The following is a 240,053-nucleotide window of genomic DNA, read 5'->3' on the forward strand; positions in this document are numbered from 1 at the left end:
GGGAGTACTCATTTTAAACTGAAACAAAGATTTATTATCTGATTTTTAACAACCTAATTGATTTGAGCTGTCTGTAATGGAGTAACAGTTGCATAAGCTTTGAAAGTTCACATCCCATTTGTATGCTAATGTCTTCAAGTCAGATTTCTCTTCCGGCCGGGCATAAAAACAAAGTACTGCAATCACTTGCTGATCAAAACCGACTTAGGAATATGTATTTTCTCAGTTTAACCTTGGGCAAAACATTTTTGGCATCACAGAATTCATTTACAGGGACTTGTGAGTGCTTTTAAGGTACAACCTTTTATAACTGTTTTTGTTAAGTTTGGTCAGTTACGCAGAGTGTGTGGGTGTTCTTGTCATTTTGCTTTTGAAATTTCGGGAAGTGAGACAACTAAGAATTGTCTTAGTCTTTGCTATGGTATCACCTCCCAGTGTTTGAGGAATTCAGTGTTTTCCTAAACTTCCTCACATGAGTTGTTATATGTTAATTAGTTTATATCTGCACTATGCTTTGATGCTGTCAAGTGGTTTTATTCTTTAATTAAGAAATTGGTAGAGATCACCGAGTTTAAATGGCTGCAGATAATTCACAGCCCATTCAGAGCAATTCTTCCCATAGCCCTGCTGTCACAGTCAGTGTTGTATTTTTAATTACCCCATTGTTGTACTGGATGCCAAAATCTGGGGTTTGCATCTTGTCCCTGAAGAAGGAGGAGATCCGGATGTCTGCTGGTGGGCCAGCTGGCATCAAACTTCTGCATCACGTACCGTGTGTGAAGGGGTTTACTTTAGTTCCTCCCCTGCAGCTCTCACAGTTCTGGGGACTTTTGGAGCCTAAGGGAGTTACTGGTGGTGTTTCTGAGCACTAGTTCACCGACCCTAGAGCTGCTTGATGATCTGAGGGCTGGAGCAGCTCTGCTCTGGAGACTGGCTGGGAGAGTTGGGGTGTTCAGCCTGGAGAAGAGAAGGCTCCAGGGAGACCTTAGAGCACCTGCCAGTGCCTGAAGGGGCTCCAGGAAAGCTGCAGAGGGGCTTGGGACAAGGGGGAATGGATGAAAACTGGAAGAGGGAGATTGAGGTGAGACATGAGGAGGAAATTCTTGAGTGAGGGTGGTGACACTTGCACAGGTTGCCTAGGGAAGTTGTAAAAGCCCCAACCCTGGAAGCGTTGAAGGGCAGATTGGATGGGACTTGGAGCAACCTGGTCTAGTGGGAGGTGTTCCTGCCCATGCAGGGGGGTGATGGATCTGGATGATCCTTAAGGACCCTTCCAACCCAAACCATTCAATGACTCTATGTTTCTTGGCCAGTGTGGAGGTGCTTGGACACCTAGAACAATTAGACCCCTCACAGATGATCCTTGCTCAGTGCCTGGAGTTGAGTAGTATGAATCAAAGCCTTTGTACAGAAACTTGCTGAGTGCTGCTCCCAGAGTTACTGCCTGTGTCTGTCTCCTGTTCTCCAAATAATTAGGTTTCCATTTTATTGCAACTTTCAGTATGAGTTTGATTAGTATATTGAAAAATTAAGTGGAGGGAATGAAATGGAGAATTAAGTCTTTGGGTTAGCCCCTAATAACATTTGTGCAATATCATGATGTATTGCAGAATGATTTGGATAATTCAAACTATGTGTGCTGTAACTGCTAGCCCTGACAGGGATTCAGATGTTGGGGCAATTACTTAGAAAAATATAAACACAAAAGGGAAATTTACCGTATTCGGGTGTTCCTTATGTTTTGAAAGTAATTTTTTTCTAGATAGGCAAAAAGCAAGTCTCTTGGTGCAAGTGTCCTTCTTGTGTGCTGAATCACAGCTCTAAAGGGGAGTGGATTCAACATTGGAAAAAATGTCTGTTAGACAAAGCTCAAGATAATTTGGTCTCTTTTGTCCAATTTCCTAAGTTTTCTGTGAAGATTATTAGCAGATGAGGTTCTGCATGATTGGGATTAATCCCTCTCTTACCATTGCACAGAGCTGGGGATCCAGACAACATACCAGGAAGGAAGAGGGCAGAGGGCACAGTTCACAAAGCAAGATGCAGATGACCTTTCTGTTCTAGTAATTGTGAGCAGCATGGTTCTTAATTTTGTTCCAAAATGTTGTACCTAATGCTCTTCAGTGTTTTCATAAAACACCAATTTCTGTACCTTTTGCCAGATAAGATTTCCAGGCATTTTTTAAAAGCTATTTTAATTTGTATCCCCAAGGTTTCTAGTGTGGTTGAAGACACAACAAAGAGGGAGCAGTTGGGAGTTCTGGCTTGGGGACAAGTTTGGTGTCCTTAAACCATGCTGTCCTAGGGAAGAGCTCATCTGAGGGGTGGGGGTGTGAGGAAGAATTGGAGGCAGAAGAAGAAATCAATGATTATCAACAAACTTTTTTACTCCAAAGGTACTGTTTTCTTCAACCTTGTAAACAGTAAATGCTTTTCACTTTTCAGGATCTATGGTCTGTGAAAGAACAAAGCTGTTGGCCCCCAGTGTCTCACAGGTTAATACAACTTGCTCAGGTGCGGATTGGGCAAAAACATAAGAAAGTCAATAGATTTTTCATGCTGCTTTTGAATAGTGCTTTTTCTTTTCCCTTTTAATCTCAAGTGAGTAGGAAGCCTATTTTTCAATAAATATATTTAACCCAGTTTGGTGTGTGTTTGCAGGGTGGTATGAGGGTTGAGCCGTTATTTTTTTATGGACTTGAGAAGTAAGTGTAGGGAAAAGAATGAACTAAAAAAAAAATGGAATAGCTGGAATAATTTTAGTTTTAGTCAGAAGGGAGCAGGCTCTACCCCTTTGAGCAGCTGATGCTTTTTCATTGTTGTTTTTTTACCTCTTTCAGAGTAAAGAATCGTATTAAAAATTTTAAAATCGTATTAAATGGCCTCTAGAGGAGCAACCTGCTGGGCTTAAGTGATGGCTGGGGAGTCTATCTCCTCACAGTTCTGTGTCCAATGTTGGCACTTTCGTGCTTCCCTGGTGGACGTTGGGCACTCACCTTCCCCACTCACTCATTGTCTTCCCAGTGCCGAGGCCGAGCACTCAGCACTGCAGAACTGTAGGTGAAGCTCTTATTAAAGTGTGTATGGAAATGGGGTGAAAAGATATCGGAGGGTTTGTTGGTCCTACTAGCAGCTTTTTTCAAGAGACTCCTCCTTCACTGTGTTGCCATGAGGATTGTTTATAAAAGGAGCCTTAAAGCAAGCAGGCAAGGGGCTGCTGGAGCTGTCTGCAGAGTGTTTGAAAAGATCTGGGCTGGGCTGTCAGTTAAAGATGCTTTGTTTGATTTTTCTTGTAAACCAGTTCCACCAAACGTGAGAGCCAGTTTTATTTTAAAGTCTAGCTGGTGGTTTCAGGGAAGCAGCTGTTGAAGTAGCTCGCTTTCCCTGAAATATGTCAACGTTTTGTATGCTGCTGTTGCCATGGGAACGGGTATTGGCTCAGCAGAACTGGCATCGGGATTTCAAAATCACATTTTAAAAAACAAAACCAAGATAGGTTAGTCATTTGTACTCATAAACAGCAGTGGTGGGGCTGAGCAGAACCTGTCTTTTCAGTATGTTAGGAATAGTCACACAAATAAGCAGATCAGTGATTAATATTTTAAGTTAATGTTTTTAAGAGCTGTGCCAGTGTTTGGTAGAACTTCATTAGAGAAACGTGCCTTTACTGCATTTTGTTCAGCACGTGCTCTTCTCTGCACTTGAAGGCAGTCACAGTTTGGTCACTTCTTTAGGCCTCTGCCTTCCTCAGAGGAGGTGAAAAGTGGATTGGATGAGAACTGCAGATCTCAGCTGGTTGGCAAACTACACTTGTATAAAGTGGCTCTTGAAACAAACTGGTAATTTGTGTGTTTATATTTTGAGCAGCATGTAAAAATGAAGTGAGCGTCACTTTTTGACCTACTTGTTTTGCCTTTGGGGACACTTGCTTTAGGAATAGCCTCCTTCCAGCCATGGTAGTTACCCCAGTTCAAGGTTGCTGCAACATTAACGGGACTTGTTGCTTCCCAAGATGTTGTACAAAGAACAAATCTCTCATGATGTTGAGGACAAGGAGCTCCAGGAACTCTTGAAAAATGAAGACACCTCTAAACATTGTCTTGCATCCTCGTCTTGGTAGTTCAGAGGAGTACTTTCTGCTCAAGCAGTGTGTAGGTGCCCATGTGAATCCAGCATCCCAAATCCTCTGGAGCAGCCGATCCCAGCTGGGGAGGAGCTGTTGGAAGTGCTGCAGGTCTGCAGGAGCCTTGGCTCAAGGCAGAGGCAGGAGAAGGTACGAGCAGAGCTGGGTGTTGTGCTGCAGGGCAGGGCAGGAGGGAGGACCCGGGGTGAGGGCAGTGCAGGGGAGAGTGCGAGGAGGAGGAGGACAGCCAGGGAAAACAGCAAGGAGCAGTGGGAACCAAAAGATGGCACTGGGGGGGGTTGGAGGAAGCTGCAGGAGCCACGTGTATGTGAGAGGGGAGATGGCTCAGGAAATGGCTGTAATGAAGCCACCTACAAACAAACAAAAAGGCAAGGAACGTTGCTCTAAAAACTCTGGCAGTTTCCCAAAAGAACAGACTTTTTTTTTTTTGACAGAACAATTCCCCTTAGAAATAAAATTCTTTAAACATTGGATCACTAAGTAATGAAGGGTAAAGTGCTTGGTGACCTACATTGCATTCCTTAAAAGGATACCCACTAAGATCACAGAATCACAGAAGGGTGGGGATTGGAAGGGACCTCTGGAGATCATCCAGTCCAACCCCCTGCAGAGCAGGATCACCTGGAGCAGGTCACTCAGAAAGGCATCCAGGTGGGTCCTGAAAGTCTCCAGAGCAGGAGACTCCACAGCCTCTCTGGGCAGCCTGTCCCAGGGCCCTGTCACCCTCACAGTAAGGAAGTTTTTCCTCATGTTGAGGTGGAACTTCCCGTGCTCTAGTTTGCATCCATTGCCCCTTGTCCTATCACAGGGCACAACTGAAGAGATTGGCCCCTCCTTCTTGACACCCACCCTTCAGATATTTAGACATTCATAAGATCCCCTCTCAGTCTTCTGCAGACTAAACAGCCCCAGGTCTCTCAGCCTTTCCTCGTCAGACAAGTGTTCCAGTCCCTTAGTTATCCTCATATTGGACTCTCTCCAGTAAATCCCTGTCCCTCTTGAACTGGGGAGCCCAGAACTGGACACAATACTCCAGGTGGGGTCTCACTAGGGTAGAGCAGAGGGGGAGGAGAACCTCCCTTGACCTGCTGGCCACACTGTTCTTAATGCACCCCAGGATGCCACTGGCCTCTTTGCCAGGGCACATTGCTGGCTCCTGGATAGCTTGTTGTCCACTGGGACTCCAAGGTCCTTCTCCATGGGGTTGCTCTCTAGCAGGTCGGCTCCTGACCTGTACTGGTGCATGTTGTTGTTCTTCTTCAGGTGCAGGACTTACTTGTTGAACCTCTCTATGTTCCTCTTTGCCCAGCTCTCCAGTCTGTCCAGGTCTCTCTCAATGGCTGCACAGCCTCAGGTGGATCAGCCACTCCTCCCAGTTTGGGATCATCAGCAAACTTGCTGAGGACACACTCTGTCCCCTCATCCAGGTGGTTGATGAAGGTGTTGAACAGGACTGGACCCAGCACTGACCCCTGGGGGACTCTTCAGGTCTCTAGCTGGACTCTGCACCACTGATCACCACCCTCTGGGCTCCATTGTTCAGCCAGTTCTCTATCCATCTCACTGTCCACTTTTCTACCCCACACTTCCTGAACTTGCCTACAAGGATGTCAGGGGAGACAGTGCCAGAAGCCTTGCTAAGGTCAAGGCAGACACCCCTGCTCCCCCTGCAGCTACCCAAACTGGGTTTCTATACGGGCTGTACTTCACCAACCACACTAGAGGTGGGATTTTCTTCCAAGACAGACACTTGAGTCTCTCCTTCCTATGTCTGTATTTCCCCTTGTGACAGCAGGCTGAGCCAGAGTACAGCCACAGGGCCTGTGGGAACTGCTCTGGGTGTGCCCCCCAGCCCCTGGCCCTCACTGTGAACCAGGACAACCCATCTCACACCACCAGGAGCCACTGACCTCTCTGCAAGAGCATCTCTGTAGGTGTTGAGCAGCTCGTGTGTCAGACATCACCTTGGTCATTCCTCAGACCAAAAGGCAGCAGCTATGCCCACTGCTGCTGGGCCAAAGCACCTCAACCCTGTGAAGCCCAAAGTTAATCCAGAAAGTTAAAGAAAAAAAAAAAAAGAAGCCAGAAACCTACTTACTTTAAACAATTTAATTTATTAGAACCCATAAACGTTGCTTTCATTAGAAGAATCAAACTAACGCCTAATTCAGGGTGAAATTACATTTTAAGACCAAAAATTGCTTAAATACAGTATTTACTGAGGCTGCTCTCAGAGTCCTGGCACAAGCCTGTCCCAGCTCTGGGGTGGGGGTCTCATTCTGAGCAAGTTTTCAACTGCAAGTACATCACACCATGCAAAGACTATTCCCTTGTCTGCCTCCCAGCAATATGGAATGAGGAGCTCAAGCCTTAAACAAACAAACAAAAACAACCCTTGAGATGCATCACCAGAATCTGCAATGTTTATTTCTTGTATTATTTCAGACTGATTGGTAGAAGAACCTGTAGCAAAAAGAAAAGAAGTATGACATTGCAATTGGTGTAACAGGTTCACTGAAGTGGCATCGAGCAATCCTTGACTGTTCATCTGGAACCTGAGTACAGAGATAAAGTACAATCACCCACATCCTAGGCCCTAGAATTTCATTTCACAGTAGCCCTTTTGGAGGAGCAGGCTGGGTTAATCACCTTCATTTCCACTACTGTGGATCAACAGAACCATTGCCGTAAGATTCAGAAAGTGCTGAAACACAGGATGCAAAAGGTATCTCATGTACAAACCTTCTGATCTAGAAAATCAAACCTTGGAACGTGGCAGAAGTTGAGACCTGTATCAAAGTGTGGAATGGTGAATTAGCTGGCGTGGCTGTGACCTAGGAGGGATGTTCTGGAGACAGAGCAGGGAAGAGATTCACCCACAGCTGGGATTGTTCCTCCCATTGGGGTTCCCAAGAAGCTGATGCAGCCCTGTCCACTAACACAGTTGCTCTCTGTAACACACACAACAAAGGTTTCCTACAAGCTCTGCTGAATTATTTAATTACCTTTTAAAATCAGCTGTTAGTTACACAACTTTCTCAGGATGTACCAAATGATTAAATCCTGATATCACTGATTTCCAGCTCTCGCTACAAGATTTGGTCACTGGCTACAAGAATGGAACTGGAGCTTACTTCCAAAGACTGTCATGGCCTTTCCTCTGCTACATTCAGGAAGGAGCAATTTTTTAAACATTCTGTTTCCATTCTCAGCTGGTGGCTCACCTGCAGATTACAAAATCACAGCACTCAGGAGGAAAGCAGGAGCATCCTTGCTCACACAGGTGTTACTGTAGAAAAGGAGTCCTTTGGCTGAACATTGTTTCCACAGTGTCTTTGTGACATGAGGTACAAACTGTACAAGTTGTCCAGTTTACAAAGGTTTCTGGTGAGAGAAACAACTCGGCCTGTATTTATAATACGGGTTTTCAATGTAAAGATTATTACAGGTAAGGTACAGTCTAAGTAATTGGCTCAATGGAACAAGAGAACTGTCGTTTTCATACAGTTTGCAATAGTACAACTATGTACATCTGTACAGAGCCGGTTCCTTCTGCTACTTCGCTGACTCTGAGCACACTCATCTCTTTTAATTACCAGCTTCCTTTAAAGTAAGGAAGACTGAAGTAAAAATGGTTCCGTTTTGCAGCACTTGAAGTTCCTCGGTGGCGATCTCGTTTCGTCCGTATTTCCTGCTTCATCCCAGCCTTACAGGACACCATCACTGAAGCGTGGCTTGCCATAGTCAAGGTCATTTTGTAGGTCTCTTTCTTCATCATCTGCAATTAAAATACTCATATGAAATCTGATGTGACACTACTGAAAAAACAGTTTCCCAGCTTCCCAGAACCTGCTGCCAACCCACACATCCACCCCAGGTTGGCCTTGTCTGGTTATGGGAATGAAGTCCCAGGGGGAAACACGAAGAAGACACGTGGGCCTGCAGTGGCAGGTCCAGTGGGCAGCACTTGGGCATTGTCCCTCCTGAAGAGCTGGGACTTCCCACTGTTCAGTATCTGCTATGTTATGTTGCCACTTTTTAACCCATTCTGGAGTTAGTGCTCCAAGGTTTACAAAGGCTGGGCACCTCACAGGATGAGCACACAGAAGTCAGCATCACCTGCTCCAGACTAAGGTCATACCTCTTCCCCCTGCTTCTCAGATTTGAAAGCTCTTGACTAGAAGAACAAAGACATTTCATCTCATTTTTCAGATCCAAAATTACTGTCTGTCTCCACCCTATTCTGCCCTACTTCTTCACTTCCACTCCTTGGATTTTGGTTTTTGAGCCTCACAAAGCATCATAAAAGTAAAAAACTCTTGTGCATCCTCAGTATAACCATTAACTGTAAAAAAAAAAAAAATCCACCAAGAAAATGCACATTCAGTATCCAAGTCATCTTTAGACTAGAACAGCCTGCATCCTACTGCTGTGATTCAGCTCTCTCCCATGTGGGTCCTCAGCCTCCTTCCCTCAGCAAGTGAAAAAGCCCTGAAGCTTCAGTTTGTCTCAGTTAATGAGCTCTGCTGCATTGGAAAGCTGCTTCCTTCTTAGCCAGGAAGGATGCCTGTTCACAGGGATGGAAAGCAAAGCTGAGGTCTACCAAGCCTCTCACTGGACCATGAGCTGTCTGAAGCTCTTCAGCACCTTTGCAGCTCGTTCCTCAGCCTGGGTGGGAGGTGGGGACCCAACAGCAACCTGCCCCAGCAGCATGAGGCTGAGCTTTATCTTCAGGACACATCTGTGTTCAGCAAGAAGCTAACACAGCATGTGGGGATCACTTGATTCACATAATCCTCCAGCATCCAGCCACCACAAACACATACTGGTAGAAGCCAACCGCTATTAAATATCACCTTGCATGTCAGCAGGTGGACAGGAGGAGGAATGCCAGATTGCATGCTGGCATTGACATGAGCCCATCTCCCAGATTTGTGTATTTTCCTCTGATAATTTCCATCTAAGGCCCACACATTTCTAGTGGCAACAGAAAAACATGTTTAATTAAATTGCTTTGTTTGCACACGCCACATGCTTTGTTCTAACCTAGTGCAAAACCATGTGATGTTTTTCTAATAGTTTTTAGACGGAAATTCAGGGTTTCTTCCCCTCCCTGAACAATTATGACCACCCTCCCTCCAAACCCCCACAACTCCACCCTCTCCTACCCTGCAAACAAATCAAGTGTAACAACTAAAGCTGTTCTAAAATGCTGCTTCTGGCAGTACCACTTGCCACGCTGTTTGACTTAGATCAAATCAACACGTTATCGGGAAACAACAAAGAGCTTGGAAATTAAGTCTGAGGTAGTTACATACACTGCTCAGACTATTCTTCATGAAAAGGTTTCCAGAAGTCACTCTTCAATCTCTGCTATCAGTGATTAAATCCATTATGTCTATACAAATATATAGAGGAGTTGATGAGAGAAAAGGTTTTTGCCAAGTCCAGATTTAAAGCCACCAGAGCAGTGAACTGAGAGGTACCACATCTCAAAGGCAAACAGGTTTCTGAGGCCACTTGCAGCTCTTCTCACATATCCCCTGCCTAGCAAGCGACCTAAGCACAATCTCTACAGTTTTAAACCATTTTCCACCACTTGCTGCTCTCATATCCCCCCCTCTTTCTAAGTGGCAGGCAGGCACGCTGGTCACATCACTGCTGACAGCAGACCTGACACCAGCTCTTGCTGCCTGAAGCCTGGAGTTGCCCTGTAAAGGCCATCACAGCCATGGATTGGTGCTGGGAAGTGACCATCCTAGTGCTGAGGCAGAACACAGCACCATGGGATGGGTGGGCAGCCACTCCTGCCACTCACTCCCACCCCCCTGCTGGGCAGGGGGCAAGAGGAGCCCAAAGGCTGAGGAACAGCAGGAGGGCTCATGGATGCAGTAGCAGTTCTGTGGCTGTGGTCACAACTTGGGAGACCTGCCTTCTGAAGTCCAGTCCAGCCACTATCTGGTGAGGAGCCTGGCATCACCCAAGCTCACTGAGGAGCTGAACTGAGCCCATGACAAACCTGACCCACCAACTGCTGGGCTGTGCAGAGCAGCAGAGACACACAGGAGGCACCACACTTCCCATGGCAAGGTCATGTCCATCAGAGGGGAGTCTCCTGCTCCATGGCAGCAGCAGAAGCAGCTGCACACACTCTTTACCTCCACTTGGAAGCCAGCTTGCACACTCAAGTTTCAGCCCAATAACCCCCATCCAGAGGAGCAGACCACAGCAATTCCCAGTGACCACAACCCACTGCTAGAGTTTTCAGCAGAAGTGTAACAAAACAGGCCACAGCTTCTGGAGCAGCAGCAGAGCTGTCATTTTTGAACAGCACATTCATTAATTGCTCAGGCTTCTGATCCATACTTCCCTTTTGCTGGTTCATGAGTTTCAAACTCCCAGCCTAGCCAAAAAATGCTCATTCCACACTCAGATGCATGCCCACAGAAATCAGCTGCTTTTCAACAGCTTTTCCCATTAATTATGTTTGCATACCAATTAAAAACATGTCTAAAAGCTATCAGCTGAAGAACTTGCATTGTGAGGATCAAAATCAGCAGAACTTCAATCGGGGCTGGGTTTTTTCCCCCTCCCTCCTTTATTTTGCACTTTCCTTAATTGGAAATACTAGATATGTTTACATGAACATTTTTACTCTACAGACATGCAACCCTCTCACAAAACATCACCCAGCAGCTGGATGAGGATGGCAGACACGGTGGCAGAGACATGGCAGACAAGCAATGGAGGATGCACTGAATGACATGCAGAGCACGGGGTGGTGAACATGCACGTACAGGTGTTAGGCAGCACCAGATCCATAAGTTCTGGAGTTTGGTTAGCAGGGAAAACCAGGAGCCTGTTGAATCTGTGTATGATCCACGAAAATGACACTTGGAATTGCTCACTGAGACCTCATCACACACGGCCTCAAGGCAGGTGTGACAGCAGCAGCAGTCAAAAAACAAAACCACAACAACTTTGGAAATTGCTTTAGGAATGGCAAAGATCACCCCCCAACCAGCCAGGTACCAGACTGGGTTTTTTTAGGCAAACCCATTTCTGAAATTTAAGTGTCTTGATTTTTCTAGCAGGAACTGTACAGATGACTGAAATGAGGTACCAGGTCCTCCCAGGGATCACAGCTGTGACTGCCTTGCAACAGAGAGCAAGACCCAGTGTTACAGGTTGCCCAAAGCTCATCAGTTCAGTGTTAGAAACTGGTGATCAGCTACAAACAACGAGGCTTTACACAAATTCAACAAGAACACTCAGCGTGGATTTTGTCACAATGGGATGGAGGTAAGGCCCAAGCTCACCTTGGACGTCTTCTTCTCCACCATCACCATCCTCTTCCTCATTGTAAGCCAGCTCAGCCTGTTTGTCTGCCTCATACTCACCCACGTTACCATCATCCCCATTATAATCTGCCAGTTTAGAGCCCTGCTGCGGATCAACAGGGGATTCATTCTCATCAAAGAACCGGCCTGTGAAGTAGGCAAAGGATTCAGTCAGAAGCAGAGAGGAAAGAAACAGGAAGATTCTAAACAGAAGCAGCCAGCAGGTTAAGATAGTCGGGACTTGTAGGAGTTTCAGCTGGAGGAGAAAGGGGGTAGCAGGGAGAGGCCTGGGCAGGGGGGCAACAACCAGGCTGACAGAACATCTCCGTGCAAAAGGGATGTGCTTGGTCACCCAGTGTGTGGATCCTGTGCAATCCCAGTGTTACAACTGCACTCTCTGGAGACAACAGCTAGAGTCAGCACCAAACACAGGGCTCCATCTGACAACCTACAAACACTGATAAAAGGCTGAAGTCTTGAAATGCTGACGAGCAATTTACACTGGAAGTTGTTTCATTTAGACTTTTTCCTGAAGAGGACTGGTGTTTTTGTCCACACAATGGGGCAATAATATTGCTGACTGAACACACAGGAACATCTGCCAAGTGTGTGCCATGCTGTCAGGGGCAAACATCTAGGAAATTTCTGCCTTACATCTCTCAATCCATTGTTTTAACTACCTAATTAATTTGGCTTTACACTCTGGTTTCCTATTAAGCTTTAACAGTTTTCAAAATGTTAAATCCAGTATTTTTGTCTCCCAGCAAAGAATTAAGAATAATTCCAGATCCTGAAACAATGCACCAGAAAACAATGAGAATTAGCTGGCACTATGAGAGGGCTCGACAGCCACCCCAGCACACAATGCAAGATTGATGGTGGGATGCAGAGTTCAGAGCTGGTGTTTAATGGGACACAGGGAGATCTGCTCCAGTCCAGCACAGTTCAGTCTGCTTGCCCACTGCTTAAAGAATGCAGGCCTGAGTCTGCAGAGGATGCAAGTCTGGAGGGATTATGTCTACATGAGAAAAATAGACTTAAAGTGTGATACAATCTCTACAGACTGGAAAGGGACTGGGAAAAACAGTCTGCCAAGGCAGATGGGAAGTGACTTGCAGTGGAAGCAGTTCAACAGAGAAGTAAAACTGGAGAACATGGTTTCAACATCAGGATTAAAAAGGAGGTTGGGGTTAAAATGGACAGATGTAAAAATGAAATAATTTCTTAAAACAATTAAAATAATCACATGTGGCAGTACATAAACATCAGGAGAGAAACAGTAGTGTGTATCTGGGTGGGGAAGAAAAGCAGCAGAATCACATCTAGTGCAGCTCAAGTGTACAGAAACAGAAGTTTCGGTTATTCTCATAAAATAAGGAAGAAGCAACTATGATTTGTTTAGAAATCAGAAGATTAATATATTATTCATTCTTTACTAATCTCTGAGTAATTCTTTCTATTCTTGTTTTATTTCTGGACACTGCATTATATACCAAAGCAGACAGAACTGTACGATTATGTACAAAAAGGCAACTGAATGTCCTTAACTTTCAGACAGCTCAGGCCTGCAGGTATGCTGGGAATACTGTGACAAACAAGTACCAAGTAAGCTTAAACTGACAGTAGGGAAGGTTAAAATGTTAACCAGACGCCAGGGAACACAGCAAGCCCCACAGGCTGCTCAGCTGGAGCTCCCGTGAGCAGCCCAGCGTGCGGCACAGGGGAGCTTGTGCTCAGGATGCAGCTGCCCTTTCCCTCCAGGTGCTTCGTTCTGCTTTGGGCATTTGGAGTTTGAGCTCAAGCTACTGCAGGTGAAGGGACCTGTCTTGACCACAGCTGCCCCACCTGTGCAGGCAGAGCCAAGGGTACAGAAGGTTTGGGCAGCAGGTGACTTCTCACCCAGTGCCAGTAGGAGGTCAGTGCTCTGACACAAGGCATACAAGGCTCTTGGGATACCAAGAGTGCAGGCAAACACCAGAGCAGGAGTTGCTGGTGGCTGGAGCCAGCAACACACCAAGTGCTTTCTGAAACAGACAAGGTCTGGCATTTCCATGGCTTTGTGGAGCTCTCAGATGACTCCAAACATGAGTCAGTGTCCATAACACATGCAGACTGACTACTTGAGGGACACTGGGATGTCTTGTCCTCAAGCACAAGAGGTTAGTGACAACACAAGATGCCCCACATGGATGTCACTGATGCCAAAATCTGCAGGTAACATCAGCTGAAGTGATTCCTGAAGAGACACATGGGGTGTTCCTCACAGCTGGATCCTTACAGACACACTGCTCGGAGCAGCAGTCCCCATGCTCATCACCACGGACCTGTTACAGGAGAACTTTAGGGAGCAGCAAGAACTGCAGTTTGCTGCACCCAGCTGTTCTCCAGGGTCCCAGGGAGAAGCACCAGCAGTGACATTGCTACAGTCACTCTTGGGTTCTGCTGCTTTTGAAACCCAACAGCCACAATGTGCCCGTCTCTGTACCTGGTACCAAAGTTGCCTTCTAAATCTATACTATCAAAATAAAAAAGGAAAACATATTTTGAGAAGAAGTTCCCTGATTCTGAAACCAGACAAACATGGCAAACACCCCGGGCCAGTGACAGTTACTTGTCTCACCCCGTGGGCTGATGCACAGCAAGATCTGAAGCACTCAGGAACCAAAAGCCCAGCCAGGGACCTGCCTGCAGTGAGAGCTGTGCTCTCTGCACCAAGGGCCCCTGAGGAACAGCCACCACTGACTGCCTGGGACACCCCCTGCTGCAGTCCTGCCTGAGCTGTTTCCACACGTGACACACTCTCTCCCTCACTGCATCACTGCAATGCGAGTTATTCCAAGTCTGAAGCAGCAAAGAGAAAAGGAAGAGCCAGGCTGGTGAAGATGGCTCCGAGATGCACAGCCTGCAACGGAGACGTTTCATCCCCTGCTCCTGCCCACACCCCTAACCCGTCACCAGGGGGACAGCCAGTCCCTGCAAAACCCCAACAGCTGAAACACCAAGCTCGGTCACTTCAGGGGCAGTTGCTCAGCCAGACAACATCTTCAAGAAGCTCCTCTGATAAACTGAACAGTCTTGCACATCCCAGGACACCCAGGAGTGGAAGGAAAGCTTGCACAGGCTGAGTGCCAGTTCTGAACCTCCCTATCCCCACTTTAGCAGACGGATCCATGATTAAAATAATGACAGATCCACTATTAAAACAGCTGAAGCCTTCCCTAAAGATCTGTTTGTAAAACAAAAACCAGTAAATTCATGTCCATTCCCAACCTCTTCAGCCCTGGTCTTCTTAGAGCTTTTTTTCCCCCCTCACACTAAACCCTATTTATTTATTTTTTTCACTCCCAAGTTCCTTCCAGCTTACCATCATCTTCTGGGATATCTGGAGCCTGAGGCTGGCCTCACAAGCACTAAGTCAAACAGAGCAAGTTACTCCATCCTATTATTTGACACTCCTGTTAACACATCCCAGAAGAAAAACCTCACTTCAAACATTTGCTGCTGACTGGTATCCTCTGCTGACCACATCGGGTTTGACTGGACTTCTCAGCTGCTGTTTGTCCCTCACTCAGTGCATGGAACTCCCTGCTCTCAGTTGCAGGCTGCTTGTAGGTTGCCAGAGGTTTGTTGCTGAAACCACATCTCACACCCTGCTGATCACCCAGCACACCAAACACTGCCAAAGGAAGCATCTCTGCAGACCTCACAGGAGCTTTTCAAACATCACTGAGCGTGATGCCCGTGCCTGGAATATTCTTTTCTTAAAGTTGTGCACCCACCAAATAGCAATTAGTTTTCAACCAGGTCTCTGTTAATTTGCCTACAAGCACGTGGCATTCCTGGTTTTACTGCTTTCCTGCCTTTGAATACATACTTTTCAGGAAGTATCACTTGGACACAATCTGTTCCCAAAAAATCCATGTTAGCTGCTTGTCAGATTGTACTCCAGCTGATAAACATTTTTTCCTTGCAGTTTCTCCACACTACAGAAGTGCCAGTCAAGTTCTAGACCATGAAAAGAAACAGCAACAATTTAACCCTCATGAAGTGCACTTCCCAAACTAAACCTTTTGTAACAGTGGTGCAGAGTTCCACATTCTTGAGAGGGACCTTGAGCTTTCAGAATTATTTTCATTGATCACTGAAACCAACTCAAGATTCTGTTTCATCAAAATTGCTGTTTCTGTACCACTGCTTATTCAGTCCATGGAATTAAACTCAAGGTGCTGGTCAAAGGCTACAGAATCCTTTTTACCTCCCCGTTTTTTGTGACTCTGAAGATGGCTCTTCTGATGTAGTAACTTGTCCCCCTGGAGCACAGACAGACTTGAATCACAGAAACCAAAGCCACATGACAGCTACTTAGCTGGGAGCACAAAGACATTGAAAGCTGAATCTGTCATAGCTATTAAGAAAAATCTTATTTGGGTAAAAACCAAGAGGAGATGTTTCAGCACTGTATTTTTTTCTCCCAGATGCCCGTTCTCCACCCAAATGGAATTGGAATTAGTTCTTGAATAAACAACTGGAATCAGTTCTTTAAAAATAACTAGGTTCAGGTATACCTAGTCAGTATATTCTACACCATAGTCAGGAGGACAGCACCTCCTGGTACCACAAAACACTTGTTTCAAGAACACAGGAATGTTCCTGCAGGAAGATGCTCAGTCCAAGGCTGTTGGTTCACTGCTCCCCCCAGGTTCTGGCTCCAGCCACACATCCTCAAGCAGACATGGAAGAGAAGGGCTCTGGAAAACCTCCTCCCACAGAAGAACAAACTTCTGGCCAACACACACACACCAGCACAGAGAGCCTCTGTGTTAGGGCTGAACTCTTATGAAATTAAAAAAAAAATCCTACTTCAGTCAAGTAAAGCAATATGAATATAAGTAAATCAGCATCATGAATACATCAGAAGCCTTGACTTAAATCTATTTAAATGTGTAGTAATTTCCAAAAGCTTTTTAAGTTCCTATAAGCAAATAATCTTTTTTTACTGACAGAGGACTGATATCAAAGAGGACACATGAAGGCCTCTCCTTTTCCCAGTAACACATCACAGCCCTACTCTCCAGAAGACCACCTGCTGTAACAGTCCCAGTTTTACAGCCAGGCACTGATGCAGACAGAAAATGAAGTGATTTTATTTATGTATTAAAAGTATGTGATATTGGCCAACTTACTTTGCTTCATCTTCTGCAAATCACCAACTCTGCTCTTTGGAATTTTTATGTCTGTCTCAATTTTGTGTTCTTTCTGATTTTCCATATTTTCTTCAAAAGTTAAGTGCTGGAGAGAATTGGGAGGAATCTGCTTCACAATCTCAGCATTTCCATCATTGTCACTGTGCAAACCTACAGAGTGAGGAAGTGTCTGGTTTTTACATGGTTCCAAAAGAAGGCTGCAATGTTATCACAAAAGATGATTCATCACATTTAAATATGCAATCAATCCTAACCCGTTACCTTCCCAGCTGATTTTTTGTAGGCACTTAAGTGCTTGATGAAGCCCAGAGCAATAATATGTTTATGCATTTTTTTAATCCTCCTGCTGATTCTGCTTTTCAAACCTACCAAGCATCATTTATTGTTTCAAGAGCTGTGATCCAAGGAGAGGGCTGCAGCAGGTCACAGAAGTTATGCTAAAAATAATAAGCAGAATCACAGGGTTCCATAACCAAGGACTAGAGACAACCCTGGTCCCCTTGAAATGCACATCAGCCTTCTGTCAATTAACTCCAAATTCCATGAGGCAAGCTTTTCACTTGCTGTCTTTTTATGTTTGCTCATTAGTAAAAGTCAAAATGAAGGACTACCTCAGAACAATAAAAATAAATTAACTGTTTAAAAGGTTTGACATTTGAAAATAATAAACTTTAAACGTGGATACGGACTTTGAGATCACTAACTCTGGCATTCTAATCTGCTTGTGCACCCACTGCAAAGGGAAAGGAATTAAGAGGTACTTCTGGTGCCTTTTTTCAAGAGAATCAATAATGGGCAAAACAAAACTTGAAGCTGGTGGTGATGCCACAAATACACAGGGCCAGTTTGTCAGCAGGACAGGACTGGAACGTGCCACCTGCAGTGCAGATGCACCCTAATGTTCTCTCTGAATTGAGGCAAAGACACTTCATCCACAAGCATGAAATAAAAGTCTGTTTTCTGTGGATTTGTGTCCTTTCTACCTGCAGTTTTTCTAAACCTTTCACTGCAGTACTCTTAGCTCTCTCAGGTCCCAAACCCCCTCCACATCAGCCCCAAGAGAGCTGCTCACCAACAGAGGGCATGGAGCAAGTGACAGTGTCGCTGTTCAACCCCCCACTGGCTGCCAACAAATCAACAATGAACTCTTGATGATGTGTTGCAACCCTGTCTAATTAGTAGCTCTAAGGAGGAGGATTAGTTTCAATTACTCTTCTCAGTCCAGTGGAGAAATCTTGAAGCACTTATCTTGGAAACTCAGATTTGGCAGAAGTTGGTCACAAGGCCCAGAACTGAGTGTGTGTGACAAGAGACTCCACGAGCAGCAACCTCAGTGCCTCAGGAGGCCAGACCAGGAACACACTGGTCTTGTATCCTGCAGAAACTGGTCCTTGTTTTCTTTTTGTGACCACAAACATGGAAAAGGGGCTGCCCCCCTACATCTGACACTCATGATACGGCAGCAGACATTCATAGGGAATTTTCCAACCAAATGGTGACTTAACACCTACTAAGAAGAATTTTACCTGGTGCCAGATTTGGAGCATGGGGCTGTTCAGTCGGGAGATGGACAACAGGGTGATGAGCTTCACTCTTAGGAGCTGAAATAAGTGGCTTCTTTAAAGCTAAGATAAAATACAAGGACAAAAGCATTCACATGAAACAGACACTATATACCAGGGCTTCCTCTAACAATCCTGTAAACGTTTCCTTGTCCTTTTCTTATTTTTAAACCATAGACAAAAAAAAAAAAATTACAAGATTTCTGGAGGAAAAAAGTGGTATTACCAATCTTGAGAATTCAAACCTACCAAGCCCAGTAGAAGTTACCAGATTTTACACCCCACTTGAATTTGATTACTACAGACAGATTTTAAACTTTGCATTCACTTTGGAACACCCTGTACTCACACAGAACATACACACCACCAAGAGCCCAAATTTGAAAATATTAGAAAATTTCTCCTAACCAGTGGGAGTATCTTCAGCTTTAGCAGGGTCATTATCTTCTATTTCAGGCATGCCTGCATCTCCTCCTGGTTTGATTTTCTCTGCAAGACAAGAACAGGATATTCTGCCTTATTAACCTTTATGTTTGAGCAGTGAATTTCCTTGCTGTGGAAGGCTCTGAGAGCAGCAGAAGAGTCTTTTATCCCCAGCACGTGTCCTGTTGGCACTGCAGCTCCAGCACTGCTGTGCAGCAGGACTCTCAGCTGGCCACGGGAGGAAGGAGATGCCACTGAACCAACTCAGTAAGCACACAACTGTGCAAGAAACTGCTGTCATAGAAGGACCCAGAGATGCCATCCCACTCTCTGGCTACCCATAAACTCCAGCTTGGTACAGCCACAAGCAATTAAGCAAGTTATCTGAGCCAAGTAATTAATTGTTCTTCTTCAGAGAAATGCACAATTCTGTGTGACAGCAAAGGATACAACACAGCTGGCCCATTAGCTATCAGAAATTAAACATAGATTAAAAAAGGAAATACCTTTGCCATTTACAGCATGATCTGAAGGTTGCTCACTCTGTGCTGTGTTCTTCTCTTCTGCCTCTGGAACAGTCTTAGGTATTGCCTGGTCATCACTATTGGGACCCATTTCAGTGTCTTTACTGGACTGAACTTTTTGTGTGGCCTTTTAGAACAAAGTAATGAAGAACCAGTATTAAGCACATTGTTGAAACAAAACCCCTCAAACTCAAGATTACTTTAGGCAAGCAAAGTCACATTTTTTAACTAGGTGATCACCTAAAAGTGCAGCAGAAGTTCTCTACATATGAACCTGAATCCTGAGGGTAGGAGGTGAGAGCATGGACACAACTGAACAGTCAGTGCAGAATGCAGCACAGCTGTGTGACATTTCTGTTGGCTTATGTAGCTCTTCACAGGTTAAGACATCATTGGACTCAGCCTCAGGTTGGAGGCTTTGAAACCATTCTAGATTTTAAGAGAAGATCTGACTGAAATCTCCTTCCAGTCTGTCTTATTATTTGAAATGCTTGTAAACTGAGTTAAGTAAGGAAATTAAATTTTAAGAAGAGCAGGTTATTTTATCTGTTTGCAGGAAAGAGCCCATATTCTGCAGGCAGCTTGTGTTGCATAATGACACCCTTGATACCATTCAACCACCTTTGCTATCTGCATCACATTAGCACATAGAGGTCCCAGCAGAGATCAGGTTCCCCTTGGCAATAACCTATATAAGGCTGGAAGAACAGATCCTGCCCTGGAGAGCTCTAAGGTAATATCCCTTGGGCTGAAGAAGCTGAAGTCCTTAGCAAGGATGCCATGCAGAAAGGCTGGGGCACAAAACGAAGCTGATCTTCAAGGCTGGGTTCACTGACTGAGCAAACCAGGCAGATGTTCCGACACCAACACCCACATAGGGCTGTTCAGGAAAATAGTTAATGAAAAATTATGTCCAAGGCCTCCACAGATGTGAAATCAGGGGTCAGACCCCAGACTTGGGGCTCTTCTAATTCCACAAAGCAGCTCAGCTCCGCGTTACCTTTTGCTCCCGTGCAACTTGGTCCATCAATTTCTTGATATTTTCCTCATGTTGCAGTCTCATCTCCTTGATCTGCTGCCCACACTGCAGACTGGATTAGAAACACAAACACATCATTAGTTGTATTTCATTTGTTGTATCTGCTCTTCTATAGATAAAATAGGGGGTAAAATATGAAGTGGCACAAAAAGCCAAACCTGAGCTATAACTAGAACAGTCTGTCCAAAAATCCTTGTCCTGGCACATGTATAGAGAGGAAATGGATGAATACAGAGAGAAAGCAGAACTGGAAAAACAGGGATGGAGCAGAAACACAGGAAAATAAACAGACTGGCCTTGAACATATTTCTCCAAAACCTGCAAAATGACTGAAAATTCAAGCTTCAGGTTAATCTGCCTTCAGCATTTATTGATTCCACTCGGAAAACAAAGCCCTCTCCAGCTGCCAACACAGCAGATGCACAACCACTGCCACCAGTTACTGCCAGCAACCCACCAACATCTGAGTGACAAGCTGGGTGTCCCTCACAAGCCATGCTGAGATTAACCCAATTCAGCACAGCTCCTGTCTCCCACAAACCTGCCAATACTCAACACAGCACATACAGTGAAGAATACTTCTGTGCATGTGAAAGTTTAACACTTGAGAAAATGTTTGCATCTCCCCATTCCTCAAAGCTTTCAGGAGCTGTTGTCCTCCCTGCTTCTCCAGCATAAACTTAAAAGGCTGAGGTCAACTACAAATTTCAATATACACAATGCTTTCATCTCCAGTTGAAAATAAAATAATACACTTTTAGAGAGACAGCAATTAACAGCCCCAGCAGCTTACAGCCTGTACTGATTAAGCTCTTCCAAGTATTTGTTAACAACTAACATCTCCAAGTTATAAAAAATACATTGATTTAAAATTGTCCAATGCTGAACAATTCTCCCTGGGGAGAGGAGAACACCACCAAAAATAGAACTTCAAAATCAAACAAGGAGCTAAGTCAAAGCTACATCACCAAGTGAGTATAGTGGAGTTTGAGGATCAGCAGAAATAGGATTAACTGGCACTTTTTAATAAATACAGCCTTCCATTCCACACAGATACATCTACAGTTACTAAGGCTGTTGAAGACATACCTGTCATACTCCAGTCTCCTGGTCAGGTAGGTATTGTTCTTCTTGTACTCATGAAGCTGATCTTCCTGGCGAATGAACTCCTGGCGTAATTCTGCTAGTTGTTCTACACCAAAAAGCAAAAATCAACGTCAATATAGAAATATAAGAAAAAATGCCCCATGGCACATACAATTTTCAAGACTGCTATATAAGTTAAAAACTCTTAGTTCTTTAAGATTTACTTCAAAGGATTCTTACATTTTCTTGAAAAACATGCCAATTTACTCCTGTGTGCCTGATGTCACCTGGGACTTTAAAACAATTCTTCAGGAAATATGCCAAACCCTCTGCATTCTTCTTTGCCTGTTCATTCAGAAGACTCACACAATGCTATTTCACCTATCTGTTGGAAAATCCCTTTATTTCCTGAAATACTGTTCTTCTCAATAACACAAAGGTACTACACGGTTACTTGAGGCACAAGAATCAAATATTCATTTTCTGCAAGAACAGTGTGAAGGAAGGTACCTTCACATCACCTGTGAAACCAGTACACGTTTCCTGTCTTCACCAGTAACTGTTCTAGCAGTTCTTCTCCCTGCTCCCCAGGCTAGAAGTAATTGTTAAGCTTTTTACTATTTTAAGTTGCATCTGTAGAGATCCAGGCAGAGACACCAAGTGTGGTGCCTGCAGGCACGTGCAGGTGTTGGCATGAGCTGCTCCAGATCCTTGAGACCCACCCAGTGAGAACACAGGCACTGCACTCATGTCTCTGTACAGCAGCCTTAAAAGGCATTTTCTGAACCTTTGCTAGTCCAGCCTAAGTACCACAACTTTGCTGGTCCAAACTGTACTAAACTGTGTATTTGGTCTTGAAAGACATTCTAGTTCCTAGGAAGTAAGGAGAGCCAGAACATGCGTTCCCTTCTGCACAGAAGAGCAGTCTGGGAGAACCAACCCTACACTCCCCCAGACTTGGCAATAAACAAATACAATGACATTATGTGATGTTCCAGCACCACTTGAGCCTTTAAAATTCACCCTGCAGTTACAAAACACACACCTTCACAGTGTGCCAAAGCCCAGTTTGGCCATACATTCCTTACCCTTTAACCGATTTATGTCTGCCATCTGATAGGAAACGTTGTTCTGCAGCTTGATCTGAAAGAAAGAAATTATTATTATAGCTTAGACATGAGGAGGAAATTCTTCACTGTGAGGGTGGTGAGACCCTGGCCCAGGCTGCCCAGGGAAGCTGTGGCTGCCCCATCCCTGGCAGTGTTGAAGGGCAGGTTGGATGGGGCTTGGAGCAGCCTGGGCTGGTGGGAGGTGTCCCTGCCCATGCAGGGGGGTTGGATCTAGATAGTCTTTAAGGTCCCTTCCAACCCAAACCAGTCTGGGGTTCTGTGATTGTATCAATGCAAACAACCAGCAGGTTAGAGAGGGCTTCCACTGCTAAGACTCAGGTGTGTTTGTTTTCACTGTAAAGACCATGGATGCAAAGGATTAGCAGACTGACACATACAAAGAGTTCTTGTAAATACAAGTAATGTATATTTAGTGATCTGTGAGTGGAATCACCAACCTGAATGCTGTATTTAGAATTTACTAACAAGGACTTAAATTTATCTCCAGAATGTACTTCTTCCAAGTACTAAAACAAACACACTGGATTCTGATATTGCAGGACAAGGTGGGGAATTTCCAGTGTCAAAGCGTAAGTGTATAAAAATAAGCATGTAGCATCATTAGTAAAACCAGCTTTTACCTAATGTATATTTGTATGTAATGCTACCTAATATTCATAACACATTTTATTTTTAAGAGAGAATCTGACACCAGCAGACTTCCACAACAGCTTTTAATTTACTATTTTTAGTAAGGAAAAAAATAGCAGTTACAATAAATAAGAAATGCGTGTACACAAAGTCATTAAGTAAAAATGTTTTGCCTTGTTCTTACATAAAAGACATATGTAAAGACAAAAAGCAGCAGAAACTAAGAGAAAGACACACATGTAGGACACACAGAGAAAAAAAAAGCAACGCCTCATCACACAGCACTGATGCTGTCATGATTTTTTCCCCTGTGGCTTCACACGGGTGTAGAGGTAACTCAGAAGTGCCACTCCTGGGTCACAGAACCCCTCAGAACACCCCACTGCAGCAGGCACCCACCTCTGCAGGGACACACAAGGGCTGTGCCAACTCCACAGGGAGCAGCTCAACACCCAGCTCAGTTACCCACATCTCCTGTCAAACAAACCAGCCTGACCTACGCCTTTGCTGCAAGACTTCCCTCACCTGCCTCTGCCCTTCCTCTTTATCAAGTTACTCAGTTCTTTAATAACATCTCACATGATGTGTTTGTTTGTGGCCCAGCTGGCTGGGTCTGTCCCACCTGGGGACAGAGGTCAGGATTTCCTGCAGGACGGAGCACACAGGCAGGAATCCAGCATCTCCAGCCACTGAGAGAGGCTCCTTAGGAGACAGGGCTCCATCCAGGGCTGGTCATAGCCAGGTGCAGTGTCCTGCCTCATCCCCCTGCACACAGGGCAGAGCAGCAAACCCTGCCCCACTGCCCAGGACAAATGCCAGAAGGGTTTCTGGGGTGCAGGGAGGCCCCACAAGGTGGGGCTTCCCTCCATGAGGCTTTTCCCAAGAAAAGAAAGAATGGCAGGTGATGCAAATCTTCTGGTAACCTGAGAACGCTGACGTGTTGCTCTGAAAAATATAAAACCACCTGAGAGGGACAGGGCAGGAGCCTTCCCGGGGTGTGGGAGGCACTCACAGAGAACCAGCTACATGTGTTCTTTGCCCACCAAGCTGAGGCATCCCGGCCACAGGAGGCACCAAGAGCCACACTCAGTTAAATGAAAGCCTGTCTTGGACTTCCCTTGCTTGAGTTCAAAAGCACAAGTCACCCTGCAGTGAGGATTCACACAGAAGCAGAAGGTGAAGGTAACCACCAAGCCCTTCTGTTCCAACAGCACCCAGCTGGCCTGACCTCCATCGACCAACACCTGGACTGGGGAAGAGGTTCCAAGAGAGCGACTTCTGGAGCATTAATGAAAAAGTACCTTCCTCTATTTTGCAAAGCCATGGGCAATCATGACCAATTTTTTTCTGTCTTCCACTCTAATGCAGTTCTTCTCCCAGAACCTGACAAATCTACGAACAAAGGAGATCCTGGAAAGCAGCAGGTTCTGTTTCCAAACCTTCATCTAACAGGATTAGAATGCACCACACCTTCCCACTGGCTTGCTCCTGCTCCTCTCCTGTAGGTCTGACTTGCACTGGGCCAGGGAGGGCTGCCTGTCTCTTCACAGCACTTTGCTGTGATGATAGCATCAGTTCTATCACACTGTCTTTCATTTGGGCGATTTTGAGTTTCAGAAAAAAGTGACAGAATTTATATCCAGAACAGCTCAGCTGACAGCAAATGTCCCTCATCTGAAGCATAGAAAGGGAAGAAGCTTTTTTATGATTCATGGGGTCTGTTCCACCTACACATGCAAAACACCACACTCCACAAGCCATGGCACAAGTCCAGTTCCTTCTGAGCTGTGTCCCCATGAGTCCAGACCTATTTGTACTGTTCATATTTCTCAGCAGCTTCTCACATCCTTTCCAGAGCAGTTGGGATGATAAAAGGAATTCTCTAGAGCACAATGAGCTCTGCACAGGAAAAACCCACCAAAAGTCCTGTGCATGCTGGAATTATGTACAGGCAGGGCAGCCTTCCAGGGCTGCCTGAATCTTTAGCAGGCTTGTCATGTAACAAAAGGCTCTGTAAGGAGTCGAGTTCAGAACAGGCTGGAGCTCATCGCCCTGCATAGCAGGAGGGAGCTCAGCTGGTGTCCCTTCCCGAGGGCTGGGTGGTAAAAGCAAACACCCAGCCCTACTTTCCTGTGTGCCAGCTCTTAATCTAGGACCAACACCCTCTGGATTGCCTGTGGAACCACACGAGCAGCCTCACCAGTCCAGGCACCCCCAGGGCACTGCGAGGGCAGGTGCTGGAGCAGCAGAGCAAGGTGGTTAGATGTCTGTGCAGGAGGGTCTGCATGCCACAGCTCCCTCTTCTTTCTACTGCTGTCAACTGCCTCCCTCAGAACAGAGGGTGCCAGAATCAAGCAATCAGTGCAGTGTCAGGGATAACAGTGGGATCAGAACATGCAGTAAAACTGGAAGATGAAGTCAGCATCTCGGCTGCAGAGCTACAGCTTTGCAAACTGAGGAGCTACCAAGGAGCTTTGGCAACACAGAACGTACCCAGCTGCTCATGGGAATGTTTTACTAAACAGTTTTCTCCTGTGAAGCACCATTTCTAGACACCAGCTAAGGGGCAAGGCTCTATCCCACACCTGGCACTGCCAGAAATACCTCTGGAATGAGCAAGGCACGTGAGAGCTGCCCCAGCACACACACCTACCAGTCCCTACAGGCTGGATGGCTGCCATCTGGAAGCTCTCCACCACAAATTCCTGCCATTCAGTCATTTTATTGAGCTTCTTGCAAAGGGAGGTGTAAAGCTATGGAAAAAAAAGAAAAAAAGAAGAGTATTCTCATGGTTTGCTGCAAAAAGGCATGAAATGCCCAGGAAATTAATGCTACCTCTGCAGGCATCACTTCCCCACACACTGGGGCGATCACCACCCCTGCTTGTCTCCAAGAAGAGCAGAACTCTCATTTGTTCCAAGGCCCAGCAGATGATCACAAGCTCATTAAGATAAGCACAGGGCGACAGGAGAAGAAATTCTCAAGAACTCAGGCTTTTTCCTTTTCCTTTCAGACACAAGACACCAGGTCACAGCACCACGTCTGCCCATCAAAGAACACCCTCTGGTGCAGTGTGACCAGCTTGTCACACATGCCAGGGGAGGGAGGAGAGGGACCAGGGTCTGGGCTTGGCTACACATCCCACTGAGCTGGCAGGAACCTGCTGCAGAAACCCAAGCTGCCTCCACACTGGGAAACGTTCCCCCTCATTTACATGACCACAGGGCAAAGAATCTCTGATGAAGACAAAGGAGCATAAAGCAGAACTGACCCTATGATAACCACCAGAGCAGCATCTTTCAAATGAGTTTTCTATGAAATGAGCCTGGATTTGTTGTGATCACCTGATACCCTGGGAATTACCAGTGCTGGTGTTTGATTATAGCTCCTGCCTCTCACAAATGGAGTGAGATCAGTGGTAAAAACCAATTTGTTCACAGAACATCCTTGCCAAATTCCATTTTGAGAAGAAGCAAAATTACCAGTCAAGCCTTTTTTGGTCAGACACTTCATGCCTACTACTCTTTTATTTATTTTTTTAACAGATCTTTGCTCTCCCAAAACAGAGCTTTATTCTCTTCTCTCTAAAGTACAGTCACTGAAAGGGTTTTTTAAGAAAAAAATTAGGATGGTTGCCACTGAGAACATGAGAGTAGCTCACATGGGAGGAGAAGAGAATGGGACAGGGACTGGTTAGTGCTAAACCATACTGTCACTCCTGTCTCTTCAGGCACATTGAACATTCTGAGCACAACTGAAGAGAGGATATTCAAAAGCTACTGTCTCACACCACCAGGACACAGGGCATGTACTGCAGGTGCACACCATTAACAGCAACATTAACCTGTGAGGTTTACTAGTTACATTTCTCTTGCTCCCCTCCTGCTCTGCCCTGGGAGACACCAGACCCTGGGGCACTCAAAGACCAGCCAGACCTATGGGGAACAACACAGTGGTCAGCAGGACCTCAGTGTGTGTCATGTCCATCAAAGGGGGCTCCGGCTGCCAGGAACCCTTGCCAGACCCCCTGACTTCACACTAGTATTTCCACTCCTGACGTCCTACAGTAAAACATCACAGATTGCCAAAAAAAACCCACAATTTTTTTGTATTCAAAGCAAGCCTTGCCATGCAGCCCAATAACCCGTGGCTTCCTTGAGCACCACCAGGGGAGCCTCACACCTCTCAGCAGATCCAGTAACACATGGAGCAATTTCACTGCCCTGTGAGCAGGGGCCAGATGCTGGGGACACAAACCCAACTTCCCCACAGCAGGAAGAGCCATTCTACAAACACCTACAGGGAGTGTCCAGAGTTCCTTCCTCAGCCACCCTGCCCACCCTCCAGCAGACTCCTCCATGAACCCGACCAGTCTGGCCACCAACTCCTGTTACCTTGGGCATCCTCAGCAGCCTGAGAAAGGGAGCTGCAACCCTACCTCCCAGTGCTTGCTTTTATTCAAGAGGGCAAGGAACAACTAAACCTATTTGCATGTAAAAGTTCAATTTGAAAAAACAACAACAAAACAAGCACCACCCAAACAACCTCAGGAGTTTAGAATACTGTTGTCTGTGCTTTACAAGGGGAAGCACCTCATTTAAAACCTAACTGCTCTAATTCCAGGTTTTTTTACTCATCAGATGTAACTATTTTGATACCTGTATAGAATACTTATTCATAAATTAAATTAGATTTTCTAGTATCACAATATTTTTAATCACAGTGCTGCCAGTTGCATTTATTCCCAATGGAGAGCACTGGTACCCACCATTATGCATCCAATCAGGCTTTTTATGCCACTCTCAGAAAAAGAATTAAAATACATGATTGCTGAGCACACAAACGGCTTAATTTTAATGGTTCAGTAAGAAATAAAACATAACTGTAACACTAAATTAATTTGAAGCAGTCTGTAATTCTGGAATGAGACACGAATGTACCCAGTTTTTCTGTGACAATTAAATGCATTTTCTTCTAGTGCTCATCAAATACGTGCTATGAAAGGGCCAGAGAAACAAACCCAGCCCGCTGCAGGGCCGAATGTGTGGTTATTTCCACAAATCCTACCGGGATAAACAGCGTGCAATTAGCAGAACTGCCAGCTGGATGCAAACAGAGCGCACGCTCCCAGATGCCACCGAGCAGCGGGACGTGTCCGCTGGGCTCCCCGGGGCCGAGCAGAGCGGAGCAGGGAAAGCGGGTGCGCTCTCTGTGCCCCTGCCACAGCAAAAGCGATCCCCAGGCCACCTCCACAGAAAAGGGCAAGCCGGGTTTTGCACGAGCTCGTCTCTTTGCAGCTAACGAAAATGGCACGTCACGTCAGCAGCAAGAGTTCTTTCTGAAGGTGCATCCTGGCCGCTCACAAACCGGGCTCTGATGTGGAAGGTGCTTTGAGGGGAAGCAGCTCAGGGGGCTACCCCAGAACGTTATACTCGTTTCACTTCCCCTGAGGCCAAACCAACTAGTTCTAGGGCTAGGTACAGCTTTCTGACTGACCACAAGCGATCTCAGCAGGGAAGGAAAGCTCACTAAACCCAAGCATATTAAAACCAGCGGCCTGGAAGGCAGCGAGCTCTCAGTGCTGGCACCGTCCGCGCACACGCTGCCTTTGCTGGGCATTTTCAGCTCTTTCCTGGGGCGCATCCAGAAACCTGAGCGCGCTGCAAATGTCCCACCAGCCGAGGCACCAGCTCCGCAAACCCGCGTCCCGGGGCTGGCGGCGGAGGCGGCAGCGCCCCGCGCCCCGCGCCCCGGCAGGGCCCGCCCGCAGCAGCCCCCGCCTTACCTTGCTGTCCTCGCACTTCTTCACCTGGCCGTCCCTGGCCTGCAGCTGGCTGCTCAGCTGGCTGTAGTCCGCCTCCTTCTGCTCCAGCTGCTTCCTGTGGGAGTCCACCTTGCCCATCAGGTCCGAGTTCCTCCTCTCCAGGCGGCCCCGGGCCACCTCGGTGCGCTTGGCCTGGCTCTGCAGCTCGGCCAGCTCCTCCCGCAGCAGGGCCTGGCGGGACGAGGCGCTCCAGCAGTTGAAGGCGAGGACGGCGACCAGCACCAGCAGCGCCACCAGCGCCAGGGAAGGCAGCCGCCCGCCCCTCCGGTTGGCCCCGAAGCCCACCATGGGGGAGGCCGCCGGGCGGGGGCTGCACCCGCTCGCCGCCTCCGCCCGCACCGGAGAGGGAAGCAGCAGGGGCGGGCAGAGCACGGCTGCGGGGCCGGGCTGCGGGGCCGGGCTGCGGCGCTGCCGTGGCGGGCCCGGAGCCGCTCCCGCCCCCGGGCAGGGACGGGCCCGGAGCCGCCGCCTTCCGCTTCCGCCCCGCCCGCCCGCCGGGGCCGCGCCATGTTCGGCGGGGCTGGGGCTGCGGGGCCGGGGGCACCGGGAGCACCGGGACCCCCGGGGACACCGCCACCCCCCGGGGCACCGGGACCCCCAAGGGGCGGGCTGCGCCGCTGCGGCGAAGTAACCGGGGAGGGGGGAGTAGGACGCTTCTCCCGCGAGGCGCTCCCCGAGGACGCGCAGCCCGTCCTGGAGGTGATGCGAGGGAACGGGCTGTTTGTTTCGCAGAAGACGCCCCGGGGAAGCAGGGCCGCGGGCTCCTGTGTGTGCCGCGGGGGCAGGCGCAGCCCCCCGGGCCCTGAACCGCCGGTTCCCGCGGTAACACCGGGCAGTGACCGCGCCGTCCGCCCGCGGGCCGGTGCCTCGGGCAGGAGGCGGGCGTGGGGCCAGCCCCGCGGGCACAGCAGCGCCCCGGCACCCTCGCTGCCTCCCGCTGGCGAAACGGTGCTGAGAGGTGGGAGAAGCAGAAGGGGAGCAGGAGAAGTGCTGGAAAGGAGGAAAAAATGGAGGAAAAAGAACAACATTTAAGGAGTAAAGTGTAAGACCGGTTCCTCAGAGCATACGCTGTGCAGCAGCTGTTTGTTTGCTGCTGCGCTGGTAGCCAATTAATTTGCCAGTCTGCTTTCTGCAGATGGCGGTGTGGATTCACGTTCTGAATCTCTCCAGCTGCTAATCTGACTTCACTGGGAAGCTTGAGTTACAGGTTTTTAAAAACTACTCTGTTAATACTGTTCTCTCTGGATATACTTGCTCAGCGCAGACCTGAACGAGGAAGGAAGCGTTTGTCCAAATAATGTAAACACAGTATCAAAGTGACACATTTGAGTTCAGAACTAGACCTGGCTTTCACACACGCTGATTTCTTACCAACCTGTGAAAGTCTGCTCAGAAATCTCTCTGGACTCGGTGCTCAGTGACGTTCCCCCTGTCCTGCTGAAACTGTTTCTGCCAGGCTTGGTGTGAGCTCCCAGCACCAAAAGCCTCCCTCCAGCAGGGGCTGGGTCAGCCTGGGTGAGAACTGGCCCCTGCACGTCCTCTGGTTTGCATAGCTGGGTGGTGAGGCAATACCAGGCACTTTCCTGATAAATTTGCCATTTGATTTCAACCACGTTCCAGGCTCGATTATCCAGTCCCAGCCTATTTCCACAGTTGGAAGGGCTGTATTCCTGCTCCCCCTTCCTGAGCTTCTGACTGTGCTCTTCCTGCACCTTGAAATAACGTATCTCCTGGCGTCTTCAGCTCAGCCTCTCGCCACTATCTTTGAGCAGTTTGTTTTGCCTTCTTTGGCACCTGGCCTCATGAACGTGAGCTGTTGTCTGGAGCACACGGCGCGGATGCCATCGTGAGACACAACCCAAGCCCAAGAGCTAAACGTTGAACCTGTCTTGGAGAAACGGAGAGACGCAAAGATCCAGGATTGTGTCAAAACCTGACGTGCTTCCGGACCTGTAGGAGTAGCCATCAGATGTCCAAAGGTAGCATACTTCTAGAAATAAAGTCAAAATATGCTACTGTGATGTTTAACTTTGGAAATGGGAACTATGCAAAACCAAGAGGTTAATCAAAGTAAAATCATTTAAGGGGATGTAATGCTCCTATGTAACCTGGAGAGTGTTTCAAGACAGAGTATTAGAAACTCCTCCCGGGGACAGGTCACATCAAAAGCACTCTAGAAGCTCTCAGAAATGACAGTGTACTTTGACAGAGCTGGAGAGGCTGTTTAAGGTGAAAAGCCATCTTCTGGGACACAGAAGTTGTGTCCCGACAAAGAAAACAGAGGAGGCAATCTGTCAAGTTAAATGTAGAACTACCGTGTGGCAACCAGAATCATCTCAAAGAGAAACTTGCTGAAGGCACACACAAATGTTCACATGCATTAGAATTAAAATCTGATCCCCTGCCATCTTGCCAACTTCTGCAGAAGTGTGAAAAGAAGCAACCAAGGAGAAATAAGGCTGAAATGGAAAACTAGAACTGTGTGTTTTTCTTGTGTGCCCCGTGTTTCATAATCAAGGCCTGAATGCTAATAACCTGAAAATGCATCGTCTCTCCAGGTCTATTCATCAGTTCTGAGGTGAGAAGAAAACATTTTAAGGTATTTTGGGTGCAGAAGGCACTTTGAGCTGAGGGCATACCTTGCTGGGGAAGTATCATACACTGGGAAAATGCCTGCTGTGGTAAAATGGGGTAACTGGGCAGTGAGATGCTCTGGATGCTCTAAGGCTGGACAGGTCAAGGGGGGGAAACATGTTTCATGGGTTCCTGGACTGGTATGGATCTGAGGCACATGTAGTGAGGAACAGATCTGCAGTGAGGTTCCTGAAAGGCTTCCTGTCTGGCAAGAACATGAGAAGCACCTGAGGGTCCCCGGGCTGAGCCCAGCGCTGCCTCCTGCCTCCGTGCAAGGAGCTTCCCCAGGGCTGCTCAGACCCCTCATCCTTCCCCAGCATTGGCAGGCAGGTCACAGACATCCTCTTTGCTGGGTTTCACCAAGTAGGATGGTTTTGCTGATGAAATGCATAGCACACGTTTGATTTTCCTTTTCCCTTCAGATATTTGACTTTGCAAAGGGATTGCTGATTATTTATTTCCCTCTTTTTCCTTCTGCTGTGAAGCTGGGAATTTTAGTCCCACATGTTATTTTTAGCACTAGTGTTCTGTATGGTTATTGTGACATTTATTGTGACATTTTTATCGGTTAAACCAACAAAAAAGCCTGAGTTGTACTAGTCAAGTATTTTGGTCCCTTCAGAATCTGAAGCTTTACATGACAGATGAGATTAGATCTGTTTGTTTATTTTTTTGTGCACCATTTAACTCACAGCTAAAAGAAGAGGCATTCTGTGACAGGTAATTGTTGTACAGTCAGAAAAACAGGCTTAGACTTGAGTTCAAGCAGAAGGAAACAGATGCTGATAGAAAAAAAAATCTGTAAATTATCAGAATCCAAAAATATTGTATCTATGAATGGTGCTGACTGGGGAGTGGGTTACTGGGGAGCAGCAAAGGGGAGGAGGAGGCCAGAACCCCCCCCCAAGCAAGGTGCAGCCCCACAGTGCCTGAGCAGGGGTGGCCACAGCCAAGGCAGGATGATGGGGACCCTGGAGGCTGTTTCTGAGCTTGCAGGTAACAGAGCTGGAGACCAGATCTGAGATGTGTCCGGGCCATGGGCCCAGCAGAGCCCAGCTCCCATCTGAAATGGTGCTCCCAGCCCAGGGGGAGGTGTGGGCTGGGTCCCAGGGAGTGAGCAAGGCAAGCATACAGGGAGCTGGGTTCACATGGAGATCACAAGGATTTTGATGGAAGTCTTTTCAGTGGAGCAGAAAGGAGAATGAGATTTGGGATCGTGAGCCTGGGGAGATGTTCCCCCACCATCTGACATGAGCAGCTGCTCCTGGGGCAGCAGGAGGGGCAGAGGGTGCCCAGGGTGCTGTGAAAGAGCCTCCCCTCAGGGCCACCTCCACCAGCTCCAGCTGCAGTTTGCCACCCCCAGGTCTGGAGCTGTCCTCCTCTGCTTCCATTGTTCTTCTGTTAAGAGAAGATTCCTGGCTGAACTGCCTTCTGGGCTTCATTTTGGGTTTGTTTCTTGGCTGGGGGGTTGCTCTGACTTACTCCAGACTTTTTTCCTCTTTAAATAGTGGAAATACTAACTGTAAAGTTAAAAGGTTTATCTCTAATTAGGTACTGAATAATGAATACTGCACAAGAGAACATGGTGATTTAAGAATCTATTCAGCAGCACAGGAAATTAGTGATTTTAAAAGTATATAGTTAAATATTCTAAGATGCTGCTTCCTTCCAACTGCAGCAGAATGAAGCTTTTTTTTCTTTCTTTTTTTTTTTTTTCATGTATTACGAATTTGTGCTTCCTGCAAACACTGCATACCTCACTTCAATTATCCCAGACTTCCAGTTTACACTTTCAAAACTGATTAACATGCCCCATCTGTTGGTAAGCTGAGCAACTGTCCAACTGAGCAGCAGAGCCTGCTGACATTTCCATGTACATCTGTGAGACCACAGCTGAAGTGGCAGGCTCTTCATACCACAATAGCACTCTAGCGGGGGAGTGGTGTGGATTTTTTACTTCTGTTTGGGGTTTTTTGTTATGTTGTTGGGGTTTTTTTCCAGTAGGACCCCATTTAATTAATCCCATTGTCTGGTTGGTTTGTCTTGAGGTTTTGAAAGCAACAACTTTTATGCTTAGTTCACATAGAACTTGGTTAAGCTGGGGCACAGGTAAGCCTCCTGTGCTAATTACACTCAGCAGTGGTCTATCTTAATATCAACACTGTAAATATGTGTGCAGAGGAGTGTGCCCAGCCCTGCACACTAAAGAAAGACAAGACCTCTCCTCCACTTAAAGCAAAACAACAAAGCATAAGGTTGATGGAATCTGACATCCAGGGACACGTCACGGGCACGTTTCTGTTTACAGCAGTTTGTTTGTGCACCTGACCCTCTGGTGCTGTGTCAGTCACTGGGTGCTTCCCTGACAACTCTTCCTTCTTTTGGGATTTTATCAAAACTCATTGTGAGGAGAAGACAGGTTAAACAATGTTTTGAGGCTATTTAATGACATCTGTCTTGGAAGAGACTTCTTGTCTTTTAAAGGTAAAATTATCTGTCTTGTCAAGACCCAGGTGGCTCCATTCTTTGACCACTTTTGGAGAGCTTGGGTGCCACTTCCCACGTGTTGTTCCAGAGCAAGCACGGAGGAGCAGGCTGGTGCTGTTAGAGGGGCATGAAATGAGGAAAGAAAAGCTGCAGAAGCTCTGATCTTTACATGCCTGCACAGGTGTGTACCAGTCCGAGTGCATGTTGGAAGAAAGCAGTGCATATGAACTGGGCAAACTGCGCTGCTGCTTTTCCTGCCTTGTGCTGGGTAGTTTGCTGTGTTTGAACAGTTGTACAGACACTCCCATTGTCCTTGGAGTAACAAGAAGGGGAACTAAGGAGTGGGAGGTCAGACAGGCAGCCCATCAGCTCAGCCTTCTCTTTTTAGCACATCCGTGGTAGGTTTACTCAGCAAGTGTTGTTTTACAGGGATGGAGGGCAGGATACAGCAGGAATTAAGGCTACATATAAACAAATACTTATGGGGGAAAAATGAGAGGGAAAGAAAACAGAAGGGTGAGGGAAGAAAGACTTAATTGGATGGTGATACCTGGGACAAGGTGAGGAATAGTGGCAGAGGGAGACCAGGAGGCACAGAAGCTCTTTCTTTGTTCTGATTTTGATTCATAAGCATCTCAGCTGCATCTTTCCCATCTAGAAATAAAATGTGACTTTGGCTGCAGAAGACAATTGAGGCATGTTGACTTCTAAGGAAAACGTGTGCTTTTATCTCTCAAGGATAAGGATGACACTTAGAACAGCTTGAAAGGAAGGTGCAATAGAATCAGTCCCTTTTTTATGGCTGAAATTGTATTGAGTTTATATATGGACATCTGAGATTCGGAAATCTTTCTGAGAATAAGTCATTTGGAGAGTGGTATCAGAATAAATCTCTTGTAACATGTTGCATTATGAAAACAAGGCAAGGAAGGTCTGGGATTGACTCATCAAATGGCAGCACTTTCTGAAGAAAAACTAGTCTGAAGAGTACACCTGTGTCCTGGGAATGGTGTTTGGCTTGAAGCTGATATCCAGGTTGGGAGCAGGAAACACATCTGTTCATGAGAAGCACCTGGGGAGGTCAGTGCAGAGTTTGGCATTTGGGAAAAGGCATTTTCTCTAAATAGCATTTCCACATAAGTCAGTTTGTTTTCCTTTCCAAGGGAAGCAGTCCCAGCCCTGTGCAGCTCGGGGGGCTGTGGGACTCCTTCATTAACAAATGACATCTGCAGCAAGGCTAAAACCCACAAATGTTGGCAGGACTCCTAGAGGAGTGAATAATTACTGAAAAGGCAAAGAGCATCGGTTCAGGCTGTTTGCACATCAGCCCCAAGACCTGTCCGTGTGGGAAAGGAAGAGGGAATGCTGCACTGGGAATTGTCCCAGACCTGCAGGAGCTGATGGGGCTGCTCTGCTCAGCTTCTCCCAGAGGAAGAGAAGCTGGCAGAGGCAATGGCATCCAGTGCCCAGGCAGGAGGGGCAGGGCTGGCTGCAAATCCTGCAGAGTGCACGGGGGTTAAAAAAGGGGTGTAGCTGTGGCCCTGAGAAGGAGCAGGAAGCTCCTGTGCATTCCCTGCCTCTGGAGGGAAGAGGTGACCTGTGCTGGGGAGGAGCAGCTGTGGCTCAGCAAGAGTGAAGACAAGTATTTTGGTGTGGTGGTGGTGTGATTCCTTTGTCTTACAGCGGGGTTGTGGTTTCACAAACCATTCATATTCAATTGCTATTTTGTTTTGTTGCTGAGGAACACAAGCAGGGAAGGAAAATAATTTAAATTTAACTCTGCTAAATTTCATGGGACAAAGAAAAGACTTCTCTAGCTTGAGGGGGTGTTGCTGTGCCAGGTTTCAAAGGCCCAAGAACAGCCAATCAAATTCTTGGAGGATCTTAAAAAATATTGTAAGCATTTTTATAAAACAAATTTTAGGCAAATGCAGCTATTGCCTCCAGGACTGAATATGGTTGTTCCAGAAGTCACACACAGGTGTATCTGTGTGTTGCTGTTTGTTGTTGTGTTTATTTGTGGGAATTAGAGGGAGTCCGTGGTAGTCACAGTATGTATGTCTGTGTATCCCAAGGGCAGGCACTCCGTGTTTGTACCCTCCAGGACAGGGAAGCCCTTTCTCAGCTATGGTTGCTGGAGTTGCATTCTAATGTAGACTCCATCTGCAAAACTGTGCTAGTTACAGTAGACTTAGTGTAACTCTATTTCATACAAGGTTCAAAAGGGTTGGAGACGATTCTCCATTCCAAGAGCATGTCTTATGAAAAAAAAGAAACACCTTCTGTCTGGTAGATTGTGTTATATTGAGGTACCTTCTGATAAAAGGGTGTTGGTTCCAAAGAGACTGTCATGAAACAACTCTTAAAAAGATTAATTTGATAATATGAGTCCTGCTAAACAGTTGATTGATGAAGTGGCTGGGATGGTGACAGGTTTATGTTTGTTGTTGCCTGTACTAAATTTAATAATAGCTTGAGGTCAAGATTTTAAAGCCTTTTAAGCATCCCCAGCTTCTTCAGGGAATCTTCTGCTCAATACAGCAACACAAAACCCACAACAGTTTTGCCATAATATGCGAGGGTTCACATTAAAAAAAAATCCTCTTTATTGTCTCTGGAAGCAGTCCTGAAAGGAGCACTGCTAAGTCGCCGGGAAGCCTCTAGGTGCTGAGCGTGCTCTGCATTTTGCAGACTAAACCCCTGGCTTGGCGAGTTGAAGTGGAAATGGCCCAGCAGGGCCGGGTGGCAGGGGCTCCGTGCTGCGCCCACCGCGCCTGGAGGGCACGTTGGGAGAAGTCCTTGCTGCGTCCAGCGGTGAGAGCCGCTCCAGCTCGCAGCGAGGAGGGGACACCCCAGGGCTCGGGGGCAGCTCAGGAGTCCCACGGCCCCGGCAGCCGGGCACGGCATTCCAGCGCTGTGGAAGAGCCACCGAGCTCCGCTGCAAACAACGCTCATCAGTGACCTCAGCAGCAATTAAGGCCACGTGCTCATTAAGGATTAAGAGACTCGGCGAGGGCGCAGGGGCAGGGCTGGAGCCTGGCTAATTCTTTTGCGTTTCGCAGCTGGCACACAAACCTGCTCCTGTTCACCGCTGGGCTCCGGAAGACAATGGGAAATGGCAATTCCAAGGGAGGGGCTCGAAAACGCAGAGTAATTTGTAGCGGAGTGATTTGGTGAGGGTTCGGGTGGCCGGGTGCAGGAGTGGCACTGCCTCGCTGCACCAGCCCCTGCTGCTCTTTGTGCACCTCATTAGTTTAGTTAGGAGTCCTAGTTTAGGCTGGTTTCTTGGTTGGTTGGTTGGTTGTTTTTCTTGTAGACTAAGAAAGCCACGAATTGAGCATCGTAGATCATTGCAACACGTCAAACCACGCCCTGAACTTGAAACATGGTTTTCTATTCCCAAGTATATTTTAAGAACACTTTCCTTTTGTCCTAAACAGAAAAGAATGCAAATTACTACTGCAGCACATGGATTGGAAAGCACTTTTTATCATGTTTGAGAATCTCATGTATTTATTTAATCCTTCACAGTAGAAAAAACAGGATTTGAATGATAAACTACTGATGAGAACTTGGGCATATTTTTTATTGCTCTAAAAGGAACTGGCAGAAAAGCAACAGTTTATTGAGCTGAGAAGAGCTGTCCCTGTGCATTGTGCATTAACATATTTTCAATTACATGAAAAGTGTGCATTTCTAATTTAATTTAGGTGTCAATAAATAGCAGCCGTTGCATCAGTTGATATTTACTGCCTCTCCAGCACAGAGATGCACTCAGCCCTGCTCCTGTTCTGCTTGTCACATCATCTTCTCTGGGACCTCTCTGGTGTGGGAACTTTCCAGACAGCCTGTGCAGGGGAGGAAAGGAAAGAAGGGAGAGATGAGGATACTTCACAGCAGCATCAGCACTGGGGGTGCTGGAGCCCTTCCTCAGTGGGACAGATACAGGATACAGACTTTCAGCTGGACTAGGTGACTTCCCAAGTCTCTTCTAGGTCTGTTAAGCAGAGATCACTGTAGTAAAATCCTGGTCTCTAATCTTAAAGGAAATGGGAGCAGACGTTGTGTGGATGTTCCCTGAGAGGCAAAAGGAGTATCGAGCCAGGTTAAGGAAAAGCTGACATAGGTCAGAAATGTGATCTGCTTTCAAGAGCAAATGGCTCCATTAAGTCCAGGGGAGTGCTGGTGTCCTTGGGAGTTAGAGCTGGCCTGAAGTACCATGTCCATCCAGGGCACTGAAAAGTGAACAGTCTTTGATGTGCTAAATTAGGTTACGAATTATTTAAATAATCCTTACATAGAAAATTTTTATTTCCTTACCACTGTGAATGTGATTCTCCCTGTTCTTGCCTTTGTTCCTTGTCCTTTGCTACATACATGCTTCACATTTTTTCCTGCTCTCTAAGTGCCAAACAGCTCCCCTCTCGTCACTCATTTTTATTTTTTGTAATGTTCAGTCTAATTAGGGCCTCTGAGCCAAGAGATGCAGAACAAGAGGGTCAATTGTGCTCCCACTTCCATGGTGTGAGCGTGGAGTAACTCCACAGAGCACACTGCAGTAAATTTCCACTAGCTCCAGCAGCGTTGCTCTGGATTGGCAGCTCAGGGTGAGCTGACTCAAACAGCTCTGAGCAGCAGAAGGGCACTGAAGACGAGCCATCACCACCGGGAGCTTCTCACGGTGAGCTGCTGAGGGAAGGAGAACAGGAAAATGCTGTGGGAGACAGCCAGGCTGCCTCATTGCCAGGGCTGCCATGTGAGTGCTGCTGTGAAGGAGGCACGTGGTGTCAGCTCTGCTTGGGAGAGGAGCAGGGGGGACAGGTGCATGAGAGAAACATCTTGAATGGCCGTAGCTGCTTTCTCTCCAGTAGACACCTTCACCCGTGTCCTCCTGCCTTCCTGTCCAGCACCTCACACATGTGAGGCTCCCCAGGAGCAGAGCAGCCCATTGCAGCAGCTGGGACCACAGGAGTGGTCTCTTTGAGACTCAGCTTCTCTCTTCCTGAGAGCAGAGTGGGGCTGGTGCCTTCTCACCTCCCTCCCTCCTTCTTGGCAGCCTTGTCAGAAGTTCAGTTCTTGTTCCTCTGGTGAGGAAAAGCAGTGGAGCTTTTCACAGAAATTGACTTACTTTTCTGTCTTCTGAATCCTTTTTCGAGTGGACTGTGGTCGGCATCAAGAGCATTCCTGGAGGGAACGGAGAGATCAGGAAGAAAAATGACTGTCAGGGCTGCTTCAGCAGTGGGCCTAATTTAATGGGATGGCTGCGACCCAGGTTGGAGGTTGAGTAGTGAAGTGATGTAAGTCAGAGAAGACAGGTCATGTAAATAACATCATCCAGCGTGTTTACTGTGAGCAAGCAGAATGTGAGTCGGGGAGAAATCTGTCTCTGTCAGGGACTCCTGCTGATCCATTTCTCCATGGATCAGCCGCACGTAAAGTTAATCTGCTTATGCAGCAGCTGAGAAACTAAGATGCCCTCAATGCCCTCATCTCATCCCACGTCTAGCTGGAGTCTTAAAATACAGGGGGAGCACAAATCCCATCTGTGTTTGGGATGTGACCACCCCTCATCCCTCTCCCATTTCCTCTTCTCTACTGCAAGTCTTCGGGTGGGACAGACTTGGAGGGGGGGGGGGGTGAAGTCCTGTTGGAGGGTGGGATCTTGTGGCCTTAGAGAGCAGAGTGTCCCCAGCCTCAGTGTCACTTTGGATTGTCAGGAGCACTGCCTCAATGGCCAAGGGAATCACAGGGACATCATGTCCTCCAAAGCCCTGAGCCTGGGCTGGTCTCCACTGATGGTTGGTTGTCCTCACTAGCAGGAGCCATGTCAACCTGGCTTCTGCTTGGCTGTGGGTTAGGCAGAAGGGCTGTCCTGTGGAAGAGAAGATGCTGCCAACCTCCTGCTCCTCTTGCCTTTTGCAGCCTGCCAGATGATCTGGTTCCTTTCTGCTCCTCATGGAGTGTGTCCCTGGCCCCTTATTGCCCGTGTTCCTACCCAGTGAAAGGGCTGTTCTGTGGGTTGCCCATGTGGGGTACAGAGACCACCCCAGGCAGCACCCTTTGGGGAGGCTGCATTTTTCCATTTCCTTTTGAAAGTGACAGTGGAGAGGACCAATGGACTGGGCAGGGATGGCCAGTGTGAGGGCTGACTGGACGGGCTGGGGCAGCTGGGAGCAGTGCCACCAGGACTGCTCTGACCTCATCCCAGCCTGACATGGGTGTTACCCCCCGCTGTGGGCTGAGGTGCCCAGCAGAGGAAATCCTGGGCCTTCTGATTTGACCAGCATCAGGGTGTGACCCAGGATGGAACCACAGGAGCTCAAATGCCACCATAAGGAAAAGGAAATAATCTGTATTTTTGTCCTAATTGAAAATCAGCTGAAGTGTGTAGGTTGTGAGCCTCAGTATCAAGTTTGTAAATGCTGGTAACAAATGTGTAATTTAATCTGCTTCCTTTTTCTATTTCTTTCATTTAGAGTATCATTTAGAACATCTCACCCATTATTTTATAATAACGTTGCTAGGGCCAATCAGAATGAATCCCTGATGCTTCCCTCTGATTCACTGTTGATTTCTAGGTAGAAACTCTGGGAGGTAATTTACACTGATGACAGTTGTTATTAGCCACACACCACGCTCTGACCCGTGTTCCTTGCCACCTTGCCTGGATGGGCCAGCACAGTGACTTTCCCTTTGTAGTCTAGTGCTTCCTTCAGGTCCACATTAGAGATGACACAAAGGCTGTTTAATTGACAGTGAACTCATCAGGGTCTGTGCTCCTGTAATGTCCTGTGACAAACACTTACAAGGTCATTGCTCTGGGGATGATTCACGTTAGACTCCCAGGGACTCTGCTACCTGCTCTTGCAGAGCTCTGCAGCAGCAGCCTCCATGTTGGGCACGTTCCAATTTCAGGTTGAAATAACTGTCTGCAGAGCAGTGGGTGGTCAGGACACGGCTTTTGTGCTGCATCACCAGCAGGCAGGGGAGCCTCCAAAGGGACCTTCAGCAGATTGAGGCAATGCTGCCTTTCCTCAGCGAAGCGTTTGGGATGGGGAGTGCTGGGGTCAGCCTGCACACGTGGACATGCATCCCTGACTGCCCTGTTGAGCTGGGCTCTGTGGTCTCAGTCACATGCACCCTTTTATTTAGCTTCACTCTGGAGGAGGACCACAGCCAGTGTGTGCTGAAAAGGTTTCTTCCTGATTGCTTTATCTTTCCACCCCCATTTTAGGAGAACAGTAGGTCAGCCAGCAAGACCTCCCTGAGTTAAACTAGTACATCCTAAGAAGGACACTGTTTTTCTAAGCCCCCTCATCCTCAGAGCCCTAGAGATTGTTCTCCTTGGTTAGCGCCTCACACAGCAACATCCAGTTCTCGGCACCTGAGCTCCTTCAACAGACACTTGGTCTCAAAAAGTTAATTAGATTAAATTGTTTAAAGAATCGCTTTCAGAGTGAGACATGAGCAGAAAGCAAGATCCTTCACTTCATTTAAGAAAGCAAGAGTGATGTATTATATCAGTTAATTGGTTCAACTAAAATGTGGATAATTCAGTTGCTTCACAGTGGCTGGGATTTAATAATAAACCCCTTCAGTCTGAGAGTGTCCCCGTGCTCAGGATGCAGGGAGATGTGCAGCAGGCAGAGCTGAGCACAGGCTGCAAGATCAGCCGTGCCCTGGGCGGCCCTGAAGGTGTCTTCAACCAAAGAGCAGAAACACCAAGAGCTTGATCCTGCTGTGGATAAAGGGAGGAGCAAACTGCAGGAGGCCAGAGAGGAGTAATTATTCCTGAGAACCTCTTCCAGAAAGGTCATCCTCAAATGGTTTTAGTACAGCTTCTTAAGCCTGTTCCTCAAGACTGTTTCCGTTACAGTGATCTACATTTTTAGCCCAGTTTTTCCAAGAAGTGAAGCTTTGCAGTCACACCATCTGTCTGTCTGCAAGTCCCCCTCTGAGAGCTGCTGTGCCTCTTGTCCGCTTGTGGCATAAGCGTGCAGGTCTGCAGAGCCTGGTGCTCCTCAGCCTGCCCAGGAAATGGGGAACTGCTGTCAGACAGGCACCGAGTCATTGTCCTCTGGAGCTGAGGGGTGAGGGAAGGACTGGAGACCCACCAGGAGGTGTTGGGGGGGCAGAGCTCAGATGCTTTGGAAATCAGGTGTCTTAGTTGGTTCTTTCTCTCCAAGGAACAGGTCAAGGTCTGGACACTCTCAGCTGCTTACTTAGAGATGTTTTTGTTTGTGAGGAGGACTGTACCTGTACTGTTCTTCTCAGTCAGTCCTTTCTGAGCCTGAATCCATCCTCTCAGTTTCTCCCCAGCCTGTCCTGCTGTTCTCAGAGCCAGGATCAGGCCACGGATCCTGCTGTGCCCACAGCCCTGCAGCAGTGGGGCTGTGCCATGGGGGGCTCTGCCCCTGCCCCTCTGCTGTACAGATCCCTTCCTCTTCACAGGCAGGTTCTTTAATTCATTTCTTTTTGGGGCTGGATTAAATTGCAGAGAGCCCTTGAGGACATGCCCAGGGGCTCTCATCTTGCTCTGTATGCTGAAAATGAGCTCCTGGGGTGTAACAGCACCCTGTGCTTGCAGAGCACCCTGTTTAGCTGCTGGGTGAAACACTGCTGACAGTTTCCCTTTCCTCAGCCCTGCAAGGTTTTTATTCTGCCTTTCCACTGTGTTAAGTTCCAATAATGTATTTGTGCCAAGTTTGACCCTGGGGCCTCTCTTTAATTTGGGCCAGACATTCAAATTATTGGTAGAAGTTCTGAGACACACCGACTAATCTTTCTGTATACTTTAGATGTATGTGTGATTTCAAAGCAAAAGTCAGTTGTTCCACAGTACTTGGTAGGACTCTTTGTTCAGATGTACAATAAGATTCATTTTTAGCATTAGACAATCCACTTCTTGTTCACCAGTTTTCTATGGAGAAGAAAGAAGACACTCCCGTCCATGCCCCTACATCCTATCCTGTTGTATTAATCCAAGATCCAGCATCTGCAAGATTAGAAAATGCTTTGAAATGTAGCATCGTCTTTTTACAAGTCTACTTGCTTTAGATATGCTTCAATGTTTTTACAAAATTAACACTAGTGAGGTTTCCTTTTAAAAATATTTACCCCAAAGACAGTGGGGGAATAGGACAGAACAGGAATAGGCTCCGGAGGTTGCCACAAGGTTGTATCAAGCATATGAGATTATACTGGAAAATGTTATGGTTTCTTAGCAGGGACTTTGATGTTATAGTCACATTTTGTTACAGTCACAATGTAGCTGCATTCAGCTAACAAGCTAATGGTCACCTCCAGTTTCCACCTGAAGTGAAGCCAAGACTCTGTAATAACCTGCTGCAAACATTTGTGAGGATACCCGAGCATGGCAGGATTTGGTGGAACTGGCTTTTTGCTGCCTTGGCCACTTTGTCCTGGTTCAGACTCAGGTCAAGGGAGGCACTTGGAGAGGACCCTGTCCCTCCACCACGTTGCCACCAAAGAGGGTCCCTCTGCAGAGACATTGGATGTGTTCCTTGGCTCGGGACCCTGCTGTGAGCCTGGGTTGCTGGGCAGCAAGAACATCAAATGCTCTCTAGTCCGTGGCTGTGAGCCATGGGCCGTGTTTCCTTCCAGCAGTATGGAAATGCTTTTCTCTGTCTAGACTATTTCATGTCCTTTTCAGTGCCTTTTGTGTGTCCAGAATTTTGTGGCAGCAGCCTGGGAGCATAATACCCTTGCCCTGGAGAAACAGCCATGGAGACAAAGAGAAGCGTTAAGATGTTTACGCTGCACACAGTGTTACACCCACAGAGAGCAGCTCCTGCCTTTCTCATACGTACTTTATGTAAAGAGTTTTATATCTAGCTGCTAGTGAGTCTCCTGAAGTAGATCCACTCATTTTCCTTCTACATCCTGTTCAACACAGAGAGTTAAATTCTTTGTCCGATAGAGTACATGCTAGAAACTGCTGGTTCAAAAAGATTAGGCACAGTAATTAAAGAATAATCGCTATTAATAGTTGTTTTCCTAATCAGACTTATCTCTCTGTTGCTCCTCACCTAAGAGGACAGGTTTTTTGTTGGTGTTTTTCTGGAAGTGTCTTTGTTACGGATGAAACTGAAGCCAAACTAAGGTCATAGACATGTTTGGTAAATAGTTTTCAGTTGAAGGAGTCCAGCTGGCAGAGCCACAGCAGATGTGGAGATGTTGAACATGCTGATCCTCCTGCCTTCCTGAGCCGCTGTTAGCGCAGCGGCCGGGCCAGATGTGCTCCGCTCACTCCTGGATTTGTTGCTTTGTGCAAAGAGAACAGATTTTTCTCTTCTCTTAGTCCACGAGAAGACATCAGGAGTGCTTTGTTTCTCTGCTGCATGTCTAACCTGCTAACCCTCTCAGAAGTGGGGAAGAGCAATCATAACCCTTTGCAAAGAGCTTTCCCATTAAAAAAAAAAAGCCACTCAAGAGAAAGAGGACATCTCCATTTTTCCTGGTCGTGCACCCTCCATCCAGCCATCAAAGCATATGGTGAGTGATCACAGTGACCCACAGAGTTTAGTCACATCTCATGCCATAGGAGGCTGCCTTGAAGGGGGTTTTAGTCACAAAACTGGATTAAGAAATGTTTTTCTCCTTGTGGAAGTTCAATAAACCAGCTTGCAGTCTTGGGAGGCTGTTTCCAGTGGGGATCCCTGAAGCCTTCTCATGGGTTTGCATCTCATCAGATCTCATCCCCAGCAGGCACAGTGTGAGGTAAAGACCAAGGCTGGTGGTGACAATACATTATGAGCACCTCTAGAGCTTTGCTGCCAACAGAGGGTTGGAGATTAAAAATAATAAAAGGAGGGAAAAAAATCTAACTCTGTGCCTTGTGATGGGTTGATCAGGGGAAGATGATGGTGAAAATACACAGTGTGTGGCCCAGCCTGGCTCTGTGCACAGACCCCTTTGTGAGTCCTGGCTCACTCTGGGGTCTGGGTGCTCACAGTCCTGCCTTGCAGGTTATGTTACAGAGCAAAAATAAGGCTGCTTTGCTCTAAACCCCAAGAGATGTTGGCCCCCACATCTTGTCTTGCCTTTGAAGAGACAGATGTAACCTATTTGTGGGATGCCTGAAGGGCATCAGGAAAAGGTCAGTGGTTAGAATACAGATGACATATTTAAAAGTGCATTAAAATAGCGCAAACCATTAGATATAAACCATGAGGAGCGGAATGGTTGGAGTTAAGGGTGGAACTGCTTTTATAACCCCTTTTGAGCTTCGTGGCCCATTTTGGGTGGAGGAAATTGAAATGGGCATAGTTTTGCATGACTTTAGGAGGCCTTTTTCTGTAGTTCAAGGGAACTGAAGTCAGACTTCTGAGTCTGCTTGTGTGACTGCCATGCTGTGTGCCCATGCACTGTCTGTGTTCCTCTTTTTTCCAGTACCCAGGCTAAGGGCCAGGCCCTGTCTGTGGTCCCTAGGTGACCACCTCATTAAAGTTCTTCCATGGGTGAACAGGACAACCCTGCACCTCTGCTGTGTCCCTGAGCATCTGCCCTGACCTGTGTGTGCAGCCCCCCTGCTCTCCAGCAGCCAGCTCACACCTGGGATTGTGCAATTTACAACATAACAACACTTCCTTCCCTGGGAGACCACAGTGATGCTGAAAATGTTCATCTGGTCTGTCACAGAGTTACAGACATGGACAAATGGGTACCTCATAGAACTCACCATAAAACATTTCTTAACAAGCTTAATTTTTAAGCTACCAAAAAAAGTTAGACTGCACTGGTTTTTCAGTCATTTTGAATTCTACAAGTTAAAAAAAAATCATCTTGAGATGACAAATCCATTCTCTTGGGATCTTTGGGTTTTTAATTAATATTTTAACAGGGCTCTTTCAAGGCCCCTGCGTGTTTTCACAGATTGCTGGTGAGACCCAGCAGGAGATGTGCATCAGTGAAAAGCCTGGCATGCCAAGCCCAGCCCCTGGCCAGCCACCCTTTGGACAACAGAAAAGGTGCTTCTGGTGCATATGCAAAGAACCAGGGCTGTCTGGTGTCCTTCCTGTAAACATGTGGCTCTGACCAGGAGGCAGAAGCAGTTCCTTGCACGGGTAGGTCCCAGCAGGATGCCATGTGATGGGCAGGCTCCCTTTGTCACTTCAGTGCCTGTTGCTGCTGTTTGGTATGAGTGGGAAGATGAGCTGTCACACTTACAACTTACTTCAACAGCTCCATTTTACATCCAAAATAGTCTGGCCAAGAGCAAATCAATTGTGCTACAGATGAGCCATTAGAAGTTCCATTTTGTTTTCAGATGAAGAGCAGAAATAAGGGCTGAGGCTGCCCCAGTAGCCCTGTCCTTGCAGTCAGAAGCTTCAGCTGAGTCTTGCCAGGCATGATAGTTCAAGGACAGGTTGTACAGAGATTTTTGTAACTCTTTTTTTTTTTTTAGCTTCTTCCCTTCTGACAAGGTTCCTGTCACTTCCTGCCCTGTGCAGAGACAACGCAAAGTCTAAATCTTTTTGAGCAGCTACTGAGGTGGAAACAGAGAGGCTGAAACAGGTACCAGTGTGCTCCGGAGCTGGTTTGCCTGGTGTTGTCCCACAGCTAATTCCCATGCAGGAAGACTGCTCTGATCCTTAGCCTGGATCCTCATTTGCTCAGTCCCATTTAGCTGTCTCTGCTGCAGCAGATGACCTCTCAGCTGAAAGGACTCCTCGTATTCACTGTGTTGGTGTCATTGCAGCAGCACATTATGGGTGTGAGACCATAGTTAAGACCGTGTTGTTTTTCCAAGGGCTGGCACTGCCATTTGAGCCTTAATGCAGGTACTGATGTAGCCTCAGGAATACAGATGAGCTGCCTCCTTCCTTCCCCTGATACCTAGGGAGGTGACACTGAAGGCTGCTCTCTCGCTGTCCACAAAAGTGATCTGAAATGGGATAAATCAAGACTTGAAGCTGAGTTCACACCCACATTAGGATGGAGTAACCCTGAACTATCCCACAGGCTCCTGCCAGGCTCCACCAGGGTTGTCCCAGGACAGCCCAGATCAGAATTTGGCTCAAAACAAAAAGCTGTGACAACACTGCTGTCCCTGCGACAGATTCCTGCATCTTCAGTCCCTGAAGAAGCAATTGTGGAGCAAACATCCATCAGTGACAAGCAGAGTCTGTCAGTAGGTCCTCATAGTCCTGTCTTTGGAAAGCCATCCTTGGTAGGAACAGATTGTCTTCCGTCAACACATCCACATCCCAAAGGAGGAGGGGATTTGCTTCTCTAATTCCAGATTGGAAACTCTGCCCCTGAGCCATGAAAGCAACAGCAGAAAACAGCTCCCTGTATTCTTGTGGAAATAACAGAGGATTGTAGCCCAAGCAAATACAAGCACTTTATAGTGTAATGGGAGCCCAATGAAGCAGGCAAGGGACTCTCCATCCTGGAATTATCTGCAGGTACAGGCAGGAGCCCCTGCTCCTTGGCAACACAGAACAGGATCAACGTTGGCATCCAGAGGATGAAGACAAAAGAACTCGTTCACTCTCCTCCAGCACAAGCAAAATAGCAAGTCCAGGACAATCATTTCCTTTGGAGATGTGGAGCTGCAGGCAGCTGCCTACCCTGCCTGCACCCCAGGCAAGCCCTGAGCAGCACTGTGGCCAATTAGGGAGGCCCTGCAGGAACTGCAGGATGTCTCATGTCCTCCTGTCTCTGAGACATGTAGGAGTGGGATGGAAAGTACCTCACCTGATAGTATCTCCATGTCAGAACTGTCACAAATTCTTCCTGAAGGCAGCAGCAAAGTGCTGTGCTGTGGATGGGCTGGTCAGTGGTGGCTGTAAGGATGCATGGAGACAGGGATGCTGCTTCAGGAATTCTGCCTGTACAAATGCCTGGTGGGCCTGCCTGGACCCTCTCAGCCATGGCCAGCTGAGTGACTGTTGCCTCAAAATGTACCGGGCAGTGCTGTGGCTCCTGGCTCTGGGATGCATTAGGGTGTGGCCAGCAAGGGGCTTGGAGGAGGGGCTTTGCCCTCACCCCTCTTCATTGTGCCGGAAACCTTGAAATACTGGAAGTGCAACATTTAGTGTCCTGGTTGCTCCCTTCCTTAGGGGGAGAGAGGTCAGCTCTCCGGTGGATGGGCAGGAGTGCGTGGGACCCGGGGTGGGTCAGTCCCTGCTCCTCAGCCCGCCCGGCTCGGAGCTGCACCCTGCAAATGCTGCAGAGCGAGCCGTGCCGGGCTGCCTGCCCCTCCGCTGCGGCTTGGACCTTCCTGGGGAAGAGGTGGCCGTGCTCATAAGGACCTTGGTCTGCGGGGTCTGCAGAGCCCCTGAGCCGCTCTCGGGGTTCGTCGCTGCCATCCATGGTGCCTCTGCCCCACCCGAGGACCCTCCTGCCCCGCGGGGAGCGTGGGCACGGCAGGCAGGGGATGCCCACCCCCATCCCTACAGCTTCTTTTAGGAGCAGCTCTGCAGGGCAGCAGCAAACCTGCTGCCGTCGTGTGGCAGTCACGAAGTGAGAGGGACTGGGGAAAGCGGGGATGGGAGGAGGCTGGGAGCAGGGCAGGAGCTGCTGGAGGCAGGAGGCTCTGCAGCACTCCGGAGCGTGCCGGCAGGACCTGCCTGCCGCTCCTTGGGGCTGAATAATGCGCCGTTATCAGAAGTGGCCTGTTATAATTAGAGGTGTACTGACCTGCCTGGCAGCAGCACGTTGTCAGATGCCACCCACCGGCCAGTGAGCAGGATGAGTAATTTGCAGCCCCACGTGTCTCTGCCGCTGTCCCTGGAGAGGGAACCGGCTGCTCCGAAGCCCCCGAGGAGGACGAGGAGGATGAGGAGGAGGAGGAAGGGCACTGCTCTCACCTGGTTACTGTTGCTTGGGAAACCACTCCCTCTGCATCTGCCTCTTCAGTACAGTGGTTCTGCCTTCCAAAAAGGCAATGTTGTGATGGGGCACCTTAAAACGCAGCACAGGTGCAAGAAAAAGCACAGGAGAGGGATGGAAATATCCCTGAATGTTTTGTGAGAACAAGTACATTAAAATATTTGTGTTTCCGCGTGCAGCATCAGAGAAACAGACTCGTAATTGCGTGGGTGTGTGCTCCAGGCTGTGTCCTGCTGGGCTCTGGAGATGAAATTTACGGCCCACAGACATAAGTGATGAACTTCCAAAGACCTCCCAGGGCCAGGGTTTCACCTGGGGACCAGGAGGAGCACTGGGAGGGTTCAACCAGGCTCTGCCCCTCACCTTCCCTCTGCTCCCATAGGGATCTATAGGTACCTTTATAGCACAGAGATGTTAAGGGATGCATTTCTAAGGACAGAAGCCTCCAGGGTCTCTGGTTAAGGTGAGGAGAAGTCAGTGCCATGTGCTGGGGGAATGTGAGGTGCCTGGGGGCACAGAGGGGTCCCTGGCTCCTCTGTGTGTGTAGCAGAGGGGGGTGAGGAGAGCTGCCCTCTGCTCCCAGCCAGGGGAGTGGGGGTGCAGCCCGGGGGAGCCCCCAGCACCAGCAGGGTGGGGGGCCTACCCTGCTCCATCAGGCTGCCCAGGAGGCTCCCTCCTGCTGTAGCAGAGCTGGGCAGCTTGAGACTGGGCTCATCATTAGAGAAACCTGCTCTACCAGGAGAGAAATTCAAGCATTTCCTTAAAAAATTCATGATTTCCTGTTAATAAAAATGTAGAAAGTTTAAACGCCTCTTGCAATGGGCTCAGTGAGATGGTCTGAATGATTCATCTGGGCTTCCCTCAGGAGCTGCTCCCAGAGTGATGTGTTTCTTCTTGCTGCCAACGTGAGACACAGAAACATTTAAAAGGAGCTTGTCAGAAAGAGGTTTAGCATTTGGGATGGTGGGTGGGAGTCTGCCCATCTGCACGCACCAGTGAAGCTTTGCTGAGCTCCAGCCATGCTCCTCCTCACTCCCCTGTGGCTGGATCCTGTCCTGGAGGGGCTGCAGGGGTGGGGACAGAGGGGTGGGTGCACACAGGATCTAGCTTGGGCACCACCCTGCAGGAGATGGCTGTGCACAGAGGACCTGCTCCAAAGTGCATCAGCAGCCCTTGTGCTCTGAGGGCAGGAGCTACAGGTTGCTTGTAGGGTTTGGGGGGTTGCTTTCCAGCAAACCTGTGATTTTTATCCATTCTTTTGTCTGTATGAGCTTGAGGATGCTCTTGGCTTCTGTCTCCAGAGAGGAGGCTTTGACTGTGCTGTGAGTCCTAAAGAAAAAAATGAGTTAGTTTAGTCAATTTTTCTTTGCCTTCTACTGGAAGATCCCCCTCTCAGCCCTGGGGAATTGGATGTTGCTTTTTTCAATGTCAGGTTTTCAGATGGGGAAGGTGGCTGTTCATTGTGGGAGCCTTTGGGTCCTGCAGGTAATGCTTCCAGCTGGCAGCAGCAGAACCTTCCCTCTAGAACTCATCCCTCATCCCAAGAACTAGCACTTTTTGATGCTTCTAGATGATTACATTAATCGTTTGCTATTTTTATTCACTCTGTCAGAAACATTTGGTAATTCCTTTTTGGCTTCTCTGTCCTTCTTCAGGCTGCTTTCCAGGCACTCTCAACCCCCTCTTCTCCTTGGCTAGATGCATCCTCTCTGCCCTTAACTCCTTTCCATGGTTTTGGATTAGAGTGAGGAGAAGCTGACAATCAGCTAACTTCTTCATTGACTTCTCCACTTTGCAAAAAATGTTGGTTGGTTGAAACAGCAAAGCTGTTTGTGCTGTACAGCACCTCTTCCAGCCCAGCAGCATCTGGGGCAGCCCTTGTGCCCATTTGCTGGAGAAACTGGTGTCCAGTGTCAGCATCTCCACTGAATCACCATCCACTTCCAACATCATTTGGATCTGACAGGAAGAGAAACATCTCTCTGAGCTAAAGATCTTCCCATCTTACCCTTAGGACACTTAATTACTGTGCAGCAAGTCCATTTTGTGTTGCCATTGCAAATAATTTAGCTACAACAATATGGCAGTTTAATTTGCCTTATTTATCTCAATCATTTTGCATGAGAGAGATAAATGGCTCCGCGTGGCTGCGTGTGGATGCTCCGTCTCCCTTAATGTGGTTACAGGTAAAGGCTGCAGAATATGTCCCTGCATAAAAATTAATCTTGCAGGCAAGTGGCCTGAATTAAAGCACCCAGACCGATGAAACAGAAACCTGGCTTGCATCATGTGGGCCATGCCAGAGTCCTAACAGGAATTAGTTTAAAAGTATCCTACCTTCTAGTACAGGAGAGGGAAGAAGGCAACATACCCACACCTCCGTGTCCACGGAGTCCTGCTGAGCTCAGACTTTGCTGCTTCTTTCCTTTTTTAGTTTAGAAATGTCAGCACTTTCCGTTCCCATGGGAACCCTGCCTTTTCCATTGGCACTCCCTTGCATTGAAAGCTGCTGGGACAGGAGGGGCTGAGGTCTGGAAGGCTGTGCTGACCCTTCTTGGCTCCTGGCTCTGCAGAAGGGATGGATGTGGCCACCCTGGTCCTGGCCCCACCGTTCTGCTCCCCCAGCTGCCCTGAGCAGGGCCCAGCCAGCAGCTCTGGGCTTGCAGGGGCAGCCTCAACAAAAGGTGTAAGAGTGAGATGGGGTCAGAAGCTGATTGAAGACAACTATGGGCATCACTGTAAGCTGTCTGCAGAGTTCCTGGAGACCTCATGGGACAGTTAAGGCTTTTCCCAGTACGGGGGGAAATGTGATGGATTTGTAAGTGCTGCAGTGAAATGCTCTGGTGATGAAACTCATGTTCCTAGAGTAAAAACCTGATTTTACTGTTGTTACAAATCTCCCCGGCTTGCCTGGAACCAAGTTAGGAAGATCCATTCACTACTGAAGTCATCAGTAATGTGATAAAATATCAGTAACAGACTTGGTGGGGTGCAGCTCGTCAGGACTTCTTGGGTGTATATTCTGGAATATGTTGAGTTAATATAACTCACCAAACACACACTGAGGTCACTGGGTTTATGGGTGCCAAGGTGGGATGGCAAGATGCTTCTCGTCATTGCTCAGTTTTAAAATGCTGCTTCTTAAAAAAGATCCTTTCAGAGCAGTAGGACGTGCGAAGCAAAGCTGTGAGCTGCTGGCAGGTACCATGGCAATGGGCTGTGCGAGGAGCTGCTGCTCCCAGGGACTGAACTATTTTCCACTCCATATTTATGAGTGTTCCCACTCCTGAGGGAAGCTGACAGCTCCTCCAGATAGTGCCAATGTCTTGGGCCGGGGGAATGGCTCTGCAGGTCTGTCTGTGCCCAGCATGTGGGTCATGGATGGGGGTGCTGAGGACAGGAACTGGGCTGAGGTGCCAGCCTGAGAAGTGACACTGAGATCAGGGTCCCACCACCCATGTGCGGAGATTGCGCTGGCACCCGCTGCTCCCAGACAATGTCTTGCCCCTGCCCCTGCCTGCCTCCAGAGCCCTGCCTGCCTCCAGAGCCCTGCCTGCCTCTGTTTGTCCCACTTGGTCTCAGCTCCCTGTGTTTTGCACAAGACTTTTCTAACAGTCAAGCTGAGCCACCTCACCCTGGTTCAGAGACGCTATGCACCAGAAAGGTGTGTCACTGCTCTCTGCTAGGTTGTATTTTTGCTGTCTGCTTGGAAGGTACAAAAATACAATTGCAGCTTGTCAGAGCTGCCCACGTGTCAGAGCTGAGAAGAAGGGACTGCCATGGTCAAGGTCCTCATGGCCATGCCTGCCCTGAGCCTGGCTGGCTGTGCTGAGCCCCTGCTGTCACCATCCTGTGCTCCAGCTCCTTCTGCCCTTGTGGCCACAGGTCTTGGCTCTCAGATCCTGCCAGTACTCTTGGATGCAGCCACTGGTGGTTTCTTCTCTGCCGAAGGACATTAGATGCTCCATGTTGTACAGGGTTTCTTCAGTGGCACAGCAATGGATTTATTATGCAAGGGTGTAATGCACTTGTTTCAGCTGACTAACAGAATGCAGCTCTGCCTAAAGCAATCGTGTTCTGCTGGGAGGAGGGCGTGGACATTACACCCCTGGGAAGGTGCCTCACCCTCCTGAGGAGGTGCTGCAGCAGAGAGGGGTGCAGAGGGGCACACTTTCAGGTAGGAAGAACCAGCCCTGCCTGCAGCAGGGTCCTGCCCTCTTGCTCTGTGCCTGTACTTCCTTCTCCACAGCTCCATGGTGCTCAGGTGGTGGCTACTCCATCCAGGCCACACTGGGTTGTGCTGCCATCCCCACTGGCTGCCCATGGCAAAAAGCCTCCCCTCTCCATTGCCCTGGCTTCATGCAGCAACACATGGACCACATTGCCCTGTCCCCAGTGCCACCTAGGGCATGGAGGTGACACCCCTCCCTGCTCCTGGGGCCCACGCTGCAGTGCCCGTGGTGGCAGGGGAGCCTGTGTGAGGCTGAGCTGTGCTGGCACCACATCCACAGCCAGAGGCACACAGTGCTCCCCCTCCCTGGTGCCATGTGTCTGAGCTCATGGAAGCTGGGTTTTCAGAACAGGAAGGTTAATTGCTATTTGCTTTCAAAGCCTTTATCTCATTTTTAAACTCCTCTCTCTTCCATCTTCCCCACCTGCTTTTTGTAGAACAGCGTTCATCCAGTCTCTGTTTTGCAAGGTCCAACCAGTCAGAGGTTCGGGACCGGTGAGAATAAATGGAGCAGATTCATCTCAGGGCTGTGGTGGCCCCACGTGCAGGAACCTGCCTTCCAGTAAGACAGATTTTGTAGAATTGGGTTTTAAAGATGTGCAGAGTCATGGAGCCCAGCTCCCCAGGCTGGCCCAGCCTGGCTGTGAGCCCCACGTGCTTCATCTCTCATCTCAGCTTCTCTGCTTTGTCTCCCAGCCATTGGCACCATCTCTGCCTTTCAGTGCTAAATATAAGAACCTTTAACCATCAGGTGTTTTCCTTACCATAAAGTTATTTATATGCCTTAATAAAGTCAACTCTCCTTGTTCTAAGTGAAACAGATGGAGCTCACAGGGTAGTTTTGCCAGCCCCTCAGTGCTTTTACCCGTTCTCTCCTGCGCTCTCTGCACATCTCTGTTCCGAGCTCAAACACCAAATGTGAATGCAGTAAACACTGGGAAATTGCGTTTTCCATGGGCAAATTCACTGCCCTGCTCTTCTCACTGTTGGCTTTCCTTGCCAGGGAGCACCCTGGCCATTCCTGCTGTGTTGCTTTGCCCTCCGTGCTCTCCCAGGGCTTTCCAGGAGCCATCTCCAGCATCCTCAGCGCACGCCGCTGCCTGGCGCTGGCACTCACTCATTCTCAGCCGTATTAAAACACTCTCCATATTAAACCCTCTCCATTTGGATGAGCAGAGTGTTTCAGAGTGCTTGTGTGCCTCAGCTGCTCTTCCTTGTTAGTGCCTGTCCTGCCAGGCTGTTAATCATCCCTGTGTTTTGTCAGCAGTGATCTTGCATTTGCTAACAATTTGCTGATTAAAAGGGACGAGTCCCAGTGCCTGGAGGCGCTGGGGCGCGGTGCCGGTGCGGGGCCGTGGCAGGGCATGGCCAGCTGGCCAGCAGCTCCTCAGCCTGCACCTCTGGGTGAGGCTCCTCTTCACACACCCCAGGTCAGAGCTCATCTGCACAGCTGCACTTGATTGTTCTCTTACCAAGGAATGAAGACAGGTGTATGTGAGAGCCTGCTGTCTATGGAGCTCTATTCGCTATAATCACGTTTTAGTCCCTTAATTCTGTCTCAATTTTTCCGTTGGCTTTCCTGCCTAGAAACATGCCAGTCTGCTTGGCTGTCAGTGCGGCCTCAGCACTCTGCTTGTGTCTGGATTTTCCCAGTATTCAGCAACGTTTTCAAACTCAACAGCATTGGGTCAACCAACTCTGTTCAGATCCAGATGTTCCCAACTGTGGCTATTTCACATCTCCCCTGGTTGCCCACCGACTGGCAATGTGTTTGTCATTCTCCTGGGGTTCAGGCCTTGCCCTCTGCTCCTTGCTGGGTCCAGAGGACAGAGCTCCCTGCCTGGCCACCTGTGTGCCTAAAAATCACCTGTCCTGCTATTTGGGAGGAGCTGTGGTCCAACATGAGGTTATCCCATTGCTCCCTCTAAACACACAGGTCTGATGGGTGTTTCTGATCCTTCCCATCTGATGAGGGTTTTTCTCTTCATCAGTTTTGTGTATTTTATGGCTTCTGGTTCCCCTTTTCTCATTTCCCAGGTATCAGGTTTTCATTTCCAAGCTTAGTCTCAGAACAAGAGTACAATTTTGCTCAGAAATACTTGGCTGTTGATTGCAGTGGCATTTATCGACTGCCTAGCAAGCAGCTCTCGGAGAGTGCTGCATTTCAGTTGTTTTTCTGTCTCTGTTTTCTTCTCAGTTTCTTTGTTCCTAATTAAATTAATTAGAAAGATCAAGTATATTAAAATATTACTACAGTTAATAAATGTGCTCGTTTACTAAATGTGTTTAGTAGAATGTGTATTTAATACCAGATCAACTACAACTGTGCAAATGTAATGCACTTTTGTTTTTAAAAGGTTTGCCTTAGCACAGGTGATATCCTGATTGCACTTGTACACAAACTAACTTCTGCAGAGCATTAGGTGGATCTGCCAGTACATTCCTGTGCACGCTGGGGGCTGGACCATCCCTCTGCCAAATGCCACGGGTGGTGACTGCTGCTCCCTGGGCAGCCAGGCACTGCCCACGTGCTGCTCAGTTCCTCTTGATTCCTCCTGATAAAGTCTAGAAAAAAAATCAACCTTTGGGGTCTGTCTCAGGCCTAAGGAACCCACATTCCCTCAGCACTGAAAGGCAGGAGCCAGGATATGGCCCCTCCTGGCTGGGGTAGGAGGAGGCACTGACAAAGCAGACCAAAAGGAAGAGGGAAGCTCTCTGTGTTGCTACCCAAAAGGACAGTGAGATAACAGCCCAGATAAATGGGCTTCTTGCATTTTGGAAACCATGTACTATAGATGCCAGTTGCTTTCCTAAATATGCTTCCACCAGGGTATTTTGTCCTTGTGGGAGCTCCTTCTGTTTCCCATGCACAATACGTACTCTTTAAGTTCTTTTCTGCAGCTCAGCACAATCTCTGCCTCCCAGACAGCACTCAGAAATCTGCGGGGACAAAGAAACTTCATGTTGACTCTAAATAAAAGGGTAACTTTACACAAAGAAAAAAATAACCCAAACAAAGCAGAAGCACAAACCCCAGGGTTTCCTGGAGTGGAAAGGAAGGATTCACTTGGTACCCAGGGCTGCTGCTGTAGTGTCCAGAGAGCAGCCCTGCTGCAGCATGAGGCTGCCAGAGCTTTCATCCTCCCTCGGTGAGTAAAATCCTTTGAAATGCGTCTTTGTCCTTAAAATTCATTAACCTGTATAAAGGGTCCGTTTGGTGGAGAAAAGGCCCTTGTACTGAAATAACAAGTCAACATCATCTCCGCATTGATTTTCCAGGCTCTTATCAATAGAAACAGCATGAACTCCAGCAGGCTGGGAGCTGTGGAGTGGCAAACTGGATTTGCCTCCTCAGGCTCCAGGGAAGCCCAGCTCCACAGCCAGCACCATCCTGAGGGGCAGGATGGAGGCAGTGGGAATGGCTGGCTGCTTCCCCCCCAGCCTCAGCCTGCTCCTTCAGCTTGAGCTTCGTTATCCCAGCTCACTGTGTGCTCTGACATGGTCACATACGGTCGTGTCACCAAACTGCCACGATTTTTGAAGATCATCTGCAGGGCCAGCAGCACCTCAGCACATTCACAGCTACCACAAATCTCTTTATCTCTTTCCATCCAAAATGTGCAGTAAATGCACAAGGCTCAGAAATGCAAGGGATTATCCCCTCCCTGCTGACAGCCTCATGACGTGGCTGAAAATGGGCAAATTATCTTTGCAGTTCTCTTGCATCTACAATTGCCCAAAAATCTGTATATAAAATGAAGGTAATAAGCAGTGAGTATCCAACCCAGGCTGTTGAATTTTTACATGTAGAATCACCCCAGGAGTCCATTTTCTTCAGACACAGGGTTCTAGAAGAAACATTTTGAAGGCAGTAATTTTAAACATATATAAGAGAAAAATAAAAGCAAATTGGGAAAAGCAGTGCCCGTTGCCTGAAACACTCATCATGCAAATGTGTTTTCTTTACACGGGGCCCAAGCACTGGTCGTTTCAGCAAGATGTGTGAGGCTGACCAGCTCCCTCCCCTCTCTTCCCCTGGCAAACATTGGTTTAGAATCTATCGGATCTGCACAATGTGCGTGTGAATTTTGGAGCATCACCCGTTCCTCCTTTGTTTGGAAAAATGCTAATGGAACATTTGGTTGGTGGGGTAGCACTGGGAGCACGCTGGGGCACAGGATGAGACCCGCAGGCTGGGAATGTGCCGGGCAGACAGTTGTCATTCCACATTTATCTGCAGAGCCGTGGCAGGGGCTGCAGGAGCAGCCGTCCTCTTCCCACTGAGCCTCTGAAGACGTTTTGCAAACGGAAAGAAGGCGTCTCCAGCCTGTTCCGTGCAAGAGCCACATCCATCCTCCCAGCCCCGGGGTGGGGGGTGGGCATCCCACTCCTCCCGCTGGCCCTCGGGGCTCTCCTGCCCTGCCCGGGGCTGCTCCGGGTGCTGAGGAACCCGGGGGCTGTTCCTCCCGCCCGGCTGGACGAGAAGCCGAAGCGACAGCCCCTCCGCCTGCCACTGGAAGAATCAGGCAGAGTTCAAAGCAGAAACGCCAGGAGTGGTTTGGATGAGATCCCGGTGACATCCAGCGCTTGTCACGCCCGTGCTGCTGCGGGGCTGTTCGCTCAGCCCAGGCCGCCCAGCCCCCTGCCCTCCTCAAGGAAAGCGGCGTTTCGGGAGGGTCCTGCCGCCCGCTGGCAGAGCCTGGGGACCAGGCTGCAATGAAGACGGAGGACGAGCCGTGCTGTCGCTGCTGCGGGAAGCCCGCCAGCTCCTCTGCCCCCGCGCACGGCCCGGGGCAGCGCCGCCCCGCCGGGGCTGGTGACCGCGGCGGCTGCTCCCGCCCCTCGGCAGCCCGGGAAAACACGGAGCTTGGGGCACTTGTTACTTTTTTTTATTTCAGCAAGGGCTTGTCAAGTGTCTCGCTATGGGGTGGCCTGGCTGGTGATGCTGAGAAGAGTCATACCTGATACCTGCCCCTCCCCAACTGTGACACCGTCTCCCAGTGCCATCCTTACTTGCTGACATTCATCCCATCCCATCCCTTTCCACCCCTTCCCCTCCCATCCATTGCCCTGTGGCAGCCTCCTGCTGTCACACCACGTGCAGCAGGACCCAGGACCCTGCTCTCAGCTTCTCCTGCTCATCTTGGCTCCAGACCCAGAACCTGCAGCTCCCCAAACCAGCGCTGGATGGTCCCCATGCGTCCACCCTTGGCAGCTGCTCTGAGTTATTACCATCTTCCCCTGCAAGGAAATGCCACCCAAATTCCTGCAGTGCCGGAGCCCTCCCACACTTGGTGCCTTCCCACTCGTCTTGGCTGGTTTGAACGCTGGCTCCAGCGTTGTGAGGGCTTTTTTTCTGCCTTTCAGTGCCTGATAACACCCAGGGAGCCCAGTCCCGAGAAGGCAGCAGGACAGGAGCCCCACACAAGCCAGGGTTCTCATGGACACTTAATGGATGGGCCTTCAGCGGAGCTGAACAGAGTTATGGTGCCCAGATCTTGTTGGATTGTGTGCCTAAGTCCATCAAGTGACCTTGAAAAGTATTTACTTACACTTAAATTCTTCCATGCACAGCAGGGGCCGCGTTAGCAAATCTAAGGCCTCATGTCTGAAAATCAGGAGCCAGGGGTGCAAAGCCTGAGATGGAGAGCAAAAAACCCCAGGGCTGCTTTGCCTGCTGTCTCATTTCTGACCCCTGCTGAGCACACTCTGGGCCATATGCCTCACATTTCCAAGCCTTCTTTTGCAATCGGGAGGGATGGATTACTTTTTTTGTGACAGAGACTGTGATTACTTCTTAGTCATGGAGAGCAAGAAGTGAGACTTTTGGAAAAATGTCACTAAATATCATGAGAATCATAAAAGAAATCCCAAGCACTGGCTGTGATGCACAGTGGTGGGTCATGGCATCATTTCCCTGGGTGTGTTGGTGGGGACACGAGACCCCAGTACAAGTTTATGTGGACCCCCCAGTTCATAGCACAAAGTCTCCAGACAGAGGCAGAAACACCCTCCTTGCTGCCTGTTGCAACATTTGCAGAAACAGTCTGTAAATAGATTTATAGGAATCTTTTAAATGGATTTCTGGGCTGGATTCAGAACTGTTCCCTGTTTGTATTCCCTAAATACAAACCAGAGCGCATCTTGCTAGCACGAAACTGCCGAGAGCGTTTTTCAGTGTTACCTCCATGAGTACCCATGGAGACTGGAAGTTGTATTTGCACTTTCAAGGACTGGTGATGTAAATGTCTGCCAAACCAGTGACTCAGAAAGAGGATGAAATCCTGCGTGTCTCATCTCACAAGCACGATGCCTCCGATCAGGAGTCAGCTGTGAGTGCACAGAGCAGAGCTGCTCCTGACAGCTCTCCCATGAGCTCTGGGAAGGGGAAGGAGTCAGCACTTGCTTTCTGCCGGGTGCTGCCCTGAGCTCTCACATTTGGGGCTGTCTCTCTCCCTCACAAGTGCCCTCCCCCAGCAAGGGAGATGTGGTGGTGCTGTGGGCACCATGCGGAGAGCAGGGATTGAGCTCCCCACAGCAAAGGGCTCAGCCATGAAGAGCTCCCCAAGGAAAATGAAGAAATACAGGGAGAAGAGTCCAAAATGGATCTTTAGGACCAAAAAAGGGCTGGTGATTTTGATCCAGCAGGGAACTTGGTAGAAGATACAGGCTCTGCCTTGTGGAGGAAACCATTTCCCAGAATCATAGAATTATAGAATCACAGAATCATAGAATATGGTGAGTTGGAAGGGATCCAGTTCAACTCCTGTCCCTGTGTAGGGCACCCCAAGAATCACACCATGTGCCTGAGGTCATCATCCAAATGCTTCTTGAGCTCAGGCAGGCTTGGTGCTGTGACCACTGCCCTGGGGAGCTTGTTCCAGTGCTTAAGAACACCCAAGCCCTGTTGGATGCAACCAGAAGGGATGGTGAGGAGACAGGTCTGATACTGCCCATGGCTGAGGCATTTCAGGAGAGCATGGGGGTCCCGGGGCAAGGTCATGGCCGGCACCAATGTGGAGGAGAACAACTAAAATGCTCTGGAGCGACCCAGCAGTACTGACAGCATCTGCTGCGGGAGGACTGCAGCCCTGGCAGGCAGCAGGAGAAACTTCCATGCAAGGATCTCTGCCTTTGCTGGTGAGTGTAGCAGCAAACCCCTCTGGAGAGGTGCTGCTTCTCTAGGCCACCCGTTGTGCTGTGTGTCACAGGGTGTGACACCAGGGGGACCACGGCAGTGCGGGGGGGTCCTGCTCACAGCCCGTCCTGCCCAGCAGAGCCTTTTGGGTTACAAACCACACTGCTCTGAGCTGGGGCTGGGCAAAGCTTCCCTGGGACAGTGGTCCCTGAGCACGGGCCCCCCCTCTCCTTCTGTCTCCACCATTGCCACAGGTGACCTGCAGTGACAACCTGCACTGAACCCACCATATGTGGGGCTGCAGAGGGCTCTGAGCTTCACCACTGCCCCTTGCCAGGCTCTTCCCAGCATCCTGCAGCCCACAGGGGAGTAAAAAGGTCTGTGTGGACAACTCCTGTGACCTGCCCAGCAGCACAGGCTCTGTAATTACTCTCTGAAACACTTGCCTTGAGCCAAAAAATTGTGTGCTAGAACTGAAGGAGACCTGTGTCTAATGAGCCCATCCCTGTATGTCAGCAGTAGTTAATGTGCTTCACCCTCCTCCTAACAGGCTGAAATATTATCCTCTGGTTATAATTGCAAATTATGGTTAAAATTTTAAAGGCCTGGGAGTTGTGAGGCTAGATGCTACAGCCTGTTCCCCTGTGGGTATATGTGAGGCTGTTCTGAGATGGTTCCAGCCCCTTCTTTCACTCCTGGCCTTCTTAAGCTGACTTCTATCCTCACTGCCCTTTTCTCCTACCTCATCCCCTTTTCTTCACTTTCTCATTTTGCCAGTCCCACCACCACTGCTGCATGAGATGTGTCTGAGGGACATCAGCAAAGCCTAAATGACCTAATTTTGCTGGAGGAGGTAACTCATTTGTTGGTCCAAATGTTTCCTATGGCCATTGGTGCTCAGCTGAGGATGAAAGATGTACAAACACCAGCTGAAGGGCTTCCATAAAGATCAGCTGATGGAGGAACACTCCATCGTCTGCATCCCCTGTGAAAATCTCCCCTCTGGAACCAGGATGCTGTTCTGAAATCCTGGCCTAAAGCCAGGGATGGGGCTCTTGTTGGTTACCATAGTGTTTATTAATATTCCCTATCGTAGGAAAATACTGTCTGAAGAATATACGAGCATTTATTGCAGATTCAGACCCAAAGAAGGTAAAGGAACTCAGATCCACAGCCAGGTTTGTTGTCCACACCTCCTCCACAACTGCTTCCATGACAGCTGGTTGGGCATGGTGACTTATAATGGTTGATAAATATATAGATTAGGGAGGATAAACAGACAATGCATGACACATTCTATTGCAATAGAAATACTGCAATCCCTGAGACAGGTAGAGAACAATGCATTACTTTTGAATTTAAGGCAGTTACTGCATCTTTGCTTCTGTTCATGTTAAGTATTCACACAGCTGGGGACTGTCCAAACATCACCTGAACTCACCAGCCTGGATTGGCCTTAACTGTTATTGCTCTTTGTCAACTGCACCTGGGCACAGATCCCCAGCACGGCTCTGCAGACACTTCTCCTGCTCTGTGCTGGATGCTTGGAGATGTTTTTCATGCAGGTGCTCTCCTCAGGTTGAGGCTTCAGGCTGCCCTCCTGGGGAACTTTCTGCTCTGCTGGCAGCAGAGACCCCCACACTTGGTGCTCCCAAGGGTTTAAGGCACAATCTCTTAGTGAAATATAACCTACCAGAAAGCAAAAATGTCACAGAATTCACTTTAAATATATGTTTAGAAAGCTGCACTTGGGATTTTTGAGCTGAAAACCACAAGTAATGGTGAATCCAAAGATGGAGAATTTGTAGAATTTACCGTGTTAATTATTAAAAAGAAAAAAAACCACAACATATTACTCATCAAAACTGCATTCTTGTCGATCAAAGCTGGGGAACAGACAGCACTTTTACAAAGGCATCTCCCAGCCTTTGATGTGCTTGAGACCAAACCAGGTGGTTTGAGAGAGAAGTGTGGAGCTGCCCTCAGATGTCCAGCTCCAGCCACCCTCCCTGTTCTGAGGAGGAGATGAACTCAGCCAAGGGGCTCCTGCAGCTCCTCAGAGAGCATCTTTAGAAAAACCCCCACACTTTCTGTGCCAAAAACTGGAACCTCAGCAAAACTGTTCTCTTGGTCGAGGAACAAAGTTAATAGCTGAGCCGTGGCATGGGTGAGAGGCTCCCTGACACAGCCAGGCTGCTGTGCCATGAATGCTCTCTTCATTAAGCTGCTCAGCTGGCTCAGAGCTTCTGTTCTTGATGAAAGCAGCACCTGCTAATGCTGAGGATCCCATTCTTCGTTAACAGTTCAGCTGGTTCGGAAGGGAAGCTCTGAGGCAGATGAACAATTTATGCAGAGTGGAATACATGACAAAGTAGCAGCTACTTTAGTGAATACAAGCATCTTTGTAAAAGTGCCCAGATGGTTCAGGAATGAGTCTCATTCTTTGTGCAAAGCACCGTTGTTGTTGGGGCTCTGTGTCCCGCCTCCTGACGACGTGCTGGGCACAGCCCATCTTCCTGTGGAGCTGCAGGATCCAGTCCCACAATAGACACCCCTCATGGGCCAAGTCTCTGGGTTTGCCATAATTTTTTTCCAGCAGAACAACGTCCTCTCCAAGATGTTGCCCACTGTCTGTGTCTCACTGCTGCAGCACCACTGCCTGCAACTTCCCATTCCCACTCTGTCTTTTATATTAATTGGATATTGGGATTAATTGTCTTGTGGATACCAAGGTAACTGAGCCTGGTTCTCCTCTGTGGTCCCTCCAAGAGCAAAACCATTACAGGGATGCATCCAGCCTGATGGACAGATCCAGTATGGCCAGCTGGGCTGGGAATGGGGAGGCAGGGGCTGGGAAAGACCCATTTCTTGTCACTCACCATGGGCACAGCTCCTGAACTGTATGGTTCCAAAGGAAAGCACCAGGGTCCCAGCCCTGCATACTGGAGCACGGTCTCCCTGCAGCAAGGATGGTGTGTCAGGGGTACACGAGCCTGGAAAGCCACCAGCACCTTGGAGCATTTCTCCTTTGGAGTGGACCTGGGAAGAGCTGGGCTGAGCATCGCAGTATGGGCAGGGTTGCTGCCCGGAAGCCTGGAGAGGGATGGTGGGAAGGAGCCTGAACTGCCTGAGGAAATGCAAGGAATGTGGGTTTGTAAACTGTCTTTCTAGCTGGGAAATCAGGGAATGTGCAAATTTGGAGCAGAGATAATTCAGGGACCAGTGAGACAGCTGGGCAGCCGGAGTCGGAGGCTGGGGCTGGTGAAGGGAGGTCAGAGCTCACCACAGCTGCGGGGGATGAAGGGCTGTCTGCAGGCACAGGTGAGCTGAGTCAGGAAGGAGCAGCGGGATGGACCAGGGGCAGCCCAACACAGACCCTCACTGTGGCCTGTTTGGTTCAGGAATTTGTCAGGGGGTGGTGGGAGCATCGCTGAACTCCTTGGGGGCAGCCTTTCTCTGTGCAGGGGTGGCCATGGACAGAGTGTGACACCCAGATGGGGAACAGCCAGGGCTGGAGGCAGAGATCTGCAGTGCTGCTGGCCAGGCTCCCATCCCTGCTTGCTGCTGACACTGCCACCAGGTATTTCCCTCCCCCAGAGAAGCACCAGCTGCATCTGAGCAAACACTGATCCCTTTTAGAGTCCATTTTGTCTAATAACCTTGCAATTCAAAAGTTTCCTGCTATAGGAAATGAACACTAAGAGCAAAGATCAAGCCCTGGGGACCACCTCAGCATTTGGGCTGGTGTCCTACTCTGCTCAGAGGGACAGGAGAGCTGAGCCCTCCATGGGAACACCAACCTCCTCACCCTGAGAGCCGGGTGCCAGTGGGTATTTCAGCAGTGACTTGCAGGCCTCCTGGGTCGGGTTTATCCACCTCCATCCAGGGACACAGCTTTCTCTTCCACCCTCCTCTCAGGGGGGTCCGGGTTGAGGGTACCCCTGGCCCCACACACCCACCCACTCAGCATCACTTGTGACATGCAAACCTAGAGTCATGGAATCGTTTTGGTTGGAAAAGATCTTTAAGATCATCAAGTCCAACCGTTAACCCGAGCACTGCCAAGGCCACCACTAAACCCTGTCCCTCAGCACCAGGGGGCTGCCCCCACTCCCTGCCCCGCTGCTCCCCCGGTGCTGGGGGGGGCTGCCAGGCGAGGGGACAGAGGGCAGGAGGTGAGGACCCCCGCAGCCGAGGTGTCCCCGGGGAGCCCCACACCCCTCCGCCCGGTGCAGCTCCTCGCATGCAGCCCGCCCCCTCGCCCCTCCGCGCCCGCGGAGCCCCCTCCCGCTGGGGGCTGCCCGCGGAGGCGGTGGATCCGCGCATCTCCTGCCGCATTGGTTTGCGGCGGAGCCCGTCACCGCCGCGGCGCCGAGATTGGCCCCCGCAGCCGGCGCCGGTCGCCCCCCCCGGGCCTGCCTCCACCCCTGCCGCCGTGCGCCGCGGCCCGGGGACGGGCACTGCGCTCCGCTCCGCGCCGCTCCGCGCCGCTCGGCCCGCAGCGGGGAGGGCAGGGCCGGGCCGGGGGCGCGCCCGCCGCACCGCTCCGCACCGCCCGGCAGCGGGGATGTGAGCGGAGGTTCCGCCGGCAGCCCCCGCCGCTCCGCACCCCGCTCCGCACCCCGCTCCGCCGCCCGGCTCGGGAAGATGCTGAGCAGGTGGATGAGTGGCAGCAGCAGGAACCTGGACCGCGAGTACAACTGCACCGTGCGGCTGCTGGACGACAGCGAGTACACCTGCACCATCCAGGTCAGCGTCCCGGGGGGCGCGGGGGGCGGCGGGGGTGGGACAGCCCCGCCACGGGGTCGCGGCGTCCCCGCAACCGGCAGACAAAAGGAGCGGGGCGGCGGGGGCGGCCCGGTCCTGCCCCGCGGCCGCGAACAAAGGCAGATCCCCCCCCCGCCCCTGGCTGCGCCCAGCCCCGGGCAGAGCAGCCCCCCCGCCTGCCAGACACCCCCCGCCGCCCGCTCTCCCCCGGTGCGGGGGTGCCCGCAGCCCCCGGAGCGCAACCGGAGCGGGGCTGGGGAGAGCCTCGGCCGTGCCCCGCGGAGCCGGGCGGTGCTCGCCCTCCGCTGCCGGCTGCGGAGGCTCCGCGCATCGCGGGAAGGACTTCGGGGAGAAGTAAAGTAGCGGGGCTGCAGCCGGGCAGGGATGCGGGGGGGCTGCAGCCGGGCAGGGACGGACTCTCCCCGGCCTCCGCCGCATCCCGGGGTGCCCCGCTCTGCCTCCCTCGTTAGCGCCCGGCTCCGCTCTAATGAGCGGTTGGGTTTTGTAATAGTCCGGAGCGCGGGGACGGGGTGCGCATCTAGCGCCCCGTGTGCCGGGAGGGCAGGACCCGGGGCCGTGACCCCCCCCCGGGGCTGCGCGGGGCCATCGCTCAGCGCCCCGAGCCCCGGGAATGTCGTATTTCTAAAAACTCTCCAGCGCGCTCGTTGGCTCCGCTGCCACGAGTAAGGTAACGGGACCTGGTGACGGGAGGGCTGAGAGGAGCATCCCTGGCTCGCGGCTTGTACTCTTCATTCCTACAATCCTCACCCTCTCAGCCAGGCAGCTGGCTGCAAACCTGCTCGCTCTAGCCCTCCCAACTCTTCCTGCGGGCAGCCGCTCGGTCCCTGGGCAATGGAAAATTCAGGGCAGAGTTTTGAGTAAAAAGGTGACTCAACATGTCAGTAGCACCAGGTCCCTCCTTCCAGCCTCCGCTGGGTCTCCCCACTTCTCCCCGTCCTGCAGCACCCGGGAGGACGGAGCGTATCTTCATGCACCGGCGGAACACGCTGTAAACGCTAAAGGACGGGTCCCGGGGCGTGCTGCAGGCGACGGGAGGCACCGTCGGGTTCGCTTAAATTGTCTAAAATAGATAAATACGGCGTTCCATGCAAGGAACGGCTGAGGAATGCTAATGCTGCTCCCTCACCTCCCCCACCTGGGTTGTAAAGTCTGACCCAGTAAACAACTCTAACGGCAACCCAGTTTATTTTGCATAAGCAAAACTAATTCGTCTCTCAGAGGTTGTTTTAAATACAAATTAGGTGGAAAACAGTAGTTTGAGAGAGAAAGTGTGGGCAATGCAGCTTGGAAAAATCTGGATTTTCTGTCCTGAAGTTAACAAGGTGTTGTCATTTTGCATGTCTTTTTGTTGTTGTTGTTGAAGAGAAAACGCTAATTGATCACGTCTTTCGGGGGCTCGCGTTGTGTGCAGCATAGCAAGCAGGGATCTGCTGTTCAGGATGCGTGACCGGAGGTACAAAGACTTGGCTGGTGTTGCCTTCGCAGTCAAGGTTACCCCGCTTAAATATTTTGTTTTCTGTTGCTTTCTTGCTACCTTATGAGCCAAGTGTTTATAGCCCGTGCAGACCTGAGGCATTGATAGTAGGGGTGTGTAACGCCCGGCGAGCCCGCGCGGCTGCGAGCGCTGAATGAGTTTTGAAGGTCATTCCCTCACGAGTGCAGATATTTCACGTCTTGCCAAGATCCGTAGCGTTTCCTCACCCAGGCTGTTTCTACGCCTGTTGTTTCTAATTTATGTATTTCTATTTTTACTTAAATATGGAGAAAGTGCCCAAAGCGTGCGCGGTGGTTCCCGGGCGCGGTGCTGGAGTCCCGGCGCGCAGCCGGGGAGCCAGGCTGCTGCGAGGAGCTTTGTCCCGGCTGGTTCTGCTGCTGCCCCTCACCCCGGTGGCGTGGGAGGCTGTGGGTGGGCTTTAACCCCCCCCACCGGCTTGTGGCCCCTCTTGCATGTCATCTGGCTTCTCCACGGCGTGGGGAGAAAGAAGCACTGGGAGGCAGAGCTGATTTTAAAGGTCTTATTTACATTTCAGATAATGGCACTGGTTGAACCTCTCAGCAAAATTAACCTCTGGCTGTGCTTGATAAAGGTGTGAGCAGGGGTTTGGTGCTGCTAGATAGTACCTGAATATTCTGTTTCAGATAAAGCCTTTTTTATTTGATTATCCTGAGTTTACTTTGGTAATATTCCCATGTTGAATGAACAGTTAATTGTCTGAGTTTGGATGAATCCTTCATCTCTTTTGCCATAATTTTGATTCCTGAGCATGTCGAGGAGCTTGGGGAGCTCATCCCTAGTTCTCCTGGTCCTGATGGGCTCAGGGATGGTGTTGGGGGGACAGAGGTGCTGCGGGTGGGCAATGGGTTGGGGCAGCGGGGTCAGCACCTCCCATAGTGGTTTTGTTGTTGGTTTTGTTGGTTTTTTTCATGTCCCAGTAGTTGGCTGGTTTGGAGAGGACTCTGCCTCAGCATCCACATCCTCTGGGCTCCAGGGAACAGCCTGTGTCTGCTGGCGAGCAGGGCTGCAGGTGTCAGGGGCTCCCAGCAGCTGCCTGAACATGCTGATGTTGGGCTCTCCGGACTCAGAAAAGCTGCTTTTTAAATAAAACTCTATGTCATGGAGGCACCTGTTAAAGCAACCAGGGACTGCCAGAGGAGAAGGCAGCAATGCCCAGTAACGCTCCATCCCTTGGGATGTGCTGGGGACCCTCCTCCAGGGCTGTCACTGCCCCAAGATGCGTCCCGAGGGAGCAGCTTGGCTGGCAGAGAGGGGCAGCCCTTCCCAAGGCTCTTGCCCTGTGGTTTGGCTGTGACTGAGCTGCTTGTCTGAGGAAATGTTTGAAATTCTTCTCTGTGGTGTCAGTGGTGGTATAAAAGGCTTGGAATAATTAATGCTTTGCTGTTGCTCGATGTGTCAAGTGTTTTCCTGGGAAGATGGTGGCATTTCGTTTCAAACCTTGGTAGTACTACAAGAATGTGGAGACGGGAGAAAATAAATACAAAAATGTGGTTTCTTGGTTTCAGAGTGTAAGAACTTTCTTGCGTAAGACTGGGAATAAATGGAAATGAGCTCTTGTTTGTGCTCTTGGACAAACCCCATGTTTTCCACATGAAGCACAAAGTTCATTAGGAGGCCTGACAGGATCATTAATAACAGGCACTCAACACAAAGGGGAGCCTTGGGGTTTTTGCAGCCCTGGCTACTGTGAAGGTTATTTGTTCATTATCTATTTATCTTCTGAGAGTTTCCAATTGCTTTTGCTGGGAATTAGGTTAGCAGGTGGCTGCTCCTTCCATGGGGTCCCTTGTCCAAAGGCCTGGGCAGAGGTGATGTGTTCTGCACCAGGGGCTGCTCCCTGCTCCCAGGAGCACCAGGAACCACGAGGCTTCATGCAAAGCCGTTTATTTCTGCTCCCGGAGCCTCCCCTGCTCTCCCACAGCCTGACCCAGGGGCAGGGACAGGGGCTGATGCTAAACCTGCTGCCAGAAACATGGAGTAAGATGGACTTTGGGTACTAGGCTGCAGCTCTGGATGGCGGGTCTGGCTCTGAACGTCCCCGGCCCTTGCCATCCGGCTCCATCAAAGCCACCACCGGCTCCTGGTGGCAGTGAGGAGAAGTGCTGGCCCTGGAGAAGTCCATCAACGTCGTCTCTGGGCTGCAGTGGATGCAGGATCACAGCCCTCCCCGTGCTAGGGACGGAAAAGCAATGCTGCAGGTTTCAGGGGCTGGGTGACTGTTGGCTCCATTCCAAGGAATGTTTTTTGTTGATAGCACTGGAAGTGTATTTGCAACAGAAACCCATCATTCCTGCCCTGCTGTACCTCGGCACAGCTGCACCCTGTGCTGAGCAGCATCCCTCATTCCTTGCTCTAACATTTACATACACGTGGTTTGTGGGCTCGGAAGAAAACTGCCTGAAATGCACAATGAATTTTGAAGACAAAGTGACTGTCATAGCTGAGGCTTTCTTGGGTTTCATCTCCTTTTCCTTTCAAATTAGTTTCCAAGTACATCATTTTAAACACACAGGATACCAAAAGCAGCTGAGAAAAACATCCACTGAAGTCCACTGAAAAACTAGGGACATCTTTACTGGCATGTTAATGGGAGGCAGAAACACGAGTTGTTATGGAGACCCGGTGAAAATATTCCTAGTGCTGCTATTTCTCCACCAGCTGAAATGTCTGTTTTCTGTTAACTTTTCATGCCTGTTTTACAACGTTGCCTGCTGTGAAACTGCCAGCTATCCTCCTCTTTGGAGACAGTTTCCTGAAAGAACTACTTTGCTTGCCCCTTTCCCATGTAAGATGCTGAAGACAAATATAGATACAGATAAATATATATATACACACACACAGAGCAGTGCCATGGTAGAAACAGATGTACAACAGCATCATGAAAGAATAATTTTTCTGCCTCTGTCATGTAAAAATTAGGTAATTCACAGTAGGAGGCTTTTTTTAAGGTGTCTGGGGAATACTGAAAGTGACTTGAGCAGCCCACTTATTTTTAATTTTTGACTCACTCCTCAGGAGCTCACAGGGATCGTGTCTATGGGAATGACGTCTGTGGCCACATTGCAGCAGAGCTGAGCTTTGCACCAGGTTTTGCTTTGCCCTGTACAAAACTAGAGAAACCAAAAATGTCCATGACCCCTCTCTGTTGGTACACAGATCTGTTTTCTAGCTGAAGCCTTGTAGGTTGGCTTCTCCTGGAAGCCATGTATGATGGTGAGCAAAGACTGTGTAGCAGGCAAGACCCTCACTGAGATGCTGTCAGTGGTTTTGGGAAGGTCTTGATGGAGATGCCATTGGTTTGTGGAAGTTCCTGCACAGGTAGCGGAGGGTGGGTGTCCTCTCTGGGTGTGCAGCATCATGTGTGAAGGTAGGTTCCTCAGCATGGGGTGCTGGGAACAGCTTCTGCCTGCACAGCACGGGGTGGGTTTGGGTGTTAAGGGAAGGTGGGGTCCTTGTTGGGGGGGGATGGGACAGCTACTCCATAGCCCTTGGGCACTCAGCCTGACATGGTCCAAGCTGGTGTGTGCTTAGCTTTGTCTTGTGCTGTGTGAGGTGGGAGTTTGCCAAGGGGAAAACCCAAACCCTGTGGTGCCCTCAACACTTCAACCTTCTGGGGAACTTGTAGGCATGTCCCATATCCGGTGGGGAGCACAGTTTGGGAACAGGACCAGTCCCTCTGCCTCAGCCAGGGTGCCTGCACTTAGGGGCTGGCGCCGGAGAGCAAACCCTCTGAAACCCCGACCCCAGAGCGAGCAGGGGTTTGCCACGGGAGAGGAGGTGCTTGGCTTTATTTGCTGTCAGTTCTTCAAGAGCAGACACGCCTGGTTAGTGCCGTGGGCGGGCGGTGCTGCCCTGTCAGCCCCTTGTTCGTGGGCAGAAGCCCCAGGCACTGGTTGCTTGCAGGAAGCTTTGGCGTTGCTTCTGCAAATGAGGTGGTTTCAGGTCAAATTATTTCCTTTGAAAATTTTCCAGAGTAAATGATCACAGCAGTGAAAGAGCAGCTTCACGTTGATGATCTGGAGCTCCCTGTGAGGCTGATGACTCCTTGAACGGTGGCTCTGGCAGGGCAAGGAGGGACAGGGAGCAGGTGCTGCTGGGTGCAGCCGTGCTGCAGGGACTGAGTTTGTCCTGCCAGGGCTGGGGGTTATTTGAAAGGATGAGGCTAAATCCCCTCTTGTGGCAGGATTTGTAGCTACTTATTCTTGGTTGTTCTTATCAGCCTCTTAGAAGCTTCAGAACTCAGGGAAATTTATCCTAATTTGTTTCTCCATTGGCCACCTTGGGCTCCCTCCTGGTATTCCCAACTCAGGTACAGCTGTGGTGGCTCTCGGTGGATTTCTAAAATCTGCTCAAATCTCTGGGGTCTCTTTCATCATCCCAGCAGATGTTTTGGCTTGTGCTCCCTCAGGTGAGCAGAGCTCCACCAGCTGCTGCCAGAGCCCAGGAGAAAGGCAAACCCTCTGTCTTCAGAGAGGAATTAATACTTCAAACATTTCTTGGAGCTTTCACCCAAGCGCAGCAACATCTCAGAATCACAGAATGGTCTGGGTTGGAAGGGACGTTTAAAGGTCATCTAGTCCAAAGTGAACAGTGACATCTTCAACTGGAGCAGGTTGCTCAGAGCTCTGTCCCTCTTAGCCAACCCCAGTGGTGCACAAGGTGCTGTGAGCTGGTGCACTCTGGTTTTACTCTGTCCCTTATGTAACTGGATAACCAGCTACAGACCTACCCAGGGCTACAGGGCAAACTGCTGGTGGAGGCCAGGCTGGAGTGAAGGTTGCTGCTCTGGGCACCAGGACAAAGGAGATGATGTGAAAGAAATGGGACAACTATTCAGAAACGTTTGAAGGAGTGAGAAGATAACGTGGGCTTCTCTTTTGTTTTGTATATTCATAGAATCATAGAATCATAGAATCCTAGGGGTTGGAAGGCACCTCGAAAGATCATCTAGTCCAACCCCCCCTGCCAGAGCAGGGTCACCTAGAGTACATCACATAGGAACGCATCCAGGTGGGTTTTGAATGTCTCCAGTGAAGGAGACATTGACATTGTGGGACATTGACACAAGGAGTTCTTGCAGTTGAAGGCAGCTGTTGAGTATCTATCATGTTTCCATTTCCAGACAGAAGAGCAGCCACTGCCTCCTGTATCCAGCAGTGTTTGGGCACCAGCAGAAGTGTAGTGAGGGCTGAAGTCCCTGAGCCTCACCCCCTGGGCAGGCGGTGAGTGTGGGAAGACGCGTTGGTCTTGCTGTCCCTTGCTCTGTGGCACAGATTTTGTGATGATCTGATTTTCCAGGGATTTACTGGGTGAGATGTGCCAGGATATGGTTGTTTCTAAGATGACTTGTGGGATTTGGGACTGGCCAGGCAGTTTTCTGTGTACAGCACAGAGGTTCTCGTGTCAGTTGCATAATTATGGCCAAGACAGGACTGAATATTTGCAAAATATACCTGGTCCTTGGAGGCTGATTTCTTCCTGCCAAGGGCCCGTGCAGAGGGAAGTCGTGGGAGCCTCAGGCTGTGGTGGAGAACAGGTCTGTTTTCTAAGCAAAAAGAGGATTTTTGGAGCTGCCAGTGGACTGTACTGGCATGGGCCTGGGGAGCAGCTGGGCGCTTTGTTCCTCCTGCATTGTTGTTTTAAAGATGCAAAGTGTTCTTTGGCCCTAGTTACACTTGGGTCATCATCACCATCTGTGGAGATTACCTCCACTGCTAACCTTGTCTTCATTTGCAGAAGTAACTTGGCAGCTGGAATTTCATGAGGAATGGAGTTTATTCTGTGCACACACAAAACACAAGATGCCATGGTGCTTCTGCCTCGTTATCTGTAGGGGTGAAACACAGTAAAATCTTATTGCACTCAGTGAGGTCAGCAGCTGTCCCTGCAGATCCTCAGCAGGAGCTGCAGGGCAGGATGGAGCTGGTGTTGCAGAATCCATGTGGAGAGCAGAGCTGTGCTTTAAGCCACAGGATCTTTTAGCTGCTCCAAGGATGAACTTTGTGCTTCTACTAGTGTGTGTCCCCAGTTCTCCTTACGGAATCCGGGGCTCAACTCTCCCAGAGTGCTCAGCCTTTGGTCCTGGCCAGGAAAGCTGTTGTGATGGTGGTGGGAATGGCAACAGCTCTTCAGGAGGGACGGGAACAGGCTGGAAAAGCTGGCTGGGTTTGTAGGATATGCTTTGTACTGTGAGAAGGCAAAGATTAGGGAATCCCTCCTGGAGAGGCTTGGAGCCAGGAACCAGTTGGGCCCTAATGATTTTACAATCATAATTGTATCATATTTTCTTTAGGATTCTGAGCTGGGAGCCTCCCCCTGCTCCTGGCTGGGTTGTGGTCTCACCAGAGCAGGACATGGTGCTGAGACCAGTTTCCATCTCCTGGCAGAGCCAGTTCCTGTGCTGGTGGGGCAGCTCCTGGGAGAATTGGGGTTGGTGCCATTCCAGTCTCTCCTATCTGGCAGTAGATAACATGAGCACTGGGCTCCTGAGGATGGAGAGGAATCCTGGGCTTGTTTGCGAGTGAAGTAGGGTGAGCCAGTGCTCACCAGGTACCCGAGTCTCACCACCAGACAGACGAGGCATTTTTATAAGTGATAATTAACAAAAGCTTTGTGGTTGTGTGCTTGGTGAGGCTGGAGGGATCTCAGCTGGTTAATGCTGGGTGTCAAAATGTGATCAATGCTGCAGCTGGAAATAGAGCATTTTGGCTGCATCATGTCTGTTACCAAAGATGTTCGTTCTTGTGGCGTGTCATTTCAATGGGGTTTTTCTAGTTTTCAGGGGTTTATGGCAGGGCTGTTTCAGATCATATTGGCTTTTAGCTTGGCACATAAGCTGGGGTCCCCAAGGAAGTATCCATCTAGCTGCCAATAGGAGATTTTTCTTTAATAAAAAAATTCCAGAAATTGATTAAGCTATTCTGGAGCCAGAGAGAGACTTTAGGACTATGTGGATTAGGTCATTAAAAGCTATTGTAAATATACGTTATCTATGTACTGAACAGATAGAATGGACAGGATCTTAGAACTGAAAAAAAGAAGCCAAAGTCAGATATGTTTGAAAAACAGATAAGAAACATGCTGAGCAGGTACTTTCCATGAATCAATTTAATTCTCATTAGTACTGCACTATCCAGCATGCTGACTAATATTTCTGGCCTGAAACAGCACCAGCTTTCCAAAGGAAACGTGTAATGAGAACAGAAAGTCTTTGGGATCTGAAGACCTGGAGCTCCCAGGGCTATTGGAAGTGGAGCAGAGGAAATGTGAGGGCACTGGCAAAGGCAGCAGCACAGGAGAAGGTTGGGACTGGAGATGCTGGTGAGCCAGGATCAGGGCAGTAGGGCTGGGGTGGATGTTGGGGAGTGTTCTCCATGCCAGGCTGTCCTTCTCCCTCCACACTAGACCCCCAAGCCCCTCTGTGCCATCAGGGGGGCAGAGCCAGGCCCCAGCTGCTGCCCTGCAGTGATGCTGTTGGACCTCCTGCTGAGGGTACCTCCCTTGGACCACATCCCGCCACCATCTCCATGTTCCTGGGCTGTTCCTCAGTATTTGGGTTCTTTCCCTGATCCAGAATGGGCTCTTCTGTCATCTGGTCCAGGTCTATGTTACTACTGCTTGGAACTAGATGGTCTTTAAGGTTCCTTCCAACCCAAACCAGACTGTGATTCTCCCAGGCTGGGAGAACCGGTGCTGGGAGCTGGTGATGGGCAGTCAGGAGCAGCCCAGGGTGGCTTCTGCGTGGGACCTGGGAAACCGTCAATCAGCCTGACAGGAGTGCCTGCCCACTGACCCCCCTGACACTGCCTGGTTGTTTGATTTTGCTTTGTTCCACGGGTGGAGAGAGAGGAAAAGTCAACGTGAAGGTGCAGCTGGATGGGCCGGGGATTGCTGTGGGATCAGAGGATGGGGGACAATGCCATCACCTGGGAGATGCCCTCGTCCCCACTGGCACCTTGGTGACATGGTGCAAGTGCTTCATGTCCAGTCTCTGGCAGTGACAGTGGGAGCCATGACCCACCTGTGCTAGTGCAGATCCAGCCTTGTCCCAACCTCTGGAGCTGTGAGGAACCCCCGGGGGGTTCCCCAGGTCAGTGCCCTTGGCACTGGTCAGTTCCTCAGCACCAGTGATGGAGGAAGGAGGGGGCTGATCTCCTCCATGGACCTCACCCTGGATGGGTGTCTGTGGATGCCACATCTAGCACAGGGAATTGGGACCACTGAGGGATGGGATCTCGTCTCTTAGTTCTTTTATTTCATCTGTAAAACCTGCAGTTTCATCTGAGTGGAAAAAGTGTGGAGTTGCTGCCTGTGCAGGGGACATGTCCCTGCCTGTGGCAGAGAGGCCCTGGAGGTGTTAAGAGCTCTGCTCCCTCAGACTGAGAGTTGTGGTGCTGGCCGATGTGGGGAAGCACTGAAGGAAGAGACAGACTCCGATGAACCTTGAGCTGGGAAGTCCCTGGTGCTGGCAGAACCCCAGGGCAGGAGGGCTGGAGGTGTTGGCAGGGAAGCACGTCAGGTCCTGGCTCTGCTGCCCTGGGGTTCTGTCCTGCCTGCCCTACTGAAACAGGCTCCTGCCGCCTGGTGGGTCCTGCCAGCAGCTGCCAGGGCTGCTCCTTCCTTGTCTGCAGCTTTTAAGACAGTGTCCACACGTGGGGGTTGTGGGTGCTACAGTCATGACAAAATGCTGGCTGGTGGCACCCTTGGAGCCACTGTGGTTTGCTGGTTTTCATGCCTGTGGGTACAGTCTTGCTTTTTTTAGCATCCTGTGATGGCTGTGGAGGGTCTGGCCCCCTTTGGCCAATCTCTCAGAAGCACAGGCCATGGCAGGAGGGGCTGTGACATGATGGGCCGCAGGGCAAGGGTTGTTTTGGCAAAAGCAGGTGTCCCTCTGATGGTACCTGGGCAACAGCTGCAGGCCAGGGGTGGGGGTTGTGTATTTCTTCACCCGGCAGCAGGCTGGGACCCAACTCCCCACCTCTGTGGGACCCAAGCAAGGAGGGGCAGAGGGACCAATGCTCTGCACTTGTTGGAGTTTAGGATTTGCTATTCCTGTGTCTGCTGGATGCTCCAGTGTGCCCATTCCAGAGGGATGACTTTCTCTTTGGTGTTGGTCAGAACTGACCCAAATGGTTCCTGGTGACCATAACAGTTTGGCTGAAAATTACAGGAGTCTTCCAGATTTGAGGTGGGTTCCTGGGCACACTCGTGCGTGTAGCTGAAGGACTTGTCCCCCTTCCCTTTCCCTGTGTTTTCCCCATGGCCAGGCAAAGGAAATCAGGTGCCATTTTGCTGTTGTGTTCTTCCAAGTGAGCAAGCTGGCATGAAATGATGCTTCCATAGTGGCAGCAGGAGGAGGGTGAGTGCCTGTGGCACGCTGCCTTGTAGGTGTGCTTGGGAAAATCAAATCATCTGATAAACTACAGAAGCCAAAAGATGCTCTTTTGAATGCGCTCGATTCCTCTTTAAGTGCTACAGTTATTCTGGCCTTTACTCAGCCTGTCAGTCAGACACAGGGAGAGCACCAGGGCAGAAATGTGATGCTTTTCCCTGGATGGTGTCCACGGCTGAGGGAAGGGCTGGGAGGGCCAGTGCAGCTCGGGGCTGGGTTAGCAACAGATTCCCTCCAGCCCTTAAAATATTGATGGCGTTGTAATCCGTCGACTTTTTAAGCATATTTGCCGTCATCCTACCCTGCTCTTGTAGCTGTCGTTGCTCACGGAGGCGCTCGGGGAGCGGAGCAGCACGGAGGCAGCAGGGAGCTGCTCCTGCTGCCGGTGGCTGCGGGGTGTGGGATGTAGGATGCAGGGTGTGGGATTGGGATGCAGGGTGTGGGATGCAGGGTGTGGGATTGGGATGCAGGGTGTGGGGTTGGGATGCAGGGTGTGGGATGTGGGATGCCTGCTGGCACTGGTTGGACAAGGAGGGTTTGGGCTGGGGGCTCATCCCTCCACACATGCCCTGCTGTCCAGCCCCCTCCCGCACCTGTGGGGATGTGGAGCAGACTGGGGAGATGAAGCTGCCTCATGTTTCTTAGAATCAGAGTCCCAGTCTGGTTTGGGTTGGAAGGGACCTTACTGATCATCTGGGCCCAACTCCCAGCCATGGGCAGGGACACCTCCCACTAGACGAGGCTGCTGAGGAGCAGGAGTGGTGCTGTCCTGAGCTGCAGTGCGGTGAAAGCCTTGCTGCTCTGCAGGGACATGTGGGTGCATGAATGAATAAACCTCTGCAGGAGGGAGAGTGGTGTGAGGCCATTACCTGTGCCCATTCCCTGGGGAGAATGGGGAATTCTTCTCAGGGGTCAGGAAGGTTGGCTGCTTCCAGCCAGGGACACTGTGATTTGCCTTTTGGTATGTTGGCCTTTACCTTTTTCTCCTTTGGAGGCTGGAATCTCCCACCTTTTCACCTCCTGGGCTTTCCTTTGACCTAGAATTGTTCCTGCCTGCTGGCAGCTGTCTGTTTTTTTGGAAAACCATTCCCAGGGACCCTTCCTGGGCAGCCTCATCTGCCCCTTTGGGGTCTGTGATGGGCAGCCACCACAGCTGCCAGCATGTTTGTGCCCCAGGCTGGGATGGGATGACACCCTGGCCTTTGTCATCAGGACACTATCCAGAACAACAGGAACAGCAGGATATTCAGAAGGTTTTCTTCAGACACAGGGAGAAATTCCAGAGTCCTGGGCAGCATCTTCAGGATATTTGTCATGTTGAGTGTCCGGTTGAGTGTCTTCATTTTCTTGGGCACCAGACTGTGTTCCTGGGGTCATCCTCCATCCTCACTTCCTAAGACATGTGGTTGTGTTTGCCTTTTGGTGGCTGTCAAGAAGGCAGGGCTGAACCATTCCCCTCCCCAGGTCCTGAGGACACCCACCATCTCTGCATGGATCCCTGCAGGAGACAGGATTGCTCCGACAGGATATGTGACTCCAGGGTGCTGTCACTTCAGAGAGGGGACATGTGGCTCCATGCCCACCCTGGATGGGAGATGTGACACCTGGCCAGGTGGCCCTGGGCCCATGAAGGGTTTGTTCTGACCAATCCACACTTGAAGATGTGGTTGAGGAGCCAGAGGCAGAGCTGGAGATCCCAGCCCAGACACATTGACCACCCAGGGCAGGATGCAGGAGGGGAGGGTCAGCAGCAATGGACCCTGCCCCAGGGCTGCTCCTGGTCCCCACCTGCTCTCAAGGGACATGAACTTGTTTGCCAAAAAATGAGTCAGTTTTAACAAGCCAGTTGCCTTGCTGCTCAAGGGATAATTCTTGTCAATCTGCTACTTTTTACTCTGATGCGCTAAAAATAGCACATTATTTCCAGGCAGTAATTGCACATCCTGCAGCCGTAATGAGCTCTTAAGGTAATTACCTTTTGGTGGGAAGGAGCTTTGGATAGGGTGTGTTTGGCTGCCAAAGGAGGGTTTGGATAAAGCCTGATTGGTTCTGTGCTCACGTGGAAGGGCAGGCATCTCACAACAGGGGTGAAGCATCTGCAGGGAGGCAGGAAGGTGGTGGCACCTCGGGCCTTCCCTGAGCTCTCCATGGGTGAAGGAACAATGGCCTCCATCACACATCCCCCTGGTCTGCCCTGCTTTTAAGGGACATTCTGGCATAAGCAGTAGTATCATTGCTGTGTTTGTTTTTGAGGGTGCACCAGAGGTGAATGTTATCTAGGGAGGTGGCAGGAATCATATATAAAAGGAATCATATCTATAAAAGTATGTTTAATGTGTTTAATTTCTTCAAACCAGTGTTTAAAAGTGCCTTGCAATAGCTAGGGGTTACCTTAACAGGGATCATGATGTAGATTGAGGAAGCACATCGTGCCACCCCCTCTATCAAGCTTTGCCCTACAAGGGGTTACCCTAAAAGCTCCCCTTGTGCATTCCCAAAGCCTCTGTCCGTGCCCGGGGGGCTGCTGGAGCAGGCAGGAGGGGATGGACCCACCTTCCCTGTGTGCACACTTCTCTGTCCCTGGGTCAATAAATAATCTCCTGTAGCTCTGCTTTGCCTCCCAGCGTTGTAAGTCGATGTACAGTGTTGGAGAGTGTCTGGTGCTTGCATGAAGCAGGTGAATTACATCTCCTGCTGTCGCAGCTTTGTAACTAATTCGATATCAGATTAAGAATACAAACCATTTAGAACGTTTTTGTCTGAATCAATGTTCCCCTTGCAAGGCGGAGGTGCTGGTCCCGCGGCGCGCGGCGGTTCCCAGCCCCGGGCAATCCTGTGGCTTTTCCTCCCCGCAGGCTCCGCTGTTCCCAGCCCGGCGGATCCATCTGCCCTGCCCGCCCGGCGGGGCTGGGTAGGACCCTCGGGTCGCGGGTCTGCACCCGCCCCAGGCACCCACCGGAGGGGAAGAGCCCGTACTGCCGTAATTCCTGTTTTATGGAGGTTCCTCGCGTGTCTGGATTTCCCAGCGTGGCTGTGGCCGGTGAAGTGCCCACCCGAAGCCACCCTGCTCCTGCCGGGCTCGGGGCTGCGGGGCGAGGCTTCTGTGGGCCCCCGGAGGAGCAGGGCAGGAGGGTGATGTCTCCTCGGGCCCCTCCTGTGTCCAGCCGTGGGCCTGCCACCCCTGCACCGCCAACCCTTTGCACAACCCTTCCCTCCCCTGAAGGCCTGTGTCAGAAATCAGCCCCACCAGCCCCGCTGCCCGCCCGGCTCCTCGGGCAGGAGCTGTCGGAGCGGATCGGGCGCGGGTCGCTTGACCTGCCCCGCGGTCCGGGGCTGCAGCCGCTGCTGGTGCCGTCCCCGCGGAGAGGGAAGGATCCCAGCCCGGCCCCCGCCGCCCTCCCGCTGCCGCTGCGGCAGGACAGACTGACAGCTGCGGCAGGACAGACTGACAGCTGGCAGGGACCCACGGAGCAGCGGTGATCCCCTGGGCCGTGGCTGGATGCCTCATCCCGGCTGGATCTGCCAGGGGCGGGAAGACAAGGGGCTGTCCTGGGGCTGCTGCAGCTCCACACGGGCCAGGGGTGGCTGGGGTTGGGAGAGAAGAGGCTGCACTGCCTTTGTGCCATCAGAGCAACTCCTTGGTGACAGAAATAGTGTCACTTTAATAAAACCAGCGTGATCTGTTGCTTGCAGACAGCAGCTGCAGTGTGGAGGTGACAGAAGCAGAGCTCTGTGTTGCAGTCATCGCTGCCCTGGCTGCTGGGGGATGTGGCAGTGGCCGAGGTGTCTTCAGAGTGTGGGGTCACAGGCCACGGCCTGACTCTTCATCCTTGGATTGGTTCACGCCGGGTGTCACCGCCTGGGCTGGCGCAGGACTTTGGTTGTAATTAATACTAATGAGAACGACTGGTGGAGGAGGCAGTGGGTGTTTCTAATATCCAATCTAAACCTCCCCCAGTACAACTTGAGGCCATTTTGTCTTGTTCCTTGGGAGAAGAGACCCACCCCCCCTCGCTCTAGCCCCCTTTCAGGCAGTTGTGGAGAGCAAGAAGGTCTGCCTGGGCACCCTGCTGAGCCCTGGGGCTCTTTCTGAAGGTGATTTGGATGTGTACATCTTCACAGAGGCTTTGATTTAAATCTCTGACAGTCTAGAGCCTTTATTTCCTTTGCTAAACTCCAGGAGCTTTGAGCAGTAGATGGGAAGCAGCGGGTCATGCAGATACCTAGCAGTTTGGAAATGTGATTCTGCCTCAGGCCTGGCACGAGGAGGTGCCTGCAGCAAAAGGTGCTGCCTTGATTGCTCTGGAGATCACAGCTCTTATCAGTGCCAGGCACAGTGTGCCTTCCCCCCCTCCCTGCCTGTTTCTGACACGCCATCAGCACTGACTGTGCAGCCACCTTAATTTTTTAGCAGTCAGAGTGACAGGATTGTGCTCCTCTCTCTATTTACCCATCTATTTCTGCAGAGTAAGGACCTAATTGAGTGGATAATGCAGGAGCTGACCGCTCTGGGAAGCCACCAGGCAGCACTTTGTGTTTTGGGGAAAGCTTTTCCTTCAGAGCCGTTTGCCATGCACCCAGGCTGGGTGCTCAGGCATGGATGGACAGGAATGGTCCCTGCTTGAGGCCAGTGTGGGGCTCCCTGGGGCTCTCAGGGGTCCTGCCTGGCGATGGGGTCCTGGAGGAAGGTTGCTTTGGCCCCAGGGATTGCAGGATCAATCCCTGGCATGTTCAGACCAAGCTCAGGAAACTTCCATGGGTTAAATATCCCTGATCCCTTTGGGAGGTTTAGATTGAATATTAGGAATGATTTCTTCTCCAAAGGGTTGTCAGGCCCTGGCCCAGGCTGCCCAGGGCAGGGGTGGAGTCCCCATCCCTGGAGGGATTTCCAAGCCCTGTAAATGAGGTGCTGAGGGACATGGGTTAGCAGTGGCCTTGGCAGGGCTGGGTTGATGGTGGGACCTGATGATCTCCAAGATCTTTTCCAACTAAAATTATACCATGCCTTTATGTTTCTACCCCTTGCCTTGAAGCTTGGGCTCAGGTGCCATCTCCAGCAGCATCTCTGGGTGGAGTGGGCAGTATGTGCAGGGTGAGCCCCTCCCTGACAGCAGGGGACTTATCAAGGGATAGACACCAAGGAGGAGCTGGGAGCTGGTGGGACCAAAGGCTGATTTTCTGAGCATCTGCCAGTCCCCCACTGAAGATAGAGATGAGGAAGCTTCTTACCTTAATTTCTCTGTCCCATATGTGTGTGCACATGAGTGCATTCTGGGCTGAGCCCCTTCCCTGGTCCTTGTGGTGCAAATGATGCATCAGAGACTGGAAATGTCATCATAATGCTTATTGATGGAATCAGTGCAACAGGCATGGATTTCTCTAACCCGTGCAAGTGTTCCTGGGGTGTTTCCATTTTTCTTCCCGTGGGTTTCACAAAACATCACTTCCCTTTAGCCGAGATGCTCTGATCATACGTGAGAGGAACAGACAGGCAGAGCCTTGTGACATGACACTGGAGCCGCAGCCTGTGCTGGCTCAGGGTTGTCTCCAGACACCATCCTGGGGCTCCTGCAGCAGCCAGCTCTGCTTTCTGAGCTGCTCCCAGAGCTTTCCTCCATCTGCTTTGCCATGGCCATTAAAAAAATGCATCCCTTTGTCCAGTTTGGGCTTCTCTTCCCATCTGAGCACTCCCTGCTCTAAGTGCGATGCATCTGGGTAGGGTGTTTATTTAACAAACTCCTCTTGGACAGGCAGAAAACATCCACTTTTCCCCATTTTAGTCATCCGTGCTGTAGGTGGGGAGCCAGTAACCTGCAATCTGCTGAAAGAGGGGGGGTCTTCCCCTGCCCCTGTGCTGGACCCCTGGGTCCCAGGTGTGGGGGCTCTCACTGCCACAGGGACCTTTGAAGCTTCCAGCTGAGGTCCAGAAGACCCGTTGCTGCAGGAAGCTCTGTGGTTTGCTTCTGAGGGAAGACAAAAATAGGAGTTACCCCCTGCAATAAGGTGTGGAGCTCTCCATCACCAGCAGCACCTCAAATCATTAAGCCTGAAATAATTTTAATTGGATCCAGAATTCACAAGAGATTTATTTTTCTGTCTCTCTCTGCTTCTGCTGCCATGGTGGAGCTGGGTTAGTTTCTCCTGTATCTCACCAACCATCCTGGCACAGAGAGGAGACAATTCCTGCTTGGATTCCGAGTCCTCCAGGTCAGAAGTTACTGGGTCTGCTTCCAGTAAGGGGCAGAGTTTAAGGATGGAGAGATAAATATTTTATTTCCTTTGGAGTGGATAAAACCACTTGAAAAGCTCTAAGTTGTTGATTTAAGTTCTTGAAACAAATTCTCTAGTTTACTGCCTCTGGACCCAATTCCCACGGGACAAAGGGGTGGATCTGTGGGGGAGGAACGTACCAGTGGCTCTGCTGGGCTGGTTTAGGTGTGTGCAGAAAAGATAGAATTTCAATGAAACTATTTTGCATGTTCCAATTAAGAGTTAGGTGTTTGTCTTTGCAGATGAGTGGCAGAGCAGCAACCCTCGCCCACACAGACAGGCTCTTTCAGTTCATGGGTCTTGAGAGTGTGTGGACTTCGTCAAATGAATGAGGCATTAATCAAACAGATGATTCAGTGCCCTGACTGCATGGAAAGGGGAGTGTGTGTGTGTGTGTGTGTGTGTGTAAAAAGTAAACGTTACACATTTCTTTTAAATAGACTGGCCTAAGAACATTTGAAGCCTCTAATGTGTTTTGTCTCTATGTATCAGTGATGAAAATCTTCATCTGCACACCTTGGAGACAGCAAGGCATGAATGGGGAAAATGCAGAAGTGCCACGAGGGTTAAAATTAATTCCTACTTCCACAGAATTCTGGTGTATTTTCGGAATGATGTTTGTATAGCAGCTGGTTTTGGTTCCTTTACCTGGAGAGCTCCCAGAGAGCACCAGAGATTTGAGGTGTGTTTGAGGAGGACTCTGGTGTACAAACAGCCCCTGGGGTTTGCACAGCGGTCCCGTTGCTGTGAGAGGATGTTCGGGTAGCGATGGGATACGGACACGGGAAGGTGTGGCCGGAGCCCCAGGGAGGTTAAACCCCGGGTGCTCAGGATGTGGTGCCGCGTGGGAGTGGGATGAAGCGGGGATGCTGAAGGGGATCGCGGGCAGGGCGAGCGCTCCGGGAGGGCCCGGGGACAAGGGACACGGTCCCGGGCTGCGCGGGGAGCCAGCCCTGCCCTTGGCCTCCGTCCCTCTCGGGAGCGTCTGGCGAGGAAAGCTCTGGCACCTGCCCGACCTGCTGCCGGGTCCTGGACCGCGAGCAGGGGCTGCCGATCGTGGGGGGATGAAGGGATGTGGGGGTCTGTTTGTCCCCAGGAATCCCGGCGCCCACCGCAGCGCATCCCCGTGCGGGGAGCTGGGCAGCGGGACACGGCGCGGGGGTCCCAGGGAGGGGCGCGGGGCCCCGGACAGGGGTCGGCAGCTCCGGCTGCCTTGGGAAACCTCCCTGCGCCTGGCACGGCAACCGAGGAGAATTCTGCAGGCAGGCTTTACAGCTGGAGTTTTGTTGCTGACACCGTTTATTTCCTTGCCCTGACAGGAGCCGGCGATGCCGTTGGGTCGCCTCAATTTGAATGTTTAATGAGATACTCGAATGTTTAATTGCACATCGCGTGCCGCGCGCCGCGGAGCCGCTGCTGCCGCGTTACACGGATGCGGAGCTGATCCCGCCCCGGGTGTCTGCGGGGGGAAGCGTGTCCCGCTGGGATCCTGCTGCTCTCCCAGCCCGCGGGCCCGCGCGGCTCCTCCGCAGGAGCACGGTTGTCCCGGGATCAAGTCCCAATCCTGTGCCGAGCCCCCTCTGCCTTGGAGCCCCCGGGGGTGGTGGTGTTGGGATCATCCTTCCTGCTGCGGGATGAGGATTCCTGATGGTTCTGACTGGCAGCCACAATTCAGGCCAACTCCTTCCCAGATAAAAGCTGCAATGGACCCCTCTCCTATCCAGCCCAGGCAGAGCCGGCTCCACTCCCTGCACACCACACCACGCCTCCCCCCCCCCCCCCCTTTCATCCACTTCTCCCATTTTGGAAGGAAACTAGGACCCCCAGTTTCCCTTCCCCACTGTGCTGGCCCTGCTTGCAAAGCTCCTTTTGACTCTCTTTCCTGCCTTCTTCCTAAACAACCCTTCTTTGCTGCACCTGAAACGTGCTGCACCTTGAATGTTCATATTGCCCTTCCAGGGGTCTCCTGCCCTTGCCCCAGCCCCTGGGGCAGGACGAGCCTCCAGGATGGGATGAGCCCCTGGCTCAGTGCAGGGTGAGTCTCTGGCTCAGGATAAGCCCTGGGCTTGGCACAGGGCTCACCAGCTCTGCACTCTGCAGCTGAGCTCCAGCAGGGATAAGCTCATCACTCCAGCATCTCCTTGCTCCAGGCCAGCTGCAACTTTCTGGACTGCAGTAGCTTTTTTTGTCCTCTTTTTTTTTTTTTTTGGGTTGAACTGCCAGCCCAGCTGCGGTCACAGCTCCTGCAGCAAAACAAAGCACTAACCATGCTGGGGCTGTAAGAGCAGCCTGAGCATCCTCTGGCTTGGTCCCCCAGGCTTGTCCTCTCATGGTTCCTCGTTATGCAACCCAGAAACTCCAGTCCTATTTTTATGCATAATTATTACTTTGATCGGGTGAGAGTCTCAGTGTGGGCTGCTGAGGTGGGTTTGGGTGGCTCTCCCATGCCCTGGCAGCACCACAGAAGTGCTGCTGCCTGCCCATGTCCTCATGCACTGGCAGCTCTGCCCCATCTCATGTGCCAGGGCTGTGGGGGCTGCCACCTTTGCAGGGGTCAGGCAGAAGTTTCCCCTGAGCTCCCTCTGGTCTGTTCCACAGGGGTTTAGCTCCATGCTGGTGGCTGTTCAGTGCTCTGGGGGCAGCCCATGGCAGCCCCCTGGGCTCGAGCTGCCTCTGGAGCTGCTCTGAGGCTAATGAGCCATTGCAGACCAGCAGCACGTTCCTGCATCTGCCACCAGCGTGAGGAGTTTGAGGAGCTGCTCTGGCACAGCTGCATCTTTCCTGTTTTCCATTCCCATCACCTGCTGCCATCGCCACACTGAGCAGCTGAGCACGCACACGGGGACGCCCACGGGGTGGCCAGGACAGGCAGATGCAGCGTTTTCACCACCAGTTGTTGTGATGCACTGTCTGATGCACTGCAGGGGAGCTGGAGCAGGACTGTGCAGTGCCCAGACCAGTCTCACCTCACCTCTCTGCCTCTCCTGCCCTTCCCTTCAGCAGTGCTGGGCCGGGGGTCCCCAGCCATGTCCTGACACAAATGTCTCTGACAGCCAGGAGCCTCATCTGCTCCATGAGGCTGTCCTGGTGTGTCCCGTTCCAGGGGCTGAAGGTTGTAAGTTCGTGGAGGGAAGAAAGGAAACATTCCCTGGCTTTGCATCCTGGCTCTTCTCCCATTGCCCACGGGATGCTGGGTGTGGGCAGACTGGGGACCAGCCTGCCAAGCAGCAGTGCCAACCTCCAGGCCATGCCTGCTGTCTCAAGCCCAAGTCAGACTGGCAGATCTCTTCAGCTACTTTATTTTTCTGGAAGTAGAAATCAAAACCATTTTTAGTAAATACCAGCACTTAAAAAAATTAAAATAAGATTCCCAGGACTGGGATGTTCCATTGGAAGCTCCACTGGGTGCCCATGCTCTCAGCAAGCAGCTCCTGCAAGGCCAGTATCTCCAGTATGAATCATTACACAATCCTAATTCTCACGCTGCAAATGGCTCCGTTATAAAAACAAAGCACTGATGTAGACCCAGCAACAATCTGGGCTTCTGTTCAGAATCCAGGGTGTTTGGGGAGAACCAGGAGATCAGCCTTGCTAACTGCTCTGAGAGCAGGTTGGGCTGGTTCCAGGGGGGCCAAGGTGGCTCCCTCCTCTGCATCCTGACAGAACAGTGTCATTTATGCTGAATTTGTAAGGGGAGATCAATGTGGGAACCCTTTCATGACCCAGCAGGCACACTGGATTGACCTGAAGTGAATGTGAATAATGTGTGAAATAAATGAATAAGGAGTCCCTGTATCTGCTGCCCGGAGAGCAGGAAGTAACTGGTCCAGCAGAGAGGAATGCTGGAGTGGGGTACTGGATTGGGAAGAGCATTCCTTATATGCCCTCCCCTGCATCCCTCCCTCTGCCTGACCAGAGCATTCTTCCAAGCCCAGACATTTTTAGTTTTGAGGTGTTGAATCATGCTGGAGTGACAGGGATGAGGATGTTGTGGGGCCACCATCCTGCTGTGGCTCTGGATATCTGGTGGTGCTTCGGGGCTGCAGGATGAAGGACAATACCCAGTGCTTGTCTTGCATCATCCTGCTCTAATGAACTTCTTTGCCAGCCTGCAGCATGGGCTAAATTGGTGCCTGTATCAGAGAGAATTCAGCTGTGGCTCTGCAGAAGTAACCACATTATCTGCACAGAGCTCCATTAGCCCTGGTGGGAAGTCATGGCCGTGTAGGTTCTCATTAGAGCTAACAGGTGTCACCAGAGCCACTGCCAGCACCAGGGAGCTGTGCTGTGCCATGGGAGCAGGGCTGGCACAGCAGGGAGGGTGCTGAGGGACCCACCATGGAGAGGTGGGTGCTGATCCCCCCCTGTGAGGGGGGATGGAGGACAGACACTGTCTCCCTGCTGAGTGAGAACTTGGGTGAAGGTCCTAAAGCTCCTTTTCAGATGAGCCTGATGCTGCAAAATATGTCAGGGCCATCAAATGCACACAGTGAGATCCAAGGTTAAGGCACAACTGTTCTAGGATTTTTCTAAATGCCTTTTAATTTTGTGGGATCCGTGAAAGAAAAGCAAAGGTGACAGATCCTGCTGGGTCTTTAATCATCACAGCAGCCACCAGCTGCTGGAGTAACCCTTGTTCCCTGGTTTTCCCTGAGCAGCCCAGCACTTCCCAGTACTGTGGGCCATGGAGCTCCTGGTCCAAGTATTCCCACAGGGGTGACCAGGGAGGGTCCCACACTTTTGCTGTTCCGCAGAGCTCCTTGTGCTCAGGAGGTGCATCAGAAGCAGGAGCATACAACTACCTGCTCCTTTTTCCTCCCAGTTTCAGGATTTCTGCCTGAGCAGGAGCCCACTCTGGGTTGGCCTTTGCTGGCTTTAGCACAACCATTTCCCTCTGCCAGGTTTGGGAGAGGCTGAGCCTTTTGGAGCACACAATGGATCCAACAAAAGTGCTGATGATTTGATGGGTGTCATTAGTAAGGCTCCATCATTTCTTCTCTTCCTCGGAGTAGCAGAGCAAAGAGAAATCAGCAAGGGAGGCGAGCCCAGATGTGACATGTTTGCCAAGAGAAGGGAAGGGCACAGGGGGGTGACTGATGCCTCTGGCTGTGCTGGCCCTGGCAGCCGAGCAGGGCAGCCCTGGGGCAAGAGCAGTCCCCAGTCAACAATGCCCAGGGTGTGCAGGGCACAAAGGAGCTTTTCTCCACCCAAAGCACATGTGGCTGTTTGCTCCAGCTCCTCTTCCTCCCCAGGAAACAGCAGGAAAACCTTCCTTTGCCCTGGAGTTCTCAGATGCTCCCGTCAGCTCCCAGGCAGGGGCTGTGTGGTCTCGGCTGAACTCAGACCAGGGGGCTTTGTGGCCTTCTTTAACCCCCCTGGCCCACTGTGCCATGGTGGCAGCTGGTGGCAGCTGGTGGCTTTCCACAGAGCTGGACAGTTTGTCTTTTGGACATCCAGGTGGTGGCCATCCCCAGGGCACAAGCTGGGACAGAGCTGGTCCTTGCCCCACGCCTCACCTTGCAGCCCCCAGCGCTGCTGCCAGAGACCCAGGGGCTCAGCCCCCAAACAGGCACCACAGGTGGGGGCACCATCCCCTTCTGCCCCTCTCTGTCCTGTGCCATCACAGGATGAAACCCCATGGGTTTGCCCCGTGCCTGGAGCTGGGAGCAGGGCTCTGTCCTCTCCCCAGAAACCCCACGTGGGTTTTGGGTGGGTTCTGGACCCACCCTACTCCAGACCCCACAGCTCTGTCCCATCTCACCCAATAAACACCAGAGGAAGGGGGCCCTGGCTGCACACACGGTGCAGTATTTGGGGCACAGGGATAAGGTGCTGCAGGACAGTGGCTGGAAGGTGGGAACCAGGCAGGAGGCAGAGGCACAGCATCAGTTTCCATTTCTTTGGATAGAAAATCTTCCTAATGTGGCAAAGGACTCAGCTTCCCATTTTTCTGACCATGGCTTTGGATGGAAATAGCAGGACCCATCAGTGCTGGGATGGCAGTAATAACAGTAATTAATGGCAACAGGTTTTCATCTTGCCCCCCTCTCACAGGGCTGGGCACGGGGCTGGCTCGCTGGGCCCTGCCAGGCTGGTGCTGCTGCTTCTCATGCCTGGTCATTCTGCCCAGGGGCTCAGCTACTGATTTGGCAGCCTCTATCCTCAGAGTTTATTTCATGGTTTTGAAAGATTTATTTGAATAAATTGCCAGATGAAACACTCCTTTCAACTCACTGACCTGCTGGGGTATTGTAGCCTTCCAGCAGTGCCATCAGGGAAAATTCAAGCCTTAGAAGTTTGCCTGGCATAAATGAATTGCCTTGGAGGTGTTTTGATGCAAAACTGCATTAAGCAGAAAAAGGGGTTTAGTGACTGTGTCTGTGGTTAAAAGAGAAAATAAAACTTTCCCGTAGGTTGGAGCAGCAGAGCTGTTTGGCACGAGGTGTGCACAGCCATGCCTGTATTCACCATCCCAGAATCACAGAACCATGGACTGGTTTGGGTGGGAAGGGACCTTAAAGCCCATCCAGTCCCACCCCTGCATGGGCAGGGACACCTCACAATTCCAGGCTGCTCCAAGCCCCATCCAACCTGCCCTTCAACACTGCCAGGGATGGGGCAGCCACAGCTTCCCTGGGCAACCTGGGCCAGGGTCTCCCCACCCTCGCAGCCCAGAGTTTCTCCCTCAGATCTCATCTCAGTCTCCCCTCCTGCAGCTTGAAACCCTTCCCCCTTGTCCCCCTAGGTCATTGTTGTCCCACCAAGCTGATCCTTGCTGGTGTGTGCAGGTCCCTGGTCCAGCTGTGCCACCTCGGGCTGCTCCAGTGTGGTTCCATCAGCAAAGGTAGGGAGATGCTCTGGGAACCAGCTGGAGGTCTGTGGCTGCTGTGAAGGTTGCAAACCCCTTTATGTGCCACAGCCAAGCAGGAGGGCACAGTGGGGCACGTGAACACAGGGCAAACCCCCTGTTTCTGCCCTGCTGTGGGGCAAGGAGTGAAGGGGAAAGCTGAGTGTGTGCTTGGAACAGAGTGGCACAACACGGGGCATGATGTGTTCCTTGTAACTGTCCTGTTATTAATAGTTAATCAGTCTGCTCTGTGTTTCAGAGTGTGTGGCCATGGGAGGGAATTGCCAGCCAAGCAAACCACTGAACTTGGAGTTGCATTTCTGGCGTTCAGCCTCTGAGGAAATGCTCTCCAGGTTTTCCTGGAGAGCTCATTACAGAGACAATAAAGGCCCGTGATAAATAGGATGCTGCTGTTATTAACACGCAGTCCCTAGAAACTGGTTTGAAAAACTCGGCGCTTGGACAATAAAATTGTGCCCTTGATTTGTGTGGCAGCGCGTTCCCTCCCGTTGCCATGGCTGCAGCATCCTCCAGCCCTGCTCCCAGCTGCTGCTGCCAGCCTGCTCACATCAGCCTTCCTCAGATCCGTATCTTCTCAGCCGGGGTATTTGCATTTTAAACCACCGGGACTGCCTTCGCACCAGCCGCTGCATCCGTTTCACAAAGCGTTGCGGTCAGTTCCAGCCCCTTCCCCGGCCCCGCGGCTGCTGCGGGCAGCGTGTCCCGCCTGCGGGCAGGGCTGGGCGGGCGCTGGGGCTGCTGCCCCCTCGGGGAGGAGAGCTCAGAGGGAGCCTTGCTTGGCTTCAAGATCTGTGTACGTGGCAGTGGGGCTGGGTACCAGAAGGGACCCTGCTCACCCAGCCCTGGCACAGGTGGCTCGGCTGGCGGGCAGGGGGCTGGGCAGGTGCCCCCCGGGTGTCCGTTCCTCAGCGCCCATCTCTCCACTCTTGGTATTTCCACAGAGGCCACGTGTTTGTTAGAGGCACGATGCAAACCAGGTTACCTGGGGACACTGGGAGCTGCTCATCCACCACCTCCTGGGGCAGTTTGCTCCTCTACTTAATCCTCTGTATTTTTAAAAGCTGCGTCGTGTTTCACATTCACATTCAGCTGCTCCCGGCTCCCAGAGGCTGGTCCTTGGGCTGCTTTTGCTCACTTGACTGAAGAGCCCTTTAGTAGCAGATATTTTCTCTCTGTGAAGGCACTTACCCATGATAATCATGTCACCTCTCACTCTTCCTTTCAATAGATCGGAGATGCTCAGCTCTTCAGCCCCCCTCCCTCCCAGGCAGCATCTCCAGCTTCTGCACAATTCCTGCCTCTTTTTGCAGCCTTCCCAGGGGTTTCACCTCCCTCTCTGTGACACAGGGACCGAGGCCCAGCAACGCCGTGGGGGCAAAGCCTGTCCCTGAACACAACTCGAATGGGAGAGCTCAGGGTCAACCAAAATCCTGTGGCAATATTTCTGCTGTACTGGAGAACAGAAGCTCCTGGAACTGGTTCCTTCAGCCAAGCACACCTGTAATTTACTGTCAAACTGTGAAGAGAAAAATACAGATGGGCTGAATGGAATAGCTGGGAAGTGCAAGCAGCAGAGGTTGGGAGCACTGCTACTGCTGCGGGTGTTTCCTCACTCTGCAGCCCTGGCTGCAGGGAATGAGATGGACTCAGGGATACTTCTCCACTGGGAATCTGATTTCCCAGCTGAGAGCTGCACTTTGGCTGTAGCTGCTTCGTCCAGCCCTGGGCACTGTGGTGCCCTCCCTGCCTGGGTCTTCTTGGCTCCCTCCTCATCAGACGCTTTTTTGCTCGGGAAAGCACAGAAGGTGAAAATTTAAATGAAATCACAGAGGCTTTAGAGCAGGCAAATTGGAAAACAAACAGTGGAGAAAGGAGAAAAGGCCTGTGACATGCAAGAAATTGTGTGGTTAGAAATAGAGCTCAGCCAAAAATGAGCTGGTTGCATTTTTTTTTCCCCCAGGACTATTAACGGATGGTGAGTTCCTGTGTTCTTGAGGGGCTTTCCGGGTTACTCAGCCCATGTTGCTCCCTCTGATTCTGGTTTTGAGGTTTTGTTTTTATTGAGGGGCTGTCTTGGCAGCTCTGGGCTGGTCCCACACCTGGCAAGGAGGAGGATGGAGACAGCAGAGTGGGTGCAGACCTGGTGCAAATCTCTCATGGCTCAGCACTGGAGGGTTTTGCAGACCCAGACCCTGGGTATCTGCTGGAAGAGGGAGGACTGTGGAGATTTTTGGGAAAACAGCTGCCCACTGAGTTCCTTCAGCCATGGCCCCAGGGCGTTGCAGCTCTGTGGGCTTGATAGTTTTGCCTTCAGGTTGGCTGCAGAAGCAGATTGCTGCTTCCCCTTGGCCAGCGTGTGGGCTCGTTCCCAGGCCCCTGTGTGACATAAAACAGTGTGACACGTTTGCACATGATGTCACTCTCTTACAGGAACACTCTCTGCTGTCCCCTGAGGTCTGTGCACAGCAGCAGCTGCATCTGGGGCAGCCACGGTGTCCAGGGCACTGAATTCCCATATTGCCCTGTGCAGTTAATCATCTCCCCCATTCCCAGCCCGTCTCCGCCAGGAGCACGAGGGAGACACACGAGGTTCCAACACCACAAGGTCTGATCCTTGCCAGTCCTTGGCAGGGAGGTGGCAGGAGTGGCCTGGGCAGGTCTGGGGGAGGAGGTGGTTGTCACTTGCTTGTTTGTGTCCTGGGTGACAGTACCAGTGGTTATGCACTAGGAGGAGACTGTCAGGGTGGGTGAGCTGCAAACGCCCTTTTTGTCCTTTTTCTTCTCTCCCTCTCATTCATTGGCAGAGAAGCCCCTCAGGCTGGCCCAGAGCTGTGTGAGGCTCAGGGTTTGGGGACACTCTGCAGCATCCTCCAGCCAGAGGACACAGAGCGGCGCAGTGGCCACGTCTGCTGTGATGGCTACGGGCTCCCTCAGCAGAGATGCCCTTTCCAAATCCTGGTTTTCTTCTGAAAACTTGGCCAAGAGCTCCCCCGTGGCCCCCCAGGCCTCCCTGGGTGGGACTGTGCTGCCCCTGCCTGGCCAGGGGGTTGTCTGATACGGTTACACAGCTGCATCCATCTCGCTATGTGTATTTTTAAAAGTCTATATATACAATCTGCTAATCCTTTGCAAGGTCACCTTATGTGACAAAGGACATCAGTGCCTCAGCATAAGGCACTGAGATGGTCCTGAAGGCTCCTCCAGACTCCAGGCTGGTCTGAGAAAAGCTTGGCAGAAAGGATGGAGAGACAGGGATGAATGGTGCAAGGAGAGCGGGACTGGCAGGAGGAGCAGGGGGCAGCACTGAGAGTTATGGAGATAGTTCAGTGGGTTTGGTGCTGCAGGGTGGGCTTTTCTGACTGACAGGGGCAATCTGTGGGGAATGAAGTTGTTGCTGCTGCTGTTTCCAGATGACTGGACTGGTAATAAATGAAGTTTTAGGGCAATACCTGGGGGCAGGGCTCAGACACATAGCTCTGCCCTCCCCTCCCTGCCTCTCCCAGGCCCTGAGGGGATCCTGGTGATCCAGGCCCGTTCCCAAATGCCTTAATTTCTCCCTGCTCTCATCTGATTCAACTTCTATGCTGTGCCTCCCCAAAAGCTACGCAAAACAAAAAGAAGGTGACATCCATGACCAGGATGAGGTGGTTACAGGCTGGAAGAGCTGGGGCGTTCATTCTGGAGAAGAGCAGGCTCCAGGGAGACCTTAAAGCACCTTCCAATGCCTGAAGGGGCTCCAGGAAAGCTGGGGAGGGACTTGGGACAAGGGCAGGGAGGGATGGGATGAGGGGGAGTGGATGAAAACTAGAAGAGGGAAGACTGAGATGAGATCTGAAAAATAAATTCTTCAGTGTGAGGGTGGTGAGACCCTGGCCCAGGCTGCCCAGGGAAGCTGTGGCTGCCCCATCCCTGGCAGTGTTGAAGGGCAGGTTGGATGGGGCTTGGAGCAACCTGGGCTGCTGGGAGGTGTCCCTGCCCATGCAGGGGGTGGGACAGGGTGGTCTTTAAGGTCCCTTCCCACCCAAACCAGTCTGGGGTTCCGTAATTCTGTCCCAGCATCCTGGCCCATGGGAGGTGCCTCCCCACCCCGCAGCAGCTGGGTGGGGGCAGATCTCAGGTGCTCATCAGTGCTAACAGCTCCCAGCTGGGCAGCACTTGCTCCACCCCATGAGCTGGGACCCACCTGTATTTATGGGCAGCAGCTGTAGGCCAGGGTTCCTTTGGGGCTGTGGATGCCGGTGGCTGTGAGCTCTTCCAGGATACTGGTGTGGTGAGTACAAAGTGCTCTGGTGGTGCTGGGTGGAAGGTTCTTTGGCTCTCTAGGAGACTGAGGGGTTCTTTTTAATTTCTATGGCACTTACCTCTGGGGAGAGGTGGAGGTTTCATGTGGGACCTGCTGTGAGGTGCTCTGGGGCTGACTCAGAGAGCTCATGAAGGAGCTGAGCTTGCAGAGGCTGCAGTGGCAGGAAAAAGGGACAGTGCTGGGGACTGCGGAGGCTCAGAGCCTTGTCTCTCTGACCTGGGAGTGCAAGCACTTTGCCTCAGCCTCACAGGGAAGGCCCAGGGGGTGCAGGTGCCAGGCTGTGTGTTTCTGAAAGATGGCTCAAAATCAAGGCTTGGTCCTGAGGAACCTGGGGCAGCCGTGGGTGCCAGCTGTGACCCACAGACTGGGGAAGGGGCCCCAAACCCCCACCCTCGTCTGGGATGTTCACTGGACCTTATAGGGAAAATGACACAAAGCCAGAAATCTTTGCTCTGACCCTGAGCAGAGGAAAAATTTGTAATAATCTCCCCAGTGTACAGTCCAGATGCTGTAGTAAATTTCATTTAGTTGAAATAAACTGTGATATGGTTCTGTTTTGCTGTTGAATTTTATCTTGGATGTCAACATCCTGGAAGTCCAGAGCTGTTGGCAGTTTCTCAGGAACTCAGATATGGATTCAAACCTATCTGAATCCTGCTGTTGATAGGGACAGACTTGAGAAGTTCAGACTCTTGATGCTTTTCCTCCCCTCGGTGTGTTGGGCTCGGCTGTGGTGAGAGGCTCCTGCAGCAGGAGCAGGGATGTGTCCCTTGTCCCTGCCACCCTGTGGGTCCCCACAGCCTCTGCTCTGTCACATGCCACCTGTGCCACCACCCTCACTGTCACCAGCCACCTTGTCTTAGTTCAGTCACTGTTTCCAGAGATAAGGAGGTGGGGTGTCCCCTCCTGCTGAGGGGCTGTAGGGCCACCTTGGCTGCAATTCCTGTTCCCTCTCCTGAATCCTGTTGTAGTTTGTAATTTAGATCCCATGGCTCCCCTTGTCCCTCTGCTGTGAGATGGGGACACTTAATTACCTTAGTGAAGGAGAGGGTTGTATGTGCTTCCTGTTCCCAGCTGCATGTGCTTCACCTGGCAAAGAGAAAACATTGATTTTTAATTTGCATGTATTTTACCAAGCAATTCTAATTGCTCCTTACCAGCAGCCTGGTGTCTTGCTTGCTGCTCCATTTTGTCTGCCAGCCTCCCAGCAATGCTATGTTTTCTTCTAGATTGTTGGTTAAAATCTTGGGAATGGGGCCCATCTTCTGGGTGCTCCCAGTCAAACCGGCACCCGGCGCTTTCTGCATCACAAGCAGCTCTGGGTCCGTGTAGTGCGTGTCGTGCTGATGTCGTGTCTCTCTAATTCTTAATCAAAATGTCGTGCAATGCCAGGTTAAATGTCTCACAGAAGTCTAATGTTACTAAATCAGCACAGTTGCCTTTATTAACCAATTTTTAAACTCATCAAAAAATCAGATGGATGTGACAGGGTCTGTTTTCCCCCAGCTGTGCTTGGTGCCTCCCTGGTTTCAGCAGGACCTTTCTTTTTCCTGTGATCAGGGCCAGGCTGGAGGGACTTGTTTGCTCCCTTCCCACTCCATCCCATCTCTGTACTGGCAAGATCCTCTTCTCCTTCAGACTTTGATACTTTCTTGTACAAAATGAGGTGAATTCCTGACTGGAAGGGGAACTCCATAACCCTGTGCTGACTCAGTCCTGCCCCAGAGGAGCTGCCATTTAAATGCTTAAGCCCAGAGTCTGCCAAGAGTTTTCTCTTTCAAGCTGTGAGCTGGGTCCTGCCCCCACGGAGCAGGGGAAGCTTAATTGGGCACTGACTAATTATCTCTGGTTGGGTCACCTGGAAATCCATGACTGAGAGTGCGAACGTGGGGGGAGAAAAGGGATTTATGGCCACAGCTCCTGGATGGAGACACAGGCCTTTAGTTCTCCCATTGGATGGTCCCGCTGTGGGAGCAGATCCGGGACTGGAAGCTGGCACATGGATTTTCCTGGGAAAACCATGGGGATGTGCCTTTCTTCCTGCCTGGGGGACCCAGCCTACGCAAGCCTAATTTAGGATAATTATTTTTAATATCACTTTTATGTGGCAACAGCGTTTTAATTTCATAACAATGCAAGATCTGATCTCGAGTGTTTCCGGCTCAGCTCCAAGCTGCCCGAGGTGCTGTTTATTAACACGGGGTTTGTGTGTCCATATTTCATGTTTATTGCTGCCATCTTTAATTAAGGGAGGTAAATATCACTGGTGTGGGCTGAGGGGCCTCTTTAATGTGAACCACTGGAAATGCTGTGGGTAATAGAGGGGGAGGGGAGCTCTGTGCAGCAGCGCTGGCTGTGCCTGAAGGAGAGGTTTTCCTTTTGTCTCTTTGTGAGCTCTCCCGATTTCTCCCTTCCTGCATCTCCTCAGCAGCCAGTGGAGCTGCTTGGTCAGCGCTGAGTCACCAGTTACTGGTTCCTCTCCTTCACATCTCCTCTCGATCTGGAGAGGGTCGGAGGCAACTCTGATCTTCCCCACAAGTAATTCTGTCTTGGGGAAGGTGTTTGGGGTGGTGAAGCCTGTGCTGGGGGGTTTTTCCTCCCCAGTGCCCAGGCAGAGCCTTGCTGAGGGGAAGGGGGATGTGCTGGGCTGGGGGGGCTGCCAGGGCAGAGGGGCTGGGGCTAAACAAGTCCTGGTGCAGCTGCAAAACTGCCTTTTGGAGATGATGCCAGAGGCTCTTGTAACCTGGGGCCGGCTGAGGAGAAGAAGCAGCCAGCAGCAGTGGCAGGGAGCCTGGAAAAAGCCCATTTCTGCAGCACGGGGAGCAGGTTGGTGCCCTTTGGTGCAGCACGGGGCCAGCAGAGCCTCTGGCTGCAGCCGTGGGCAGGGCTGTGCCAGCTCACCCCAGAGGAAGGGGAGTTTCTGTTCCCCGTGTTCCCAGCCTGAGCTCTGGCTGCAGGTGCCGTGCTGGGCTGTCCTGGCAGCTCTCCTGGCTGGGCTGCACAAAGGGACACTCTTCCCCAGGGCCTAATCTTTGTCAGCCTTGTGATAATTGGATGTGATAGTGCAGGCACAATGACTTCACTTCTGTAATTATTTTTGTTTCTTCTGCAGGCCGGTGTTTTAAAATAAACTGGGGAGCCAAAGCACTGAGTTCCATCTTCATCTCCTTTATTTGATTTTACTAAAGGGACTTGAAGGCTCAGCTTTTCCTCAGTGCTAGGCTCACCCAGCTTTGCTTGCTCTTCCCCCCTCTCCAGGTGGTTGGGATTGGCTCAGGTATCTGCCACACAAGGCTATACCAAGGAACTTAAACCATGCTTTGGTCTGAGGGATGGGAAATGTTCCTGCAGAGTCTGGGACACCGTTGTGATGGTGGGAGGATGGACAGTACCCAGAGGTAGGACTTCTTAGGCTTCTGACTTCTGGTTTCACCAACAAGATAAAACCCACTGGCAGGCTGGTGCCTGCTTCTGCCCCATCACCCCAGAGCCTTCTCCAGCTGCTCCCCCTCCCGTGCCCATTCTGGGTCTCCATGTGCTCCCCTGCTATTGGGGCTTGCTGGGCTCCCCTCCTTGCTTCAAAGGCTCCTGAAGGAAACATCTCATGGTGTCTGAACAAGCACACGTGAAACGTGTGTCCTGTGGGACACAGAGGGGAAAGTGGCTCTGTAGGAAAAGGGACATAAATATAATCTGTGTTTACTCTGGAGCCATGTCTGGCTGAGTGAGGTGGGGTGTGGTCTCGGCTGCCCTCGAGCACTCGATCAGAAGTCTCCTACCCAGTCCTGCAGTTCCCATCTGCTGATCAGGGCTGTGGCAGAGCTTACACAGCCATCTGGGCTTCAAACAATGACTTTCTACATCAACATGAGTAATCCTCCTGCTTGACATCATTTAATCAGTATTTTCTCTGAATACATTGTAAATGCACTGGGTGTTGGGGCGGGTGGGTTCCCAAAGCTGCTGCTGCTGCCAGGGGCAAATGCTCCGTGCCCCGATGTGGGCTCTGTGGTGTAGAAGACCTATGGCCAGAGTCTGGGTCCTGCACCTGGGCAGCTAGGGCCACATGTCCAGGGGGATGCTGGGGTCCCTGTGAAATGTAAGTCTTCAGGACCCCCGGTTCCTGAGGGGGTGCAGCTGTGCCAGCCCCTCCTGTGAACTGCTGGCAGTGGAGGCCTGCCCTCAGATTCCAGCTGTACAAACTCTGCTGCTTCTGAGCCCCTGGGAGAGCCCTGGGCCATGTTTCTGTGCATTATTTTTATTTATAAATGTGAAACTGTCTCTGAGCAGCGTTTAAAGCTCATGTCACTGTCCTGGTGGTGGTGGCTGTTCCAGATACCCATGTGAATGTGGAAAGCCTGGCTTTGGGCAGGAGAGCTCAGACTTTCTTTTCATGTCTGTGGTTCTTAGTGTTGCCAGGAGTTTTTTGTTTGTTTGGGTTTTTTTTGTTGTTGGTTTGTTGTTTTTTTTTTTAAAGCCATAATTCGTTGGAACTTGTTAGAGTCTGTTTAATGAACGGCCAAGCTCGAAGGGGATGGTTACTCTCTGCCCATCTGCAGTTCCCACACTTCAGGGGGCAGCTGCTCTGGAGTGGCTCTGCAGCATGTCCTGCTCCCAGCCCTAACCACTGCAGTATCTGTGGGGGTTATGGGAGTGGTGGCAGCCCTGGGTGCAGGCAGAGCTGATGCTCTGCCAGGTTCATGCTGCCCCTCCTCATGCCACTGCTTTATTTCCCACTGCCTTTCCCCCAAACAAGCTTCGATGGACCCTGCCAGGCAGGACATGCTCTCTGAGCTCTGTGGCAGGAGCATTGCCCCTGAGATGGTGGTGCCTGTGGGGAGGCAGCCTGGTGGCTCCTGCATGGCCTCTGGGACAGGCCTTTGCCTATTGCTTATAGATAAATGAAGGCATCAACTCATAAGAACTCTTGCAATTTTGGTAACAGAATGTGGTGCAGGAATGGCAGAGCAAGAGCTGCAGGTCCCAGGTCCCTGTGTCCCTGCCCTGCCTGCAGCACCAGCCCAGGACCTGGCATTTCTGAGGCTGTGCCTGTTTGTTACCTCGGCAGAGCCAGTTCCTGCTGCAGTTCTCCAGCTGGGCTTTGGGTGCTGGGGCTGTGGAGTGGGATGGGAGAGGCTGGAGGTGACTGTTCTGTGGGGTGAGAGCCTGGGGGGCTGTTGGTGCCCAGGTGTTCACCCACCAGCTGCCCTGCACATGGAGGGGCTCAGCAAGGAGGGTCTGAAAAGGCCTTCGCAGGGCTCCAGAGCACCTGCAGCTTCTGCCTTCTCCCGTTTCAGTTCCTAGGCTTGTTTTCCTGCTGGCCATTTATCCATGAGTCGTGGCCGTGCCCCTGGTTCCTCCCCCTGGTTCCTCCTTGGCTGTGCAGATGGAGGCAGTGGCTGCAGTGATGGGTGGGTTTGGGACACGGTTCCGGGGAGCCTGGTGGGTTCCCCCTTCCCTCGGGAATGCTCCTGTTCCTTCTCTGTTGTGCAAATGCAGCAAAACCGTTGCTGTAAAGCCCCAGCGCTCGTCTTGCTGCTTCTCATCTCTAGACACGAGGCTTTGTCAAACATTTTTTAGTTGAGTGGAGCTAAGGATCCTTTATTCTGCCTTCCTTTGATATGGAAAGTAAACAAGTTAAGGAGAAGGCATCTGTCTAGCGGCGCTTGGGGCTCAGTGTGCAGCAGGGCTGGGTCCCAGCTCCATCCCTGCATCCCGGGAAGCCGCGGCTGCTGGGGATGCTGCAGGCCCCGGGGAGCCGGGAGGGAAGCAACGCCCCGCTGCGGTGCTGAGCACGGATTCCATCCCTCATCCCACAGAATATAACGTGGGAAGTGCTTTTGCTTTCAGAAATCCAGGCTGGGCTTCTGTGCTCTCCTCGTGCACGACCCCAGGTCCCTGCTCCCCCCGCTCGCCTGCCGGCCGTGGGCGGGGGGCGGGCAGAGGCTCCTGGGTCCTGGCAGGGCTTCCCGAGCCTCTCCCCGCGCAGTCCCGGGGGTGTTTCAGTCTGTGGGTGGAAGGACTCGGGATGGGCGTTGAGAAGCCTGGGGTGGGTGGGATGAGCCTGCCCCCCCGGGGCTGCCGCAGGTGGGTGCAGACCCGCGTGCTGGGCTGGAGGACAAGCTGTGGGGTCCTGTTCTCATCCCCTGCTCTCGGCTGCGGTGGAACTTGCACAGCCCAGGGGCTGCAAACCAGGTTCTCCTCACAGGAGCAGGAGCGAGTGCCCGGCAGCAGAGGAACAGCCCCCCGGCTCTCCCAGCTGTCCCCTGCCTGAGGGGGGAAATATCCCAACACGGAGCACAGAACAGAGAAATAAGGTCACTTGATTAAAAAATAATTTTAAAAAGCCACTCTGTTTCCAGCTTGCTGTGGGTGATTGGATCCTGCCGGAGAACTTGGGGGACGCACGGAAGGACAGTTTTTTTTCTTTCCACTTCCCCAAGAGCTTCCCGTGAAGGATGGCACATCCTTCCTGCAGATGTTAGCTGCAAGATACTGGTCCCACAGCTTTAAATATCAAACAAAGTCCTTCTCTGTGAAGGAGCTAGTTATTTTTTGTCCCAGCTGGGTTTAAGCTGGGCTGTGATTTGCTCTCTGCAGCCACAGGCTGGGGATGCCTGGGTGCTCTCCAGCCCCACAGATAGCCTGGCTGCAGAGGGGAGGTGGGGCGCACCCTGGAGGAGGGTGGGGGGCAGTTGGGGTGGGCTGGAATGGGGTCCAGCATTGCCTGCTCTCGGCTCAGAAGGACCCGAAGTGCCCTGGCATGTTTTCAGTCAAGTACCGAGGCGTGGTGTCCTGGGGGTGTTCCTGGAGGAGGATGTCAGCCCACATCACCATCCCCCAGATCATGGCACCGAGAGAATCTGTTCTGCCCTCTTGGGTTAATCTGAAAAGGTCGTGTCTGACACTGCCGTGTGGCTGGAAGGATGGAGGACTTGGGGGGCGGCTTTTCTTTAAAAGTAGCAGCAGCTGAACAAAGCCTTGGTCCCCTGCAGCTGGAATTGTCCCACTGGCACCTTGATCCCTCCTCTGGGCTTGTCCCTCGGCAGCAGGGTGCTGTGGCTCAGGCAGGGTCTGTGGGGAACCAGCACCTCCATTAGAGCCCCTGCCTGCAGCTTGTCACTAGTGTTGAGCCACCAGCCCCCCTGGCACCTGGGGACATGGAGGGTGACAGGGCTCTGCAGACCCCAGAGGCTGCCCCAGAGCTGGGGAGTCCAAATGATTCAGCGGGGCTGACTAGGCATCCCCAGGCTGGATGGGGCTTGGAGCAACATGGTCTAGTGGGAGGTGTCCCTGCCCATGGCAGGGGGTTGAGACTAGATGGTCTTTAGGATCTCTCCAAACCATTCCATGATTCTCTGTTCTGGGAGAACCTGGTGCCTGTTGCTGGGTGCTGCCTTGCTTGGGGCTGGGGAGAGGAGCTGGCAATTAATAGCCATGGTTCACTGCAGAGAAGTGCTGCTTTCCTTCTGGGAAGGTCAGCAAGTCCAGGTCATCCTCAAAGGCTTTGATTTACAGAAGAAAGCAGGTAGAGATGGAGAGTCAGTGCGAAAGGTCAACATTCATTTCAGCAAAAGCTTTTGTTGAGTCCCAGGTGAAGCCAGAAATTTGCATTTAAATGAATATGTATTTTGAGACATTAAACCCACTGGCAAAATAAAGGCCTTGCTGAGATGACACATACATCGTTCTCCTGCTTGTTCCTCATGCCAGGCCAGCCTTTGGAAATTAAACCACATCAGCTGAAGCAGTTTTTCTTCCTTTTCTGAAAGCCACAGCCTGCTGTAAATATGTGATGTGGACCTGAGCTGCCTACACTTTAAGTGATAAAAGAATTGGTGGATTTGCAGGATCTGTGTGTGATGTGCAGGAGAATGATCTTAGAGCCATTCTGCAGTTCCAGGTCAGCTCTTTTGTCCTAAAGTCCTAATAAACAGAGAAAAAAAAAATGGTCTTGGGGGGGAAACAAGTTGGCTCTGGGTGACCTGGGAAGCAAAATGAGGCCTTTTTTGGTTTGATTTTTTTTTTTTTAAGTCCCTGGTGCAGTCAAAGCCCCATCCATGGGCAGACTGGGTGCTGAGTCAGGGGGGTGAGGAGTCCTGGCCAGCATCTTCTGCTCCCATTGGCACTGGGCTGGTGTCAGGTGGTGTTTTGAGGCCCTGGGGAGATGAGATCTGACCTGTCACCTGCCACCACCACTGTGTCACTCCCTGCAGGAGCTGCAGTGTTCCCAAGGTGGCACAGCATGGCCAAGGGCTGCTAGGGCCACTCACCCCCCGGGCTTTGCAGGAGGTGGCAGCAGGGATGGTCCTGTGCAAGGCAGAGTGGCTCTCGGGAGGGATGGGTGCTGCCAAGGGAACCAGGACAGGGCTCTGCTGCTGAGACGGGTTCTCATCCAAACAGGTTTTTATCTCAGACTTCTGATGAATAAAACAAGGTTCTTTGCTACATGCTGGAGTTGACATCCAGCTGCTCAACAGCTTGTAAAGCGTTTAGCTGAGGAGCAGAGCTGTGATCAAACGTCCTGCCACGCGCTGCTCGCACACGCCCCGTTGCTGGCAGGACTTGGCTCCTGCCTGGCAGAGGAGGGTGCTGCCTGCACCCCTGCCTGTGCCAGAGCTCCTGCCTGCTCCTCTCAGCCACAGCTTCAGGGGAAAATGGGCTGGGGCTGGTTACCTCTTGCTTTGGAGAGGTCATGGGTGGTGCTGCCCACCCCTACCAGTTGCCAGTGTGGGGCCAGCTCTGTTGCTGCATCCCTGTAGGGATATGGTCCTTGTTCCCTTGTGGGAGGTGCTGGGGTTGGATTCCTCTTCCTGAGGTCTCTCTGCTTTGTCTTTTTTAAATCCCAGTACTGTCTGGCAGCATTTGCTTTCCCCTTGGGCAAACCATCCATGTTGGTGGCAATGAGTGACCAAGCCATCCTCATTGGTGGCACTGAGGACACTGGCAGTGGGTTGCCTGCAGGGCAGAGCGTTTTTGCTTCTTCCCATCCAAATCCCCTGAGCAGAGCTCAGGGAAAGGGAGAGAGGAGAAGGCTGCTGCTCCTGGTGCCACATCCCCAGTGCCTGCAGCATCCCAAGGGACTGTCCCCAAGCAGCCCCATGCTGGCTCCACAATCCCTGGACCCCCTTTTTGGGAAGGGGGCTCCCAGCAGCCTTTCTCCCCAACTTATGCTTTTCCATGCCCATGAGAGGCTGCCCATGACAAGGGCAGGCTGTCCAAAAGAGATGGCAGGCACTCAGCACAGCACCCAGCACATTACTCAAGGTTTGTCCCACGGTCATGTTGGTAAAATAAGGTTGTTATTGTAAGATTTACATCACATGGCACTCGGGGCTGCGTCTCGTTCTCTGCTGAAGGCACCATCAGATTTATTGGGAAGTTTCTACTGTCACTCTAGTTGTGTTTACATCTTAAAATGCTCTTCTCCCTCTCCCCAGGAATCACCTTTTGGGAGGATTAACAATCTTGCAGTCAAACAAGATTTATGGTTATTAAAAAAAAAAAAGTCTTTGGTGATATGCAGGGAGCAATGTGATGTCTCCGAGGACAAAGATCTCCCCATCCTGGGTACATCAGAGTTCATTATCATGTTAATCTGACTGATTACAGCCTCCCAAAAGGATTCCACATATGGTCACTTCTGTAGCACAAATAAGATCCGTTTTGCCTTGATCACGAGGCTCGTGCTGGTCCCTTCCTTGCCTGATGATCTTTATTCATGAGCTGCAATTCCAGGCGATTTAAATATTAATTGCTTTTGAACCTGCCCTTAGTTTTTATTCCGAATCGGGGTTTTGAACGTCTACCTTGTGCCTGGAACCCTTATTTTTGGTGGTTTGCTTTGGTTCTGCTGCTTAAGTGCCCAGGAGCCGTGTCCCCTCCCTCCATCTTGGGGGGCTGCTCTTGGGAGCGTCTTTTCCGGGGGCTCCTGGGGGAGGAGGGGCTGTAAACTGGGGCTCGGGGGGGTTCTCTGCTTGCTCAGAGATCTTCCAGACGCTACTGGCCCAGGGTGTTTGTCAAACTGCTCCCTCAGGTTACTCCAGCGGCTCGTCCCAGGCGGCAGCCGGGCTCTGGGGACGCGACACTTGCGGGGCCGGGGCTGGGCTGGTCGGTGGGAGCCCCGGGGAGCCTCCCCGCGCTGGTCCTTCCAGCGCCTCACTCCGCTTTCATGAAAAGTTAATTTTTTATGAGCCATTTATACTTTTCTTTCTTTCCTCCCGTGAGCTTTCCGGTGCTTTCAGCTGCTGGAGGAGAGCGAGCTTCTAAGCAGGAGCCTTGCCAAGAAAACCGAGGGGCCTGGCTTTCGGGGGGGGAGCAGCACACGCTGGGTTTTGTTTTATTTTATTTTCCATCATCTGTGTGTGCGGTAGCGTTGGCTCAGAATGCAGAGCTCATTCCTGCAGAGGCTAGAAAAGGACATCGCTTCCAAAGGGAGATTCCCCGCAGGACCTTGCAAATCCCCGTCGCTCCGCCGGGCTCTGCCCTGGGCTCGGGGCTGCCCCGCTTGTCCCGGGGGCTTTTCCCAGCCCCTCCGCCCCGCTCCGGGCTGCGAAGGGAAGAGCCCTGCCGGGCGCAGCCGCTGGCACCGCCGCCTTCGCTCTGGAGGAGCCTTCTGGGGTTCACAAGGTCCGACCCCGCTTTGCTGAAGTAGGAGGGTGCTGAGCCCGAGCTGGCAGCTCTGGCACCCGGTGGGGAAAGCGGGGCTCGGCTCCCAGGAGCCGTGACCTTTTGCACGGGCGCTGGAGCAGCGTGGCTCCGAGGTGCAGCATCACCTGGCACCAAGTGTGTGGCACCTGGAGCTGCTCCTCCCGTGAGGTGCGCAGCGCAGCGATCCCGTCTGCAGAAGCCGAGCCGGGCAGCTCTGCCCTCCCCTGGGCCAGGCAGCCGTCCCAAGGGAAGCTGCTGAAGCGTTTTTAGCCCCTGTGTGCTACAAACAGGATGACCGGGTCTCCTCGTGTGCAGCACGCAGGAGACTCACCTTCTGACCAGGCAAGACTCCTTCACCAGGTGATGACTGTGAGCATGTTTATCAGCATCTAAGTAACAGATACCAGCGCTGGTTGCCCCAAGGCTTTTGTGTGTAAATGGGAGAAGAGTGCCAACTGAAACACGTGGAACCACTCCAAGCTTGCATGAATGGAAAAAATTCCTTTGAGTAATTGGAAAAAACAATTTGGTTTTACGGAGAGAGGTGATCAGTGCCTCTAAATTGTAGACTTATAAATTCTAAATTTAATTCATAAAAGTGATACAGTAGCAATAAGCAGCAAAATGTAAGGTGACATGTCATCCATCTCTAGGACTTACTGCGTGGATTGCTGGAGAGCTGCATCCAGGGCTGGGGGATGTTCTGGGCACCTGAGCATGGAAGGTCCTGCAGCAAGACCTGTGCTGGTGCCAGCGGGGATCTCGTCACCCCAGGCAGTGATCAGCAGATGGGGACACCCTGCCTTGTGCTGGCTGGAGTCAGGATGAGGGAGGAAATTCTATTTCTGGTGGTGACAGAAATCATTAACTCCAAGTGATGCTGGGGCTCTGGGTAACCCCATGGGTGTTCACATGAAGCACTAGGAAAAAACTGTTTTGTGTCTTGAATGAGTCAGGGTAGTGGATTCCCCACAAAATAAGATGTTGGTACCTCAGGCTTGGCAGAGCAGAATCTGTTTTTCTTATCCCCAGACACCCGGGTTCAGGTTTTCCATTGCCAGATTGTCACTGTGATGCTGTGCAGCACTCATAGATGACCACAGCTGCTGTGTCTGTGGAAGGGGAGAGCCCAAACTCCACCTGGTTTTGGTGGTGGCTTTGCATGAGAACAGGCTCCAGGTCCCTGGGCTAAATCTCCGGTGAGCCCATGGACCAGCAGAAGCCAAAACAGCTTTGTGAGAACATCTCACAGGCTGAGCATTTTCTGCCATGGTCTGAACTCCTCCCCTGTCATGGACCTTCCACACACACCAGCATGTCAAAGGTTTTCAAAACCTGCTTGTGGATTAAAACGAGGAATCGATAAGCTGGCGTTTAAGGCTCTGAGAGTCACTTCATTAGTAACTTTCCTTCTCAAAAGCTTTATAAACTTCTGGAGGAAACTGCCCTGATAAGTCTTGAAGACAAAAATTACTGTGTCAGCTTGGAAGAAGGATTACAGATAACAGAGAATTAATACTGAAATGCACATGCTATAAATATAACAGGATTACATTCCAGTGTTATGTAAAACCATTTTTCCCCGTCTCAGGTCTCCTTGGGTGGGCAGGGGAACAGCAGGCTCCAGCAGCAGGTCTGGGGGCCACGGTGGAGCCCGTGGGAGTTGGGGGTCTCAGGGCACAGTTCTGCATTTCCCACCTCACTGATTGCTCACAGCCACAGCTTGCTGGTCTGGTGACTCAGCTGCAGTCACAGCCCTTGCTGAGCAGGTCTGTGTGGGTCCTGAAGACCTGCGTTGATCATCAAGACCTGCTTGTTTGGCACACAGTGGCCCAGGGCAGGGTGGGCTTGCCCAAGTCTGGGCAGCAGCACATCCCCAGCACCTCACTGCTGGGGACCAGTGCTCCTTGAGTCCCTGTGTCCCTGTTACATGTTGCCTTTGAAGTCATCCATGGCATTGTCCCAAGAAATATTGTCATGTCCCCCCTGGGCCCTCCATCCCTCCTGGGTTGCTGTGGTAGGGCCAGCATCACTGTGGCAGCTGGACTGGGCACAGGGCTCAGAGGTTGGGCTGGAAATGTGCCTGAACTGGCCCTGCTCCTTCTGGCTTCTCCTGGCTGCTTGTCCTTGATGCTGATCCTCACTGGGTCTTCACAGAAACCATGGCACTGTTCCTGGGAACCATCCCTTGGCACTCCCTTGAAGTCCTCACTTCACCAGTAGCTCTGAGGGCATCTTACTAGGGCCTTTTTGTGGCACTGCAGCCCCTTTGTGTTGCTCAGTCATTTCTGGATATTGGCTTAAGCCTCCAGCAAGTCCAGAGGAGGCCACAGGGGCTGGAGCAGCTCTGCTGTGGAGACAGGCTGAGGGAGTTGGGGTGTTCAGCCTGGAGAAGAGAAGGCTCCAGGGAGGCCTTAGAGCACCTTCCAGTGCCTGAAGGGGCTCCAGGAAAGCTGGGGAGGGACTTGGGACAAGGACAGGGAGGGATGGGACAAGGGAGTATGGTTTCAAGCTTCAAGATGGGAGATTGAGGCAGGATCTGAGGAAGAAATTCTTTGCTGTGAGGGCGGTGAGACCCTGGCCCAGGTTGCCCAGAGAAGCTGTGGCTGCCCCATCCCTGGCAGTGTTGAAGGGCAGGTTGGATGGGGCTTGGAGCAGCCTGGGCTGGTGGGAGGTGTCCCTGCCCATGCAGGGGGTGAGACTGGATGGGCTTTACCCTCCCAACCCAAACCAGGCTGTGATTCTGTGATTTTCCAACCTAAATATTTGTGTGATCCTGTGGCAGGGCAGGACAGCCGGGGTTGCAGGAGGGAGGTTTCAGCACCTGCACAGGAGCAGCAGATGGTGCCAGAGCTGCACCGTGCCCGGCCCTCCTGCCCCTTGGGGACAGAGCCATCCCCCTCGGAGACACCAGGCTGGTGGTGGGGGACCCACTGCAGCCCCTCCTCGGGGGCCGTAGGGTGAGAAGGAACATTGCAAGTAACGTTCCTGGTTAGGGGCTCACAGGCTGCTCTGCTCCAGGCATGCTCAGATCTGGAGCTTGTTCCTGGTCTGGGAATGAATCTTCTCAGGAATCATTTTGCCCATTTTCTTCTAGCCCCGCAGCTCAGATGAGGCTCCAGCTCACTTTGAGGGCTACAAGAGCTGTCAGTTAGGAGGACTTTCCCTGCCTGCAAAGTGAACATTAACTTTGTCCAAGGGATAATAAAACCTGAATTTTGAAAATGAGGCATTTAAAGCACAATATTGCATCAAATTGCTAGTGAAAATCTCTTCATGTTGGCAACGGAGCTGTTGTGTCTTTGATCTCTCCCAGCTCAGATGTTGCTGCCAAAGAGACTTAAGCTTAAACTTCACTTTAAAAAATACACTTTTTTTGACAGTTTCCTTTAAAAAATAATCTTCTCCTAAGCTGAGGAGAGGAATGGCTGGCTCCACAATGAGATTTCCAAACCAAATAGTGCAGAAAGGAGCCACTTCCAACTGCTGCCATTTCTTCTGTAAATCCTGTGCTTAATCCCCAGAGCGGGTTGGGGTAATTCCTGGTTTCAGCTCAGGAAGAGCAAATGCTGCAGTGGGGCTGGGGGCTCTTCAGCCTCTGTGCTGGGGGTCTAGGGCCAGACGGGTCCCAGCTGAAGGTCGGTGGGCTCTGTTGGGAAGCAGACCCTGCTGTCCTCAGTGCAGGGAGGTTCCCATCACTGAGCCATGGACGAGTGCATTTGTCACTGGAAAATCCCAGCAGGATCTCCCAGCTGTCAGCACAGCGCTGTCTTTCTGTCCTGTCATAAAAAAGGATCATAAAACTCCCTGGAAGAGCTGTCCTCTCTGAGCAGGGAGCAGTAAATCTCGGTGTGAGTGTGTTGGTGATGTGTTGATGCTTCTCAGGGACCTTGTCAAGATGCTGTGGGGCTGAATGGCTCTGGAGGGCTCGGTGAGGAGGGATGGAGTCCCCAGCTCAGCTCCTCTCCTCTGCAGGGAAGAGCCCCCACCGCTGGGTCCCAGTGACATCCCAGCACCCCTGGATCAGTTTAGGTGCAAAGGAGGATAAGGGACTGAGCTGAGGAAGGTCAGGCCCCCCAGCACTGTCACCCCACACTGCCCTGCAGCCCTGAAACCATTTGGGGGGCTGCAGGAACTGTGAAAGGGGCCATCACAGGAAAGTTCAGGTCTGCAGATTTTCTAGCTGCCCATGCTGTGGTGCAGCCCTCTGTGAGCAGTGGCACATCCTTGTCCCTGTTAACACAAGACTGGGCAAAATGAGGGACCATTATGAAGCAGAACGGTTCAGTGCAGTATGTCAGGGTGGCTGGTGATCCCTGTGATCCTCCACAGCTCCACGCTGGCAGCAGCAGCACAGGCACTGCTGCTGGCTGCAGGCACCACTGCTGCAAACCACTGGGAATGCTTCTCATTGTCCTGCTCCGTGGCACAAATTAACAATGGTAATACCCCACAGGCAGCGTCCAGGTGTGTCTGGACACCATGCAGTGCTTACCTCCAGGTGGAAGTTTAAGACAGAAAAAGGCCATTAGAGGTGTCAGAGTCGTGGTGTGGGTTGCCTCGGCATGTGGCATTCCCTGTGTGGTGAGCAGGACTGGTGACAGGGCAGCTGGCCATGGTCCCTCTGCCAGACTGGTGGACCCTGACCTCAAAACTCTGCAAACCTTAGGACAGATAGAAGTCTTGCTTTATAAGAACATATAAAGATAAAAACATAGAATATTTAAGCTGGTTTTATGCAATAGGCAGCTCTTTTAAGTCATGGTTTGTAAAGACAGTTCTGATAATTTCCTAAAAGACATACTCATAATGATTAATTTAGAATATGTTTAATTCAAGTTAGAGAGATCAAAGGGAAAGTGTTTCCTCCTGTAAGGCCGTTTGCTTTTCTACATTTTCTCCATATTCCAGTGGACTGGGGGGGCAAATGTGGTGGGTCCTTCCTTGGGATTTCTCTGGGTTAACCTTGCAGAGGAAAACATCATACAGATATTGGTGCTGATTTGGGGCATGGGCAGTGAAGGAGAGAAGAGCACAGAGCAAACCCCTGCAAAGCTGGCTCTGGGAGGTGCTGAGCAGTGTGATGCTGGGGGAACAGATTTTGTCAGTGTTTTCTGTATAATGAGGAGGTTTTGTCTTCCTAAGGCCTGATCTGGGCAGGGTGTTTCCTGCCTAATAGGCGAGCAGGGCTGAGGGGTTTGTTCTGCTGCTGCAGTTTCTCTCTTCTCAAGCTTTAGTCCTCATTGAAAAAAAATATTAATATTCTGTAGTGAAGGAATGTTATCTTGCTCTAGCTCAGGAAAAGGGGTTTGGATTCTGGCAGGTTTCACTGTTCCTTCCCATTCAGTGTCCTTGTACCCTTGCCGGGTGCACAGCCTGTGCTGGGGCTGACAGTGATGGATGAGCACACGGAGACGCAATTAGCCTATTAATAAAGCACAATCTAGGCCACGCTTTTTCAAGTTCGGCACCAAAATCCACGTTCAGGCCCATAAATGGGCAGCCTCCTTTCCTGAGCCATGGCCAGTGGTGCTTGGGCTGAGCAGCTGGGCTCAAACTCCAGGCTTCTGGTCCTTGAGCTGCCTAAAAGGGGACAAGGCTGGTGTGGGTGACCCTGAGGTCCCCCTGCTCCCTGCTGGGGACTGGTGTCTTGTTCCTCTGTGGGGTGGTCCCTGCTGGGTAGTGTCTGGGGATGATTCCCAAGCACGGGAATCCTTGTGGCATTGGTGCCCAGGCCGTGGATCCCTGGCCAGTGACTGTGGCTGCAGGGCTGCCACAAACACGGCTGGGAGCACCAGCACCATCAGCCCAGCAAGGGGCCAGCACCTGGGGCTGGTGACACCGGTGGCAGCTGATGTACCAGTCTGGATAGCCAGGTATGGAAATAGGAATCTCCTCTTTTTTTCCCAATGCATTTGGGCATCACGGCAGGGGTGAGCAGGGAGCTCTGCTGTTTGGGAGGTGGGGGCTGCAGCAGAGCAGGCAGAGGCAGCTGATGCGGGCCGGCAGGACCTGCTGCCCGCGGGTACGTGTGTTTGTCTGTGGGCTCAGCAGCATCTCCCGGGGGCCGGGCTGGGCTGGCACAGCCCGCTCAGCTCCAGCCCGTCTCCCGGCCCAGCTGCGGCTGCCAGACGCTTCAGCAGCCTCCGTGCAAACCCTTCCCAGCTCATTCCCCTTCCTCCTGCCCAGAGCAGCTGTCTCACACCTCTGACAACAGGAGAGTTGCTTAAAAACTCGGTAATAAGCTGGGGGAGAGCGTGAATCAGCGGGGCCAGGCTGGGTGCCCCGCAGCCCCTCCTGCCTGCTGGGTGTTCACAGCAGCGCCCGACAGCCCAGCCCGGCTCTGCCTGACCCCGGCGGGGCAGCTCTCCGGGCCGGGCCGTGCTGTGCCAGCAGCCAGCCCGGCACGGGGACACTTGTCCTCTCAGGTGCCAAACAGCCTCCTGGCCCCTGTGCACAGCGTCTGGAGTCCTCGGTTGTGTTCCCTTGGGTGGGTCGGTGGTGTCCAGCATCCTTCCAAGGAGCTGCAATCCTGGAGCAGGATGCTGAGCCGTGGTTGCTGCATGGGCAGCGTGAGCAGCAGGGCTGGGGCTGTTTCTGGGCTGGTTTTGGGGCTGAGGCTGGGTCCGGGGCTGGTCCTGGACTGCAGCCCCGAGGCACCGCAGTTGCCCCAGGACACAGACCGGCCCGCGGCCGGGGCTGCCCTCAGGCTCTGGCTTTCCGTGGCACCGGCGGCCGTGGGAGGCGGTGTCACGCGCAGCGGCTTCTCCCGGGATCCTCCTGGGATCCTCCTGGGATCCTCCGCCATCCCTCCCGGGGGATTCGCTTGCGGGAGAGCAAAACCTCCCTGCCGCCCCCGGCACGGTGAGAGCAACCCCCAGCCCTGTTTATTGGCCCGCAGGGGTTTACAAAGCACAGGGCAGAGACTGAAACTGCATCTCAGCGTCATCTCGTCTGCTCAAACAAAGCCCTTCTGCAGCCGGTTTCCCCGGGGGTTGTGTGCCCCCAAGGCTCCCTGACAAAGCACTATTTATTTAAGCTTCAGGGACATTTATCCCACCGTACCCAGCCCCAGGAACGTGCTAGTGCCAGAGCCGCGGGGTTCCCTGATGGCCCGGGCTGTCTCTGCCGAGCGATCCTGTGATCAGATAACACGAGTTTTAAATGTATTTGTCGGGAAACAGAAACCCGTGTTCTCTGAAGGAGGCAGCTGCCAGGAGCAGCCTTTGATCTGCCGAGACGCTGCTCTGGATGCGGGCTCCCCAGTGGCTGCAAGGGAAAGCAGGTCCCCTATGGACCGCGAGTGCAGCAGCTTCTCTATGGACTGTGGGGTAGAGCAGGTCCCCTGTGGTAGATGCTGCAGGCAGCTCCACTGAGCAGAGGTTGATGAGTTATTGGGGTGACTCTGGGTTCTTGTCCAGAAGCAAAATGTTGCAGTTGTCAATTACAAATTGGATGGAAAACGTTGGAGAACTTTAAGGGGCTGGATACGTGGCATTGCCCAGCTGTACCCTTGGTCTGGGTGAGTCCCATTGCTGATAGATCAGTTCTCAGGGAGGGGGGTTCTATGGCCCTTGGGGGTGTGATTCTGAAGAGCCAGAACCAGAAGAGCCTCATTCTAACTCTCGATTTATTGATGCCAAACCTTTAGCGGGTGGGAAAGCCATTTCTGGATAAAGTGGTGATCATCTCTTTGATAAGAGGCTGCACAGCCCCAGCAGTGACCCCCATGGCTGGATGAGCTGTGACTGAGGTTTTGGGGGGCTGTGAGTGGGTGTCACTGGGGTCCTGGTGGCCTCTGCTCTCTGGGTGCTGCTTTTCCACACCAAACACAGGAAGGACCAGGGTGTCTTGGGCCCAGCAGAGCTATGGAGTAGCTCCCAGTGCTCAAATTCAGCCTGTGCTTCAGTCTTCGCAGTGCTGGAAATTAAATTTTTAACAATTTTGAGATGTATCAGATTTTATATCTATAATACTTTAAAATTCCATTAATGTTCAGCCTGGCACTGTCAGCGAGTTGCACTGGCACGCAGGACCTCGCAGTGCTGTCGTTCTCCTTGCCCAGCTGCTCCCGCTCCCTCTGGAGTTGGGGTCTGGTCCAGGAGGAGCTATAAACGTGTGAGCAGAGCCCAGGGCAAGGGGAAGGTTTGTCCTAAAAGCTCAAGAGCAGAAAAGGGCACAGAAGAAATGTGCTGAAAATGGCAGGTCAGGACTGGGCTCCCGCCATGGTGCCAGAGCAGGGAGAGGCTGTCAGAGCAGGGTGCAGTGAGCTGCCCAGGAGCTGTGCCGTGCCACCAGCCAGGGACCCCAGCAGCAGCAGAGCTGGCACGTTGCTGGCCATCCTTGGTGTCACCTTACAGGTTCTGGACCCCACCACCCTCCTCCTGCCCTTTGTAAACAAGTTTCTTTGTCTTGCAGAGAGATGCCAAGGGCCAGTACCTCTTCGACCTTCTCTGCCACCACCTGAACCTGCTGGAGAAGGACTACTTTGGCATTCGCTTTGTGGACCCCGACAAGCAAAGGGTGAGAGCCCATCCTGGGGGTGGGGGGGCTTTGCATCCTGGTGCTGGCAGACTTGTGCTGTGACCCGGGGTGTGAGGCAAACGGCTGGGATGGAATTCAGCCCCAGCAGTGCTGAGGGGCTCTTCCCCACCAGTTCTCCTTGCCCTGCTGCTGGGATGGGTCGTCATGGTGCCCTGAGGGGGTGGTTGTGTTGCCTGTGGGAAGAGCATCTACGCAGGGCCCCCCTGAGCACACCGGGAAGACCCCCCACCCCTTCCCAGCTCTTCTGCCAGTGCCAGGGCTGTGTCCCATTCTGCAGACCCAGGGAGGAGGCTGGGGTGCACCAGGGCTCCAGCAGCAGCACCTCCATGTCCTGGCATGGGTTGGGATGCACGAGCTGGAGGAACTCCCAGGGCTCCCAGGGCCCCATGAGCAATGAGAGCATCTCCTGTCTGCAGAGTGGGAGGAGCTGCTGGTACAGCAAAGGCAAGGAGGGAGATCTCCTGGCACTGGGTTTCCAGGACTGCTGCTGGCACAGATGTATTTTAATACGAGATGAGGCCACACCACAGCTCTGTGCCAAGAGTCCAGCCACTTGTGTGTGGCCTTTGGTGGTGAAACAAGACATGGGAGTGCCTGGGGGCTGTGGGACTGGAATGATGGGGGAGAGGGGGCTGCAGCAGCCTGCTCCAGGCACAGCTCCAGGCACAGCTCTGGCTCCTGCTGGGAGTGCTCATGGCACTCATCAAAAACTTTTTCATTTTGAATTGTGGCCTTGAGCAGCCTGGTGCTGCCCCGGGGCTGTGACAAGTGAGATGTATGTATTGAGAACACAGGACCATGAGCAGCAGAGATGCTGAAAAGTGAAGAAAAATACAGTAAAATCTTCCCTCAGCTCACTGGTTTTGTCTTCATGGAAGACATGAATTCTTCGTGTTTTCTATGGCAGTCCCAGACGTCACTGCCGTATCTCTGCAGGTCTGTCCTCCTCTGTGCTAATTGGCATTTGCCTTGGTTGTAGTCGCTTTGCTTTGGTGTTCTGGGGTTCCCAATACTCAGGCATCTGAGGCCACTGCGTGACTGACAGCTCTTTGTTTTCTAAACATGCTCAATTGGTGTCAGATCCAAGCAGCAGCTCTGGCAGAGACCTGGTGCAGGTGGAGCATGTGGTTTGTTTTTGATGGGACACAGGTGGAATTTCAGAATCTGGGACTGAACTTCACCTTCCCAGTGTAGTGCCATAATTACAGACCCTGGATCCTCTTCACTCAGTTGGTTTCAGCTGGTGATTTCCTGGGCAGGGGCTGCAGCCCACCCCCCCTCTGCTGTGCAGCCTGTGGATCTGCCACAGCACAGGCTTTTATGTCAAGCAGAGGTTTTTTTGTTTATTTAATTTTCCCCTGGAGATTCAAAGTTATTAATTGAAAGGTTTTGCTACAGAGTTGGCTTTATTACCTTCTTTTTCCTTTCAGCATTGGCTGGAATTTACCAAGTCAGTTGTCAAGCAAATGAGGGGTGAGTATTCCTGGGAGCAGACATCCTGGGCAGGCAGTGCTCGCTCCCGTCCTTTTAGATTTATTTTTGTTTTCTTCATTTTCTCTATTTTTAAAATTTTTTTTTGGTGGTCAGTTCCCAGCACGTCTCCCAAAAAGGGTCTTTTTGGTTGTCCACAGGGCTGTTCTGCTGGGTGGGAAGTGGGATCATCCTCCACCAGTCCCAGGGCAGTTGCAGCTGGTCATGCATCCCCCAGGCACAGGGCACTTGCCAAGACAGAAATGCTGGGATGAGCAAATGGGATCTGCCATGGGTGCTTTCCTGGTGTCTTTGGGGGCCCTGGGGGAGCAGATGAGACCCCCAGCAATATCTGACGGTCTCCTCGAGGGGGGTTATTTGGGAGGATGAAGGGGACCAGCCCTGGCGCTCGGTGACCGCAGCGTCGCTGTTCTCCTGCAGCCCAACCTCCCTTCACCATGTGCTTCCGCGTCAAGTTTTACCCCACGGACCCGGCGGCTCTGAAGGAGGAGATCACCAGGTAGGTAGGACCTGGCACAGGGGCACTGGGCACCAAAGGCTTGGCCAGGGCAGGGACACACTCTGCCCTGCTCCATTTTATGGTCAAGGGGAAGCAGCAGCCAGTTAGATTTCCAAACAAACCGTGGATTGTCTCAGCTGAGAGGGAGAAGTGTGGAAATCCCCACCTGGAGCGGTTGTGCCAGGCAGGGAGCACTGCCTGTGGGTGTCACCCCCTGCCTTGGTCCTCGGCTGCCCCTGCTTACAAAACTACATTCCCAGGAGGAAGTGCTCAGGGCAGCACCGCTCCAGGAACATCCCTTGTGGCCCCAGCACCATCCTGCCCAAGCCAAATGCAGCTCCCGGGCTGCACCAGAGCCTGCCCTTCCCTGCAGCGTGCCAGGGTCTTCTCTGGGGGAAAAACCATGATTATTTATGTCTGCAGCTGCAGTGCCCCCATCCTGTCCCTGTGAGGGACCTCAGTCCAAGGCTTGTTGGTCCTAAAGAAGAAAGCCCCCCCTGACCTCTGAAAAACAGACAAAAGTAGCACAAACTCCTTGTGACCTCTCCCCAGCTGGAAACCCATGCAGTGCTGACAGCCGGGTGCTGCACCTTGTGGGACCCCCAACGTCTGGGCCCAAGCCCCCCGTGTGGTACCAAGAAGGCCTCATCACTCCTGGGGCAGCTCCAGCTCTGCAGCCCCACGCTGGGCTCCCCGAATCACTCGGTGCATCCCGGCCCACGCGGGGCTCCCCCTCTCCCTGGGGGTGGATGCTCTGCTGCCCTCACACATTCCCAGGAACAGCCGGGGTCCATGCCAAGTGTGTGGAGAATTAAGTAGGCTTACTGATAGAGCTAAATATATTCCAGGATTTAATTCTTGGGATTTTCAGCCTATTTCTGCAGGCAGCAGATGAGTGGGGATGTCAGGGCCGTTGCAGCCTGTTGTGCAGCGTGTTTGGGACATACCTGGGCTCAGCTTTTTCCTTCAGTTCTGTATTAATAAACTGTGGGTTTTTTGGGCAGATCAGTTAGAAGCAGTAGAGGCTGGTGATGTGTATCAAAAACTCTTCCAGAGTTTGTTTTCCCCATGAGGGTGGTACAAAGCTAAGGAAAGCTCTGCTCGTGTTTCATGGGACCCAAAAACCAGAACTAAAAAAACACCACGAGGTGTTTGGAAGCCTGAGAAAGAGTCCGACGGTTCTCATGGTAGAGAGGAGATGCAGATTAGGAGGAGGGGATTCGTCAAGAGCCCTGTGTGCGTTTGCTGGTCCTGTTTAAAAGCATCTTCATGTCCGGAATGCCGGTCTCTGCTGCTGCCAGGACCTGTGCTGCCATCAGCCTTCCTGCGCATGATTGATCTTTGTTTACAGACGGACGCATTTTCGGGGACCCCCAAAAGTGCCCACGGATAGTTTCACACGGGGATATCGCCTTGGTTGGCTCGAGAGGCATTTCTTTCGTTTCCCCCAGCAGCCCCAGCCCGGGGCAGCGTCGGGGCCTTGATTTAAATGTGAAAGGGCCAAAGGCAGGTCTGGGTGCGCAGCCCGCGCGGGCACTGAGCTGCTCAGACAGGATGTGCTTTGTGCTCCTGCCCTTTCATCAGAACTCAGCCAACAGCTGCAGCTGGCGGGCACAGCAGGGAGAATTGGGATTCGGGTCAGGGATTTGGACGTGGGAGCTGGACACAAGGAGCATCGGGGAGAGATCCAGCCCAAGGAGACCGTCAGTTTGGGCTCAGAAATGTTTACCACCTTTGCTGCCCTTTTCCGAGGCAGCCTCATCCCACAGCCCCATGCTGCCCCAGGAACCTCCCCTTTCCTGGGAATATTTCCAAGGCATAGGCAAAGCTTTGGAAAACCTGGATGTTTCTGTATGTCAAACCAGTTCAGACCTACAGCCTGAAGGGAGCAGAGGGTTTCCCTGTGGGGCACATGAGCAGGGCTGGGAGGGTTGGCAGGATTAAACCCATTTAATTCTGCAGTTTTGGTGAGGTGAGTGCTGGGGACAGGCTGGTGCTGGGTGAGGTGCCAGAGGTCCTTGTCCCCGTTTGTCCCCCATGACACCAGGGTGAGCCCCTGTTCACTGCCATTCAAGTTGTGTCTGCAACTGCAGCTCAAACCTGGCCTTAAAATTCACTTTCCCCTGGGCTGAGGACACTTTAATATCTGGGTTTCTCTTTAATACATTTTATCTGTGAAAATTAGTGGTTTATCTCATCATAAATACGGATTTGAGAAATGAAGCATGACTGAGCTACTGCAGAGTGCAGGTCTGGCTATTGAAACACATTTCCAAGCACTCCCATTTCCACTTTGCTCCTTCACTCTGTGACTTACATTTTACCATCAAAAGCTTTTTCCCTCATGCATTGCCACATGACTCAGCCCAAACTGTTACTTAGGTTTAAATTTATTCAAATACATGGTTTTTCTGACATAGTTTATCTTTTCACTGGACTTTGGTGCATGAAGACAGAGATGGATGAGTGCAAGGGGCAGCTCAGTGTGGGTAATGTAGGGTTGGTCACTGGTGAGCAGGGAAGTGGGTGCATATGGAGAGACCTGGAAGGACACAGCACGTTGGGGGAGGAGGAGGTTGGGTGGTGGGAAGGATGAGCAGCCAGGCAAGGATGCAGGAGTGGGAAGTGCAGCAGTTGCTGGTGGGCTCAGGACCACCAGACACCCTTCAGAGCATCATCCTGGGCACCCACGGTGACCTTGTGATGGGCTGGGGGGGCTATAGGACCATGGAATGGCTTGGCTAGGAAAGGATCTTAAAGTCCACCCAGTCCCAACCTCCCTGCATGGGCAGGGACACCTCCCACCAGCCCAGGCTGCTCCAAGCCCCATCCAACCTGCCCTTCAACACTGCCAGGGATGGGGCAGCCACAGCTTCTCTGGGCAGCCTCGGCCAGGGTCTCATCGCCCTCACAGTGAGGAATTCCTTCCTAACGTCCAACCTAAATCTCCCGTCTTCCAGCTTAAAGCCACTACCTTGTCCTGTTGCTCCATGCCCTTGTGAAAGCACCTCCTCCTCCCCGTGTTTTCCTTGGTGGGAATACACACCCAAGTATCCCCGTGTGAGGGAGCTCTTTTCCTACACCGGGACCTCCATCGCCCCGGGTGCGGGCGCCCCGTCCCTGCAGGCTGGAGCCGGACAGGGCTGTGGAGCTCCGAGCCCCGGTGCAGCCCTGGGGAACTGCCGGGTGATTCGCACTCGCTGTCCCAGCCGGCCTGGTGTCTGGGACATGAGCTACTGGGAGAGAGATGTTAGTGCAAGTGTCTCGCGGCAGATATTCCACATCTAAATTGCCTGTTTAGGTAATTTAAACTTTGCTTAATGAATGGACTGTCTCCTCCATCCTCAGGTATTTAGTCTTCCTGCAGATCAAAAGGGATCTCTACCACGGACGTCTCCTCTGCAAGACGTCGGATGCTGCTTTGCTGGCCGCCTATATCCTTCAGGGTAATGCCTTCTGACAAGATAAATTTGCTTTTCATGCTAAGGACTGATTACATTACTTCACTTACAACAGATCACTGCTCCTAGAATACAAATGTCATCCCACCAGTGCGGGGCTCGTGCTTCAGGGCTGTCCCTGTGCTGTGCTGGGCAGGAGGGTGAGATTGATAAACTCATTGAATTGTTCTGGTTGGAAAAGACCTTTAAGACCATCCAGTCCAGCCGTTACCCCAGCCCTGCCAAGGTCACCACTGATCCCTGTCCCTCAGCACCACGTCTACATGGCTTTTAGATACCTCCAGGGATGGGGACTCCACAATTGCCCTGGGTCTGATATTGGGGTCTTGGTGCCCCACACTGCCATTTGCTCCCTACACTGTCCCTTTGGCATCTGGGGCTGTGGTATCCCCATGAGCAACCCTGGGGTGACCCCAGCCATGTCCTGTGCTTGTCCCAGCACAGCTGCACCCCATGGCACCGTGCTACCCCAGGAGGCTGTGCAGGGGCTTGGAGCTGCAGCTCTGCTGAGGGTAGGATTGGTGCGAGTGGCCTTGGGAACCTCCTTGCTTGCTGCCAAATGCCTTGGCAAAGAATTGCCTGTGTCAGCAAGTGGCAGAGGTGCTGTTGGAGTTTGGAGCAGGAAAACCTCAGGAAACCTTCTGCCTGCCCTGCCCTCCTGCCTGTTCTGCTGGCACAGCTCTGCCTGCTCTGGCCTCCACACCAAGGTGGCTGGTGTCCACTCAGCGTGGTGCAACACCTGGGCACCCAGTGAGGACCAGCAGACTGTTGGGAGGGCTGGGTGGCACTGGTGTGGTGGTGACACTGGAGTGGTGGAAGAGCACCTTGACATGCCCTTAGCACCCAGGTGCTGGGTGTAGGTGGGCTTCCCCACCCAAGAGTGCTCAGCTCAGCACCTTGCAGTCCCTTGGTGCCCCCTGGATGAGCTGGGAGGATGCACCCAGCAATCAAAAAAGGCAAGTTTCAGCTCTGGAGCATTTCTGAGTTATTTTACAGTGCTGGTATGTTCCCTCTATTAGTGTTTTCAGCAGAAATCATAAAAATTAATGTAATGTCTGCATTTTGCTGAGGACCTGAGGCTGGAGGGAATGAAATGAGAACAAGGTCCCTTCATCCTGTCACTGGATGCAGTTGATGTCTGACGAACGATTCCTCCTGATGGGAAGCATGACCAGGGCAGAACAGCATTCCTGGGATGCTTCCAGCCCTGACCCGGCGCTGGCGCTGACGACGCTGCCGGGATTGGGGGTGCAGGGATGGACTCTGCTGTTCCTCACTGGTTCTGTCTCCTACCAGCTGAGATCGGGGACTACGATCCAGGGAAGCACCCAGAAGGCTACAGCTCCAAGTTCCAGTTCTTCCCCAAGCACTCGGAGAAGCTGGAGAGGAAAATTGCAGAGATCCACAAGTCAGAGCTGAGGTACCGGGGGGGCTTTGCTGAGTGGGAGCGTCGGCTGCTGCAGGGATCACTGATGCTTGGCTGATCTTTATCCCTGGGTGGGATTTTCAGTCGTGCCGTGGGGTGAGCACTCCCTGCTCCAGCCTGTCAGCCCCAGCTGAGAGCTTGCAGTGCTCTTGGGAAAAGCAAAACCGCCGAGCAGAGCCGCTTTGAGAGAGCTGGTGCTTCCCTCACCGAGAGGGAAAGGCGATCAAGCAGCCGAGGAGGAGCTGCAGGAAGTGCAGACAAATACATGCAGCAGCAATGTGGAAAAACCAGCTCAAGATTCCTCCCCCTGCTCCGGGCAGGGCTGAGGGGTTTCTCCCACTCCTGGGGCTGTTGGGTCTGCCGGCACAACCTGTGGGACCCCTGGTTTCCCCTGGTCGAATGGGGACAGTGACCAAAACCCCTGTAGCTCCCCTCCTGCCACCCCCACTCTATGGACACGAGGCATGAAGGGCTGTCAGCACAGCCCTGTCCTCTCGTGGCACTGGCCGCGCCTCCGGAACCACATCCTGACTGGACGCTGCTCCGGCCCCGGGGGTTTCACCTCCCAGTGCCCCTACCTGCTGTGGGCTGCTGCTTCCCTCTGCCTGGCAAGAAATGCCCGTGCTTGCCATAGGAAGTTCAGCCCCAGATTCTGCAGATGCTCCCGGGATTTGGTCCCTCCTGGTGCTGCCGAGCCGGCGTCTCCCGGCTCCGGGCGGCTGGGTCGGGGCTGGGCTCCTGCTGCACGAGTGGTGCTGATGTGCGGGGAATGTGGTGCTGATGTGCAGGGAATGAGGTGCTGATGTGCAGGGAATGTGCCGTGGCTGGTGCTTCTCATCCTTAACAGAAACCCTGTAGCTGGACGCTGACTTTTATGTTCATGTCTCCCATGGAATACTCTTTTTTTTCCCCTTTCCTCCCTCCCGCAGTGGGCAGACACCAGCTACTTCAGAGCTGAATTTTCTCAGGAAAGCCCAGACTCTCGAGACCTATGGGGTTGACCCACACCCTTGCAAGGTACATCAGTTTTCTAAACACTATTCCTTGCAGTGGATTCCTGGCTCTGACCCGCACTGAGCTGCAGAGGTGCCAGTGGCTGGTCCCAAGTCCCATCTGCCCCCTCCAGTGGGCAGAGCTGTGGGCTGTGCCAGAGGCAGCCAAGCCAGGAGGGGAGAGGGGGGCGAGGACCCCCCAGCCCTGGTTAGGGAGCTGTGAGAGAGGTTTCCTCATGCAGGCAGTCAAATGCAAAGTGAACCACAGAGATATCTCACCTCTGGGTTGAGCCAGGTAGGGGCTGGGAGAAGAGGGCAGAGTTGTAACCCCAAGCTGGGGAGATCTGGGGCACGGGACATCCCAGCTCTGCTTGGTGCTGGGACACTTCATGCCACGCCTGGCGAGAAACCACAGCGGGCACCAACCAGGCATCCCTTGTTAATGATCACTGCCTGGAGCCCAGACCTTATGATTAAGTGAAACTGCTGCCTTGCTCCCTACGTTACACTAATTACTGGTTTTAAACTGTCTCGATGCCGCCCAACTGCGCTGGCTGAGCAGGGCTTGGAGGGAGTCAAGTAACGGGTTTTTACCATTTTCTGGTTTAATTAGTAGTGAAAGGGCTGGTGGGGCACTGCCTGCCCTGCTGGTTCCTTGCGAGGGAGCTGCCCTGGGATTCAGCTGCAGGTTTGGCTGTGTGTGCAGAATGCTGCAGTCCAGGAGGGGCTGTCAGGAGCCTCTGCTGCCACCGTTAGGGCTGCGGGCTGCTGAGGGTCTGGGAAGCTGTGCTGGCTTTGGAATATTCTCCTGAGAAGTTGCCGTTGTCTTCCAGGATGTGTCGGGGAACGCAGCGTTTTTGGCCTTCACTCCCTTCGGTTTTGTTGTTCTGCAGGGAAACAAGAGAGTTCACTTCATCAAGTGGTGAGTTCCCTCCCGGCTGCTCCCCCAGGCCCATGGGTGCTGCAGGGCTGGGCCACTGGTCCCCATGTCACCCCAGGGTGCTCGAGGGGCTGGGTGAGCTCCCGTGGGCAGGGAGGGTGGGTGATGCCTGCCCCGGGTGCCCTCCTGGGTGCACTCAGGGTGTCCCTTCTTGCCCTGTCTCACCCCCGAGGAGCCAGGAGCCTGGCTGTCCCCATTGCTGCCACTGGGCACTGCTCCTCCAAGGCCCCTCAGCCCACACTGCTCAGGACACCTAAGGGCTCCGTGTGAGCTGTGCTCTCCTTATTTGTTTTATTGCCCCAAACTCCTGATTTTCTATGTGTGTTGTCATTAACCTGCATTGCCCGTGTGTTGGCCAAGCCCCTGAGCCCTCCCAGACCCCCCTGGACCCACTTCTGTTGTTCCTCAGTCTTTGCTGTGTCTCAGCTTTTGGCTGGTGTGTCCCTTTTACTGGCATTGCCACCTGGCCAGGACCCAGAGACTTGGGGACGCCCTGGCTCACCATCAGCTTCATCTCAGGCCACCCTCCTTTCCAGGCCCCTCTGGCCACTCCATGGCATCTCCCAGGGACTGAGGACAGGGTCTGGAGGCTGCCCCGCCACCCAAAGTGCCAGCTCATCACCTGCAGCTCCTGGCCAGGCTGGGGTGGCCTCCACACAGCCCCTCACCTGACTCTCCTTGTCCTTTCAGGAATGAGGTGACCAAAATGAAGTTTGAAGGGAAGACTTTCTATTTGTACGTAAGTCAGAAAGAGGTGAGTGCTTTCCTGTCTTGTGGCACTTCCCAAGTGCAGCTGTGGTCCTGCCTTCAGCAGATTTCTCCTCTGCCTGTGGTGCAGGGACACGGACACAGTGACAGGGACACGGGCACAGTGACAGGGACACAGTGGCAGGGGCTGCAGCTCGGTGGCAGTGCCACGGTCACCTCCCTGCTCCTTGCCCTGGGTGCTGGAGCTGGCAGATGCCAGGTTGCCCTCAGACCTCCCACAGCTCCTGGCCATGGCTTCCCATGGGATGGTCCCGGTTCTGTGGTACCAGCATCTCATGGGCTCAGTCCAGCTTCACCAAATCAGCCTGAAATGGCTGAACTGGGCTCCCATGTGAGCCACCAGCAGACTTAAAAAAGGTTTTTCTGGGCATTCAGAAGGGCCGGGCACCGCTCCCCTCGCCCCCTGCCCACTCCTCACTCATCTCCCTTAGGAGAAGAAAATCATTCTCACCTACTTCGCCCCGACACCCGAAGCCTGCAAGCACCTCTGGAAGTGTGGCATAGAGAACCAGGCCTTCTACAAGTAAGTGTGGGGTGGGTGGCACCACCCCGGGGGTCTGTGCCCCCACAGCTGCCCGGGGGCTCTGTCCAGGTCCTGGGGCTCAGGTATGGGCTGTTACCTTGTCCTGGTGGCCCTGGCAGAGTCACCAGCCACCATGAGCACCAGTGCCTCCACCCTGGGGACTCATGGGGTCCCTCAGCAGCAGGGACAGACACCAGCAAACCTCAGGGAATATTTTTCTGACCCAATATTCTCAGGTGGGTTTTTCAGAATGGCTCCTCAGGGTCTGTTTGTGCTGGATCTGGTGCCATCACCCCCCTGAAGTGGAGGCTGTCCCAGGGTGCTATAGCAGAGTCTGCCTTTCCATGGGGAAAGCTCAGAAACTTTCAACAACAATTTACTTCCAGCCTCCTTGGGAACAAGTTAATTATCCATGGGAAAAATTCAAGGGACTGTGGAGATGATACACATTCTGGGCTCCAGCTGCCAGCCTGGGCAGTCAGGGACTGCTGGGGGACCCCTCTGCAGCAGCTTTGGGGACGCCCAGGCTGGGGTCTCACCTGAGCGTGGGCAGCTCCTACCCAGGGAGGACAGGGAAGGTTTTCCCCTTACCCAGCAGCTCTGAGCTCCCAGTTTGTGGCCACCAAGGCAGGTTTCTGCCCTTGTTCTGGCTGATTGGGCTGCCTGAAAGGGTCTTCAACCAGCAAGGGAGAGGCTGGGGACTGGACTGTGCCAAAAAACCAGGGAGTTGCCTGTTGGAATGGTTTGGTTTTACCATCCTGCTCCTGTTGTGCTTCAAACCAGCCTGCTCTGTGCTTTGTAATGAGTTTTCTTTTAATCAGCAAGATGGGAGAGAAAGTGTGTGATGTATTCTCTCTGGGAATGCCGCAATCAGCCCCTGCAATCAGCAGGTTTCGTTTCTCATTATATTAACATGAAATGAAATTGCAATATTGCTTTACAAATCTTTATGATTAATCATGTCAGTGAATTACCACTGGATTATGTGCCCTGTGGGGTGGGCTGTGGGCTCAGCTGAGGTGCCAAGGGTGAGGAGGAGAGAGGACTGTCCCTACCAGTGGTTTTACCCACCACTGGCTGGGCTGGTTGGACCACCTCCTGGTGGTCCCAGGGGACCCAGTGTGAGCTGCAGCCTGAGCCCCCTGCAGCCATTGGCAACAGATCCATCCAGGAGCCTGGGCAGGGGCTGGGTGCTGCTCTCACTGCCAGCAGGGTTGGGATGTGCTATGGGGGGTGATGCCGTGATGGTCCAGGCATTCGTGCCCCCCCAGTTGGTGCCACTGCTGCTGGTGGCTTGCTTCGTTTCTGGTGGCATTTCACATCTCCAGGGCTTTGCTCTTGCAGTCTGGCCCTGCCGTGTGCTGCAGCCCCCAGCGGGGTCGGTCCGGTGGGGACAGCAGCGCTGTCCCCAGAGCTGGCAGCCCCGCTCACCGGCCGCGGGAGCAGCCCCGGGCAGAGGCTCCGCCCGGAGCGGTGCGGGGCCGTGCCCGGCAGCCCGGGATGCTCTCACAGCTCTGGTGCTTTGCAGGTTGGAGAAGTCCAGCCAGGTCCGGACGGTCTCCAGCAGCAACTTGTTCTTCAAGGGAAGCCGGTTCCGATACAGGTAAATGCTGTCAGTAAGAGCAGCTGCTGGGGGCGTTCCAGGTGCTCCCCTGGGTACCTGCGGGGAGCAGGTGGGGGCTGCGGTGGTTTGGGGACTCCCTGAAGGTCTTCCTGTCACCCGGGGTCCTTCCGTTGCAGCGTTGCCACCTCAGCAAATCCATCACTGCTTCCTTCTGTGTTTCACAGCAACATCTTTCTCCCCAGCCCCAGAGCTGCAGATTTTTGGAGGGACAGGCATGGGGGAAGGCAGAGGATGGGGGCTTTGAGGTTTGGTTTTTGAGAACAAGGAGAGCAGTGAATCCTCACAGTTCCTAAATTCCTGGGGGTGCTGCTTCTCCCTGGGCCTGGAGTGAGACCCCAGACCCATCACCCTGATTTCCAGCCCATACTTCTGCTTGTCCCTGGAGCCACATCCCGTGTGTGCGGGGGCGGGGCCGGACTGCAGGGGGTGTTTGTGTTTCCCCGGTTCGGTTCTCCCAGCCTCACAGCTGCTGTTCTTGGCCCCCTGCAGCGGCCGCGTGGCAAAGGAGGTGATGGAGTCCAGCGCCAAGATCAAGAGGGAGCCCCCCGAGATTCACCGGTAAGAGCCCGGCAGCCCCAGCAGCGCGGGGCTCGGTACCACAGCGGTGGAGAGAAGCAGGCACCGCGCGGGGCTGTGCCTCTGACACTGTCCCTGTTCGTGTCCCCAGGGCAGGGCTGGTGCCGAGCAGGAGCTGCCCCTCCATCACCCACGGCCCCCGCCTGAGCAGCGTGCCCCGCACCCGCAGGAGAGCCGTGCACATCTCCATCATGGAAGGTACAGCACCGGGCAGCTCTCCTGCCACTGCCGGCGCTCGGGAGCTGGGGCAGCACCGCGGACCCCTGCACACACACCCCTGCACGCCCCACATCCAGCTGATTTTTGTAGCCACTGGTGCTGATGTAGGGACGCTGGGGCAGGTCCCTGATGTGTCCCCAGGGCCTTAGGGGAAGGCTTGGCAGCACAAAACCCTGCTCTTGTGGCTTGGGGCCAGTTTGGTGTCACAGTTTGGTGTCAGTAGCTGAGTGCAGGAAAGGGCAGTGGGGTGGAAGTTCCTGGTGCAGAAGAAAAGCTGAGCAATGCAGCAATGGTAATTTAGGTTAAATTAGAAATAACAGCAAAGGGGGCTGCAGCTGGGGTGGGGGCCATGTTGCGGTGGGATGCACCTGGGAAGGAGGATTGGCACAGGGCAAAATGTGTGACCAGGATGGGCTGTAGGCAGGGACAGGGTGCAGAGATGCTTCCTGTCCAAAGGGACAAGCCCCTCGGAGCAGGAAAGGGATTTATTTCCACAGAGGGAGCCCAGGGCTGACGTCTGTGCTGAGTTTTGGGGCAGGAGCTTGCCTGGCAGCTGTGGCAGTCCTGCAGACAGGGTCACCTCTGCTGCCCTGGTAAATGTGAGCACTGGCTCCTCCACCTCCCCCATGTGCCTTTAAGAGCACATTAAACAGCCTCCCAGAATAAATTACCCTGAGCTGGCACAGCCCCCTGGCACCACCCCTGCCCAGCAGCTGCTTTTCGTTGCTCTCACTTCAGCTTGGTCCCGTGGAAGCGCGGGAGCCCAAAATAGCCCTGACCGGGGCCAGCGGCACCAGTGCCGCTTGCGTCAGCCGTGCTGGTGGGCGAGCTGCCCTTCCTGCTGCCCGCCGCCGTCCCCAGGGGCTCCTGGTGCTGCAGGCCAGCCCAGCCACCATGGTGAAGTGTCTGGTCAAGATTAAAACCAAAGTCAACGTCCACCTGCGGCTCATCAACCACTGCTGCCGGGCCGTGCGGGTGCGGGTGCTGGCGCTGGGGCCACGGCTGCTGGGCCGGGCTCTGGGGGTTCTGCCGCTCCTCCCGGCTCTCCCCGGCCTCGGCCACGACGCTCTGCATGGCCCTGGGGATGCTCCTGTGCCAGGTAACATGGGGTCTGGGCTCTTCTTCAGCTGCAGCATCCCTGGGGGTCCCCGAGGGTCCCCATGGGGTCCCTGCGACTGCAGCCTTGGGGGGGTGTGGGATGCGGGATGCAGGGATGTGTGGCAGGGAGGAGCAGGCAGGGGTCCCCCCCTTGCTGGCTAGATGCTGGGTCATTGTTACCACAAAGCAGCTCCAGTTTTGAGGCTGGACCCAGCTTTCTCCAAATTTTCCAGCTTTTTATATCAGGCTTGTGGAGGAGGCTGAAGGCAGGAAGGTTTGGGTCTTGGGGGGGGGACCAGCACTGCCCTCACTGAGGTGAGGGGCAGGGGGAAACCCCATCAGCTGCCCTCTGGAGGAGCTGAGCTGCTGCCTGCCCAGTGGGTGCCCACCTGTGAACATGGGGGATGTTCACAGGAGCTTTGTGACACTCCAGACATAGCTGTTGGGGTGACAACGTGTTTACTCCTCGGCTGCGCTTGTCGCGTTAAGCCGCGCTGGATCCAGAGGCATCCAGGGAGGATTTACAAGCAGGAGGTTGCAAAACCCCTGGGAACGCGGGCAGGACACGCTCGGGCTCCTCACTTCCTCCCCCTTGGCAGTGCATGGGGCCAGGGCACCCGGTGGAACCGTGCCATGGTGCTTTGGTGCACAGTACCTTCCCAGCAGGGGGGACGACCAGTCCCAAACCCCTTGCAGCTGGGTACGCTTCTTTCTGTGTTTTGCAGCCCATGCCCCTCTCCCCAGCCCCAGAACTGCAGATTTTTGGAGGGATGGGTGTGGAGGGGACTCCCCCGTGTCCTGTACCCAGGCTGGGCACGGAGGGCAGCCCCACTGTGAGTGAGTGTGCAGTGGGGGGGGCTGGCACCCAGCCCTTCGTGTTTTTGTGGGTGTAAAATATTTCCTTGGTAGTGAAGCGATAACAGCTGGAGCTGTTGGCAAAGCTGGTGTGACCTGCAGTCTTTGAGCAGGCTGCTCTGCAGCTCCCACCAGCCCTTGCATCCAGGGCCTGAGGTGGGCGAGCTCAGCCCCTCATGGCAAGCAGGGGAATCCTTGCCCGGGGCTCCTGCAGCAGGGCTGGCCGTGCTGTGTGCGCAGGGCTCTGGTTAGCTGGGACCCTGCTGTGGCTCTTCGGGGTGCAGGGCTCTGGCCAGGAGGTAAATCATAGCATCACAGCCCGGTTTGGGTGGGCAGGGACCTTAAAGGCCATCCAGTCCCACCCCCTGCCATGGGCAGGGACATCTCCCACTAGACCAGGTTTTGCCAAGCCCCGATCCATAAGGATAAATCTTAAGGATTGCCCAAGGGCTGCAGCAGTCTTGGCTGTTTCCAGCGGTGAGCTGCCAGGTCCCCAGCTTGGGGATCCTCCAGCTGCCCCAGCACAAACCCCTCGGGGTGTGTTCCTGCCACCCCTCAATCCCTGCAGCCCCCACCACTGCTACAGCTGCATTTCCCAGCTCATCCCAACTTGGTGGCAGCATTGCCTGCTCCTGCGTAGGGACTGGAACTGCAGAGGGGCCTCAAGTGTGGCCTGGACAGCTGCCCGGGGGTGTCACCTCAGCACAGTCAAAGCACACGGAGGTGTTTGTGACTGACTTGATGACCAGCCTGGACTGCCAGCCAGCAGCTGTCAGGGACAGTCACAAGTCACACAGGTGGTTGAGTGTCACTGCTGCAGTCACCAGTTGCAGCCAAGGAGCTGCTATGGGCTCCAGGGACAAAAAGAACAACAAGCAGGTGGGTGCTCTGTCCCCATGGGAGACACCGGGCCAGGCAAGTTGGGGGCCAGGGGGGAACATGTATTTTCCAGTGTCAGGAGGAACTCCTCCTTCTTCTACAGCACTGATTGTCCCCTGTCTCCCCCAGGTCTGGAGTCTCTGCGGGACAGTGCCCACTCCACCCCGGTGCGCTCGACCTCCCACGGCGACGCCTTCGCCAGCCGGAGCGGCCGCGCCGAGAGCAGCGAGCGCGTGGCCGTCATCGCCGACGAGAACTACAGCCCCGCGGACAGCGTGCTGCCCACCCCAGTGGCCGAGCACAGCCTGGAGCTGATGCTGCTCTCCCGACAGGCCAACGGGGCCCCGTGCAGCATCGAGGAGGAGAAGGAGTCGGAGGCCGGCACGCCGGCGGCGGCCGAGGAGGCGGGTGGAGAGCTGCGGGCCCTGTGCCCGGGCACCGGCAGCCTGGGGGCGGCGCAGGCCGAACAGGTGAATAAGTTTCTTTTAAGTGTTCTCCGTTTGCTCCTTGTGACATTTGGACTCCTCTTTGTTTTGCTCCTCCTCCTCATCGTCCTTACCGAGTCCGACCTTGACACTGCCTTTTTCCGCGATATCCGCCAGACCCCTGAGTTCGAGCAGTTCCATTACCAATACTTTTGTCCCCTCAGGCGATGGTTTGCCTGCAAAGTCCGCGCTGTGGTAAGCCTGCTCATTGACACCTGAAGGCAGGAGGCGGCACCTAACTAGCCGGGGGCCTGGGGAGAGACCTGCCGCCCTGGGCGCACACACTAACCCTCCCTTCCCGACCCAGAGCGCACGCGGCCCAGGAGGCATCCCGGGAGGAAGGGGGGTGGGCGCAGCCCCGCAGCCTCCTCTTCCCCGTGCTCCCAGCCCCGGAGCCCACACAGCTCTTTACCAGTTGGATTCTCGCCGACGTGCACGTGACTTCGGAAGCACGGAGTAACAAGAGGAGTTGATTTTACTCTTGCCCCACCCCTCCCTTCATTGTATGAGCATCAGCCGGGAGGCTGGCGGTGCCATCTTATGCAGGAGCTTCAGCAATGGTGCTACTGAGTATTAATTTAACCACTCGTGTACTCTTACATTATGAAATCCGCCACTGTGCACCCACCACCTGTCCTGCTTTGCAGCCATCCCTCCCGGGGCCTGCGCGGGGCCGTGCCCGGGGGACGCGGTGGGATGGCCCCGGCTCACCCCCCGGCCCGGCAGAGGGGCAGCCCTGGCCCCTGGCTGCAGACTCGACCCTTCCTCACTTCTTTTTCTTCTAAGCCTTCAAGTGTGGTCGGTGCTCCCGAGGGCAGGGAGGGGACACCAGGCACCTCAGCCCCACCTGGGCACACCCCTAGTGACCCAGTTGGATTTATCAGGCAGACCTTCAGCCTCCAAAAGGTGTACCTGCTTTGTACAAAAAAACCCCACCAAAAACTAAAACTGTTCCAAGGTCTATTTTAACAACAAAAAAGCTATTTTGTTATCAAATCTAATCAAGTCTTTTTTTACTTCGTGGATTGGGTGACCGCGGAGCCGAGCGGGTCACGGTGAGCAAATGGTTTCAGAGGAAACACTTCTGTAGCCTGGAAGCCTAACACTGGATTAACCCCGTGCTAGTTTTGGGATAGAAAAAGGAGCTCTGATTTAGTGACTTGTCTGAAGATAGAAAGGACAGAACAACAGGAGTGGAGGTGACACTGAACAAGCCAATGAACAACCAATAGATTGACCTGTTCTTGAGAAAAAATTAATAAAACCAACTCATGGTACACGTGACATAACCGGGACCTTCAGTGACCTGGGAAGCAGCCGCCTATTCCCACAGGGAGCAATAAAAGCCAGTTCTGTTAAGTTTGGGTAGAGAAGTTGGATGTATTTGACAAAAAAAAAAAAAAAAAAAAAAAAAAAGGTGAAAACAGGTGAGCAAGTTTTATTTCATCTCAGGGAGAGATTTTACGTAAGCTGGGGCCATAACTGCAGTTTTACAAAGCCTGATTTCCGTGTTCTTGTCTCTGAGCATCCCACCCGCAGCAGGGCAGGAAGGAGCTCCTCCTGGCGAAGGAGCGCGACGATGACTTGGGTTGATCCACCGCCACGTCGCCCGGACACGGAGCCTTTGTCACGGCAATAAAGAGAGAGGCCCCCTTCACTAGTGCCCGTCGGGGAGGGGGACAAAGCCCCACGCCCTCGTGTCCCACCGCCCACTCACAGCACAAGGGCCGAGGAGGGTCTCGCGCAGCCCCCGGGCAGGCGGGCGGCGCCGGGAGGATGGATTTTAACACCACATCCTGTTTTATGCAACATAGCGAGAGTAACTCTTAGTGTAGTTGTTCCTACCTCAGCCCGTAGTTCATGGTGTCTCTATGCAGTGCGTGGTAAGTCCCAAACCTGCCGTTTCTCACCCCGGGCTGACGCTGCTGTGTTCCCTCCTCCTCACCCCGATGTGCTGCGTGGTCCTAACGGCAGAGCCCCCCAGCGTGGGACACGGTCCTGCCCAGACCCTTCACCATCAGCTTCTCTAGAGTAGCGACCAGCACCAGCCCTACTTCACCTCTGCAGTTCCCACCCAGCGTTTTACTGCAAAAACCACAAGAACTGGTGATTTTTTCATGGTCTGTTTTTTCCTGTACGTTCCATCTTAAATCTTGTGTTTCACGACCCGTTAGTTTTACCTTGTCTTTATATTAAAATGTTGTTTCCATAGGTTCTTGTATCAGAACAAGAAGGAACTCTCACACTAGCGTACTGCATCTCTAAGCAGTAGATGGTAAAATACCTGAAAATGTGAATTTCTTAGTTTTCATAAAGAAAAAAACCCTAGAAATTAACCTTTCATGTGCCAAATACTGTAAGTTACATTTTTTCCTTCGACGTGTACCTTTTTCTACATATTCAATACCTTAGTTAGCATAAAATCATTGGTGCCATGAGAAGTATTTTTAAATTTAAATAAATATTTAAATATCATGAAAACCAGAGTTGGTGTGAGGTTTGTTCAGCACTTACTGTGCCAGCACCAATTTTTCACTTGAGGAAAAAAATGACCAGCCAAACCCAGCTCAAAGCCCACAAGGAATTTGGCTTTTCAGTTGCCCACACACCAAAGTTCTGAGAAACCCCTCCAGTCCCACTGATCCAACACTTCTTCTCCTTTTGAAAAACTCCTCCAGTCTTGGGGAAAAACATCTCTTCTGGTACAAACTGCCTCTCGTAGCAGGATGAGAGTATATATATATTTTTTTCTAATTAAGAGAATGTCAAAGGTGGTTTAGAAGATTTATTTTAAAACTTTAAAAATACACTTCAGCCCTGAGAAAAGGCAGTTAGCTCAGGGACAGCTCAGGAGGGATTAAACAAACGTAATGCAAAAAGCCAAATAAATCTAAGCCACCTTTTTTTATTCTTTGAACACATGAAGGCGGCCACTGGAGTTGCCACCCACTAGAATGTTCCTACTGGGGTGAAGAACATTAATGGAGCACACGGAACCAAGACAGTCAATGTTATAGAAAGAGTGCAACAACTTCCCCGTGTCTTGGAAGACTTCTATTTGCCTCGGACGTGCCATACTGCCCACCACGAAGCAGTCCTCCTGCTTAGGGTCCCATATTGCCCTGAACCTGGTTAACCAGCGTCCCGTGTTGTTGTTGTGTCTTCAGAGAAACAGAGAGAGAAAGAGAGAGAGAAAAACACTGGATTCAGTAAGAGGAATGTTTCTAACTATCATCATGTATGTCATATTTCATCGTCCTCGCCTGCTGAACCATCAGCCCCGTCACACGCTGGAGCCACCCCACTGCTTGGCTCCATCCAGTGCACCCCTGTCCCGTGGTTGGGGGATGGGACAGAGAAATGTAATGGAGCAAGAAGATACTGCAGAGGGTGCTTGGGCAGAAGTGGTTACTGCTCAAAGCAGTTCTGCTTCATGGCTGCCGACAAACACGCATCAAGCCTTTTGATAAACTGCAAGCTAAGAGTTCTCAGGCCCTGGGGCAGCTCCAGCACCTTCAGAAACCAGCCCTGACAATGACTTGCCCTCCTGGAGCACCAAGGTGTCCTACAGCTGTGGAGACTAGACCCAAGCCCATGCGCTTTACTGTTCAGAAGTAACCTTTGCTACTTAAACAATGCACCAGGAAAATCATTCAGAAACAAAACACCCTTCAGAAGTCCCAAACCAGCCTGTTCCAGGTGCACAGGAAGGCAACTCCAGCTGCCCTACAGGTTTCCCCCACCCAAAGCTGGACACATGGCTCCTGCAGCCCCTGCATCTCCCTCCCTCAGGCCACAGGGACAGGACAGCCTCAGTGAGCTGCCCTCTGCTCTGGGGAGTTCAGCTTACCTGACAGTGCGGAGAACTGGGACTGTTGGTGACAAAGAGGTGGTGTCATAGACCCTGTAACACAAAGTGTGAGTTAGCACAGTCTATGTGACACAGGCAGCCCCGTCCTCACACAGCAGGGACCAGCACAGGCTGCAGGGCAATAACCAACATCACACACACCCAGCTCAAGTAGAAGCATCAGCATTCCAACTGCAATTATTAAATCTGCTTTTTAAATCAGATTTCCTTTTAGCTACACCTGCAGCTCATCCCTTCTGAAAGCTGTTAGAGAAGAAGGATGGCCAGGCCCAACAAGAGGCTCCTCCAGCCCCTTGTCCTTCCCATTGGGTCATGCACAAACAGGCTGCCCAGGGAAGAGGGCAGCACACCTGAGGGTGGAATCCCACCACCAGCAGCTTCCAGGGCCAGGAATTCCTCCAGCAGCCGCAAACTCAGCTGACAAAGAAACCATCAACAGACCTCCAGGCCTGGCCTCTCCCTCACCCCCAAGAAACTCTTCAGATCCCACCCCCTAAGGCAAAAAGTTCACGGAGCTGCTGGGTTAAAAGCTGCCTTCTTTTTTCTGAGGAGGAGGCAGGGAATGAATGATCCTGTCTCTGCTGTCTCAGTGCTGTCGAGCACAAACATTTTGGTTCTCACACCCATTCTGTGCTCTCAGACTTGCTCAGTTAGAGCCAAGGATTTACAGTTTTCATAACCAAGCCTGCTATGGAGAACAAATCCTCAATCATCTACAGTAAATACACCACAGGAAAGGAAAGCAGGACAGCAACACCAAGCTCACACAGAAGAGCTTTCCTGTGTGGAAGGGGAAGAAGGAAAATGTGATTTCCAGGCTAAACATACGAAGCAGTAACAAGGGCACCACACTCAGATTCTTTCCAGAAGGCAAGTACTTCCAGCCCTAACTGAGCCCCCCATTTTGTACCCCCCTTTGATAACATTTAAGACTTTTAAACATGCACCTGGCAAATATGCAGATGCAATTAGGTATTTACATGAACACATCACCTGATTTATGAAAAACCAGAGCTCTCTGATACAACACAACTCCAGCAGTTTAAATTATCAAATGGCAGACTAGTTACAAAAGAGCTGATATTATACTTTAAAGTACCAGCAGCTGAAAATAAATTCAGTTTCTAAGCACTTTGCAATCATATTCATGAGCCAGGTTTTTGTTTGGTACGTTTCAGGGTGGGGTTTTTTTGTTGTTTGTTTTTTTTTGTTTGTTTGTTTTGTTTTGTTTTTTTGTAAAAACCAACAGTACCTGTATTTTACTGTTCACTGTTAAATATTCTTCAGGAAAACAAGAATTAGGAATAAAATCCACCACCCCCCAATAATGAAAAGCAATATTAAAAATGCCAATGCAAGTAAATCTTTATCACTTTTTAAAAAAGTGATGAAGACAGAGAGTTCTCAATGGTGGGTAATGCAGATAGGAAATAACAAAAAAAAAATACCAGTGACATTTTTAATGCAATTATTCCTTTCCCAGGGCCTCACCTCAGCTTATCATCAGCACACACTGTCACTACCCTGCTCCCAGTCACAGGGGAGAAATAGGCAGAAGCAACACTTTTGGTGTGTCCGTTCAGAGAGCTCACAGGCTGGTTCCCCTGGGACTTCAGGTATCGAATGTCAAAGACACAAACATCCCTGCAACACAGACCACACAGAGCACTTGACAAGGTGGCAGTTAAATCATTATCCTCCATTTGCCAAAACCACTCAAGAGACACAGGTTTTATGTGAGCTGCCCTCAGAGCCTCACATCAGCAGTGCATGTTCACATGGACAGCCAGTGGCTCCACAGGGTTTGGAGAGCACCAACACCAGCCCCAACCAACAGCTCAGGAAATCCCACTGAGCTGCCACAGGGACCCTTTTGGACCCACAACCAAAAGGTGAAGGAAAGTCAAAGCGTATCACACCTTTATTCCTTCTAAGGACTAAAAACTTGCTTTCCAAGAAGATCAAGAAAGCTTTGACTCTACAGTGGTTGACAATTTCTCTGCCCCATCAACAGCAGCCCCTGCCCTCCAGACGTGCAGAGCTGACCCCAGACACAGAGTAACTGCCCTTCCTGTTGAGCTACGTACACTGAGCCAGCAGCAAGGACATACTGCCTGTTCACTGGGTGAACATGGACTGTCCTGGTTCTTTTGAAGCCAATGTCTGCAAAAAGCTCTGAAGATGTCCCCGGGGTCCGTCTGTCCACAAGGGAGATGTCGCCGTTCCAGTGTCCTACAACTGCAGTGGAGGCACTGTCTTCCAGGAAGTCAAAGGAAGAGAATTCTTCTTCACTTCTGTATATCTGAGCACAGGAAAGGTCAGATGTAACCAGAATATTCAATAAAATGCAGAGTTATTCACAACACCCAAAACACTCCACAGACTGTACATTTCAGACTTTCCCTTTTGAATATGCTAAACCCACTAATGAAGCCTACCTAATGAGCTATCCACACAGGTAACCCTTCTGTACAACTGCTGTGCTTTCCACGGGGGACATCATCACCCATCCCAAACAGGCTGTCAACAGCATTCTCTGAATTCCCTGTCAGACCCTTACAAGACACCATCACCTGTGTGTTCCAGTGGCTGTCACCCCCGGCGAGGGTCACTGACCGTGTCCCTTTCTCCACTGCTACAGGCACCTTTGGTTGGGCACAGAAACGTGAATTTGGCTTCCTATCATTTGGGAAATGAGAGCTGGGATCTCAAGCCATCTTATCCAATGGCAATTTCCCCACAAAGCAGCAACTAGTCACAAGTATAATAATGCTGCAGGGACACATCCATGTTCTGTGTCTCTGGGTGTGCAGACTCTCCCCACAAGCAGCTGTGCTCTCTCAAAAGCCAGCAATGCTCCTGGAGGTACCACAAGGTAAATGGGGCTAGAGAACAGCTTCTCCCTTCCTCCAGCCTCCAAAGAGACTTTCTTGCAAGCACTGATCTCAAAGAGCAAGTCCCCCTGATCCTTCCTGGCCCCTTGACCAACCAACTGCAGATACTTCCCAAGTCTCTGGTCTGCCTGCAACCCCACCAAAATGACAGTGCCTCTAAGGACTGGGGAAAAAAAAAATAAAGCAGCTTTAAACTCTTGCAGTTTGTTACATCTGCCAGTGCTGGAGAGCTGATCAATGCAGATGCATCTCTCAAACAAGCAGCAATCAAAGCAAGCACCATGAACCAGCACAGATAAGCTGCCTGGCTCCCCACGAAGACAGCCAAAGCACTTCGCTCACTTGAAGCCTGAGAAAGCCAAGTCAGCTCACGCCTCATGTTGGTTTACAATGTTTATTTGGATGTTGTGGGGTTTCTTCCTAAGACTTAGTTCTTTAAATTGCTCACTTAAAAGGTACTGCTTTTGAAAAGAGGCAGGTATTGCTTAAGTACAGGGATACAAAACTAAATTCAGTAATTGCAACTGCAAGAAACCTGGGAGTGCCCAAGCTGCTACTATGTTTTTCTGACTAGGACGCATCTCCAGATTTTGACGCCATTAAGCAGAGATTACTTTGTGTGTCCTTGTGGAAACAGAACCTCAAACTTCCTTGATAAGCAACCAGCCAACAAATAACGAGTTGGGTTCAAAGAGACAAAGCCTTGTCAGCCGAGCACACCAAGAGCTCCCCATGGGAGCACTCACCTCGTCAAAGATGGCCCTGGTGACATCTCCACAGCGCAGCACGTCGTGGCTGAGGGACAGCAAGTGAGCAGGATTGGATGGAGAAAAATGCATGCAGCTGACAGAGTGGTTGTGTGGGACAAAGGTCTGGGCTCCTTCTGCAGACATACAGCTCTGCAAAGCAACAGAGACTGAGTGGGCACACATGCTAATCACTGGGGTTATTTCAATCGGTTCCTGCAACCTGCCAAGTCAGGTCTCTTGTTTTTTCTCATGTTCTCAGTCTGCTCTGCTCACTGCCCAGAGGAGGCAGCAGGGTGCTTGATGGCTGGAGACATCAGGCTGGGTAATGGGCAGCAAGGCTGCCTGGGGCACTGCCCAGGCCAACATCTTACTGGAGGACAGGTGTTCCTTCTCAGCACAGAGAGCTGCCCTCACCTGGACCCCTCAAGCCAGCACTGCCAGGGCAAGGCCTCCCTCCAGCTGCCCCTGCTCTACTGTACCAGCGGTTTGGCTCAAAACAGCGTGAGGAGTTTACTCTCAGCTTCAGAACTCTGTTTCCTAGTTAGGAGAAGCTGCCATTTCCTGCTGCAATTTAAGTGCACTGTCACTGCAGCCACCAGTGCTGCACCTGGACACGGATACCTGGCTCTTCTCTGACAGAAATGGTTTCTCAGGCACCACAGCTCAGCATCCCACTGAGGACCAAGCATGTGTGTGTGCAACATTTACATCAAAACACGTGCACATCAGGTTGCTCAGAGCTCAAGCTAAACCAGTGACCCCAACAGAAATTCAAACATAATCCCCCGTTATCATCTCTTCTGATTCTGGCATCATTCAAGTTCCATTATTTTAAAAGAAAATTAACAGATAATTTTGGAACAAGTACCAGTTAATTCCACAAAGACTACTCTGCTTCCAGTCTTGGCCAAGTCCAACTCCCTTCAGGAAAATAAAAAAGGGAGGGCAAAAGAGAAAAGAAAAGCTTTAACAGTTCTAGGCTTTCACTGAACTGCCCTTACAAGGCCACAGAGAACCTGCAGCACTTGAGACATCAGCCTCCCCATCACCAGATCACAGCCCCTGACATGCCCAGCTACACAGCCAGAGCTTTCTCAGCTGCACAGCCATAACTTTCTCAGCTGCACACAGCAGTTAAAATGTCTTTGTAACTGAGTAAAGAGTCTTGGAGCTGAATTGAGCTGATCAGTTTCCTGAAGCTGTCAAAGCAGAAACAACTCGAGAGATTAATGGCATTGTGAAAATGAGAAGAAAATCCACATCTGTGGGGACCTGAAGCAGCTGGTTGGGCTGAGGTGGGTTCACAGCAGAGGGCACAGGTGGAGGCTACAGAGGTGTCAGCCAAGGGCACAAATAAAGACTCTTGCTGCAAGAGTAATTAAAGCAATTCAAAACCAACAGTGAGACTATCTGCAAAGCTCTCTGAAGCTTCCAAAGCCCCAAACACCAAGTGACTTTTCCAAGGCCATGTGTGTGCCAGCACACATACTGGCAGGACAATTTTATCTCTGTCATCTGGAAAAACAGTGACTCAAGTGCAGCTACCCCAAGTCTGTACAGACTCAATAAACAAACACTTCATTTCCCCTCAGTCTCCAAAGCCCAGCCCTGCTATCACTACTAGGGTGCTGTAACTAGATCCTGGATCTCTCAATCATGAACTGCAGTTTTAACCCTCACTGATAATAACACTTCAGCTACTGATCCATTTTCTTCCACTCTTCCCCCAAAAACCCCATTGCAACCTTCTTTCCCTTTAGACCTGGGCTTGCCAAGGACCAGACAGACCCTTTGAGTGACTCTGGTGAGCCCCAATTCAACAGACATCCCTGTGTTACCCACAAGAAGGGGAACAGTACAGAACACCATGGAGAGCCTGACAAAGTGACACTCCAACCTGTGCCCCACCTGTGCCCACCCCACAGCCAACAGCTCTGCAGGTGACGAGCAGACTGGCACTCACCACGTTCCAGAGCCCGACCTGCCCCATCTTGTCTCCAGCAGCCACGAGGATGGCGCTCTCCGAAGGGTGGATGGCCATGGAACACACCCGGTACTTCACCACCTTCTTCACATTCTCTTCACTGATGACCATGCTGCTCAGGCTGTCTTGGTATCTAGACAACATCATTCAAATGTTAGCTCCTCGAGGGAGAAGCAGAACCAGACAGTTCCCAGTTATTAGCTCTGTCTTCTGCTCACCTCTTCATGTCACTCGTGCGCTTCTCAGCATCACCCACTTTCATCTACAGACAGGCAAAAAAATCAGAATTTGATTACTCAGAACTTAACCTAAATGACCTTATAAAAAACAATTGTAACTAGTAATACCTCACTTATCTTCATCCATGTTGTCAGTAAGTCCTCTGTCAATTTACTGTTCTCCACCTGATCTTCTGGAACCATCGGCAAAGGTCCAGCTGGAACCTGAGGCTGGAACGACAGCAGCAATTTTCATAGCTCAAAACAACTGAAACCATAAACAGGCGGAATTGTGACTTTCCACACACCAGGTATTCTGAGAAAACACCCCTGATAACACAAGAAATCAACAGAATAATAAAAAGGTTTGTCTCAAATCCTATTAAAAAGATAAACAGAACTTTACTGCACACAGTGGCAACGAGAAAGAGCCACCCTCAGTTTTTTACTCTCCTTTCTGACACTTCAGCAGGGTTGATCTTCAAGAGCTGTCACAGAGATTCAGCTTTATTCTGCTGCACCATGGAAGATTTAACTTCCCCTCTCTCAGAGCAACAGGATCTTTACTTGTTGCTATGTAACTACTTCAAAAAGGTAGTAAATATTTCAAAGAAAAATATACTAGACCAAAAGTTACAGTGAGATAACATTAGAACAGAGTAATACAACTCGGAATGTAAAGCTGCTCAGATCTATGGGCTCTTGAAAAACATGTAAACAAGTTTTACCTCAGGACCTTTCTGCTCATCCCAAACCCTGCTATTTACCAACCTAAGCCACAGAACAGTGCCTCACTTTCAGGGGACACCCAGGGAGCCTGATGTTCAAGACATGTGAGGGTGAAGGAATTTACCTTCTCTTGTTGCCTCTGTGTAACCTCCCGAGTGCGCGGACACACAAACACACACACACAAGTCCTCTAACCCTTCCCCATCTTACATATTCCTCTGCTTCTGGCTGGGCAGGCAGCTCCGGCATTGGAATTCCCGAGGGCTCCACTCTCAGCAGGCGCATCGATCTCCGACGCACTGTTTCATCTTCTGCCTTCTTAGGCTTAGCTCTGGAACTATGGAAACGTGTCCAAAGTAGGGGGACAGTTAAGGAAGAGAAGCCCTCTGCATTTAAGTACAAGAGCAGAGCAGGTTCAGAGGACAGCTCTGACAGCATGGCCAGGCTTCCTGATCACTTCAGGAGGGCTGAGATGGCTTCTGATGGCAAGAAGAAAAGCCCTTCTCAGCACTGCTGTGTGCACTGCATTCTTGTGTTGCTTGTAACCTGCCACTTTGCTTCTGAGCCCTCCTTATTTACAATTCATCTTTCCACTCATTCACCTACTCATCTTTTTCTACTTCCTTTCAGTGTGTATCTTTCTGTTTTGCACTTGGGCTCATTTTCCTGCTTTGCCTGGCACTGTTTTGGCACTGCTGAGTGTCTTGTCTTCTACACCAACTGGTTATCCTACCCCTTGCATCTAGTTCTGCCTCCCTCTTCCTTTCCCACACCTTCTCCTATCTTTTGTTTTCATCCTTTAACATTCCTTTCTTGAGCCATCAAGCAAAAATGTCACCAGAAAAAAGAAATGGCCTTGAAATATCTGAATGCAAACATCACGAAAATAAGAGATTCTGTAATTTGATGAAAAAGAGATTAATATTGTTGCTTTCTTTCCAAAGGATGGCAGGGCAGAAGCAGTACCCAGAGGAGCTGTTCCCAAATTCACAGTGCAAGATAATCAGCTATTTAGCTTTATAAGGAGACTCCTCACTGGCTCTCGCTCTCTGCAGTACCAGGTGTGTGCAGACAGAAGTGCTACCAGAGCTCACAGGCAGGGAAGGAACAGGAACACAAATCTCCTATATAGTTATTTTACCTTTTGGTGACACGGGACTGCCTTTTAGTTGCAATTTGGTGAAGTCTTGCAGCTGACTTAAAGAGAAAAAATAATGTTAAAAAAATATATAACAAGCATTAAAGATCAACATGTATAAAACACAATTCTCTAAAGTCTGCAATCACCTACATGGTAGTTATTCACAACAATAATAAAAAGGGGTTTTTAAGCATCAAGCTGTGTGTTGTGATTGCTTTGCTTCTGTGCACCAGTGAGAACTCCCTGATTCCTGGGAAGGGCACGGAAGAGCACAGCACAGTCTGTTCTCTCTTTGCAGAAGACAGACAAAACTCGAGGTGCCAGGCAGCAGACACTGAGCACAGAGGCCTCCACTCAGCTTTCTCACCATTTAAAGATGACCAGGGGAGGTGTCCCTGCCCAGGAAGGGGATGGATCTAGATCTTTAAGGTCCCTTACAACCCAAACCATTATATGATTCCATTCATTTGGACTCCAGGGAAGTTCAGACACCCCTAGACACTCCCTGCTCTGCTTCCACTCCAGCCCAAGCTGCATCAACCCTGGCAGGAGAAGATTTACCTGCTCCTGGGCTTTGGCAGCCCACACCGGCCAGTGCCAATGGCACCTGGGGTGGCTACAGCTCCTTTTCTAGTCTTCACTACTCTGTGCCAGCGCTGTGGCTACAACCAGTCTGCCTACCCTCTACTGACCTCTCCTGGGGGAACTGGAAGAAAAGGAGGTATTTTCACTCAAGTTTCAGCCTTGGTGGTGAGGAGCTGCACTGCCTGCTAGACAGGCCCAGCCATGCCTTGCAGCCTGGTACAACGAGCACACAGCCACCCAAAGAGGCAATTCCCCCAGTGCTGCCAGAAAAGGATGTATTATGAACTAAAAATAAAAAATCCAAGAGAATTAGTGTGGAAAGAGCAAAGACTTGGCTCTACCTTAACTTTCTAGACAACTTCACCAAGATGGGAAGAATTACAACACCTGTGTGTCCACCCAGCCCAGGCAGGACATGGGGAGGGACACATGGAGGGTCTCCAGCAGTGCAACCCCCAGGCTCTGCCCAGGAGCCTCTCCAGCACAGGGCAGTGAGCTGAACCCTCCCACCACCTAAGCCCTGCAATGAGAGAACCACCAACCCACGAGCCCTGCACCTGAAGAGCTGGGTGGCTCCACTGGGAAGGTGGGAGCACAGGTTACACAGGACACTGCCTGGGCAGCCCCACTTCCATGGGTCACCCAACACACAGGCCACCTGCTGCTGACAGGTCTGCAGTTCAGGGACCACAGGCAGCAGCCTGGCAGGGGCTGCTGGGATGGAACACCCTTTCTTCACCTTTTAGAAGTTTAACCAATTCCTTCCCCTCTTTGGAAAAAGCAGCACAACCCCCCTATTTTTTATCCAGTGAGGGCAGCCCCGGTGCCTCAGGAAGACACACCCCAGGCCGTTAGGGAAGGGTTTCACCAGGGGTGACAGTGCAATTACCACTGGAGAGAGAGCATTTTGAGGCCACTCAGGACCTATACACACCTCGTGCAGCTTTAAAGCAGCAAAGAATTTAGCATTTTCTGTGATGTTCTTTAGCCTCTTCCTTTCATAAGCTGATAACTGTGAGTATCCATCCTACAAAAAGAAAAGCAAATTACTCTTCATCTTGCAGCTACAGGGCATGCAAGAGATGTCCTGGGAACAGAGTCTCTAAATTGATCATCTAAATTATTTAAAAACGGCTCAACATACTTGTAAACATACAAACTGGGGTGATCCCAGATCAATACCAGAACTTGTCCACCCAGGCACTAGCTTGCATTACAAGACTTACTACCAGCATTAATTCTACAAAAAGGGTCAGTTCATCACATGGGACCAAGGCACCCCTGAAGGGAATCAATAAACCATTTAAAACTTCAGCAATACAACCAATACTGCCCATAAATGGAATACACTCCTAGATAATTTTTCTCTTCCACAGAGGAGAAGGGGGACCTGACAAGTTGAAATGATGATTTCAATATAAATGAACATTGACAAAACTTTCGTATCTTGTGACTGTATCAATCATTAAAAACGCCTGGAAGGTGATTATCCAAGCACAGGAACTCGCTGATGCCTCTGCTGGGGGGTTTTACACGCTCTGAGAGCAGCTCTTTCTTAGTCCTTAAACACCTGAGCGGGTCAAACAAAGTTTTACGCTGCGAGTCAGAGAAGCTAAGGAGAAAAAAGGCGCGACGTCAAGAGGGAAAACACTTTCAAGCCTGACTTTTAAAAGCACAATAAACGCGCGCCTGGAGACCCGCGCAGCCCCGCGGGCACTCACCGCAGCAGCGTCTCCCGCCTCGCTCCCGTCGCTCTCCGCATCCGCGGCGCCGTCCCCGCCGCGCCCCGCGGGCCCCGGGGCGGGCTGCCCGGGGCCGGGCTCCAGGCAGAGCCTCTTGCCGCCCGCCGCCCTGCCCTCCGCGCCGCCGCCCCGCAGCCGCTTCTGGGCCAGCCGGCCCGGCCCGGCCAGCGGCGTCAGCAGCACCCGCACCTGCCGCACGCCCGGCCCCGGGCTGCGCTGCCGCTCGGCGGGGCCCGGCGGGGGGGACCCCCGGGGCGGGAGACGGGGCGTCGGGGTGGACTCCTGGGGAGGGAGACGGGGCGTCGGCGGGACTCGCACCCGGGGCCGCTCCCGCCTCCCTGCTCACCCACCCCGGGCCCCTCTCCCCGCAGCCCCGGCTCCCCCAGACCTTTTCCTCGCAAACCCGCCTCCCCCATCCTCCCACAGCCCCGGCACCCCCCGGCCCCCGCTCCCCTCGACCCCCTCCCCACGCACCCGGCTCCCCCATCCTCCCACAGCCCCGGCACCCCCCGGTCCCCGCTCCCCTCGGCCCCCTCCCCACGCACCCGGCTCCCCCACGCTCCCATCTCCTCGCCGCCCGCCCCCCGCGCCCGCTCCTCTCCCCGCACGCCCTGCGGGGCAGCCCCTTCCGCCCGCCATCCCTCCCCGCCGCTCCCGCCGTCCCGGGGCGCGCAGCTCCCAGGGCGTCCCCCCGGCTCCCCCGGGGCCCGGACCTGCACCCGCTGCAGGGAGCGCGGCGAGGGCTGCTCGGGCTGCTCGGGCTCGGAGGCGGCGGCCTGCGGGAGCGCCATGCCGGTGCGCGGCGGGCGGCCCGGGGGCGGAGCGGCCGCTTCCCGCCTGGCCGAGGGGCGGCCCGGCCCGGCGCCCGCCCACAGCGCCTTCCCGCCGGGGCAGCGGCAGCCGCGGGAGGCCCCGGGGCGGCAACCGGGCCCCGCCGGGCTCCCCGGGCTGCCCCGCTCGCCTCGAAACCCCGGAGCCCGAGCCCGCCGCAGCACTTACCCCGGCTGCCCTCCCGCCTGCTGGAGGCAGGGGTTTATGCCCCGCAAACCGAGCTCGGCACGGGCGGGAGAAAAAAGGGAAGGTTTTTCACCGGTGAACTTCAAAAGAGTCTGAAGGCTGGCGGGAGCAGCCGCTGCCATCCTCTGCTCTAATCAAGCAGATGCTTGATGTGGGCCAGGTGGTGCTGGGCGTTCCTGTGAGCCTGTGCGGACCAACAGGTGTGCTCCAAACCCTCCCCTGACCCTCACCCCTTACCTGTGGAAGCCAAGGGCAGCTCCGACGCTCTTCCTCCTGGCTGTAAGGAGATAACAGCTTTAAAAAAAGCCAAACCGAACAACCAAAAAAGCCAACAATGAATACAAAATCAAAAAACAACAACAAAAAAACCCCCACAACTCAAAAAAGCACACCTTGGGCAGGACTTGGCCGTTGCAGGAGGCCCTCCAGCCCCAGTATCTGGGGAATATCATTTAAAACTTACAGACATTCATTATTTTTTCTCTCAGGTGGACATGCCAAGACTAAAGTTTTCAGAAGAGCAGCTCAGCTACCGAGCTCTTCAAGTACTCGTGCAGCTGGCAAGGGAGGACAGAGGCAGCCACAGCTGTTCCAGGAACTGCTGCTGATTTGCAGTCTCAAGTGTATCCCTGAGGTAGCTGTAAAACAGGCTGACAGTGATTATTTCCACTGAAGTAGCAGCATTTCTAGAACCAGCCAGAACTCCATTTTTAGTAGAAAGAAAAGTCCAAATAAGCTTTTGAGTTTAAAAATATTTATTTATTGTGAGGTTTTTGCACTTGATAAATGTACAAGTCTCAGAAGGTTTAGCAAAGGAAACAAAAATTTAACAAACAATTATTACATCTCCAGGGTTCACCAGTATACAGTATTTACATCTTCCTAGTTACAATACTGAGTATGAAGGCTGGAGGAAATGCCTGGCTTTGGGTTTTGGTGGTGCCATAATCCCCAGCTTCCCAGCAGCAACTTGCGTGGCACTGACACTGTAGGATGTTGAGTGGTGGCCAGAGGAAGCTGGAGCCTTTGAGTTAAACGGCCTTTTGGTCCTTTTGTACTTGTAACCCCTGCAAAATTCAGAGAGAAGGTGTGTGTCAAACAGCTGCTTTACTTGCCCCCTTCCCCTACACCCATGGGGGGGGGGGGGGGAGATGAGACTACATTGTCTAGAAGACTATGCTTTCATTTTGATTTAAACTTTTTGTGTTGGTTTCTTTGTTGGGTTTTTTTTTAATGCACATGGCTCCAAAAATGCCAAAGAAATGTAAATCAAGATTAGCTGTTGCTCTGGCATTTGCCTGAGGGCAAGCAGCAGCCTGAAACAGGCACAGAGAATGCTGAACCATCCCAACTCCTATTAATCCAATTAGAGTATCAACATTAACTGACACTTCGGGGTCAACAGCATTTAATGACTAATATTTTAATGGATGGGAAGGTGAAAAGGGTGGGAGCAAAACCTGCTGAACCGGGGACTGCTGTTTGCTACAAAAAACAAGGCCCAGAATGAGGAAGAACAAGGCAGAGAAGGAGGCTTCCCTAGAAAGAACAGCCCATAGCAGGCAGGAATGAGTTTTAATAAGGCAGACCATATTTTCTCTTTGGTGATAAATGCAACACTAAAGCAATAAAATGTAAGCAGACACTATCCCAATAAAACCTAACAGTCTTTGAAATTCAGGCATGGCTTCAGGTGGGCATTTTACAGTGTTTTGGGGAGCACGTTGGCACCACTTAGAGCTGCTCTTCCGAATGGCCTGAGCTCCCGCTGAAAGATAATCCCATCGATGGCACAGACAGAACAAAACCACATTCAAATAATTATTTCAGAAATGCAGGGTGTAGGCTGTCCACATAGCTGCCCTTTTGTACCTCGTGCTCTCTCTCATTTATCAAATGAGGCAAGATTTCTAGGCTGAGGGACTGAGCAACCTGCCTGCACCACAGCACCGGCCGCTCCGATCCGCTCCCTTTCTGTGCCCGGCGAGCTACCAGCACAGCAAAGGTGGAAGAGGCACCAGCATAAAGCCCAAATAAGAACTCACTGCCCAAGTTCCCTAATGCCACTCTCCCCCATTTTTAAACAGGGTTTGGGGAGGTCAGAATTTCTTTATTCCTTCCCTTTCAGAGCTGAATAATCATGATGTTTTGAAGCACAGATCTTCAGCATAAACTGTTGCCACTTGAGTGACCAGACTAATAACCACATGAACTGCTAAATTAAGGTCATTGACTCAAACGATGAGGCCCAGCCTGGCTCTTTCATCACCCTCTGGTAGTTGGTTGTGGATCTGCTCTAGAACCTCAAGACCAACCAGACTGCTGGACCCGCATGCTTTGGTCTTGATGCAGGCGTTGCCTTGTATGGTAAGATCAGAGGTAGAAGTTCTGAACTCACAAGGGACTGGGAACTGGAGTTCAAATATTCCATCACATTTTCAAAGTTTCAAGCTGTCCTTATGTTTCCAAGCACAGAATCCAGTTAGCCTGCTAATGTGTGGCAGCACACTCACAGGTAGTGTCCCTGCCTAGCTTGTGGCAGCCAAGAGCGCGAAACGAAGGACAATTGTTAAGTATCCTTCCTCTCAGGAGCATTTAACACAGAAAACACTAGAAAACCAAAGTAGAGCAGTTGTTACCAGGCACCTGGTAAAAAAGCCCATAGTTACTCAAGAAAATGCAGCAGGGTGAGAAGACTACAGTTCTGGGATCATCATCAGGCTATTCTGGACTAGGAAAAGTCACAAATGACCACAAGCAACGTACCCTTTGGGATGAAACTGCTGGCTGCCACCACTGCTTGTCTTTTTCCTCTTTGATTCTCTGAAGTTTGGCAGCCTTTTCCTTTTCCTTCTTTGGTTTCCATTATTGCAAAAATAGCTGGAGGTTGTAACTGCATCTTCTGCTTCTTCATCACTCTCAGGCGTGACGGTGCTTCCCGTGTCCACACTCTGGCCGGCAGTGTCTTCTGCAGACAGAGAGGGAGTTAAAAGTAACCAAGTGAGACATGGCCTGGGCCAGCCAGAACTGTCAGCCAGGACACACTGACTGTCCCAGCACTTGTGACCTGTTCAAAACCTCCTTCATCCTGGTGACACTGCAGGCTCAGCTAAAGGTGTCTCATAGGTTGGTGTAAAGGACAGTTCTGGTTTATCCCATGACATAAAAGGATACTGGCCAGTCCTAGTTTCTCCAGCCTGGCTTCTTGTCTAAACTATTTTGGTAACACTGGGTTTTTTGCCTTTACACTTTCTTCCCCATGTCAGCTAGAAAGAATTATGGAATATACCATAAAACCTACAGTCAAATACAGTATTTGTTTTTAAAAACAGCATCAGGAGACAACAAAACACTTGGAGAGCCGAGAGCTCCATCTCAGCCATGAGCAAGCAGGACGTGACTCTTTGCACAGGCAGTACAATAGGATACTCAAAAATCAGGTTTGTAGCCATGCATCTGTTCATGCTGCAGTTATGGAAGCACCACCCCCTTACAAGTAGGTATGAATCACTTTAGAACTGCAGGCCCCAGTGTAAAATCTGATAGCCATGCTGTATTAAATACTCTAATTACACAGAAAGTACATGCTGTGTTCTGGTGAAGTTACCAGATTTACCAGTGTCAGGGCTCAGTTCTCCACTGAGCTGGACTCTGTGCAGGTCAGAGCTGTGCAGACACTGCAGACACAGCCCTCCTGGCCAGCAGCTCTTTTTACACCTCACCGTGAAAGTTCTTCTCATTGAGCAAGGGCTGCTCAGTGAAGACCTGAACTTGCTGACCTCAATTACTACGGAAAGAAAAGGCAGAAGCTCCTGAAGATCTGCCAGTTACCCCATCCATGGTAGATGCAGGTGTAAAATACGCAGGAGGTGCAAGACCTTTAACCCAAAGGTCAGAATTCTCATTATCACTGAGCATTTTACCTAATCCAAATAACTAATAGCTTCGGAGCAGAGCAATCTGCTTGGTTCACATTTTCTTTTTTCAGCCTTTCAGAAAGATGCTGAATTTAACTCGTGAGAAGACAGCAAAGACCTCTTATGCTCTGAAAGTGTGCAGTCACTCCCTCTTGGTAGTTATTAAACTGCAATAATTAATTATTTGTTTTTAAAACAAGGTAACTTTTGGGCAGAACTGATAGAGGAAGAGAAGGGTACTGCACAGGGAAGGACACATTTAGACACACAGCATACTAAACCTGGTGTGGTCCATTCAGAGTACTTATCCATCACTTTGATTATTTCTGCACCATATTTTTCCAGTTTGTCTTCTGTGACACCATCAATCTGCAGCAGAACCTCCACATCAGAGGACAGGGTTTCTGTAATGTCACAAAGCACCAATTAGATGTGCCAAACCAACTTTATTTGAGAGAGATCATGGCAGAGGATTCTACAGAAACTTAATTCCTTTTAGCACCACCCTAAGCAAGCCTTTATTCTACCAATCTGCTCCTAGCTGGTTAGCACACAAACTAGCCCACCAGTTGTCTCGGCCAAGGCTCCCATGGTTGGTTGGGGGTGTGATCCCTCAGGTGCTCTTGTGCTGGCCCTGCAGGACTGCTACAGCCCCAACAACTGCAGCCCCAGGAGCAGAGGCTGTGGCAGCTCCTTCCACAGGGCTGGCTCAGTTCTCTACTCCAACCTGCTCTCACCACACGTCAGAACTGCAAGTTCCAGTCAGAAGAGGCTCCTCTTGCACACACGGCCCTGCTGCCAACAGGGCCTCCCAGGAAGGAAGAGCTGACATTACCTGCTATTTTCTTCAGAGTTGAAGTGCTGAAAATGTTGAAGTAATGCACATCAAAGACTTTCCCAAGCGTTTTGCAGGTGTCTGTAAGTTCCCCAAGGCACTTCTTAACCATCTCTTCCCGCTGGGACACCTTTGCCACGGCTGCCCGCTGCCTCCGGACCGCGCTGGCACTCTCTGTCTCGTGGAACTGCACCTGTTGAAGGAGCCAGTCAGCAGCACCTGTCAGGGCAGTCACTGCAGAGACATCACTTGGCAACACAGGAAAGCAGTGAAGGAAACTAAAAGTATTCTCTGATGGACCAACAGCTATTTACCCAGTAGACACTTCTTAAAATTTATTTTTGTACAGGCCACTCAACCACCCCCATGTTTCTCCTGCAAAGAACCAGCAGAGTGTGCCCAGCACAGGGAAAACACCCTGAGAACCCAATTACAGGTTGCTGAGGGATCTGCTCTTCTTCAAATACAGCACTAACGCAGGGGAGACACTGCCTCAAACAATTCTGGGCTGATTCCATGACCTTCTTGAAGTGCATTTTCCATTAGAGCTCACCAATGACTGAGAAAAAATAGAGCAGAAAAAGCAGAAGGTAGTGCTGTTCCTTCTTTTCTTCTTAGGTAGTTTTTTTCTGGTTTGGTCATGATATTCCTTTGTTGTCAAGGTGGAGTCAGATGGATGGAGGGAGAAGAGAAAGATTTAACCCTCTCCAGTCCTCTCAAACTCCCCTTTTGCCTCACAATATTACTATTATTAGAATACTGGACTAGAAATCACGACTGTTGGATGTTCTTGCACCTGCTGAAGATGAGTTCCTGCACTTCAGCCAGCAGGCAAGCTGTGTTTACACTGTCCTGGGTCTGTGCTAGAGAAAACACCACAATGAATCAGTGCCCACCTGTAGAGATCCATTCAGCACAGCCTGAGCTTTCTCTCCCAGAGTGATATATGCTACTGCTTGGTCATTAGCTGTGATGTACAAGTCTTCATCCAGAATCTTGTCCAAGACCAATTTTCTAAACAGTCTTTCAACATTATGCCTTGAGTAAGCAGCTCCCTTCCCAAATATTCCAGACTGAATCTTGGCACTCTTGGCACCTGCACAGCAGAAAACCCAGGATTAGCCTGTGGTGAGAAGCCCACGTATGCGTGTATTTACAGACCTGGGGGAGATGCCCAGGGGCATGACACAGTCTCTGCACACTAAAAAGCTATGCATTAAAGCACCAGAAACTCCAAGCACCACCAAAAAACTAATATTATTATTACTACAGCAACCTGAAACGGACTAAAGCTTCAGCCACATTTCTTTTGGATCCTTTACCACCAAGAGATTCCCGGGAAGAGTAATTTTGCAAAACATACCTTCTTTTAAACCTGCTGCCATTGCAGGCCTCCTGGTACTTTGTCAGGAATTTATGCACCATGTCTATTCAGGTGTTGTTTCTGGAAGAGCAGGACTCACCTAAGAAAATGTCTACCATCATGTTCAGTGTGTATCTGCCAGAGCCTGAGCTTCTCTTTGTCTGCCCCATTTGTCCACAGTGCTCCTCTACAAATCTTATGATTCCCTTCACTTCATCTGTCACATTTCTTGACTTGTAATCCTATGAAAATAGACTTGATTAGGAAACATTATGTGGTTCTGTCCTGATGCAAGTTGTTACCAACAGCCTTGGATGTTATTATTGAGCTTTTTCCAGCCATGAATTAATTTTGTTCCAACCACAGGAACAGTGATTCTCTAGGTGGTTCACCCACAGGGACACAACACAGTCACAGGAATTCTGCACTTGATAACACTCTGATAAATACAATCATACATACAACTGATTTTATATAATCTCTGTTGTGTCAGTTCTATGGAGTGAGCTGCAAGATGGCTGCCCAAGTACTGGTGACCAAGGTAAAACATTCTGAAAGATTCCCTTAATTATTCTGCTGACAGGCACTAGAGCTTCCAATCCACATTAAAACAAGAAGGCTGGACCGAATATGCCTATTTCTAGTCAATTTTTGTTGCAATCACAGCTAGTGCTTCAAACACTGGGCTGAGAAGCAGTATCATCAGGTGTAAAACTGATGTGGCTTGTAGAGACCACTGACCCTTCCCTCTCTGCCTCCTCTTCTGCTCCTGGTCACACTAATTATGAGTTTATTTCAGTCCTGGATGCACAAACTCCAATCTTGGGGCCCTCTCAAGCAGTGTACACCCCCTAATGTGGCACTCCTGCTACTCTGGCAGCACAAAGCTGCCTTGAAAACATCACATCAGGGCCTTCCCCACAGCCATTCCAGCAGATCTTGTACTTGCTCTTGCCTCTGTAAGCACCATAGCCAAGAAAACAGACACAAAGGAACAACCTTACACCTCACTTGTCCTCCTCTGACAGAAACAGGAGCATCATAAGCTCATGGCCAGTCTGTGTAATTCTACTCTGGGTTAAACCCTGGGAATGGTTTGAAGCCTCCAGCATCACAAAAACACAAGACACCTTATTAATTTTCTCCTTCTGCCTTCCCAAAAGTCACATAAACATTTTTCTAGTGCAGCTAAATGCAAAACCACTTTAGCACCACCATAAATATAAGCCATGATTTTTACCTTCTTCGTACTACAGTTGTCACAGGTTACTTCTGGGTGATCTTTACAGAAGGTGGGGTTAAAGTTGGTTTCCCCAAAGTAAGCCAGAAGCTGGATTCTGCGGCAGTCCACCATGTTCTCACAGTAGTGAACCATGCTGTACAGGTTGTTGAAGTGGGTCTGTCTTGTGTGGCTGTTTCCATCTTTCTCCACTGAAATGCAGTAAATCCAAAGGTGTTTGTTAAATCAGCACCTCTGCATTTTATACATAGACAAAACATAACATTCTTTTTTTGCTTAAAATTCCAGATGTACAGAACTAACCTAGGAGAGATTTTACCTCTAGAGCTTTTAAAGAATGGAGAAGGGAAAGAAGATGAGAATGACAAGAATCAGGAGATGGACATGCATGAAGCAAAATGTTTTTGACTAAAATTAAAGTAGAAGCAACAAAAATCTTTCAATCAAAAAACCATCCAGGTGAAGCTGCCCAGCTCTCCCACCTGTGCAATGTCTACCACCCATGTCTGGATGAGACAAGGACAGTCTCAAGGAAACACACCAGCAACTAAGGGACTTCTTTAACCTTGTCTCCATCAAGTCACAGTCACAAGAACTCACTCAGTATCAGCCTTCTGAGCCTGGTGACATCACTGTAGCTGTAGAAGAGCAGGCAGTGAGACACCTCCCCGTCCCGCCCTGCTCTGCCCGACTCCTGGTAATAACCCTCCAGGGACTTGGGGAGGGAGGCGTGGATAACGTAGCGCACATCGGGCTTGTCAATGCCCATTCCAAAGGCAATTGTTGCACATATAACCTGGGAAGGAAATAGTGATTTGTTGTACAGTTATGAAAGTGATTCCTGCAGCACTCTGCACTGGGAACAAGCAGCCAGGACTGCAGAGCTGAGACGCTCCACTGTCATGCTGCCAGGTGAGCACAGAACAGCAAAGCCCCCTCTCCAAAGAGCTATTCCAGACAAAGGGAAACCCCAGATTTCAGTCTCAATATATATTCCATTCAGCAGCATGCCTAGAGCTGCTTCAGAAGCTCTGTACTGCTCAGTTCCTTCCTCTTGGAGAATCACATCTCAGTGCAGGTCTTTGATTTGTAGAAGTGCCAGTAACAAGCTGGCCAACATGTCTGGACAGGCCTGTTCAGGTCTGTTATTTAATGCTGCACCCACGTGGCAAACCTCACGCAACTCCGCCTTTACTGGGCCAAGAGGGAGAAAAAGTGCTCTAGATTCTGCTCACTGCCCCCCCAGTTGCTTTCCTTTTACCTGGCATCCTTCTTGATTGATCCACTTCTTCTGTACAAGGTCTCTGTTGGCGTCGGTGAGGCCGGCGTGGTAGGCGAGCGCAGCCAGACCCTCCCTCTGCAGGACGGCGGCCGTCGTGTCGCACTCGTGACGGGAAAGGCAGTAGATGATTCCAGAGTCATCTGCAAATACATACAACAAGGTCTGTGCAACAAGGCAGCTTTATTCCCTTTCACTTGCTTAAGTCATCCCTGTCAAGCCAATACCTTCATTCCAACAGGGAGAGGTTGCTGAGTGTGATGCAACAGCTGCTTAATGATGAAGGAAAGGAATTTTATTAATATCAGATGTTTTTTGTTAGTGCCTCCTCACCCAATTTCCTGGGTTTTTGGGAGAGGTGGAATCAATAAAAGGTTTTTTTGCTCGGATGACTGAAGAGCTACATAAATCAAGAGCTAGAGCAGGTTAGTCAGTGATGTCCCAGGTCACAGCACAGACGCTGCCAAGGGAGCCTGGCACGGTCAGCTTCCAGCAGCAGGAGCTGCAGGACTCTCAGAGGAGCTCCTCAAGGGGAACCAGATAAGCAGACCAACAGAATTAAACAATTAAATCAGCATGGATATTAGAAGTCCTTTCTGCTCTGAAGATACGATTTTAAAAGGTCTGGCCACCTCCAGAAGGGCGGCTCAAGAGCATTACCATGATTTACTTTTCCATCTTAACTTCAACTCTTGACTTTAGAACTGACTCCCATTATCAATTATATCATTCTGCCTTGAATTTGTGGTGTTTGTAAATATATTGGTCACTTACAGCAAGGCACAAGTTTGGGATTTTTACAGCCTTATACAAGCTTTTCCTGCCTTACAAAGCAGTTCACAAAACCACATGGGAGCACACTGCTGCTCAGTACTCACGTGGATGATTTTTTTTGATCCATTCCAAGCAATCCATGGCCACCTTCTTGGGCTTCTTGGGCAACACGTCATATTTCAAGTTATGCCTGTTGAAGCTCATTGTAAACCTGGAACATAAGAGTTCAGGGGTGCTGGTCAGCTTTATGGTGCAGCAATCCTTCCAACAAGCCAGGCATTGGCTGGAATACCCCACATCCAGCTACCTGCTGCTTGTTCTGTGTTATCTCCAAAGGAGTTACTGTTCCACCAAGCCCATGGAGATTCACATCACCCATACTTGGGTCTAACATGTCTGCATTTCTCCCATGGCTGTGAAAACCCAAAGCTACCTGGTACTATGCAGGAGGGAGAACCTCCCATAAACCAAACCCATGCACAGCAATCTGCCTTCCCTTCCCTCTGGAGCACCTGCATCCAAATTCAGAGGATCAGACCTGCAAAATGCAGTGCCACCTTCCTCCTACTACCCTAGAAGACATTTCTGAAATAAGAAATTCAGCAAAAAAGAATGCTTTATTTTTCCATTGTGTACCATGAAATCACTACAATGCAGCCCAGGCCCAATGGTACCTCGTTACCCATGTTACTACCAGTGCTAATTAAAGAGCACTTCCAGCTTGGGCAGGTTCCCAGCATTCTCCTGAAAATTACCCTAAAATACAACTTAAGAGTCACAGAATGGTTTGGGTTGGAAGGGACCTGAAAGTCCATCTAGTCCCACCCCCTGCATGGGCAGGGACACCTCCCACCAGACCAGGTTGCTCCAAGCCCCATCCAACCTGCCCTTCAACACTGCCAGGGATGGGGCAGCTGCGACTTGCACATTTTGTCAGTGACACAAAATTTTATGTTATTTTCAGTTCCCCTAATCATGCAAGGAAGATTATGGCAAATATTTTTGTTCTGACTTCAGCATTTTGCACATAACTCCCATTACATTCCATGCCTGCCTTCTGCTCAATCAGATCCAGCCACAGCAGCATTTCAGAAGGACTTGTAACGCTCTCCTGACTGCACCAAGTTTTCCCTCAAAATCCCCACAGTGCAAATTAATCGTTTAGGAAAGTGCTGAGCTACTTACACCTGTGGTTTTAGCATCTCGAGCTGGTTCTGAATATCCTTCTGCACCCTGGGGTTTGCAGTGGCAGTGAGGGCCATCATGGGGACAGAGTGGAACTTCCTGCGGAGCATGCTCAGCCGCTTGTAGTCCTGTCGGAAATCGTGGCCCCACTGGTTGGAAAAACAGAATGTGATTGAGTGAGAAGCTCCAATGAAGTGTTTTGCCATTTGGGAAAGAGCTGAGGGTTTTACCTGGCTGACACAGTGGGCCTCATCAATGACAAACCGAGCCAGGAGGTTCCTGTCATAGAGGTTTTCCAGGGCTGACATCAGGCGGCCGCTGGCGCAGACCTGGGGACACACAGACACCCCACATGGCCCGAGAGCCCACTGAGAGCAGGGTTACCCTGCCCAAGGTGAGACCTGGGGCTGCTTAGTCTGCAGAAGAGAAGACTGAGAGGGGATCTTATGAATGTCTATAAATATCTGAAGGGTGGGTGCCAAGAAGGAAGGGCCAATTTCTTTTCAGTGGTGCCCTGTGATAGGACAAGGGGCAATGGATGCAAACTAGAGCACAGGAAGTTCCACCTCAACATGAGGAAAAACTTCTTTACTGTGAGGGTGACAGAGCCCTGGGACAGGCTGCCCAGAGAGGCTGTGGAGTCTCCTGCTCTGGAGACTTTCAAGACCTACCTGGATGCCTTTCTGAGTGACCTGCCCCAGGTGATCCTGCTCTGGCAGGGGGTTGGACTGGATGATCTCCAGAGGTCCCTTCCAACCCCCACCCTTCTGTGATTCTATATCATTAAGTACAAGGCCATCTTCTGACAATCACCCATGGCTGTGGCAGTGACATGTTGTCTCCCTGCATCAACCCTGCATTTAACATTATTTTTTACCCAGAAGCCTATTCTAAGTTCAGTGTTCCCCTTTAACACTTGACAGTGATCGATCTCTTGTTGCCTCCAGGATTTTACAGTTCAAACTAAATACAAACCTTCTCAGGAGTAACATACAGTAGCTTTATCTCAGGATCTTTTTTTGACATTTGCATATAGATTTTTGAAGCATCAGTATCTGTTCTATCACCAGTCAGGTAAGTTGCAGCAATCTATAATTAAAAAAAAAAATAAATTTTAATGTGAGCAAAACAGAAGCATCTCCAAATGAAGCCCTACAGCAGTTATGAATCAGGTAAAAAAGGACATGCAGTTACTGTCCTCAGCAAATGTAGCATTTTCAGTGTTTCTTTGTGCATTTACAGGTAACATCTGAACCCCCACCATAGTGTAGGCATCATAGGTTAGGATCATGCTTCTTCTGCACTTGAGTTTCTCTCCTCTGTGTATGACCTTCCCAGAAATGCTCAGCACCTCCAGACCCCTCCCAGCTCAGGAACTGTCAGTGCTTGTTTCTGCTGCAGGGCCAGGCTGCTCCTGTTTCAGGTGTCTAAATGCAACTCTTACAATCTATGAACCAGGCATCTGCACCTGGAAATGAAGCTCCAATAGCACATAGACAAGCCCATCAATAAATGCAGCAGTCAGACTGACAAGATATTCTAGTTCACCTCATTTAGTTCTTCCTAGACAACTCTGTGTGCCTTTCACAGCTTCCACCTAATCAATTGTTGCAGTTTACATTTGAGAGATAAAAGATTTACTGTAACATTTCAGATGTCTCATCCACTTATCTGCAGTTTAACAAAACAAAGTCAGCTGTTTAAACTCACATCTAGAGTCTTCAGTTTCTGAACTTGATCTATAATCAGTGATCTCAGTGGAGAGATAACAATGGTGACCCCAGCAGAGACACAGGCTGGTAACTGGTAGCACAGGCTCTTACCACCTCCTGTAAGGATTGAGCAGAACACACGTGTTGGACACCGAGAGGAAGGGGAGGAAGAGGAGAGACAGAATTCTTGCTTCCCATTTTAAATTACTTTCAGGAACAACAAACTTTTACCAACGTCTGTCCCTAATGTGACACCTGCAGGATGCAGAAGAGTTAATCACACGAAATAGCATCACCTCATGCCAGACACCACCTTGCCTGCGACATTCCAGGAATCCCACAGCCAGGGAGCCCCAGCAGCACAATGAATCACCACCCCCACAAAGGCACAGAGAAAGCGAGGAGTTTGCCAGGGGCCCTGCAGAAGGAGCTGCAGGCCTTTGCTCCCCACGGGTCCATACCTGTGGGCATCAGGACGAAGCAGTCCTCCCCCAGCAGGGCAGCGTTGATGGCCTCCAGCTGGTTGGTCCGGAAGCAGTGCAACCCAAACTTCTTGTGAAACACGTTCATCATTTCTTCCGAGTGGGAGAACGTCCTACCCCTGAACCTCTCCAGGGCAGGGTGACTCACTGGGGGCTCTGGCAGACAAAGACAGGGACTTCCAGTCAGTCACAGCATCCAGCCGTGCCCACCCTCTCCACTGGGACAGCTGGCTCAGCCCACACCTCAGGCCTCTCAACCTTTCAAACTCAAGTTGGGATTCACTAAAAGACACTGCATTCACCTAGAATTTAAGACTGGCTGAAGTGTGAATTTTGGTTACATGCAGATCTCTGGAAACAAGCTTGGTGCCCATGGCTGTATGAACTGCAGAGTCTTGCCCTGCCAGACCTCACCCCTGCCGCACACAGCTCTGAGAAGGCTCCTCGCTCAGGGGTGCCTCAGACTGGTTGACTGTTTCATCAGGCAGCATCATTTTCACCTCCCCCTTCACCCACCTGCTCCTGCAGCACCCACAGATGAGACTGACCCACCCGTTTGCCCCAGAGGGATTAGGTTTGCCTCAGCAACTACCCATTTTTGATCATTTTGCATAAACAGCTAAAACTGTTGCACAGCTTTGAATTAACAACCACAGAGTCATTATTTAATTAAAACACAGAAACATTCTGGTTTCCAATTTTAGCAGCTTCATCTTCCCAGCAGCCTAAATTATATGGCAAATAAATATTCATGGAGTTTGGTATCATAGAATCACAGACTGGTTTGAGTTGGAAGGAACCTTAAAGATCTTCTAGATCTGACCCCCTTGCAGTGGCAGGGACACTTCCCACTAGACCAGGCTGCTCTAAGCCAGACACAGCTTCCCTGGGCAACCTGGGCCAGGGTCTCAGCACCCTCACACTAAAGAATTTCCTCCTAATGTCCAACATAATGCTTGTTCTTAGGCTTCAAAATTAGCCAATAACGTTTTTAAAAAGGGGAAGACAGAATGAGCATCATTTACCTGCATAGTTCTTTGATGCCATCAAGCAGCTTGATTTTGGAGCAGCAGAATTTGATACAACAGAAGATCCCTTGGCTCTGGACATGATCTTTGACAGGAGGGATTTGGCAGGTGGCCCTTCCCTGAGGGGCTGGTACAACAGCCCAGACGTCACCTTGGGTGCTGAAACCTCCACCGAACTCTCCCAGTCCTCATCAAAATCATCGATGTCAAAGTGATCGAGGTCAAAGTCTGTATCATTGACACCTAAGCTGTCTCCTGCAGGAATGCCCGTGGGAGCTCTGCTCTGCTCCCTTAGAGCTGTGCTTGTCAGGGGCCTCTCCAGCAGGTTGCCACTGTTCCTCACCCCTGGCTTTTCCCAGCAGCTGCTGCTGAAGGAGATCTCAGAGCCAAACCTGAGGGAAGCTCCCTCTCGGCCATGGACCTTGGGAGAAGACAGCTCTGCTGTGTCTGAGCAGGTGATCTCCTCAATGCTTCGCTCTGAAGTGTAGGAGCTACCCAAGGTGTGATTTTTCGGGGTAGAAAAACTGCTTGAATTCAGAGTCCCAGGAGGCACCAAGGGGAGGCTGGAGGGTTTGGGTGCGTTTCTGCCAGAACCGGAGCTCCAGCTGGGGCCAGAGCTCAGGGCAGGGCTGGGACATGCAGCAGGGCCCTGCTCCACACACCCTGGCCAGTCCTTGGGAGTAGAGCTGTTTGTGCTGCTTTTGTTGCAGGGGGCAGAGCCAGAGAGCAGCCTTCTCCTGGGAGAGATGGCAAGGGGAGGGAAAGGAAAAGCACACATTTAGTCCCAAGCCAGGGCAGCCACCACGCCTGGAGGGGCTGCAGGCCCCTGGCTGGCAGATGCAGTGCTCTGGCAAGCAGGAATACTGATTCTTATTAGAATATGTACCAAGATGGTATCATTCTCTCAAAAGGCAGAGTAAATAGCAATAAATAAGTCTAAATAATATATATTTTTATATACTTTTAAAAGTCCGTTCACATTTATCAAGTTCTACAACACACAAGGTTTTGTCCCTCTCCTGTTAACAACATGAACACAAGGCGGTTACATTGTGTTCTCTGCCACTATATTTTAAGAATATTTCAAACAAATCTAGAGAAGAAACATTAATACCGGAACCTAGACGAACAAAATAATTACAAAATTACTACATCTTCACTGCAGACATTAAAATAACAGAATTCCTAATAGCAAGGAACTGATCCAGGCAAGTTAGAGCATTAAAAAAATCCTTAGAGGCACAAACCTCTAGTTAAAGAAATAAAAATATGCTTGAACCAAATGATGTTATGTCCTTTCTAAGGGCTGAGTCTGACTGCAGAAATATGAGATAAATCAGTTTGACTGGAACTGTTCAGAAAAAACACCCAGCCCAGTAAAAACCAAACAACTCCCAAATCTGGATATTCCTCCTGTGCAGTGTGTCAGCAGAGGATGCAGATGTGAAAGCAGCAGCAACCAGATACAAAGAGGACAAGTGCCTGGCTGCCAGAAGCCACAGCCCTGCAGTCAGACAGAGCCAGGCTCACAGAGGGAATGGTAAATTACTGCCTGTGGTTCCAAGGAACAGGGATGGCACCTGGCAGGTTGTGTCACATCACCCTGCTGCTCTGGAAGCAGCTGGTGCCAGTCCCCCTCCAGAGAAGGACAGGGAGTACCTGTGCCTCAGACTGGATGGGAACTGTGTCCTGCCCTCTGGCAGAATGCTGGGATTGTTAACCCTTTCAGCAGGTTTGGGCATTTATTTTTCTTCAGACTGTCAGTAACTTTAAGCTTTCATAAATAAATAAATAAATAAATAAATAAGTCCTTCAGTGTGGTGCTCTTGGTGTGCTGGGGACACCTGCAGGCACAGGCTTACCTGAGATCTCTCTGCTGGAGCAGCTCTCTGGCACAGGACAGAGCCTTCAGCTCGTGGAGTGGGATGGCATCCACCAGCTGGCAGATGGCAGCCATCACCTCCTGCAGGGGCTCCAGGGACAGGCCCCTGCCTGGCACAGACAGGGGGTGAGCAGCAGGAACAATCATCAGCATGTGAAACAAGGTGACACCAGTCTCTCAAAAGGCAGAGTAAATGGCAGTAGATAAGTCTAAATAATGTATTTCCATCTATCTTTAAATGTCCACTCACATCAAGCATTTCTCTGTGCACAAATGCCATCAGTCTACGTATTTTTGCCCGTGCCTCTTAATTATCCATCTCTCTGTGTTTTCCAAACCTCATCACAGTTCTTTCAAACTTATTCCCAAAAAGCATGCAAGTTGGAATGTTCTACCCCTCCCCAAGCCCCCTAAAACACATTTTACCAAAATAGCACATTGCAATTCTAGTCTGGAAAGGCCCCAGAAACCCTGTATAAACACAAGAATGTAGGTGTCTCTCAGAACAGGACAATGGGCTGCACTCTGATAGGTCTTGAGAGGACAGACCTGCAGCCCCCACACCAGCCTGGGCCACTTGGCAGGTTTTCATTCTGCACCTCAAACTCAAGAGCACTTTAGCTCCATACTTCCCAAGCTAGGAGCTGTGGGAACTGGATGGAAGCAGTGCTACAGCTCCAGCCAGAGGTGGGGCTCTGTGCCATGGCTCTTAGGGAATGACTGGGTTAGTCTGTGCTTCTGAGTTCTGAAAAGGAAGTCTGGGGGGTATCCCAGTACCCAGGAACCCAGGAGCAGGATCAGACACACGCCTGAGCCCACACAACACCTGAAATTCCTGCACAAGGTTCAGTGCCTGCCTCCTAGTCCCCATGGGTCACTCCAGCCAGTGCTCTCAGGTCACATGGGACATGCAGGAGAACCAGAAGCTGCAAAAACATCCCCAAAATGTAAGGCATAAAACTGCCCAGTGCTTGCTGTACCTGCATCCTCTGCACTCGGATCACGTTCCGCAACAGGCTGGGCTGTGACAACCTTCCCAGGCTTGGACTCACCACTGCTGGCTGGGGATCTTCCACCAGTAGGAGAGTCTTTGAAAACATGACTAAAATTGAAAGGAAAGAGCCTTAAAATACAGATCTCTGAAAATCCTTGCATTTCCATAAGAAGAGTTTCTCCTCTAACAGCATTTAAGACAGGAAGGAAAGGCCCAGCTGAAACGCAGGCAGTGGAGCAGCCTGTCACCCCTCTGGGCCAACATGCAGGCACTTGTCTCAATACTATTTTTTTCCTCCCATTAGGAAAGGAAAAGTGACTGCTTTTTCCCAAGCAAAACCCACCTTAAACACTTCCCAGAAACCAAAAAGCATTTCATACAGCATGAGGAGCAGCTGTCAGCTGCTGAGCTGCCAACAGACAGGCACCATCACCTCAAACTGGAGCTTCTGAGCAAGCCCCAGTTCTGTGGCTTTTCAGGTACCTCTTGAAGTCGCCCTCAAGACTGAGGGGTTTGACCAGTGAGCTTTTACCTCATGCTCTGTACAGATGGTGAGATGGAAGGTAGGTCTTCCTCAGGGGAGGGTGGAACAACATCCAGGTCATCCTCCTCTTCCAGCTCAGTGCCAGGGAAGGGCTGGATGTCAGCCTGGTCCCATCCCGGGGGGCTGCATGTCCCAGCCCAGCCCGCCTGCTGGATTCCACCCCTGTCAGCAGCAGCTGGGAGAAGTGTGTTATTAACATTGCTGGTATCACAGGAAACTCATGCTAGTGCAAACAAAACTCCACTGAACAGAGGGAAAGTTACTAGTCAGATTTCAGAACACTCGTTTATCAGTTTCTGACTTTGAAAGGTCAAAAACCCCCTTATTACTGCTCCCATTTCCTCCCCCATGAACAACAAACTGACAAAACCCCCACAAACCCTCTTTGAAGTGGAAAAGTTGCACAGCTTGGCTGTAGTTACCTGCCCCTGCAGGAAGACAAGAACTTAAGACGTATATTCTCCTACAAGAGATCTCACAGAAAACTATGGTTGTGTTAAATAAACACTGAGGTAAAAAGAGCACAGGCTCCTCAGCTCAGCTAGTCCCTGTGCTGCAATTAGAAGGTACATGTACAGATATTATGCCTTGTAAGACAAACCCTACTAAGTAAAGGCCAATGTCATTAATAGATGAAGATGCATTTAACAGAAAGAGGGGGGAAAAAGCAACAAAACATTCTCAAGAAGAAAAATACAGTTCAGAAATCCTGCTGCCATGTGGTGCAGCAGCACCACAGATCACTGCTCAGCACCACCAGTAACACAGAGATGTTAAGTTCACAAACAAAGACCAGAAGTTTCACAACCTAACAGGTAAGGCACACGAAACATGAAGCTAAGGGGAATCCTGGGCAGCCAAGGAAGCTCTCTGGTGGATGGCCAGTGACCTCTTGGTCATAACGGAGGGTGGGAGCCTTGGGGGTTGATCTTGTTCTAAATCCAGAGAGATGTCTTTTTCTGGTTTAGTATTTCTCATCACCACCTTTAGGCACCCGACTATTTTACATTTCTTTTGTAGGAATGAAGCGCTTTTCTTCCCGTCACGGCCCGCTGGATTGCTGCTCCCCGCTTCGGGAACGCCGGGCGGGAAGCTCCGCGGCTCCGCCACCCCCGGCGGGGCTGCTGCCCCTGCCCGCGCTCCCCCCGGGACTCCCAGGGCCCCAGCGCGGCCCGGCGGGTCACAGCTCCCCCAGCTCCCAACGCCGCCAGCCCTGGCTGTGCAGACACCAACCCATCTGCTCCGGGTGCTTCAGAACCGAGTTACCTGCCAGAGACTCGCCCTCGGTGCCACCGTCCCAGACCCCGCCAGCCGGCGGCTTCTCCCGCGGAGCCTCCTCACCCGCAGCGCGCTGCGCGGGGCCCCCCAGGCAGAGGAGGGATCCCTGCGAGCGGGGCAGCTCCTCAGCCCCCGCACGGCCCGGGGGCTGCTGCGGGCCGGGCTCTGCGCTGCGGGGAGCCCCGCGGGCGGGGCCCTGCCCCCGGCAGTATTTATCGATTCCCGACAAATCAAAGTCGTCGATATCGTCCCACTCATCCTCTACGACGACGACGGGAGCCGCCGCGGGGCCGGGCGCGCTGCGCTCCCCGCAGGCCGCGGGGCCTGCCGGCGGGGCCCGGGCGGGGGCCGGGCGGGCACGGCCCGGCGGGAGGGCCCGTCCGCACGGCCCCGCAGGGAAGAAATCCTGGATCTGCGCTTTCTTCTCCTTGCAGGCAGGGAGCGGGGAGGCGGCCAGCGAGGTGTTCACGTCTTTGTCCCTCAGCGCGGAGGCGGCGCAGAGACCCCGCGGCTCCGCGGGCCGGGCGCCGGCGGGAGAGCGCTTCTTGAAGGTGAAGCCCCTGCGGAGAGACCAGCCCCGGTCAGCGCCGCGGACAGACGAGACCAGCCCCGGTCAGCGCCGCGGAGAGACGAGACCAGCCCCGTCAGCGCCGCGGAGGCCCCGCCCCGCCCCGCCGGTCCTCACCCCGCGCGGTGCGGCGGCCCCGGCAGCCCCGGCCTGCCCCGCGCCCCACGGCTGCAGTGCCGCCGCAGCTGCTCGCCCAGGTTGTTCCGCGGCACGGCCGCCATGCCCGCCCCGCCCCGCCCTCCCCGCCGCTCCGCGCTTCGCATTCGGCGCCAAAACGCCGCCCGCCCCCCGGGGCGCGGCTTCCGGGCGCGGGGCGCGCGCAGCTTCCGTTCCGCCGCCGAACGGCGCCCGCCCTGCCGGCCCGCCCGGCGCCCCGGGGCCCCGGGCGAGAACGAGCTGCGTGACCCCGGCGAGGCGCGAACGCCTTGAGCCCCGGGAGCGGCGCCGAGGGACGCAGCCCCGCCGGACTCGCCGCCCCGGCCCAGCGGCCCCGCTGCCCGGTGAGGGGCGCGCACCCGGCGCAGGGACCGGGCCTTTCTCCGCCCGCGGCAGCGCCGGGCGCGGGGCAGCCCCAGCAGGCGCGTCCCCCGCTGCAGCTTCTCCCCGCCGACCCTCAGCAGTCAGCTGCCTGCTCGCTTGGTTCGTATTTGCATCAAAATACCCAGTTTTTTCATACCAAAAAAAAAGACTGAACACCGGGGCTGAAAACAGAGACACGGTGCGCTCATCTTTCGGTAGGGAAAGGCAAAAAGGACGAAACCCCTGGCAGTCCCAGCTGCGGCTCGGGCACCCGCGGGTGGGCTCTGCCCGGGGCTCCCCGCGGCTCGTCCCGGGCAGCGGCGCCGGGCCTGCAGCGGGATCCCGGCACGGAGAGTGGGAAGGCTTTCCCGGAGCCAGCAGCGGCCCCGGGCTCCAGCCCCCGCTGCGGGCCTGGCTCCCAGGGGGTGGTCGCTGAGCCCCCTGCCCAGCCCCCCTCACACCTGAGGCACCGGGTAGGACGCGCAGGCAGCGAGGCCGCACATGTTCTTGCCACGCTCGATGAGGAAGTACCTAAAAGGAGAAATAAACGTGAGCGAGTGAGCCAGCGAGTGCTCCTGAGGGGCAGGCTCCTTCCTCCCGGAGCTCAGGAGCAGATCCCTGCGGCAAAGCAGTGCCACCCCGGCTGAAAAATGCCACTTCCAGCTGGAAATACTGGCAGAGCTGAGCTGGAAACTCCCTCCCAGCTCCACCCGCTGCAGCCCCAGCGCCTGGGGGGAACCCCAGGGCTGTGCCCTCCTGTCACCAGGACACCCCGATGGGTCTGGCAGAGGTGGGAGCTCCTCACCCGTCCATGCCCCAGAGCCGGCCCCACGAGTTCTTCACGATCCAGTAGGGAATTCCACCTTCTTCCCCGTAGCCCACGGCCAGGACAGCGTGGTTCACCTTGTCAGGGGTGTGCTCACAGCGGGGGCTGCAGGGACAGGAAAGAGTGCAGGCTGCTTCCAGGGGAAACCAGCCTGGGGTTCTGCCTGGATTAGTGGGCACTGACTGCACTGCAGCTGCAGGAAGAACTAATGAGTGCTCTGAGCTTCTAGTTGTGGAGAGCAGGGAGGGAAGCCAAAATGGGCAATTCTGATCACATTTTGGTAATCTTATTCCTGGCCACATCTGAAGGCCAGGCAATGGCTTCATGGACCTTTGATCTCAGCTCCTGGTCCAGCCTTTTGCTCAGAACTGACACCACCACCAATGTCACACCAGAGCGAGCTACAATGAACCACCTGAGCAAAGGAATGTTTCCAGCAGGATCCAGAGGCTCTTAGTGCATCCCAGTAATGGTTTGTCCTGCCCCAAAGCTCAAAAGCACTGTCCTGCATGTTGCACAGCAAGTTCCTGCCTCAGTACACCTGTCCTTGTGTTTCCTCTGAAATTCCAGCTGTTAAAGTGCACCTGAGGAAAGCTGCTGCCTGTGATACAGAACCAGGTGACACAAGGTACAAGCTCCATCTCCAGAGCACCTATTTCTAAACACTTCCAAATTGCAGGTGACTAGAAGCTCCATAATCCCCACAACAGATTCACTTTTCAGTCTGCCCACAGCTGCTCTGGGAGCACAGCCTGAAGCCACTGGAGCATCCCTGATTCCACACGCTCTGCCTTTAAATCTGCCTTAGACAATAAAGCTGCAAGATCACTCCACCTGGTGTGTTCCTCAGACCTGAATCCCATGACAAACTGTCTGGGCCACGTCCCTGTGTCCACAGCAGGCCTCTGCCTGCTTAACTGTAGGGATCACCATCCTTACCCCAGTGGCAAAGCCACTGCCACCCGGTGGTGCTGCTCCTTCCCCTGCTGCTCCCTGGGCAGGTCACACCTGCCTTGACTCTTGGTTTGATGTCCCCTCAGTTCTGCCTGACTGGGGATCCGTTACCCTCAAGTATTTTTCTAGTTCTTGCATTTTTCCCATTTCCTGCCTGGTAGAAATCTCTCCTTGTCATCCTGTGAAGCAGCTGTTTGCCTCAGCTCTGCTTCTCCTGCTACGTCACTCAGGTCTCAAACTGATTTTTCATCTGTGCTACTCTTCTTACAGCTCCAGCTTCAGAGAGGGATTGGTACGAGGTGCTCAGGGCCCTGCCTGCCCTGGAGGGAACCGGGAAAATGGCGAATGCAAGTGATTCCAGCCCTACACCACCCGTTGCCCCCCCTCCCAGGTCCAGAAACACTCACTTCGAGTAGACTCCTTTCCTGTAGTGCATGAAGTTAGGGGTCACCTCAAAGGCAAAGCTCACTGGGTTGTGCTTCCCCACAGCCTCCACCATGCCATCCTCGTCGTACTGCAGGGACAGACCCCAGGGTCACTCAGCTCCCAGCTCCCCGGGGCCAGTCGGGATCCCCACAGCAGCAGGCAGAGCACAGAGGGGCTGGCTGCCCTGGCCTGCTCCCTGCACTGGCAGAGAAGTGCCAGGGCTCCACGGAACCACGGAATGGCAGGGCTTGGAAGGGACCTCTGGAGATGACCCAGCCCAACCTCCATGCCGGAGCTTCCCCACAGCCTGAGGCGCAGTGGCTGTGGGAAGCAGGCAGAGCTGGGGCCTGCAGCAGCTCCAGGAAGGGGTGCCAGGGGAGGAGGAGCAGAGACACAGACACAGACACACACACACACACACACACACACACGCAGCAGCTGGGCACAGCCCACACACACACACACGCAGCAGCTGGGCACAGCCCACACCCCGCGGGCACCCCTGGCACAGCCCTGGCAGTTTGGGAACAGCCCCAGCAGCCTCACCTGGGTGATATTGATCACATCCTTGACAAACGCAACCGCCTTCTCCGGCTGGAACCTGCAGGTCCCGTTCTGTGCAGGGAGAAGGGAACAGGCATTGGAGGCAGCTTCAGGCCCCGCGCTGCTGCGGGAGTGCCGGGGATGCCCGGACGTACCTTGGCCCGGTACGGGTAGCTGTCCTCCCCCATCAGCCCCTTGTTGTACAGGATGTACTCAAAGGCTTGGCTTGGCAGCCCCCTGTGAGACAACACAGCCAGAACCAGGTTAATTAGGCTGGTAACGCTGTGTTTTCTGCAGAGCAGAGCCACCAACTGCCCCCACTGGCCTACAGACCATGCCTGGGCGAAAGGGAAGTGCAGAGCATATCCCAGGCCCTCTAAAGGCATAACTCCCAGTTTGTTCCTGCAATACCTCCCTGTCTGGGGCTCCTGGCCGAGCCCATCCCGCTGCTTGGCACAGTCCCACACAGGCAGGGGAAGAGCCTCCCCCGAGGGCTGCCTGATCCCAGGCAGTGCCAACACCAGAGCGCAGCCACCTCGCCCCACAGCACCGACCCTGCCAGCTCAGCTCAGTCTGAAAGCTGTGTCTGCCACCTCTGCCCAGGTCCCCCAGCACGGGAGAGGACAAGGGACCCACATCTCCAGCCAGCAGCTGTGTCCTTCCCCACCCACCCACCCCCAGGGAGCTCATCTTGCAGCGGGAAGAAGGGGGAAGCATGATCAGGAGATGCTCACGAGGGCTGAGGGCTCATGGGAGAAATAAAAAGCACCAAGTGGTTTTGCTCAGCAGTTCTTCAGGGACTGCTTATCCTACAGAAAACATCAGATTTCAGAAAGCTTTAGTCCCTGCCTTCCCTAACAATGCCAGCAGGAACACACCGAAGGGAAGCGGGGGTTTCTGGGGGCTGCTCTCAGCGCCAGGAGCTGCGCCTGACCTGGGAGCCCAGCAGCAGATTAAGCTCCCTTGTTTCCCATGAGCACCTTAAAGCCTCACCATGCAGCCCGTGACTGCCAGAGCAGAGGACGTGGTGACAAAACAAGTATCAGAAGTGAAACTAATTAAAAAGAGGAACAACAGAGGTTGGTAAACGTGGGAGATTTTCTGAAACATTCTAACTCCTCAGGAGGGCAAAGTTAAAATCAGCAAATCAAACCATACCCAGAACTCCTTTCCCTGACACGTCTCAGCCAAGGAGAACCAAACCCATTCCAAGATCTGCAAGGATCCTGACACTGGATCTTGAGGAAGGCTGTCTGTCCACCATGGAACATAACAGACTCTCAGTTTTTATTCTTTATTACTTTACTTACCCACTGCAGCCGTGGTTGTTGAACGCCTGGGCACAGTCAACCAGCTGCTGTTCCGCCTAGGGGAAGTGTTGAGTCAGGGAGGTTCAGCACCTGCTGCCTGCGGGGAGGCACCGCGGGCAGCCCGGGCTGGCCCCGCGCACCGGATCCCACCCCCGCCAGCAGGAACCGCCCGCCCGAACGGCCCCGCATCCCGGGGAGGGGGAGACGTGGAGCCGGCAGCCCGGGATGCCGTCCCACCCACAGGAGCAGCTGAGATCTCTTTCCAAGGTCAGGTTGGGTTTTGACACTTACACCCAACCTCGCTATTCCTGTAAGTCACACAAGCGGCCGCTGCCTTTCTAGTTCTTCAAGAACGTAAATCCCCCGGGTTTTACCCCCCCGGGGTGTTTAAAAATAAACAGCCTCACAACACGTGGCTTGCAGCAAGCTGTTTTGCAAGGAGCTGAGCCAGCATCAGCCACGGCTCTACCTAACTGTGCCTGCAGCAGCAGGGAACTGCCAGCCCCAGCCCCTCTGGTTTCATCCTGCTCCCAGGAGGGCTCTGCCAAGGCCCAGGGCACCAGGACACTCAGATCCCAAAATGGGATGGTAACAGACACATCCTGGGGCACAGAGAGCTCCCAGCAGCCATGCTTGCCCCATGCCCCCCCAGCAGTTCTGCTCAGCTTGTGGAAAGCTGAGTGTTGTCTGCAGGGCTGGGGGTACCTGGCACAGCCACACACAGCCAGGTACAGCTGGGCTTGGAAAAAGCAACCAGGGGCTGTTCTGGACAGGAGCAGGCTGGGCCCCCCAGAGCCCCCATGGGGAACTGATGGCAGGACCTGCCATCAGCACACAGGAAAGGAAAATCTCTTACCAGAGAGAGAAGCTTTCCTGTGGCAATAGCAATAGCAGACTCCAAACATCCTGTGGTGGAGAAGGTCCAGCAGCTCCCACAAGGGCCCTGCGTTAGAAACCAGAGAGGAAGTGCTCTGTAATGTGCTGAAGAGATCCCAGAATAGCAGGGCTGGGGCAGAAGGGCATGCCAGGAGCACAGGGCTTCCACTCCCCGCTGGCAGCTGGGCTTTGAAGCCCTTCTGGGAGGGGCTCCCGGGGCAGCCTGCTTCCCTGCAGGCACAGCCTCCACACGGCGTGGCTGGCCCACCTCTCTGCCCAGTGCGGATGACACACACTCCTCACCTGGTTCTTCACGGGTGTGACAAAATTTCCCTTCTTCCTCCAGTCGATGGAGTCAGGGCTGAGCCCGGAGCTGCGCAGGAAGTTCCCCTTGGTGGCCGAGCAGTTCTGCAAGCCAGGCCGGAGCGCTGTGGCAAGTGCCAGGCCGGGGATGGTGGCCCACGGACAGCCACCCTCCCCGGGGACACAGGGAGCGGTGACTGCTGCCCCATCCTGCTGCATGCCAGCCACTACAGCCAGGGAGCTCTGGGCCAGCCCGGGAAGGGCACTGCTAGCCCACACCCCTGGTCAGGGAGCCCCAAACATCCCAAACAGCTGGGATCAGGCCTTAGAACTACCCATAAAAATACAGATGAACCTGCAGAGCTGGAAGGAGAAGTGACAACTTGGCTGGAACCAGGGAGAAGGTGTGGAGGTCCTTGTCGGGGGTGGGGGGTTCACCTCACTCTTACCCAGGCTCCAGCGGGACAGGGCCCTGCACTCAGCCAGGGGGATGTGGGCAGCACAACAACGGGGAGGTGACCCACGGAGCCCCCCACAGCTCGGGGCCCCTGGGACCCCCTCCCCCTGCCACTCACCTGGGGCTCCCTCCACAGGTACAACTTCTTGAATTCTGTGAAGGTCAGATCTGAAAACTGGTTGAGGCCCACTGGAAGGAGGAGGAAACAGGAAGGCTTTGCTCACCAGGGCTCAGGGCTGCGGGCGGGCGGGGGCTGGGGCACGGCTCCTACTCTGGAAGCTGTGGTTGCCGGCGTTGTGCTGCTCGACCTGCCGCTTGTTGCCGAGGAAGATGCGCAGCCGCCGCGGGTACTCGGCCGGGCCGTACTGCCGGTTGTTCTGCGGGGACAGGGACCGCCAGTCCCTCCCGCCGCTCCCGAGGGGCCCCCGAGCCCCGGCCCGTCCTGCCCCCGGGGCTTTACCTGCAGCATCCAGGCCTTGAACTGCAGCTCCTCTGCGGGAGAGACCGGGCAGGCGTCAGCGGCTCCGTCGCCCCAGCTCGGCTCGGCTGCCGCGCGGCGGGGAGCGGCCCGGAGGGGGCCCAGCCGAGCCGAGCCGGGAGAGCCGCGCCGAGCCGGGAGAGCCGCGCCGAGCCCTCCCCTCCCGCTGCCCCTTTACCTTCGGCGGAGGGAGCCCAGGCGGCGGCGGGCGCCAGCAGCGCGGCCACAGCCAGCAGCGCGGCCCGGGCCATGGCCGAGCCGACCTGGGCCGAACTGAGCCAAAACGATCCGAGCGGGGCCGGAACGACCCGAGTCCCCGCGGGGGGGGCGGGGCCGGGGGCGTGGGCAGGGGCGGGTCTGACCCCCCATAAACACATGACAAGGCGCGGTTCACCCTGAGATAGAATAGATTTATTAGCAAGAGGTAATCAGGAAACATAGATTTTTACAAAAAAAAAATGGAAATATCTCTTTTTTTTTTTTTCTCTCTTTTTTTTTTTTTCCAAACAAGCTGTAAGTTGAAATAGTTTTAGGGCTTGAAAGAGAATTCTCATACCGCGAGGTATTGCTTACAGCAAAAGTGTTCTGGTTGTAGAGTGGAGCATGCCTGCCACTGCCAAGTTAAACTGTGTTTATATACTGTACAATGTAAAAAATACATGGTAATATTCACAGAATAAGCACTACATTACTATATTCCTGCTAGAAGGTGGTTAGACAGGATTACAGTATATGTAATAAAAACACTCGGTCATCGTTGTCTAACTACGTCATGTTACTCAGAGTGGTCACAAGGGTTACGGATCTACAGCATATCCACAGAAGCTGGTCAGGAGCCGTAGGCAGCGAGGAGAGGCAGGGGGACAGTCCCACCTTCCCCAGCAGCTGAGGGACCCCCCCGCCCCGGGGGGGACACGGGGAGAGGGCAGCTTGACACAGAGGGATGAAGCCCCCGCGCTCTCTTCAACCCCTGGCAGGGTGCCCAGGGATGTCACTGCCCACAGCCCCCCAGGGCCCCGCGGGGCTCCCCTGCCCCCATCCCGCCAGCCCCTGCCCAAAGGACAAATGACAAAAAGAACATCATGGGAAAGAAACCAGGACTCCAGCCACGTGTCGATGTGTGAAACCTTAAAGGATGCGGGAAACCCTGCGGGAGGTTTGCTGCGGCCTAGGGAGGAGGAGGGCGGTTTGCTCGGAGAAGCACAGACGTGGGAGTCACTCCAGGGCATCCAACAGAACGGGACAGTATTTACAGGAGGGGAGGGCGCGGGTGCCGGGCTCAGGAAGGCAGCTTGGGCTCTATCCGCAGAGAAGCTTCATAAAGGGTTTCTTCATCCATCACAAACGAGTGGTCCAGCAGGTACTGCGTCACCTGCAGGAAGGACAGCCAGCCCTAAGGGTGGGACTCACCTCCTGCAGCCAAAGATAAAGGCTGGAGCTGGGAAGTGCCAACAGCCCTAGTGGCAAACTGAGTCACGGGGTCCCTGCCAGCAGACACAGGCACTGCCCCCCCCTTATCACCCCAGGGTTGCAAAGCCTTGCCCAGGCCTCAGCTGCTCTCCAGTTTTTCTCACTTATTTTTCCTCTCTGGTACTACTTTATCAGCCACAACATTCTCTTGAGCACACAAAAGCCTGATAACTAAGGCACCACCCAAGTGGGGAACAACTTTCTTGCTGCAGGAATGCTGCTGACAGTGCAGGACTTCTGCTCCGGTGCTAGGAGGAAAATCTTCTGGCAGTTCCTGGCAGATTTTTTCCCCAATTGTTCTTTGGCCTTGGCAGCAGTATGGCTGATGCTGACAGGGGGCAGAGCCTCTTGATGGTTTGTGTGGCTGAGCATTCATGGGCCAAGAGGAGCAGGGAGGTCATTACCATCTTCTCTGCCTGTCCCTTGCCATTACTCCTCACCAGACACAAGCTCCCACACTGCCCTGCCTCTACTTGCATTTCCTGTCTTATATCTCTTACAGGAGCATCCTGTGTTGCCCGAAGGAGCTGCCAGAAATTGAAGGCTTAGACACTGGGATTCGAGAGGGAGATGAGGAGGAGAGGGAGTGCAGGACCCCGGGGCAGGGCTGTACCTTGGGCTGGTGCTCAATCTTGTAGGAGGTTTGCTGGAACTGCCGGATCTCTCTTATGATGTGTGAAATCTGCCCGGGGACAAAACAAAGCAGCTGTTCCCAAACCCGACAGACCTGGCCAGCACCACAGCACCAAGCCAGAAGGGATCCCAGATTTGTTTGGGTGGGAAGGGACCTTAAAGCCCATCCAGTCCCACCACCTGACATGGGCAGGGACACCTCCCACCGGACCAGGTTGCTCCAAGCCCCATCCAACCTGCCCTTGAACATCCAGGGATGGGGCAGCCACAGCTTCCCTGGGCAGCCTGGGCCAGCATCGCTCTGACCCGGCCCCTGCAGCAGGGCTGGGACACCCACCATCCTCATTTTGGAGAAGTTCACCAGGCCATCCTCGGTGTAATTCGGGGTCCCCTCCTCGATGAACGCCAGGTCAGTCAGGTACATTCCCAGATAGGGGACACATGGAGGGTCACAACTTTGGGAGCAAGCCAGAAACAGGTAAGAAAACTGCCTTACTTGGGACTTTGAAGTAGATAGGAGGGTGGGACTCCACAGATGGCAGAATTTGGAGGATTCTCTCTAATACACAGAAACCAGGAAAACTGCTGGTTCCTGGGGCCACATCCTGCAGCCACATCCCCATGGACAGAGCAGGAGAAGCAGGAGCTGCAGCTGTGCCCTGCATGAAGCCACAGGATGAAGGAAGGGAGTTCAGGGGCAGCTTCAGCAGAGAGCTGGGAAGACCTTAGGAAGCTTCCCCTGCCCCACACAGTGATGCATGATCCTGTGGGGATGCTCCAGCTCCAGGGCAGCTCAGCTCCCTGCTCCACATCCACCCACCCAGAGTGCTGCCAGGAGAAGCCGTGCTAGCCAGAGTGCCATGCACTGGAGGTGGGAAACCACAGCTGGACAAGGCACAACAGGGGATTTAACCTCAGGGGAGGGGGGGAGGTCTCCAGGAGCCTGGCAACGATTCCCCCCTTTGCAATGCCTCTTAGTCAAGTCTTTTCAGGCGGCTGCTCCAAGGAGCAGCTCATGGCTCAGGATCACTTCACAGGCTACTGTTCTGAGCCAACTGACCCAGACACCTCCAGTGCAGCCTCTGAAACCACCTCAAGAGCAAAGCCCCTGCCTGTGGTGCCAGGGCCAGGAGGATCCAGGTTCCCCAGCCCCATGGCAGCAGCCCCCTGTGGGAGGAGAATCATTGTCCACTCACTTTTTCAGTGCCTCCCTCAGGTTCTTGAACCTGCCCTCTGACGACACCAGCTTTTGGAGCTTATCGATCAGAGCCTTCGTCTGCAAGAAACCCAAAAGTGTCACTCATCCTGTTCCAACCCCCTGCACGGGCAGGGGCACCTCCCAGCAGCCCAGGCTGCTCCAAGCCCCATCCAACCTGCCCTTCAACACTGCCAGGGATGGGGCAGCCACAGCTTCTCTGGGCAGCCTGGGCCGGGTCTCTCCACCTTCACAGCAAAGAATTTCTCCCTCAGATCTCATCTCAGTCTCCATCTCCCTTCTTCAGTTTGAAACCCTCCCCCCTCATTCCACCCCTCCCTGCCCTTGTCCCAAGCCCCTCCCCAGCTTTCCTGGAGCCCCTTCAGGCACTGGAAGGTGCTCTCAGGTCTCTCTGGAGCCTTCTCTTCTCCAGGCTGAACACCCCAACTCTCCCAGCCTGTCTCCAGAGCAGAGCTGCTCCAGCCCTTGGATCATCTCTGAGGCCTCCTCTGGACTTGCTCAAACAGTTCTGTATTCTTCTTGCATTGGGGACCCCAGAGGTGGACCCAACACTGCAGGTGAAGGTCTCACCAGAGCACAGGGGCACAATCCCCTTTCTGGCCACACTGCTGGGGATGCAGCCCAGGACACGGTTGGTTTCTGGGCTCCAGCACATGGTGCCAGCTCACGGTGAGCTTCTCATCACCAACACCCCACATCCTTCTCCTCAAGGCTGTTCTCAACCTGTTCTCCACCTGGCCTGGATTTGTGTTTGGGATTGTCCCCACGCAGGCGCAGGATCTTGCGCTTGGCCTTGTTGACCTTCATGCAGTTCACACAGGCCCACCTCTCCAGCCTGTCCAGCTCCCTCGGGATGGATCCCTTCCCTCCGGTGTGTCACCACCCAGCTTGGTGTCACTGGCAATCCTCCCGAGGGTGCACTCAACCCCACCGCCCGTGTTGCCGACACGTCACCCCAACACCGTCACCCTCGGCCCATCAAACCCTTCCCCCTGCCTCCCGGGAGAGGATCAGCCCCGCGTCCCCACCTGCTTGGAGACCTTGAGCCAGGTTTTCTTCAGGCGGAAGATGGCACTGCGGTTGAGGGAGGAGGTGATCTCCAGCACGGCGTTGTAGTTGTGCAGGCACCGGCAGATGTCGGCCACCGCCACCCACTTCTCGATGGCGCTCACCCGCGCGTTGATCTCCTCGTTGCGCAGGATCTCGGAGGCGATCAGGTTGCTGACCTTCAGGGAGACACCCGTCCCAGCCCGCGTGTCAAGACACCTCTGCACAGCAGCCACGGACCCTCCAGCCCCGCAGCATTTAAAATAAAACAAAACAATTTTCCTTCATTGCTCCCAACAGGAGCAACTGCTCCAGGAGATGCTCCACCCGCAGCACGTCCTCCAGGCACCTCATATCCAGGGAGCACGGGGGGCAAGCTAAACCTCACGTGCCCCAGGTCCTGGCTAAGGCCAGAGCAGGATGGCTGCACTGCCCTGCTTCACCCATCTCCCTGTCCCCCCCTGGGGCACTCACATCATTAAAGTGTTTTGTGTTCTTCATGATGTAAGGAGTCCTTTCATTCTTCTCAAGCTTCATCCAGCCTTGCCCGAAGAACTCTCTGCAAATGACAGCATTTATTGGCAATGTTTATTTCCCATTTTTCTGGGACACTCAAGCCACTGCACCCGCACAGAACAGAGGAGCCAGGGCCCTTTCCCCCTGTGCTGCCAGAAAGGGACAGCATGGATGGGTTTGAAAGTGTGATGGACATGGGAAGTCACCCCAGAGACACCAGCAGATAAACCACAGGATCAGGCACAAGTTTGGGCTCAAGCCCAGCCTGCAAAGCAGGAAGCAGCTGGGCAGGCTTTGCACCCTCTGGGGTGACCAGGAGAGCCCTTCCTCACCCATGGGGATGACTCACTCATACGGGATCTTCTTGAAGACCAGGTGATCCAGCAGCGTCAGCTGTTCTGCTATTTCCAGGGCCGAGTGGTTTTCAAAAGGTTCTGCTTTGACTCCCTCAGCCTGAGCGACAAAGGCAGCGACGAGGCCCCGTTGGTTAAGAGCACAGTGAGAATTTCTACATTTCCCCCGCACAAAATCAAAGCCCAGGTTGGACTCCCAAGCCAAAGGCTCTTCCCCACTGGAGCAGGGCCATGCTGCTCCAAAGTTCAGAGGCACCACATCCCCCAGTGCTGGAAGTGCCAGCACTGCACGGCCCCGCCAGCCCCACAGTTTTAATTACATTCTCGTCCGTGCACGTGTGCGGACACAAAATTAACTACTCTTCTCTGTTTCAGTGATGAGGTGTCAGTGATGGATCAGTCCTTGCACGCCCACCGCTGCCTGGTGCTCCACACCAACAAAGCACTGGGGGATCCAGGCTGGAGCTCCCAGACCTGCTGCTGCCTGGGACAGCTCTTGCAGGGGATGGCCAGAAAGGCAGGAGAGCAGGGACATCCTCTGTGCTTGCCTGCAGGCAGGGAATGGTTTAAAATCCTGCCACCACAGCCCTCCCCCTGGAAATGTGCAGCAGTATCTCTCCTGTTCTGGTCCTGGGAAAAGGGACGGGACTGCAGCAGCTCCCAGCATGGGGAGTGCACGGAAAGAGGGGCCAGGCTGGGACCAAGAAGCATGAAGAAGGCTCTGGGGACAGAGCTGCAAGGGCCAAGGTGCAGAGCAGGGTGCGTGCAAGTGCCTGTGCTTGTTCCACGCCAGCAGTGACTCCTCCTACAGCTGGGACTCTCCTCACTGCCCTGCCCAGAGACCTGGACCCAGGGAGCCCTCCTGAGTCAACAGCCTGTTGCAAAACACCCTCCTTGAGAAGGGGGTTGTGAAACCCTCTGGTTTCGTTTGTGTTCTTCAAAGGAAGTTTCCAGGACTCAGTGGTTGAAAACAAAAGCTTCAAAACACCCCAAGGGGCCTCAGCCACTCCAGAAGCTGGTGGCAGTTCCAGGGAAAGGAGCTACTGTTGTTTCAGGTGCACCAGGCCAGTTTAAAGTAGCTCTTGGGTTCTTCTAGGAGCAGACTTGTTATTTTTCTTGCTCTTTTTTAATGCAGGAAGGTGGCAAATGCACCGCAGCCACCCTGACAGTTTTAAATCCACTGCAGATTCCCAGGCCTCTGCTCCCAGGGGAGCAGCACCAGCTGGTCCAGTGCCGAGCCCTTGGAACCAGCACATGGCAGCACTGGCCTGGGTTTGGGGACAGAGGACATGGTGGAAACCCATGGAGTGTTCCTGCATCCCTCAGGCAGACACCACTCTGTGCCCAAGCAGCCATCCTGCCCTTGGAGGACTAACATGGGCAGTGGCTGGGTTAGCATTGCCTCTGCTCATAACAGATCCAGCTGTGCTCACAGCTGGCCATAGCCCCAGAAAACCTTTCTTTGCTTTGTGGCCAGAGGGCTCGGAGAGCTGCTGTCCCCTGAGCTGGGAGCACCAGGGTGCCAGGACTTTCAGCTGCTCCCACCACCACACTGAGCTACCAGGGGGTGGGATGAAGGGAAAGGGATTTACCATCTGCACGACCTCCTCCAGGGTTATCTGGTTGTCTCCTGGATCCTCCTGTGTCAAGGTCCTATAGCACAAGAAGACAGTGTTACCCCAGCTGGGAAAGCACCAGCCCAGCACAGCTCCAGGGCTGCAGCACGAGCCGGGGGGCCGGCACAGGTTAAAGGTTTGGTGTCCATAGGAATACTTGGAATCCCATTTCCACTTGTAAAGAGAAAAAAAAACAACTCCTGGACTGAGGAGCTGGCCCCACATGTGGAGACAAGGGTGGGGGTGACACCTCTCCCATTGCCCCCAACTAGGTCCCAATGTGCAGGGAGAGGGATGAAGCCCCAACATGCCCAAGCCTCCTCGGGCACCTCCCAAGGCCCGGCCCTGGGCTCAGCCCCTCCCGGGGCCTCATGCGTGCCCTTATCCCTGGGAAACAGCCACCGGGAGCCTGGAACAACATCCAGGAAGATAAGCCTCCCCCCACAGCCCCATACCTGATGATGTTGGCAGCTGCTTTCCTCTCCTGGGTCAGGAGCTCGGGGTCGTGGATAACCTCTTCCAGGAAGCCGATCACTCGGAACTTCAGCTCCTCGTTGGTTTCGAAGTCCTGCCAAGGTTGGTGCAGGCAGAGGGTTACTGGGCTACACAGGGGCAGCAGCTCCACTCCCTGCCTGGCCCTTCTTCCAGCAAAACACCAGCCTGCAGTGCCCAGGAAATGGAAACTGGCCAGGAAGGCACCAGGTCCATTCTGTACCAGTCCACTGGCATCACCCAGCCTGGGAGAGGCATGGGGGCTTCCCAGTGCCAACCAGCCCAGCACCACTCCCAGTGCCACCAGCAGCAGAGAGGGACAGGGACAGCAAGGAGAGCCACACAATTACCTTACCTGGACCCTGGCCTGATACCCCCGACAGGAATCAGACCCAGCCACTCTGCTTCCAGCCAGTGGGATGTCTGTGGGTCCCAGCTCTCCCCTTGGCACACCCAGTGTGCAACCAGAGCCCAACGCCCGTCCCATGCCAGGGCTCCCGGCTCCCCTGCTCCCCCCTTTCCAGCTCCTCTCCATGCCCGCTCCTTTGCTTAATTACAGAAGTGCCAAATTGTCTTCCCAGCTGAGCCACCCAGCATTCTGCCAAATTCCTGCTGGCAGGGAGGGAGGGTCCCTGCAGCAGCGAGCCCCCCGCCACCCACCTGGGAGTGCTTGGAGACCCAGTGCCGCAGCACGTTGAGGACACGGTTGGTGGCTGCTCTCCGGATCACAAACTCCTTGTCTCCGTTCCGCTGGTCCGTTGGGAAGCCTGAAACTGCCAGCAAGCCCTGAGCTCAGCCACATTCCCTCAGGAATCACTTAGGGGTGTTTCCAGGAGCACTAGAAGGAGCAGCCCCATCTTCCCAAGCATCCCTAAGCTGCCTCTCTAAACCCAGCACCAGGGAGGGTCTGTGCCCAAAGGCAGGAAAGGGCTGAGCTGCCCAAAACCCACCTGTTCCTCAGGCAGCCTCCATGCCCAGGGACCCCAGCCCGGGGTGGGGGGTGCTGGGCTGTGGGTGCACTGGGATCTACTGGCCAGGGTGCTCCATTGAAAAAAAAAATAATCAGTGGAAACAGGCGCCTGGAAAACTCCTCCCCACTCTGTGGGCAGCCCAGGGGAGGGTACCTGCGCTGGCCAGGGACATCCTGCGGTACTTCTCCTTGGTGGGGGTCCCCTCGTTGGCTCCCGCCGTGGCGATGGCGAAGGCGGAGGCAGCGGAGAGGGCGCTGCGGCTGCTGTCCAGCTCCCGGCAGGACGTCATGACCACCCCGTTGTTGTAAGAAAACAACGAGAAATCTGGGAGGGGGGGAGCGGAGAAGGAAGTCAGCACCACTGCAGCCACAGCCCCGGCTGGGTCCCTCCCGCAGCCCCTCACCAGCCCCCCCAGCTCACGGGCACAGGAGCAGGGCAGCTTTGGGTGCCCCCACCCGCAGGAATGTGTCCAGCGGAGCCCCAGCAAGGACCAAGTGGGCACTACAGGTGGTGCTAACGTGGCTACAGGGGAGACCTGAGCAGGTAAACCTGGCTGGTGCCAGCCCAGGATCCCGTCTCAAGCAGCCCTGGGATGGGAGGAAAAGGGGGGGAAACGCTGGAGGGTTTGGCACTTCCCTGTCTCCTTGGAGGAAAATAAAGGGCAAAGTCCTGCTCCTCCTCACACCTGCCTCAGTTTTACCCCTACACCTCGAGCAGCTCTGCAGGGCCAGGTTCAAGGGCAGCATGTGGCCCTGGGTGACCCCTGAGTGAGACAGGTCTTGGCTCATTTGTTACCTGAGGAATTTTTGCACTTGATGGACTTCGGAGTGGTTGGAGATTTTGTTGGGGAAGCTTCAGCTTCTGCCTCATCGCTCTGGTTGGGATCTGTGTCCGACTCCTCCCTGACTGACACCTCTGAGCCTGGGAAGGACAGGGAACCAGTCACCAGCACGCTGGGCACATCACAGGTGTGTTTTAGCCCTTCCAGATTTTCCTGAAGTCTGAGCCATTCCAGCTGGGCACACAGCAACCAAGCCCAGGGAAGGTACAGAATCCCATTTTGCTTGTTTTTTTGGGGGGAGGAGCCATAGAACCACCATTGTCACCACTGCCACCACCACCACTGGCCCACCCACCTGCAAACCTGCAGCCACTTACTTTGCTTGCTCGGCAACGACTCCTCTTGCTTTTCTGAGGCTGCTTCTCCTTCATCTGGGATTTTATTGGGATAGTTACTGGACACGTACAGTTTGTTGATGTCCAGGGTGGTCTTGCTGAAGGGTGCCATGGAGGAGTACATGCTTGCATAGCCGTTGGAGGAGCAGCTCAGGGCGGCCAGGTCCAGCGCCTTCCCTCCGGTGATGATGGGGATGTTGAGCGAGAGCTTCCTCTGCCGGCTGGGGGAGGAGGACTTGGTGATGGAGAGGGGGGGAGGTGAGGAGAACTTGCGATTGGCTCGGGGGGACTTGGGGGGCTCGCCGTACAGCAGCTTGTTGTTCTGGCTGTTGGCAAACAGGAGCTCCAGGGACCTGGGTGGAGAGACAGGGGAAGGCTGAACTCATTGTGGAGATCCCCACCAGCAGTTCCAGCAGCCCAGGGTCTCTGGGACATCCCACAGGCATGGCACAGCCAGAACGAGCCTCTGCATCCCTCCCAGGAGCAGGGACACCTCCAGAGATCAGGTTTATCCACCTCCCTGGTTTGAGGGTCTCAGGACTCATGGGGGCAAGGTGAAACAGCCCCAGAGCGGGCATGTCTGAGGAGCAGAGCACAGACCCAGGACAGACAAGGGGATGGAGGAGCAATGCCACCCCCCTCCCCCAAACTTCATCAGTGCTTTGGAGCAGGACTCAGCACGGGCCCTGCTGCGGTGCTGGGCAGCCTCACCGTGCAGGGATGGCACTGATGGGCTTCTTGTAGATGGTGATGAGCTTGTCAAGGACGACCAGGGCAGTGGTGAAGACACGGTATGAATGCAGGAACGTGTTCAGAAAGTCAATGCTCAGGAACCTCAGGTCCGTCAGCCGCTCCAGGAGCCGCTCCACGCTTGCATAGCGGATCTGCAGGACCTTGCAGGAATTCATCGTTTTACTGAACCTAATGTCAACATCATCACAATACAAGCTGGCATCAGACCTGCAGAGAAACAAGACACCTGTGGTTCCAGCCTGGAATGAAACTAAGAGCTGCTTTGCACAAGCAGCTTCCCCCAAGTCGTGCGGGGACCTCGGAAGGTGGTACAGGTCTTGGGCAGGGAAGGACCCTCACTCCTATGGGGTGTCCCTCTGTAAAACACAGGTGGGAATACTCCCAGGAGAAAGCCAGGAAACCCACAGCCCAGAACGGGTGGAAACACTGCACAGTGGCCAAGGTAGAGGTTGGTGCCAACAATGTGGAACTATTCCTAGAGGACACCAACAGACTGAGACCCTTCCCCACGTGGGAGAGCAGACCCCAGCAGCGTGGGTCTCTTCCCCCCTCTCCATGCACAGTCCCACACAAAGCTCCTCTCCTAGCTAATCAGCACTCCTAATCAGCACGTTGAGCTCCCAACCATGGCAGCACTCACTTTATCATCTGGGGGACGGTGACCTTGGAGTTCTCCTCGAAGGCATTCATCATGAGCCCGTTGCAGCGGATGTTGTCCACGCACTGCAAGAGACATGGGTGGGAGGTGGGGGGACAGCCCCACTGCCAGCCCAGCGTGGATGTGCCACAGCAGCCTGAGCATGGCCTGAGCCAGACAAGATGCTCAGCAAGTGGATGCAGGCAAGGACATGGCACAGAAGCAGGCAGGAGGCAAGCCCTCTTCAACCAACAACTGTGTCTCTGCCACTTGGGTAAAAATTATCTCATCCCCAGGGACCCTGTGCCCCAACACCTCCTCCCCACTGGGTCCATCCTACCTGGCTGATGTCACTGGTCCATGCAGCCTTCTCCTGCCTAGATGATGCCACAAGAATGACCGTAAAAGAGGAGGAATCTTTCGGCTCCACCACGATTTTGAAGTCAAGGTGGTCAATGTCTTGCCCTGATGTTTTTGCTTTAGAATAGAAAAGCCACACACAGTGATTGGAAAAAGCTCTCCCCACCCCTTTCTCCCCCAGCACAGGTTTTATTAAGGTTTTAAGGTGCTTGTTGCCTTTTGCAGGTTGTCTGGGGTAGAGGACAGGACAGGTTTGCTGGGCAAAGGCTCAGTGTGTGCAAAACAAATTCTGCACGGCCTGAGGGCAGCACAGAGGACAAGAGAAAGGAGCCCAGGGCTTTTCAAAGCTCTGCAGCCAAGCCAGCACTGCTGAGGATGCCCAGCACCTTCCCTTCCATGGCTGCAGGAAGGCTGGGTGTGCACCCGCCTGCAGCTCTTTACTGCACAGCAAATCATTCCCTCCATCCCACCCAGCCAGTGCATCATGACTTCCACCAGTCTGTTCGGCACCTGGATTTGCTCCAGCTCTGCTGTGGTTGGTTTTATTCTACACAGATGGATGTCAGAGATGACCACAGGGCCACCACATCCACGACAGGTGACACCAGCAGTGCTGGCCACACGGCCATTGGTCCCCAGCCACAGAATGTGGCAGCAACTTCACGCCAAGGCTCTGGCATCAGGTGCAGCCTCCAGCAGGACTCGCAGCCCCCGGGCCCCCCGGGCATGAGCTTTGTCCCCCACAATGGGGTGACTGTGCACAAGCCCCCAGGCTGCTCCCAGGACACGGCAGGAGATGCTCCAGTGCTGGTGGTGCTGGCAACCTCAGCAAAGAGGCTCCTGGAGCAGCCACAACTTGGCTTTTTGAGCTGCCCTTCTGCCCAGCACCCACTGGGAGATGCACAGTCAACCCACCCCCCCTGCACCCACGGTGGGGGTTGTGCAGGGCCCTGGGCAGGCCCGAGGGGGTCAGCCCAGCAGGGGCACCCACCGTCCTCGTCGGTGCTCTCCTGCTCCTCCAGCAGCGTGCAGTCGATGAGGGAGATGACGCCGTTCTGCAGGGAGGGAGTGGGGCTCAGGAGGGATCCCTCTAGGGGGCTGGAACTCCCCTGCCCCCATCCCAGCCCCCCAGGCAGGGGCAGGGAGATGCTGCTGAGGGGCACAGCCAGCCCAGTGCCTGTGTTCCCTGGGGTTACACAGCTACAGGCTGCTGGGGTGCCCTGATTCTTCTGGTGCAACCCAACTAATTTGTTCATCAGTTATCTCATATGGACTTTAAATGACATTTCCCAAAAGCCTGTTGTAATTATCAACTCCTCGCTGTGGACACCTTTTCCAACTTGATAATTCAGTGACAGTAACAAGCAATTTCTGTAAGATTCTTGCTCAGTTAACCGCAAAACTTCCTCCAAGGAGCACGTGAGCCTTGGGGACAGGCAGGAGGAGCCCAGGTGCTGAGTAAAACCCAGCTCGGGTTGAACTTCCTCACAGAATAGACTGCTGAGTTTCTGCTGCAAAGCAGGACAACTTCTTGTACTGAGAACCTGCAATGTCTGCTCTGTGCTCGTGACTCAGAGCTCTGCACATCACTCACACGGTGTCTGGACCACGTGAATTAAACCTGATCACCAGCCTGCTCCACATCTGGCCCCCCCAGAAGGCTGCAGCCTGTGGGGGAAGGCGATCCCCAAACCCCTGGTGTCACCAGGAGAGCCCGAGCTGGCAGCAGTGCCAGCCCCTGTCCCCTCCCCTTGCTCCAGCACCCCAGGGAGCCCCTGGACCCTTCGGTGGGGGTTGCCGAGCCCCCCGTACCTTGGTGAGATGCAGCTTTCCCCCGGAGCCCCTGGTGCAGATGATCAGGTGCTTGGAGAAGAGGAAGCACTGCCGCTCGCCCTCCTTCCGCAGCGAGAGGGAGCCCAGCCGCCCCCGCGGGATCTTCCCCTTTTCGGACATCGGCACCTGGATCAGGGACCCTGCGGGGAGGAGGGACCCAGCCCTGGTGTCAGGGGCAGCTCTGCAGAGCACGGCCCCGGGAGCAGGGCACTGCTCTGTGCCCGGGCTGGGGGCAGCAGCGGGGGCCTCAGGGCTGGGATCAGCACCGTGAGCCACCAGCTCTGCGCGTTACGGGGGCCCCGGAGGGCTCCGGGCACAGCGCCCAGCCCAGGGGGTCAGGAGGTGTGTCTGGTGCTGGGAAGTCACTAAGGGCCAACACGTCCATGCACAGCGCCGAGGCTGCCAGCGAGCGAGGCGCTTGGGGCAGGGAACATCCAGAACAGGGTTCATGTTTTCAAATGTCCCCGCTCAGCAGACCACGGGGAGGGGGGGGGGGGCGGGATGGGGGCTGCAGGGCTTTGTCTTTTGCCAGTGGAGGGGAGGGACATGGACACCAACACGGCACCTTGTCTCACAAAAGTCTGGCTGGTGTCCAGCAGGATTTCACACCCTTCAATAATCATCCGCTCTATCGCCAGATTTTTTCGAATGTTTTCAGTCTCACTCACTTCATCGTGCATGATCCTGAGGGAGGGAGAAGAGAAAAATGGGAGTTCAGATGAGAATTGCACTTCTCCTTGAAGGCCCCTTTGGACACATAGGTGGGGCTGCTCTAGGTAAGACAGGCTGCCCCAGCCCCTCTCCCTGCCCAGAGCCCCTCACAGCCCAGACCTGCCCCCAGTGCCAGAGGGACAGGACTGACCTGGAGAGCTCTTCCAGCTTGGACTTGGCATAATCCAGGCTGTTCCTCTCCACGTGCTCGTGGGGGGTGTGGGCCAGCAGCTCGTGCAGCGTCAGGATGTACCGGGGGATCTGTGGCACAAGGACCAGAGCGGGGCATCAGGGCAGGGGTGAAGGGGTACGGAGAGCTGTGGGGACACCACAGCCAGGGACACCATGTCTCAGAACCCCTGGTCCAGGAGGTTACAAAAGCTTCAAAGCTTGTGCTCAAAGGTAAGGATGGGGGGTCAGAGTGGGGGTGTTGCTCACAAACCTGCTGTGCCCCATCTGTATCACAGACATATCAGGGAAGCAGCAGCTCCACCTACAGAGTCCTCCTGCAGCACCAACCAGCCCAGCAATGGCCTGAGCAGGTGCCAGGAGCAGTGTGGGATCACACAGAGTCCAGCCACAGGCCATCTTCACCCAGGTTTTGCCTCCCCATCCCCCACGCCTGCTATGGGTCTGGGGTTTGCACCACTCGGCCCATCCCTTGCTAGCAGTGTTGTGGTGGCCAATCCCAGCACCAGCACTCACCTGGAACATGGGGTAGGTCAGGAAGGTCTCCAGGGTCCTCTCCTCACAGTCAGGCTTGGCCTCATAGTGCTTCAGCAACTTGTCAAAGTCCCGGTTCTGCTTGCAGTGTGCCAGGATCTGCAGGCTGTACTGGTGGTTCCTCACAAACTCCTGGTAGATGTTCAGCATGGGCAGCAGGATGTCAAACAGGTCAGCTGTGAGCAGAGGTGGTGGAGAGGTGGGTGTGCTGGTCCAGCCCACACCCTGGGGGTCCCAGCACAGACTCCCCTGGCTCCCGACCCCCCTTGCCCCCAGATCCCACCAGGGTCACCTCCCAGGGCCTTGTGCTGCTTCTGCAAGCCCCAGGTCTGCCCAGTTTGGGTTTTAAAGATCCCCTGTAGAGCCAGATGAGGGTCTCATCAGACACAGCAAAGCTCTTCAGCATCAGCTCTCCTAGTCCAGCCCACCCCTTCCACCACCCAGCAGAACCAGGAACACAGGAACCGTTCCCACATTTGGGTTTCTCTGGTTTTTGCTCTGGCCCTCACTGCCATGAGCAGCATGAAGAAGTGACACACCGTGCGACACGTTTCGCTGCTGAGATGCAGCGAGGAGGCACCAGGCACTTACCCAGCACGAGTGTTGGCCAGCTGGAGATCCTTGCCTTCAGGCCTTGGTAAAAGATTTGATGCAAAAACATGATCGTTTCGCTGGAGGAGAAACCAAGGGGTAAAAAAAGGCAGGTGAACAAGTGGCAAATAACAAGTAATGAGACAAAATGAGGGTGGTGAGACCCTGGTCCAGGTTGCCCAGGAAAGCTGTGGCTGCCCCATCCCTGGAGGTGCTCAAGGTTGCTCCAAGCCCCGTCCAACCTGGCCTTGAGCACCTCCAGGGATGGGGCAGCCACAGCTTCTCTGGGGAACCTGTTCCAGGGTCTCAACACCCTCACAGTGAAGAGTTTCTTCTTAATTCCTCATCTAAATGTCCCCTCTTCCAATTTAAAGCCGTTCCCTCGCCTTGTATCACTCCATGCCCTTGTCAGAAGTCCCTCCCCAGCTTTCCTGGAGCCCATCAGGTGCTGGAAAGCTTGAGGACTAATATCAATGCTGATGGACACTGTCCTCCCCCCATCAGAGCCAGAACATCCCATGGACAGACTCCTGGCCCTGACCCACTGCTGAAACCCTGGAACATCTTCCCCCACAGCACCTCCTTGTGTCACTGCCCAGCAGGACACTTGTGCCAATGTCCCACTGGGATGCTGAGCTTCCACCCGTGGCTTTCAGGGCCAGGCTGCTGGCTCCCGGGGACCCCCAGCACTGAGCACCCCAACATCCATTCCCAGGGAGGGCAGCAGGCTGTGGACACCAAGGCCTGCCCAGGAAGCTCCTAGAGCCCAGAATGGGACTCACCTGTTGAGGAATATGCTGCTGACATCGTCATGTGTGATGGGAGGCTTCTTGGAGCTGGCTGCCATGCGCAGCGGCCGCAGGAAGTTGTTGACCAGGATGTGGAGCTGCTGGACGTACTCGGCCTCAGCCTCCAGCATGCTGAAGACCACCTGGTTCCTCTTGCGCATGCTGTCGGCGTGGGGGGACCTGATGTAGTCCTGGATGATCGTCTTCCACTTCCTGCGGCAGAGCCAGCCCCGCAGGAAGCTCTGCACCTGCCGAGGGACAGCGACAACCTCAGGGCCCCGGCGAGGTGCTGCCGGGGGTCCCGGCTCTGTGCCGAGCTGGCCCGGACAGCTCCTGTACCCGGGGCTGCCCCGAGCCCTCCCGGCTGGGGAACGGACCGTGGCTTCTGCCAATCACACAATCCCAGAGCAGCTTGGGTGGGAAGGACCTTAAGGCTTATGTCGTTCCAACCCCTGCAGCTGCTGCCCACAAATACAGGCGGGTCCCAGCTCATGGGGTGGAGCAGATGCTGCCCAGCTGGGAGCTCTTAGCACTGATGAACACCTGAGATCTGCCCCCACCCAGCTGCTGCGGGGCAGGGAGGCACCTCCCTTGGGCCAGGCTGCTGGGACAGAGTCACAGAACCGCTCTGGGCAGCCTGTTCCTGTGTCCCCACTACCCACCTTCTTGATTTTTTTTATGTCACTGTCATCGTCGCTGGGCACACTGGTCTGGCCGGCCTGGATGCGCTCATGGTCCTTCAGCAGGGAGGCGATCTGTGGGCACAAGGGGGTCAGCAGCTGCCCCTGCACATCCCAGGAGCCAAGGACAATCCCTGCAGTGCCAGGGAATGGCACGTGGAACTACAGACCCAGGGACATATTGCGCTGACTCTGTCGTGATGAGGAACAGGAGATGGAGCAGGTGATCCTCAGCACCCACCAAACACCCCCGAGGCAGGGACCTGGACATCCAGCCAGGGACCTGATGCAATCCACACCCCAGCTTTCTAAGAAACCCTTCACGGGCAAGTCATTTAAAAACAAGTGAGGGCAAAATGGCAGAAAAACCTCAAGTCATTTGCACCCTAAAACTTGCTGAGAAGGACAAACTCCTGTCCAGTCACAGCTTCCCAACACAAGTGGGATAGAACCTCGTTAGCTTCCAGCACGAGAACTTCCACTGCTCCTCGCCTGCCCTTTCTCCCCCTCCTTGGCTCATGCCATGTCCTGGTCCCCACCACAGGACAGGGCAGAGAACAGAAAACGAAAACTAGGAACAACATTGTTTCAATTGTGGTTTTATAGAAAATAGTAAAGATAAGAAAACAATTCTCAAAAAAAGTTATTTCCAAAAAGTTTTGGAGGAGAACTCCAAAGAAAGGAGTTGAGATCTTTTCCCCGTGACCAACACATCAGCACTGCCCGGGCACTCGGCTGGAGCAGCAACAGGCTGGAGAAAGTGGCCACGGGCTCAGGGGCACCAAGCCAGCTTAAATTAAGATTTTAAAAGATACTTTAGAAATCTTCTCCCTTCTCCCTGTGCCTTCCTATGAAGCCTCAAGTCCCCAGACATCGCCCCCATCCCACTGCTTTCAAGTGTTTGAGGCACCGAAGCCAATTCCCTGCGCGGCTCCAGGGCTCGCCGGGACCCACGGGCTGGGTCTGCCCGTGCCGCGCCTTTGGTCTGGGTTGGGTTTAAACTGAATGAGCAAAATTTGCACATTAAAGTAGAAGCTGATTATTTGATCTCTGCTTCAAAGCACGTGGAACAGTTTAAAAAAAAAAAACAACAACAAACAAAAACCAAACCGATGAACCGATGCCAAGAGAAACCCGATGTAATGTGCCTGGCAGATGCTACCAGCACACCACGGCACACAGAGGGCTCTAACCGAGGGTGAAAATGAGAAACGGTGAGATGGGGAGTCCCGATCCCTACCCCAACACCTTCTCCTGAGCCCAAGGGACAGGACCACCAGCCCCTTCCCCAGCTGCAGCAACACCCCGGGGCCGGGGACCCCGCTGAGCCCCGCACACGCCCCAGGCGAGGGCAGCACATCCGCGGGGCTCCTGCGGGAAAACCCTCCAACGCCTGCGCTGCCCTCGCCCTGCTCTGCCAGGGGCCAGCCCCGTGTCACTAAACAGGGGTAAATACTGCAGTGACCCCCCCGGGCCCTGCCAGCCTGGCCACGCCGCCCCCCCGCAGCCCACGGGTCGCCCCGGGGAGCGGCAGCGCGGCCGTGGGGCGACGCTGGGCTCTTCACCTCGGCCTTCAGGCGCTCGATCTCGATCTCCCCGTCCTCGATCTGCTGGCGGAGTTGCTTGGCAACCGTCTTCTCCGTTTCCACGATCTGCAGGAGATGGAGGTACTTCTGCATCAGCGCCTCGTGCTCCGTCGCCAGGGTCCTGTAGCTGCGGGCAGAGGTGGCTGTGAGCTCCCCTCCTGCCCCAGACCCCCACCACAGCCCCCCCGGGGTGTGCACACAAAATCGGGTGTCTGAAGGCTGCGGTTTGCTGGGGGAGGTTCTCCTTCCCACACTGCCGGTGTCCCTCTGGCTCAGGGTACCACGGGGTGAACGACCCAGGAGCCAGCTCTGGCTATTTGGGATCCTGTTACTCAGAACTGACCCATCTGGAGATGAGGTGGGTTCACCATGAGGGTGCAAACAGAAAAGACAACCTAAATTTTCAGGAAATGACAGGAGAGTTAAATAAAACCCATGGCCAAACCTCTCTTCCCTGCCACATCCCGAAGAGAGAAGGAGGACATTTGTGGAACAAGCTATTGGGAACATCTGCTCTGGTTCAGGTGCTGCAGCAGATGACATTTCACTGCTCTGCCCCCCTCACTGCCAGCCTGGCACCCTCCCTTGCCAGCTGCATCTGTGCCATGCAGGCTCCTGACCTCTCCCCTGGGCAGCCAGCATTCCCATGGCACAGAGACACCAGCCTGAAAAATCCTCCCTCGACCCATTGCTGCTATTCCAGGTGAAACCTTTCCCAACTGTCTTTGAACCCGACAGTGAATCAGGCATTCCTTGGGCACCAGGCTGGGATAGGTAGAGTGGGATGGGGTCCAGGACAGGGGGACAGATCTGAAGATCTGCAACCTCCTGGTCTGCACCAGGGCTCCCAACCCGGGGCTGGGGTCCCAAGGTGCTCTGCCCTGGCCTGACAACTGCCTGCCTGCAGCCAGCCTTGGGACTGGCTTCAGCTCCAACACCCCCGTCCCCCGCTCTGCACTGGCAGAGGGTGATTATACCTGGCATGTGCTATTGCTGCCACCCACTCGTCACAGTCCTTGGCATCCTCAGTCCTCAGCTCCAGAGTCTTCTGGTTCTCATGGTTGAAATTAACGGTGAAGTAATGCTGAGGGAGCAAAGAGAGGGAGAGGTGACTGCTCGCTCGCACCAGGCCACGAGGAAAGTGCTTTAGGATCAACCACGGATCACTTAATATTAAATAAATGTATTTTGAAACACCAGGAGCACAGCCAAGACGCGCTGCCCGCAGCACCCGGGAAAAAGCCGCTCTTTGTCAGCGAGGATGGGGCTGCGAAACGCTCCGAGGGGAAATCCTGCCGGATAAACACTGGGAGTCAGATCAACCAAAAACCACCGGGGACCGGGAGGCTGCAGGTCCGAGCCTGAGGCGGGCGCCTTGGGAACACCCCTCACCTGGGGACAGGGGCGGATGAGCAAGGCTTTAGCTGGACGGGCACCGGGCTGCCTGCACCCCTGCCTGGGCGGGCAGTGAGCCCCCCTGGGCACTAAACAACACCCGGCTGGGGCGGGGGCTGGTGGCCGGGCAGAGCCGCGTCCCCGGCGCTGGCACCGGGCGGCTCCGGGGGTGTCGGGTGGCAGGGCTGGCGCAGGGCTATATTTAGCCTCCCTTGACATTTACCGAACTGGTGCTAATTGTGCGGGGCGGCAGCCGGCGCGGCTGGGGCTGGTGCTGCTCCTCTGCTTCCCTGCAGTCTCCTAGGAAACAGGTACCACGCTGCAGTGCCGGATGCTGCCCGGAATAACGGGGCTAAAAACGAAACCCACTGGGAAAAGCTCATCCTGACATTATCCGTGCCTCTGTTAGGTTTAACAAGGGATCTGAATTAATGGGTATCTTGGTAAAAAAAACCAAAACAAACCCACCCTGCAGCAGCCACTCGCTCCCCAGTGTGCAGCCCTGCTCCCCAGGATGGCAGGAGCAGCAGCAGAACGCAGACCCTGCCGTGCCATAGGAACACAGATGGGTACAGCTTTCCACACCTCCCCCAGAACAGGGCTACCCTCCCACCCCAGTCCCTCCCAGCTCTCCCCTGCCCTCCCATCCCTTCCTAATCCGAGTGCCAAGGAGAGGGACTTCCAGATGGATGCCAGAGGCTTCCAGGGGAGCTGAGGTGAAGCTGGTCGCTGCTCCCAGGCGATGCCAGTGCAGGACAGACAGACACCCATCTTCCCCCCAGTGCCCCCCGAGGTCTCACATCTCACTGGGTGACACCCCGAGAAACACCCTTGGAGCTTGCTCAGCCCTTGGCGTCCTACAGAGTGGAAGGGGGACCCTGCACTGCCCTGGCACCCTGCAGCAGGCACAGCTCCTTCAGCCTTTGGGGAAAACAGGTTGTTCCTGTCACCTTGTGAACATGCATCTCCTTTCCTTCTGCCCAGGACCCTTTAAGTGCAGTATCTTTTAACTGCTGATCCTGCAGATGAGTTTTCTCTATGGCAAACTATGCCATCATCCACTTCCCACCCCATCCCCATCCTATTGTGGCCAGGCTGGTGTGAACTCCAGGCCAGCAGCTTGCCTCTGTCTGTGGGACATGTCTGGAGCTGCAGCAGCTCCACAGCCCTTCACTTCTCACCCCCCTTTCCTTTCCCTCCCACCCCCAAAGGCTTTTATTGGCAATGAAACATCTCTGATAGAAAATGCACCAGGAATTTCTGGTCTCTGGAACGGTGCAGCAGTCATGCCTCTGCTTTCTGCCCATCTCTTTCCATCCCTTCCTGTGCAAACAGCATGGAAACGTGCTCGTCAGATCAGCAAGGCTGGGAATCCTCCTTAACCACCCGCTCAGGAACATCATCAGCTGTGCCAGGGCACTGCCAGGCACCCAGTGTCCCAGCCCTAGTGTCTTGGCTGCGGGATGTGGGAAAGGAGGACCTGGCACCATGCTGGGTCAGAGCTCCCAGACCTGTCCCACAGGGCTCTCTGGAGAAGCAGCACTTGGCACAGCTTTGGGGCTGGTCAGATTTTAAAACAAGGGGTAGCAGAGCCCGGGGCAGGGACCCACCCTGCCTCCCCCAGCATCAGTCCATCATGGCACCTCAAAAGCATCTTGTCAGATGGCTTCTGGCTCCTCTAACTGAAACCCAGGACCTCCTCAAGGTTTTGCAACGGGCAGTTTTGTCTCTGCCAGCAGCAGGTCCAGACAATGTGAAGTCAGAAGCTCCCCCCAACCTGTCCCCACACAATACCCAGGGGGTGCACCGTGCTCAAAAGGAGGAAGTTATTTTATATTTGAATAACAAAACTCGCAAAACCTTTTATCTCCACCTTCTCTAATCCTTCTCTGATAGCACAGCAACAGCCCAGGAGCACCTCCATTGCTGGGGCTGCAGCACGACAGACCCTCAGGCGGGAACAGCCGCTCCCCAGCACCGCACTGAGAGGAGCAGGATGAGCCCCTGCCTCCAGCATCACCCCCACCAAGCCCCCCGGGGCTGCCCCTGCCCCGGACACAGCACGAACCACTGAGTTTGCTTCTTCTCACACCTGATTTAGTTCATTTTGCTGGTTTGATGACCTTTTTAACTCACTGTCACAGAGGCACATTTTCCAGCCCTAACAACTTGCCTGGACGCTCTGGATGCCGTGACCACCATGGCAGACCCACACCAGTGACAGACAGTGCCCAGCTCAGCCAGAGGGGCCACATGAGAGTGGGGGACCAAGATGGAAATACCCCCAGCAACACTGCCCACATGGAAGTGGTGCCCACCACCTTCCCCTGCACAAAGCGGTTTCATTGAGCCACCATGGGAGCCTTTCAGCTGCTGCTCACCAAGGACCCACCTGCCCTCCATCCCCCCCATGGCCCACAGTTACATGTTCACGAGGCTGATTGTTATTGCAGCTGACATAAAGGGCAAGGGAGGGGAGTTTTCCTGCTCTGGCTGGATGAGTTGAAAAATCCACAGCCAGCAACTGTGGCAGCTTTTCACTTCCCTGACCTACATAGCGTGGGCACTCAGGGAAGACGGGACCTGGGACTGGGATGGAGGAGCTGGGTGGCCTTGCAGGCATCCCCAAGACGGAGGCAGAGCCTGCGTGGTCCAGGCAATGCCTGCATGGTCACATGGGATGCCTGCACCGTGGTATCACACTTAAAATGCAAGAAATCGTAGCTTCATCTGCAAATTGAGGAGTGGTTCAGGTTTTGGTTCACAAATTGTGATGTGGGAAAAGTAAATAAATAATCAGATGTCATGGAAAGAGCTGGGGCTTTCTGTGCTGCTGGGATGAGCTGGGTGTTGTGGAAAGCCTGGCTAAAAGTACAGGGTCTAAAGTTTAAATGTGAAGTTTATAAAAAACCCAGCAGGCTGGTTGTGATGGCAAAGACCCAAGTGTGCAAACCAAGGTGATGGGAAGATGCTGAAGAGCTTGAGCCAAGACATTTCTTAATCAAAGTGGTTCCTATAGTTAAAAAACTGTATTGAAAAATACTCTTTTGAACTCTTTAATAGCTTTTTCTTTTTTTGTTTGTTTTACAGGTGAAATTGCTTCTGGTCTTTTTGCTTTATCAGAAACCAGCCTCTACTGACTCCCAGTCTTTGGGAACCACAATATTCCAACATCTGTTTTCCTTCTTTAGCTCAGAGTTCAAATATACAAACCCACTTTTTTCTCGACCACAGCTGCCAGTGCCTCCAGCAGGATTTCCCCTGCCCCAGGGAACCTGGCTGCAGAGTTTGGACGCTGAAGCTCAAGTACCTGAGACATGGATGCTAAAGTTAACTCCAGATGTGGAAAACCCCTGGAAGGGGGTTGACAGGGGCTTGGGACAGGCAGGTACTGATGGCTGAGCACACGATATCCTAAAGTACCCAGACCTTGTCCCCAGCCTCGGGACACACACTTTGCTTCCGTGGTGACATTCCAGGGGCAGGGATCAGTTACGCGGGATCTCAGCCTTTTGGAAAACCCATCATAGCCATTAAAACCCAGCAGCCCGGACCACCAGTGTGGACGGTGTCTTCATCATACACACCTCACTTGGTTCACAAGCGTATCAACCACCAGTTTGCCCAGTTGGTATCATCAGCAGAGCCAGCCCTTGGTGACAGTGATGAGCACAACCTTGGCCACAGCTCCCAGCTGCAACCTGCCCAGCATCCCTGCCAGCTCGTGTCCCTTGTGCTGCTGGGGAAGAGCCCATGCCACAACTTCAGCTCCTCGGTTCACAGAACACCTCTGAAGGCCACTCTGTCCCAGCACTGCCTTATCTGGATTTACATGACAAGTTTGGGGAATACTCTTCCAGCCCGTGGCAAGGCCAGTGCAGGCAGAGGCAGGGTGTCCTGCCATCACCACCCCACACAGGTCACCCTCCATCGTCCTGTCCTTTGAACAAGCACCCTGGGAATCACCAGAAAGGCAGCAAGCGGGCAGCAGCATGCTCAGACTGACATCCTGATGTGCCAGTGGGAACCACTTCCACAACCCACTTCCCACTGGGAAACCAGAGCCACGCGTGCCCACCCATGGAACCCCGGCCTCAGCTTTGCACCATGGGACAAAATGCATCCTTGAGTCTCCCCTGATACCATGGACAACAAATGTGACACCCATCCCTGGCAAATGCTTCAGAGACAGGGAAATAAAGCTCCAGCTCTTGGCTGTGCCTTCACAAGAGCTTTGTGGGAAAAAAGACTCACAGCTCGAGAGAGCTCCCGAGCTCCAAGTCAAGGGCTTGGCGCAGCGCTGCCTCTCGACTCCGCATCGCCTGGGCTCTCCTTGGAGCCCCAGAGGGCTGCTGGCCAAGAATAACTTCTGGCCCCAGGCTTCTGCTCTGCAAATCCGACTCAAGGCTGGATCCACAGAGCAAATCCAGCTGGGATTCCCACTGCCCAGCTCTCATGTGATGGGATGATCTCACCCCATGCTGGGGCCTTCCTGCTCCTGAGCACATGGTGCATGGTGGGTGCATCCATTGGGATCTGCCACCAGCTGTGCCCCATCATGGCCATTCCTACCTGGAGCACCCTGTGTCCTGCCCACCCTCCCTGCAGCACAGCAGGGACCTGGCCCCAGGTGGCCTCCCATGGCCCTTTCCACCGAGGGAAGGGAGACGTGACCACATGTGAGCACATCCTGAAGCACATCCCAGCATCCTCACCCTTGGGGGGCTGAGACAGCAGGTCCTGGGGGGATGGTGAAATAAAAGGGAGGGTTCACCCCCCAGCCCTGCCGGGCACTTGCCCACCCACCACTGCCCAAGCACCCCAGCACCCACAGACCTTCCCTTCCTCTGGGACACAGCCTGAAGCCACCCAGCAAAAACATACCTTCCAAAACAAACCAGCTTGAAGAAAATTTAATTTGGGGAAAAATGCAACTAAAACAGAAAATAAAGTTTCCAGAGGCATCAAATTCCCCTCTTTGGTGTTTCAGTTTTTCAAATACCTTTGCTCATTTCTTCTCACGTGTACACACTACAACCACACTGCATTCCCAGCAAAAATAAACACCCCGCCAAAGCAAAATATGCTAACTTTAGAAAAAGAAAGGGTTCGGAAGACCCACCTTTTAAAATTCCTCCTTTGTGGAGAATTTGAACCCTTTCAGGCTTTGCCCCAGGGAAGAAGGAATTTAGACCTGAACCTCCTCTGCTGCAGGCAATAATGTCCTCACAGCTCTAGCTCAACTGCCTGGATAAACACCCTCAGAAAACAATTTAGTGGTGATCGCGGGCAATGCTGGACATTTCCTCAGCACCTTCCTTCTGAAAGAAGAGCCATCGATGCTGAGCACAGCTCAGTACCAGGTGAGATCTCCCTGGTTTGCAGAACTCGGATTCTTCCTCCTGGAGCCCTGCCGGCTCTGCCCGCCACCGGCCTCGGCACAGCCCGTGCTGCAGAGCTGCACCATCAATATTCTGCTGCTTATCTCATCCGGTATGCCATTAATTAGTTTGCAAAGCAGCGGGCATTCAAGTGCTCAAGCACTTCCATTTAAATTTGTCCTAATGAATTATAGAAAATGACGAGCCAGACGCCAAAGCTGGGGTGAGTGGGTGCAGATCCGTGGCCTGGTAAACATTTGGCGTGGCAGGATCTCCTGTGCTGCGAGAGCAGCCCCTCACTGACATGGCAGATAAACCTTCCAGGTGCGTTTTGCACTGGAGAGGGGCCCTGGCACCCTCCCCATGGTGGCTTCCTAGTGGAAAATCGTCCCTGCACCTGGAGTTAGGGCCCAGAGAGCAAGATGGATTTAAGCCAAGCCAGGAATGAGCAACATCAGCTATGAGGGTGCTAGCACAGGACAGCAGTGTGACCCTGTGCAGACACAGCTCCCTCCCTGCTGGAACACAGGGGTTGCTCCAGGGCAAGGGTAGGACTGCAAGGGGACAGGGCTCTTGAAAAACAAAACAAAAAGGCTATTTTGATCTGACCAGAGCCACATTCCTGTGATCCCTACTGAGAGCAAGGAGACGTGCCCCGGAGCGGTGGTCTGCACTGCCTGGCTCTTGTGGCAGGGTTTTCTGGAGCCCCAAGCGTGTCACGATTAGCCAGAGGCAATTAAGGGGCTTATGTCCTTCCAGCCAGCCCCCAGGGCCTGTCCCACAGTCCGCAGTGCTCGCCATCACCCCCCGAGAACCTGCTCGGGCAGAAATTATGCAAGACCTGCAGAGCTGGACCCAAAATGCTGGTGCCTCCTGCCAGCACCTAGCCTCGGCTGCCAGCGCTGGGAAAACCAGCCCTGCTCCCCCCTGCAAGGGGCTTCCCCGTGCCCCCGGCAACACTGGCACCTCCCAGGGTGTGTGGCCACACTCTACGCGTGGGGGCCAAGGGAGGGGTCAACCACAGTGGGGTCCTCACTGCGTTCAGGAGACTGAAGGTGATGCTGCCTGCCCAGACACACACCAAGCTCCAGCAAACACCACCAGACAAACAAGCTCGAGGATGCCACTGTCACATGCCGTGCTGTTCAGTGCCACCCTGCCCCCCTGGGGAGAGAAACCCACCCCCGGGCCCGTCTGGGGCTGCCGTCCCTGCAGGAGTCACCGGGCTCCACCGCAGGGACCTCAGGTCCTCGCGTTGCTGGTTCTGAGCAGTTTCCCCCGCAGACATCAGCACCCGGCGAGGACCAGCCCTGCGGGTGGCACCGGGGGTGTCCCCGGTCCTGCTGCTCCCACCGCCCAGGGAGGGGGTGAACGGTGTATCCAGCCGGGGCCGTGACGTCCCGCGTGTGCGGGAAGGGGATGAAACCCTGGGCAGTGCCGGGTTAGTGGCTGGAACTGATGATCTTACAAGTCTTTTCCAACCAAAACCATCCAGTAACTCAATAAATCCTTGTGAAAACGAAGCCCTGGACCCACACCCCACACGCCATGCTGAGCACCCATCGCCCAGGCTGGCCACACATGGAGAGAGTTTGCCCTCCCAGCACCCTGGCAAACCCGGGGGAGGCAAACAGGGGAAGGCAAATAGGGAAGAGGGGCTCACGGGGGGCTGCGGCAGGCTGGGGAATACCGAACTCGAAGGGACCGGCCGCAGCGTGCATGGAACAACCCCAGAGGAGCCCCGGTCCCCCTCCCAGCGCCCCGTGGCTACTGCCCCGACACCGCGGCCGGGCCGCGGACACGAGTGGGGCTCCGCTGCGCCAAGCGCGCTGCGGCCGCCGGGGGGAGCCCTGCCGCCAATTACCAGCGGCTAATTAGCCTCATAATTTGGGGTGAGGGGGCTCCGGGCAGAGCCCGACACCCCCGTAGTGTGCCTGACACCCCCGCAACGAGCTGCCCCGGGGTGCACCGGCGGCGCGGCGGGGGAACCGGCACTGCCACCCCGGGGAGCATCTTCTCCCCCCGGCCTCAGCCCCCAGCCCCGCTCACGCGTGAGGCAGGTCCCGGGCGCCGGAGAGAGCCCCGGGGAACGGGGGAGAGTCCGCGGGGGAGCGCGGAGCCGCGGCCACGGCCACGGGTGGGGACAGGGCCGGGACAACCGCGGGGGCGATCACCGGGGCATTCCCCTCCGACAGCGGCCGGTGCAGGGGGGGGGCGACGGCCCCGCGACCCCCTCGCACCCACCTGCTTCTCCAGCGAGTCCTTGGCCGAGAGGGAGGGCTTGGGGGAGGGCGCCCGGTCGCAGACGCAGCCCTCGAGCAGGTAGAGCCCCGAGGGCCGGGAGCTGGAGTCGGTCTCGAAGTAGAAGAGCATGTTCTGCAGCAGGGCGAACCACTTGGTGTGCCATTTTGTGTTGTCGGAGCTCCGCTTGCTCAGGTAGCCCTTCCTGGCGCCGTCCTTCTTCGCCAGCAGCCCCAGGTAGGTGACGTGCCCGTCATTGAGCCGCATCCCCTTCTGCATCTTGGTGGGCAACCGCCAGCTCCTCACATGGTCGCCGCCGGGCGGCCGGCGGGCGGGTCCCTGGCGAGCAGCCGCAGCCCCCGCGCCCGCATCAGCGGCCCCCGGAGAGCCGGCGGCGGCTCAGGCTGGGGCTGGGGCTGGGCCCGAGCCCCGCCGCGCTGCCCGCGGACCCCTCGCCTCCCGCGGCCCCGCCGGCGGCGGCTCTGCCCGGGGAGCGGCGCGTCCCGGGGCCGCGGCTCCCGCAGACGGGCGGGTCATGTGATGCGGGAGCCGCCGGCGGCACCGGGAGCCCGTCAGCGCCCAACCGGGCCGAACCGAGACGAAAGAAGCCGAGCGGAGCCGAACCGAGATAAAGGGAGCCGAGCTGAGCCGGCCCTATCTGGCCAGCGGCTGCGGGGGTGGCCGCGCCGTGTCCCCCGCCCCTCACCGGGCCGCGGGGTACCCGTGGGTGCCCGCCCTGCACGGCCACCGCTCCGGACCCCCGGGCACAACCGGATCCCCGGGCACAGCAGGAACCCTGAGCCAAGAGGGACCACTGGGACAGATGGGACCCCCGGGCCAGCACAGATGCTGGGCACAGTGAGAGCCCCGGCCCAAGAGGAACCCCCAGACCAATGGGAGCCTGGGTGAAGTGGGGCCCTCAGGCCAGGAAGGACCCTCAACCTGCACTGGCCCAGCTTGGGGGTGTGCTCAGCTGGGTACCCACCCTGGGCACCCACTCCAACCCTGGGTACCAGCTGCCCCACTGTTCTGAGGAAGTCCACCCCATGCTCAGCCCTGCACTTGTTGCTGCCTCTGGGATATCCCCACTCGTGGCCTCCCCCTTGGTGAGTCCCACCCACAGCCTGCACCTCCCCACCCTGCAGCCTGGGGTGACCCAGTCCCCAGCACTGCTGTCCCCAAGCTGGGTGGTCTCACTGGGTGCTCTGTCCTTTGCTCCATGCTGTGCCAGGGGAAAACAGGGCCCTGGCAGCTGCTGGATCCCACCTGTGCAGGGCAGGGAGAGCCTGGTGCTACCTTCATCCCAGGGGCTCCCCCAGCCAAGGGTGCTGTGTTGGTCCAACACCACAGTGATGGGCATGAGTGAGCCCTGAGGTGGCTGCTAGGTGGCACATGCCCCAGGTCAACTGCCTGCCCACGTTGGCCCCAACACCAAGTGTGACCCAGCCCCTGCAGGCAGGGAGGGCATGGGGAAAACCCTGATAATTAGCTTTGTTTCCTCCAAAAATGCTGGTAGATCTCCAAGGAATTCAGTGAGGTCACAGGTTGCCATGGCAACAGAAGGGAACAGGCTGGAATTGGGAAGGATGCTGGCATTTCCAGGATGGAGCTGCTTGGCCAGGATGCTCACTGGGACTGGGATGTGCTCCCAAGGGATGCAGCCCCAGCACCTGCCAGGTGCTGAACTGGGGCCAGGAGGTGCAGAGCAGCCCCAGCTGGGAGTACAGCCACACGCTGCCCTGGGCACCCCCTGCCTGCTGGCAGGCAGGAGCTGTCACCCAAACTGGAAGCAGATATTTAGCTCCAGGACATTCCCCACGGGCATGACTAACTCTTGTCAGTCAGGGGTCTTCTCTTTTCCATTTTTTCATCTGGATCAGCAAGGTCCTCCATCGCCATTTCACCACCACAGCCTTCACTCTGGGGGAAAAGATGGATCAAAACATGGAGCAGAGTGTGCTCCCCATAGCAGCCTGTGCTGCCAGCCAAGCACTGACCTGGAGTAAACCCCAGAGAAGAAGCTGGGACACTCTCTGTCCCCTGTCTCCCTGCAGATTAGCCAAAACCAAGTGGCTAGGCAGGGATTACTGAGCCTTTCCCAGCTCCTCCTCACCAGGAGGGAGCTCTGAGCAGCATGTCAGCATGTGGGGCAAGACCTGCTGCTTGGGGAACATTGCAGTTGCACCAGGAAAGATCCTTCACGGAAACCTGCAAAATCTGGGACCAAACAATCATACACTGCCAGTAATTCCTGTACTGGGCAGAAGTGAAAAAGCCAGTTTTTGCCCTTGGGAGCTGCTGAGCACCCCTAGTCAGCCAGGGAACTGTGCCCAGAAATACAGGGAGCCAAGAGACACAGCGTGCCTGGGGATGCATGTGGAGTCAGTACCAGATGCTACAGTGACATTCTGGTCCCCAGATAGGTGTTGGTTTCATCCAGACTCCCTTTCAGTGACATAGAGGGTACTGGCAAAAGCAGCTGCCAGCTTGCAGGGCTGGAGCAGATGTGGAAACATTGGTTCTGAACCAAAGGGAGGCTTGTGGTTTGCAGGTGACCTTCTCTTTGATCGATTCCAAGGCATTTGCCCCATTGCTGCCAGCTGCAGGGGCTTAGCCAGAGCTAAGATTTTCCAAAGCTTCCAAGTGCTTTAATTGCTGTGGTTTCCTCTCTCTTCATCACAGCGGTTAATAAACATGGGAGCATTCCTGTGGGCATCCCAGGCAACCTACTGGCAGCAGGAGCAGTCACTGCCCCAGCCCAGAGGCTGGGACCACTGCTTGGGAGCAGCAGGCAGGGCAGCAGAGTGGGGGACTCCAGGAGTGGGACAGTCCTTGGGAAGACCCCCCCAGGTCACCTCCTGGGGGCAGGGAGTTCCTTGCTCCCCTGGGGTGTTAGGTGATGGCCAGGCTTGCTGCCTGGCACATTCCCATCTCCTTTCCTCCAGGATTCCTCGTCGGCCCCTGGTGCTGCCAAGCACATCTTGCTGGCTGAGCTGCAGGCTGAGGGTGTTGAACATGAGCACAACAGCAATAAAACCAACCTCCCCCCTGCTGCAGGGAGCCCTGGGCACAGACACTGCCCAGCAGCCCCCCAGCTCCTGCTCAGCCTCCCTGGTAAAGGCCGAGCTTGGCTGCACCCCCAGCAGCAGGCAGAGCCCAGGGGGCTGCTGGAGCAGCTCCCAGCCCAGCAGCACCAGGACAGAATGGCCAGGTTTGGTGACAAACTCTTCCTTGGCTTGGAGTGGGGGGAAAACGAGATGTTTGTGTCCAGTCAGGCTCCGAGAGGCTGAGGCATCGACCCCGTTGTCATTGCAGCATGTCTTCCCAGGACACAGCGTTGTTCCGGGCAGCTGGCAGCCAGGCTCCAGAGCATGGGCACTTGTTTCTTGCCCTGCCAAGAGTAACAAGCAACAGAACACCAGGAAACAGCCTCAAGTTACCCAGGGGAGGTTTAGATTGGACATTAGGGAAAATTTCTTCCCCAAAGGGTGGTCCTTGGCCCAGGCTGTCCAGGGCAGGGGTGGAGTCCCCATCCCTGGAGGGGTTTCCAAGCCGTGTAGATGTGGTGCTGTGGGATGTGGGTCAGTGGTGACCTTGGCAGGGCTGGGATAACTGTTGGACTCAGTGATCTTCAAGGTCTTTTCCAGCCAAAACGATATGATGAGAGCTCCTCTTCCCTGTGGAGCACGTGTGCAGTGTGCTCCCAGCTCTGCAGGATGTCCTGGACTCTGCCCAGGTGGGGCTTTCAGAAAGGGATCAGCACAAGCTGCAGTCACAGGTCCATGGGCTTGGACTCTGAATTCACATTAAGCTTCAAAGTCCCAGCCTTGGCTGAGCCAGCTAAATCCATGCTCCCTTTCCCTGAGCTGCCAAGAAATAGGAAGCTGTGGTTCCCAGTTGCTGACTTGCACAGCCCCTGCCTGGTGACCCACCACTCCCCCGGGGTCCCAGTCCCAAGCATATTCCCCAGGGTGAGGTAGGATGATCAGGAACAAATGCAGCTGCAAAGCCTCCCCTGAACCTGGGCCTCCCAAGGAGCAGTGTGCTGCTTTCTGTCCTCTAATTAAACTAATATTGCATCTTAGGAGTGGAAAAAATAAACAAACAATTAAAGGCTTGATGAGGTGTTAGATGCGACACTGGCAGAAGCAGAATAAGGGGGCCGGGCTCTGCCAGCTGTGGGGTAGGCAGTGGGGCAGCCCCAGAGCACTGTGTGCACAAGAGAGTATTCATGTTGCACACGTGTGGATCTGACCAGTGCTCAGAAAAGGTGGAGCTGCCCCAGGTGTGGGGCAAATCTCTGGCAAAGAGCATCCTTCCAATCCCAGCAGGCTCCTGCACATCCCCAAAATAGGGTATTTGATATATATAATGTGGATAAAAGGGCTTCTTCCCCAACTCACTGCTTCTCAGAAGGCTGCAGAGGGCTGTGTCCTTCCTCCCCTCTCTCAAGAGCACACCAGGACTTTATTCAGCAGCACTAAAAGTGGATCCGGCAAAGTCTATTTTTGACATTCCCTGGATGCTCTGGGAATCCAAGCTCTGCCCTCAGAGCTGGGAGAACAGAAAAATGGCAAAGCTCTGCCTGCAACCTGCCTGGAGGCTCCCCTGGGGGCACAGGGAGGGGTGCAAAGCAGAGCCTGAGCATCCTGGTGTGGACAAAGAGAGGGGAGCAGGAGCAGCTGAGGGGTCACCAAGCTTACCTTGGGGTGAAGAGGAGCTCAGTGGAAGATGCCAACTGCTGATGTCTTTAGTCCTGAGCACTAGGTAAAGCAGATAATACAAAATCATGACTAATTAAACTTAATGTGAACATACCTCATTAACGTACTAAAGCACCCTCCCTCAGTCTGGAAAGACCCCTACTCACAGAAGCCCCCCCACCCCCTGAGTATGTGCCGTGATAAGGAGAAGTGCTGCTATTTTAAGTGGAAGTGAAGAGCTGACCAATCATGCAGACAAACGATACCCGTGTACTTAGAGATGAGGTAATTGTGCACGTCCCGTGTGCACAGAAACTCTGTGTGACTGGGAGGGTGTGTCAGCCCTGGGGATTTACCACCTGCAGCCCTTTCTGCACAGGACTGGAATAAAGCAAATCTCTTGACTCTGTGTGCAGATTGGATTATTGCACACTAGGTAACAGACCCCGCTTCGGGAACAACATCCTTCTTGGGATGTATCCCAAGGGAGAGCAGGGCTGGCTGAGCCCAAAGCCACAGCTGTGCACAGAGGGGACCAGTTGCGAGCTGGGCTCGTACCCAGCTCCTTGTCTGCAGCTTGAGCTGGGACAGGAGCTGCTGTAAAACCTCTGGAGCAACACAAAGGCAGCTCTGCAGACTCAGAGCCATGGAATTGCTCTCATGGAGACCCCTGGAAACAAAGATCAGGGTCCCTCAAGCCCTCCAAGGGAGGGAAGATTTTAGCAGCCAGGTACCAGGGGGTGGCACTGGGGCCAGGAGCTGCTGAGCCAGGTCACCCCATGCTCAGCCTCCAAGTGCTGGTGCAGAAGGCCCCAGGCAGGTGGGATCACCTTGGATAATCCATCCTGGGGCTGGACACACCGTGCTGGTGTGTAATCCCCAGGGCCAGAGGGATTAGCCCAAGGAAGCAAGGCCAGCACACAGGGGCTCCTGAGAGCAGCCCAGCTGGGAGCTGCTGGCTGGTGCTACCCGACACCTTTGCCCAGCTCTAATTAAGAATTTAATAACTGAATCTCTGTAAGCAATTAATCACTCCTTGTCATGGAGAAATGGCTGCTCCCTGTCTCTCATTGGAAGGTAACAGAGTAAGAGCTCCTGTCCTGCCAACAGGCCATAGCTTAGGGAGAGGCAGAAGCCACATGACATGGTTTGAGGGGGTGAAACAAGCTCCAGCAGCAGACAGTGCCATGAATACACCAGACAAGGCAGGTGGCTGTGGGCAGGACATAGATGTCACTCACTAAACCTGTGGCAAACCCTCCACCAGCACCACGCTCCATGTGAGCCACTTACACAGGCAGGTGGAATTACTCCCACCAAGGGCACAGGAAATCCCACCCACTGGCATCCCCAACTTCCCCACATCACAGCCCCAAGGCACTAACCCTGTGCCAGCAGGGGTCAAGTTCTTCATGTTGTTACAGTCCTTCAGCAACTTCATTGGGGTAGTTTTTGGCCTCTGGAAAGAGCTGGCTCCCCTGGAGAACCCTCCTTTATCCTGCATTTTCCTCAGGGTGTTTTAGACACACATACTCCTTACCCCCACATCACCATGGCAGTGCACAGGAGGCAAGTAACTTGCCCAAGGACATGCAGGCTGTCAGCAGCAGAGCAAGGTGAGGCCCCAGGTCCCCCCACCCTCCCTGGGTTCTCTGCAGCTGTGTCAATAAAAGGCACCAACATGTGCAGAGAGCAGGGAATCCCCACAGACCCACTGCAAGGGTCCCAAAACCCTCCCAGGAGCTCAACAGGGAGAAAGCACTATAGAGTTTGGCACCTGCTGCTCAGGTCCACATGACAATAGGCCTTGCTGTAACAGACCCTTGTCAGTCACAGAAGAGTGACAGATTTATTTTTAATCCGATGAAGCATCTGCTGCTGACAGAGCACATCCCCTCAGGGCCCAGGCAGGCACGAGCAGCACCCACAGGGGAAACACCAGGGGCAGCAGGGACTGAGCTTGGCTGCCTCATAAATGTGTTACAAGATCATTTAAAGCCAGATGTGAGTGTGTCCCATCAGGGCTTGGCCAGCACTGGGCACTCCAGGCAGGCTGCTGGGGGCTGGCACTGCTGCAGATGCTGAGCTCTGTAGGATGTTTTCCTGTGGGTTATAGAAACAAATAAAACAAAACACATTTGCCAATTCAGGGAGATTCTTCTGGATAAGGCAAATTAATCAGATGTGATTCATCCTTGTGCTTTCTCTGCGGGACAGAGGCAGATTGGGGATTAGAGAGCTGGATGGGAATGCTGCCACCAGGGGAATCCAAGCCTGGGGTCCAGTGGGAGCTGCAGGGCTGCAGCACTTGGGGCCAGTACAAGCATCCTTGGCAGCAGAGAATCAATCACAGGCTTGTTCTGTTGGCCCAATGAATCCAGAGTTACCCAGGAAACTCTCGGGTCAGTTTGGCTAATTCCCATTCCCAGGCTCTGGATGGCCCCAGCAGAGCTCATGGCCAATCCCTGCTTGAGCAGCTCAGCCCGTGCTTGTCTGGGGAAGGTGATAGATCCAAGCCTCCACCTTTTGGCCCCCTCAAACCTCTTCTCTAAACGGTCCCCAGGTTTTCCATGTTCCCTGTGTGCCTCAGGCCCACTCCCACCAGGAAGACCCTGGAGCAGCTCCTCCTGGCCTCAGACACCAGCACTGTCACCACACCAGCTCTGGTCCCCACCACAGCCACTACCAGCCCTGCCAGGGAAAGAACTTCAATTACTCTCTTCTAATTCTTGAAGGATGGAGTCTGGTACCTGCACTTTACCTCCTTAAAACACCAAAGCACTTTTTGTGCCGGGACCAGGGGCCATGAGCTGCTCCGCCCTGACCTCTGCAGGGCACAGCTGGGCCGGTTTGTCACCCGTGCACACCCTGGTCCAGCCTCCGTGCCCCAGCTCCGGGACACTGCCTCTGCTGCCTGCACCTGCCAGCACCTCCTCACCCACCGGACAAATGGCTTAGCGAACCACTGCAGAGTGACACCGTCCGTTACTTTCCTCAGCCTGATTATCCCTGTCCAGTGTCTGCGGTTTAAGATTAACGAGGCATTAGCACCCAGCCAAGGAGCTGATGGTGACACGCGTCCCCTCCTGCCCCCCAGGAGAGACAGGAAACACCCCGGGTTCCCGCAGCCAGGTTTATTTTCCCGTCCCCTGCCGGGGCCCCGGCTCCAGCCGCGCCGGTGCCAGCTCCGCGGGCGCGCGGGGGGCCGTGCCAAGCTGGCACCAGCCCGTTTGCACAGCTCTCCTCTCCCTTCGCAGAGAAGGTGTCTAATTAGTGTTGACATTTTTCTCCACTCAATTATTCAAAGTATCTGCCTGTTTCTTTCGCCCAGCTCTTTTAACCGCAGTTTTGCTTCTCCACCACAAGCACAGGGCATCGACTCCCCCTCCCCGGTCCCAGACACACCCCGAGCACCCAGAAACGCCCGGGGATGGCGCCTTTGGCCCCGAAAGCAGCTTCTGAACATTGCCAAGCAGTTAACTCGAATACACACCTTTGAAAACTGCTTTAGTGATCGAACCTCTTCCGGGAGAGCCGGGTTACAGCGCTGCTCTTTGACAACGCACATGCCCCTCCCTGGGAAACCACCCGGTGCCCGCCCGGGCCAGGGGCCGGCTCCAGCTCCAGAGTCTGCTCCAGCCCTCAAGCTGCGCCCAGGGCAGGGCACAGGGCAGGGCTGCTGGCCCTGCTCTGCATCGCCCAGCCTGACCCTGGCCCGGGGGGGTTCTGGCTTCAGGAGGTTTTCGCGGGTCTATGCCCGGCCCCTCCCGCTTTCCAAGGACAGCCCAAAACCGGATCTTTTCCCAGTCTCTGTCACCCCGAGCACACACAGGGTGGCACCAGCTCTTGTCACCGGCAGCAAAACCGCGTTTGCTGTCCCCACAGCCCCGGGTCCCGGCTAAGGGCACTTCCCCAGCAGCCTCGTGCTTCTCCAGCCCTGGACATGTGCTCAGACAAGATGGGCTGTTGTGCAACCCGGGTCACCCCATCAGCCTTTGTGGAACCTGGGAACCTCAGCAGCAAAGCTTGCTTCCCGAGAAATCGTTCATAAAAAAAAACAAAGAAAAAAGGAATCCTTACCCTGGCTGCTCTGGGTGCCACATTTCAGCCTGTCCTGATCCATCAGCCTCACCCAGCACCAACATCCACCGGCACAGGCAGCACCACCATCACCCAGCTTTGATGAGACCGCATTCAGGGGGCAGAAATCACCTCCAGAGGGACTCCACTATGTTTCCCATTCACCTAACAAATATAGCTGAAGCTGCAGAGCAAGATTCCCACAGGAATCACCAGGGCACGGCCTGAGTGGAGTTCCTGCACAGCCCCACAAACACAAAAAAACCCACCAGCACCCCCTGGTTCCCCTTTATTCCTGAAAATTACCCAGAAACACCCATACCAGGACACCTGATAGTTGATTGTTAATTAGGGTTAATTAACCTCCAGCTTCAGCCCTTTGGCTTCCTAAGGAACTGCTTGGAGATCCTCAGCCCCCCCAACCTGGGGATTTTCCCTACTGGGTGCTCCTCCCTCCCTATGGGGAGCTGGACACCCCCACCCCCCCAAACCCTCCCCCATCACTGCTGGGAGCCTGTGTGGCGAGTGTGTTTCCCCTGGCTCCATCCCTCCCACTCCATCCCTCCTGTTCCAGGGGCAAGGGGACAAAAATAAAGGTCATTTCCCTCCGATGGAAGATTCTAGAGAGTAGCAGTGCCCATGTCCAGCAGCATCACGCCAGGGGAAGATTTTCCAGGCACACACACAGTGGCATTCCAGAGATGATTATTCAGTACATGAATTTATTCTAAACAGCCAAACGTGGAACCGTGGCTCTGAAAGTCCCATGTTGTGTGTTTGGGGTGCTCAGAGCAGTGGTTTCTGCTGCTCCCCCATCGCAGAAGGTGGGGGGGCACCCCAGGGCTCCCCCAAGCCCAGACCCACACGGACCAGCCCCATTTCTCCCCTTTCAAACCCAGTTTTAGAATTACAGAAAATAATTTATTTCTTTTTTTCCAAGCTGGTCTATTTGTAACGATGTGAAACCAGAAAAAGGCAGAAATCCTGTGCTGAGGAACAGCAGAAAAAACACAGTATAAAGGCACAAGGTTTTGCCTGGCAGTGAAATCAGGGCGTTTCAAATGCCAAACCTGCTGAGTTTGCTGCATGCGAAGGAGCCTTCCAAGCTGCCCAAGATGTCACAAACATTGGATTTTGGCTCCCTGTTCCAAGTCATTTCAGTAAATGGCAAAAAAAATGCCACTAAAACACAGCAATTGGCACTACCAGCTGCACAAATAAATAAGCTTGTCATCGTTTTAGTTTTTTTCCCATTTTCTAAGTTAAAAATCTTCTGGATGCCAAATGCCACCCATTGGATCCATCTCTGTGCGCACACGATGAGCAGGAACAACAGGGCTGGAACAGGACTGGGGCAGGGGGAAATATGACCTTGACCTTGCTGCACTTGGCTTGTTAAAATGCATCTCAGATTAAAAAAAAAACAAAATGGGCAACTAAACGAAAGGGAGAGACCCTGGACCCTGCTGGAACCCACAGGGAGACGAGAGCCAAGGGGATCAGGGACCGGAGAGCCCAGAGGCACAAACACATGGTACCACTTCCAAGGGCAATAATAATATATATAATAACATATTTCTCCTGACTGTGGCACAAACAGGCTGCCCCGGATCCAGGCAGGGGGATCCCATGGGAGTGGTGGGGCTGCGTGGCCACAGTCACCCCCTGCCAGAGCAGGGCTGGGTCACAGAGCAGGTGCTGCTGAGCTGCTGGCGCTGGGCATGAGGCAGGAATTCAGCAGAGGAGCAGGAGCCATGTCTGTAACCAGCATCGTGTCATCTCAGCTCTCCTAGAGGTTTTTGCAGTTCCAGCAGATCATTTGACAAAGCTGCTCCAGCCCTGATAGTTCCGTGGAATAATTGAACCAGGGCAGTGTGACTCTGAAATGGAGGATGGCTCCTGGCTCTCTGCTGGATGCTCAGTTGGAAAAACCATGGAAAACCCATGTTTTCCAGTTTCATGGGAAGGGTCTTCCCACCAGCATGAGAAGAGAAGCCTCCCCAGGGAGGAGAGGGGGCAGGAAGGGGTGTGGCAGGCTGGGCCACCAGCTGTGGGACAGGAGCACCTGGGGAATGGTGACAGCCCCTGTCTGCAGTGGGGGACATGGTGCTGGGACATGTGAGGGCTGGATGATGGCAGGGACCAGTTTTCCCACTCCTGCTCCTCTCCTGGGATTTGCAGCCACCTGCTCGGTCCTGCTGTGAGCAGGGATGGAGGTGAGAACCAGTGGGAGGGCAGAAGACCCCCAGCCCCATGCCCTCCAGTCCGGACACCCCCTCCCCAATCCCACCCAGCCCCTGGGATGGATCCAGCCCTGACTCCTCTCCCCGAGGAGCAGCACAGCCCCTGCAGGACAGGGCTGGCAGTTGGCCCACCATGATTCAGTGCTGTACTGTTTCCCAGGGCCCTGCCGGGATGGGCAGGTGGGCAGGAGGGAACTGGCAGCTGCCTGTAACAGGGAGGAGGGCAGGGAGGTGGAGATGGAAGGGAAAGCATAAACCCAGTCCGGGTGGCTCCAGCTGGGCCATCCTGCTGACCTGCAATGGGCTCCAACCTCAGCCAAGTTGGGACTCCCCTCACAGTTCAGCTCTGCCAGGGCTGCCTGTGCTGCTGGCACAGCCCCCGGGTCACAGGCTGCTCCTTGGAGGAAGGGCCCCAAACTGGAGAAAACCCCAGGCACAGGGTGGCCCCAACCTGGACTGGTGGGAGACCACCAGCCACTTCCCATATCCACAGCATCCCGAGGGAGAGCAGCCCCTGGCTGGGGGGCACGACTCTCCCCACACACACACCTTGCTGGCCCTGCTGTGCCCCCCGGCAGACCCCACGGGGTACATTTATCACAGAAAAATACACAGCAAAACACACGTTACTTGTGTCTCAAGCACTTAGAAGCAGGAAAACTAAATTAATTAAATTAAGTTAAATGGCCAAGCTGCCTCGGTGCAGTGACAGCAGACACGGCATCTGTGTGAACTCTTCTTGCCGGTTCCCTGCCGAGGATGTGGAGTTGGGCATCCCGGGAAAACCTGCCCCTTCCACAGGCAAAGCCTCATCGCCCCCTGAGAGAGACGAGTGCCAAGGGGAGGGACACAAAACTGGCCCAGATCCTCCGTTGGGAGCCCAGGCTGGTGCTCAGCCCCAGCAGCAGGACCCCCAGACCCTCGCAGGGGTGGGGAGGGGGTCCATGGCTTTGCACTTCACTCGTGTCCTGAATAAATTTGGGTTCATTTTCCTTAAATATCTCTCCCCTGAAGAGCTAACGGCTTCAATACACACTTCAAACATGTAAAAATCAACATGTAACAATAAAAAATTCGGGGTTTAACTTTCCCTTCTCCCAGGTTTGCATTAGCCAACATCCCAAAACCCCCGGAGACATCTGTCCTGGGGCTGGAGACCCCTGGAGCACCGCGGGGTCCCCCCCAGCAGAGGCGGAGCTGGGGCGGCAGGAGCTCAGCTCAGCCCGGGGCGCTTCCAGGAAGCTCCCGCTGCCGGCCCCGCTCCTCCTCAGGGCTCTGTAACACAAATGGCAAACGTAAAACAAAACAAAAAACAACCACACGTACAAAAAGGCACGATCTAATTAGCAGCCTTCAGCTACAGCATTGAATTAGCAGAGAAAAAGTGAAAGTGGGTTTAATTAAAACTGTTGCTGGAAGAGAATTTTGATTAACTGATGTGATGCATTAAGATTGCAAATCCCAGAAGCTCAAGTGACAGATAAAATAGTGCAAGTGGTTTACAAATTAATTTACTTTAAAAAAAAAAGGCAACAAGAACAACAAGCACACTGCCTATTCTTATTAAAAATTAATTAGCAACAAAGGTTCCAACAGCTCAGGCTGCCCAGGCGGGGGGGGGGGATTTGGCTGGTTGGAGCTGCAAATCCCAGATGTGTGTCCCTGTGTTGGGGACGCAGCAGGAGCCAGGGTGGTGGCCACGGCAGCAGCGACATCATGACAATCCAACACTTTTTACAGTGACTTTTGTCCCCAAGGGACAGGACAGGGGTGGCTCTGCCCCTGTCCCCACAGGAGCCAGGCGACAAGTGGCACCAGGACGTGTTGCCAAGGGCAGCAACGTTAAACTGAAATGTTTATCAACACCGCACTGTTTTGTGGTTTGTTTGGGGTTTTTTTTAACTCCCCTCGTTTGACACATCCTGATGATGTTTCCATGCCCGGTTGCCGTGGCAACTCACGCTGGCTCCCGGTGGCTCTGGGAATCCTTGTCTCCCAAGAGCCAGCGGGTCCCAGTGCCACAAGCACCCAGAGCACAGCCCGTGACCCCAGCAGCTGCAGTGGGGTCTGGTTGGGCACAGGGACCCCCCGGCCCTGGGCTGCCCACCAGCCCCGAGAAATGCCACCAAGGCATTCATGGAAGATGGATCCCAGCTGGGATGGAACCCGCACACCCGGGGTCCTCCTTCTGCCTCCAAACCCCTCCGTGATGTGCAAGAGCCAAACGGTTCCCACAAACCCTCTGCAACACAAACCACAGGTCGGAAAACCTTCGCTGCCTCGTGTTCAGAGGCACTTCAGCTGTTTTCTCCAGCTGCTCGCTGTTTTCCAGGGTGTTTTGTGGTGTTCCCAACGCACTGTGGCACTGGCAGCCCAGCACCAGCTCGTGTCAGGGGCACCCGCAGCTCTGGGTTTTCCCTGGCTCACTAACAGATTCATTGAGGGCCTCGGAGCGTTGGAGGAGGCATTGTCCCTGCCGGCAAAATTAGCACTAACAAGTAGGACATAAACCAGCACCTACAGTAAATCCAGGCCCGCCGTCTGCTATGGGAGCCACGGATCAGCCAGGAATATAATTGTACCCTTCAGGCGTCAGGGAAAGCTTTTAAAAGGCACAGCAGAATATAAAGCAAATTAGCAAAGCATCACGTTTCCCAAGGCACACACAGCCCCCCCAGAGCCACACCCCAGCCCGGCACCCCCTAACTGGACCCCAGCCCTCCCCACAGCCCAGTTCCCAGAGCCTGACCCCAGTGCTCCCCCTCTCCACCCCCCCAGTGCACCCCGATTTTGGAGCAGCACCCTGGGAACAACATCGGCTCCTGGCCCATGTCATGGAGAGCACTGGCTCAAGGACCTGCTGGCACAGGGTGGATCAATACCCTCCCTGACTCTGGAAGGACTCATCCAGCATCAGAAATGGGCTCTGATCTGGTGATTCCGGCTGGCTGATCTCATTTTATTGCAGATTACCGAGATGTTCCCAGGAAGACGGGCTGTCAAATCCAATCTCGTTCCGCATTCCGGCCACGCTCCCAGCCCGCCTGCCGCAGGGTGCCCGAGCAGCCTGGCTGTGCTGAGGGGCTGCAGTGCTGCAGTGAAAGGGTTAACACCTCCCGGGGGGGGGGAGCACCCTCCCCAGAATCCCTGCAGTGGCTGTGTCCAGGGAGCAGTGACCTCCAACCGCTGGTATGTTTCTTCGGGAGCTGCAGAGGCCACAGTCACTTGCAGCATCTCCAGGGGACGCCGCATCTCGCTGCCTTTGGAACTGCAGGGTGCTTTTCCCAACAGATTTTTGAGCTGCTGTCCCAGCCCCTGACACAGGATAAACCATGAGATGTTGGGCAGAGGCAGGATGGTGACAGTCACCACAGGCACGCAGGGAAGTGACAGGTGTCAGGGGCCGTTGCTCCTGCTTTGAAGCTTCCAGTGCTCAGCGCTATAATTGGGAGGGGGAAAAAATTGTTATTGGGGGGGGGGGGGGGGTGGAAATGGTTATGGGAAGGATAGGGAGGAAAGTAAAGGATGTTTGTGCTGTACGAACTGATTCAAACCCCCAGGCAGTGGCCCAGCCACCCCCTGCTGATTTATCCACCTGCAGATCACGCTGTGGAGCTGCAGACCAAGGGCAATGACGGGGACCCGGGGGCTCTTTCCTCTGTCGCCCCAACCTGAGAGAACAGTTCATGTACAAAAACAACTCCTTTGCACCAACGGCTGACTCTGAAAATGGGTCTTTAATTCCTAACTCCCATACCCGTCCGTTTGCAATCTTCCCTGTCCACACGTGGATTCCTGCTGCAACCAAAATATCCGGCTCGATGAAGCCCTCCAGTCCCTAAGCCTCGCGCCAGGGATCCCTCTTTGTCCTCCCCAGCTCTGCGGGAAGGGACCTGCTCTCCCGTTGGGAGGAGCAGCCGGATCAGGGCACCAGAGGCTGCACAACCCGCTGCTCGGTCCCGGAGCCCTCGCAGGAAACAGCCTCTTCGTGGCCAGGTTTGCTCATGAATAAACACAACCACTAACAGCACCGTTTGCCTCGGCCCCTGGGGAAGCATTTTTGCAATTTCTTGCTAGAAACCCTCTAAATGCATCACTTCTCTCATCCCCCGTGGAGATGTTTCCACAAGCACGAACTGCAGGGCTGCTGCCTGTGAATCGAACCTGCTGAATTTTTTAAAAATCCCCACCTCGCCCCCCTGCTAGAGGAGAGCGGGAGAGCTCAGCCCCTTCCACCCAGGCTACCAACACCAGCTGGCTCCCTGCCCCGGGAGCAGAGCTCTGCCGCGGGCCGTGGAAGGAGCAGCAGCCACGAGATCAAGATGGAAAGACAAGCGGCGTCGCTGCTGTGCTAACGGGAAATAAACCCTGGCTACCGGGATGCTGCTCCCGCAGCCACGAGGCTCCGGGAAGGATCACTTCTCTATGGGGGAAGCAGTAGAAGCCCCCTCCCCACCCCGGCAAGCCGCAGGTACCACCGTGCTTGGCAATGCCCCTGCGGCGAGGAGGGCTGTGCAGAGCCCAGCCCCTGGGAAAACCCTTTTTCCCCATGGATCAGGGCTGGGGGGTCGGGTGGGAAGCAGCGAGTGCCCATCCCGCCCTTCCCCATCCGACGTGTTCTCCCGGTGCCTGCTGCTCGTGCACGAGCCGGGCTGCGGCGCCTGGAAGAGGCAGCCTGGGCTTGGGAACACCCGATCTGTCAGGGCCGCTCCCCGGCGCTTTTTGGAAAACCCTGCAGGCAGGTGCAGGTGCCACATCAATATGTCAGCGCTCGGATGACGAGTTCATAATGTTTTCTGCTTGCATTCCGCTGTCTCCGCGTATTAGCAAACAAGCTGCTCCCAAGCCCTGCTCTCTGGAGCCAGGGGTTGCAGATTTAATAACAAAATAATCGTTGTAAATCATTAGTTGGTGATTCAGCATGGAAATACCTCATTATCACTTAAGCATGTGCAGTATGTGACTTATGAAAACCTCTGAGTTATGGCTAATTAAGTGCTGGCCAAAAAATGTCCCAGATCAGAGCTACATTTATCCACCATGGAGGATAAAACGCGTGAGGCCACGAGGAGCCGTGGCCCGGGGAGCTGGACACACCCCGACGAGGTTGTAACTGCTCGGAGTGTGGAGAGAAGGAGTGTGGTGCTCAGAAAGCTGCTTCCACCCCCAAAGCACTGGGATACTGGGCAACACGAACCTCTCATTAACAGGATTTTTTTACATCTGCAACATGCTAATTAATGTATTTATTAATCATGAGAACTTTGAACACTGGCAGATGGTGAAACAAATCCGTTCTGCTCTGCAACAGCTACCCCCAAAGAAGCAGGTATCTGTGTCCCCTCTGCCTTCTCGGCTTTTCCTGCTTTGGGCCTGGAGCCATTGGAGCCAGGGCACGGGGATCCCACCATGCCCCTCCTGGGACACCACACCAATGGCTTCTGGTGGGCTTTTCTGGTTGGTGGTCTCAGGCAGTTAGTGGGAAGCAGAGGGGATGGAACCATTGCTGAGCGAGCCTCTTGCACTAGAAAAGGGTCTAAAAATAAGCTTTTAATACACTCTTGCATCTTGTCAAGGCTTTAAATAGCAGTTGGGAGTTCAGATTTTAAGCACTGTTGAGCTCAAATCATTTATGACAACTTGGGGGACAAAAATAAACGAGAATGAGGAAAGAGGAGGAGCACGTCCCCCTCCGTAGCCGCCGAGGAGCCAAGTCCATAGGCTGAGCCCGGGCAGCAGCCACTGCCCCCGCGTGCCCCCTGGGCCAAGGAGTGGGAGCAGGTTGTGGTGGAGGCCACCCAGGGGGGCTGTCCAACCTGCCCTTGAACACTTCCAGGGATGGAGCAGCCACAGCTTCTCTGGGCAACCTGTTCCAGTGTCTCACCACCCTCAGAGGAAAGAATTTCTTCCCAATATACAATTTAAATCTCCCCTCTTTGAGCTTGAATCTGTTCACCCCTTGCCCTGTCACTCCATGACCTTGTTAAAAGTCCCTCCCCAGCTTTCCTGTAGGCCCATCATCTATCAGCAGTCCATTGTCCAGGACCATCCTGTTTGAAGACCCCTGGGTGAGGCCCATCCCAGCGGAGCCACTCTAGCAGCTCCATGGGGTCCAAGCACCTTTTGGGTAGCACCCGAGGGGACACCTGTGACCTTGATGCTGCCACAACACCCTGGACCAGCTCCTGAGCTGAGGACATGCCTCCACCAGCCCCAGATCCCTCCCAGGGACACTTCAGCTGGGGTGGGCTCTTCATGATGTGGAGTTTTGGGGCCAGGTCCTCACACCTGTGAAGTGCCCCGTGCAGCACAGTGATACCTGTATATGTCACCATATTGTGCTTTCTAAAAGACCTTCTAAGGGCAGGGGCAATCCCTGACCCCCAAACCCTGCCTGGTGCAGGTCTATTCCCAGCCAGTTTGGGTCACCCCCTGATGCATGGGGCAGCCCCACGTCTCCCTCAGAGCTGCCCCCAGCCAGCTCCATCCCTGCCATGTGCAGTGGGCTGTGAGCAAAGGCTGCCCACGGGCGTTCCAGAAATATTCTGCTCTCTGTTCACTGAACTTTGATCTTTTATTCAATTTTCATTCTTCTGGAAAGCTGAGTGACAAAGAGGATGTCCTGGTGCTCTCCATCAGGGAGGAGGCTGCAAGCTGTGACGGTGCTGCCTGTGAAGAACAACAGGGGCTTCAGAGCTCAGAGCCAGTTATTCCATGGTTTCTGGATTTTGCAGGAGCTGACCTCCCCCTGCAGCTGCCCTCGAGGGGGGGCAAGGCAGCATCCCTGGGCTGCCCTCGGGGAAGGATGCAGTGAGCTGCAGCTCCATGCGCTCCTGAAACAGCCAAGTAGGAGGTGATGGAAAAAAACCATGTTTTCCCAACTCCCAGCACTTCCTGCTGCAGCCCTTGGCTCAGGCTCCACCAGCATCTCTTTGTGCAGCTCAGCACCAATTTTTCACTCTACGCACATTTCCGAGGTGGGAACAGACCATGGTGCCAGCTCCCTGTTCTGCTGCCACTGTGCCACTGGCTGTGCCACCACTGCACCCCGCCATGGCACCGCCAGCCCAAACCTCAACCCCCCCCCGAAACCTCCTGGCAGTGTTTCATCAGCATTCCCTTTGGTCCTGCTGGAAACCCCTCTGGAACTCCACTTTGCTCCTGATTCTTCACATTGAAGTGCTCCTGGGGGGTCATTTCCTCAGCAGGTGCCCAGGTGGGCACGTGCCAGCAGAGAGGAAAAGGTTGGATTCATGTCCAGGGTGATGCTGGGTTTTTGTCTGCTGAGGGGGCCAGGAGTGAGGGAGCTGAGGCTGGGAGGTGGAATTGGCCTAAGCAGCTTCAGGCATCCACCACGTGGCACTTGGGGAAAAAGCGTCTTAGAAATCACTAATGCAAAATTAGGACCAACCTTGCACCCTCCTGTCCCACAGCTGCCAGGTGGGAGGGGATACTCGGAACCCAGAGGATCAGGCCCTTTCACAGCAGCAGTGCAATAAAATGTGCTTTTGGGTGCTTTACAGAAGCACCTGGGTGCAGAGGCTGCTCTGAAAACACTTTTCCAGGCAGCTCTTTCAATTACTAATCTCAAATATTAAAAAGATGTAGCCCACAACAGCAGAACAATGTGGATGTGAAAATGAAACTTAATAATGAATAATTTGTTCTCTAGGGGAAAAAAAAAAAAAAAAGGGAAAAAAAAGCGCCAAATGGAAGTACATTGTACTTGCAGCCGTGTCATTAAAGATGGGGTCATTCTCTGGCTGTTTCCATGCCCTGATGAAAGCAGCTCTCCTGAGCAGCCTGCCTGCCAGCACCCCAGGAAGGCTTCCTGAGCCCCCCCAGGACAGAGCCCTCAGGACTGCAACCTCCCGGGGTGGCAAAGGTGTCAAGGATCCCAAACGGTGAATCAAATGTGAATGTGTCAACCGGAGCAGAGAGGGAATAAAGACCTGGGAGCTGCAGGAAGGGCACCAAGCGTGGAGGAACCAGCAGCCTGGGGACAGCGTGGCAGAGCCGGCTGCGGGTGAGCTGGGCAAACCCCTCCCTCCTGCTGCCCTGCGGTTTTTTTCCTTTTTTTCCTTTTTTTTCCCCTCTGCACGATGATTATTGCAACTCCCTGCACATTCGGGGGGAGGAGCAGACGAGGGGGCTCAGCTTCTGCACCCGAGGCTGCTCTGTGGGACACGCGGGCCAGGCTGGTGGGAAGGGTCTCTGGATTTGGGGGTGGTCTCTTTGCCTTTCTGCCAGCCCAGCCTGACCCACGTGCCCTGCGGGCGCTGGCAGTGCCAGCTGGGGCAAATCCCAGAATCCCAGACTGGTTTAGGTGGGAAGAGACCTTAAAGCTCGTCTAATTCCACCCCCCTGCCACGGGCAGGGACAAGGTTGCTCAGAGCCCCGTCCAGCCTGGCCAGGGACGCAGCGCTCGCCCGCACGGCCGTGCCGGGGCTCATCCCTGGGCCTTTATTCCCAGAGAAGGGGTTGCCAGGCCGGCCCGCGCTGCCCGGGGGGAGGCATAAGGAGACACTTCCTGCTGGAACTCCCGGGCGTCCTGTTGCCACAGCCCAGGGGAGACCCCGACCCCGGCATTGCAGGGCGGAGCAGGGGGCTCGGGCTGGGGGCTCAGGCAGGGCCGGGAGCGGGTCAAGGCTGCCCCCTACAGACAGCCGGGGGGCGGGGACTGGGATGGGGACAAGAACGGGGACAGGGATGAGACAGGAACAGGGGTGGGCATGGGGACAGGGGTGCTGGTGGTCCCCGCCCCGTCCCTCAGCAGTATGGGCGGCCTCGTTTGCTGCTAAAGCGGCTGACCCCACAGTGGGGTGCCCGGGCAGCACCCAAAGCCCCCGTGCGACTCCATGGGGTGCCCTGCAGCCGTCCCCCAGCTCCCACGGGACCCCCTCGCTGCCCGCAGCCAAGCGCCCTGCCCGCAGGGAGCGCGGGCAGCCGGGCGAGAAAAGGCTCCGTTTAAGCCACGTCATTTAAATTGATAAATTATGCTAGCGAGATTTACATCCGCCACAACGTCCTCATTAGGCTTCGGTCACACGGGGACGGTCAGTGGGGATCTCTGCCCAGGTGAGCTGGGTAGAGCAGCGCTGGGCTGGGGCCGCTCCAGGCAGAGCTGAGCGGCGGGATATAAAACCAGCCTGGCACATCCCACGGGATCCGCGGTCCCGCTCTGGTCAAGGCTCAACCCTCCCGGGGCCAGGACATCGGGAGGGAAGATCCCCAGCATCACCCTCCCCCTCCCGCCGTGCTGGCTCCAGGAAAGCCGCGCCGGGCTGCGGGCCCCCCAGCTCTGCTCGCTGCTGCCGGGTTTGCCGGCTCGGGCCCCTCGGCTGGGTCCAGAGCCCTTCTCTATCCCGCGCCGGGGCTGCTGGCAGGCAGCGCCGGGAGTCCAGGACCGGCAGGAGCCGCGCAAGATCCACGCAGGAGCTGCGCACAGTCCCTGTTGCAGGGGACATCCAGTGGCTGTGGGGGGACAATGCAGCCCCACGCCACGGCGGCCACCCCGCACCTGCCGCGGGGCATGCGGTGGCCACGGGCACCAGCAAGCCCGGGTGATGCTGCTCCTCTGGGACCCGGGGCTGGCACGTGCACAGGGGGATGCCTCCAATCCAGGGGAACATGGGATGTCCGTGCCAGGACAGAACCAGTAAAAATCAGTCAGGAGACAGCCCTGACCTGGGTCCTTGGGAAGCTGAGCCTGCAGCCAGCCCAGAGCCCTGGCACAGCACCCTGAGGAAGCCAGAGGGTCCAGTTGCTCGGGAGAGGGAGCAGTTGGGGAAGGGGGGGGGGAGGCATGAGGAGGTATTTGTAATTTCCTCCCCACCCCAGGGGGATTTTCCTTTCCCTTTCCAGAGGGCAGCAGGAGGTGCTCACTCTTCCTCTCCCTCCAAGAGCTGCTTTAATAACAGAAGTATGTGAGGAGAGGCCAGTAAGAACAAATCAATCCCTCAGGCAGGAGCAGCAGGGAAGGGCTCACCCTGCACCCAGGCAGGTTGGGGGCCTGACCCAGATCCCTGTATCTCTCACACCCCGGCCCCACAGAGCTGGGACCCCAAGGGACACCCCAGCCCCACCTTTCTCTTGTCCACTGGCATCTGCTGGAACCAGTGGCTCAGCCCTGGGCTGTCTCAATTCACATAAAGTCTCAGCAAACACAGCCAGAACCCCCTTGCTGTCCTGCCCAAGCTGTGCCCACCCCAGGCACGTTCAGTTCAGTGTGGCTGGAGGACAGCAGGTACCTCAGTGCCACCTCCCTCCCCTGGTGCTGCTCAGCACCCCAGCCCCATTTCTGCCCCTCTCTTTGGGGCACCAGCCCCACTACCACCACTTCAGCATCGTGACTGAGCAGCTCCTGCAGAGAACCCCGCTTTGGGAGCAAGCCTTGTTTACTCTGAACCCAGTGTTCACATCCCCGGGAGCTACTCAGCTACATAATCGTCAAACCAACACGGCACACGGGGCTGCTCACGCTTTTTGTGCTTGCCCACTGGCTGCTCACAGAGATAAAAGCCTTGGCTCCAGCCACAGCCAGTCCCGAGGGCTGTGTCTGGCTGAGCCCCCCGAGCTTTCCCACCGCGCCAGTGGCACCCAGTCAAGGCTCAGCAGGACTGGGGCAGGTGCTGGGGCAGCTGGGGAGGCTTGAGCCTCCTGCTCACTCTGGGACATCAGGCTCTTCAAAAACCACTTGAGAGCTCTTAGAGAATCCTAGACTGGTATGGGTTGGAAGCGACCTTAAAGACCACCCAGTTCCAACCCCCCTGCATGGGCAGGGACACCTCCCACCAGCCCAGGCTGCTCCAAGCCCCATCCAACCTGCCCTTCAACACTGCCAGGGATGGGGCAGCCACAGCTTCTCTGGGCAGCCTCGGCCAGGGTCTCACCACCCCCACAGCAAAGAATTTCTTCTTCATCTCTCATCTAAATCTCCCCTCTTCCAGTTAAAAGAACGGAAATATCCAGAAAAATTACAGGCAGGAAGACAAGCTTAAAGTCCTGCTCTGCCCTGGGCAGGGGATGTTCTCACAGCCCATTGGTGTTGCCATGGGTTTGTCATATTCACCTTCTCTCCCACCATCCAAAGCAGCAAGGACGTGGTATCACCGTCACCCCCTCTCCTCCACTGGGGACACACAGTGCCTGCAGTGGGGCAGGGTCTCAGCCCTGGGACACATGCTGTTGGAGTGTGTGGGAAGGGGTCCCCCTTCCTGCTATCTCTGGCACGTCTGTCTCTGGCACGTCTGTCTCCTCTCCCTCCAATGTTTTCCGTGGGACAGTCTGTCCCTTCCAGCCAAGTCAGACACTGGCTGTGGCCTCATTCAACAGCCCAAACCCCCCCAGCGCTGCACAGCTCAGAGCCGGGGGGGCACGGTGCCCTTTTCTGCCCCTCGGAGCTGCACGCTCTGGGCTGGGATCAAGGGGACCAAGGGTTTACCTGTCCCTGGCCAGCATGTGTTAACTCTAGGCAGCGGAAACATTCCCCAGCTGCGTTTTCCATGCGGAGGAAGGCCGGGACACCGGGCAGGCTCCTGAGTCAGCGGGACACTGCCGGCTCCCGAGCCTGCCGGCACCGGGACCCGCGGGAGGGCTTAACGTGGGCCCGGGCGCTGCAGCAGGAGCCGTTCCGGAGCTCCCCACACCCTTCCCATGGGACGGGTGCTGCCCACAGCCGGGCCAACAGCCCCCTCAGCCCAGACCCCACCGAGGGGCAGCCCATCAAGCTCACCAGCACTGTCGCCATCTCTTGTTGTTAAAGTTGTGAATAAACCTGGACCGAGAAGAGAATAAATTCAAGCTGGAGCTGCCCCAGACTCAGGGTCACGGGATTGCAGGTTAGGGTCCTGTGTTGAAGTTCCCAGGACTCACTGGTCTTCACCTGAGAAACTACATAAAAGCTGTAGTTTTGGGAGGAAAAAAAAAAAAAAAAAAAAGGTGATTACCACCTGAAAGGTCACCCAGTGCCTGCTCCGTGCTTGGGAAAGGGGTGACAAAGCCCCTGAGAAAGTGAAGGGTGAGGGACCAGGGAGACGTCAGGGGGCCAGTGACCCAGAGGGATGACAGGGCAGTGACACAGGGCATGGGTGCCAGCAGCTGTCACCACCTTCACTCTCCCCTCGGAACCTTCACACCCGGCTGGCATTACCTGGCTGTGCCAGCCCCACAGCACCAGTGAGGGCTCTACCAATCCCTGCAGTCCCACGTCCAGGAAACATCTGCTCCAGGGCACAGCTTTGGGACCTGGGTGGAATTTGGCCTCATTGCAGCCCAAATGTACTTGTGGGGAGTCCCACAATCCAGCCCAGTGCCATCCACTGCACCAAATTCACCAGCATCACTGAGCACTGGGGATCACCAGTGCCAGCCATGCAGAGGTGATTCCCACCATGGCTCCCCAAAAGGCACCATTCAACCCCCCCATGTGCTATTACCCTCTCCCTGCCTGGTGCCACAGCTGAGCCCCCACACCAGGATGAAGCCCTCAAGGACGTGGAAGGGCAGGAGTTGCTCCTGGGAGGAGAGCGGGGGGACAGTGCTGCGGGGAGGGGGGGCACAGGATGGGCTGGCACTCAACAGCCTCCATAGCAGCCAGGGCAGGCAGCAGGAACTGGGGGAACAGGGCTGAAACCAGTGCTGATGCGTCCCCCAGCAGCACCACGGCGGCTGTTGGTGCCTTTCTGCAGCGTCAGATGAATCAGCCCAGCCGAAACCCCGCGATTTATAGAGCTTAATCCGGCGTTGGGCAGGTCCCCACCCGCCCCGGGGTGCCGGGCTCAGCCCCAGGGGGACGGTCCCACCCCGCAGGGAGGGGACTGAAGTTATGAAATTAGTGAATGGGGAGTGTCCGGGTTGAGGGGAGAGCAGAGGCAGCCCCCGGGGCGCGGGCAGGGGCTGGGGCAGCGCAGGCAGGCTGGGGCTCGGCGCGGGCAGGGGACACTCGCACCCCCAGGACTGTCCCAGCGCCGCACCGCCCGCCCTCGCCCGCACAAAACCCCGGCGCCTTCTCGCCCGGATCCCACAGACGGTGCCGACCAGGGAGAAGAGGCAGCCGGTGATGTCCCGACCTTGATTTCACGTGTTACCCGTCTAACTTGCTGCTTGCGTTTGCTGCTCTCGGGTTTTAGGGGGTGGGGGAAGACGTCTCCTGAGGCCACTCTCGTCTCCTTATCACTTTTCCAGCCCAGCTTCTGCACTGTAACTGTTGGACGGAGAACTGATAAGGGTATGTGAGTGACACGAGCGACCGTCTCGGCACGCTGGACCCCGGCTGTCCCCAGGGTGTCCCCCAGCCCTGCCTGCTTGCTCTGCTGCAGATGTTGGCGCTCAGTAAAACCAGCTGCAAAGCAAACTGAAGGGTTAAAGAAACATCTTTTTTTTCCACCGAGGTCTGTCGATCCGGGCTTTTCCTCTTTCAGCATCTACAACAGATCTCCTGCAGGAAAATGCTTTAAAAAAAAAAAAAAGTTTTAAAATACTGTTTGTACAAGGGGTCCCAAAATGCTGTTTTAACATGTAACTTGTGTTTCAGCAGCACTGGCCTGAAATCCTTCGGAATGGGTGTAAGGAGTAATGACAGGAGTAAGGACCGAGCGCTGCGTAAGCGCAAAGCTCCGTGCGGCTGGGCTGTTCACACGGGTGATTTATTCCGAATCCTCACCTGATTGCAGAGGCCAGTGCTCGCAGCCCGCGCCGACCGCAGCTGGTGCAAGGATCTGCGCTGCCAGGAAAGCCAAGACCCCTGTGAGACAGAGGAACAAAGCTGGGATTTAGGGAAGCAAACCAGAGGTAAGGGGGGAATTTGCTCGGCACGGAGGCGAGCGGCAGAGCCCACCAGGCCGGGGACAATGGGGGTGCCCCCGGGGGCTGTCCCTCATCTCACAAACAGCCCCGGGCTTTGCTTCACCTTTCCAGCCTCTCTTTTCCAGTTCTCCCAGTCTGTCAGATCTTCCCTCTCTCCATTGCAGCACCGTGCAGAAGCGGGGGGCCAGGAGGGGCTGTGCCAGGACACAGAGCCCGTGCTGGGGTGCCAGTGCTCCCAGGCCAGCTGGAGAGGAGGGATCCGGCCCCGGGGGTCTTCTGTGTAGGGGGGCTACCTCCTTTGCCCCCCATCCCTCTCCCTGGTCCCCCTCCATGCCTCTCAACTTGAGAGGGAGTCCCAAAGCCCCCCAGGGGTGGGTGCCCCAAATCCCCTCCCTGTCCAGACATGGGGCAGGGACAAGGCAGCTCCATGTCAGGCACCTCAGTGACCAGCCAGGGGGGATCTATGTACCCCCCAAACTCCAGGGTTGCCTTCAGGATCCTCTTACATGGACCTTCCTGCTCCCAGAGCCTGGGCCCAGTCCTTGCCTGGAGACTTGGGCCAGCCCCAGACAGCGAGTTGGAGGCACCAGTGGGGGGGACCTGGTCCCCTCTGATCACAAGCAGCACAACAGAATGGCTGCTGCCTTCTGCCCCTGGGGCAGCCAGCTCTTCCCACAGGACTCAAGCACCCTCAGAGCAGAGAATCCTAAGCATCAACATTTGGGACAGGCTTTCTCACCCCTCACCCACAGCTGGGGTGGGAGACAATGCCCTTGGCTCTAAACCCCACCCAGGGCAAGGGTGGCAGGATCTGCTCCCACACGAGGGATAGGTTTGGGGACAGTGGCAGGCAGACATACCCAGGAGGCTGGCACCAGCAGGCATGAAGCAAGTGAGGGTCCCCAGGGCATCCCCCCCAGCCCAGCAGGGGGGGCAAACGGACCCTCAAGCCTCTCACTCAGGCAGGGCTGCCCCAGGACCAGGGAGAACCCCAATACCAAGCAAAAGGAAAGGAGGCTCCTCCTCAGCACCCCACACAAGCCCATCCAGAGGACTAAACCTGGGGTGCTCTTGGCATCCCTTGGCCAGCAGTGCTGGTGGGTTTTTCCCAGAGCCAGGAGTGCTGGCATCCTCATGGTTCCATCCACAGGAGGGGCTCAGCAATGGGCCAGGACCTCATCTGATCCCCCTCCAGACAGAGCCGCCAGCGGATTTTCGGTGTGCATTGGGATGTCACCCGTGGCAGGCGTGTGATCAGCCGTGAAAAGCAGGCTTAGTCCTGGCTGGAAAACTCCTGATGCAGCTGAATTCCCAGCCCAGCCCGACCCCAGCAATGGGGAGCCGAGCCCGGGGGGTGTCAGAGCCAGGGAGGGCAATGGCTGAGCCAGCACCGCGCAGCCGCTTCCCTCCCAGAGCACGTAGCCCTTATATTAAATCCATAAATAGGAAATTCCACTTCTTCAGGAAAAAAAACAGAATCCGGATATTTCATAAGTGTCCCAGAGGACATGAAAGCCGAATCAGGAAATTTCACTCAGCAAAGATACCAAAACTGCTGCAGCCCTGCAGCCAGCAGCAGGCCGGGCAGAGCACTGGCTGCGGGGACACACGTGTGCCACGGCCCCGGCCCTGCACGCAAGGCTCCTCAGCTGCATTGTCACTGTCCCCCCTCCCTGCAGCTCCAGGAGAGTTCCCACAGGAAAGCATCGCCTCCTACCCATGGCATTCCTGGCTGTAAAAGCCAGACCCTCAACTTCGCAGCCACATCCTGGAGCCGGTGGCCACCAAGCCCCCCATGTGCCCTCCCACATACTGCTGCCGGCATCCCCGGCGCGAGCTGCACAGCCACTGAGCTCTGGTGACAGAGATGACTAAAGAAGCCTCTTGGCTTTTCCCGACACAGCAGAGGGGAAGCGGCCAAGCGCAGCAGGGGGCAGGCAGCAGCGAGCACCGACACCTCGACACGGTGGGATCGTCCTGTGCCAAGACTGGCACAAGGGTCTCCCCAGCACGGTGGAGCAGAGCCAGGGCTGGGCAAGCGCTGGGGCCCTGCTCGGTCCCAGTGCAGGGACAGGGAACCATGGTAATTGCTCGCGATTTCAAAGCCGGTGGCACAGGCTGTTCTGCCCTGCCACCCCGTGGCTCCGGCAGCCTGTCCCGGTGCCGTGCCAGGCCGTGCCAGCTGCACACCGGGCACAGCGCCTCGCACCGGGCCCCAAGAGCACCGTGCCGAGGAGCGAGCGGGCAGGTCCATCCCGGCAGCTCCGGGGCAGGCAGGTCGGTCCTGGCAGTGCAGGAACTCTCAGCCCTGTCGCTCTGCCGGGGAAAGAGCCGCCCCCGTGCACGGCGCCGAGGTAATTGCAGGTTATTACACAGCTCTGTCGTTAAATACGGATCACTTCTCTTCCGACAGGCGTGCTGTGTAATGCAAACTCAAATCATCTCCCTCCTCCGCCGAGCACCTCTCCTCACCTGCCAGGAGCCGTGGCAAGTCACGGCAGTGGCAGAGGGTGTGACATGCATCATGTCACAGCGGTGACACACCATGCAAGGAGCGTCTGACACATCATGGTCACGGACACCTCCAACCCCAAAGTTCTTTTCCAGCCTCAGCACCTTTGTCCTGGGATCAGCCTGTGGGGATCCCAGGCAGGGGAACACAAATCCTGTCCCACCCTGCACTGCCCACAGTTCCCTCAGCCCTGTTTCCCAGCTCTCCATTTTCTCTCTCTCCACACAGAGCCCCATCCAAGTGCCTGATCCATATTTTCTTGCCTCTCACACAATCCTGGCTGCTTTCTGCTCAACACTGTCTGTGGAGTGCAGAAGCCAGGCGCTACAGCCACACCATCCCTTCCCCAGACCCCCCCTGCAGTGGCTGCTTGTGTCCTTGGCCACCAACCATTTCATTACAACTGCCCCAAGAATTCTTTCTTTTACGGGATTTTAAGGAAAAACAGGACTCTCACCCAGCACTGTGTTCAACTGCTGCAGCTCAGCACACACTGTCCAAGGGGGTGAGCAGCACTGGGCCATCTGCTCCCAAGGGACCAGGACATGTGCCTGAGGAAAGAGAAATCATGGAAATGAACATTTCAGCAGGCAGAACTGGCACAAGGTCAAAACAAAAATACTTTCCATATAAGCAATCTTAAATCAAGAAGATTTTTAGATGAGACCCTGTTTGCCGTGATGGGCCCCAGTGCTGCGTGCGCACGGCAGGCGTGCAGAGTGCCAGGGTCAATGTTTACCCAACCCACCTGGAGCACAAAACATGCTTGGAATGGGAGTTCAGCAGTAGATAGGGATGAAACATGGGTGCCAGCTCATGGCCTCAGTCCCCACAGAGCAGAAAGCATGAGTACAGTGATGGGACACGTGAGCTCCGTGCAGTCCCCAGGGCAGGGCAGCCCCGCTGAGAAGCAGGAAATTGGTCAGGGGCAAAAATCCTTCTGTGTTTGGTGGTTACTGCAGCAGGGAGTTAAAATGATCTTGTTCAGCTCTTAACCCTTTGCTCTGGGCAAAAGCAGTTCCTCGGTCAGGAGCAGGGAAGCCACGGTGCCATGTGGATTCCAGGAGCTCAGAGCAGGTGGCATTACCATGACAGCTGGTGGGACATGGGACACCCACGGCGAGATGGAGCAGAGCTGCAGCTGTCCTCAGCTTCCCCCGCCTCGCTCCTCCCAGGTTCTGCGGTTTTCCAGCCTGGCACAGAGCACGTTCCCTGCCTTCCCATCCAAAGAGCTTCTCTGATGATCTGCTAGAGTGCAACTGAGAGGGGAAAAAAAAAAAAAACCACAACAGCCTGGAGGTGTGAGAGTGTCCAGATGCCAAAGAAAAAAGGATGGAAAGGCACAACGAGAGAGGTGTGTTGTGATGCCAACCTCCAAGAGTGGGGATGAGAAAGAGGGAGCCAGGAGAGGAGTGAGGACAGCGGGGCAGGGACGCAGGGACAGGTGAGGGGGGGAGGTGTGTCTCTGGGACCTCCCAGGAAAGGTGGTCCCCCCAGCACACAGCTTTGTAAAGAGAGGAGAAGGTTTGCAAATGCTTTTCCAGCTGTTTTCAAAACATATTCCCACATTACCTGTGGCCCACGTGCAAAAGGAGAGGGAAAAGGAAGGATTTTCTGGGCAGCTCCATGCCTGCTCCAAGCTAGGGGGATGACCCCTGGCACAGCATCCCCTGAGCCCACCAGCTCCCATCCCACCCTCTGCCATACCCCAGGTCCTTGAATCCCAGGGATGGAAATCACAGTTACCCGAGGACCAGCACATCGAGTTAATTGTGCAAAATATCACCTGGTAATTAGACAATGAGCAGCACTGGCTGCCGGGCGACACATAACAGTGGCAGTTCTATTTTCAGAGCATAACACAACTCATTAGAGTCAAAGCCTAATTAATGCACCACACATTGAGCAGAGGATGGAGAGTGACCCAGATCTCCCCCATCTCCAAACACTCCTCACTTACAGGGAGGTTTAAACTTTGCTCCCACCCCAGATGTGGATCAGAGGAGAAAGGCACCAGGATCCCCAGGGCAGGGCAAAGTGCTGCAGTTGTACAGGGCTGGCTCCAGGATCCCTGCTCCTGAATTCTGCTTGTTCTGTCCAGATGCTGCTTCCTGCTTTGTTTGCAGATGGAAAATGAAGGAATGTACCAATCATCCTGCTGGGGGAAGATGAGGAAGCACTGTGTCCTGAGCCCCACATCCCAAACCCCACACCCTGAGCCCCCTGCCCTGCTCACCTTGGGCACTGACAGCCCCTGATGCAGGCAGCAGATCCCAGCAGCACAGTGAGCCCTGCACCCAGTGACCCCTGTGCCCTCAAACGCCTATCCCAGGAGCTCACAGCCCCAACAGCTCCTCAGAGCTGCTGCACTATTTGTACCCCATGGTTGCCATGGAGACCTGAGCCCTGCTCACCAGATGCTCTGTAGAAGCTGCATCCCAGTAAGGTGGGACAGGAGGCTGCTGCTTTGGACATAGCCCCTCTGTGGCTGGGGATAACCCATCCCTGTGGGACACCCTGGCCTGGGAAGACCAGTGAGTCCAGCAGAGAGGGGCAGATTGGCTGGTGGGAGGAGGCGAGCAGCATTCCAGATCTCAGGAGTACCCACAGGCCTCCCATCCAGCCCTGCTGCTCTTCATCCTCTGGGCAGGAGAGGCTTAGAGCTGGGGTGCTCCCAAAAGCAAGAAGGGAAATGTTGAGGTCGTCCAGTCCAGGGAGGGTCTGGGGCCCACAAGTTCCAGAACTGGAGAGAGCAAGCCCATGCCCAGGATTCATCCCTGCTACACCACAGTGTCCAGACTTGGAGTTCCAGGGGCCACAGCTTCCCAGGGACATGAGAAGGGCTCGATTATGGCTATGCCAGAGCAAAAGAAGGGTGCAGGTCACCCTGGACACCCCCTCCAGCCCTGAAGAGCTTTGCCCCTGCTGAGGGGCGATGCTGCAGGACACCAGAGCAGTCACCTTCTTCATTTTTCCAACAGGAGGAATCAGGGTCAAAATTAAAGCAGATACCAACCTGCAACAGGCTTCAGCCCTGCTCAGGGCTGCAGGGAAAACCTGAGGATGCTGCAGGAACCCATCATCAGCCCTAGTTAGTAACACACCCCCGCAGCATCCTCCTGGAGCAGCAGAGCATGGGACCAGACTGCAGCGAGTTACCAGCACACTGAGGTGCTTGCGACCCCCCCCGGCTGCCCCGTGCCGGGCGTTCGGACCCCCCGCGGGTCAGAGGACACAGGCCGTGCCCCAGCTGGGGCGCAGGGGGCAGAGCTGCTGCCCCCCCGAAACGGCAGCTCCAAAACCTCCCCCGCCACCCGCGCTCGTCCCGGCGCGTGTATAAAAAGCGGCTGCGCGCGGAGGAGCTGCAGAAATAGCGGCAGAAATAGCGGCACCGGCAGCCCCCGGCGGGGGGCGGGACGATCCCCGGCTGCGCTGCAAAACACCCGAAATAGCACCAGCCTCGCGGCCCCGGTTTAGCCGAGGCCGGTGGAGCAACGAGACGGTGCACCTGTGCCCCCCGCTGGTCCCGGGGCCGGTGCCGTGGGAGAAGCCCCTTCCCCAGGAGCTGCACCAGGCTCCACCAAGCCACGGGCTCAGCCACTGCAGCCCCTTGCGGGGCGTTTGAGCAGCCGGAGCAGGGATCGCCCGACACCATCCTGTCCCTGAGCCTGTCCCTCAGCCCCCACCTCCCGAAGCATCGCTACAGCCCACGCCCGGGGGTCACAGCCGCACCCCACGCAAACCAGACAGACCCAGTGCTGTCCCAACAAGCATCTGGAAGCAGCTCCCTCCTCCCCTGAGCTGGGGCAGACCCTAACGATAGCTTCAGGAAGCTGCAACAGACTGACGAGAGCGGCCAACACCCAGTCTGAGGGGAGACGACGCTGCCGTGGACCCAACGAAGCACTCAGCATCTCTGCTGTTTACCTCGGTGTCCCGGTTGTGTCACCTCCCAGGAGAAAGCACCATGGCCCCGCGCACACCAGCAGCACCTCCAGGCTGGTGGAGTGTCTGGACCCCATCTCACAGCCCCCAAACCTGCCCAGGCCAGTGCTGCAGCACCAAGAACTGCACACAGGGCTCCAAGCACTTGCACCCGAACTGCAGCTTCTCCTCCAGCAGCCCAGGTTGCCATGGCATCCTCAGGGATGGCACAGATGCCAGCAAGGAAGATGAGGATGGACGTAGGTGGACACAGTGGCTTTGTATAGGCAGGACAGGGCTGCTGCAGATCCCAGAGCTCCCCAGAGGCTGTTCCCTTCCCAGAAGCACCCAACTCCCCAGGATAACAGGCAGCAGCAGATCCCGGAGAGCCCTTTGCTCCCTGGCCCTCTCCAGCAGCCAGCAAAGCTGAGCTGGTCTAGAGAGCCCAGGCATGGCCATGCCCAGGGCTCTGCCACAGCCCTCCAGGCCCCACAACAGCTTCTCCTACAAGGAGACAGGGAGGGATCAGCACCTGTGAACACAGAACAGGGACACCAGGCCTGCCTCTGCCTCACTCACTCTCCTGACCGGTCAGGTTTTGGAGATCTCAGACCACACACAGATTTGTGCCTCTGCTAGCACAGACCCAAGAGTTCAATCCATGGGGACAGTAGAGTTAAAGCTGGGATGACACAGTGACACTTTCCAGGCATCTCTACAGTTCAGCCAAGCCCCCTTCATGTCCCCTGCTCCAAACAAAGCAAGGGAGGAGAGATGTTCAGTCCCAATTGCCTGTTTAACCAAAATCTCCCGTTTCAGACACCTCATCTCATACTTGCAGCACCTGCCCATTATGCTGGCAGCCTGGCATGGTGGCACCAGGCAGGCAGTGCCCAGAGTGCCAGTGCCAGGTCCAGCAGGAGCTGAATCACCAGGAGCCAACTGCAGCCCCAGGAGCAGCACAGACGTTACTCAGCAAACCATTATGAATAACTAATGGCTCTGAAAAAAATGCAGCCTGTGATCGTGTGCAAATAGGAAGGGGGGGGCAGGCTCCATTAATCCCTCATTATGAATTATGCAACAAAGGAGGGAGCAGAAGGCAAACACAGCAATGATTTGTGCAGAGGGGATGTGCCAGCCTGGGCTCCAGTACTGGGATGATAACAAACAGGAACTGCAAGGTCGACAGAAGAGGAAAGTCCCTTGCAAGGGGGGGGGGGGGGATCAGCTCCCCTCCACTTGTTGCCAACACTCTCCAAATTGAGAGAAGAGCTACCAATAGGGAGAACTGGAGCTGGGAGAAGGTTGCCTGGGACTCTGGTTGGAAGCCACCAGCAGTGACATGGGGCAGGAGCACCAGCTCTGCCACAGAGGTACCTCCAGGAATGGACAAACATTCAGAGTTTCTCTGTCCAGTTTCACCAGCTACTGAGCAGCCACTGCCTGGCTGGAGTTAGCAAAGAAGCTGCCATAAGGTTTTCCTAAATGCTTGCTAATGTAGTAAGGTCTACTTCATTTCTCTGCTAACTCTGATTATTATTATCACCTTGTACCAAAGAAGACTGCGATTTCAGATTATATTTTAGTAATCACAAGAGAAATTGCCCCTAATGTTCATCTAATCTAAGGAAGTGCAAACCATAAATACCGATGGAGCAACAGCAGGGTGCTGAACCCCCACGTGTGACACTGTGGGGTTTGTGCATTGATTACCTTCTTCCCCTTCCACCTAGTCGGCTGTTTCTGCTGGGGCTGCCCCTGAAGAGCCAGTGGGGCTGGAGGCTACGCAAAAGCAGCCCACAAAGGGACACGCACCCACCACACCCTGTCCTGCCCCCCGACGGGCACCCAGCACACACGGAGGCACAGCACATGCCATCTGCACGGGGACACACAGTGCACATGCATGGGGACACGCATGGACACAGACACCTCCGACGTGTGCACACACACGCCCCACCCCCCGCTCCCAAACTCAGCTCCTGCACACACAAACTCACTCCCCACACCTCCGGCTACCCCCGCACACCTCCCACCCCCGCACACGGACCAACACCCCCTAACAGCCCACATCACCCCCGCAGGAGGCCAGGGACCCAGACTCCCACACTCCCGCCCCGTCGCTCCCCGCACCCACCGGGGAACGACGCACCGCCCCCCCCGCACAGCCCCGGGCAACAGTTGGGGGGTGACGCAGCCCCCCCGGAGCGCACATAAGGGACGATGGGAGCGGGAACACGAGAGCTGTAGCCCGGGACCGGGCACGGAAAACCCGGGCAGCAGGTAACGGGGCCGAGGGGCGGTGGGCTCTCCCCCCACCTCCCCATCAGCACCTCGCACAGGGGCAGCGGGCCGGCGCCGGGGGCGGGCAGTCGTGGAAGGCACCGGCCCCGGGCGTCTCCGTTCTCCCCCCGGTGTCCTTGCAGCCCCGCGGCCAAGCGCCGGCTCCCGCGACCCCCGGTGGGCAGCGGGAGGGGACGAAGCTGCGCCCGGGCCGGGACCCTCCGGTGGCCCCGGGAGATGACAGGCGGGGAGGGGAGGCGAGTTCACAACAGCGGCCCCCCGAGGGGAAGCGGGTGGGCTCCTCCCGGGTATGGCTCCGGTGGCGGAGGGAGGGGGTGGCTGTGACACCACTTGGGCCCCTAGGGGGTGATTCCCCCCGTGTGAGCACTTACAGGTCCCGGAGCGCTGGATCCTCTGGGGGGGGGGGGGGGCGGGCAGAGCAGTTGTGCCCACGACGGGGAGGCCTCCGGGGAAATCCATGAGGCTGGCCACATGCTCCAGAGGGACACAGGTGGGCTCGGACGGGCCCCTGGCACAGGAGGATGCTCCAGGGAAGGGCTGGAAACCGCTGCTCGGGGTCACCAGTGCCCGGGGCAGGCAGGGGCCGGGCCCCGAGGACGCTGGCCGAAGGTCTGTCTCTGCCCTCGTGGTGTTCCCACGGCGCTGGGTATCGCTGGTCCCTCCAGCACAGCTCCGAGCTCTCCTTGGGCACGGTGCCCTTCGGGTCACAGGGTTGCAGGGGACGGGGGCTGTTCCTCGGGGACACAGGAGGGCCACGAGGCGTGTGGTGGCCATAAAGCAATGCGCAGGAGCCGCTCCTGCCAGGATTCCCGGGGCCAGCCCGGGTGGAAGCACTTGCCACCAGAGCCGGAGTTTGTTGCCCCCCCCGCCAGCCCCCGAGCTGGTCCCCGGGAGGGAAGCAGCTTCCGCAGCCCCCCCACCCAAGGAGCTCACACCACGGCTGAGCACCGGGGAGTTACCGGCCTTTCCTCCAGCAGCCACAGCCCGAGAAGCCATGGGAGATGCTCCCACCGTCTCCAGGGGGCTCTGCGGCACAGCTCCAGGGACCTAGGAGCCGCGGTGGAACCCACCTGGGCATCAGGATCAGTCGGATTCCTCCAGTGCTTAGAAAAATCAGCTGCATCCAGGCACGTGTCAGCGCGGCTGCCAGGGGAACAGAGCTGGAACAGAGTGAGGCAAGAGGAACCAAGAGGCGCCGGCAGGGAGCAGCTGAGCTGCTCTGCAAGGGGAGACCAGCTAAGCCAAGGGTGGCCACAGCACGGGGTAGAGGGAGGTGGGAAACACACAAGACCTCCACAGCAGGGCAGGGATGGTCCCATCAACACAGACCACCAGGCCAAGGTGACAAGTCAGACCCTAGGTCAATGCAGGAAGGCCAAGGAACAAGCCTGGTCTGATGAGGTGGAGGGAGATCAGGCACCTTGGTGCTCAAACCAGAACTGAGGACCTGGGCCAGCATTTAAATAGAGCCCCCAAGGGGAAGGGTGGGTGGGTAAGTGGTTGGGGTCTCAGGTGAGGCTGGTCAGGACAATCAAGGGCAATTGGTGCAGCCAGGTGCTCTGATGTGTCAGGAACAGGGGAAGGTCAAGAGAGACAATAGACATGGACAAGAGAGAAAAATATCAAGCATCCTAAAGAGTAGATGATTGAAGGGGCAACACTCTAAAGTAAAGGCATAAAGAGGGAGTGGTTCTGGGGGGCTCCTGATGCCATGGTGTGGGGTGGGATGCAGAGCAGGGCTGAGAGCATGATACCCCCAGGAAGTGGGGCGAGAGCCAGGGCTGAGGAGCAAAACTCAAGTCCTCCATGTTCCCTCCCCCAGCTGCCAGCTGGCACTGCCTCTGCCCAGCCCTGAGCATCACCATGGATGAGGTGACAGAGCTGCAGCTGGGAGGGAACTCCCTCCTGAAGGCAGTCTGGCTCGGCCGGCTCCGGCTGACCCGGCTGCTGCTGGAAGGAGGGGCTTACATCAACGAGAGCAACGAGAAAGGGGAGACAGCCCTGATGGTGGCCTGCATCACCAAGCACGTCGACCAGCAGAGCATAAACAAGGCCAAGATGGTGAAGTACCTGCTGGACAACAGAGCTGACCCCAACATCCAGGACAAGTCTGGGAAAACGGCCCTCATGCACGCCTGCATCCGTGGTGCTGGGGGAGATGTGGTGTCCCTGCTTCTGGAGAATGGGGCAGACCCCAGCCTGGAGGACCACTCAGGAGCATCAGCTCTGGTTCACGCCATCAATGCTGATGACAGGACTGTGCTGCAGCACCTCCTGAATGCCTGCAAAGCCCAAGGGAAGGAGGTGATCATTATCACCATGGACAAATCTGCCTCTGGCAGCAAAACCACCAAACAGTACCTAAACATCCCCCCCTCACTGGAGTTCAAAGAGAAACCCGCCCCCGAAGCGTGCATCTCACCCTCTAGTGCCCACCTGAAAATCCCCATTTCAGCACCTTCCTCTGGTGAGGAAGAGAGTGACATCATCATCCCGCAGCCCGGGGACAGCCCCTCCAGCAGGGCTGCCCAGGAGCCCACCTCCCCAGGCCCGAGAGCCAGACCGGCTGGGAGAGCCCGCCTGCCCCAGCTGAAGCGGCTGCGCTCCGAGCCCTGGGGGCTGGTGGCCCCCTCGGTGCTGGCGGCCGCCGGGCACCGCGATGACACGCGGGTCTGTGCCGATGGTGAGGTCATCACGGGCATCGGCGACCTCTCGCTCTCCAAAAAGGGTCCCCTCACCTGGTGTGGCAGCAGCAAGAGCAAGGACCCCACACTCTTCCCCCCGGTAGAGGAGCAGGCTCTGAGGGCGCTGGCGAGGAAAACCACCCAGGAGAAGAGCCAGCGCCTGCCCCGCAGGAGCACGGTGCCCCATGATCCCGACAGCACCGGCTCCAGCACTGCCGGCTCCGACACGGCCGCGCTGCCCTGGAGGAGGCTGAGCGTGGAGCACGACTGCGACCCCCTGCCCTCCGGCATCCCCGGCCCAGCCGAGGCAGGGAAGGGGCTGTCAGAGAGGAGGAGGCTGAGCGGGTCCCACCTGGCCTTGTTGGACACCTCACCCGAGTCCCTGGATGGCATCAGCAGCACATCGGTCGGCACCGGCCGGCACCGCCCGCCCAGCTTGCTGGAGAGGCGGGGGTCTGGGACCCTGCTGCTGGACCATATCTCCCACATGAGGCCAGGCTATCTGCCCCCCCTCAACGTGAACCCCAGCCCCTCAATCCCCGACATTGGCTCCAACAGTAAAGCCTCCTCTCTGCTTGCCGCTGGCTTGAAGTCCCTGGTCCCCGTCGCTCCCAGCTCACCCAGACGGGGCGACTTGCGAGCCAAGAGGAAGCTCCTCCGGAGACACTCCGTGCACACGGAGCAGATGCAGCAGCTCTCTGATTTCGAGGAAATAGTGGCCCAGTAGCCATGTCAACATTTGCTTCCCAAGAAAGTCACCAAACCAGCACTGTCCCTGCAGAAAGGGGACAGTCCCCCACTGAGCAGTCACCTGGTTCCGGGGAAGTATTAAGGGCCACAGGGGTCTGACCTGTGCCCGGGGAATGAATCAGGGGGGTCCTGCTCCCACTTGCCAGAGCTGTTGGGAGAGTCCAGGCATCCAGCCCGAGAGCTGGAGTCTGTCATACCCTTTGTTCACTCCTGGACCTTTCCCCAGGAGTCACCACTTGGAGAGGTGGATCCCCAACAGCCCAACTCCCGCCTGCACTTTCCTTGTTCCTCATTATTTACAATCCACTTTTCTTCCATCCACTTCATTCTGACTTGGAAACCTGTCAGGAGCTCCATGCCAGGGAGCCATGGGGCTGATGTGCTTGTGAACACAGGGAGAGGATCTTGACGCTGTCATGGAAGAGCAGAAATACCCGTCTCGAGAGGACTGAATGTATCGGTGCCCTCCATGTGCTGGAGAGGGAGACAATTCTCCACCTCAGAGATTCCCAAGCACATGGGAACTCCAGAGGCTGAGTTAAACCCGTCCCTGCTGCGACCCCGTGCCTTCAGTGGGCCAGGATCAGGAAGGGGTTTGGCTCTGGCTCTGAAGCAACCCAGGTTGAGAGGCACTTCCCACCACACCGAGCACCTCCAGGCTCCGAATTCCCAGGCTGGGAGCGCTCCCGGCTTGTCTGCTCGGGAAGCCTCCGCCAAGGACTGTCGCTTTGCCGAGCTCCTGCACAGCCCGCCGCGCGGTTTGGCTCCGGTCGCTGTTCCCCGACAGCGCTTCGGGATGGAAACGCGCCGGCCGGCGAGAAGGCGGCTGCTGTTCCCACAGCATTGAAGCCCGTACGTTCTGCAGGTCAGGCAGACAGAATTCCCGGCGGATTTTCCCTCTCTCCGTGACGTTTGTCGTATATTTCAGAGTGCGGAACTTTACACCCCGCAGTTCCCCTCTTCCGTTCGTTTCCCGTCACTCCGGTAATTTGCGTTTGTCCTTTTTGAAGCGCCGTCGGACGCCCGGAGGCAGAGACCCGGGCTGGGGACCCCGCGGGGCCGCGCCCCGCACCGGCCACCGCCGGCGGCGCCGGGAGCACGGGAGCGCGCGTGTGTGACGTATGCGCCCCGGCGCGCGCGCGGCGGGTGACGTCATGTGACAGCGCGGGGGTTTGATGTAATCGCTGCTAATAACGAGCTCCGCGTCGGCCGCAGATCCGCGGGGGTGCGGAGCCCCGGGGCCGGGGGGGCCGGGCCGGCGGCGGGAGGGCCGGGGCGCGGGGCCGCCCCCAGCGGAAGCGCCGTCGGTGCCGGGCGGGCGCCACGTCAGACGGGGCGGGGCCGGGCGGGCGGGACGCGGGCCGGGGGGCGCGATGCGCGGCGCGATGGGGATCGCGATGCGGGTCGCGATGCGGACGCTGGTGCTGGCGCTGTGCGCGCTGCGGGCCAGCGGCACCGAGCTGACCCTGGAGCTGCCCGACAGCGCCCGGCGCTGCTTCCACCAGGAGCTGGAGCGCGGCCTCAAGTTCACGCTGGACTACCAGGTACTGCCCTGCCTGCTCCCGGCCCGCACCCTGCCCGCATCCCGGCCTGTGCCCATCGCCCCCGGCCCATGTTCCCCTACCTGTGCCATGCCCCTGCCTGTGCCTCCCTACCTGTTCCCCCTGCCCCTACCCCTGCCGTGCCCCACAGGCAGGGCTGCAGCTGCACCTCTCCCGATCCCCCTCAGATCCCCTGTGCTGCACCGGGAGCCGTTTCCAGCCTCGGCACTGTGCCCAGCAGTGCCCTGCTCAGAGCCAGTACCAGGAGTGCCCACGGCAGCCACAGGAGCCCCCGACCCAGCCATCAGAGCTGTCACCCTATCTGAGCACCCACCTGAGCTCTGTACACCCCTCCTGAGCTCCAGACATCCACCTGAGCTGTGGTCACCTTGGGACAGGGCTCCCCTGGGCCCCCAGCCTGGCCCCACGGGCGCGGTGCCGGCGGGCACGGCTGTGCACACACCACAGCACCGAGCAGAGCTGCTCCTGCCACCACAAGAGGCTCTTGCCACGTAGTTTGGCAGGTGCCACCTGTGTCCCCTTGTGCAGGTGATCAGTGGGGGACACTACGATGTGGACTGCTACGTGGAGGACCCCAATGGCCAGACCATCTACAAGGAGACCAAGAAGCAGTACGACAGCTTCCCGCACCGCACTGAGCTCAGTGGTGTCTACACCTTCTGCTTCAGCAATGAGTTCTCCACCTTCTCCCACAAAACCGTCTACTTCGACTTCCAGGTGGGCGACGAGCCACCAATCCTGCCCGACATGAACAACCGTGTCACCGCCCTGACACAGGTGGGTCACCACACGCTGCTGCAGGTGGCAGGTCCTGCCACAGCTCCTGCTTACGGAATCATCAAAACATAGAATCACAGATTCATTTTGGTTGGAAAAGATCTACAAGATCATCAGGTCCCACCATTAACCCAGCCCTGCCAAGGCCACTGCTAACCCATGTCCCTCAACACCTCATTTACAGGGCTTTGAAACCCCTCCAGAGATGGGGACTCCACCCCTGCCCTGGGCAGCCTGGGCCAGGGCCTGACAACCCTTTGGGGAAGAAATGTTCCTAATATCCAGTCTAAGCCTCCCCTGGGCAACTTGAGGCTATTTCCTCTTGTTTTGACACTTGTGACTTGATCTGCAACTGCCAGAGTCAGGGGGACTGAGGTGACACAGCAGGACAGCAGTTGGGTGTATCCACCTTCCCCTCCACCAAATGCAGAAGTGCCAACCGCCATCCAACTGTCCCGCTGTGTGCAGGGACGGGGGGGGGCTGCTCTGGGGCTGAGTCTCCCCAGTTTCCATCCTGCTCAGGGGAAGTGTAGCAAAGCTTCCCCATCCTTCAGTGTGAGGTTGGCTGTGCACCATACCCTGCCCGTGGTCCCCAGCACCTTGGTAGAGCTCTGGGTTGTGCCCTGGTGCTCACAGCTCACTCCACCAGTTCCATCCCCAGTATTGCCCCTCCAAGCAGAACTGCTCTGGGGTGCAAGCCGGGAGAGCCCTCAACTCCCCCAGGAGCCCCGGGCCCCAGCTGTGCTGTGGCAGGAGCAATGGAGCCTGTTTGTCTCCACAGATGGAATCTGCCTGCGTCACCATCCACGAGGCCCTGAACACAGTGATTGACTCCCAGACTCACTATCGCCTGCGCGAAGCGCAGGACCGGAGCAGAGCTGAAGACCTCAATGGCCGAGTCTCATACTGGTCCCTTGGGGAAACCCTCATCCTCTTTGTGGTCAGCATTGGGCAAGTGATGCTGCTCAAAAGCTTCTTCACTGAGAAGAGACCCGGCAGCGGTGGAGCCGGCACCTAGAGCCAGTGTGTGCCGGGCTGCGGGGGACTGGGCAGGCAGACATCTCCAGGGTCATGTTTCCTTCTGGTTTTCATAAGGTGCTGGGGGGTGGATGGCAGGGCATGACACTGCTGAGCCAGATGGGAAATGGTCACCAAGCAGGGGCATCCCCGGCCAATCCCCCCAGCATCACCTCCTGCTTTACCTTCTCCCTCCCTGCCGCCCCATCCCCTCGCCCCGCCAGTCTGTGCCCACTCCCCAGTTCCTTCAGGAAGTGGGTGAGTGTGCTGGGGTTTGGCACCAACACCCTGGCCCCTCCAGTGCCCCTGCAGAGCCCGATGTGGCTGCAGGGCACAGCCTGGCATGCAGCGAGGCTGGCAAGGGGATGGTGATGCTGACCCCCCTAGTGCCCGCTTCCCTGCCCCAAGCCAGGGCAGAGCTGCTCTGTGCCTGTGGGCAGAGGAGGGGGACCACGGTTCCCCTTTTCTTCAAGGCCACCAGTAGCTTCCCGGGAGCCCCTGGCACAAAACCAGGAGCAGGGTTTCAGCAGGGGCTTTTTAGGTCAGTGGTTTCCTTTGCTTTGCAAGCCCCTGTCCTCACAGCGAAGCATTTTCCAGGTGCTTCCCTGCCACAGGAGCAAGTGCCATGCTCTGTACACGGTGGTATTTTCATACTTAACACCAGTCCCTTCCTGAGGCTTGTTCCCCCTTGCACCCCATCGTGCCCAGTGGGCACAGGTACAGCTCTGCCCCCCCACTGAGGAAGCCCCATCCCCAACCTGCAGCAGCCAGGATATCCTGTGTCCCTGGGATTGCAGCCACATTCCCTGGAGCCCCACAAAGCAGAGACCCCCACAAGAGTCCCTGGGAGCCCGCCCTGTGCGGGAGCACCCCAGCCCTGGGGAGAGCAGGGGATCTGCTCCGCAGCTGCGGCAGCATTGCTGCTGTTTCACTTTGCCACTTGGTAATAAAGCCCCGTGACTGTGGTTCGTGCCGCTGTTACTGGGCATCTCGGACCTGGGAGGGGCAACCTGGCACAGCTGGTGCCGAGCTGGCTGTCCTGCCTGTGCCACAGCATGGGACCAGAGCCAGACGCACCTAGTGGGAGCAGCTCTCCCAGCTGTGCCCCTCCTGACCTGGCCAGCTCCTGCACAGGCCACATAATCAGCAACGGCTTCCTGGGGACTACGGGCAGATCCCAGGTGTGGGTCCCACCTGGCAGTGGGGACTGGAGGGGACAACGCAGTCCAGTGACCTACCACAGCAAAGTGGGGATCCCTGGGCAGGTGCTGGCTGGGGTCAGCCTCTTGGTTCAGTCCCGGCTCCAGCCGTCCCCAAGCTCTGCCCATAACCCTTCCCTGATCCCAGAGACCATTCCCTTGGGACGTCCCTCACTCCTGCAGAATTGATCCTGGAGGGGCTCAGACCAGCTGCTCTGGGGTGCAGGGGCCCAGCACCCACAGCTACTGCTCATAGCCGGGGACTGCAGCCCCCTCCCCACCTCCCCCAGCCCCTCTGGCCAACCCAGCTCCCACGGCAGCGCTGGCCTTGGGGCAGTTGCCGAGCAGCCGGGAGCAGCCGGGCCCCCCCGCCTCGCAACGACCTTCGGCAGGAGCCAACAGCTCCCGTTTGGAGCAGAGCCAGCGGGTGCAAGGCTGCTGCAGGCTCGGTGACATCAGCAGGGACCAGCCCTGAGTCCCATGAGGACAAACAGCCCCAGCAGCTACCACGGAGAGGACAGCACCCAGCCCGAGCCACCCTGCAGGGTCTCTGGGACAACCCCACAGTAGGGGCAGGAGCAGCCAGAACTGGCTCCAGAACCCCGGGGACAGCAGGGAGGGGCTCCCACCCAGCCCACCCACAGCAGCACTGGCTCTGGGGACCCCAGCCCCATGACTGAGGACATAGGCATGGCAGGAGGTGGCTGGGAGACACTTCATTGCTGTGCTGGGCTTGGCAGGTGTAGAGAGGGGACCTAGGGCACCCACACCAGCTCCACCACCCACAGACACATTGGGGCATAGGAAAATAGAGATACTAGGAATTTTTTTTTCCCCAAAGGGTTGTCAGGCCCTGGCCCAGGCTGCCCAGGGCAGGGGTGGAGTCCCCATCCCTGGAGGGATTTCGAAGCCCTGTAGATGTGGTGCTGAGGGATATGGGTCAGTGGTGGCCTTGGCAGGGCTGGGGTAACAGTTTGGCTTGATGATCTTAAAGGTCTTTTCCAACCATAACAATTCTATGACTATAAAATGATCAGCAGGACCCTGTCCCCATCAGACCCCTCCTGCCGTCACTGTCCTGCTTCTGGTCCCTTCCTGCCCACAGCCCTGGTGCCTGCTGAGCCCCCCAGGGTGTCCCCATGGCCATGAGGCCATGCCTGGCTCACAGGGAGCTGCTCTGGCAGGAGCTGGTGCCTGTGGGCAGCCCTGTCCTGGTGGGCTCCCACTGCCCCTGTGCCCCTGGGACCCCCCGCTTGGGTGGCAGGGAGGAGGAGGAGGCTGAGCAGTGGAAGGAGCCGGTGGCCGGGGAGGGCAGCTGGGGCTCAGGGGGGTGCCCACAGGGGCAGCCCCAGCCCCTCTGGAGGGGGATGGTGAAGAGCCCGTAGGTGATGGGGTCCAGGCAGGCGTTGAAGAGGCCAAAGATGAAGAGGATGTGGGTGAGGGCTGGCGAGACCCTCTTCTCCATGGCCCGTGGGCAGAACCAGTACCACAGTCCCAGCAGGTAGTAGGGGGTCCAGCAGAGGATGAAGGAGGAGACAATGACCAGGCTCATCTTCAGCGTGCGCAGCCGTGCCCGCGGGATGTTGTTCTGGGAGCGCCGCAGTGACACATCCCGGGAGGAGACTGGGAGTTGGGAGAACACTTAGCTGGGGACAGGGACCTCGTGCCCTGAGGGAGGGCTGGAGGCTCCCACACAACTGCATCCAGGGCCCCGCCTTGCTCCCCCATCCCAGGGTCCCTGCTGAGCACCCCAGGGGACATGGCACTCACAGAGGCTGGAGCCCATGCGCCGGGAGATCTCCAGGAGGATGCGAGCGTAGCAGCAGACCATGATGAGCAGCGGCAGCAGGAAGAGGCAGGCAAAGCCCAGCATGTTGTAGAGGGTCTCGTGCCAGGGCTGGGGGAAGCTGCCCCGCGTCGTGCACTGGGTGAAGTTGTGCGGGGGGTGGAAGGTGACGGTGCGGAAGAGGAACAGCTGGAGGCAGAGCAGAGTTGGGACAGCAGCCCCCTCCCCGGGGCCATGGGGTGACAGGGACCCCACAGCCCCCAAAGGCAGGGGACCAGAGTCCCAAGCCAGGGGATCAGTCCCTGCCTGTGGGACTCATAGTGGTCCCTGTGCCAGCTCCGCTCCCCACTCCTGGGGGGGGGAAAGTCCAGGACACATAATGGGAAGGGGACAGAGCTGGACAGAGGGGG

The 240,053-nt window shown here is 53.9% G+C and overlaps 10 protein-coding genes across 21 annotated transcripts; 3 read left to right on the forward strand and 7 right to left on the reverse strand.

The window, feature by feature from the left end:
* Positions 1–6,238: 6,238 nt before the first annotated feature.
* GOLM2 (golgi membrane protein 2) lies at positions 6,239–29,346 on the reverse strand. Of its 2 annotated transcripts, XM_051628894.1 has the most exons (10): positions 28,868–29,346; positions 22,411–22,465; positions 21,326–21,428; positions 20,198–20,288; positions 19,180–19,324; positions 18,659–18,739; positions 18,215–18,313; positions 16,668–16,838; positions 11,464–11,631; positions 6,239–7,922 (listed from the first exon to the last, which is right to left on the reverse strand). In XM_051628894.1, the coding sequence occupies exons 1-10, from the start codon at positions 29,192–29,194 to the stop codon at positions 7,852–7,854; spliced, it is 1,311 nt and encodes a 436-aa protein (XP_051484854.1). In that variant the 5' UTR covers positions 29,195–29,346; the 3' UTR covers positions 6,239–7,851. The 2 variants fall into 2 exon arrangements, with proteins under 2 accessions (XP_051484854.1, XP_051484855.1); XM_051628895.1 differs by lacking the exon at positions 11,464–11,631.
* Positions 29,347–64,853: 35,507 nt separating this feature from the next.
* On the forward strand, positions 64,854–130,902 carry FRMD5 (FERM domain containing 5). The gene is made up of 14 exons (XM_051628888.1): positions 64,854–65,004; positions 112,460–112,564; positions 114,016–114,058; positions 114,497–114,575; positions 117,924–118,021; positions 119,333–119,456; positions 120,392–120,479; positions 121,288–121,376; positions 122,085–122,148; positions 122,594–122,685; positions 124,214–124,288; positions 124,799–124,867; positions 124,977–125,083; positions 128,066–130,902. The coding sequence occupies exons 1-14, from the start codon at positions 64,903–64,905 to the stop codon at positions 128,638–128,640; spliced, it is 1,710 nt and encodes a 569-aa protein (XP_051484848.1). The 5' UTR covers positions 64,854–64,902; the 3' UTR covers positions 128,641–130,902.
* A 180-nt stretch (positions 130,903–131,082) lies between these two features.
* WDR76 (WD repeat domain 76) lies at positions 131,083–143,125 on the reverse strand. The gene is made up of 13 exons (XM_051628557.1): positions 143,048–143,125; positions 142,314–142,616; positions 141,527–141,619; positions 140,008–140,063; positions 139,077–139,203; positions 138,267–138,368; positions 138,138–138,181; positions 137,899–138,052; positions 135,933–136,085; positions 134,380–134,594; positions 133,784–133,936; positions 132,272–132,325; positions 131,083–131,582 (listed from the first exon to the last, which is right to left on the reverse strand). Exons 1-13 carry the CDS (start codon positions 143,123–143,125, stop codon positions 131,327–131,329), a joined length of 1,788 nt encoding a protein of 595 aa, XP_051484517.1. The 3' UTR covers positions 131,083–131,326.
* Positions 143,126–144,094: 969 nt separating this feature from the next.
* BLM (BLM RecQ like helicase) lies at positions 144,095–162,653 on the reverse strand. Its single transcript, XM_051628882.1, has 21 exons — positions 162,550–162,653; positions 161,853–162,424; positions 160,575–160,761; positions 160,029–160,150; positions 159,029–159,158; positions 157,164–157,903; positions 156,118–156,294; positions 155,655–155,773; positions 154,920–155,033; positions 154,175–154,273; positions 153,945–154,093; positions 152,864–152,970; positions 151,968–152,128; positions 151,307–151,502; positions 150,707–150,897; positions 149,567–149,708; positions 149,000–149,199; positions 148,104–148,296; positions 147,550–147,672; positions 146,118–146,319; positions 144,095–144,418 (listed from the first exon to the last, which is right to left on the reverse strand). Exons 1-21 carry the CDS (start codon positions 162,651–162,653, stop codon positions 144,238–144,240), a joined length of 4,209 nt encoding a protein of 1,402 aa, XP_051484842.1. The 3' UTR covers positions 144,095–144,237.
* Positions 162,654–163,320: 667 nt separating this feature from the next.
* CTSH (cathepsin H) lies at positions 163,321–169,448 on the reverse strand. The gene is made up of 12 exons (XM_051628896.1): positions 169,303–169,448; positions 169,107–169,138; positions 168,918–169,023; positions 168,765–168,835; positions 168,190–168,294; positions 167,867–167,953; positions 167,011–167,066; positions 165,856–165,937; positions 165,704–165,772; positions 165,139–165,245; positions 163,757–163,882; positions 163,321–163,482 (listed from the first exon to the last, which is right to left on the reverse strand). The coding sequence occupies exons 1-12, from the start codon at positions 169,373–169,375 to the stop codon at positions 163,407–163,409; spliced, it is 990 nt and encodes a 329-aa protein (XP_051484856.1). The 5' UTR covers positions 169,376–169,448; the 3' UTR covers positions 163,321–163,406.
* Positions 169,449–169,513: 65 nt separating this feature from the next.
* Positions 169,514–196,717, reverse strand: RASGRF1 (Ras protein specific guanine nucleotide releasing factor 1). 3 transcript variants are annotated; one of them, XM_051628883.1, is made up of 27 exons: positions 196,297–196,717; positions 188,254–188,360; positions 187,256–187,403; positions 185,673–185,765; positions 185,005–185,258; positions 184,223–184,302; positions 183,614–183,807; positions 183,060–183,169; positions 182,763–182,881; positions 182,177–182,337; positions 181,356–181,419; positions 180,345–180,481; positions 180,008–180,090; positions 179,326–179,574; positions 178,597–178,967; positions 178,234–178,359; positions 177,592–177,762; positions 177,128–177,240; positions 176,431–176,543; positions 175,952–176,012; positions 174,356–174,459; positions 173,965–174,049; positions 173,472–173,669; positions 172,424–172,503; positions 171,565–171,682; positions 171,208–171,276; positions 169,514–170,496 (listed from the first exon to the last, which is right to left on the reverse strand). In XM_051628883.1, exons 1-27 carry the CDS (start codon positions 196,570–196,572, stop codon positions 170,404–170,406), a joined length of 3,777 nt encoding a protein of 1,258 aa, XP_051484843.1. In that variant the 5' UTR covers positions 196,573–196,717; the 3' UTR covers positions 169,514–170,403. The 3 variants fall into 3 exon arrangements, with proteins under 3 accessions (XP_051484843.1, XP_051484844.1, XP_051484846.1); XM_051628884.1 differs by having other exon boundaries at positions 177,128–177,234; positions 196,297–196,633; XM_051628886.1 differs by lacking the exons at positions 169,514–170,496; positions 171,208–171,276; positions 171,565–171,682; ... (1 more) ...; positions 173,472–173,669; positions 173,965–174,049 and adding an exon at positions 177,418–177,508 and having other exon boundaries at positions 174,405–174,459; positions 177,128–177,234; positions 196,297–196,634.
* A 17,157-nt stretch (positions 196,718–213,874) lies between these two features.
* On the reverse strand, positions 213,875–229,543 carry LOC127388918 (uncharacterized). Of its 9 annotated transcripts, none has more exons than XR_007890477.1 (7): positions 226,052–229,543; positions 224,386–225,795; positions 224,095–224,188; positions 220,983–221,063; positions 219,471–220,523; positions 219,054–219,222; positions 213,875–213,988 (listed from the first exon to the last, which is right to left on the reverse strand). XR_007890477.1 is itself a non-coding variant. In XM_051628903.1 (4 exons), the coding sequence occupies exons 1-4, from the start codon at positions 221,455–221,457 to the stop codon at positions 219,506–219,508; spliced, it is 504 nt and encodes a 167-aa protein (XP_051484863.1). In that variant the 5' UTR covers positions 221,458–223,272; the 3' UTR covers positions 219,238–219,505. The 9 variants fall into 9 exon arrangements, 2 of the variants coding, with proteins under 2 accessions (XP_051484863.1, XP_051484862.1); XR_007890476.1 differs by having other exon boundaries at positions 224,386–224,896; positions 225,598–229,543; XR_007890475.1 differs by having other exon boundaries at positions 224,386–224,593; positions 224,725–229,543.
* A 1,576-nt stretch (positions 229,544–231,119) lies between these two features.
* On the forward strand, positions 231,120–233,462 carry ANKRD34C (ankyrin repeat domain 34C). Its single transcript, XM_051628889.1, has one exon. The coding sequence runs from the start codon at positions 231,675–231,677 to the stop codon at positions 233,277–233,279; it is 1,605 nt and encodes a 534-aa protein (XP_051484849.1). The 5' UTR covers positions 231,120–231,674; the 3' UTR covers positions 233,280–233,462.
* A 1,175-nt stretch (positions 233,463–234,637) lies between these two features.
* TMED3 (transmembrane p24 trafficking protein 3) lies at positions 234,638–237,623 on the forward strand. Its single transcript, XM_051628904.1, has 3 exons — positions 234,638–234,846; positions 235,393–235,641; positions 236,423–237,623. Exons 1-3 carry the CDS (start codon positions 234,676–234,678, stop codon positions 236,657–236,659), a joined length of 657 nt encoding a protein of 218 aa, XP_051484864.1. The 5' UTR covers positions 234,638–234,675; the 3' UTR covers positions 236,660–237,623.
* Positions 237,624–239,019: 1,396 nt separating this feature from the next.
* LOC127388758 (gonadotropin-releasing hormone II receptor-like) lies at positions 239,020–240,021 on the reverse strand. Its single transcript, XM_051628558.1, has 3 exons — positions 239,977–240,021; positions 239,628–239,865; positions 239,020–239,480 (listed from the first exon to the last, which is right to left on the reverse strand). Exons 1-3 carry the CDS (start codon positions 240,019–240,021, stop codon positions 239,020–239,022), a joined length of 744 nt encoding a protein of 247 aa, XP_051484518.1.
* Between the last annotated feature and the right edge of the window lie 32 nt (positions 240,022–240,053).

Source organism: Apus apus, chromosome 10 (assembly GCF_020740795.1).
Source record: "Apus apus isolate bApuApu2 chromosome 10, bApuApu2.pri.cur, whole genome shotgun sequence".
Classification (NCBI taxonomy): Eukaryota; Metazoa; Chordata; class Aves; order Apodiformes; family Apodidae; genus Apus; species Apus apus.

Bases quoted from the DNA above. Each gene is read 5' to 3' on its own strand.
- ANKRD34C (XM_051628889.1), top strand. From the start codon at position 231,675: ATGTTCCCTCCCCCAGCTGCCAGCTGGCACTGCCTCTGCCCAGCCCTG.
- RASGRF1 (XM_051628883.1), bottom strand. From the start codon at position 196,572: ATGCAGAAGGGGATGCGGCTCAATGACGGGCACGTCACCTACCTGGGG. The intron at 183,808-184,222 runs GTAAGTGCCTGG...CTCTGCTCACAG, and splicing joins CTGGCCAACACTCGTGCTGG to CTGACCTGTTTGACATCCTG. The intron at 182,338-182,762 runs GTGCCGTGTTGG...TCCTCCCCGCAG, and splicing joins CCAGACTTTTGTGAGACAAG to GGTCCCTGATCCAGGTGCCG.
- WDR76 (XM_051628557.1), bottom strand. From the start codon at position 143,125: ATGGCGCTCCCGCAGGCCGCCGCCTCCGAGCCCGAGCAGCCCGAGCAG. The intron at 140,064-141,526 runs GTGTGTATAGGT...TTTCTCTTTAAG, and splicing joins CTGCTTTAAAGCTGCACGAG to TCAGCTGCAAGACTTCACCA. The intron at 139,204-140,007 runs GTAAAATAACTA...ACGTTTCCATAG, and splicing joins CAGTCCCGTGTCACCAAAAG to TTCCAGAGCTAAGCCTAAGA.
- BLM (XM_051628882.1), bottom strand. From the start codon at position 162,653: ATGGCGGCCGTGCCGCGGAACAACCTGGGCGAGCAGCTGCGGCGGCAC. The intron at 159,159-160,028 runs GTACAGCAAGCA...TGTCTGTGCCAG, and splicing joins TCCGAGTGCAGAGGATGCAG to GCAGGGGCCTGTCCCTGGAG. The intron at 157,904-159,028 runs GTAAGCCTGTGC...CATCTCTCCCAG, and splicing joins CTCCAGCAGAGAGATCTCAG to GAGAAGGCTGCTCTCTGGCT.
- LOC127388758 (XM_051628558.1), bottom strand. From the start codon at position 240,021: ATGTGTCCTGGACTTTCCCCCCCCCAGGAGTGGGGAGCGGAGCTG. The intron at 239,866-239,976 runs GCACAGGGACCA...GGCCCCGGGGAG, and splicing joins AGGAGTGGGGAGCGGAGCTG to GGGGCTGCTGTCCCAACTCT. The intron at 239,481-239,627 runs GTGAGTGCCATG...CCCAACTCCCAG, and splicing joins GCGCATGGGCTCCAGCCTCT to TCTCCTCCCGGGATGTGTCA.
- LOC127388918 (XM_051628902.1), bottom strand. From the start codon at position 221,457: ATGGAGGGGGACCAGGGAGAGGGATGGGGGGCAAAGGAGGTAGCCCCC. The intron at 221,064-221,228 runs GTGAAGCAAAGC...TCTGTCTCACAG, and splicing joins GGAAAAGAGAGGCTGGAAAG to GGGTCTTGGCTTTCCTGGCA. The intron at 220,524-220,982 runs GTGAGGATTCGG...TCCGTCCAACAG, and splicing joins GCACTGGCCTCTGCAATCAG to TTACAGTGCAGAAGCTGGGC.
- GOLM2 (XM_051628894.1), bottom strand. From the start codon at position 29,194: ATGGTGGGCTTCGGGGCCAACCGGAGGGGCGGGCGGCTGCCTTCCCTG. The intron at 11,632-16,667 runs GTAAGTTGGCCA...CCTACTTCACAG, and splicing joins TTTGCAGAAGATGAAGCAAA to GCCGGTTCTTTGATGAGAAT. The intron at 7,923-11,463 runs GTGAGCTTGGGC...TTTTAATTGCAG, and splicing joins TGGAGAAGAAGACGTCCAAG to ATGATGAAGAAAGAGACCTA.
- TMED3 (XM_051628904.1), top strand. From the start codon at position 234,676: ATGCGCGGCGCGATGGGGATCGCGATGCGGGTCGCGATGCGGACGCTG. The intron at 234,847-235,392 runs GTACTGCCCTGC...CCCCTTGTGCAG, and splicing joins AGTTCACGCTGGACTACCAG to GTGATCAGTGGGGGACACTA. The intron at 235,642-236,422 runs GTGGGTCACCAC...TTGTCTCCACAG, and splicing joins GTGTCACCGCCCTGACACAG to ATGGAATCTGCCTGCGTCAC.
- CTSH (XM_051628896.1), bottom strand. From the start codon at position 169,375: ATGGCCCGGGCCGCGCTGCTGGCTGTGGCCGCGCTGCTGGCGCCCGCC. The intron at 168,295-168,764 runs GTGAGTGGCAGG...CCTGGCTTGCAG, and splicing joins ACCTGTGGAGGGAGCCCCAG to AACTGCTCGGCCACCAAGGG. The intron at 165,938-167,010 runs GTAAGTAAAGTA...GTTGTCTCACAG, and splicing joins AACAACCACGGCTGCAGTGG to GGGGCTGCCAAGCCAAGCCT.
- FRMD5 (XM_051628888.1), top strand. From the start codon at position 64,903: ATGCTGAGCAGGTGGATGAGTGGCAGCAGCAGGAACCTGGACCGCGAG. The intron at 114,059-114,496 runs GTGAGTATTCCT...GTTCTCCTGCAG, and splicing joins AGTTGTCAAGCAAATGAGGG to CCCAACCTCCCTTCACCATG. The intron at 121,377-122,084 runs GTGAGTTCCCTC...TTGTCCTTTCAG, and splicing joins AGAGTTCACTTCATCAAGTG to GAATGAGGTGACCAAAATGA.